This window comes from Muscardinus avellanarius (genome assembly GCF_963383645.1).
Source record: "Muscardinus avellanarius genome assembly, chromosome: 7".
NCBI classification, from domain to species: Eukaryota; Metazoa; Chordata; class Mammalia; order Rodentia; family Gliridae; genus Muscardinus; species Muscardinus avellanarius.
This window is the reverse complement of record NC_137793.1, coordinates 14485128-14773485: the sequence shown is the minus strand read 5'-3', so window position 1 is coordinate 14773485 and position 288358 is coordinate 14485128.

The window sequence follows — 288358 nt, the reverse complement described above, 5'->3', positions numbered from 1 at the left end:
TATTAGCTCTAGTCATTTTGTATTCTAGGTGCTGCCCTAGATTCTTTCTGATAGGTAAAAGGGAATAATAATAAACTCTATACAGGGTAATGAGTGCTATTGATGGTTCTGAGACAGAGAACAAGAGCATCTACAGCCTGGAGGTATCAAGGAGGATGACATTTAGTTGCAAACAGTTGTGTATGCTTCTCAAAAACAAGTAGTATTTATTTATTCTACAAATACGTATTCAATGTGTTCTTTGGGACAAGCTTACAGATATATTACAGGGTAACAAAACAGACATGAGTCTGGTCCTCGTGGAACTTAGCTTGTGGGAGGAAACAGATATAAATCAAATAATCTCCAAATAAAAACATGTGATAAGTGGGAAGAAATGCAATAAGCTCAAAAAGAGTATCGCTGATGGATCTAAACTTTGATAAATTGCTCAGGGAAACCTCTCTTTGAGGAATTGGCATTTGAGCTAACACCTTGAGTAGAAGTTTGCAAAATAAAGACAAAGAGAATTGCATACCAGAGAGCAAGAAGGTTCCTTTTATTTTACTCAAAGGCCTTTGCTGTCAAACAAGAAAAACAAAAGTCTTTAAGTATTATTTTTGAGTAAACATCATGCTAATTTAAAATTATAGAATGTAAACAAGAGAGTTGGTTTGGGAATACCAAGAAAGAAACCCTAAAAATGCTTTTTTAAAAAATATTATGCCCTGTTTGTTTAATTATCAAGGAAGAACATGAAATACTTCAGAGTCATCAGAATGTTATTTTGAATGTAATTTTTCTCTTATTGTTATTCAATCATGTAGTCACTTTTGATTTTATGGCTTTATTGCTCTTAGGGATTTAAAAATTTTCAAATATCAGTTTACACTTGGCCCAGTACAGCTACAGACCACAAAGACCTTACCCAATGTGGAAATACTGCGTTTCTAACTTTTTACTCTTCAATACACTTTTCTATTTATTGCCCTCTAGCCATAATAACTCACTCTTGTCAGATTGTATTCCTCCTTGCCCATTTCAATTTTCAGCCCATCTCTGTTCTCCTTCAGTATTGGTCATCCTGTGCTCCAGCACATCCAGGAGGGTTCTGCTTCCTGTCTCCAGCAATGCAAATGCTTTATCATGTGCAATGGGGCAAAGGCTTTCATTTGGTTTTTAATCTATCAGGGCAACTGGGAAAGCAAAGTTTCTGGACCTTTACTCCAAGTCTTCTTTGAGGAACTGACATTTGAACTGAGCATTAATGGAATTGGTCATGCAATAACAAGAGGAAGTGTACTCCAGGAGAATAAGCGGAGGCGGACATTTCAGGCAAGGCCCTTGAGCAGGAATTCAGAGAACTGACACATTATGATACATGCAAAGTTCTAGTCATAGTCGCATGAGCTACTAAGTGCAGAGTATCAATAGAGGAAGGAGAAATATATCTCAGCATTTGTTTTAGTTAGAAAAAAAAATAAGAGCAAGGAAAAGGAGAAATGGCAGATGCTTATACATGTCATATATGGCTGTAGTATTCCTGGCACAAATTCTTGCTTCTGCTAACAAGAAGACTCCAGTTTCCATATACCCCACTCTTTCTGTTAGCCCAACTTGTTTAGGTAAAAACTCCGTCTATCCCTGGATCTAAGCCTGCCTACCAAACTAATTATTATATCTCTATCATGATGTAGCTAGTTCTACCACAGAGTAAATGATGTATTTCATATTTTATATTAAAGTTTCATTTTTATCTCCAAATCAGATATAGTTAGCAGTTTTTTATCATAAAATTTTTGCTGGGAAAATTTTTTGATCTTAAGCCCTTTTATGTCTCACAACAGACACTTTATTTTTTATCATTATCTTTTTGATTATTTTTCCAAGCTTGTTCTGTCCTTCAAGTAATATTCAGAATGTTAAGCATTTTTTAATCTGTCTAACTCTAAAGCCAGTGGAGTTTCTTCAAATGATTTCTTAAGTAGAGCCTACATAATCTCCCTTAAGTCTCTCAGTCTATTTGATCTGACATTTCATATAATTCTATCAGCATTTTTAATGTATTGATTTGGTAAACTAAGCAAAAACTGAGGCACTAATATATTAAAAATACGATTTGGTGAGGTGAAGTCTATACTTAATAGGTACTAAGAATAAAAAACTGATGAATTTCATTCAAGATTTAAATGAAGCAAAACAGTATTTGGGTATATTTACATCCTCTAATCTAGTCACATAAAATAACCTAACTTCCCTTAATTGTAGTTTGAATACTCTAAAACCTAGTGTTTATGAACATATTTTAGTGGTACGGGAGTTAGTAAATTGAGGCAATGAGAGTTGATTTGAGCACAAGACATGTAGAAATGAGATAGAAAAAAATGAGTACTTTACAACAAGAACAACCCTGTCAGCAAAATCCAATCCTTCTTTCTTTTTTAAAAATTTTTTATTGGTGCATTGTAGTCATACATTTTAATGCAGTACAAGACGGTAGAGGGATACATGCACACATCACCCAATTAGCCCTTACCCAATTCCTGCCCCATTCCCTCCCCCTCCCTTCTTCTCATATTTGGCTTAGTGATTGACTTTGATATTTTTGTTAATGTACATCATGGACATTAGAAATTCTCCTCTTCCTTACTCTCATCCCCACAGTTAGGTCACCTTATTTACTCATTGTTAGTAACTCCTTCTTTTTCTGGAGTTCCTCCTATGTTCCATTTTCTCCCTAGCTTTCACATACTAGAAAGACATTTGCTCTCTTATTTTTTGTGACTGACTAATCTCACTTAGCAAATGTCTTCCAGTTCCATCTATTTCCCTATAAATGATGTAATTGTGTTTTTCTTTATGGCTGAGTAAAATTCCATTGTGTACATATCCCACAGTTTTGTAATCCACTCATCTGTTGATGGACATCTTGGCTGGTTCCATAGTATGGCAGTGGTGAATTGTACAGCTATGAACATAGATACACATGTATTAATTTGGTAGTTTGGTTTCCATTCTTTTGGGTAGATACCCGGAAGTGGTATTGCTGGATCATTTGATAAGTTTGTTCCCATTCTTCTGAGGATACTCCATACAGTTTTCCAGAGTGGGTATACTAATACAAAGTCCTACTTCTCCATATCCTTGCCAGCATTTGTTGTTGTTTGTGTTTTGAATGATTGTTATTCTAGTTAGATTTAGATGAAATCTCAGGGTAGTTTTTATTTTTATCTCTTTAATTCTAATGATGTTGGGTATTTTTTATACATTTATTGGCCTTTTGAATTTCTTCTTTCATGAGGTGTCTATTTATTTTCTTAGTGCTGGGTTTCTTGAGTTCTCTGTATAGTCTAGATATTAGTCCTCTATTGGAGGAGTAGGTGGCAAAAATCTTCCATTCTGTTGGATTTAAGTTGAGGTTTTTTTTTTCTTTTAACAATTTTTTTATTGAACATAAATAGTATACATTTAAACTATATTTGGTGCCCTTTCCCCCCGCCCCCGTTTTCCCTTCCCCCCTCTCACCAATGGTTGTCCAGCTTAACCATGTCTTATTCATAATTTTACACATGTTCAAGTGTAGACCCTCATACCAGTTGAGGTTTTTGATAGTTTCCTTTGCTGTAAAAAAGCTCTTCATTTTAATGCAATCCCACATAATGATCTGCTTTTTAGAAGCCAAAAAGAGAATCTTATAGGCAAGAAACAAATGAAAAACAAAAATACCAAGTGACATTTAGAGGCAAACCAATTAGAATGACTCAAACCTTTCCAAACTAAGTCATGAAAGCCAGAATGGCCTAGAGTAACATTCTAGACTGAAAAAAAAAATGTGCAGCCAAAAATTTCCTACCCAGCAAAACTATCTTTCAAATTAGATGGAGGAATAAAGATCTTTCACAACAAACAGAAGCTGAAGGAATTTATGCCTTCCAAACCAGCACTAGGGAAAATACTCAAAAAGATTAACTGCAAAGAAAAAATAAGTAACACTTGTCAGAATCAGAGAAACAAGAATTTTCATACAGCAAACACTTAAGCAAAGAAGAACAAACACTACCTCAAATAAAACTTGTTTCAATATGTTAGGAATTAAAAACCATCTCTCAATAATCACACTGAACACAAATGGCCTGAACTCCCCAATAAAAAGACTTAAGATGGCAAAATGAATTAAAAACCAGAATACATCTACATGCTGCCTGTAAGAAACACACCTTACAAGTAAAAATAGCAACAAACTAAAGGTAAAGGGCTGGAGCAAGGTAATCCATGCCATTGGAACTCAAACACAAGCAGGAGTAGCAACTATGATATCAGACAAGTTAGACGTTAAGCCCAAGATTATTAGAAGAGAAAAAGCAGGTCATTTTTTTTTGTACTGGTAAAAGGAATAATCCAGCACGAGGAAATAATAATAGTAAACATTTATGCCCCAAACATAGGTACAGATACTTTCATAAAACAAACTCTTTGCGATATTAAGTCACACATAAGTCCAAATACACTAATACTGGAGACTTCTACCCCTTCTCACACCATTAGATTGATCTTATAGAAAGAGGTCAGTAAGATGCCTCAGACCTAAAGAACACCATTAACCAAATGGGTCTATTGGACACATAGACTATTCCACCCAACTACAGCAGAATTCACATTTTCCTCAGCTGCTCACAAAATCTTCTTAAAATTATATCATATTCTTGGCCACAAAGTAAACACTAGCATATTCAAAAAAATGTGACATACTTCCCTATGTCTTTACAGAACATAATGAAATAAAACTAGAAATCAGCTGTAAGAAGACCCAGAGAAACTACATAAATTTGAACACCACAATCCTTCTTTCTTAGATATTTGGCTAAATGACCAAGTAACCAGACTAAAAATCAGGCTTTAAAAATAGCTGGGTGTAAGCTAGGTGTGGTGGCGCATGCTTGTAATCCCAGCATTTGGGAGGCTGAGACCCGGAGGATCGCGGTTCACAAGACAGCCTCTTTTACTTAGACCCTCTGCAACTCAGCGAGACCCGGTTTCAAAATAAAGAATAAAAAATAGGGCAGGAGGTGTAGCTCAGAGGTCAAATGCCCCTGGGTTCCATCCCCAGACCCGCAAAACAAAACAAAACAAAACAAAACAAAAAGCAGGGCGTGGTGGCACACGCTTGTAATCCCCGTGCTTGGGAGGTGGAGAAAGGATCGCACAGGTTTGAAGCCAACTGCGCTGGTTTAAGAGACCCTGTTTCCAAATAAAAAAGTATAAAATAGGTATGGGACTGTAGCCCAGAGGTAGAAGGGTTTCCAGTAACCCCAGAACCACCCCCCCCACACACACAAATTATAAGTAAGGCTTGGTGTTGTGATACATGCTTATAATCCTAGTAATTGGAAGGCTGACAAAGAAGAATCACAGATTGGAGGCTGGTTTTAGCAATTTAGTGAGACACTATTTTAAAATATACTTATTATTTCCTCTCATGCTCCCCTCTCCCCACACCTTCAAACTACAATGAACTTCTAACCAAGTTTCTTCCTACACTCTAAACTTTACATATGTTATTCTCTTTATCTGGCAAAGATTATTCTACCACTATTAAGCCATGAGTATGCTGTACTAATCTTTAGGTCATGCATGTTCAGATTTAGTCACATACTAAGTTAAATTCTTTACTGTGCAGTTTCACAACACACAAAAAAAATAAAAAATATAGCCCAGAGGTTGAAAGCCACCGGGTTCAATCTCTAGTATCCCTCCAAAAAGAAAATCTAGGTATGTCAATTGATGGGAAATATGGTGGCGAACTATAGAATAAGTGTAGGATGTTTATCAAGATACTCAGTTTAGTTGTCAAATGCAAACTGAATCTTAAGCCTACAATAAATGAACTGAGTAGTCTTTGTCAAGGGACCTCACTTTGTTCTTGAGCAAATAACTTAGGGAAACTGCAGTTCTGTCATTCTGGCAAAAGCTTAACAGTGAATTTCTTCATGTTTGTATGAATTAGTTGATGACAGACATTATGGAACTCTTGGGAAATATAACTAGATGATTTATGTGAGGTTCTTAGTAGAGTGCCTGATATTTAATACAAGCTAAGAAAGTGTTTAATATTGTAATGATGATTAAGATGAAAACAATGTTGTGACTTAAAATTTTGGTAGTTACAGAATTTGAAGAATAAGAAACTTGTTGTTAAGCAAAGAACTAGCATTTGTTTATGGACAGAAACATAGTCCTGGAAGGACATTGCGTTACTTGAAGAAGAATTCTTTATGAGCAGGAGATTAATCAAAGTTACTAAGCCACAATGGGTGGGTTGTGGAAGGCACAAATACATTGAAACTATCTGAGTATGTTCTCTACTTCTGTACTATACCTCAACACTCTATAACCCAGAGCTTCTTAAATGTGCAATTTCATTCTAATACCCCAATAGCTGATGGAATTGAAGTTGTTTTTAAATCTGAAGTGACATTTAAAAATGAGTACTGTCCAGTAACTTCATGTCAGACCATCAAAATACACAGCTAGAGGAACTGCAACTGGCAAAGGCAGTAATATAAAATTAAATAATGCAGGCAAAGCTTTCAGCACAACTCCCCGCAAATACTATTTGCAATTGCCACAATTTCTTTCTTGAAACACTTCCCACTCTTGACTTACCTGATAACTAAGGTTGCCAGATCTAACAAATAAATACAGGATGCTCAATTACATTTAAATTTCAGAGCAGCAATGACTAAGTTCAGTGTCTCTCCCCAATAATATATACATTTAACAAATTTGCCAATAACCTCCTCTTCTAAATTACCCCATTTTCTCTACTATCCTTATTGTGTCTTCTGCTGTTTCCCTCTCCCCAACCCCTCAAAGCTACAATGAACTTCTAACCAACTTTCTTCTGACACTGTAAACTTTAGATATGTTATTCTCTTTATTTGGAAAAGATTATTCTACCACTATTAGCCTTGAGTATGCTGTACTAATCCTTACATCTTGCATTCTCAGATTTAATTGCATACTCTTAAATTCTTTATTGTGCAGTTTCACAACACATTTTACAATATATGTTATACCTATATTTGTTGAGTGTTATTTTTTTCCAAACACAGGAACTATTGTTTTAATTAATCTCTACTGAATCTCCTGCACTCAGTGAAAGAAAGTCATTCAATAAACATTTGTAGAATATGGAAGAAATAGTAATTATTATTACTGCTTCTTATTAACAAGCATGAGCTTTTTGATTTTCATGGCACGATTTTATAATGTATTTTGAAGATATAAAAAATCATTCTCTTATTTTATACTTAAGAGATGTGGGTCAAAACAAATTTTTATTGTGCAGTGGTCAGTTTTGTGTTTTAGTAAGATAATGAACATTTACTGAGTGACCTCCAATGCGCCAATGATGTTGGAAGTACTTGAAATATATATTGTTGTCCATAGCCAAAAATAATATGACCAATGCTAACTTGCAGAATCACAACTTATCATTTATAGTATTCGCTGATTAATATAATATTTTACAGGATATTGACCCTTAGACAAACTTATTTATTGACGCTCTTTGTTGGCAAAGCCACTCAAATATCAAGTCTAAAAAGAAAAGGTTTTTTCTTCAGAAAAGAAAGTTATCAGCAACATTAGATACATGACAAGCTACAAGGGATTGATGCTTTATTTTCCAATATGGAGGGTTCATTTCAGTCTAGACGATGAATATCATAATTATTCAAATCAAATAACACATTTTCTTATTAACAGCAAATTGGTATTTAATATCTTATCATCTTCTGTTTTCTCTAGCCATAAAAATGTGTAATAACTCATTCCACCAGAAACATAACAACTTTTTAAATATTGGCATTACTTCAATTAAAAGTATTCTGAAATAATGATCTATGTTTAAGAGCCACAGAGGTCTTTTCAAATTCCTTGTTCATAGATTACAAAGTGTTTTTGAATTTATCAAAATCAAGAGAAAACAATATACAAATAAGTGAAGATATTGCCATAGCTTTTGGCCTGAATTAATTGCTGTACTTTAAAGGTTCCTCTGAAATTCTCATGTTTTCCGATAAAAAAAGAACAAACCCAGTGTACTTTTCATCTCCCTCTGTCTCACACTTCCTGCTGACCCTCTGCCATGTTATGATGGAGGAAGAAGGCCCTTACCAGATTTATCATCGCAATCCTGAAGTTCCCAGTTTTTAGAACTGTAAGCCACGTAATATTCTACTGTTTATAATTTAGACTGTTGAAGGTATTCTGTTGTAACAACACAAAACAGGTTAAAGTGGAAAACTGGTACCCCAAAGTGGGACTGTTGCTATAACAAATACTTGATAATGTGAAAGTAGTTTAAGAGGCACATGCAGAAAGAAGATAGAGCAGGAGGTCACAGGATGCCTGTATTTCCGTGAATGGTGTTAAGTGCTATTCCAAGAAGGGTTCATGAAAAGAGAGGCACTATAGAGAATCCGAATATTCTTAGTTACTTCTGTGGTTGTGACTAGAATGTTAGTAGAAATATGGACATCTAATCTATTCTGACAAGGCCTTGATGACAATGAAAAACAAGGAATTAGAAACTTAAGAAGAAGCTATCCTTTCTTCATTTATCCACTATGTCCAAGCCTTGAAGCTTACTGGAAGATAACACTTATTTTTATACTTCTCTTGGTTCATTGAGTCTCACATCATAATGAGTTCATAGCGATGGTGACATTCATGCACAGAGCACTTGGCAAGCTTTCACCAGCTTCCTCCCCACTCCTCCCTTCCCATACAGAGTACTGAGATTGTCACTGATATTCTCATGTTTGTATGTAATATCAGTGGAAGAACTTCTGAGCAAGGAGCCAGGATATCTGGATGAAGAAATGTCGAGCAGCAAAGTATTCCAGTTTCTGCGCGCCTCCATTTAAATACACACAATTAGATGAGAAATCAAAGAAAAAATGATTTTTTAATGAAAAGAGAAGCAACATAGAATATTTGGGAACTTCACAAACAGCCATATAAAGGAAGGAAGCTGGATTTGGGAGAGGATACTGAGGCTGGCACCAACAAACCTTTCGCTAATGTGATTCACATTGATAGAAGGAAGCCATCTTCTAGTCATTAAGATGATGGGACAGACCAGTCAAGGCATTTCAAAGACCTATGAGCCTGGCCCCTCTCATCAAGGGCCCAGAACTCTAGGAGGGCATAAAGGTTTGAGGGAATGGCTTGGAATGAGCTCTGTGGGCTTGCTGACCAGAGCTGCCCTTATCTCTGCTCCCCACATTCTGGCAAGGTGATCCTCCCTTGCCAGAATGAACAAAGGTAGTTTAACTTACTATGAAAGAAGGCACAATCAGTAAGCCTTGGTGGCATTTCTGTGGTGATGACCTTACATTTGACCTTATACAAAATGTAACAGCTTTGGAGGCATGGCTTGCTCCGCCTAGATTCAGATAGACATGTGGACTCCATGGCGATCCCAGCAGACAATTCTCATGAAACAATCCTGAAGGAGCTCCCTCTCCTTATCCCTACAGAGAGTCTCAGTGGTGCAGTTCCTGGTGGAGTCATGAGAATGAGGCTGCAGCAGACAGTCTCCATAACAGCCATACTCAGTGGCATTATGGGACTGGGGCTGCCTCCAAACCTCCAAAGCAGAGAAGCTGCCAGCATACAATGCTAGCCCAGGATAACTGCAGGCAGGAGACTCCAGCTTGTGAAAGATGCTGCCTGGGCTGAGCCCACAGAGCCATAGGGGCAGAGCTGCCAAAGGCTTCACCTCTACACCCTCACTGTGTCTACGAGGAAGCACATGGAGGAAAATGATTCTGGAGCTTAAAGGTTTAATGCCATTTTCTCTATTGGGCTTGGATTTGCTTGATACCTATTGCTCTTCTTCTTATCGTTTTTAGAAATGTTCCATCATTCAAATGCAGAAGTAGTTAGCTATCTTTATTTATTTTTTTATTTTTTATTTTTTGGTTCTGAGGATTGAACCCAGGGGCATCCCACCTCTGACCTACATGCTCAGCCCTTTTTATTTTTGTTTTTTGTTTCAAACTAGGGTCTCACTAGTTGGTGAGAGTCTTGCTACTTTGCTGAGGTTGTCCTCAAACCTCTTATCCATCTGTCTCAGCCTCTGAGTACTGGGTTCACAAGCATTCACCACCCCACTCAGCTCAGAAGTAGTTATCTTCCTTTATTTTAACAGGTTCACAGATGGGGAGTATTTGCCTCAGGATGAATCAGGAAATAAGTCTCCTTCATGTCAGATTGCAATGAAAGTTTAAACTTTTAAAACTGATGATGTTGAAGTGGAACAGGATCAAAGGTACTACTGGTAGAGAATGAGAAAGACATGAGTTTTATAGGTCCAGAGACAGAATGCTGTGTTTCCAAAACTCACATTGAAATTTACTTGCCATTGTGACAAATATTAAGAGATGAGAATTTTAAGAGGTCATTGGGTCATGAGTTCTCTGACTTCCTGAATACATAAATTTCATCGTCCTTGGAGTGGCTTAGTGATCATGTTGGTGGCTTTCCAATAAGAGTGAGTTGGCCTGATTTCTCTCCTCCTCTCACCCCCACACTTGCTCATCCATGCACCATGTAGCGATAGAGCATGGCAGCCCTCATCAGCTGCTAGTGCTATTCTCTTGTTTTGCCCAGCCTCTAGAAGTGAGAGATGGATTTGTGTTCTTTACCAGTTATCCAGTGGGTGGCATTCTGCTAGGTAGCAACATAAAACAAACCAAAACACTAATATACATTTCCATTTAAAAATAATCAAGGTTGGACACAGCCACAATTTTATTTTTTTATTATTTTAGTAGAAGCTTAATATATTGTCATAAAATTATGCAAATAATAAATGTACAACTTGAATTATAATAACATGAACATGCTTTTCTAACCCACTACTCGTATCAAAAAGCAGAATATCCTCAGCATACCAAAAGCTGTTCTATCGCATCTTTATCAATAGCTCACCCTACTCACCAAAAAATGTTTCTTGCTTTCAACATTTTCATTTAAGTAAGTTGACATTTGTTTAAATGAAATCATACAAAATATATCTTTTTGTCCTGCTTTAAGAACCTCAATAATTTTTCTTTAAGATTTGTGAAAAAGCTGAGAAATGTATTTACCTCTTCAGTCTCCTAACTACTATTTTCTGATTATATTCTCAGCTGATGTACTAGCATTTATAAAATTTACAGTGGAAAATTTTTTCCTGCTTTTATTTTCTCCACAATCTTTGTCCTTAAAATCTCATGGCCTTGTAATAGCTCCGATTCCTTCAATCATAAGTATTTTTATATTTTCCTCCACTTTTCTTGTTGTTCTTAGTGGAAATGTTGATCCTTTATAAGCAAATCATCATCAATATAGGCAGAAATCATCCCAAACAATTCTCACGTTTTCTCAGGATTCCTGGAGAATTTTATAGTTTGGAAGTTTAGATTTCTGGCATTGACTCCTAACCTAGCAGATGCTCCCTCCAGGTCTCCAGTGTACAACCACTTCACTTTCTCTTCCCTTCCCAGGACAAATTGACTTCCTTCCACACAAAGATCCTTTTCTGTCTGCCTTGTAACCATAATGCATTTTCTTAAGTAACATTTCATTACGCCTCTGAATGCTCATCACTATCACTACCCTGTTTGAAAAAAGAAAAGGAAAACAAAGAGATTGGTTTCTTCTCCAAGAATAACAATGAGTATCAGTCATCTCTTCTATTTTAAGCTCCTAATACTTGAACCATTAAGTTGCAAAATTAGTTTTCACTTGAAGCCAGTGTATTCAATTATGGGTAAATATTATTTTCTCTATGACTAAAGCTTTGGTTCTGACTTTTAGACCTAGTGGTTCTTAGTGGTAATACTGAGAGGCAGTGCATTCTTTCCTTCTATGCCTAGGGCTTAGCAATGACACCAAGGGGTCATATATTCTTTCATCCTGAAGTTGTTTTCTGCTTTAGAAGTATAGCTCCAATTACATGATCATAATTGAGTTTTTCTCTGATGTAAATGGATTGTGTTTATGTGTATACACCAATTCCTCTTAGCAAATATTTCAGCTTTAATTTTTATACCTCTTTCTATTATTCTCTATTAGTCAAATATAAAACTTTTTATTTCTTTATTCAGATTCTATAACACCTGCACTCCTGTCCTTTTATATTCTGTTTATCCATTTATTACTTTTATCTTAGACTATGAAAGTTCCTTGCTAAAGGATTCACCCTATTTTCTTCTGTCTTTAGATACAGTCCTTTGTGATCATTATTTGTCTCATTTAAAACAACTTTCTAAAATGCAGCTCTGATACCACTCACTAAATTTCCTTAATCTTTCTTCATTATTAAATGAATAAAATTAAAAATACTTATGCTTTGATATTATTCAGGGTGAAATATGCTATGGAAAGTCACTTTTCACTCATCTTAGTTTAAATTGTTAAATTATATTTGCAGGGATTTGTTATAGATGCATATCTCTCCATGGCCAATGATGTCCAATGTCATTCCTCAGGTCTATTGAGGCAGGCAGGGTAGAGGTCCTGGGACCAAGAAGGGTTAAAAGAAGCCATCTGTATGAATAACAAAAACTGAGAAGATAATAAAATATAAAGGTAACAACGACCAGGCAAGGACTATGGAAACCAAAACAAAACTTCAGCCCCTTCTGTGGGCTGCATTCTAAGAACAACCTGTGTAAATAAGGTTTGGGGAGGTGAGCTGACAAGTGGTATCAGAAGATTAGAGCCCACATGTCCATGAGATAACAATTCAAATTAAGGATTAGAAGTGAGCAAAAGACACTGCGTCCTCCAGACTCAATTCTGACCAATTGTTAAGCGGCAAATGAGGAACCTCAATAAGGTATGAAAGCTCACCTCCCAAGGACTTCAGTGATTATTTCAGGGACCTTCCTTCCTGTAGTGGGGAAGCTATTTTTGTTTTATATATTTCCTTGACTTACAAATAAACTTCCATATTTCTATACCCTTCATTGGTTTTTGAACTTCTACTCAATGAAATCCATTGGACAAGAACTCGATAAGAGGAGAGAGAGAGAGAGAGAGAGAGAGAGAGAGAGAGAGAGAGAGAGAGAGAGAGAGGCAGGCTCCATATCATTTGGGCACCCTAGGTATGACAATGCATGAAGGATTCAGTGAAGGAAGAATCTGGTTACACTATCTTCAGTTCAGTTTGAGAAATTACTTTTCTCTTATTACAGGCACCCCTTTTGCAGACTACATATCAAAGTGCCCTGTTCCTAACAAGTAGGAACACCCTGAACACATTATTGATGTAGTCTAATTAGGCTTCTTCTCAGGATTTTCACTGATGTTAGAGAGATAGAATAGAGGATAAAGTAGAGCTTGTTAACTTTAGTGCAGCACATACTTAGAGTGTTCAGAGCACGTAGAGTGTTCAGAATTTTTGGGGTGGCTCAACATCCAGATTGTCCTGGCTTCTGTCTCCATTACTGTTCTTATTTTCTTCCTAATTATGAGATATCCAGTCCCTGGCTGATGCTTAATTTATCTTCACATTTTGTTTAGGTTACCCATTATTATTATTATTATTATTATTATTATTATTATTATTACTACTACTACTACTACTACTACTACTACTATTTTCAGTCAGTGAAGACTAATAGAAAGAGATAAATTTAAACTAGTGCTTGATGAGACCATAGCAAGTGGACAGGCTCTTGGTGGTCTAAAGCTAAAGTGAGAACATCGGCAGGAGATGGGCAGCTCTGTCTTTTATCTTTCTTTCTGAGATCACACAATCTTTTCTCTGTATTAACCTTATCCTCTTTCTCCAAGAGGTCTTTTACTGATTTAAATACATGGTCTAATGACAGTGCCTAAATTGTCTGCCTTAACCCTTACTCAAAGTGCTGTCCAAGTCTAAAGGCTCATAGAAACTATCTTGAATTCTTGTGGTAAACAATTTCAGATTTTAAGACAAAAATACGTGAGTGCCCTGGATTTGTATCCAACCTGGTCCAATTTTCTGTCTATTTTATTCTGTGGATCTCTATTCAAATGTTTCTGTGCTTTGGTTCCAATATATCCATGAACAATTTGTGTGCCTTTCCACTTCAGTGATTTAGCATCTCAGTAACTACTGCATTAAACATTGCAAACATCCCTAAAAGAACTCTTTAGGTGTCTCCTCTCCCCAGTGTCATCCTTGCTTGCCCTTTCCATGCAATCCCATCTGCTGAAGGCCACTATTTTGTTTTATTTTATTTATTTTATTTTTTATTTTTTTGGTGGTACTGGATTTCCTGGAAGCCCTTCTACCTCCGGGCTACACTCCCAGACCTATTTTTATATTTTTTTTATTTGGAAACAGGGTCTCTTAAATTAGCGCAGCTGGCTTTGAACCTACGCGATCCTCTTGTCTCCGCCTCCCAAGCGCAGGGATTACAAGCGTGAGCCACCATACCCAGCATATTTTATTTTATTTTATTTTACTTTATTTATTTATTTATTTATTTATTTTTTATAGAACAAAAGGTATATCTTTATTCTGATTATAATAATACTTGCTGAGGACATGCTGGGGAAAGAAAAGAAATCATGAGTATCGATAATTGTGTATTTAATTTATGTTTTATTTTTATTTTTTGTACTGTTGAGTTGATTAAACACAGGGGAATCTGCCTCAGAGCTACATCCCTATCCCTTTTTTTATTTTAAAATAGGGTCTCAATCATTGCTGAGTCTCTTTGTAAATTGCTAAATCTGCAATCTTACTGATTCAGCTTCCCAAGTACTGAGATTATAGGACTGGGTCACAGAGCTTAGCTTGATGACCAATTTAAAAAAGCATCATTAAAGATGCCATCTGTCTTATAATGGAAAGTACTTCCTCAGTGTATTAAAATTACTTTTGGCTGGGCGTGGTGGCGCACGCTTGTAATCCCCGCGCTTGGGAGGCGGAGACAGGAGGATCGCGCAGGTTCAAAGCCAGCCGCGCTGGCGTAAGAGACCCTGTTTCAAAAATATAAAATAGGTCTGGGAGTGTAGCCCAGAGGTAGAAGGGCTTCCAGGAACCCCAGTACCACCAAAAAAAAAATTATATATATATATATATATCTTTTGTGCATTTTAAACAATACCACTAGCTTGAAACCTACACAAAAGGGATTTTTATAATATAATTTGTGACTACCACATACTTTTAAATTCATATATATATAAACACATTTGCTGAGTAAAAATATTAATTTTTTTATGAGTACAATCTCAGGTGAAGTCTTTTTATGTTCTGTGAACAAGTGCTTTTGATCAAGTCAACCATAAAGATAATTCCTTTGAGAACTGAATTGTACTGAGAAAGTTCATAGTGGCTTCTAAGCATTTTTTTGAGTACTATAAAGCATCAGAAAACAAATGTTCAGACTTTGTCATTGTGCAATTTAAGAAAAGAAAAGGGTTGGTGCAATTTTATACTACCTAGGCTTGGAGTTCTGCTTAAAGAAGGAGTGTTGGCTCTGCCTCCAATTATAAAATTTATGCTTCTCAGTGACCCAGATCATTGGTTCTCAAATAGGAGGCTAGTGGGATTGCTGTTGACAGCACTCTGATTTGTATGATCGGGAAAATCGGTGAAAACACATAAAATAATTTGAAAATAATTAGATTTTAGTCAATCAGCTAGATATTTTATCTTTCTTTATATTTTCTAGTAAGCTAAAGTACTGAAAAATAAAGGCTATACAGTTTAAATTACCTATTGTAGTAAAAATGACAACTTTTTGTGGGATTGAGGAGACCCACTCTTAAATACATTAGTATTCTTTTATGTGAAATTACTTATAAACCAAGAATATATCTAGCAATTCAAAGGTCATTGGGAAAATTGATTAATTACTCATGCAGAAGCTAAACAACACTGACACCTAATAGATGAGGATGCCAATAATTCCCAGAATGTCCTCTAGCAGGAGGTACAGTGATTTTCCAACTCTGACTGCTTAGAGAATGTGATATGATTCAAGTTCTCCAAATTTTGCATGCAGAATCGTCACTCTTCTTCAGATAAAGCAAAGGTGTGACCTCTCACAGTCATTTAACCTCTGTATGTTTTCGCATCTTGAAAATGATAATGTCATGATCAACATGACTCCTGTGTGAGGTAATGGATATTTTCTTCCTTGCTTCTAAAGTTGTTTATGTAAAGCAGCGTGAGCATGCTGTGGTATAATGAGAATATTTTATTAGAAGTCCTAGTGAGAGGCTAGTTAGCTGTCTTTGAGCACAAGTTATAGTGACTTTGTGATCAGTAGGCTTGTGTTTAACTTTGGTCTTACTTACTTGGCACGTTATTAAAGCTTCAATGTATTAATAATTTATGACTTGAGGGTGTTCATGGACACCTATTGTTTTAGACAGTACAAGGTGCAGTCCTCTTCTAGTTTCATTTGGTAACTGCTTCTCTTAGGTTTAATACATATGTTTCGGATAGTGCTGAGCCTGCTTGTGAACTCAAAATTGAACCACACTGACAGTACACCTTGAAAGGCTGAGGTAGGCAATAGTTACAGGTTTCTACAGGATATTTTGCTAGAAGTTTTAGAAAACAGAGGAGGTGATTTTGAAAGCATTAGAACTCATCACCCACGGAAGATTACTGCAATGCATTAATGAAGAACAGTCCAGGTATAGAGATGTCTATTTCTCTTGCTAGGTACCATCTATGCTACTAGCTAAAGCTAGACTCTTCTTTACAGATACTGTGCCAAGACACTGTGAGACAACAGTACCTGATTCATTGCAGAATAGCTCCACAAGTAAGTTATACATTTAAAAAATCTGGGTAGTGGAGACAGGAAGATAGAGGTTCATGGACACCCTCAGCTACTTAGTGAGGCCCTTTGCAGCTCAGTGAGATGCTGTCTTAAAGAGTAAAAAAGAAGACTGGGAGGTGTAACTCAGAGGGAGAATATCCCTGGGTTCCTTCCCTAGCACCACACACACACACACACATACACACACACACACACACACACACACACACACACACACACAGATAACAGCAGAACTAGAGAGTCTCTGAGTCACATCTGGTTAAAGGTTTCCATTAATGTCTCAAAACCAGAAACTATAAACTACATTTATAATTTTATTAAACTCCAGCCATTCTTAATTTTGTTTAATCACCATCACTTCCAGAAAATGTGTGTTTGTGTATTTATTTACTTTATAAAAAGTACTGAGTGATACAGAGATAGATTAGAGTACATTTAGAGATTACAATTAGAGTAACTTTCACTTGGTTGTATGTAGATCTGGAGCAGAAGGCAGATACCTTCTCGTGCTACTGTAGTTAATCTTATTTACAGGATGGTCAGACCCAGGTAAGAAGCATATTGTGGCAAATACTATTTTGAAATGCCTAGGTACCTGCATCTTTCACGCCACTGCAGATGCCAGGAGGTAGAAAACATATATACTTCTCTCCAAACCAGTGTTCCTGAGCAACACTTCATTAACATGGATGATTTGACTTCACAAAATGGCATTAAAATTGCATCCCTGAGAATCTTATAATAGAACTGTTAGCATATTAGCAATCTGTTAGCAGTCTGGACTGTCATGAGCAGGAACCCACGCACAATATGAACCAGCATTTATTTTTGGTCACACAAAGAAAGTACAACATTTATTTTAATAAACTAAGATATAGGAGGGGAAAAAAAAAAACAGGTTGAAATGTACCAAATGGGGGTACTGAGAGACATCAAGCTCTTGTTTGACTCTTTATAAGGACAGAGGGCAGACTGGAAGCTTGCAACTTGTTTTCAACTTTTACGAAAATAGGCAAGCCATTCTCTTGGTCTCTCTGTGGAAGGAAATCTCACATACTGTGTTAGCTTTTTCTTAAGCAGTGATTGGCTGATGCTGTTGCTTACAATCCACGTGGATTGTTTTTCAGAGCAATACTCTGTTGGAAACATGCCACCGTGTGCTCTTAGCTAGCTGTTAAACACGGAGCTATTTTTATTCCCCCTTGGGGTAGGGAGCTATGAATCTGCACATATACTACATGATTCTAGCAAGACATTTTAAGTGGAAATTGTTTAGGGTAAATGTCCAAGTTGCAGAGTGAACATTGAACAGTTTCAGTAGCAGATAACTCACACTTCCTGACCTCTGCCAGTTGATATTCTGAAGGAGTGACATCTGTGCTCTTATTATACATGATCCATAGTCATCCAGGGGAGCAATTTGTATGCTTTTGAGTTTTGGTATTCCTCTTTCAGTCAGAGAGGAAACTTACTGACTTGGAATTAAGGAGTTAATGAAAAGAAAATATAATGAGGGCTTTGATGGGAAACCATAGGCTTGGGGTCATTGCACAAATTGTTCCTTATGTAAGGATGGCAGGCTTTGAGTAGTATTTTTAAAACTCCCCAAATGATGGACTTTCTGTAGGAGAATAGCCATCATAGGAGGGAAGCAATTTTTTTATTTTTTGCAGGTCTGGGGATGGAACCCAGGGGCATTTGACCTCCGAGCTACACCCCCTGTCCTATTTTTTATTCTTTATTTTGAAACTGGGTCTCACTGAGTTGCAGAGGGCCTCACTAAGAAGCTGAGGCTGTCCTTGAACCCTGATCCTCTGGTCTCAGCCTCCCAAATGCGATTACAAGCGTGCACCTCCACGCCCGGCTTAGGGAAGCCACTTTAAGTCTAGTGGATCTCTGGAGAGCTGGGACTAGAGTAAGAGACATTGTTTGCCTCACGGCAGGCTGTTGGGCAAGGTGAAAAGTGCAGCAGCAGAAAACTGTCATGTGCACCCAGGACAGATAGTTTTCTATTTTCACCTTATAGCAGAAATAATCAAATAAGCCACTCTTTATTTATTTAATTTTTGCGGTACTGAGGATGGAACCCAGGGGCATTCTACTTCCGAGCTATGCTCCCAACCCTATTTTTTATTCTTTGTTTTGAAACAGAGTCTCACTGAGTTGCAGAGGACCTTCATAAGTGGCTGAGGCTGTCCATCCGTGAGCCACGATCCTCCTGTCTGGGCCTCCCGAATGCTGGGATTACAAGTGTGCACCACCATGCCCAGTTAAAATAAACCATTCCTTACTCTTTCTCCTGAAATTCTGAAAAAAGTAAAGAAAAACTTTTTTTTTTCAGAAAACTATCATCTTTTGCCCATAAACATAACTTAACTAGTTTTCTGCTATTGATCCCATTCTTTATGGTGGGTAGGAAATTCTACTGGCCTGCATGGGAAGAGTCCTATAGAGATGGAAGAACTGGGGAGTATTTCTTACCTATAGTGGCAAATTCATGGAGCCTGAGGATAAAAATGGAGCATCATAGATGATGAGGGATAGACTTCAAAAGAGGGCAAGTAGGAGTTTTCAAACAAGTTACTGGTATCTGGAATCGGAATTCTGAGCTCTTCTATTAAAGAAAGAGAGGCTTTAAATGATGTGCTGGTGAGTAACTTCTGGCATCCAGACTTTTTCATAGATCTGTTGCAATAAAAAGTTAAATTCACTTGAAAGGCCAGAGAACATCTCTTTCATGTAACAGTGCTAGAGATACAGCTGTGAATAAGGGAATACTATTCCTTGTTCTCAGGAAGCTTACCTTAGCACACTAGTTTTATTAGCAAGATTTTTATTTCTCTTAGAAATTATGTGCTCTCAAATTTGATCAGTGACATATATATCATACTATATGCATTATTTATTTATTTATTTATTTATTTATTTATTTGGGACTGGTAACTGAACTCTGGAGCATTCTACCTTTGAGCTACACCTCCAGTACTATGTTACCTTTTATTTTGAAACAAGGTCTCATTAAGGTGTGAAGGGTCTCACCAAGTTGCTGAGACTGGCCTTGAACCTGTGATCCTCCTGACTCAGCTTCCCAAGGGCCAGGATTGCAAGCATGCACCATCACCCCCAGCTACATATGTTTGTTTTAAAGTAGCCACATGTATAATAACTTACATTTAAGAACTTTATTTCATCCTTTTCCAGTTCATCACAAAATCATATTGTGCTGATAAAGCCTTTTAGGCAGTGTGTACATTTTTGGATTGTACAAAGTGATTAATTATTTTCTGGAACTATAATTAATCTTCTGGAGATTAACTGAAATAAGTGACGATTTCAGTTGGCAGGAATGGCTGACCATTCATTTCTGTTGTCAACATACAAAAAAGAGAAAAGACGGTTGGAAATTATTCATAGAAATTCATCTTCTTGACTTAATGTGGTCAGTTGTTACAGTTTCATTTACCCATGACAAGTAACGAATTAAGACACAATTTAATGTCCTTGGAGTTATATAGTTTCACTAGGACTAGGTTCTCTTCTCCTTTTTCTAATAATACTGAGGATTAAACTCAGGGCTTTCTACCCTTGAGCTACATACCCATCCTATTTTTTATTTTTATTTTTAAACATGATCTCACTAATTGATGAAAGTCTCACTTCTTGTTGAGGCTGTCCTCAAACCTACCATCCTCCCTTCTCAGCCTTCCAAGTACTGGAATTACAGTTATGCACCACCATGCCAGCTAGGAACACCTCTCCCCTCTTAATACTCCATGTTTCTGTAACATTTTGACAAACTACTTGCTTATTTATTTGTACCTTTTAAAACTACTATGATAATTTTATAAATAACCACTTTTATCAAAATATACAATTAAGAAGAAATACTTGTTTAAAAAAGCACACGCAAGCAAGTACAATTTTGGGAAGAATACATTTGATTTTAGAATATATTCAATGTGGGTTTTAATTTCAGAATTAACAAGACAATAACTATTGCTGTCACATTAAGTTTTACAGTTCATACAAATAATAAGTTGGAAAATGAGATTTGGCATTTTTCACATTGTTGAAGTCATTCTTCAATCTTCTTTTTTTCTTTTATTGGAGAAGCTGATATAAAACATTTGATGAAAGAGCCTGTACCATAATTGCCTCTGTACTGAGGCACCTATGAGGCCCATTGGATCTGAAGGAACTATGAGGAATAATTTAGTGATTCCGTGAAACACTGAAGTTAGACCAATAATTCTTGTGGAAAAAAAAAACTTATTTATATAGTGGGAGCCCCAGAAGATAAAATAATAAAAATGATCAGTCACTGATAGTCTTATCCCAATTTCTATTCTCATGCTAAAGCACAGGTGCCAATGAGATGCTCCTTTGATGTGGGAACCAGTAACTTCCTATTCACAATGACCACGGCCAAGTGTGTATCTTGTCTTTTACCAGCTGCAGAATTTCAGGTAAATCACCTGAGTTCTTCACCCTGAAATTTTTCCATGCAAGATGGGCACAGCAGTAACATTTATCTCATAGAGCCATTATACAGATTATGTGCGCTCATGTGTAATGCTCTTGAACATCCTCATGTCAGATCCACTATGTGGTTTTTGTATTTTATAAAGAGATGGCGAAGGCACCAGACTGAAACAACGTAGTTCCTTGGTGATTTATGAACACCTAGTCTTCACTAAATATTAGATCCTCACTAAAATTTCTTTCCGCTACAAGTGGCATAAAAATCTCTTCCAAATGACTCAGTAAGTGGCCATGAGATGTCACATTTTTTAGGTTCAAACCCTGACTACTAATCAATTGAATAATCTTAGGCGAAGATTGTAAACCACACTGTGCTTCATTTTTCTCACTTGGAAAAGTATAGTATCTAACATAGACAGGCCTTTAAATTGAGAATAGAATAAAATAATAGATGAGGAGGGTTTTGCTATCACAATGCTATTGTAAATAATTTTTTAAACATTACTGGTATCTTTTTATTCAATTCAATATCATTGCAACTAAAATGTATTAGTTAAGGCACCAAATAAGATCTTTGCTTAATTTAGTCTTCTTTTTCTTATTGGTGCATTGTAGTCATATATCTTAATAAGATACAAGGTGGTAGAGGCATACATGCACACATCGCCCAATTAGCCCTTACCCAATTCCTACCCCATATTTCCTCTCTCTCCTTCCTTCTCATGTTTGGCTTAGCAATTGACTTTGATATGTTTGTTAAAGTACATTATGTGCATTAGAGAATTTACCTCTTCTCTCTCCCCCTTCCACAGTTAAGTTGCCTTATTTGCTCATTTATAGAATCTCCTTCTTTGTCTAGAGTTCCTCCTATGACCCATTTTCTCCCTAGCTTCCAAATATTAGTGAGAGCATCCAATTTCTTATTTTTGTGATTGACTAATATCACTTAGCATAATGTCCTCTAGTTCCATACATTTCTCTGTAAATGATATAATTTTGGTTTTTTATGGCTGAGCAGAATTCCATTGTGTACATATCCCATAGTTGTGTAATCCATTCATCTGTTGGTGGACATCTTGGCTGGTTCTATAGTTTGCCAATGGTGAATTGTGCAGCTATGAACATAGATACACATGCATTCGTTTGGTAGTTTGGTTTCCATTCTTTTGGGTAGATACCCAGAAATTTGTTCCCATTCTTCTGAGGATCCTCAATAGTCTTTTCCAAAGTGATTGCTCTAATTTGCAATCCCAGCAATGTTTTAGAGTTCCCACTTCTCCACATCCTCAACAGCATTTGTTGTCATGTTTTGAATGATTGCTTTCTGGTTGGAGTTAGGTGAAATCTCAGGGTAGTTTTGATTTGCATCTCTCTGAATGCCAATGATGTTGAGCACTTTTTATGCATTGATTGGCCATGTGAATTTCTTTTTATGTGAAGTATCTATTTAGTTCACTTGTCCATTTTTTGATTGGGTTATTTGTTTACTTAGTGCTGAGTTTCTTGAGTTCTCTGTATATTCTAGATATTAGTCCTTTATCAGAGGAGTCGTTGGTAAAAATCTTCTCCTATTCTGTTGGCTTTCTGTTGAGGTGCTTGATAGTTTCCTTTGCTGTACAAAAGCTCTTTGGTTTTATGCAATCCCATGTATCAATTTGCCTTTTAGTTGTTTGTGCCTTTGGCGTCTTGTTGAAAAATTTTTTCTTGTGCCTGTGTGTTGCAGTTTTGGACCTATGCCCTCTTCAAGGAGCCTCAAGGTCTCTGGTCTAATTTCCAAGTCTGTGATCCATCTTGAATTAACTCTTGTGCAGGGTGAGAAAGTGTGGTTTATTTTCATTTTTCTGCATATTATTAACCAGTTTTGCCAACACTATTTGTTGAACAGGCTATCTTTATACCCAGTGTATGTTTTTGGCCTTTTTGTAAAAAGTTAATTGGCTGTAAGTGTCTGGATTTTTTTATGAGTCTTCTATTCTGCCCCATTGATCTATGTATTTCTTTTTGTGCCAGTACCATGCTGTTTTTATTACTATGGCTTTGTAGTATAATTTGAAGTCAGGTATTGTGATTCCTCCTGCATGTTTTTGTTGCTGAGAACTACTTTGGCTCTTCTGGTCCTGGGTTTTTATTTTATTTTTTAATGGATATTGCAAATCTTCAATGATGTGGTTTTTACTTTCATTGTTAGAAGATTACATATTGACAGGTGAATGAACTATTAAATCAATATATGATAAATATCAGCAGTTTCTATCCAAATTAATCTGTCTTCTGGTTTAAAGAATAGTTTTCCAACTTTTTATTTATGGGCACATTTATAAAATAATGAATACTGTAATAAAACAAATAAAATGAGAAGTCATAACAACCTAGGAAAATAAACTATTTCCTTGTCACCTAAAGACTAGTATCATTATATATAAACATATAAAATTAAGTAGTTTTTTGCCTTGATGATTTTTCTACTATGTGAAATGACTACGTTTTCTTGTGCAATACCATATAATACAACATAATATGATATGTATACTTTTCTTTATAGATATATATATTATTTTTCTTATACTATATCTTTCTATATATACCCATATGTATATATCTACATATATGTATATAATAGATAGATAGATAGATGGATAATTGATAGATAGATATAGATAGATAGAAACTGTGAGCTCTCAAAATTTTGTCATTAGTTTGCTGGGATGTGACAGGAAACAAATCAGGAAGAAGATGGAATCAGGTTAAGATATTCAGTTCATGCAATATACTCAGAGTCCTAAAAAAGCCTAGACTAGAAAAAAAGAGTTTGCTAATTCAATTTTTCAGAAAAATGCAGAGTTGAAAGATGAAAAGGTTTGCCATCCCCCTCCATTGCTTTTATTTTAACATTGAAATATGACCATTTTTTAAACAGCAAAACTATCATAGGATAGATGACTGTTCAAGGACAATATTTTTCTTCAGCACCACTAATATTTTAGGTTTGCACTTGTGAGACTGACCAAGGCTGGGAGGTTGTATGTTCAATCTACCCATCTGTAAAGGAAGCAAGGCATCAAACGGGGTGAGGCATGGATTTATTCCAGCTGCAGCATGCGGAAGTAGGAAGCCTAGGCCTTCAGTACCCAGTGGTGGCCAACTGAGTCCAATAGTGCTCGACAAGAGACTGAACAGGCTTCCACATATCCCTGTGGATTTGTCAGCATTCTTGTAGCTATAATCTAAAGATTGACTGATGAAGTAACTTAGAGGAAACAAGAGTTATTTTCTTATGGGTTGGGGTTCAGTCCTTGTAAGGCTAGGGATTTCAGGGGATGGTGGTGGGAAGTGAAGAAAAGAAGCTTTTGTGGACTGTGCTCACATCAAAAAAGCAGGAAGAAAGCAAGTTGGAGGAGGAACCATTTATATAATCTCCAAGGCCATATCTCCAGGGACCACTTCCTCCAGCCACACTCTACTGCCCTACCTGGCACCTCCCAGATAAATTCATTACGATGGATCTGTCTACTTCTGGGATTTCAGCCCTCATGACTCAATTACATCAATGCCAAACATTAATAAATGAGCTCTTTTAAAAAAATTTTTTGGTGCACTGTATTCATACATCATAATGGGATAAAAAACTTGTGTAGACATACATGCACAGTCTAACTCTAACATTGTGTGTTTACCTGTCCATGTAGTGGGCATTTCCTGTCAAGTTTATATGCCAAAGCAGAACAAATACAACAGCATTCCAGAGCCCAGAGTGAACAAAGATGGCACTGCGCTGGTTCCCAGGATTAACAAAGGTGTCCACTTGCAGAGTTAACAAAGGGGCATAGTGCTGAGGCCCAGAGTTAGGGCAATATGGAACCTCTAAGTACATGTTTAATTATTTTTTTTGTGTGTAACAATAGTATTTAGTAGAAAGGTAAGCAAGGGAACCTAATACCATGTTCTTACAGTTCCCCAAACACTGAACTAGCAGATGAGATTTCCAGGGTGATTTTAGCTGAAGGGCACTTCTAAATCATGAAAATTGGAGGAGCACTTTGAAGAACAGCACCCCAAGGTCTATTCTACAATTCTGCTTTGATGATTGATGAATTATAATGACAATTCCTGTACTTAATTTACTAAATTAAAGCAATGCCTATTTCTTTACAAGTTTGACTGTAGTATTCAGCATTTTCTCAAAGTTTATCAAACTCATTTGCTGCTCACCTTGGTTTTTGTGCATGTTTTCTGCTTGGCTAGAACTTGTAAGCAGGTCTCTGTGACATGCACCCACCAGAGGCAGGCTGTTGTGCCTGCACCGCCTGATTGTTCTTGCTCTCAAATCAAAAGAATAACATTAGCTCTAGTGTTCTGGACTTATTTCTGAAAACTGGATGCTTTATTTTTAAAAACACAAAGAAAATGTGACTCTCATGTTGTATTTATCCCCAGAGGGAGACTGTTTCATTAATTCTTTCAGCTTTTCTCAAAGCTTAGATTGCTTTGGTGGATGCTTTGAAATGTCTGGTCATAATAATTCAGTCACCCACTGCCCTTCACTTAAAAATTCTAGTTATAAAACAATTTTAATGCCAAGGGAACAAAATTAAGCAAGCTGTCTGTTCTCAGGACATGTAAAAAGATCTTGGGTATACTGAGTAGAATCCAACAGGAAGAAAATGAGCCACCATAGGTCACAATAACTTATAAAGCTGTTGATGATATTTTCTCGGTGTTTGAGGGGCTATTAATTTTTATTAAGTGCCCCAAATTCTGTGATTGTTACTTAATGAATTATCATTGTTTAAGAAGAATGCAATATAAAAATTATACAGGAGGCAGTGATTATTTGAAGACTCATGGCTTTATAAAAATTATCTAAATCTTTACAATGATCATGATCTACAGCTTTTATGAAGGTTCAGCAAGCTAGTGTGGGGAAATTACCTACAAATATGGCTTCTGTCAGCTAGTAATTATGGTATTATTATTTTTTCTTATTTATTGAAATCATTGTGAAAAGAGTACATGGACATAATATAGCCATAAATACCTGCAATAATTGCAGAAATAAAAAATAAACACATTCTAATGAGGATTGCACTTGAAATATCAATTGACTCAGGAGTTGTATTTGATTTGATCCCTTAATTTTTTTGACCTGTCTTAATTTTGCACTGATCTTTATAGTTTGAAACATAAAATCTTTCCAAGTAGAGGATTTTGAATAGCATACAAGAGAACTGGAAAGTGTTTCTAAGCTTGGAGAAAATTTATGTAATAATAAATTTTGATATGTAATGACATGCTAAATGGTAAGGCATACACAATAATAATAAAAATAAAGTTTGAATACTTTCCCTCAGGGAAATAAAACTTTTTCAGATCTTTAAATTTGAAGATAGGTGATTTTATTTAACAGAAAATATTACAGACAAATATACAAATTATAAATAATATGCGTAGGATTCTTATCTTGGTGAACAGTGAGAATTGAATTCTTAAAATTGTTTAGCACTATATCAAAGTTATTTAATCTCTCACCAAAAGTACTCTAAAAATCTATGAGCCATCACAAAAATAATTCCCTAATCTTCATCTTACAGCTTAACATTATTTTTTAACTCCAACCATAAACCCTTCACTGGACCTAAAACAAGGGCCAAGATAGATAAAGCTGGCATCTCACAAGATGGCTCCTCAGCCTCATAGCCCACCCATGGGTGCTGGTTGAAAAGAGATTGTGAATGGATGTGCTGAAATAACAGTGAAATGTGGGGATTCTGATTTTAGGTTGAAATAAATTTGCTAAATTAAATTTTGGTCATTATCATTTTATGTCTCTTTCTTGTTCACTCCATTTCTCTCTCTTGTCATTATATATTTATTAATATTTTATGCATCACTTTCAAAAATTAATTCAGGCTGCCTGCAACAAATATTTAAATGTTCTTGCAACTGTTTAAGTTCTGTAGCATTTTCACATTGTCCTTATGAAACATGAAGTAAGATACTCTGCACTCCTGTTTTTATACTTTTTTGATGTACTTTCTCTTCCCTTTATTTAATTTTGATGAGCATAATGGCCTCCATACAATGTCTTGGAATTTTTCTGTATGTTAGGTTATATGGCAAAATGGAACTAAGGTTGTAGATAGATTAAATTTACTAGTCAGTTGACCTTAAAATAAGATTATTTTGTATTGCATAAGTGAGGCCAATATAATTACAAAGAATCTTAAATGTGTAAGAAAAATATAGAAGTGTAATAGAAAAATGTGGCTACAGATGAAACATAAAATCAGATGTAAAGTTAATGGCTTTGAAGCTGGAGGAGGAGAATTGCAAGTCAAGAAATATGAATAGGATCCAAAATTTGGAAAGATCAGTGAAAGATCAGAAAGAGAGAAATGAATCCCTGCTTGTACTTTGATTTTAGTCCAGTGAAAACTGTCAAACTTGAATCTACAGAAGTGGAATATAATAAACTAATATTGTTTTTATCCATAGAGTAGGTGTTGATTTGATATGAGCAGCAATAGGATATCATCAAAAGTTTAAATACAGGCAGGGTGTGGTAGCTCACATGTGCAATCCCAATACTTGGGAGGCTGAGAAAGGAGGATTGCAGGTTCATAGCTAGCCTCAGCTACTTAGTGAGGCCCTCCACAACTTAGTGAGACCCTGTTTAAAAATAAGGAATAAAAAATAGGGTTGGGGATGTAGCTCAGTTTAATCCCCAGTACTTAAAAAAAAAAAGTCTAACTACAGCCCGACATGCTCATATATGACGTAATTCCAGTACTTGGGTAGCTGAGATGAAGGATTGCAGGTATGAGGCCAGCCTCAGAAACTTAGCAAGAACTTCAGTGACTTATCAAGATTCTCTTTCAAAACAAGAAATAAAAAGAAGGTCTAGAGTTGTATCTCAGAAAAAGAATACCCTTGGTTTGCATTCCCAGTACAAAAATGTAGTCCAACTATATCCATGATGATAAAACTTGTATCATAAAGTTCTGTGGTTTCACAATTGCTGGTACTATGATTTATAGAGAGAATTTAGTGGAAGTTTATTGTGTTGATGAATGGATAGATGTCTTCTTATGAAAAATGAAGATAATCTATGTATAATATCAGGTTAAGGAATTATGACTAGAATATATGAAGAAGGGCTGGTATATACTTTGTGTGGATTGTACTTTAGGTATAACTGTAAAGCATGATTCTATGATACATCTGAAAACCAGCAAATAAAGAAGAAAGGAGATCAAGTACAGATATAGCAAATTAAGTACTGTAGTAGACCAGAGGATTAAAACAGGATCTACCAAAAAAAAAAACATGAAATACATAATTTTTATGAACATATTTTTTGCAATTTGGGCTGTCATGTTTTAAGGTGTATTTTTATTTACAAGGTGAGATGATACATTACAAACAGATGCAGTTACAAACTGGTATCTGATAACTCCATTTTCATGAAAAACTATATAAATATATTACCGGAAATTCTATATAGTAAACTTTAGAATAAAAAAACAAAATTTGTGAGAAACATGAGATCAAGATGAGAGAATTTTTCCTGAGATTGGTGGATTCTTGACTATGGGGTCTATGCATCTGTAATAGTCTTAGCTAAGGTTCAAATGAATTTGAACCTGATAAGTAACTCTAGAATGTATCTATTTATTCACTGGAGCACTTTTGTTTTTATCGTTGTTTTAAGTGATTTCATATTTTGATATGTGAACTTTGGATTGGGCCAGGCCGAGTTCTATCTCTGAGTTGATAATCTTTTGCACACAAGTTTTTATAACTGTAAAATAGTTATGATTGCAACACTTATTTCACAAATTAAGAAACTTGTGTGCAATAGATTATATATAAGTATTATATAGCATAATACATATATAAAATATTAAGTGACTCTCATCCAGTAAGTATATCAGTAAGTGATAACTTATTATTATAATCATAATTATATAATACTTATATATTTTGGAAGACAGAAGCTGTGATACTTGGCACACTGATGGCCAATCAGTTGAGACCCGAAAGTATTCCATTTCTCCTAGAGGTTCTAAAATTGGCAAATACTGTATTCCACTTCATTGCAGTCTTATGGAACATTCTACTTAATGTGACAGAGAGATGTGTTAATTTTAGCTGTCACAGCTGGATATTTATTAAGTGCATGCCATTCATCAGCAAGAGCAGATATTTAAAAACACATGCCGGCATTCTGTTACCTAATTAGAACATTTCTGTTCCACATGGCTTACAAAATCATGAAATTTATAAGTAAGTACTGCACAAACTAGATTCTGTGAGGATTCAGTGAAATATAATACAACCTATAACCACTGGAAAAGGAACATGTTAGATACGTGGATTGTGGAGACAATATTTTGTCATTCACTAATTGAGTGCCCCATAAAGCTAGAAGAGAGCCACCTAATAGCTAAATGCTAATTATGTGAGTGAAAAATCCAATATTGAATAATAGAGTGTTTTAAGAAGAATGATATTGGCATGAATCAACTTCAAAGGCCTTATGGGAAGCTGGGGCTTTATTCGAGATTTGAAGCATGGATGGGTCAGAAGATTGAAGATGGCAATTTCTGAAAGGAGAAATGATATCAGAAAGAGATTTCAGGAAGTGTGAACAGGTTGAAAAAGAGGGAAAGAATGACAGCCACCCCTGTTTGAGGGAGTTGAGGAGATATCTGGGTATTTTCAGTTCCTAGGAATTTTATTCAGGCTCTCTATCTACCTTACAGGGCTGGCATTTAGTAAATGGTCTGCAAAATCTAGTGCTATTATTTCTTTTATACATTTACTCTGGCTCTTTCCATTGCCTAAATCCTCATCTCATAAGTACTATACTTAGACTTGCAGTGGAAAAAAAAAGAATGGTGAAGTAAGAAAATATAATTTAATCCTAAACCAACCATGGCTTTTTAAGTCTTCTCTGAAGACATTTAGGCTCTGTCTGTACTAATTGGCTCTACTATAGATAATTTGATGGTTATGAAGGTGTTTGCAGGAGTAGAAAAATAAATGAAGAGCAAAATGCAGATGTTCAAGTATTGAGGCCCATTAATTACATATGTACTAATTGATTCTAGTAGCCTATTTGCTGTGCCTTGAGGAATTGTTGGAGGCATTACCTAGGCTTTATTTTATGTCATATTTCTTATTTACTTTAGTTTCATGATAGCGTAAAGGCATTATTATTTTGTTGATGTTCCAGCCTAAATTCTTTTCTAAAGCTTTGTCATTTGCTTACCTAATAAAAGTTTTAAAATACATACTTATTCATATATCATCTTCATATTTGCCATATTTACAAACTAAGTCCCTGAATATTAAATTTCGCTTTAGATAACATTTCTGGCTTATTAAATAGATGCATTTTATAAGAAGATGTATTTTTCTTGGAATAGAAAATATATAACATAAACATAATAAAAACAAAATATTATCAAATTATTTCTATAAATAGTGTGGCTTTTTGAAGATTCTGAGCCACACACCCTTACTATCTTAGCTAAAACAGCAAGATTTGTAAGAGGAGGGACCACAGAATTTAAAAAGTACATCTCATAATGTGATTTAATATTATTTAATGCTAGGTTTAGGTAAGACCAACTGGCTGACCACTGTCTCTGAGAGGAAGAGAAGTGAATTGAGGCTGTCATTGCCTAACTGGGCAATGAAGCACTGTCTTCCATTTACCACAAGCCCCATATCAGCTTTAAAACTCCCAATCCTCCACTCTGATATAGGGAATTTACACACAATTAATTTTACAAAATTATTATAATGTCTCCCTGTTATTTTAACACTGTATGTTATTTTAACCTCATTATAATTGGTTCATTAATTTATTTATTAACTTATCAAAATATTCAATGAATATCTACTATATTTCAAATACTTTTCCAGAAATGTTATAGTGAACAAAACAAATCCAAAGGAACCACTGATTTCATGAAAACAATTCTCACATAAATAGGTAGATGAAAATTAATTAATACTATAGATATATACATAATTAGAGAGTTATTAGTGTTATGAAGAAATATAGAAAAAGAGGACATAAATAATTTTCAAAAGGGTGGGAAAAATGGATTCAATAAAATATTTGAAATTTTACTGAATTGGCTCAATAAATACTCAATGATATTTGATGAAAGAGCCTAAGTATGATAGGGAGTAGAGTTGATAAATGAATATAAAATATCTTCAAGAAGAATATCCCAGGCAAGGGGTATAATGTATGAAGAAAGCTCAGAAACCTCAGACACTGCAAAGTTGTTGGTGCTGTTGGAATAGAGTGAAAGAGAAAAGAAAATGAAATGGTCCCAGAAACAGTGAGGACTAGATAATGACCTAATAACCTGTTAGTGTTTGGATGGGCTTTGCCTTTTGCTCTGAGTAGAGAGTCAAGAGAGGTATATGAATCACACACATGTTTTGACTTACATTTTTAAAAGAAATCATCAGGCTGCAATATAAATAGTGGATTGATAGTTTTAAAAGCACTGGGGAGGCTGAGACCAGAGGATCGTGGTTTGCAGACAGCCTCAGCTATTTAGTGCATCCCCAGTACCAAAAAAAAAGAAAGAAAGAAAGAAAGAAAGAAAGAAAGAAAGAAAGAAAGAAAGAAAGAAAGAAAGAAAGAAAGACTGTAGAGTAGCTGAAAATAAGAAAAATGTTTTGTTGGCTATTGCAATGATCTAGGAAAGAGATAGTGCTGGCTTGGACTAGAATGTTGTGGTGATCTGATACATTTCTGAATATAATGGAAGCTACAGTCAAAATAATTTGCTAGTTGATTGAAAATGAGAAATGATTCCAAGATTTTGATCATAGCAACTGGATGGACAGTATTCCCATTAACTGAAATGGAAAAGATTGTAAAACAAGCATGCTTAGAGTGGAAATGGAGGGGCATCAGAGTGTGAAAAATTTCAGGTTGGGAGAAATATTAGTGCATACACAAGGGGAAATGGCAGATAAACAGTTGAGCACTTAAGAATGAACTTAAAAAATATTTGGGTACATTAGCTTACGGATAGTATGGTGTGTGTGTGTGTGTGTGTGTGTGTGTGTGTGTGTGTGTGTGTGTGTTGGGTATTGACCCTAGAGGCATTCTACCTCTGACCTACACTTTTCTGGCCCTTTTTTATTTTTTACATTGAAACATAGCCTTGCTGTGTTTCTGAAAACTTCACTAAGTTGAGGCTGTCCTTGAATCTGGAATTCTTCTGTCTCAGTCTTCCAAGTATTGATATTATAGACACGCACCACCACTCCTGGCTTATAGACAGCATTTCAAAATAACAATATTATATAAAATCAAAATGGTAATGGGAATAATTAGGTTATAAAAGCATAGTTAAGTCTAAGTTTTATCTAGTGTTTGGGAATATGAAGTAGGATGTACAATGACAATGGAAAAGGCTTAGTGAAGTAAGAGGAAAACCATGCACATGTGGTGTCCTGGAAGCCAAGAAAGCAAATTATTTTATGAGAGAAATGGAATGTTTAATAATAAAAATGATAAAATTAATAAATTTTGAGGCTGAAATATTCTATTTGACAATATGAAGGTCATTGGCTTTTTTGACAATAGTCCTTTAATGAAGGTTTGGAGACAACACTGACTGGACTGATCAATGAAAAAGAGATATAAATACTCGTCGTTAAAATGAAGAACCTAAAATTTCAGATAGTTTTTAGATAAATGAGAATGGTATTACTTGGGGAAGAAAATGTGGTGAAGAGAGGGCTTATTTTATATGATGGTAGACACTACAATGTGTTTGCAAGCTAAGGGAAATAATCTAGCAAAGAGAAATGATATCTTGGTGTGAGAATGATGCAAGCAATCTGCCAGTTCCATGTTCCTGAATAGGTAAATTAATAAGGGATCTAGTGCATGATGGATATGGAGAACAAATCTGTAGTAACAGGAGGAAAGAGGAAGAACCTATGCGCCCAAGTGGTCTCTCTTCCACTGTTGTGAATCATTCTTTCATTTTGCACAAATGAGATAGATAGGCTTCAAAAATAAACATTTTTTGAGTTCCTCATATCAAAGAATTTCTTCCAAGGCACAGACCAAATTTTATTCTCATATAAGCTTTGTTCAGCAAGCATAGCTCACACTGTTGACTGTCTTTTTTGAACTCCAATAACATACTATGATACAACATATATACATACATATACTCTTTTTTGTCCTCTATTTCTAGATCAAAAGCCAAAGAGATCTCTCTGTTGTAATGACTCAACCACATCCATTATGAACGTGTAGGCATTTTGAAAACAACACTTAAGTTATTCTTTTTTTTCCTGAGAATCATTCTGTAACTTCTTTTCACAGTATTACATCCTTCCCTCCTTCTACCTCAAGCATATTTACTGCACATCTTTATTATATTAACTCTCAAACATGATTAGAAATATTTCTGCTGATCTCCTTTATTGAATTTTCAGAATCAAGATTGCATCTTATTTATATTTGCATTGACAGCTCCAGGCATATTATCTTCTACATTTTAAGTGCTGAATTTATGAGTTAAAAAACAAAACAAACTTATAGCACTCCATTATATGAATCTATGCTGATTGACTCATGATACAGTATTACTTCCCAAAACTTTAAATTATTATGACCTCATTAGTACTAAAACTAGTGATTCAATTTCCTTAGAAAAATTTTAAGTGGAATTTAGATATATGAAGGAAGGACATATATCACTGACATGAAGCAGTGCATGCAAGTCATTATTTATTATGGAAAATACAAGTTTTGTTCATGGTGGTGTTGGTAGAGGATTTAATCCTCCTTGGGCATTTATGGAATGTTGTATTTTCATTGAAAATTATATTTTATTCTCTCCAGTGCACTTTGTTCTTTATATAATGCTCAAACTGCCCCCCCTTTTTTTACAGTTGGTTTCCTGTTCCAATTTTACTTATTTTGCTGCATCACACTTTGTCAAGTGATTATTATTAATGTCTACATTATAGTACTGTCACTATATTAGTTCTGGGGATAATATAATGTCTACTTCTAAACAAAAGCATAGAAAGAAATTAGAAAATTAAAAAAGAAAAAGTTATAAAAGATAAAAGTAAATTTGTTACATTTTCATATGCTGCGGTAATTCTACTGGTAGGGGATTGTTGATTCATATTTGTGAGAGAGTTTCTAGTTCAATGGGAAAATTTACTGAGATGAGTTATATTTGTTATACCTGCTTTCCCTTTAGATGAGATATTACCCTCCAGTTCACCATGTTTAGTAGACCAGTCTACTTAGCCTGCTTGGTAACTTGGATCTTCAATTCTGAAGTCAATCAAACTATCTTTCTAATAACTCTTGTTTATGTAGAGTTGAAAGAAAATTTCACTTTTCATTTTCATTTCTCTTGGCCACTTTTTATGTCCAAATGGCTACACAATTTAAGAAGGGAGAAGAGTTTCAAAGAATACAGTCTCTTCCTTCTTGGAGTGGCACTATATTAGATCTGATTATCAGGGCTTGAAACACTTTCTGATACAAAAATTACAGTTAACGTAAAAATGAGGTAATAAATTACATTTAATCACTGAAGACAAATTGAAGACAAACCATTGAAGACATCTACTTCCACAATACTGACAAATGTCTGATGAAGCTATAATAGTATGCAGTGGAGAAGAGGAAAGTAAAACCTAAGATGAATCATCATCCAGAACCCCAGATTGAGCTTCAGTTTATACTAATGTTGAGTTTCAATCAAACCGTAATAAATTGTCTTAAGTCTGACTGAAGAGAAAAAATAATAATTCCCAGGTAATCATATGTATTGTTTGCATTTCCACTTATATGAAGCTAGTTTGATAAGAGATTAAAATGTATTTTATAATTATACATATGCATTTAAGTATATGTGTATGTATATCTTACCTTGTCTGTAATTACATAAGACTTGGCTTTCTATATGTAGTTACCAACCTGTTCTTGGAGAATTAAATCAACTTTTCAAACCCTATGCCCACTTGAGATAATATCTTCATGAAGACAGTAAAAATTTATTTAATAGAAAGTTATATCAAATGGTAATTCTTTATGTATGTGGTGCTAGGGATTGAACCCAGGTGAATTCTACCTTTGAGCTACACCCTGCTCTTTTTGTTTTTTTATTTCAAAACAGAGTCTCACTAGGTTGCTGAGAGTCTCACTAAGCTGCTTAGGCTAGTCTTTAATCTGTAATCTTTCTATCTCAGCCTTCAAGTACTGGGATTACAAGCATAAGCCACCATGTCTGGCTGGGTACTTTTTAATATGCTGTGCAAAATCACCTAAAATGAAGAAAAGTTTTAATATACATATATATGATATATATGGAGTCAAAATTGCTGGGCTCCAATCCTAATTCCCATATCAACTGGCTCTGTTAACCTTTGGCAGTCAGCAGTTATTCTCTACCTCAATGTCATATTTATCTATATCTATCTACCTATCATCTATCTATATCTATCTATCTATCTATCTATCTATCTATCTATCTACCTATCATCTATCTGTATATAGATGTATAATTGAAAGAGGAAGCTTCATTTACTAACATAAATTATTATGAAGTTTTAAAAATCCTAGGTTGAATGACAAAATTCTTACAGTAAAGACTCTCCTAAAAAGAGCCTCATTGTATTCAAAAACAGTATTAAAACAATAGGACTAGGTGTTTGTGCATGACCTGAGTGGTGGACAGGAAAGGAAGATGAAAGTAAGTCTATCTTTGTTTGATATGACTACCTTGCCAGATTTTCAATCTTCCTCAGGGGCGATTTTATATAGTTTTATGTTGCACTCTTTCAAAGATACCTCTATTTTACTTTATTTTTAATAATTGTAATAATGTGTTTGGAATTCATCCTTTGAAACAATTTTAAATGGAGAAATAATGTATATAAAATCAGGAGATAAATCTTATGTTCTTTCACTAAGATTTTTGCTAGAGAAGAATGTGCCATTTGGATTTAAAAAGTAAAGTCCTCTTTGCTCTGATAGGAATGTATGCATACTTGGAGAGCCTTGCTTCTGCAGATATTTGGAAGGCAGAATAATGAAGGTGGCTTCAGAGTTTTGGAGATAGAAAGCTCAGCCACTGACACCTTTGTGTGGTATCAGTCAGCTTTCCATTGCTGTGACAAAATAGCAGACATAAAAACTTGTAAGGAGGAAAGGGTTAGTTTGGCTGACAGTTTCAGAGGTTTCTGCCCACAGTCAGTTGGTTCTGCTTGGGGACCTGTGGTGAGGCAATATGTTACAATGAGGAGGGGGTGTTGGAATACTGCTTCTCACCTCCTAGTGGCTGGAAAGCAGAGAGAGGAGAGAGTCAAGGTATTAATATCCCCTTAAAAGACATACTTCCAATGACCTAACTTCCTTCTGCTAGGCTCTGCCTCCTGAAGAGACATTCCCCTCCTATAGCACTAGTGCCTGGACCAAGTCTTCAACATATCAGCCTTTGGGAGACATTAAGATACAAACTGTAACATGTGGGCTTTGTGCCCATTAATGTACTGGATATAATCCCGAGAGCAATCTTTGATAGATGTCTCCTAACACAGGTGTAGAAATTATACATGAGGTTAAAGGAATAATGGCTCCACCAGATGTCAAAACTGCTGAGCTCTAAGCCTCATCCCCATATCAACCAGCTCTGTTAACCTTTGGCAGTCAGCAGTTATTCTCCACCTCAATGTCATCTCTTGTCAGCAATGATTAGCATATGCATATTGTGGCCTGGGATCCCTGTGAGAATTAACTCTAAGGTACAAAACTCTTTAAACTGCTTCTGATCTGACATGTGAAGCCTCCAGCCTCCAGCTCTACATATTCATAAATATTATATTGAATTTTCAAAGGAAAAAGAACCAACAAATGTACAGTTGAGTTCAAGAGGAAAGAAGAGAGTTTTACTTCTGCAATGGCAGTGCAAGGTGTTCCGTGCCCCACTTCCCAGCAAAATATGGTCCACTGGTGAAAACAAACAAAATAAACAGAAACCCAACTACTTAAAATCTGTAGGAACACTAAGGACATAGAAAAATGAAAAAAAAAAACCCTTTTTATATGTCCTTAGTGTACCTACAGATTTTAAGTGTATGTTTTTAGTGTGCCTACACTTATTCAGGAAAATCCATGTCATTTGTAGGGAAATGAATGGAACTAGATAGAGAATATGAAACAAAGATCAGCCAGTCTCAAAAAGTCAAAGGTCCAGTGTTTTCTCTTCAGATATGGAAGCTAGAGAGAAGATAAGAAACCAAAGGGACTTTAGATAATCAAGGAAAGTGGCCAGTAGAATAATGGAAGAGGAGAGAAGGAAAGAGAAAAGGAAGAACTAATGAAACAGTACCAGTTCTGCTGTGTCCATGTGTGAAGGTGTCAGTATCAATCTTGTTGCTCTTAGAGATGGGTAGCGGGATGGAATTTGAAGAAGAACTCAACCAAAGCCTTTGTACATGTTTGTTTGAATGTCTTTGAACCTAAGAGGTATAATTACAATGCTCCTACAAAGAACATAAACAAAAAAATAACTCAACGTAGACAATGAGATCATATAGTTTCTTAAAGTGGCAACTAGGTTAAGATTAGAGGGATCAGTGGGAGTCTGCTCGATACAGAAAATTAACAGAAGATAGAAAGAGGGGATAGAATTGCAAAATCTGTGTGGTGACATGTACATGTGACTGAACTGGACATGGATAAACATATATCTATTTTTGGCTTTATTAGAGAGTGATTATTTGATAATTAAAAACCCATCACCTTTTTTATTTTGAATTATATTAAGCAATTGGTGTTTTATAAAGATAATCTAAAATGTAGTAAGAGTAGTGAGCATCTGTGTGTTGGAGCCATTACCTATTCACTACCTCTCCCTGTGGCTGGGTCTACTGCTCACTGGTGTATAAGAAGTATAAGAAGACCTAGGTCAGGCATGGTGGTGCAGGTTGTAATCCCAGCATTCAGGAGGCTGAGACAGGAGGATCTCAGTTTGTAGACAGCCTCAGCTACTTAGTGAGGCCCTTTGCAACTCAGTGAAACCCTACTTCAAAATAAAGAATAAAAAATAGATCTGAGGGTGTAGCTGTGTAGCTCAGAGGAAGAATGCCCATGGGTTCAATTCCCAGTACTCTCCCTAAAGAAAGGTCTAGGAAAAAGGTCTAGGGATCAAGCTTTATATCCTCTCAAGCTCGCATTGCAATCTAGGGTCACTCTAACTTACTGGGAGGGTCAGGCCTCTAGCACTTCTGTTTTCCAATTCTGAGATGAACAGGCTAAATTCATGAAAAGCAGAGCTGAGAGATTAGGGATCTCTTCTTCCACGCATCCCTACTCATAAAACAGTGGATCTACATGAAATAGAAAAACTCTGGGTCCAACATTCTTGCCCCAGCTCAGTTTCAGGGTCTAGATTTTATGTCAGGCAGAGCAGATTACGGAGTTCAGAGATTTCTGTCCCAGCACACAGAGCAAATGTCTCAGAAAATTTGTATGGGGAGACAGTTCTTAAGAAAGTAGACCACAAAGTTCTTACCAAATTAACTAATTTTATTTGAAATGAAATGTGGGAAACCTAATGCCTGTGGGTATCCTAAAAAAAACTATAACTTATTTTAATTAAGGGCCAAGAGGCTACATAGCTCAGCAGAGAGAATTATTGGTGGGAACAGAAAAGAAGAGCCATCCTGTGGTCTGAATCAACTTCAAAGACTGACCTCACAAACTATCCCCACTCAAATGTAATTGAATTGAACTGCTGAGCAATGTATGCCTTGGGACATTTATCAAAACCAGCCAGGTAATCTGGTAATCAGTGTAGCCTAGGAAGTAGATATAAAACTATAAAGACTATACACATCTGTTCTCAACCATTCCCTAGTTATCCCCACCACTCCACTCTCCATGAATCCCATGAAGACCTATCATATAGCTAGGCAAGATAGTAAACATTAAAAGTCCAGGAAGGAAAATAGAAAAAAAGTTTTAAACAAGTTAAAATAATTTTTCAATCTCTTATATAACTAAGAATACTTCCAGTTTTCAGGAAGATTTTCACTATCCACAATGAATATTTTGTTGCCTTTAATAAGCTGGGAGAAACTGAGGAAAATTTCTGCACTCAACACATAATAGTAATAATAATAATACCTAACAGGCACTATGCTAAGATTTACATACATTACATTATGTGATTCTAATAGTAATTCAATTTTCCATTATGCAAGGGAGACTTAGAAAGGTTCAACCACATGTTTTCAGGTAATAGGAATGGACTGCAGACTTGAACCCAGGTCTGATTTCTTAACCACTCTAAGGAGCTATATTTTGGCCAGTATGTTTAACAATGCAGCCATAACCAGAGTTATGCTATAATAAAATGCAAATGTTTGACTTTATGTTTTCTTGTCTACATTAACTTGCCTCAACAATTAAAACAGCAATGACTCCCAGTTGGGTTTAGTTGCTAACAAGACTTTATTGGGACATGATGTTTCTAGATTTTGTCTCTGTCATCTAACCAGGACCATAGCACTTTACTTTGATGTTGCATTAAGCAATCAGAGATTTGGGCAGCTTCATCTATACTATACAAATATACTTTTATCCAATAATAAGGTGAGAATATTATGATCACAGGATATCTACATTAATAGTCACTTGAAAATTGGACCATCTATCAAGTGTTACCATATCACTAAATAAAAATTTCTATGGATTTATTGAAAGAGCTTTCTGGAAACAGAGGTTTTATCCATCTTCCCTGATATATATTCATATTCTTATCACATGTTCAAAGAAAAATGAAAAAAGTAACTTTTAAGAAGGTGAGAATAAAATTATTTGATGTATTAGTGCCAAATGACAAAGTTTAACTAAATCTCAACTTTTCTCCTTAGCATTTTTGTTCCTCAGCATCACTCAATTGTGTGGCTCTTTTTTTATAGGAAAACTAATCTACTTAATTAAGAAATAGTGTGATTTGATTCATAGAGGTAAAATAATTTAAATTGAGGAAAAAGGCATAATTCTATATCTAAAACAATCAATATTCATTCAATTTGTTAAAACCTTTAATAGTGTCTTCATAGTAGAATTTGGCAGAAAAATAGTTCCTTTTTCTTTATAAGAGACATAAAAGTAAAATATATATAGTGATAAACATAATTACAAGTAACATATAATTACCTATAATATAATGTATACATGCTATCAGATTAAAATGGTTAAGGAGATATTTGAATATAGCAATTCCTTGTAAGGCTTTAGAATGAGATGATGATTGGGTACAGATATGAGTTTTCCCATCTCCCAACCTCATGACCTGGAGTAAGAGACCCTGACTCTAATAACCTTACTATTCTCATTTATGAAAATAGGCATATTAACAGAACTTGCTTTATTGAGTTTTTTTTGAAAATTGAATGATGTATTTTAATATAGTGCTTTATATATAGTGAGAACATGACAGAAGTTAAGAATTTCTATTATTTTTGCTTAACCAGTGAAGAAACAGGTGCTTACTTAAATGTCTTTCCTATGTTCCCACAAGCAGACATGGAGAGAATCAAGAGTTAGAATTTGGTCATGTCTGATGGTAAACTCATTCTTTCCCTTGGAACCTGTACAATTCCCATCCCCCGACTCATCTTGTTCCTTCACGGGTTTTCTCTTTATACCCCACAGCCAGTGCCAACAATTACTGTCTTCTAGTTCAAAATGGTTTAATTCTGGCTCAACATAAACAGCACAGGGGGTTTAAACTTACTTCTAGTTACTTCATTCTTAAAATTAAACTTTGGACCATTAGAAGATTCTCGGTGTGAAAATAAAAGTCTGGAAGAATGAAGTTAACATGATCTGTATCAACAGGTCAACCGGCAGCGTAATCATTAGGCTCTATTGTGAAAATCACCTGTAATCCCAGGACTTGGGAGGCTGATGCAGGAAGATCAAAAGTTTGAGACCAACCTCAGCAACTTAGTGAGCTCTGTTTATAACAAAAGAAAAATAGTGCTGGAAGGCAGACTGTTCCTGAGTTCACACACACACACACACACACACACACACACACACACACACACACACATCATCTACAAACCTTGCTATGAGTGGTTTTCATTCACAAAATAGCATTAGTAGTAATTATATAGTGATATTTCATTTACATTTGTTAGTACTTATATATTGCACATCATTCCACTTTAAACAAATCTCTTTAGCATAAGTTAAGCATGTTATTACAGAGAATAATGAAACCAAGGCTTGGGTCCTTATAGGAGTCGCCCAGTACTACAGAGCCAGCAGGTGGTAGAGCCTGTCTGGAACCCAAGCTGTCTGTCTAGACTGTGCACTATCCCACCATCACTATTACTCAGCATGGTTCTTTCAGCACGAAGACAGAAATGTTCAATCACACCCAATTCCAACACAACTGACATTACTTCAAAAACAAATAGAGAGTTGGTGATATGTGAAATAAAGAACAGCCATTGTTCTTCATGCTGGACATAATCCTTATTGACTACTGACATAATGGGGATAGACTGTTGTAGGGTGGGCAATTTTTATGGCAAAGGATCCAGAGTATATTTGTGTATGTTAAATGAGGCTTCAACTGGATGGGCTCCTGATGGGAACCAGTGAGAAAAAACCATGAAATAAACCGATGAAAAAAGGGAGATGGTCTCCTTTTGTTCTCTCCACTACGATGAGAAGTTTTTCATGCACTCCCCCAGATTTTGCACAACGACTGATATTTGTATTTCTCTAGCCATTCTGCATTCTGTTAAGATCTTGGTAAAATAATAAATGGCAATAAGAAAATGCAACACGAGGTGATATGTTGTCAACCCTCAAGATTCAATACTGTGGAAAGAAAACAATGTGATTTGCACCAAAGACTGCTTTTCAGAATAAAGTCTTTGAAAGCTAGTGGGGGATGACTTATAAACTCTGACCAACCCCCAAAGAGAAGACTTAATAATTTCATCAAAATGACAACCAGATAGGGCGTGTACTCGTTGGCCCTATGATTCCCATGCCACTGGTCCTCAGTTTCTCAATCAATATTTGTCTTGTTATCCTCTGCTTGCTTGCTTGCTCTCTTTCTTTCTTCTTTCTCTTCCTTCCTTCCTTCCTTCCTTCCTTCCTTCCTTCCTTCCTTCCTTTCTTTCTTTCTTTCTTTCTTTCTTTCTTTCCTCCTTTCTTTTTGCGGTACTGGGGATGGAACCCAGGGGCATTCTACCCCAGAGCTACACCCCCAGCCTGATTTTTAAAAATTCTTTATTTATTATTTATTTTGAAACAGGGTCTCACTAAGTTGCAGAGGGCCTCACTAAGTAGCTGAGGCTGTCAGTGCACTGTGATCCTCCTGTCTCAGCCTCCCAAATGCTGGGATTATAAGCGTGTACCACCATGCCTGGCCCTTCTGATTTCAAAACTCTGGTTCCATTTGTAAACATCAGGACTGAAAACAACAACAATTTGAGTGGTGGGAAAGAATAGGAAAGATGACAGAAATGGCAGCTTATTCTAATGTTTTACAGTGCAGATAACTGCATGTGGGATTAACATTTCAGACTATGGGTCTGGATCCTTCCTCTTCCTCTCACTAGCTATGTGTCTTTAGATAACTTATCAATTTCCTCAGTTTTCTAAGCTCCAAAATTGGATAATTAGGGTGCAGAAACATTCAGGGTTTTTGAGAATAAAATAAGGTAACATATTTGAAATGCCCGGAATAGTTATTGGTATTAAAAAGTCATCGCTTAAAGGTTTAAAATTCTGTGAGATCAGGACATTAAGTAGATTAGGCCAGATGTATATGCAAAGAAAATATTAGCCAACAGGTTGAATGAAGACAGGCTTCTGGCAGGTCAGATTTAGGAGGTTGGCAAATCTTCTTCCACAAAAGTACTTAAATAGTCATATAAAACTGCCTAAAACCACCAAAGGAGCCATCAGTACTCTGGGATTCACCCACAGAAATATAAGTAGATTTTTTTTTTCCATGAAGTTTCAGATAAGAAAAGTGGGTGTCTGTGGTATTGTTTTCTGGAATTCATTCCTTTCACTCAGAGTCCTGACTTACTGAAGGACATTTTTTTAAATAAATTTTTTTCTTTTTAACCTTCATATCTGAGCAATACTTTGTTGGTTTTATAAATCTTGCTTGAAGTTTTCTTTCTTTCAGCTAATTTCTGGCTCCATTATATCCAGCTAGAGATCTGCTACTAGTCTCTTACTACTTCGTTTTTATTAAAAGAAGATTTTTTTTTTGCAATTTGCTCCACATTTTAAAAAATTTTATAAAGGTTTTAGATTTAGGCATATATCAATTTTGAGTGAGTTTTTCTATATGGTGTGAGTTATGAACAAAATTTTCTGTGTGTGTGTCTGTGTCTGTGCATGTGGGTGCAGTACTAGATATATATATATATATATATATATATATATATATATATATATATATTTTTTTTTTTTTTTTTTTTTTTTTTTTTGCAGGTCTGAGGATGGAACCCAGGGCATTCGACCTCCGAACTACACCCCCTGCCCTATTTTTTATTCTTTATTTTGAAACTGGGTCTCACTGAGTTGCAGAGGGCCTCACTAAGTAGCTGAGGCTGTCCTTGAACCGCGATCCTCTGGGTCTCAGCCTCCCAAATGCTGGGATTACAAGCGTGCGCCACCATGCCCGGCTCTAGAGGTTGAATTTAAGGGCATTCCTATTTTATTTTTTATTGAAACAGGGTCTAAGTTGTCAAGAACCTTTATAAATTGCAGAGGCTGGCTGCAAACCTTCCATCCTCCTGTCTGAGCCTCTCAAGTACTGGGATTACAGGCATGTGCTACCATGCTCAGCTCAGAACTTTTTGTATTTTTAAACAATTTCTGCCTAAGTGTATTGAATTATTTTACCCCCTTTATTGAAATGGCTAACTTTTATCCATGATACTACTTTTGCACCTGTGCTGAAAATTGGTTGTCCGTATAGATGGGAGGCTATTTCTAAATTTTTTAATGTACTTGAGAATAGTCTGTTCAAAAACCAAATGAAATAAAATATAAATATCTAAAAATGTGAGTTATTAAAATGTGCTTGATAATGTTTCAATCTTCCACATCTATTTCTGTATCTATAGAATATGGACATCATGGCACATACCTGTGACCCCAGTATTTGGCAACTTAGGGAGACTCTCAGCAACTTAGCAAGACCTTGTTTCAAAATAGAAAAGTAAATAAGGCTAAAGATATAGCTCAGAGGTAGAATGTCCTTGGTTGTGTTCAGTCCATAGTGCACAAACACACACACACACACACACACACACACAAGAGAGAAATATCATTCTGTGTTAATATTTTTGAATGTTGTTAGTTCTGGCGGCTTTTAGTTCACATTTCATTAGTTTTTCAGAGAGCACTCTTAAATTCTGCAGAAATAGCCATAGATATGTCTTAGCAATTCTGAAAACATACGGGTGGAGGTAAGAAACAGAGTAGGAATGAGAAATTTGCACTTGGGCAGGTTAAAAATTCAGAAAGACTTTTGCTTTTCCCAAAGGGTACTAATATTAAAAACAGAAGTTTACTCTTTATTTGTCTTTGCTGGCAGTGTGCTTTCCCATATTAATCTCTCACAAAAGGTATAATTATTCAAGGTGTTTTTTTTTTTTGTAGTCTCCCTACTTTGCACTGCCCAAAGCTTTGTGTTTTGAGTGTGATGCAGTTGCTATATTGCAAGCCCCAAGTTTAACATGCTTATGGGAATCTAGTAGGGTGATAGAGAAATATATATTTAAACATAAATATATACTACATATTACAAATATATTTTACAAATATGTATATCATAAGCACTGTAATAGTGAACTCAATCTATTAAAAATTTCCCCCCAAATTTTTCAGACATCTGATTACCAAGTTCTATTATTTATTATAGGCATATTCATTAATTCATGTTTTCTCCATTAATCCAAACCTGAACTTTCAGAGACATTCCAAGTATGAACATGCTTTCAAATTTGTCTTACCTTTTTATATTTATAACAGCTCCTATTATTTTTTAATGTTTCAAAAATTAATAATCTTTATTTTTATTATGGTCAACTTTAGAGAAAATGGGTGTGATTCCTTATTAGCTTGATAAACCACTACATCAAATAATTGTCTTTCTGGAAGGAAATGGGTCATGCAAATTTTCTAGCACAACAATGTTTTTTTTAAAAAAAGAAGAAAACCAAAAAGCGTTCATGTAATTACAATCTAATAAAACTATACAGAATAGTTAATTTTCAGAATACAATTTAATAAAAAATATGTACACACTCTACTGACAACATCATGATAGTATGTAAAAAAAAAAAACAACAACAACATTCTCCTCAATGTGTATTGCTTTATCTCCAGATTGAGATGCTCAGTACCTAGTTTGGAATTCATTTAGTACAAAATTTATGCAGAATTACAAATAGACCTATCTAATTTTAATGATGTTTTAAAACACCAACAACAATATAACATAAAGACTGACCAGATTATAGAAATATTTGCTAAACAATTTTTATAAATAAGTACTTAGGTCAAATGAGTTCTTTACAATTAACTACAATTTATTGGAAAGTAACCAATTCTCAAAGTATTGACTTGGTGCTATTTATTTAGGCTTTCTATTTTTAACCCTTACAACAACCTTAACATGCGAGTGCTCCTGTAATATCCATTTTTACAAATGTGATAATTGAGGCTTCCAGAAGTGCAAGCAATTAATTGTGGTTCCACACTGTGTAAGTGCTGGAACCAGGATCTGCTTGACATATAAGATTGCTGTAAACCACTACCGTGAAGCTACAGTTTAGGCTAAAATTTTCTACCCAGATAACATTGAGAACAATTTTTAGATTTAAGACATCCTAACGTATCTTAACAAATAATCAGTTAAATGGCATCCATATGTCATATCACCTTTAAGCATATCATACTGGATTTAATAACAGTTAACCCAATTCCAGGGGCCTGGGAGAAGGCCTGATTCCTTAGGATCTGCAGGCTCCTTGGCTTCTGTGGTAGTAAACAATTTCAGCAGGAACCAGTCAGACACATAGACGACAGTTTATTTAGGAAAGTAATACATGTTCAAGAGAGGATGAACTTAAGCCATACCACACATGAAAGACAGGCCCACTTTGGGGGCGCAGGGCTCTTCGTTTTAGGAGACTTCCCTGAGTGGTGTGCAGAAGTTGAGCATGTGAGGGCTGAGCTTGCTTTCCTTGACTTACTGGACCTTTTAAGCTTTTGAGCCTACACATCTCTTGCCAGTCTAAAATACATTCTGTAGGCTAACAAAATATATGCCCTAATTAACTGGATGTACAGTGCTCTGAGATTTGCTAGACCTTTAAGGAATTTGGGTCTGGATGAAAACAGATCGTAAGGATTAAAGTGAGGGCCATCATGGGATTTTTAGATTTAAAGCTACAGTCTCCCTTGCCTTCCCTGTTTTCCTTCTACCTATTACTTCCACTAATCCTATCTTACTTCACCTACAATGTGCAAAGATTGAAGTTACATGCAGAAGCATAAGACATTTATGTTGTGATATTACAAATCGTAGGTTTTCCAGTCTCACAGTGTGTACGTTTCAATTCCTGTTGCTTATAAAAATGAAGGAAATTCCTTCAATCAAAGTGGATTCACGGGCACAAACTAAAACAGGTGATTTCAATTGAAATGATAGGGGTGGAGGAAGATGGCGGCTCAGATTCTCCCTCGATCGTCTGAAACAGCAGGCGGAACAGCTACCCATGCACCAAACTACCTTCGCGAGAGCCAAGGGAATCAGGTGAGAAAATAATGCCCACTTGTACTAAACAAAATGAAAAAGAAACCTGCTTAAAAAGGCAGGAAGAGAACAGATGCCTGTGTTATCCCTCCCCCAACTCTAAGCAGCTCAGCCTGGAGAGAACTGCCTCCTGCTCCAGACCCGGGGATTAATCCAAGCTTCAGGCATGAAGCCCAGTTCTGGGCCGAGCTTCATGATCCCTACCCCCAGGTCAATGACCCAGACTGACCCCCGAAAATGCATTAGGCAGCTTAGTGCAACACCACCCCTTCTCCCGCAGTGAAAACTGCAAACCCCACACTCAGGCCAACGCCTGCAGACAAGGCCTGCACTGCCCCGGCATCTGCCAGAGAGCACTGCTCTGGTGGGCTAGACTCAGAGTTTTGGCATGCATCAATTCCAGCCTTGGGGACGGTCTGGGATATACTTCTCCATCCCTAAGACTGTGAAGCCCTTGCAGCTGTGAGACTCAGGTGTGACCCAGTTTAGTTCAGCCTTAGTGGCCAAGTGACTGTCTCTACCACATATCTCTCAGGCAGCACATCACTAGGCTTTACATGTCCCCCAAACCAGGCAGAAACACCTACGGCAGTGGGGTGGACCTGTCTTTTGTCCTACATCACTGATAGTTGTGTGGGCTTTGTTGCACTCCAGAGACCACACAGGTCCTTATGGCTATGGGACTCAAGTTTGGACAGGATAGTGTCTGCCTAAGTGGCTGAGGGACTTTCTTCATGAGCAGTACCCAAACCTCTGGCAGCAGAGCATGGTACACCCTCCCCCACTTAGGGTAGGACAGGATAGTAATCACAAGACTTTGCTCTGGATCCTAGATCTGAGCTAGTAAAATCTAACACTAGGTAAATCTTAATGGCTCCCATCCGCAGACCTTGCTACAGACAATAATTTCAGTTCTGAAAGACACACAGCCCCAGGCTGTTAAGGCTTCTATTATAGTTAGCATCACCTGTGGCTGCTTGTAGTGATATTGACTCATGAGTCACCTGTGGCAATTAGCAGCCCACAGCAGGTGGGGCTTGGTCCTCTCCAGGTGTTACGCTGGTTTGGTCAGGCTATGGGTTCAGGACATAACACAGCTTAATAGCAAGTTCCTCAAACTCAAAGAAAGACATTGAGTAAGAGGAAAACATGGGATGGTCTAAAATTCACTAAGAAGAGTAGTTATACAAACAACTTCATAATGCTCTAATATTTTAAATATATGTGTAAAACATATCTCTACCATGAAGATGAAAAATGCAATTAAAATAGCAATAGCCACATTAATATATTGAGATAGGCAATGATGTACGTTGCATAAACCATTGTTATCTTTAGTCTTGAAATTGAAACAGATACCAGGCGTGGTGACGCAAGCTTGTAATTACTGCGCTTAGGAGGCAGAGACAGGAGGATCGCGCTGGTTCAGAGCCAGCCTCGCTGGCTTAAGAGACCCTGTTTCCAAATAAAAAAAAGTATAAAATAGGTCTGGGAGTGTATCCCGGAGGTAGAAAGGCTTCCAGGAACCCCAGTACCTCCAAAAAATAAATAAATAAATGGAATTGAAACAGAAAATGAAACAACTAAATGAAAATACTAAGAAATTAGCAATAGAGAAATATAGAAAATGAAATATCAAGAATTTAAAATATGGAGAGATCTAGTGTAGAGTTTTCTTAAGAGCATATTTTCTTTTGTTCTTGTTTCTGCTCTTATGGTCATGTTAAATTGTTCTCATTTCCTAATAGTTTATTATTGCCAAGAGTAGTAATATATGTCTGTAATAGCAGTGTTTGGGAAACTGAAACAGGAGGATCTCAAGTTCAAGGTCAGCTTCAGCAACATAGGAAGACCCTGTTTCAAAATTAAAAAAAGAAAATAAGGCTGGGAGTGAGTCTCAGAGGATGAATGATCTTGGGTTCTCCCTCACTTTGAAAATCATAGTTTATTATAAACCAAGGATGTTTTGTAAGTCTCATAGTAATAACAGAGAAAAATAGATAATAAGCCAAAAATAAGTAGAAAATTAAAATGCAAGACTAGGGTAAATCATTTAACCACAAGAAAGACTGTAAGAGCAATAGAAAGGAAGTACAATAAAACTAGAAAGCACATTCTATAATGGCTGTAGTGAGGACTTATCTATTAATTATCTATAGTAGAAAGGATTAAATTCTCCATTTAAAGACAGAATGAATGAACTGATAAAAACAAGACCAGGCTACGGATGCTTATACCTTATTTATTTATTTATTTATTTATTTATTTATTTATACTATGATGGAACCCAGGGCCATTCTATCTTTGAGCTACAACCCCAGCCTTATTTTTTATTTTATTTTTTATTTTTGAAACAGGGTCTCACTGAGTTCCCAAGGGCCTTGCTAAGTAGCTGAGACTGCAAACCGAGATCCTCCTGTCTCAGCCTCCCAAATGCTGGGATTACAAGCATGCACCAACACTCCTGGCCTATAATTTTAATATTTGGGATGTTGAGACAGGAGGATCACAGATCCAAGGGTGTATACATTTTTAAAAAATATTAGGGGAGCCAGGCGTGGTGGTACACGCTTGTAATCCCAGCATTTGGGAGGCTAGGACAGGAGACCAATGGTTCGAGATCTTTAGTTACTTAGTAAAGCCCTTTGTGACTCAGTGAAAACCTGTTTCAAAATAAAGAATTAAGCTGGGCATGGTGGCACATGCTTGTAATCCCCACGCTTGTGAGGCAGGGACAGGAGGATTGCGCAGGTTCGAAGCCAGCCGCCCTGCTTAAGAGACCCTGTTTCCAAATAAAAAAGTGTAAAAATAGGTCTGGGAGTGAAGCCCGGAGGTAGAAGCATTTTCAGAAACCGCAGTACCACGAAAAACAAACAAACAAACAAACAAACAAACAAACAAATAAATAGGGTTGGGGTGTAGCACAGAGGTAGAATGCCCCTGGTTCCATTCACAGTACCACAAAAAAAGAAAAAAAGAAAAGATTAAGAGTATAAATTGGAGGTCAAATGTCTGTGGGTTCCATATCCAGTAACACACACACACACACACACACACACACACACACACACACACACTCTCTCTCTTTCTAAAGAAAAGATACAAATAGCCAACGGGCATATATTCAACATACAAATAATACAAATAACCAAGAAAAATGCAAATCAAAGCCATAATGAGATGCCACCTCACTTCAGTGAGGTTTTATATTTTGCCTTAATTAAGTCTTTTGCAGTAACTGGCAATTTTCAAAATGAGAAAACTTTGAAATATCGCTTAAAATGAAAATGGAAAATATTTATTTTGTATTAGTTATTTTGTATTCTCATTTTGAATTTCCTTCAGAACTCTTTTTAACTTAAATTTAGTTTTAACTAATACACAAAAGATAAAAATTATGCCTATTAATGGGGTACTGTAAATTTTGATGCATGTACATACACATTTTTAAATGTTTAAATCAGAAGATATATATCACATATATTGTATATGTTCTATAATATATAAACATTATATATTGATAGATATATCCTTAGACATTTATTATTCCTTTATGGTAAATCTCTCAATATGCTTTCTTCTAGCTTTTTTGTATGATTTTTTCAATTATAGCTTCTTGCTTTTATCTAATAACTATCCAGTGAGCAGCTTTATTTTAAATAAATATTTTAATCTATTTCTTGCTTTCTATATTTCTTTGAAACTTCTCAAAGTCTAGCATCTGACAAAAGGCTAAGATTAATGCTAATTTTTAGTGCAAATAAGAGAATCTGGTAAAACTAAAATCAGTGGATCATATAAAAACTCTTTTTTAATATAAGAAACTAAAAATTATTCTAATAGAGTTTGACCATTTTATATGTTTCTGGAGAAAAGTTAGGTGAACAACAGGAAAATCTGTATCTTAGAGATTAGAAAATGTCACGTGTAGAAAATCAGTCTAGTGTTGTGAGAGGAATGTTGAAGTCTCCCAGTATTATTGTGTTGAGATCTATGTGTGACTCAATATAAAAAAAAGTTTGTTTTATGAAAGTTGCTGCACCTATGTTTGAGGCATAAATGTTGACTATTGTTATTTTTTTCTTGCTGGTTTTCCTTTTACCAGTAAAAAATGACCTGCTTTGTCTCTTCTGATAAGCCTGGGCTTGAAGTCTAATTTGTCTGATATCATAGTTGCTATTCCTGCTTATCTTTGAATTCCATTGGCATGGATTACCTTGCTTCAGGCCTTTATCTTTAGTTTGTGATTATCTTTGCTAGTAAGGTATGTTTCTTGTTCCTGTGTAACTATAACTCAATACTCATTAATGGATTCTTCTCCATTCCTCCCATTTCCTACACTCCTCAACCTCTGGTAAACACCATTCTCCTCTCAGCTTCCATTAGGTCAATGTTTTTCCATCTTATATTTTAAACAACAAAAATCCCCAAATAGCCAAAATTCTGTACATAAAAAACATATTAAGAACCTCAACAAAGAGATGAAAGGATAGGAAAAAATTATTTTGCAACTATTCTTCCAATAAAGGACTAATATCTAGAATATACAGGGAACTCAAGAAAATCAGCACTAATAAAACAAATAACCCAATCAAAAATAATGGGCAAGTTAACAAAATAGACACTGTACAAAAGAAAAAATTCAAATGGCCAATAAATGTATAAAAAATGTTCAGCATCATTAGCAATCAGAGAGATGCAAATCACAACTACCCTGAGATTTTACCTAACTCCAATAAAAATGGCAATCATTCAAAACATAGCAATATATTCTGGCAAGGATACAAAGAAGTAGAAAACCCAATACCTTTTTGGGATTGAAAATTAGTGCAACACCTTTGGAAAAAAATATGGAGGGTCCTGAGAAGATTGGAAACAAACCTACCATATGATCCAGCAATACCTCTTCTGGGTCTCTATCACAAAAAAAGAAAACCAAACTACCAAACTAATGCATGTATATCTATGTTCATAGCTGCCCAATTCCACAATTGACAAACCATTAGATGAATGGATTACATAATTATGAGTTTTAATCAGCCATAAAGAACAGAATTACATATTTTTTGGGAAAGTAGAAGGAACTGGAGAACATTATACTAAGTGAGATTGGTCAGTCACAAAAAGTAAGAAATGGGATGCTTTCCCTAATATGTGGAAACTAGGAAGAAAAGGGGTCATAAGAGAAACTCTAGATGAAGAAGGAGAAACCATAAATGAGCAAATAAGGTGACCAAACTGAGGAGGGATGGGGGGAAGAAGAGGGAAATTCCATAATATACATGATGTACATTCACAAGCATATCAAAGTCAATCACTAATTGAAGAAGGGCTAAATAGGTGATGTGAGCCTCTATGCTTCTACCATCTTGTACCCCAGTAAGATATGTGACTACAGTGTACCAATAAAATTATTTTTAAAAAAGAATGTGCAAACATTCGAGTCATAGGTTGACTAGGGAGTGAGTGTTTACTAGGTGCCTTTGTGAAATCTCCCAACTAAGCACTATCATTTTGCATACATACTTAAATATCTTAATTACAAAGCAACTTTAATTACATATAAAGTATGCCTCTTCAATCATGTTTTAATCACACATTTTTACCAGTGTTAAAGAAAGATGTCATGTGACAAAACAAAATACTTGGCTAACCTTATAAAAATAAGTAGGAAAAATTATAAACATATCATCAATATGCCTATACACTCAACAATTAGTATTTTATAGAAACATATATGCACACACATAATTAAAGTTAAATGATAGGAAATGGTATAATTAATATGTAAAATTTTTGATACGATGCTCAATCTTTATGCACCAACCACTATGCAGGTTTCTTTTCATAAATGACATCGTATCATTAGTTATGTTTGCATGAGTCTTATAGGCAACCTTTTTCTTTCCTTTATCACTGGTGCTCAGCTCTTTCTCACCTGTCTTTTTTTATTGGTGCATTGTAGTCATACATCTTAATGGAGTACAAGATTGTAGAGGCATGCATGCACACATCACTCATTTAGCCCTTCCCCAATTCCCACCATCTTTTTAACCTTAAGAACATATTATAGGGCCTCCAGTGAACAGAACCTCAGTAACTATGGGTGATAAATTGGTTCCTTGGTGTTTTTTTCTTCTAAAATGTTTTTAAGGCAGAGAAAGGAGGCCACCTGAACTATCAGAGGAGATGATCAAATTTCACATCTGGTCCAAAAATATACTAATTGCCTTTATCATTGTAATCCAATTAATACTCATGGGCATACTTTGCATCCTTCAAATATACTGGGTTGAGACACAGGTTGGGGGAAAAACTGTCCTTGATAAATGACTTGGAACTCAGGGTTCATTGTCTATTTTAGATTGGTTATTGCCACACTACTCGAAGTCTCTTCTGGGACCCAATGCCAGTTCACAAGGTATGTGTTTAGATTTTTTCAATAAATACAGAATGTGAGAGAAGTTGGTCGTAATTTTATATAAATTTGACATTGTCTTGACATCTCACTGCCCAAGGAATAGGTTTGTATGCTCTGTTTTTATTTGTGTTTTATTTTACTGTTAATTTTTTAAAAACATATTTCTCAATTTAATCCACATAAGATGAACTTCAGAAAATAAATTAATAACCAGATATTTTTTGCCTGCAGAGAGTTTGAGAAGAGGGGGCATCATGGCATGTATAGAACTAAGAAATATTCTTGACTTTAGAATTCTTCTTTTCTTATTGTTACTGTGATTATTTAACACACAGCAAGTGACTACTATATTCTTAGATGGTTTCTCCGAACATGAGGATGCTTTATGAAATATATATGACTATTCATTTTTACTTGCTTGTTTGGCCTTTTTTATTTTTTTTTCCTAGAGATTTAACCCAAGGGCATTCTACCTCTGAACTACACCTGAGCTCTCTTCCTTTATTTATTTCTTTATTTTTTCTTTTTAAATTTTGAAACAAGATCTTACTATGTTGCTAAGAATGGCCTAGAACCTACATTCCTCCTGCCTCTGCCTCCCAAGAACTGGGATTACAGGTGTGCGCCACCATGTCTGGCTTATATGTGAATATTGATATACGCTTAAACACGAGCTTTTTAATTTGGCTTATAAAATATCTGGAAGGATATCAGACATGGAAAAGTGTAGAATGAATACTACTGACAAAATTGGCATGAAGTCTACTCTGGTTCCGATCATCATTATCAGTAACACTTAGGACAAATGAACCAGTGCCATAGCCCAGTATTTATATTTTTGACATCCCTGACCACAATTGCCAACTTTTCACATCAAATATGCTTGTAATAGGAATAAAGACAATTATTTTTCTCAAAAAAGTTAGAAGTTGCCGGATGTGGTGGCGCATGCTTGTAATCCCAGCATTCGGGAAGCTGAGACCTGGAGGATCGCAGTTCGCGGACAGACTCAGCTACTTAGTGAGGCCCTCTGCAACTCAGTGAGACCCAGCTTCAAAATAAAGAATAAAGAGTAGGGCAGGGGGTGTAGCTCGGAGGTCGAATGCCCCTGGGTTCCATCCCCATACCCTCAATAAATAAATAAATAAATAAATTAATTAATTAATTAATTAAAAAAGAAAGTTAGGAGTCAAGATGAGAGCAAGAGAGCCTTCTTCCAATGGTTATAAAGTGGCATTATAAATATATAATAAAATATAGTAATACTTGTGTAACTATATATATATATATATATATATATATATTATTCAAGAACTATTTTATGTTTCAAAAATGTAGATAGAGCAGCTGCTTCTGCTTTCTGAAATGAAAGTTAAACAGGTAATTTATGTCTATGATTGCACATTTTTATATAATTTTATTGGTACATTGCAGTTATGCATCACACTGAAGCTTAGAGGGATAGGAATGTACATGAACACAACTCTTGCTTTAACATAAGCTAATAATGAATATCTGGGTAAATATTAGCGAGGGAAAAAAGTTAAATGATTTATGTTTATCTTATACCTATTCTGAACACAAATGGCCAAAACCTAGATGTAGAGAAAGACAATGTGAAAAATAAAATGTTGCTATTAAAAGACAGTCATGCAAAAACAAAAGGCGTCAATAAGAATAAAACTCAATAAAGTCCTGAAAATATATTTTTCTTCTTAAATAGATTGTAGGATGCATTAAAGAGACACTTTCATGGAATGCTTGGCTTACAGAAAGTGCTGCTCTCTTCTATCCCTGGAAACAGAGCCAGCCCATCTTTACAGAGGGCAGTGTATAGCCATAAAACAAATGCTTCCAAGTAGAACATTAAAAAGAGTCTGTGGAAATTTCTGCCAGAGAGATGATTTAGTTTAGGCTTTCCATTTTAATAAGGGTGTGTGAAGTATAACGGTAACAATCTCTGCTCTCATTCAAAGCAAATAGAAGAAAAAATAAAGCCCCACTCTAAAACGCTTTAAAATATCAGAATTATTAATAAACTATGAAATATGCCCCGGTATGTGTTGTGATTGGAAATAAAAGAGAGAGAGATAAATAAGAAAGGAAGGCATAACATCTATCAAGTCACAGTGCAACTACATACAGATTAGGAGTCAAAGGTCTGTTTGCTAAAACCCCATTTCAATCACCCTGCTATTCAGCTGAGGCTTCCTTAAATGGGTCACCTTACAAGAACCCCCAATTGTCACATGTCAGGAAAAGCAGAAACACACCTAGATATGGAGGTTTCTGACTGAGCTTAGTATGACGTTTGAGAGGTCATGGACAAAAATATAAGAAAATAAAGGACAAAAGCCTTATTCTTTGTTGCTCGGTAACAGCGGGTTTAGAGCCCATTCCTTTACTCTGATCAGTAAGCAATTTCCCCAAAGGTGTAATAAAAGAAAAGAAAAGAAAAGAAAATACTATTTGGCTTATCAGTTACAGTACCACAAACACTTCTGTTATGGCTATGTCCAACCCCAAAAATCATACCACCAAGGAAGAGAAAGCTAGACTTTTGTTCAGGAGGTATCTATATGTTCTGATGTAATGAGGGTTTGGGTGTCTGTGTAACAAGTCCATTTTGAATCTATATTCAAAGAACTGTACCTTAAAAATATGTGGGTAAAAGTCATATAGTTTTCTTTTTAGAGCATTCTGCTAGTGCTGGTTGAGGAAGTCTGGTGAATCACTATGTATTGATATGTTAACAAGTAACTCAAAATTTAGCTGACACAAATATTTTATATACTTTTATTTGTGCATTTTAGTCTCACATCATAATGTAAATCATAGTGATGTGACCTGCATGTGCACAGCACTTGGAATCTAGGACCAGCTTAGCTGGGAACCTCTGGCTCCACATCTTTTAAGAGACTTCAGTTGAGGCCTGTGGGGCCATCCCCATGGCTATACATTGCACAGCTTTTCCCAGAGAGTGGAGACCACAAATGGGGGTTACCTGGGAAACCTGTATAGGACGCTAACCCTCAAATTCCTACCACATTATAAAAGACTCTCCAACTGTCTCAGTCTTCCTCCTTGCTATATTCCATTAGGGCATCAGTGAAATACCTAGTATTGTCACCTGGATCACATCTTAAAGTATCCTTACATCTAGTTCCTTACCTGCTGCACCTTGAATAAAGTTCTTCTCAATCTTCTGGGCTACAAAATATAGGGACAAGTTGTCTGTCTCTACACACCTAGCAACCAATATAGACATTGTTGTTCTAAAAAGGAGAAAATACGATTTATTAAGGAGTTACAGAACCATAGTAATTCTGAATTCATCCAAGCATGTACGAAGTTTTTGGATCAGGACTCAAACCAGCTGCTTTCTGAAAATGATTCTTCAAAACTCTCAGCTCCATCCTCAGTTTTTGACTCTTTGCTGGGGACATTTGTTTATGCCCTCTGAGACACCTCCTCTTTTGACAATAAACATAGCTTGGGCTTTTATCTGAATAGATTCCTAAATTTCCTTCTGAGTTGTCAAGGTTTGGGGTTCCAATGATTTTATTATTGTGCTGATTATTTTCCTTTTTAGGCAACTTTATAATGCTTCTCATCTATAGTTCTAATAATTATATTTGCTTCCTATGAAAATTAATGGGGATCTTTTCAATAGACAAAAAGCATGTTCACAGCTGTTTTTAGGGCATGAGCTTCTCTAACTTAGCCCTTTGCTAAAGGACACCTTAAGCTTAGAAGCTCTAGTATTTGATTGAGATAATATTTGCTTATATATTAGAATTTTGTAAGTGTTCAGAAGATCTACACAAAACTCTAATAAGTAAAATTGACCTAAAAGGGGCTGGAGGTTTGCTAAATGATAGGGCACATGCTTAGCTGTTTGCTCTTTTCCAGATAAAAATAGGATACAGTTACAAAAAAAAAAAAAGGATGGTGACTAGATTTGGGAAAGCAATGGATGGAGCCAGACTTGCACATATGAACTCAATTTGGAATTGCACATATCATACAATGCTCTTGTTTTGCAATTTTTTAACATAACAACTTAATTCCAAATCAAAATTGTTGATTTATTTCTTTCTTCTTATAAACAGCATTGCATTTCATTGCTTGGACACATTATATCTATCTGATGGCCACTTAAGTCTTTTTTTCCCCCACAGTACTGGGAATTGAACCCAGAGGCATTCTACCTCCAAGTTACATCCCCGGCCCTGTATTTTAATCTTTATTTTGAATCAGGTTTTCAGTAAGTTGCAGAGGGCCTCACTAAGTAGCTGAGGCTGGCCATGAACCTGCTCTCCTTCTGTCTCAGTCTCCCAAGTACTGAGATTACAAGAGTGCTCCACCACACCCGGCTCACTTAAGTCATTTTATATTTCCTTTTGCTTTGGTTTTGGTGGGGTTTCTTGCGTTTTGTTTGGTTTTGCTATTACAGGCAGTGATGCAAAAATATGTGTAAAATTATTATAACACAGTTCAATTAGAGGTAGACTTCCATTAAAATTAAAATAAGCACTTTTCTTTCTGTTTGCCTTTAATAATTCACTGGGAAAAAACAATTTCAAATATGGAAAAGTCTCCTGACATTATGTAAACATAGCAGATGGTAGGGATACTGTGTAATTTTAACACATTTCAGGTTCCTGCAGCATGTTAGGTATTAAAACATAGTATTCCTCCATCTTCTTAAACACATTAATTTTAAGCTTCTTAAATTCTCAAGTACATACTGTATGGTTTATAATATGAAATAAAAACGCAAAAGGCTCAGCTTTATCTCTAGTGCTAGTCAGATGCACACACACGCATGCACGCAGGCACGCACGTACCGCCTTGCTGTAAATGCACTCAGGCAGTGGATCTGACAGCCGAGTGTTTTGGGTTCAGTGCTCCAGTTTCCAGTTTTTAAATATCTCTGCTAATTTATGAGCTTACCATGGAGCGCTACCTGAATAACCACAGCAGCTGCTTCCAGGTTACTGTTCGTCAAGAGTATCAGGATATCCAAGGGGCCACTTGCACACTATGAAAATTTTACTTTCCTTTCCACAGGAGGGTGGTGATTACATCTTAATACAAAGTGTGTTTTATAACCAGAAGGAGATAAAATGAAACATTACATTTTTTACATTATTTTAATTTTCTGCTGATAGATGGACATTTTTGTCCATTTGTCTGATAATTGAATTCCCCTTCCTTTATTCTTTAACCTATGGGTTGAGTCACTCTCTGGAGATTAATATGTTCAGGATTTTCACTGTAGCTTTGCATTTTGGATTACCTTAGTATGGAAAATACCTTTCCTTAAATACATTACTTGGTTATTTATTTTTGCATACAGATTGCAACTGTTTGAAGACTCAATGTATTTTTTCTTTCCACTTAGGATATGAGCAAAATGAAATAATTTGAATAATTATAATTCTATGGATTTATTTATGTATTTATTTGGTGGTACTGGGGTTCCTGGAAGCCCTTCTACCTCCAGGCTACACTCTCAGACCTATTTTTACATTTTTATTTGGAAACAGGGTCTCCTAAGCCAGCGCACGTGGCTGGCTTCACACCTGCACGGTCCTCCTGTCTCTGCCTCCCAAGCGTAGGGATTAAAAGCGTGCGCCACCGTGTCTGGCTAATTCTATGGATTTAAAATGGAACCACACCCATGGTTTCTCTGACAATCTCTTTCTTACTGAGATCAGCAGTTTTTGCCACCTTCTTTGTGTGGCCTTTGGGCCAGTAGCATCCACTAGACTCAGTGAAGTCATACTTCTGTTTGATCTGCCTGCTACCAGAATAGTATGCACTCCATATTCATTGGGTTAAACCTACATTATTCATTTTTGCATACTAAGTTTTCCTGCATTTCAAAATTTCTCTCTATTCATCATATTTCTTCTTCTGGTGTATGCTTTTACTTTTTTAAGACAAGTTCATTTACTGGGGAATATTCATAGGAAACTGCTTTTAGTACTCTGAAGTTGTCTTTATTTTATCCTTATTCCTGAAATTTCCTAAATTAAATATATACTACGACAGACATTTTTCTCAATATTGAAAGATGCTATTTTACTCTTTTGATTTTGTTGTTGCTATTTTCAAGTCAGCTAAGTTTTTTCTTTCCTTGTTTTTTTTTTTTTTTGAGAACTCTTCTTAGTTTCTTTGAAGAGCTTCTCTAAGTATTTATCCTTTTCAAAGTCCCTTGCACTACGTCTAACTGTGATTACTTTGTTCTGCTTGGGATTCATTGGCAATCCAAAATCTATACTTGAATATGTTTCATCAATTCTCAGTCATTAGTTTTTTTTTTTTCTTTTTCAAGACTTTGAGTACAGTAGTTTTTGGTTCACAGCAAAATTGAGAATAAGATACAGAGAGTTCTACTTACACTCTCTGGCTACACATGCATAACCTCCTTCATAAAAAAAATCCTCCAATAGAATGATAAATATGTTACAATCAATGAACCTGTGTTAATTACATCATAATTAAAGTTCATAATTTACATGAGACTTGTGTATCTATCATTAGATTATCATATTTTACTACCCCCAACACTTCCTGTGGCCACCTGACGCATCATTCACCCTGCCGTAACCACTGACAAATGGCAATATTTTTAGTACCTCTATAGTTTTATCATTTCTAGGCCATCATATGTTTGGAATCACAGGGTGATTCTTGTTGGCGTGTTTCACTTAGTGATATGCAGTCAAGTCTCCTCATGCCTTTTCAGGCCTTGAAGATCACTTATTTTTGGTGTTGAATGATTTTGCATCATCTCGGAAGTACTGGAGTTTATGTACTCACCTACTAAAAACATCTTGATTGTTTTCCAAATTGCTTCCAGGTTTGGGCAATTATGAGTAAAGCTATTACAAACATCAGTGTGCAAGCTTTTCTTTTGTGTGAATGTTAAGTTTTCAACCTCTTTCAGAAGATATCAATTAATTAAACTACTGGATCAGATAGTAAGTGAATTTACTGGAACATATGGCATGTTAGTTTTATTAAAAAAAAAGGGGTTAAACCATCTTCCAGTGTATCTGTACCATTTTGCTTTCATAACAGCAATAGTTGAGAATTCCTATTTCCCTGCATTCTCATCAGAATTTTCTATTGTTGGTGTTTCGCATTTTGCACAAATTAATAGGTGGGCACTTGTGACTTACGTTTTTAATTATTATTTCTTAAAGGATATGTGATGTCAAGTATCCTTCCATATGCTTATTTGTTCTCTGCATGTCTTCTCCAATGCGATATCTGTGAGGTTGTGGTGCTTTTTTATTATTGGATTTTATTCTCCATAATTTTTGAGTAATATAATTAATTTATCAGATGTGCCTTTTACAGATATTTTCTTCCAGTCTGACTTGCTTCTTAATTCTCTTGACATTATCTTTTGTAGAGCAGACATTTTAAGTTTCAAAAAAGTTTAGCTTTTCCATAATTTTTTGGAGGAAGGGTGCATATAGTGTTTTATATAAAGTCATCTGTATATCAGTGTTCATCTAGGTTTTCTACTATATCATTTTCTATGAGTTTTATGACTTCCTATTTTACTTTTTATCTATGAACAATTTTGGTGGTACTTGGGATGGAACCCTTCTACCTCCGGGCTACACTCCCAGACCTATTTTATATTTTTTATTTGGAAACAGGGTCTCTTAAGCCTGCAATTCTGGCTTCGCACCTCCACGATCCTATCTCCGCCCCCTAAACCCGGGGATTACAAGCCTGCGCCACCACGCCAGGCTTTATATCTATGAATAATTTTGAATTTTGTGAAGAATGTAAAATCATTATTTCTATTCTTCCTTGCTTGTATGTTGATATACCAGTGTTTCCCATTTGCTGAAAAGGATATCTTTACTTCTTTGTATTGTCTATGCTCCTTTATTAAAGAGGTTTTTTTTTTTTTTTTTTTTTTTTTTTTTTTTTTTTTTTTTTGGTGGTACTGGGGTTCCTGGAAGCCCTTCTATCTCTGGGCTAACTCCCAGACCTATTTTTTACATTTTTATTTGGAAACAGGGTCTCCTAAGCCAGCGCGCCTGGCTTCGAACTTGCACGATCCTCCTGTCTCTGCCTCCCAAGCTTGGGGATTACAAGCGTGCGCCACCACGCCCGGCAAAGACAGTTTTAACAATATATTTATGTGGGTCTCTTTCTTGTCTCTCTATTCTGTTAAATGTATTTGTTCATTTATTATTTCACAACATCACACCATCTCACACCATCTTATTTATTTACTTATTTTTTTGGTGGTACTGAGGTTCCTGGAACCCTTCTACCTCCGGGCTACACTCCCAGACCTATTTTTATATTTTTTCAATTTGGAAATAGGGTCTCTTAAGCCAGCGCGGCTGGCTTTGAACCTGCGCGATCCTCCTGTCTCCGCCTCCCAAGCGCAGGGATTACAAGCATGCGCCACCACGCCGGGATAACATCACACCCTCTTAATGGTAGCCTAATAGTCTTAAATTCAGGTCGTATCTGTCCTCCAACTTTGTTTTCCTCCATCATTGTGTTGGCTATTTTAGGTCTTTAACTTCTCCATAAAAACTTTAGAATACGGTTTTATTCTCTATATGTGTATACATGCACACGAAATAATTTGCTAGATATTATTGAGATTTCATTGAATCTATAGGTCACATTAGGAAGAATATGTGTCTCATCAATATTGAGTCTTTCTGTTCAAGAACATGATTATCTCTCCTTGTTTTTTGGTGGTACAGGGAATGGAACACAGAGGCTTTCTACTTCCGAGCTATACTCCCAGACCTATGTTTTTATATTTTATTTGGCAACAGGGTCTCACTAAGGTTTGAGAGCCTCACTAAGTAGCTGAGGCTGGCTTCGAACCCGTGCAATCCTCCTGTCTCAGCCTCCCAAGAGCGGGGATTACAAGTGTGCGCCACCACTCCCGGCTTTCCATTTATTTAGTTCTTTAGTTTTTTTTTTTTTTTTTTTTATCAGAGTTTGTCACTTTACTAATAAATATTTTCTACATCTTTTGTTAGATTTATACAAATTTCATTTGGGATGGGGATTACAATAAGTTTATTGTGTTTTTCAATTTCAAATATTACTTAGTCATTGCCGGCATACAGATAAATGAATGCCTTCTATATATTAGCCTTGTAACCTGCAACTATTTTATAATTATATTTGTGTTCTAGGATGATTTTTACAGTTTTCTATCTATAAAACCATTGTTATCTTCAAAGATAATTTTATTTCTTCCCTCCCAGTATGTATAATTTTATATCTCTTCATTTTAAATTATGGGAAATAATTATATTAATATATATTATATATTATATATCACATATTATATATTAATATATTATATTAATAAATCATATTATAAATATATTAATATTATATATTATTGATATATTGTATTAATATGGTATATTAATATGATTAGATTTTTATATCTCTTCATTTTAAATTATGGGAAATTTTGTCAGATCTATCTTCTAGTTCCTAATATTTCTTTGGCTGTGGTAGATATGGTCATCTAATATATTTTATTTGCTTATATTTAAATTTAATAATATTTATTTTATTCTTTGAAAACCTCATTTTAGTCTTTCACTCTCAAGCACTCATTTTGATAATTTTAATAATCTTTATAACTTTAAATACATCAAAATTATTTCTTTTGTTGTATCTCCTGACTCTCAATCATAAAGTCTTTATTACGTACTTTTAAATTTTTTAAAAATTATCAATCCAGGTTTAGTTGCAAGCTTTATGCCTGGAACTTTTTTGTAGTCTTATTTGATGGTTTATTTCTTCAGTTAGGATATTCATTTATTTATAAAAGAAAACTGAGGGAATGGCAAACTTAATATTAATGTATAGTAACATGTTCATCATAAATAATGGCTCTTCTTAGTAACTATATGGTTTTGCATAAGGTACATAACTGCTTTGTATTTGATTTTTCATTCAAAAATTGGTAATAATAGTACTTATTATTAGAAAATGAGTTGTAAATTCATATAGTATCATATAATGGTCATATTACCCAACTTGACATAAATTACTAATGATTCTAAAAATTGTACCAATATGTAGTTATTTTGAAAATAAGAAATATAGATTTTTTTATTCCTGGTACTGAAATGCAACTGAAAATTGAATAAAAATAAAACAAGGAAGCTGAGAAAGTAGCCCAAGTGAACCTAAGATATTTCAGCTTTTTCTCTTCCTAATTGTTTTTCTTATTTCTACATTCTGTGCTGAGAAAGAAGCAATAAAAATACATTTGCTTTCCCAGTTCTGCTGAAATGTAAACATCATATACATATGGTAGGATATTTACTGTCAGTTTAGTTTTTATCTGTTGAGACTACTCTTTTAGAGACTATTTGTTTCTTTTTGGTGATTTTACCTTGTCTGCTTTTGTTTCTTCCCAGAAAATAGAAATGCTTTACACAGTAATCTGATCAATAAAATCAAAGCCCTTTCTCTTTAAATACTGGCTGGAGAATTTCTTACTTTCATAATAACGAAATAAAAATAAAAGTTTGTTTCTCTGATAAACCACGAGAGCTTTGAAGGTTTAAAAGTTAACTTTACTTAGAAAACAAGATAAATAGGCAGGTATGGTGGTGCAGAGCCTATAATTCCAGTACTTGGGAGGCTGAGTCAGATGGATCACAACTTCAAGGTTAGTCTGGGTAACTTAGTCTCTATTGCAAATTAAAAAAAAAAAAAAAAAAAGTAGGTGCTGATGTAGCTCAGTGGTAAAATCCCCTTGGATATAATCCCTAGCATCACAAAAGATAAAGACAGATGCTAAAATAAAGAAAAATATTTTGCCATAAAGCCTGAATATACTGAAAGTAAGAAAATACTTGCTGGGATTACTCTTCCCATGATTTTCATAATGGTGATTTTCAGACAATACATGCCACAATACGTGCAGATAACAGTAACTCCATCCAAAGTCTGATGCCTCACCTTGATCCCATCTTTATCTCACCTGTCCTGCTTATAAATGGACATATCCATTGTATTCATTCTCTTGCCACTTATGCCAGGATCTGAATCTCCATTTTAGATTTAGCCATCATATGTAAGCTCTTTGTTTAGCGATGAATGCTTTGGAGAAGGGAGCCTGGGCTCTTTGTTGGTATTTCTGCTGCCTCTAGCAAACTGCCTTTTCCACAGAATAGAAATTTAGGTCATGCTTTATACATTTATCTTTCTCTTTTCTTAAGAGAAGGATATAATGGTTACTTGTTCCAGTACATATGTGACTACTATTAGCTGTTACCGAACACAATGATACTTATTCAAACTAAAATTTGTTCAGATATAAAAAGGTAATGACCGTTATCAATACCAAGCATTGTGTGCTATCACTTTGAGATGTGATGAAAAAACATAAATAACTAGATATGGGGCTTGTGGTGTTACATGTTATAATAACATTGAGTTCTATGTCTATACAGCATTTTTATGATAATAATAGCTCTCATTTATTAATAGCTTATGTCCGGTTGATTTATATGCAGGAAAGGAATGTAAGTGATGGTTTTACAGAGGCAGAGAAGCCCCATTCCCTTGCTAAAATGAAGATCTTAGAGAATAATGACCTGGTTATAAAGGCAAGTTCCAGAGAAAAGGAGACAGTGGTTTCAATTCAAATTTCAGAATTGTAAGTGCCAAGCCATCTAATAAAATTGATCTAATAAAACTTTGTTGGAAGAGGATGGAAATTAAAAGAGAGGCAGATATTTCTTTATAATGTATAAAAAGAGTTCTGATTCTAAAATACTTGAAGAGAAGCAATTTTTATTGATTTCATACATACGGTAGGAATCAGTAACATTTGGTTTGAATATAGTCTATAGAGATCTAAATAACAAGAAATTAGAATAATCAGAAAGTATGGCTTTAGATATTCTCTAATATCTTAAATAAAGTAAGAAAATAAATGTTAATACGCTAATATCTTACTGTTCTTCACTATTCAAAAGTGATATGTGGGGCCAGGCGTGGTGGCACACACTTGTAATCCCCCCGCCCCCCCACCCGCCCTGCTTGGGAGGCAGAGACTGGAGGATCGCACTGTTTCGAAGCCAGCCTCGCTGGCTTAAGAGACCCTGTTTCCAAATATAAAATAGGTCTGGGGGTTTTCAATATATAAAAATAAATGTCGTATATTTAAAAATGTAATTATATGATTTTATGTTTACCATTAATTTTATATTAAATATTGAAAGGCTATATATATGTGTGTAATGACCAATAATATTTATTTTTCTATCCAAAAGAAAAGGCAAAAGGGAATTGTTTATAGAAAATAAAGAATAAGTGAACAGAAAGTAAAATTTTTTTTTAAATTTTTGATTTCAGCTTTTTAAGAGATAAAGGAAGCAGAGTTAAATAACTGAATTTTTTATCCTGTTGGGAAGTTGAAAGTTGTTAAGTAGTTAAGAGCTCCATGGAGGAATTCTGCCTGGCTCTGCCTGAAAGCCATTTCTTTTGTGCTTAACATATTCATTTAACTTGTAGATTGAAATTAAAGTGCTAGAAAACCTTCTGACACAGTGTCCCCTGCTTATTCAAACAATTAAATCTGTTTACTAATCAAAGTCATGGCATCTCTGGCACATACAAAAAGGGAAAAATAAGCTCTAGTCCTTTATTAATTTTATTAGCTTAAAAGAAAAAACAGTTTTACTATATTTGAAATTGTTTTAGAATGGACCGTGAAAAGATCTTTTAATTACTTATATGACAGCTCGCCATAAACTGTTGGAAATTTAGAGTTTCAAATAAGAAAAAATAAATTTTTAGTTTTCAGGGATGAACAGAGAAGCTGTCCTGAAAGGTTTTAGAGTGAGATTTTTAAAGGAATGTCTGAATTAATGAAAGGCAAATAGGATGGTCTCTGAAATCCATTAAGATAGTTCAAAATATAACAGGAGAGAGTTAAGAGTCCACCCTAATCATAAATGGGGATAAAGGAGCATGCCCCTGTGTGAATTTAACTCATCTTTGATTTTAGGACTTAACTATTCTCTCTTCCCATAAAAATATGACAGATGTTTAAGAACATAGGAGGAGAAATTTATTGCAGGCAAAATTTTCTCTCAGCTTTGTTAGTTATTTTTATTGGTGCATTGTAGTCATGCATCTTAATGGGGTACAAGATGGTAGAGGCATACATGCACACAATACTTGTTTAGCCCTTCCCCAGTTCCCTCCCCATTCCCTCCTCCTTCTCTCCTTCTCAAGTTTGGCTTCGTGATTGACTTTGATATGTTGGTGAATGTACATCCTGCTTTATTATTTTTAAAGTGAAGGTGAAATCATATCATTATAGAATTGTCAAGTGGGATAAACGAGTTACTGAACTGTGTGTGGTTCTGAAAGACCACCCATGTGCTCAGTGATTCACTGGATGAAGTTACGAGTCTCATGAAAGGTGCTATACTAATAACTATGACATATCACAGAGAAAGGATGTAGGGATTAGAATCAGTCAGGGGAAAAGCCGCATGGGGAGAATCCTGGTGAAGCCAGGCACAAGATTCCCCTCCCAGTGGAGTTAGATGGGGATGCACTTTTTTTCCAGCAACTAAAGATGACGACACATGTAAAATACTGCCATCCAGGGAAAATCAGTCAGCTCTGGTTCTAAGGGTTTTACTGGTGGTCTGTCATATTGGCAGCCAGCACCTCTGAGACTAACATCAGCTATTCCAACTCTCCCCTCAAGAGTGAAATCGTGCATTCAACATAAATCACAAAGTTAGTATAAATGTAGTTGATCAAATTGTCATAACATGGCTCAAGGCCTCAGGTTTATAAAAACATCATTATGAGGCAGACTATTTCAGAAGTTCAGAAATGATCTCCTAGGAAATACTAGTAAGGAAACAGAGGTTACTCCTAACTTCTTAAAATAGAATACATTCCAAAGGAAAATAAGAAAGTGTGTTTTTAAGCAAGAATCCCTGATTATATGTATTTCCAAATGCATTTGTCTCAAAATTCCAGTAAGGTACTTGTTGGGAATAGTGAGAAACCATGAACCAGCATCTATGTTCTTATCCATGTACTTCATTAGGTAATGAGGATAGCTTCAAGTTATTGATTTATTAATTACATATTCATTATTATTGAATAGCCTATAATTCACTCATTGATTACTCCACTCACAGTTAATCAATATGCAGGGAATAACCACTCTTTAATTAACACTTTGCTGGATCCCGAAATTAATACACAAAACAAGTTAAAGACTTGCCCTCATAGGCGTATTTTGTACTGACTGAAGCAACAATAAACCAAGAACGCAAATCACTTCAGGTGATGTTAAATGCTCCTTAGAAAGTTAGAAAGATAAGCAAAGCAATAAAACACTAGTTTTTATACAATCATTTGAAATTTTTAATTTTAACCACCTATCTTATATCTTTTTTTTTTTTTTTTGGTGTTGGTGGTGGTGGTACTGGGGTTCCTGGAAACCCTTCTACCTCCGGGCTACACTCCCAGACCTACTTTATACTTTTTATTTGGAAACAGGGTCTCTTAAGCCAGAGTGGCTGGCTTAGAACCTGCGTGATCCTCCTGTCTCCGCCTCCCAAGCGAGGGGATTACAAGCGTGGCCCACCACGCCCGGCTCCTATCTTATATCTTTAAGGGATAGAAATGATCAATTTCTAGAAAAAAATGTATCTGCAAGAAAATTAGTTACCTGTTATAACAAACTGGTGTAGTAAAAGAGCATGTAATCATTATCCTAATTCCGGAGTTCAGAAGTCTAAAATAGGACTAAGATCAAAGAACAGCAGGCTTGTATTCCTTGTGGACTTTCAGGGGATGATTTATTTTCTTACCTTTTCCAGCTTCTGAAGGTTGCCATTTAGTTGTCTTGTATCTGCAAAACCAGAAAATAGAGTCCTTCTCAAGTTGCGTCATTCTTACCACTGAATCTTGCTCCTCCTTTCACCATTTTAGGCCTTTGGATCCTATTGGGTGCGCTCAGCCGATCCAGAATAGTCTCCCTATTTCAAAGTTAGAGATTAGCCACTTTCATGCCATCTGCAACCTTAATTTCTCTTTGCCAGGAAATATTTGCCAGTTTAAGGGATTTGGATCTGGGCTTCTTTAAGGGGAACTTATTTTATTTCTTCTGCCACTAGAAGCTGCATTTACTTGAATATAAAAGAACCAAAACTGTCTATGTATCATCTGAAGGAAACAGTCGAATGTTGTCCTCTTTATTTTAGTATGCTAAATTCCATAATTTAGAAACTGAAAGTACCACATTTTAGTTTTATAGGTGTGTGTGTGCGCACGCGCTTGCAGTACTAAAATTGAACCCAGGGGCAATCTACCTCTGAGCTACATCCCCAGCTGGATTGCATCCCAGTACTTGGAAGGCTGAGACAGGAGAATCTAGGTTTGTGGCCAGCCTCAGCTGGTTGGCGAGGCCATCCACAACTTAGTGAGTCCCTATTTCAAAATAAAGTTTTATAGGTATTTTTAAATGGAAAAATTCCTTTCAAATTCCTACATATGAGTACGTAGATGATTTCATATATCCGTTTTGTAAAATGTTACCTAATTTGGAGGATATGTAAACAATCTGAGTAGAGTTGGCAAACTCATTGCTTACTAAATGCAAAGCACTTATTATGCTAAGCATTATTATATATGCCTCAGATGACAGGTCAAGACAGCTGGGAATTAAAAAGAAAATACCATGTAAAATTGTTAGAGACTAAAATAAGCTAAGGTGAATAGGTGGACAATAAATGTTCCAATTGGAATTGCTCTAGAAAATACCACTAAGAGTGGCAGGATGGTGAAGCAAGTCAAATTTGTTTAATAATTTTTCTTTTATTTAAGGTTGGGCAGAGATGAATATAGCATTCTGCCATTCTCCATTGATTTCTCTCTTAATCATAGTAATAGCTGTCTCTCATTTTTTAGAATGTATTATTTTCTTCTATCTTCTTGTTGAAATGTTCTGTTTTTGTAATACACTACTCCCTTCATCTACTGATGAAGGAGGACCCAAATATCACCCTTCCTGCCAACTAATTGAGACAAACTGAGTTGGATCTGGGAAATTACCAGTGTTTAAGGGGAAAAAAATTCCAGGATTTAGATGTAGCGCATAAAAGATATAATTTGAGTATATCAAGGGAAATGAATTTTGAAGTGGTGATCAGATCCTCATTGGTTTCTCTTTCTAGTAATTATTCAATTATTTAATTAAATATTGTGGTGCTGGGAATTGAACCAAGGGCCTTGTGCATGATAGGCAAACATTCTATCACTGAGCTACATCCCCAGCTTTCCAAATATCTTACTTTATTTTATTGTAATGGGTATTGAACCCAGACATATTATACCTATGAGATAGACTCTTGGCCCTTTTTAAATTTATATTTTATTTCAGTTTTCACTTATTGTTTTGAAACAAGTCTTACTAGGTTACTGAAAGTCTTCCTAAGTTCCTGAGGCTGTCCTCAAACCCACAATCCTTCTGTCTCAACCTCCAAGTACTAGTATTAAAGACATGTGTCACTATGCCCACCCCAGTCATTACTTTAAGTGCCCATGATGTTTATTGTTTATTTATTGTAATAGAGCTGGAAAAGAATGGTTCAGTGGATTCAGGGTGTTAATAGCCCATATATTTTAGCCCCGTCCCCTGGAGATACAGGCAAAGAATTTCTAGACAAACCTGAAACCTTTAGGTATCTGTTCTTTGAGAGAAAATGCTGAGAGAAACAAATTTATTTGGAATGGAGCTGACCTGCTATGTGTCTTATTGCTTCTAATAAAAGAAGAGAGGAGGTACAGCTTCAGCTAAAATGAATGTGAATCGTTGTGAGGATCAAAATGTATCTTTTTTTATTTATAATTTTTATTGGTGCATTATATTCATACATCATATTGGGATAAAACAACTTGTGTGTACAGACATGTACACATCACTGATTTAACCCCTACCCAATTCCCACCCCATTCCCTCCCCGTCCCTCCTTCCCTTGCTAAGCTTAGTGGTTGACTTCGATATGTTTAAGTACATTGTGTATTTTAGAGATTTTCCTCTTCCCCCTCCATTCTCCTCCTTTAGGTTGTCTTGTTTACTCCTCCATAGGATTTCCTTTTTCATCTAGAGTTCCTCCTATGACCCAATTCTCCCTAACTCTCACATATTAGGTAAAGCATCCAATTTCTTAATTTTTGTGACTGACTAATCTCACTTAGCATAATGTTCTCCAGTTTCATCCATTTCCCTGAAAATGATGTAATTGAGTTCTTTTGATGGTTGTGTAAAATTCCATTGTGTACATATTCCACAGTTTTGTAATCCATTCATCTGTTGATGGACATCTTGGCTTGTTCTATAGTTTGGCTATGGTGAATTGTACAGCTATTCACATAGATACACATGCATTAGTTTGGTAGTTTGGTTTCTTTTCTTTTGGGTAGATACCCAGAAGTGCTATTGCTGGATCAAATGGTAGATTTGTTCCCATTCTTCTAAGGATTCTCCATACTGTTTTCCAAAGTGGCTGCACTAATTTGCAATCCCACCAACAATGTCTTAGAGTTCCCACTTCTCCACATTCTCGCCAGCATCTGTTGTTTGTGTTTTGAATGATTGCCATTCTAGTTGGAGTTAGGTGAAATCTCAGGGTAGTTTTGATTTGCATCTCTCTGATTGCCAGTGATGTTGAACATTTTTTCATGCATTTATTGGCCATTTGAATTTCTTCTTTTGTGAAGTGTCTATTTAGTTCACTTGCCCATTTTGTTATTGGATGCTTTGTTTTCTTAGTGTTGAGTTTCTTGAGTTCTCTGTATATTATAGATATTAGTCTTTTATCGGAGGGGTAGGTGGCAAAAATCTTCTCCCATTCTGTTGGCTCTCGTTTGAGGTTATTGACAGTTTCCTTTGCTGAACAGAAGCTCTTCAGTTTCATGCAACCCCATGTATTGATTTGCCTTTTAATTTGTTGTGCCTTTGGGGTCTTGTTGAGAAAGTGTTTATCTGTGCTTATGTGTTGCAATGTTGGACCTATACCCTCTTCAAGGAGCTTCAAGGTCTCTGGTTTGATTTCCAAGTCTTTGATCCATCTTGAGTTGACTTTTGTGCAGGGTGAGAAAGTGGGATTAATTTCCAATTTTCTGCATATGGTTAATCAGTTTTGCCAACACCATTTGTTGAACAGGCTATCTTTTTTCCAGTGTAAGTTTTTGGCCCCTTTGTCAAAAATCAATTAGCTGAGAGTGTGTGGACTTGTTTCTGGGTCTTCTATTCTACTCCATTGGTCTATGTATCTTTTTTTTTGCCAAAAAATCAGAAGCTTTCCTGTACACCAACCATAAATCCACTGAAAAAGAAATTCAGAAAACACTTCCACTCAGGATCACCCACAAAAAAAAAAAATACTTAGGAATAAATTTGACCAAGGAGGTAAAATATCTCTACAAAGAAAATTATAAAACACTGAAAAAAGAAATCGAAGAAGATCTTAGAAGATGGAAGGATCTTCCATGTTCATGGATTGGCAGAATAAATATCATTAAAATAGCTATCCTTCCAAAAGTGATCTACAGATTAACACAATGCCCATTAAACTACCAAGATCATTTCTCACAGACATAGAAAAATCAGTTCTTAAATTTATCTGGAATAACAAAAAGCCCAGAATAGCCAAGGTAGTTCTCAACAACAAAAACCATGCTGGAGGAATCATAATACCTGACTTTAAACTATACTATCTTTTTCAATTAAAGTAAGAATATCTACAGCCTAGGTCGCTGATATGATAGAATCACGTGAGCAACTCAGTTCCAGAAAATATTAAAATTGGTATTTCATCATGTTGTTGGAGGACTCCAGATTCCCTGGAATTGTCAATAATTGTAGTGTCAGAAAATTTTTCTTTTTAAAAATTGTTTTTATCAATGAATTATGATTATATATACTTTATTACATACATACATACATACACACATATACATACATATATATGTATATGTGTGTGTGTGAAACCAGGGGCATTCTACCTCTGACCTACACCCCAGCCCTATTATTTATTTTTATTTTGAAATAGGTTTTCAGTGAGTTGCAAAGGGCCTCACTAAGTAGTAGCTGTGGCTGTCTGTGAAGCACAATCTTCCTGTCTCTGCGTCTCAAATGCTGGGATTATAAGCGTGGGCCACCACACCCGGCTTGTAATTATATATTTCTGTTGACCTTACTGCAAGTATTTCACCTGTAATTCTAAACATTACAATCATAAAAACATAAATTTAAGATAAATGTCATTTGTCAGGATGATTTTGATGACTCATATGATACATTTTATGTCATTGAAGCAGAAAACAAATTCTGGTTTCTATTTAATCCCAAAGGAATTCATTTTCATGATTTTGTGAACTCTTGTGACCTCCTAATCTATTGCATCTCCTCTGAACATAACTCCCTGACAACCCGTATCCTTAGGATCAGAGTGGGGAAAATAATGGTTTACTTGAAAAAAATTAGCAAAGGAAGTCTGCTTGTTACTGCAGTACATGTTCTGTTCTGTATATATTTTCTTTTTTCATTATTGCAAATAGGCCAAGGCTGCTTAAATGTTCCAATCCAAATAGCAAATATTTGTACTTTTATAGTTTATGTAGATAAAAAAGATGGTGCGTCATCTCCATTCTCTTTCTCATTCATAATGGGGTTTATCTGTGTCTTAGGTCTGGAGGTCCCCCCCCCAAAGGTATTATTCTGACTTAACTACCTTAGAATGAAAAGAGCAAAAAAGTCATTATTCAAGGGAAGCTTTGACATTCCTGAAGTCCCTTGCAATGCTATTTTAATAATAGACATAAGAAGGCACTTGGACTAAAACCTCCCAGAGAATCTTATAATAATATCACTAGAAACCAAGGCGAAGGAGCACAATTTCCTGGCTAGGGCAAGAAGGAGAAGCAGAATCGAGCAAAGTACCCACTACTCATTAGGTTTTTCTGCAGGCTATGCCTTCTCTCTAGAACAGAGATTCATTCTGTATAAAAATAGAGGATAGAAGGCTCAAAAATGAGCTGGAAAAGAGCTAGAGCATCATACTGGTCTAGTTTACAAATAAGACACCCCTGGAGAATTCTCCTAAAACAAAGCTTGAAAGCTAGATTTTATTGGATGTGCCTAAAAGTTCTTTGGTTCAGTGAAAGAGGATTTTATCTATGGGTTTCATTTATTCATTTCACTATTTATTAAATATTTATGAGAAACTTTGTCTATAGCAATTAATGTTTGTCAATCAGAGAATGAGTAATGGTTTTATTTCCTGTGGTTCCTTATGTTAGCTTAATTGGATACATCTTTCCTCCTAGTCTTGGGCATTCCTGAAATTGAGAGGTCAGTGACTACTGATAGTAGAGAAAATTTAGATGTAAAAGGAGAGCTTATCTTATGAGTAGGAAGATTAAATGGAAATCTATGGTGCTTGATTTGGGTAGCAAAAAGAATTCTGAAATATTTTATCTACTGCCCTATTTCTAACATGTAAAATATAATTGAAAAGGCACGGACATTTTATTTATTTATTTATTTATTTATTTATTTATTTATTTATTTATTTATTTGGAACTGGGGATGAAACCCAGGGACATTCTATCTCCAAGCTACACCTTCACCCCTATTATTCATTATTTTGAAACAGGGTCTCACTAAGTTGCAAAGGGCATCACTACGTAGCTGAGGCTGGCCTAGAACCTGTGATCCTTCTGTGTCAGCTTCCCAAGTACCGTGATTACAAGCATGTGCCACAATGCCCAGTTCTTTTTTGAAATTTATTTTGTGTATAGTACTAAAGTTTGAACCCAGAGGCATTCTGTCTTCAAACTATAAACCCAGCCCTATTTTATTTTTTATTTTGAAACAGGGTCCTGCTAGGTTTCTGAGTCTCACTACTTACAGAGGCTGTCCTTGAACCCGTGATCCTCCTGTTTCAGCTTCCTGAGAGCTACCATGCCCGGCTTTATTCTCATAATCTATAAAAAGAAACATTCTAAAGAAAGTAATAACATGTGAAGTCACTGATACTCAGTATTAAACTTTTAGTGCCTACTAATTATAAGCCCATTTTGTATTAGGCATAGTTTAATTAATTAATTATTTGGGGGAATACTTGGTATTGAACCCAGGGGTACTCTACTCTTAGCTACATTCTCACCCCTTTTCACTTTATTTTTATTTTGAGAAAAGATCTAGCTAAATTGCCCAGGCTGGCCTCAAATTTACAGTCCTCTTGCCTAATTCTTTGGGATTACAGACAAAGCCATAGTGCCTAGCTATAGTTTATTTTTCAACATGACAAAAGAGAAATGTGAATGAGAGGAATCACAGAAGAAAACTAGAAAAATAAATACATCTATCAATGCATTTACTGCTTTCATATTGAGAGCTTATTCTACATATTATATACCAGTACCATGGAGGAAAGGTTATTTTTTTGGCCAGGTCTTAAGCAAAGTTAAAAATAAGACAAAATTCAAAGTAAATGAAAGATCACTATTTTTATCAACAAAGCCTAAATTGAACAGTATAGCTCCATGTAAAAAAACTAATAGGCTTTTTAATTAATATCCAAATTAGGTAGAGCTGCATATCATTTCATGGTGGTATTGGACTGACCCAGGATCCCATATGCTAATGCTAAGGTTGAGCAGGTGGGATTGAGGGCACATTAAGAGGGACGTGAGCTCCTGGTTTCTGTGGGCAGCCCCTCAAACTGTTATTAAAAATGGGAGAGGTGAATTAAAACATGTTCAGCTTATCCTTTTCAAATGTACTGGCAAGGTGAGTTATTTCATTTCCTCTGAGGTGGTAGAGAGAAAGAGCCAGGGAGAGCCCAGAAATGTCCCACCAATTGTACTGCTCCCTTGGACTTTAAGAAGGAATCAACACCGTTGATCCCAATGTTAAGTACAGAGAATAGAAGAACAAGATGAGCATCTCCCTTCAAAATTCTATGGAGCTTTTTAAGAGAGAGGTAATATAGAATAAAACTCAATGCTCCAATCTCTGGTTCCTTGCTTATAAAAATAAGAATGACACTACCCACCTTATATTTTGTTGTCTGCAATTGTTGAGGTTTTAAGAGTAAAGTATGTGGCATCATCTCTTCCTAAAATAATAATTCAATAAATATATATTTTCTATCTTTTCTTTCCACATTTATGGTGACACTCATCTACCCGTGATGAAACATATCGTTAGCTTTTAAGATAGTATAGATCACCAAGTATTCACTAACAGATAGGGAGATCAAAATTATGTGCATTTTGTTTCAAGACTGCAAGTCAGATGAGAGCTGTTTTATAACACTGAATATTTAAAAACAGAAACCAAATTATGGAGTTTCCTTTTGTCCATGTTTCTTGAGCTCACTGTAGAAAATTCTATGACAAAAACAATGTATAAAGTAAAATAACTTGGATTCTGGGATAGGGCAGCTGTCTTGGTCTCCCACTGAAAATAATGGAAGCAATTAAATACTCAAGAAATGTAATAAAACTCTTGAAAGAAAGAACATGCCAGTTTAGAATTGCATAACCACATAAGCTGTCTTTTAAGAAAAAGGACAAAATAAAGACATTGTTAAAGGGCCAAATAATTGAGAATGTCTAACAACCATAGACTCTCACTAATGAAACTTTTGGGAATAAAGGAAATTACACAGGGATGAAAGCCCAACTTGTGAAGACAATGTTTATAAAAATTGGTAAATATGGGCTAACTATGAGTAAATAGTTCTTGTATAAAATAGTACTTATAAACAATATTTAATTTTTGGATATTAAAATAATATGTGAGTTGGAAGGAAGAGTTAGATATTTAAAACGTTTCATTTGATGACAGGCGAAAATACTGATAGATTTTACAACTTGGGAAATCTACATAAAAGTGTTTTTAAGTGAACCAATAAAAATGATTATATTCATAAGCTTCTTCATAGAGCATAAACACTGATATAACAAATTAAAAACTAATTCTATTCAATAGAGAGAAAAATGAAAGAAAAAATGTAGATAGAGTAAAAAAAAATAACATAAAATCCCAGAAAAGATGTTTGAACTCATCCATAAACACAATAGTTTTAAAGAAAAAATACTAGCTAAAATTATAAAACTTAAAATACTGGAAAAATCAAATGATTGTTTCTAAGAGATTCAGCTAAGATATATAGATAGTGTTGAGTTACAAGTATGAAGAAGAAAGAATAGAAATATGTTCAAAGTGAAATTCAAAACTACCCTGAGATTCCATCTAACTTTTATAAGGGCACGAATCATTTGGGATGGATATGAGGAAGTAGAATACCCTATGCACTTTATATGGGGTTAAAATTTAGTATATCCATTTCAGAGATTAGTTTTATCAGCACATATAATCTTCTGAGGAAATCGATATCTCCAGCTTTACTACTCCTGGGCAACTTTCCAAAAGAATTGAAGCCAGGCTATTATAGCAATATATGCTTATTTATAGCAGTACAATTTACATTAGACAAATTATAGAACCAGCCTAGGTGCCTATAAACACATGACTAGATTACAAGACTTTGGTATGTACACACAATGGAATATTACTGAGCCACGAAGAAGAACACAGTAATGTCATTTGCAAGAAAATGGACAGAACTTGAGATTATTATGCTGAGATTCACCTGTCTCAGAAAATGAAGAGTTGTGTTTTCTCTTGGATATGGAAACTGAAGAGCAATTGGGTGTCTCCGTAAACATTCTCACTGCTCTAATCCATTATTTACTCAGAATTTTCTGGAGAGTTGGGGTTCAGTCCATGTGAGGCCAGAGTCTGAGGCTCAGGGCTGGGTGTGAGAAGCAGAGACCAAGAGAAAGCATTTGGAGCTCTGTCTTACATCACAGAGGCTTGAAGCAGAGAGTGAGCAGGTGGCAGAGGAGGGTTATATAATCCTCAGGTCAACAGCTTCAGGGACCGCTGCTTAGCACCCAAGCTTCACTTCCAAGATTACTGCCTTCTGTGAGCCCAGGGGGACATTCCAAACCCCAAGCTTTACACTGGGTAATAAAAGCGACCATAGATAGAGGACTAGAGCAATGGAGTGGGTTAAGGGGAGAAGAGGGAGGAAGAGGATGTAATTAAGGTAACAGTTTACATAATGCTATGTACGTATATAAAATGATCAATACCAAACTCAGTGTCATATATGGGAAAGCGAGAGCAGTGAGTTGGGATCTGAAGGGAAAGATCATATTGTGTGTGCATGTATGTAATTATACCTCATTTATGAGGTATAATTACAATGTACCAATAGAAGTATACTAAGGAAAGAAAGAGGAAAGAAAGAAAAAGAAATAAGGTCAGGGAAAAAAGAAAAACAGGAAAACCATCATTAGAAATACAATAATAATAACTTGAAAAAGGTACAATTTCCAAAGCATGTATAATAATTTTTGTTTGAACCCAATGAAAAGTCTGCAGGCACATAAAGAAAATAATCAACAAAGCTACAAGAAAAGCTGTATGGTGGAGAATGATGCTGGAAAATTATACCACGTTGCTCTTAGTCATTTGCATGTCGAGCAAAAAAATAAAAAATAAAAAGACAGAAGATCTGGTTATTGAAAAATCTTAAGTGCCCGAGTGTCTATAGAACTCTTAGCACATACTAGCAGTCTATTATTTATAATTGTTAAAAAGTGTGGTGCACGCTTGTAATCCCAGCATTCGGGAGGGTGAGACAGGAAGATCGTGGTTCGTAGACATCCTCAGCTACTTAGTGAGGCCCTTCGCCACTCAGTGAGACCCTGTTTCAAAATAAAGAGTAAAAAATTGGGCAGGGGGTATAGCTCAGAGGTCAAATGCCTCTGGGTTCCACCCCCAGAACGGCAAGAAAAAAGTGTGTTATTATATAAAAACATTTTTGCAATCATTCCTCAATTCCTGTTTGGACCCTTTTGCTATATTGTGTTAAGATATTCATTTCCCTTGTGGTGTAACGCGATTTTGACGTAGCAGATCAAAGCCACAGGGTTCTCTTTCTTCCAGTAACTCATCACCAGCATCCACGCCAAGTCTACATATTCTTGTGGTAGTTTTCAAAGGCAGAGAATTATTTAGGGGCATAGAATCGATACCGATATTTTCTTTCTTTCCTTATCTATTACTCAGATTTTATAGCTTTCTGAAGCAGTGAGTCTGTGGAGGACATGACTGCCAGTTGTTTCTGATTATAGGTAATTCCCACTGAAGCCTCTTCCAGTTGGTATCTTACTATGCTTACAGGATGCTGACAAAGGCATCCATCCAGCACATTTGCTATTAGACACGTGGAGCCTCTCAGTTATCTTTCTCTACAGAGACACACAACACTTTTAGCCTTATGTTTATTAGCTACAGAAAAAGCCACTAAGCACATCATTTGTTTTTCTTCAGAGTCCATTTGGGTGCACACTGAGTTGTTGGTAATGAGAATCATAACACACTCTGGAGTCACGTTAGGTCCTCTTTATACAGCAGCTCACTGCATGCTTCATAATAAGGAACATTTGGAAGATGATCTCTGTAAAAACCAAAAGTCTGACCCTGGCCTGAGAAAAATGTGGGATGGTAAAATTCATTTTACTATCTCATTAATAATTCAGAGGACTTAAATATTCTTTTGTGTCCACTTATATTTTGTTTTCTTTTCTTCTATTCCTCTTTAAAAACTGTTTTTGAAAAGGCAGAGAATTGTAATAGCATCCAAAGAAATGGGATTGGTGCTGGGGAGAATGATAAGCTGTTGGGGATGTCTTGAAGTGAGGCTTAAGAAAAAGAATCTGGAGCCAGGCATCGTGGTGCACACTTGTATCATTGTTTCCAGCCAGTCTCAGCTACTTAGTGAGGCCCTTTGGTACTCATTAAGAACCTGTTTTAAAATAAAAAATAGGAGTGAGGATGTAGCTCGGAGGTAGAATGCCCCTCGATTCTATCCCTAGTACTGCAAAAAAAAAAAAAAAAGAATATATACCCAGTGGGATGGAATGTTTTAATCAAATAGCAATGTCTTCTTTGAGTGACGTAAAGGTAACTGTGGTAAGTGCATCTTATTTTATAATCTATTAGAACTGGTTCTAATTCTCTTGCTTAAATCAAAATCAGAATACTTTTAAAAGTCTACAGAAATATTTTTCCTTTCATTTGAAAAAAAATCTCTTTTGGTTTGAAGAAAATTATATTTTCAACATAACTTTACAACTGTATTTCTAGGTTTTGCAAGTTCCTTGAAATTGGTCATAAAGAAAAATTATAATAATGTCAATTGTACTTGGATTTCAGGTTTTATTTTTATCTAAAGATCATTTACATTATTTATTTTAACTCAACTTCCTAGAGTTTAAACCGACTAGCAACATGTGTCTCAAAATGTACAATTTACAAAGATCTTTCTTAAATTCTTTATTTTTAATTTCAAATGACTTTAAAACCAAGAAAAAAAAAGAAGTCGAGAATAAAGCCATAAGACAGTACTTCTACAAACTATTTTATTGTCTTTATTGAGTGAACAAACCTGTAGTATTTGAGACTTAACAGTACCTTAACAATACATATATACTATAAACTGCTTAGAATTCTGTCTCTGGATATGGGGAAACTAATTGACCCTGGCAGTAATTGTCTCTGTGAAGGTAAAGGAAGCTGAAACTAGAATTTCAGCCATTTTTCACTCAAATCCCTTGTTGATTGGTGTAGAGAAATAATGAGACCTGCTTGCTCTGTTTCCAAAGGGCCATCTTGCTATTGTAAGCACGCCAACGCTTCTCATTTGAGACACAAATGTATTTCAGTCCCTTACATGCTCTGTGCTCTCTGCCTGTATTACCATAAATTATTTCCACTGGAAATGTTGAATGGAAAAACAAAATACACCAAGTGTGTTCATGCAAAAGAGATGAATTCTACCCAAAAGAAATAATGGCCCCATTCCACTCTGATGCACAGCCTGGTGTGTTCAGAATCTTTGTTGACACCTTGAGTAGGGGCCATTATGTTATTATAATACAGTTGCTACAAATGAATAAACATTAAACTGAAGCAAAAGGTTTCAGGGCCTCCCATGTCAAAGCATTTAACCAACATCTTCCGGTACTAAACTTCTGATTTCTTTTTTGTTCCATGGATTTGAATTTAACATCTGTGCTTTGCTCACCTAAGCTTTTGTGTCTACCATTTCATAAGCAAAACACTTTAATTTAATCTCCCAAGAAATGTGCATATTTTTGTATTGAATTTTTTTTTTTTTTTAGTGGTCCTGGGGGTGGAACCCAGGGGCTTTCTATCTCTGGGCTATACTTCTATATTTTTATATTTTTCATTTTATTTTGTTTCTTTTTATTTTTTTATTTGAAAACAGGGTCTCATTAAGTTGCTGACAGCCTCACTAGATAGCTGAGGCTGGCTTCAATCCTGTAGGATTCTCCTGTCTCAGCCTCCTAAGCACAGGGATTACAAGCGTGCGCCACCACGGCCGGCTGTATTGAAGTTTTAATAGTTACTATGTTAAATGTTCTGCTATACAATAATCTTCTATGGTCAGCATTGTCATTCTCAATCAATAATGGTAATTTAATTAAAAGCAATGAGAACAATTCCCATCTTACTGAGAACTTGTAGTATAACAGGCTCTCTGTGAAGCACTTTACATGCATCATCTTTATTGAATCTCACTCTAATCTCCCTTTATGATCCTAGTATATTCTACTAAAAAGTGTAGTGTCCTAGTGGCTATCAATTTTCAAAGGGCCCAGCAGCTTATAATTGGCAGAGCAGAGAGTTAAATACAGTTGTGTTTGATTCATATCTGCATCTCTTTTCTCTTCTACATAATCAGATCCTACCATCCCTTCAAGGCTTGACCGTGAGGTCTTTGAAAACATTCTGAAGTGGCGTTAACTCTGTGAGTTATCAAAACTTATAACTATGAAGCCAGGTGTGAAAGCACATGCTACTTAGTGAGGCCCTTTGCAACTCAGTGAAACCCTATTTCAAAATAAATAATTATGCTTTCCCTAATATGTGAGAGTTAGGGAGAAATGGGTCATAGGAGGAACTCTAGATGAAAAAGGAAATCCTACAGAGGAGCAAACAAGACAACCTAAAGGAGGAGAAAGGAGGGGGGAAGAGGAAAGTCTCTAAAACATACCATGTACTTAAACATATCGAAGTCAACCACTAAGCCAAGCAAGGGAAGGAGGGAAGGGGAGGGAATAGGGTGGGAATTGGATAGGTGTTAAATCAGTGATGTGTACATGTATGTACGCACAATTTCTTCATCTCAATATGATATATGAATATAATGCACCAATAAAAAATAAAAAAATTAAACAAAAAAACCCCAAAATAAATAATTTAAAAAATTATGGCTGCGGGTATTGTTCAGAGGTAGAATGCCCCTGGGTTCTGTCCCCAGCACCACAAATAATAATAATAATAACTTACAGCTATGAGCATTGTCATGTATATTGTATCTCTCTCGTTTTTCGCCAAGGCTCATAAGCATTGTTATTGTTTATCCATTAACTTTGCTACTCACATGTTCCATTCTTACATCACCAGTGTCAAAAAGGTGACATCTCGATGTTCTCTCTTTCCTTATTGTGCCCAGATGCCTGCTGTGCACATCATAGGTTTTTTTTTTTTTATCTATTAGTAAAATCTTTTCAGTCAAGTAAACCAGGCTATGGGGTAGGGAGAAGGGCTTGCTCCAATGGAGTCTAAGAGGAGGCTGGTTCATGCTTTCATTCCCAGTGTGTCTTTTTTGTCACATATCAAAAGAAGGGAATTTTTGGCTGCCTTGTTCCTTTCTTCTGATAATTAAAATATATACCCACTTAACCCAAGTGCCCGGGCATTCTTTACTTCACCGCTGATCTTAAAATACAAGCTGAGATGGAAAATATCTTAAATATATTCTGAGGTGGAAAAGAATAGCAACCTCAAACTATTGTTTCAACTGGAAAAAACACTGCCTTCTAAGAGAATGCCAGCTGTTCCATTTCCCACTTTAAGAATTTTTTTCTTGTTCTAGAATATTTGCATGATGTACATGGTGGGTTGTCTTAGTTATATATATATATATATATATATATATATATATATATATATATATATATATATTGTAGAAAGAGAGGACAATGAGATCTGATTTTGTGGAATAGTTTTTCAATAGATACATAAAATTGGGAACAATAGCTAATAAAGGAAGATGAAGTGATAATTATGATCGTAATGCTGTTATATAACTTTAGTTTATGTTCATAATATATTTATAAAGTAAGGGATATAAACAAAAATTAGATTGCTCAACTTTCCTAAAGTGACCACACACGGCTAGCGCAGGAATGAGGTCTGTATTTGTCTCCATATCGGTCACAGTCCATGATAAATTCACAGTAGACTCAAGCATAGATGAATCTTCATTGTGGTCAGAAAGGCTTTTCCTGCCTGGCATCAGTGCAACCTTCCTTTCCTGCTTTCCTGCCATGGTCTTTTCTTAATAAGAGCAGCAAATTGTGTGACTACCTTTGCAGTTTGTGACAGAGGAAAAAATAGTCAACATCTCTCTTACTTTCTACATTTCAAATCAAGAGATGACCATGCTCCATTACTCTCCTCTATATTTCTACTTTGAATCAGGCCTAGAAAATAGAACTACTCTTTATGAAAATCATGGATTGATTCTTCTCTGTTTTCTCACATGCATATAATCGTTCATGAAGTCTTCTGTGATCTGTCCCTCTAATCCCTCTTTGGTTTCAATTGCTAGTGCCTTATTCTTTTTCTCTTTTCAAGTTAACATGCCTTCACTACTATTCCCCAGGGACTTTATACTATGTCCATTGCACAGAGGGCTTTTCTACAGATATCCACATAACTAACTCCATGACTCCTTTAGCTACGGCTCAGACCATATCATCTTAAGCCCACACTAACTATGAACTTAAAACCACAGGACCACAGCACTCCTGATTATCCTCATCACACTGTAAGGTTTATGCCATGATAGTTATCACTTACGTATAATATTTGCTGACAATAACTTATTTCATAGACTTTAACCTGTAGGAGGTGAAAGAACTTTGACATTTGGTCTCCTTGATGTATCTTGAGCTAAGTGCCTTATACTTAATATTTATGACTAAATGAATATATTAATGAGAAAAAAATTTTATGGATCTTTACCATCTTATTTCAGGTAGTATAGCTTACAACATGGGCCACTTCCCATATATAAGGGCAACTCAAAGGGAGTAAGCAAAGCAATAGACATTTATCTCTGAGAAAACCCTTATACTTTAGCATCATACTGAGCTCCGTTAAATGCACACTATTCTAGGTTTCAGGTGCATCACTCTACATATCTAATTATGGATAATTAAATATTTATTATTAAATAAATAAGGAATATTTATATAAAATTAACTAATCATATATTCTGTGTCAAAGAAGTCAAATATTTAGTAAGTGACATTTCTCATCCTAATGCTAAATATTCACAAAATTATAGTGTTTATTTTACAAGAGGATAGACATGTTTACGAATATGATACTAAAGGATGACATTTTATAATGTTGACAAACAAATATCCTTTAGGATATCAGTATATTCATAGCATAATTTCCATATCCTGGTTTGATTTATGACATCAAGTTGCTGAACAGATATGAAGGAGGAGATAACCAGCTTTGGTTAAGGCTCTTGATAATGTTTAAAGTTTTTAAACCTAGAATAACTCCAAAACTTGTTAGCATCTGCCTTTAGACAAAATATGAATGTAAAATTGACCATACAACATCCTTATTTTCCAAAAAGCAAAATGCCTTTCTATGACATTTAGTTAATTCAGCATTGTCAGGTATTTACAAAACCTATGCAATATACACAGGCACCATTTCTGTTTTGATTATGACTTCAAACCAGGATCTTGAGACTCTTGAGTTTCTTAAAAAGTACAAACAAGGTGAATATGGTTGAAGCTGCAACAACATCAATAAAAGAACAAAACAAATAGCACCCACAATTCAGAAACACGATAAACTAATAATACTAATGAATAAAAGCATGGATCTCTAAATATCACTTTTTCTCTCTTCTCCTGAGAAATCTAAATAGAGACCTTCTAATTAACAGTGTTCTCATTGTAGAAGGAGGACTTCTATAGAGTAATGTACTGCTCCAAGGGAAACCATTTCATCTTCCTATATAGAGCTGTATGGATGATTTATCTTTCAAACAACCAAATTGTGAGGATATAACAAGACATGAGACAAATTTTTAATAGTATATAAAAATGTAGAAGCATAAGAACAATTTGCTTACTGTTTCAAAAATACATTTGTAACATTAATTTTTTTTTTTATAGTAGACTGGGATTATTGGTACCCAGAGGCCCCAAAAGTTCACCTTCTGCCTAGGTTACAAAGAGGTTTCCTGCCTAATGACTAGAAAAAACATATTGTTCACAAATAAAGCAGCACACAGGCAAAAGAACCACAATTAAGAAGTTAAAATAATAGCTGCAGTCATGTCCTATCATTGCTATAACTAATTGCCAAAATAAAAGTAATTTAAGATTATATATATATATATATATATATATATATATATATATATATCATAATTCTTGAGGTAAAGAATTCTAAAAATAAATCAGTATGGCCAATTCCTCCGGGAGAGGGTTTTGGAGAGCCCTTGTTTTTCCCAGCTTTAAGAGGCCATGAGGATTTAGTTTATGGCCCCCTCTCCTGTTACCTTAGTCTCGTCTGCCATCATCAAGCCTCTTCTGATGTTGACACCCCTCCTTCCTATTACACTGACACCCAAGCTCACATTGGACCCACCTGGGGGATCTAGGATATCTTCCCCATCCCAGTCTATTGCATCTGGAATGTCCCTTTGTCATGTATATAAGGTAACCAAGTCCACAGATTACTCATCAAAAGACAATAGACTCTCAAAGACTTCACAGTTATTGGACTCATTACTATTCTGTGTTTTTATTTCTATTGATATACTTCTGTTATTTTTCTGTTGTATATAGCTTATTAAGTTTCTGAAACCCAATACAGTAAATATTTAAAATATTATTCTAGGTACTTCCTCATCTGGCTCCAAGATTTTTATACCTTTTTCTATAATTTCATAGGATATATGGTTCACTTGATAAGACTCTTTGATAGATAATTAGTGCCTCACAGTGTCTTTTGTTCTTTTAATGTTTTCCTTGGCAATTTACAAAGTAACTGCCACCAAGTGGAAACTTACTGAACATATTTCACCACAATATTTGGTAGCAGAAATATTTTAAGGATGTGTCCATGTGTATATAACATTCAGTACAAACAGGAATGTGAACCAGACAAGGAACTTGAGATTGGACATAGAGGGCACCAAGTCTATACAATTGAGGGGGTGAAAGAAATAAAATTCTGACTCCCAGAAAAAGAATTATGAAGGAAGCTAATGCATTATGGGCATCTGCTCTGTTTCGAGCAATATCACTTTGACTTATTTAGTTTTTTTTATAACAACCCTGATATTTAGATATTATTCCCATTTTCAGGATGAGATTGGGCATGTGGAACCATTAGGTGGCTTGTTCAGTGTCACAAAACCAGTATCTTGTGGAGCCAGGATTCAGAGTAAGCCCTGATACAAAGAAAGCTTAGCATTGTTGAATTTTAATTTCTGTCCTGTAATAAAACTACTTTGAGCTAATTATTCTGTAACTGGCAATGATCTTTAACTTCTGTTCTCCCTGTTTGTGGTCATCTTAAAAATGTGATCTCGGTGGCATTTTGGACTGACTGGATCTTCCTGTCTCATCAAATACTGTCACATGCTCATAGACCCAGTCGGGGTGTGACTTATGACACCTGATGGCTGTAAGTCCTACCAGAAATTCTGGCTGATATTTCCTGAAGGAATGGCCCTTCAGATGTCTCCTTGGTAGGGGTCAGGGTCATTGCCAACTAGCTAATAGGCAGACCTTTCTTTGAGAAACAGTGTCAGATAATGATCTCAAAGCAGAACCCATTTAGATATGGTTGCATAGATAAATAACAGAGAGATAGCTGCTCTTTGGATAACACTATTTTAGTGAGTCACTATGGTGAAATTAATTCTGTGATAAAGCACTTGTTATTCACTTGACAAAATATATGTAAACTGGACACAAAAATGTCCTACCTAATTGGAAATTAGTTGTTTGATTTTTTTAGCAAGTAACTGGAATTCAAGATTAGAGACCATGAGTTCAAAATGAATATGATATGGTTCATATTACAGTGTAAGGATTACATGACTGTGCCCTACAAGAACAGACTTCCAGAGTAGGGGTGTGGTTCATAAATGAGCTTTATAAAATTTGTACAGCACAGTATTAACACACATTTGCCTGTTTGAGAAAGAGCCAAGTGGCCCATCTGTCCCACTGGGGTTCTTTCTAAGACATCTCAGGGGAAAGTCCTTTAATACGTGGCATCCTGTATTTCCCATGGCCAAAAAATGAGGCCATCCCACTGTAGGCAATAGAGATTTAACAGCATGGGCCTTGGAATCAGGCATTCCAAGACTGGAATCTTATCTGAGATGAGTTCCTAAGGCCCAGTAGACGTTAGCATCCTTGTTAGTAAAATGGGAATGATAATATTTAGCTTTTAGGGATTGAGTGAAATGATTAAGATAAACAGTAAGTAAGTAAATAACCAGAATCCTTAGTTGAGATGCTATAAAAAGTACTAGTGAAGAAGCATTCAGAGCCAATTCCGGGAGAGAATCCTGATGGTCGGTGATGTTTCTGGGAGCATATAGGGAGAGGAATAAAGGCAAAGTTTGAAATCATATTTCTTATATTCACATTTTACTTGACTATCTTCATTGCTCCAAATGCAAGCTAGAGAAATAAGATCCACAGAAGCATGTGGTCTTGCCAATTAGGATGAGTCTACTCATAGAGGTTGGAAGTTTTAAATGTATAATTTTGATAAAGGTAATTCACATTTGATGTAAGCAAGGGACTTCTGACACTGCCTGTAGGATGAATCTTGACTGAGGGTTAGATTATCGAGGAATTTTAAGAAGAAGCTAAACTGGGCATGGTGGCACATACTTGTAGTCCCAGTACTTGGGGAGCTGAGATAGGATGATCACAGGTCCGTAGCTAGCCTCAGCTATTTAGTGAGGCCCTCTGCAACTTAGTGAGACCCTATTTCAAAATAAAGAATAAAAAATATGGCTGGTAATATAGCTCAGAGCTAGAATGTCCCTGGGTTCAGTCCCCACTACTGCAAAAAAATAAAAATAAAAATAAAAAAAATAAAACATAAATAAAAAAAGAAAGGAAAAGGAAAAGAAAAAAGAAGAAGCTAATAAGTCTCTCCAGAGAGTAGAATAAATTTATGTGATATAAAACAAATTCTAATATAAGCCTAAGTTAAAATTTAGTGTTTCTTTTCTGACATTTTAAGTCATATGTCCATTTCATAGTCATGGACATTTGTTAGACTGTCTTTTTCCTTTGCTAGCACCTATAGTTGCTTTTAATTCAAATAGTCAGCATGTGAAAGGTGTGTCTTTCAACAGAAGATAAGCACAGGAAAAGGTAATGAAAGAAAGAAAGAGAAGAGAGGAAGTAAAGATTCAAAAATAACCAAAAAAGGAGAGAAAGAAATGAAAGGAGGGAAAGTGAGGATGGTGGATGAAGAGAAAGGAAGGTTTAGAAAGACAAACAAGATAGAGAAAGAGAGAAGGTGAGGACAGGAAAAGAAGAAAGAAGGGAAGGAAGGAAAGAAGATAATATCTTATGATCAATAAATTTTTTTAAGTCTGCCTTAAGGGAAAACTTTAAAAATCGTGTACATAATTATTTAATAATAATTACATGTACTAGATATATATTAGATTATAAAGATAACCATCAGTAAAAACTATTTAAAATTTTTTAAATAATTAATTTATATATGTTGGGGCTCATAGCATGATACCCCAAAATATAGCACTTTGTCATGCTGAGTACTTTCAACTAAAGAAGATTGGTAGGCCTCAGAAGCATCCTCAGAAACAAAGTCTCTTTCTCACCTTTTTGTGCCCACCTTTCTCCTGTCTCTCTTTGTCCCTCGAACAAGTCATAAAAATTAGAATTCATCTTTCTTAAGGTGATTATAGAGTTGAGAACCCCTCTATTCCCAAAAAAGCCCTAAAACTTAGAAAGTTTACTCTTTATCATCTCTCCTCTCCCTTGATGAGCCCTATTTCAAAAGGTTGCAGATACATATCCAGGAGAAATGAATGATACATAGAGAAGTCAAAGATGATCTGAACATAACCTGCCTTGTTGGGTTCCCTGCTCAGTTTGTTATTTAGATTGAACTCTTTCATTCATCCACATTTCTACACAGCTGTCTTTTCTTTATTAAACCTAAGTGTAAACACAATGGTTCCCTTAGGTCTTTAAGTCTTCATCTCAGAATGCTCTTATGTCACACCTTGATTAAGTGAACTTGTCATGTTTTTCTCTTATAAAAGTACCAGCCATGCCCCTTTTGATGGGTGAAGAAACATTTTTCAACTTTCACCCTACAGAGCAGATTACCTGGAGTTAGTATTTGAATGCAGATTCTAACTTGGTGAGCTGGGTTATGTTCCAGGTTGTAGGTAGTCTAGCAAGCTTTGAGACAGTATTCATCCTCTAATCCTGAAACCACACTTTGACTGGCAAGACTAGTGGGCCACCACCAAACCCTCAAGAAGATTCATTTTCAGTCATATTAGTTTCTGATGGAAGACCATTGAATATACACAGAGAAACATGGCTGCACATGGGTTTCATAAACATGACTGCACATGGATCTTTCTAGAGCTTGAAAAAAATATTTGTGCCTAAATTTCATCCTATTTCTTTAGAGTACCACATATTTTAATAGTTTTATATAGGGTACGGTCTGGACATGTGGATTTTTAAAATTCCCCACAAGCTTATTCTTTTACTTTTATTTTTACTGGTAGGGCAAATTGCTACAAGTTCACTGGCTTAAAACAAACAAATTTATTATTTTATAGTTTGTAGATCACAAGTCTTATAAGGATGTTGCTAGGCTAGGATGAGATGATAGGAGCATGCATTGCTTTCTGGATTTTTCTGGTGGAAAATTTATTTATGTATTGTCCTTTTCCAGTTTTTAGAGGCCACTTTGTTTCCTTGGTTTATGGCGACTTATTCCATACTCAAAGTCAGCAAATCAAACCAAGTATTCCTTAAGCTGCTGCTTCTAGTTCTCTTTTCATAATCACTTTTCCATGTTTAATGACTCTTATGATTACATTGACCCAGGTATTCTAGGAAAATTTCTCTATTTGAAGGTCAGCCAATAAACAACCTTAACACAGTCAAGCTTGACTCTCTCTTTGCCATAAAACATAAGGTTTTCTCAGGTTTTAGAGACTGGGACATAGACATATGTAAAGGACATTATTCTGTATGACAACATATTCTAATGTGTAACTAGAGGCAAAAAATATAAAACATTGTCTGTGGTCACTTAAAATGGGCTTGGACAAGAAAATTACTGGTGGAATTATGGGGAAGATAGATTTAACCTTTCACACTTGTCACATATTTTTCACATTAATAATAATGTGCTTCTACTTCCTTGAGGAAGTAAAACCTCTGGTTTAAAGGTATGTTCTTTTTAGTATGTTCCCACAAGTTTTTGGTTAGACATAGAGGATATAATATGAACCGAAAGAAAAAGGTTCTTCTTACATCAGGGAAATAGCTCGTGACAGGAGAACCTTCAAACATCAATTTGGTATTTCTGAATTATTCACACACTGTGAATTGAACCTTTCTATTTTATTCTTTGAGTTTATGATTCACTCCTCTTTTTTTTTTTCTCTGCCTCTGGTCACTGCTTCCTTTGAGGCATCTGATAAATCTCTCAAATGCCAATGCCCTGGGCACAGAAAACCTCACCACACCACCTAGGTTTTAAAGTGACAACTCAAAGATAAAGATGATATTGAAAAAGTGATGAATCCCTAATTATGAATACAGGCCCCTACTATAATTATATTACAATGCAAAAACTTGTTCTAAAGAAGTCTTATCCTTCAAAATTTAAAATAGCATAATGTGACAGTTAAACGTGATAGGAGAGAGGAATAACTACATTATAATGAAAGCAATCAACTACTCAAATCTACATATTTGCATGCAAAATGAGTAAGTAAAAATGTAGGGTAGGGGAAAACAGAAAACACTTCAGAATTCCAAGGATGGGTGCTAAAATTATTTAGACTACATAAAGCCACATATGTGATATCTCATAATTAGCTTACAACTTCTTTTCATCTTGTATTTCAATATAACATTTTTGAAGCTCAAACAATATACCCACATAAGGTTTTGTTTGTATCTTTCTACCCCTGTCTGAGTGCTTATCACAATAATATGTCTTCTGATTAATCTGCATCCCTACCAACTGGAGAGTCATGTGAACATTTAAATCTTTGGCCCTTCTTCATTAATCTATTGTACTTGGCATTTACAACTTAGTATGCTAACATTTGTTTTTTTTTATTTTTATGTGGATCATATTGAAAATGGCATACATTCAGACTGTGCTTGGTGCCCTCTCCCCACCCCTGCTGCCCCTTCTCTCCCTCCGAACAGTGAGTGTCCAGGTTAACCATGTTACATTCATACTTTTACACATATTCAGATGTATCTCTTCCATTAATGAACCTCAGGCTTCTTCATCTTCTACCCTTTAATAGCTTTGCTGAGGTTTCCCCTTCACTGTCTGGAGTCCTTCTGGTATTCCTAATGATCCCTAGTTTGGTCATATTAGAGAAAACATATGTCCCTTCTCTTTCTGTGCTTGGATGATCTTACTTAACATAATATTCTCCAGGTCTGTCCATCTTCTTAGGAATGACATGATTTTCTTCTTTGTTGCTGAGTAGAATTCCATTGTATATATTTCTCATAATTTTGCAATCCATTCATCTGCTGATGGAGATCGAGGTTGGTTCCATATTTTGGCTATTGCAAATTGTGCTGCTATGAAAATGTGTATGCATGTTATTGTCTCTGATTTCAACCCCTTTGGAAAGATGCCCAGGAGTGGTATACCTGGATCATATGGTGGATCTATTCCCAGTTTTCAAAGGAAACTTCACACAGATCTCCATAGTGGTTGAACTAGTTTGCACTCCTATTAACAGTGTAAAAGAGTTTCTCTTTCCCCACATCCTCACCAGCATTTGTTGTTATTTGATTTCTTTATGCTTGCCACTCTGATTGGGGTTAGATAAAAATCTAAGTGTAATTTTGATTTTCATCTTGCTGATGGCTAATGATGTTGAACATCTTCTCACGTATCTATTGGCCATTTGTATTTCTTCTTTTGTGAAGTGTCTAGTCAGTTCAGTTGCCCATTTGTTTTGATAGTGTAGAGTCTTTTGAGCTCTTTGTATATTCTGGATATTAGCGCTCTATCAGAGTAGTGGCTGGTAAAGATCTTCTCCCATTCTTTCTTAAAGAGAAAGTAGGCTTTCTTTTTAGGTTCTTGATGGTTTCCTTTGATGAGCAGAAAGTTTTTAGTTTGATGCCTTCACACTTGTTAATTCTTGCTTTAATTTTCTGTGCTTTAGAGGTCTTGTTGAGAAAGTTACTGCCTGTGCCTATATGTTGTAGTGTTGAGCATATGTCCTTGTCTAATAGCTTCACAGTCTCTGGTCTAATTTCCAAGTCTTTGACCCATCTTGAGTTGATTCCTGTGCATGGTGAGAGGGAAGGGTTTAGTTCCATCTTTCTACAAATGGATAGACAGTTTTCCCAGCACCATTTGTTGAAAAGGCTGTCTTTCTCCAACATATGAGTTTGGCCCCTTTGTCAAAGATCAATTGACTACATGCGTGTAGGTTTGTTTCTATATCTTCTGTTCCATTGGTTTGTATGTCTGTTGTTGTGCCAATACCATGCTGTTTTTACTACTATTGCTTTATAGTATAATTGAAGTTGGGGATTGTGATGTCTTTTGAATGATTCTTATTTCTGAGGATTGTTTTAGCTCTTCTGGGTCTTTTCTTTCGCCATATAAAATTGAATAAAATAGCACACTTAAATTCCAAAGCTAATTGGCTGAAGTCACCAAAACATAATCTCCAGTGTTTATTTTGACAAGGTTAAAATATCTATGTATTTAATTAAAAATATTGTTGAAGATTTCTCTTGGTGCAAGAAATATAGAAAGCACTAAGATCAGACTCTGCCTCTCCAGTAGCTCATTTTCTTAGGAAAGAGGCAGACCCATGAACAAGAAGATATAATATAGTCTAATAAGAGTGAGAGAAATGAGTACAGCATGTTTTATTGATAAAAGGAAGGCACCCCACATACTTTATAGGAGTAAGAAATTCCTTTAAGGTAAACTTCCTGGAAAAGATGACTCTGCAGGTAAACTCGGAATTTCACTATGTGATTCATCATAAACAAAGGGAGCAACAATTATCTGAAAGAATGGGAAGAATAGATAAAATAAGGAGTACAAAAAGGAATAGAATGAAGAACAGCCACCTTGGATGTTACCAAGTTTAGTGGAGCTAGTCTGGTAGGATTCTGTGACATGCACCATGATGAATGTATAAAAAAATTAGTCATACTGTACCCATGGTTAATACAGTTATACACACCCAATATTTGTACTTTTCTCCATGATTGAAGCAGGGCAGAAGACCCAGGAACAGAAGAGTTAAAAGAGGCCATCTGTATACAGAGCAGAAACAGAGAAGGTTGGTAGGCACTGGAATAGCAGTACAAGTTGATTCAAAACTTCATCTCCAAGAGTGAGCCAATGATATAGAATAAGAAAGCAGACATGTGGCATCAGGAGATTGGAAGGGCCCCCTGACCTTCGAAATAGAAATTCAAATTAAGGATTGAAACTGGGCAAAAGTCATTGGCTCCTCAAAACCCAATTCTGACCAATCATAAAAGAGGAGATGGGAGACCACAAGAAGGAATAAAAGCTCACCTTCCAAGAACTTCAATGGTTATTTTTTTAGGTACTCCTCTCCCATGTGTAAAGAAACTGTTTTTGTCTTTTATCATTTTTGGTTTCTTTTTTTTTTTTGCTTGAGATACATCTTTTTATTATAGTCCTCTATTATCTGTGGACTTTTAATTTCACAGACAAAAACCCATTAAGAGGAAAACTTTATTATTTTGAGCAGAAAATAAAAAATGTTTTCACTATGATAGCATACTAATTTAAGTTTGAGATATAAGACTATTCAAAACAATTATATTTAAACCACAATAGAGCCCACATTTAATTTCCTAAAATGGAATTATATTAAAATATTTTAAATGTTGCTCTCAAAATATGTATTCCCATGCTAATAAAACAGTATTAGCTGGGAACTTGTTGGAAATAGGCAATGAGTGATGTGTGTGTATGTGTGTGTGTGTTTCATCCGAAACTACTAAACCAGAATTTCTTGGTTAGAATGCAGATCTCTCCTTTAACCAATTCCTCCAGGTGAGTTTGGTACCTGCTCAAGTTTGTAAATCACTGTATGAAATGAACTTAAAAATATCTTTTTGGAAATACTTGTTTAAGCCGGGCGTGGTGGCGCACGCTTATAATCCCAGCATTCAGGAGGCTGAGGCATTGAGGATCACGGTTCGCGGACAGCCTCAGCTACTTAGTGAGACCCTCTGCAACTCAAGTGAGACCCGGTTTCAGAATAAAGAATAAAAAATAGGGCAGGGGGTGTAGCTCAGAGGTCAAATACCCCTAGGTTCCATCCCCAGACCTGCAAAAAAAAAAAAAAAAAAAGAAATACTTGTTTAATTACTGCTATTGATGCCGTTATTGGTGGTAGAAATAAATGGTGGAGATGATAGGTACAATATCTTGGGACATTGGAAGGCTTGAGGAGGCTCTATTTTGGTAAATCTTTAAAATTTGAACATTATCATATTTATGATATTTTTCTCAACATGCCTTAAAGAATCCAAGCTTTCCCTCAATCACATATATTCTAGAATCATGGAACAACTGAGTACTATGACATTTTTATAGGGTTCTGTTACTAGAAGCAATTGATTCACTCCAATGTTATATACCTTTAGTTAAGACATTGGTAGAATATTTCATTAGAATTTATGAAGATTTTCTCATTGTGACTCTGCAGATTGGGTAAGAAGGGAGTATAAAAGATCTTTTTATTTAGCTCATATTTATTGGAGATTTGTTTTGCTTGCAAATAGAAGCTACTGAATTTTACATCTTAATTATCAATTAAGTTGATAAGTACTTTAATTATCCAGTTGTTATTTGGTTCTTCCATTGACTTCTTATTCTACTAATTAAAGTTTAGTTTTGAAACACCTGTCAGTGTCACCAAAATTTTGTAGATGTAGAAGAAAATACCATTTCTTTTCCTTCTACTTTTATTCTGCCTTAAAGAATTTAGCAGAAGTAACTTTGCTTTTTATGACATATCCTTCAAATTGTGCTGACATTTTTGTCAACAGGGTGGTTGGTGACTTTGAAGAGTTGTGGTAGGTAAACTTTAGTATTTCTAATGTATATCATTGGGATCTCATCTAGCACAAGTGTGTGCACTGAAACAGTTTCAGAGGAATTTCTCTTTGTCCCAGCAGAAGAATCCCTGTCATGAAAACGTTTCACTCAGTACATACATTCCCCAGAAATATCCCTGAAAATATACCTTATTCTTCAGCCACTGTGGTTAGTGCAGTTCTACAGTATTTATTTTATTAACCATAAAGCTGGAAAGAATTTTAAGAGTTTGATTATTCCAATCACCTAATTCTTATTAAGATTAGATAAGTACCATTTTATTAGGATACTGTCCAGCATTCATTATAATTGTATGTTTGCAATGTTTCTAAACCATTCCTTTTCAAAGAACATTCCACAGCACACTATTTCTCCATTTGTGTGTTTTTGTAGAGGGGAACACAGCGGTTTGAGAGAGTCCAGAGGCCAAATAAATTTGATGAATGCACCACACTACAGAGCCCTCTTGAAGATACATAAGACACATTAGGACATCAAGACTAATAAATTCTGAAATTTCTTTAGCAGAATTGTCCAACATCTTTTTCATGAGTTCTTTAATTTTAAAATTACTTGTTTTAAACACCTTTTAAAAGTACTCTTCTAGGAGGTTTTTTAGTATAGTTGATTGCTTCTTTATAGTTAGTAGAGAAAAATTATTCAAAATTCGGGCCTAATCAATCCAGATGAGCTTTGTTAAGTAGAATAAATGATTTGCTTTCCTTTTTCATGAAGTACTTCAAATATTTTTATAATAAATATCTCACACCAAAGAACAAGTATTTTCAGTTCTATATAAATTTCTGGTTCCTATAAACAGAACCATGTATCAGTGTGGCCTTTAATATAAAAGACAAGCTCATGCCTTTTACTAAATAGTACAAACATTAACAAGATAATCTCACATTGAAACCATTCTATATATAAATAATTTTTAAGGCATGATACTTATTTTTCAGGTGGCACTGGTAAGTACATGGCAAAAATAAAAATTTAACAAATAAATGTATTAAATACCCACTATGCTTAAAGAATTTTAACACCCACTGGAGATATAATAGCTTTTGCTCCCATGTGGGGTTATGGTAGAGTTTCTATTAAAGCCATTTTGCTTAAAGTTAGCTAGCTCAGAATTTCCATTTTTTAATTTTAACAACATAAATAATGGTAATTGTACTTATTGATTTCATTCTTTTGTGCCAAAACTTGTTTTATAACTACCATAATAATTTTCTGAGATAAGTATCCTTCTCCTGTTTTATACATAAGGCAAACAAAAAAGCAATACAAGCATCTGTAATCTCATATTTAGTAATAATCACTATTAACTTTTTGATATATAATTTTCATTTTTATTTCCGAAGCATCTATTCTTGTGCATGTGCACACATATATTGTTTTTAAATTCTTCTTAATGAGTTAATTGAGTTTATGTTACAGTTGCTTTAAACCATTTAAAAAAAGTTTCCGCTAATCCAATGAAAGACATTTGTATACGTATTTTTTCCAGATATAAATTCCATGGCATCATGTTGATTGAAATTATTCATAGGATAGAACATTACCATTATGGCAATGGGAATATGCTACAAATTGTGAGGCTATTTCTTCAGAGAGCTGATTACTAAATATACAGGCAAGCTGTATTCTCTCATGTCATTGAGTATTCTGAAAATTGTACTTTAATTTCTTTTCTTACCATAGATATAGGAAGTAATAGTAATAGCATGCAGTTAGAAAGGGGATACAGTTAGAAAGTGGATAAAGAAGGATATTTTAACTTTTTTTGTGGTACTGGGGACGAACTCAGGGGCATTCTACTTCCAAGCTACAACCCTGGTCCTATATTTTAGGCTTCACTAAGTAGCTGAAGCTGGCTGTGAACCATGATCTTTCTGTCTCAGCCTTCCAAATTCTGTTTTATACATTACTAAAGAAGCATATATTACTATATGCTTGTAATATACTTAGTCTCTTTTAAATTCTAGGTTTTTAAAAAATTCTATATATTTAAAAACAATATTCCAGGGAGGAAGTTCTAGGCTAAAATAATCTAAGTTTTCCTGCCTGATACAAACAGGCAACAGCAAAAACAACAAAATAAACCTTCAGAAGCTCAATTTCAGAGAATAAAACTATTTTAAAGAAATTTCAGATTTATTATGTCCTACATCCAAAAGAAAAAAGTCTAGGAAAAAAAGACATTTACTATCTTTTAGAAAGTGTTCTATATAGAATGAAAGAAATTTGGACAAATTGAATTTTAGAAAAATTTTCAAAACTATATATTTCTGTAAAAGTATACCTTTAAAAATCAAATTATACTATATATAATTATATAAGTGTATGTTATATGATATTTGTTCCTCTTTTTCTTTATGGTACTGAGGATTGAACCCAGAGGCATTCTATTTCCGAGCTACACACCCAGCCCTATTTTTTTATTCTATATTTTTGAAATAGAGTCTCACTAATTTGTGGAGGGCCTCATCTATCTGAGGCTGGCTTCAAACCTGTGATCCTCTCGTCTCAGCATCCAAAGAACTAGGATTACAAATGTGTGCCATGCCTAGCTTTTGTTAGTTCTTGATAGGCTTGTTTCAATAAATTGTCTGTTGTTTTCTATGATTGACAGTCTCTCAATTTCTAAAGTCAAAATAAACTATTCTCATTTTTATGTTCTCCTAGTAACTATAAGAAATTCAGCTACTAAAGTGAAGTTTCTTAAAAATCACAGATAAATGAACCTGCTATTTTATTATACGTATCTTTGATTATCAATGAGTGCCATTTGACAAATATTTTTGAGGACTTTTCAAGTTCCTACTACAATATTAGGTTTTAAGTTTTACCAGTGAGTGATATCATTCCTAGTTTTCTTTATAAAGGAATTGAAGTCATAATCTTATAGTGAAACATGCATATCCATGTCTATAGCACTACAATTCACATTAGCCAAATCATGGAACCAGCCTAGGAGTCTATGAACAGATGAATGGAGTACAAAATTATGGTATATACACACAATGGAATTCTACTCAGCAATAAAGAACAAAATTATATAATGCACAGGAAAATGGATGGACCTGGAGAACATTAAGAGAGATTAGCCAGCCACTAAAAATAAAGGGTCATGTGTTATCTCTCACTTACAGAAGTTAAGGAATAATCTGGATACAAGAGGGATGTTAGAAATCTCAATGGAGTGATGGATGGGGAAGATGGATGAGGCAAGATTTAATGAAGAAAACATTTCCATTGACATATGTATACATGAAATTATTGCCAATCTCTATGTCTCGTATGAGGAAGGAGAGGTGGGGAGGAATGGAGGAAGGAAAATCTTACCAAGTGCTGTGTGCATGCATGTCAGTCTCACTTTGAACTGAATTATGATATGAGGCCACAATGAACCAATAAAAGTATATTAAAAATAAAAAGGAGACCAAAGGCAATGAAAGGAAAGAGAAATCCACTTGACATAAGTAAAAATTATAGGTGTGAAATGTAGTAAGTCATAGGTAAGATCAAAGGGCAAATATATTTAGAAGTAAAGCCATGATACAGTTAGTAGACCAAATGTTCTCTTTCCTTCTGTTGTTTATGTTCATTTAATTGTGTTAGGAATTTATTTTTTTACTAGAAATAATTATGTAGCCTTTGCCTTCCTTTTATTCCAGCATTTTTCTTTATTTCAACATTTAACTTTATACTTAGAAATCATTTGAATTCTATTAGGAGAGGAGGAAATAAGTGATATTTAACAAACAGAAAAATATTTTCCTCTGTGACATGTAATTTGTGGCCATTTGATTATGTCTCAGGAATGGAATGTGAGTAAAAGTGGTATGAGCCATTTCTAATCCCATATTTTTAAGAAAGTTTTCTAATTCTCTCTGAAGGTACATTGATAATGATACCCTACAGGATATTGAATTCAAAACATCAAAATTTGATTGATCTCTAAATTACTTCATAGAGAATAGCTGTTTTGTAAGAAGGACTTTAGGCTTTATATAGCTCCTTATTGAAGTATGAAAAAACCCTTTTATTCATGCTTATCTATAATAATTTTAATCTATAATGAGTGCTGAGATTTATCAAATTCCTTATTAGCATCTATCAAGATGATGACATATTCTACTTAGCTTGTGAAAATATTAATAATCTCACAATGTTGAGCTATCTCTACATTCCTGAAATGATCCACCTCTATTCTCAAATTAAAAACAAATGATTGGATTTTTTGTTATTTTATTGGATTTTTTATTATTTCAAACAAAGAATAGTCTGCTGGTGTGTGTGTGTGTGTGTACCTGCTACCTGCTATGTTTCATTATACAGCTTAAGGTAGTTTCACTATATTAATTTTCAAACTTTACACTTTATTATTTTCTACCTATTTTCATTATACTATCTGTTATTATTACAAAACATATTGATCCATATCTTAGTGGCTTGAAATGTCTCCAATTATTTATTATATCCCATGGTTTCTGTGAATTAGTAAATATTGAATAGCTGTCTGGCTAGTTATAAGTCTCACTCCTGTGTGCATCATCAGTGATTATGGCTAGAACAGAGAGGACTGTGACAGGAAGGGGCAGACTGGCCATCAAAAATCCATCATGGTGTCTCTCCAGGTGGTCTGTCGTGTAGCTACTATAAATATCTGGGTTTTCTACACAATGGTCTAAACGTCCCAAATTCAGAGAAAGAGGCCAGTGAGAAGCTAGATCATCTCCAATCTTGCTGTGGATTTTATGTCCCATCACTGCCAGAGTGATAATGCTATAAAATTAAGCTAATGCCATAAAGTTATTTTTACTAAGTGAATGCTATAAAGTTAATTTCATTTAATTTGTGCATTTATAAGAAAATATTTTTATTCTCTACTTCATTGATTTCTACTCTGATTTTAATAATATCCTGTTTTCTACTGGCCTCAGGGTAAGATTTTTCCAGTTTTCCAATGACTTTGAGGTGTATCATTAGGCTATTTATTTGATGATTTTGTTTGTCTTATGTGAGCACTCACTGCTATAAATTTTCCTCTTAATATTGCCTTCAAAGTGTTCCAGAGGTTTTGATATGTTATACTTTATTTCTGTTTGTTTCTAGACATTTCTTGTTTCACCCCTTACTTTGTCTATGACCCATTCTTCATTCAGTACTGTGGTGTTCAATGACCCATTCTTCATTCAGTACTGTGGTGTTCAGTCTACACATGTTCATGTGATTTCTCTGGGTCTTCTTGGTTATTTCTAGTTGTATCCCATTATGATCTGAAAATACACTGGGAAGTATGTCACATTTTTTGAATGTGCTCACTTTGTGGCCCAGGATGTGACCTATTTTGGAGAAGGTTCTGTAAGTAGCTGAGAAAAATGTGAACTTTGTTGTAGTTGGGTGGAATATTTTATATGTGTCTAATAGGCCCATTGGTTGATGGTGTTTTTTTAGGTCTGAGAATTCTTTAAAAACCTTTTGTCTAGAAGATCCATCTAATGGTGTGAAAGGGGTGTTGAAGTTTCCCAGTATTTTTGTATTGAGATTTATGTATTACTTAATGTCACAAAGACTTTGTTTTATGAAAGTAGCTGCACCTATGTTTAGGGCATAAATGTTGATTATTGTTTTTTCTCTTGCTGGACTGTTCCTCTTACCAGTAAAAAATTACCTGCTTTGTTTCTTCTAATAAGCTTAGTCTTGAAGTCTAACTTTCCTGATATCATAGTTGCTACTCTTGCTTGTCTTTGAGTTCCATTGTTCTCTAGACCTTTACCTTTATTTATTTATTTTATTTATATTTTGGGGGGTGTGGGGATGGAACCCAGGGGCGTTCGACCTCCGAGCTACACCCCTGCCCTATTTTTTATTTTTTTTATTTTGAAACAGAGTCTCAATGAGTTTCAGAGGGCCTCATTAAGTAGCTGAGGCTGTCTGTGAACCACAATCCTCAGGTCTAAGCCTCCTGAGCGCTGGGATTACAATCATGTGTCATCACGTCCAGCTAGCCCTTTACCTTTAGTTTGTTACTAAGTTTACTTGTAAAGTGTGTTTCTTGCAGGCAACAGATAGATGGATTCTGGTTTTGAATCCATTTTATCACTTTGTCTTTTTATTGGGGAGATGAGTCCATTTATATTCAGTGTGTTTATTGAAAGATGTTTTTTAATTCCTAACATGTTGAGATTTTATTTCTGTTTGAAATAGTGTTTATTCTTCTTTGCTTTGTTGTTTGCTGGAAGGAAATTCTTGTTTCTCTGGTTCTGGCAAGTATTATTTATTTCTTCTTTGCAGTTAATCTCTTTGAGTATTTTCTCTAGTGCTGGTTTTAAAGACATAAACTCCTTAAGCTTCTGTTTGTTGTGAAAGATTTTTATTTCCCTGTATAATTTGAGGAATAGTTTTGCTGGGTAGAAAATCTTCAGAATAATGGGAACAAATTTATCATATAATCCAGTAATACCATTTCAGGGTATCTTCCTAAAAGAAAGGAAATCAAACTACCAAACTAATGCATGAATATCTATGTTCATAGCTGCACAATTCACTATAGCCAAACTATGAAAACCAGCCAAGATATCCATCAACAGATGAATGGATTACAAAACTATGGGATATGTACACAATATAATTTTACTCAGCCATAAAGAAAAACACAATTACATCATTCCTAGAGAAATAGATGTAGCTGGAGGACATTATACTAAGTGAGATTAGGCAGTCACAAAAAATAAAAAATAGGATGTTCTCCCTAATATGAGAAAGCTAGGAGAAAATAGGTCATAGGAGGAACTATAGATGAAGGAGATTCTATACATGAGTAAATAAGGTTATCTGAAGGGATGGGAGGGGAATAGAGGGACATTATCTAAAAAGCATAATGTACTTTAACAAATATATTAAAGTCGATCACTAAGCCAAACATGGAAAGGAGGGCAGGGGAGGGAATGGAGGGGGGATTGGGTAAGGCATAATTGGGTGATGTGTGAAGGTATGTCTCCACCATCTTGTATCCCATTAAAATGTATGACTACAATGTGCCAACAAAAAAAATAAAATCTTTTTAAATTTTTCTTTTTTTAAAATTTTTATTGATGTATCATAGTCATACATCTCAGCAATAAAGAAGAACAAAATTCCATCATTTGCAGGGAAATAGAAGAAACTGGAGAAAATTATGCTAAGTGAGATTAGTCAGTCACTAAAAGTAAGAAATTGGGCTCTCTCTTATATGTGGAAGATATGGAGAAAGAATCATAGGAGGAACTCTAGTTGAAGGAGAGACCATAGATGAGCAAATAAAGTAACCTAAGGGGAAAAAGAAATTCCCTAATGGACATAAAGGACATTCACAAACATATCAAAGTCAATTAGTAAGCCAAAATAAAAGTAAATGTTAACTTTCTATGTCTTTTATCCTCTTCAGGAAATATTAAATGACTCTTCATAAAAGTCTTTAGAGCCAATATTTGTTACTCAGCTTTTCATCCCTGTGACAAAATACCCAGGACAATCACCTTAGTGAAGAAAAGATTTATTTTGGCTAAGAGTTTCGGATGTCTCTATCCATGGTCAGTAGGTACTATTGTTTCTGGGCCTGTGGAAGGGCATGGCAGAACAAAACTGTTCACCTCTTAATAGTCAAGAAGCAGAGAGAGAGGCATGGGATAAGATACCTCCTAACTGGCCATGCCCCCCTAAACCCATCTCCTACAGTTTCTACCACCTAGCAACAGTCCATTCATTTATGAACCCATCAATTGATTAATATTGTCCATATTCTCATGATTTAATCATGTCCTGAAAGCCCCACCTTTATACAGTCCTGCACCCAGAATCAAGCCGTCAACATGTGATCTTTATTCAAACCATGACATGGTTAGTCTTACTTTCTTAATGGTATCTGGATTTGAACAACAACAAATGATTAACTTAGTACTTGGCTACCTCTTCCTTATGCAGAAAATTATCTATGACCTGCACAGATATTTATATCTCAGCAAAGTTATAAACACCTACTATCACTTCTTTCATATTCCCTTCCAAGCAGATTTACAAACTTATTTGGCTTATTATCCCTTCTCAAGAAAAAATAAAATTACTCACTGCCCCACTGGAAAACTACATTCTTTAGGGGAATAAACAGGAAGGTATAATGACAAGTTTGCATATCTATCTATCTATCTATCATCTGTTTATATATTTTGTTCCAAAGAATTATAGATAGCTTCATTTAATACAAGCCATAGCTTATCTAATGAAGGTAATATATTATAGACAAGAGTTTAAATATTGATTTGGCCATTATTTAGTTTAGAGTAGCTGGATGTTTTATTTTATTTTGTCTGGGGATTGAACCCATAGACATTCTACCTCTGAGTCATATTCTCCAATTCTATTTTTTTATTTTTGAAACAGGGTCTCACTGAATTGCTAAAGGTCTTGCTAAAATACTGAGACTAGTATCAAACCTATAATCCTCTTGTCTCAAGCTACCAAGTACTTTTATTGGAGTATACCATCATGCCTGGTAGGATTAGTTATTTTTTAGGATTCATGTGATTGGAAGTAAGAACAAATTAACTTGTGCTTTAAAAAAACTAGACAAGAAATCTATCATCTGTAAAAATAGTATAGGGACATAAATATATATTTATGTAGTAAGAGGTATATAATTTCAAGTGATTTCATAAGTGAGTCACTTCATATCTTGTTTGGCCACTTTCTCTCTGCAAATGAGCTTCCCTTCTGTGATTGAAAGATTACCAGCAGTCTCACGGAACTATCTGTTCCTGGTTAAGATTCAGAATAAAGAGAAAATTTATTTTTCCCATTCTCAGTAAAAGTTCTGGTTCACTATGACTAGACTCTATTTCTTATACTTTTATTAATGCATTATAGTCTCCCATGATAATGTATATCATACTTATAGTGGCACACACCCAGTCCTAATACCCATGGGTTGGGGCCAGATGTATGTCTAGATGTAAATTACAGAAAACCAGACTAAGAATGGGGCTTGGACATATATCTCTAAAGGAAAACTCAGGCTAATACTTTGAAAAGAAATATATGTAAAACAGCAATATCAACTCAAGTCACAGGTATATAGCTTCTCTATGCTTCAGATTTGTTGTCTTTAAATGGGGACATGAAATTCAGAAGAAGTATAAGTTATATAGAAGAGTAAGTGAGCCAAAATACTTCTCAATTAAAATGAGTTTTATCTTCTATTGAAGTACTCTGAGAAACAATTATCAATCCTTATTAATTGATTTAGCAAACAAAATCTTAAGATATTTAATTCAGTAAGATAATAAATAATTTACCATGATTATATAAAGTGTGTGTGTGTGTGTGTGTGTGTGTGTGTGTGTGTGTGTGTGTTTATAAACTGGTTAGGTTAAGTCATGCTATAGTCTATAAGTGTGAAACAGCAGAAATGTATTTATTACAGTAAATATGTTGGTATTGATCAAGTGATTCTCTTCAAAGATTAATTCAGAAACCCAGGATACCTGTATCTTTTGGCTTTCAATTCACTCTGGCGTAACCAGCACAAAGTAGCAAACATGACAGCAAAAGATGCCACAGAAAGGATCTTGAGTCAGTGAAGATTTGTTATGACCATGTCTGGAATATCATGAGTCATTTATGCCAAATTCTGTCTGCCAGAAACCAATGACCAGTTTCACCTTAACTGCAAACCCAGTCATTTTTGGGACCAAGATGAGGAAACAGTATAGTGACTACCTACGTCAGTCCCTTACTCATTATGGTCACCAAATATTTCTTTTTAAATACATGAGCAAAACAACACACTATCTTTTTACAAGGATGACAGTAAAATCCAATCCAGACCCTAGGAAGTGTTGCCCAGTGTTCTCCACGAGGCCAGTGATATGGTCACCTATGAAATTAAAATAAAAGTACTCTTCCTTTTGTCTTCATACCTTTTAATATGTGAGCATAAAACAGAGCCTGGATAGCCAAAATAAACACATCTATTCACAAAAAAAGTTCATGAGAGAAATAAAACAATGATTGTTTCATGGAAATTTTGCATGGCTTACCTCTGGCATTAGAAGAATATAGGCAGAAGAATAGATACTAAAAGTTACATCAAGTCCTGAGTATTCAATATATTTTAAGCTGAAGGCATATAGTTTTTTGTACATTTTCCTCAACTACCCAGTAGCTTTCTGATATACTTAAATCTAATCAGCCAAATATTATTATATCAACCACATGCAGAGATCATTATTAGATACAGTTTTCTTATTCATGTTTTTACTTTCTCACCCTGATCTCCATCTCTCTCTACTTCCATCTTAAATTTATTTGGTGTCAATGAAAAGGTACACTTCTTCACTTCATCTGCTCTTTGAGCTGCTGAGTTTTATTTAGTCACCATCACTCAAGTTCATTCCTAAAATTTGTAGACTAGAAGTCCCATTTCTGAGAGACCTGTACATTCCAGCATTCTTGTGATAATATAAAAATTAGTCATATAACTTAGAGAAAAGATTTATTTTCTTATGTTTTCCAGTTTAGTCCATGTTAGTTCAGGGACTACAGATCTCAGGGTCTAGTGGTGGGAGGCAGAGGGAGGAAGAGCACATGAGCTATGCTCCTATATTACAGAGGCCAGGAAGAAGAGAGCAAGAGCTGGGAGAGGAGCATCCATGTGTCCTCTCCATGGCTGCACCCTAGAGACCGCATCCTCCGGCTACACCCTACCAGCCTACTGGGTACCACCAACGCAAATTCATCACAATGGATTTATCCACTTTGGGAATTACAACCCTTATGATTTAATTCTATCAGCTCCAAACACCAATTTATAACCTCTTTAAGGGGCCATTTTTTTATCTAACCATAAAAAACCCTACATTTTTGTACTCACACTTCTCTTTCATCTATGTTTATAAAGTAATCTATTCCTTCTTACTGTTACCACTCTCTGAAATCTCTCCCCAGATGTGGACAACAGAACACCAAATAGAACAATCTAGGTAAGGCAATATGATACCATTCTTTTGGTTTTAGAAAACAGGACTGAAATGAGGCTTTCTACCCTCAGGCCTCTTTTCTTATAGCTGCTTCATGCTGATCTTGGGAAACTCTTCCCCAAGCTTTGCTCTATTGACTGACATGTGCCTAGCTTCTGATAATGATTTTCTTAGTGACCTCTGCCCCACTGATACACAAAATGCTTTTTTTCTTCCAGGCTTTTCTCAAAATCACAACATATTGTATGCCAAATTTCCCATTAGATACATGGTCCATGATGAAGTTTTAGATAAATTTAAAGGTCCAATAACTTATCAGAAAAGTTCATTGCTCAGTTGCACGTATGTCTAAAGCAGGTTCTACAGCTATTTTCCAAGAGTCATGCTAACACCTGAGCTGCTTCCACTTTGTGTCTCTATCACACTGAGGCTTCAGGATCAGCCCAGTGTCATCTTACTGGAAGTCAATTCAGAGGAGCAGGGGCGGGTGAGAAGGGAGAGATGAGGTCAAGATACTCTGTTGCTGGACCTAGTAGCAGAGCATATCAATTTTTCCACATTCTCTGGGTCTGAACCCAGCCATGCAATACAACTACAAAAGGTGCAGGGGAATGGGGATTTTATCTGTTTCCCTGAAGTTAGAAGGGAATATGTCAGCATTTAGTTAGTCTTTTAAATAACAAAAATGACTTTTCTCAAAAAAATCATTTCATAGACATCATAATAAGCTAAATAGGAATTCAAAGACAAGCAACTTGTGTCCTGAATGAGTATACACACATGCATTCAGGAATTCATGAATGGAAGCAGCTGTTGGATGCACTTTAATACTCAGAAGTTGCTACTCTGGTCTCTGGCCATCTCTGCAATGTGATTACTTTAAGAGAAAAAACTCAATTTTGTAATAAACAGACATACATGTTCAACAGCTAGAGATGAGGACCTTCAGCTACAGCAATGTTCTTGTTCCCCATGCTTAAAACTGTCAAGCACAGCTTCTGAGGGTAAGGTAGTACTTCCACCCTGTGGGAAGATAGAGTTAGAGAAACAAAGAAGGGAGGGAGGGAACTGCAATGGGGTCTTCAGTATTGGAGAGCCTGCTGTTGTTTTCCTAACACTCAGAAAGAATAATTTAGGCTCTAACTTTCCTTTATGAGAGAGCTATGCCTTTTATTTTTAAATACATGTTTCTTTTAAAATTTAAATCATAAAATATCTGGGGATTAAAATTATCAGTTAATAAGTGGTGATTAAGCACCTTTGTCACTCACCTATTAGTCATATATTTTCCCAGGTTTAGCAAAAGTTGGAATTTTCTCCGCTAATTATAAGTGACATTTAACCAAATAATTATCTCCCTTGCTCGATTGTGTGAGCAGTTGAAGGTTCTATTTTAGCCCTTTTCTCTGACACTGACATATTAGCACCTTCATTTCCATGAGCCAGATTGCCTCAACCTTGTCAAAGAGAGCAAACACGTTTACATTTTCATTAATAAATTAAACACACGTGCTGTTAAGAGAAGCAATGTGGGCGGCTCTCTTTACTTTTATGTTCTTCTTCATGATCTGAAGCCTCATGGCTCTGAATCACCACATTGGTGCCCTTTCCTGAGAATTCTTACGATTGGGTGGATCACCTTTTATCATTTCTTGTTTCATCTAATGGTTGAGTTGACAGACCAGCAATTTAATCCTCATTCTGTCTCTATAGCCACCTAAAATAACCTTGGGACTTTTTTACTTTATAAAATGAGAATAATAACAGTATTGCAGCTGTCATGAAATTACTGAGCAATATTAGCTGTTATTGTTCAGTATGCATTTTCTTTCTAATATAATGTTACATAATGACAGATGTTAAAACCATGGTTATTTGAAGAAATCAAACACAGAATTATTTTTAAAGTGCTTGTTTTGTACCAAACCCTGACCCTTGAGACAAAGAAACAGAAAAATCTTTCTCAACTTTGAAAAAACTGAGAGTCTAATGGGGAATATTGGTGTTAACTAGATTATCACAATATAGTAATTCATAATGTAAAGGGGGAACAACAAAATCAATGATAAACTTTACAAAATCAGATTCTAGAAAACTTCAAAGAATAAGAATCATTTGCCTAAGGAACTGAAGATGAACAGAAGCTTGAAGGTGACCAAGGCAAGGATATCCCAAACAGTGGAATGTAAAGGAACTTAGGTCAGTCAGTATAATACTTCACAGAAAGTGTGTGTGTCAGACAATAGCAAGATGAGAAACCCCTTACACAATTTGTGATACCACTGAGGAAATTTGTGGGACTTTGTAAAAGTGGCATCAGATTGGGGCAAGATGGCAACTGAGTGAAACAGCACATTTCAGTTACTTGAAACTCTAAACTCAACCACTCAAAAGGCAGCCTCTTGATGGGAGAAACAAAAAAGTTAAATAAAGGGAGAAAAAATTTAACCACAGTGGAACAAAAGCCAGAAGACAGAGTGAGGGCTAAAAAAGTGCCCTAAGCACACCATATCTGGAGAATGGTCCTGCTGGTGGCCAGCCCTGGTCATTTTGGCGTGACTGCACTTTGCCAGGCATACTGGCACTGTGGCTTCCAGAAACCTCCAGCCAAGAGGCCATTGATTTGTTTGAAGTAACTGGCTGCAGATCTTCAGTATCGTGAGCAGTCAGCACCTTCCTCAGTGTTCAACAGAGAACTGAATGCCAAGAGGCGTCTGGAATCGGCAGCAATGGGGGCTCAGCCCTTTACCTACAGAGATTCTGAATGGCTCTTGACAGTATGTTAACTACCTGACCTAGCAGGAGACCACCCAGCCTGGCCACAGGGCTTCAGAGAGGGCCTCTGGAGATCACCCCTTGATTATACTGGAATGCACCATTTGTGTAGGCAGAGAGAGAGAGAGAGAGAGAGAGAGAGAGAGAGAGAGAGAGAGAGAGAGAGAGAGAGCGCGAGAGCGAGCAAGTGGGCACACGCATGATGAACAGAGAGAGAGACATTGAGTCTCTGCCAAAGACCTGGAGCCCACATTTACACATGGTCCAGCCCCAGTGACATCTGCTGCCTTCAGAGACAGAGAAAGGCACAGGGAAAGGCCCTGTGGAGAGCTCAGAAACCCAGGTAAACAGCAAGAGAAGCACCAATGGCCCAATGGCACTTAGCACGTGACATGGCAGAGAGAGAGACAGCAGGCCAGTTTCCCATCCATTGCAGCAGACCCAAAAGTAGAATTGCAAACTGACATCACTGCTATAGGTTGTTGAGCAAATGAGAACACTTGGAATATGCTGGAGGACCTACTATAGTGAGTAGACATTAAAGGGCTAAAAATATCCACACAGAGCCAAGAGGATTGCTCTGTAGTTGTATATATGTAGGATTGTTTGTTTGGTTCTTTTGTTACATTTTTGTGTTTGCTTTCTCTCTTCCCTATTCCTTTTACAAATTTTTTTCTCATTCTTATCGACTCTTTTCCCTCCAACTTTCTTTCCTTTGTCTTATATTAAATCCATTTCATAGCACTATAAATACTTTATACTGGCTATAACAATCCTCTTATATATTCACTATATTTAATCTCTACTATATATTAACCTAGTACAGTCAAATTCACATTCTACTCGATTATATTTTTTGCCATATTCCTGCAACCATCACTCTGGCTCCTCCCCCTCACAAAACCTTCACCATTGAATTAGGCATTCATTGTTCCTGTATTGGAACACTTCTTGTCTGCCGTAATCATTTAAATTTTACCATCTACTCTCTTGTAACATGATGTCATTGTGTAAAATACTTAAAATATGATATAATGTGTATATATATATATTAGTTATATATAATATATATAGAGAGATAATATATGTATCCATATATAAATAAATATAAATGCAAATATATGTAAATGTAAATTTCTATGTATGTATGTATATCTTTATTTAGTTATAAAGTTTCCTGATAGAAAGGATTAATAGCATTCTTTCTATATGTCACATTAAATATTTCACAAAAGTTATTAGGTATAGAAATATATGGTTTACAAGTTATTGTATATTTTATAGAAAATGCTCTTCTAATTCTACCATGAGTTTTCCTTGCCTCTTGTCAAGTATTTTTTGTTTTATATTTTATATTTGATCATTCCATTGCTGCCAAATCTCATAATATTTGTTTAGGGAAAGAGGAACTACTCAATATAGATGACAATAATAAGGCTACTATTGATTGTGTGCCAACAATATGATATATTTTGTTCTTAACTGCTATTTTGTACAATATTATAAGAAATGATTACCTTTTATAGATTAAATGTCTTAAATCCATAGAAGCATGAAGTTTACTTAAAACCACACAGGTGATACATTGAAGCAACCAGGATTTGAACATATATTTATGAAAAAAGTTAGTACTAGAATTTGCAAAACACTTATAGGCATTATACCATTAAGCCTGATAGCTTCCTGGTTTGTTAGATATTCACCAGATTTTGCACATAGAAAACATAAAATAACAACAAAATAAACAGTATCGTATCAACAACAACAACAATCCCTGTGACTCAGAGGGGAAAAGTGACTTCTCCAAGAATTATAGTTAAAATATTATGGAATCTGCATTTTATTTATTTATTTATTTGTTTGTTTGTTTGTTTGTTTGTTTGTTTTTGCAGGTAGGGGATGAAACCCAGGGGCATTTGACCTCCAAGCTATACCCCCTGCCCTATTTTATTCTTTATTTTTGAAACAGGGTCTCACTAAGTTGCGGAGGGCCTAAGTAGCTGAGGCTGTCCGCGATCGGCGATCCTCTGGTCTCAGCCTCCCGAATACTGGGATTACAAGTGTGTGCCACCATGCCAGGCTCAGAATCTGCATTTTATTCTAGGTTTTCCTTTTAACAACCTTATGGTTGTTTCAAAAAGTACACTTGAATATACATTACAGAATATGCATCTAATAAACACGTCATTAACTTTTGTAGATTAAAAAAGCAGATTCATTTTAGTAGGTTAATTTTCTTAGGTTTAATTTTTATTTGGAAGTAAAACTTACAATCGAAAAATTAATTGCACTTGAATGGGCTATTTCATTGTTTAAATTTTGTAGGCAGCTTTCAGTATTCCTTTGAGAAAATCAACCAGAGCATACAGGTATAGGAAAAATAAAATATAAGTTATTTCCATCGAAATACAAATGTATTTTAAGTTTAAATATATTTAAAATATTTTAAGCCGGTGTGGTGGTGCACGCTTGTAATCCCCACGCTTGGGAGGTGGAGACAGGAGGATCACTCAGGTTCGAAGACAGCCTCACTGGGTTAAGAGACCCTGTTTTCAAATAAAAATATAAAATAGGTCTGGGAATGTAGACTGGAGGTAGAAGTGTTTCCAGGGACCCCAGTACCACCCATATATATATATATATTATTTTTTTCAGTCATCAATATATATTATGGCTCTTTCTTTCTTTCTTTCTTTCTTTCTTTCTTTCTTTCTTTCTTTCTTTTGATGAGTGATCCTCCTGTCTCCGCCTCCCAAGCTCGGGGATTACAAGCATGCGCCACCACGCCCAGCTATTATGGCTATTTCTACAACCTTAATGAGAAATTGTTTGTAAACACATTCAGTAAGTCATTACTTTTTATGGACCTGTAGAAGATGAAAGAGAAAGAGACTGTTGTAGGTTGTTGGATAAGTAGAGCTAAGGGCATCCAATTTTGTGAAATGGACATTAATGATTCTACAGTATCTAACTTGGTTTGCTATTGATAGATTATTTTCCTTTCTGAATTAATGTCTGTCTTCTCTTGATTAATTTAGAATGATTGTAATGCAAGTCACTTAATTACATTTGTTTCTAAAGTAAAAAAAAAATACTCATTGTAATGATGACAATCATTTTGATTTCTTACAAAAGTTGCCCCCAAGAATCTCAAGTATAAATCTTGAACAGTTAGTAGGAAAATCTCTTTATTCAGGAAGGCTGTGCTCCAGTTGGAGAAGCTTTGTCATAAATTAAATTTAGGGTCTTATCTTAAACTTCCCAGGCAGAGCTATTTGAAGTAACTGTTCTGATGTCCCACATCAGAAATTTGCCTTAATAAAGTATAAAATATAAAAAATCCTATGAGATTTTTTTGTTCCATGGCATGAAAATGAAAAGAAAACAAATTCAAAGAGAGAGAAAATAGGATTGTAAACAGAACACTTGATAAATAGTTATAATGTATCTATGGTGCAACCTTTTACACAAGCATAATAGAAATAATGTCTTCTCCAAAATTTATACTGTTGTAACACTCATATAATCTTTGAAAGAGTATTCCATACAGATGTGCAGTGTGATTGTATTTTTTGGGCAATAGTTCTTAAGTGATGAGCTCTGAAATTTTCATGTTCTTTCTCAAAAATGTTTATTTGGAGAAATTTCAAATTCAAGATTATCTCTCATTGTCATCTCATTGATTGTGTACATTATTAGACAACAAAGATGTCTTTTCAGATTGCTAGTTCATTGTCTATCAGGTAGGCATTATATTTTGATTTTCAAAATATTAACTGTTCTTTTGAAAGTATACTAAGATTTAAAAAATGAATGCAGATGTTGCAAATGCCTGGCAAAGCTGTGCTACCCAATGTATTATGGAGAAATGAATAAGAGTTTTGACTTACCATTTCTCTTCTATTGAAGAGAAATGGTAAGTCAAAATTTCTATTCAATAGAAGAGAAATGGTAAGTCAAAACATTAAGAATTCTTTCTAATTTTTTTCTATTATTGCATGTAGATTCTTAGGCAAAATCATTGGAACCTGCTAAATTTCAATTTTCCAGTCTATAAAAGATGGCTAGTAAAACGATCTAACGCATATTGTTTTTGAGATGCTTTAACACCATGAAAGGACATATTTTGGCCCCTGTCTAATCTCTTTTATAATGAATGACAGTTCTATATTTATATAATACCATTTTTATTTTTGTAGAAAATGATTTTTCACATAATATCAGTAAACTTAATCATTAGACTTGTCTAAAAGCCAATTCAACATCAGCACCACAATGGTCAAAAGGAGGCTGAATGAATTGGCCCTGTAGCTATCATTGTAGAACACCTGTAGCTTACATTTCCCTCTTCCTTTTGGAGTGCACCAATCTCACATCAGATAACCACCAGTCATATGCCATTGAAAAAAAAGAATTGCATTTTTTTCCTTAGACATCTACATGCTTTTGGCATCCTACCTGATACTTGAATAAATTATCTCATTTTATCTTCATAACCACACTGAAAACCAAAAATTTTCAGTTTTCAAGTGGAAAAAGTGGAGCTTAATGATGTTAATCAATTTTTCAAGTTCAAGTTGGTATGTGGCATAGTTGGTATTCAAACTCAGCACTCTTGACTCCAGCCATGCATAATATAACTTCAGACTGTACATCTAAAACAACCATTTCCTTAAAGATATATGCTACTGAGAGATACCTGTCTTTGAAAAAAAATGTCTGGGCAAATATTGACTATAATTATATTTGGGAAATAGGATTGCTGATAAAAATTGTTTTTTGGTACATTTTTGGCATTTAAAAAAATTCTTGTCCAATAGGTATGCATCCATATGTAAAGCAATAGCACTTTTTATTTGACTAACTCATAGTGAAATTATACCTCATATAAGCTGGCTCACAGGAATTCAATAAAAGCTATTCACTCAATTGGGGCTGGTTTTCAGCCTTGCTGACAATCAAGTGGGATCCACAGCTATTGTCCATGTATGCAAATAAAGTTCTGTTTTTAGCAGTGGTGACTCACTATAAAAAACTATGTGACTTCCCTGTCCTCATGGTCTGAAAATAAATGTGAAGGGACAATAGAAAGCCATGGAACAAGCACTTACTTTGTCTTCAAACTTCGAAAGCTCTCTTGGCAGACATTAATACTACTTTCTTTTTCTTCTTTGAGTTGACAGAGGTTGCTTTGCAATTAACTTACATACCCAAAGATCTCTTGGCTTGAAAAATATTGGACTCTTTGAAAGCATATGGCAAAACTCCCTCTCTCTCTTTTTCTAATAGTAAGAGCTTTTTCTAGATATCTCTAATACCCTCCTTCTAAGGAACTCTCCATGTTTCAAATTTACCCTATTGAAGAGAAATGATAAGAGACATGAATTTAGAGAAAGAAAAACAGTATAATCCTGGCCTTTTCCCTGATTAGTTGAACCTTTGTTTACATGTGATAAGCTTTCTTAACATCGTTTACTTCAATAATAAGTATGTTATTCATTTTACAAATATTTACCAAATTTACATTGTGTGCCTACTATTTCTCTAAGAGCTATGAATGTAGTGATGATCAGATATTAATAATTTGTTGCAGTTTTTTTTTAGCAAGATAGGCAAACCTCAGTCACATAGTTACTCTGAGGAATCCAAATGTCTCCAAAGAAAAACAAGCCCTCTATTACCCCTTCCCCAACTGAGTGATATGTACATGTGTGCCTCAATCATCTTGTGCTCCATTAGGATATATGACTACAATGCACCAATAAAATTTTTTAAAAAATAAATTAAAAAATCAAGACCTCTGAAAGGAATATCCTTATCATAATATTTTGAGAAGTGAAGGGGCTTGAAGAGGAGTTCTCTGAGAAGGAATTCTTTTTTATGAGATTGCACGCAAATGAAACTCAGTCCAGTGTGTGATAGAAGAACATTTTCTCATGACAGAAGAAAACATGGTTCACTGAAAAGAAAAAAACTGCTTATACCTGAGAAATATCAATGGGCAGGTAAAAATAAAAAGACATTGACACTCAAACGTTGACTTTATCATATCCATATTCCATACCGTTTTCAAATGGATGAGTTCTGTGTATAACGTCACATAGACTGAGGAGATGTAGCTCATACACAATTACCTAGTTCCTCTTTTCACTTCCTGTATTGAAGCCGAGATTGTATGGATATTACAAATATTCCAAAGCTAATTGGTCTGGATTTAAATAGATATTTGAAGAATAGTTTCCCCGGAAAACCTAAATGAACCTATGATAGACTTTGTGTAAAAATATATATCTGATATATTAATGCCATTATATATATATATATATATATATATATATATATATATATATATATATATATATAGTGGGTCTGGGGATGGAACCCAGGGGCATTTGATCCCCAAGCTATATCCCCTTCCCTATTTTTTTATTCTTTATTTGTAACAGGGTCTCACTAAGTTGTGGAGGGCCTCACTAAGTAGCTGAGGCTGTCCGCGAACCGTGGTCCTCTGGTCTCAGCCTCCCAAATGCGCCAATAATATTTTAGGTTGATTTATTATTATAGCCTAGCATAGCCTAACTTGAACATTACAGATATTATCAGACTACACAGGTCATTTGAGATCAATCCAAAAATTTGGATCATTTTTCATTTACCAATGAGAAAGCATTAAGCCATTTTTAAAAAAAGTTTTTTTCAGATATTTTCTTTGGGAAAATTTTACCCATTGCTTAATACTTAAGTAAATAATAAAGAAATGATGAGGTGAGAAAATTTTCTGACCAATAATTAACAGTCACAGGTGTGTTTACCATCCTTATAGAATAATAGAGACAAAATATTAAAAAATATAGCACTTTCCATAATGCGAATCATCACACAAATATCTTGATTTTTGACATGGTTCTATTGTTCCAGGTGCTATTTTCCCTTTGTCCTAGAAAATAGAGTGTTTGATAAATTTTCTGTTCTCTGTGTGGTTGTATTCCATAGACCAAAGAGTAATTCTGTGAAAAAGGCTAGGCCATTCTGTCTTGCAGTCAATAGCGATTTGGTAAATATGGATTTGAGAGTGGAAAATTGCTTAATGGGAAAGTCCTCAGATGATTCAGCATCAAGTTTTCAATCTGCGCCTTTGTTGAGATGCCAATACATGTTACCTTAACTCAACCAGAAAGATGATGTTCTCATTTCTTTTTTTGTTTGCTAATCCTGAAAGTTTGGATTGAAAAACAAAATTGGGACGGGGCTGAGAAATATAAAATTTTAGAAAAGAGTTTTTTAAATTATAATGTTTGGAAGAAGAGTCTATAAAGTAAATATCTTGGTTCTGTGCTTAGAAAAGTTAATAAAATCAGGCTGGCAATGTGGCTCAGTAGCAGAGCATTTGTCTAGCATATATGAGTTCCTGAGTTCTATCCCCAGCACTACAAAAAAAAAGTTAATCAAATCAGTGGCACATTTATACAACAATATAAAAAACAACAATGTGTTAGGTGCTTCAACCAATACAATAAATAGGGCAAAATAAAAATAGGGCAGCCTCTATGCGCTTCCTTAGGTTCAAAGTCTCATCAGAGAATTGGATAATTCTAATTATCCTTTGGGTCAAATTTATTTCTACTAAAGATAAAAAATTAACTTATCTTGTTACTGCTTAGGAGCACCTATTAGTAGGGCCTTCAGTGCTAACTGACTTTCACACATCAAGTAATATCATATTTTTGGTGGTACTGGGATTCCTGGAAACCCTTCTACTCCAGGCTACACTCCCAGACCTATTTTTTAAAATTTTTATTTGGAAACAGGGTCTCTTAAGCCAGCAAGTCTGGCTTAGAACCTGCGTGATTCTCCTGTCTCCGGCTCCCAAGCACGGGGATTAAGGTAATATCATTTTTAACTTTCAATTTAATTTTTATCAAAACAAATTGCTCCTTACATTATCATGTACTATATTATGAGTTTTATATACATTATTACAGTATACTGTTGATACCTTGGGGAAAAATAAGTCATTAATAATATTCTCCAGAAGAAATAAGAAATAAGACTCAGATTAGTTCCTTGATGTCTGAAAGATTATATTCTGTTGGATGCATAATAGACATACCTTTCACCAGGCTGTTTATTTTATTGGTATAACAGATTGAACCCAGGACATTCTATGCCAAGCCCTATTTTATTTATTTATTTATTTTCATTTTGAAACATAGTCTCTTTAAGTAGCTAAGGGCCTCACTAAGTTGTGATGTTGATCTCAAATTTTCAAACACTGTCTCAGCCTCCCAAATACACAACCATGCTCAGTTCCATGCTATTTCTACGGCTTCTCTGTGTAGTACTTTTCTAAGTTTATATCTTTACAAATAATATGAATAGATCAAAAGATGTTTAAATATGCATCTAAAAGTTTCCATAGCACCTTAATCATAGAATGTTATTGGTGATTTGGAAAATAATTGCCATGACTGAGGGTCAGGGTATAGAGTTACACCTGTTTACCATTGAGCCTGAGATATATTTACCTACTTTTCAGGTTTCCAAGAATAGATGTAGCAATAGGTAGCATCTCATAAAGTTATTTGATCACAGGGACATGTGTTCATGGGGCTTCTGGAAGAAATTGTTTTTTTCAGAACACACACTAGGAATTGCGGTCCAGCACATCCTTTGTGTCCTGACTTGATTCTCAATGCCTGAAGCTTTACTGTGAAAGGGTTCAGGGTCACAATGGAAATGTTGATTGCAGCTGGGGAGAGAAGAGCTCTTTTGTTATTTTTCTCTTCTTTTCATGGCAGTAATGGTGCAACATCTTCTATAGATTCAAGAGTATGTTAAAGCATCTACAACTGAATGACTTGACTCCTTTTATATCAGTTTGGAGTTGGAATTGCAGTGAAGAAAACCATCTGTAGCTGATCTACGAAGACAACAAATGCAGTGCAAGAATTTGGAGAGCTTATTGTGTTACCAGTGAGGTTGAAGAATAAGGTCAGAGGCTCTATCTCCTGAGTAAGAACAGATTTGGTCAGGGAAAACATGGTGCCACTGTTACTATCAAGTGCTCCTTGCTCTGGTCCTGGGGCTCACACGCTGTGCACTGACAATGGCATTGCTGTCCCTGAGCTCCTGCATTAATCAGTAAATAGATAAAACTCTTTGTATCTGGTAAATTATTTATGCCCATTTTTATAGGTCATATATTAAGTGAATGCATTGATTAGATTAAAATTTAGAACATGATATACAATCAATTTTTATTTGTTAAATATGTGAGTACCTATAGTCTTTAAATATATAGTGAGGGCCACATTTTAAGTATCAAAGTTAGGCTGTAAACACAAACCTTATTATTTCTCATGTTTAGATTTATTTTTTTTTCTCTTTGCAGTTGTCAGCTTTTTATTACTGTAACAAATGTCTGAGAAAATCAAATTATAATTAAAGAAGGTTTATTTTGTCATATGGTTTCAGGGGCTTTGTATCATGGTCTCTTTGAGCCTATGGGAAAGCCCTATAACATGAAAGGAAAATGTGGAGGAGGCTGTTCACCTCATGGCAGATGGGAAGTAGAAGCAAGAGGCCTGAGGATCAGGATCCAAATATCCCCTTTAAGGCCATGCTTACAGTGACTTCACTGCCTTCTACTATCCCAAATCATAAAGATCCCATCATCTTGCAATAACGCCACATGCTGACAACCAGGCATTCTAAATATGGTTCATTCAAGATCCAAACTATAGCAGTCTCCTCATATGAACCCAATTTCACTGGGTTTTTCTATTTAGTATTCATTTCCTATTACTTATAAAAGAATTAAGAATGCTAATGAATTCTAAATAGGAAAATTCAAGTGTTCTTATTTAAATGTGAGCTTTTATGAATAGCAAGATTTCCTATAATATTTGTTGTTACACTGAAACTAACAAAGAATGGAACACTTGTTGAATCACTGGGTTATCATGGTTTGATTAATTGGATAAAATAGAAAGCAGGTAAGCCCTTGTATTCTCTGGTAATAAACACAAAACATAATTTATTGAACACTGCATGCAAAACATTGGCTTTTAATATTTAATATTCAGCCTCACTTCAGGAAAGGTAGACATTTTTCTAGAAGGTTCAGATAGACATTCTTATCTTACACTTCATGAATAAAATAAGCATATATTGGTTTCTCATAGTTTTCTCCATTTAATATATAGAATACACAGAGAAATCAAACTCAGCACTAAGAAGACAAATAGTCCAATAAAAAATGGGCAAGTGAGCTAAGTAGACACCCCACAAAAGAAATTCAAATGCTCAATACATATATGAAAAAATGCTCAACAATATTAGCAATCAGAGAGATATAAAACAAAATTACTTTGAGATTCCACCTAACTACAATTAGAATTACAATCATTCAAAATACAAACAACAACAAATGCTGGGGAAGATGCGGGGAGAATGTGGGGAAGTCGAACTCTAATACATTGTTGGTGTGATTGCAAATTAGTGCAACCACTTTGGAAAATAATGTGGAGGATTTTCAAAAGAATGGGAATGAAATTTACCATATGATCCCAGCAATACCACTTCTGGGTATGTACCCAAAAGAATTGAAACCAAACTAACAAACTAATGCATGCATATCTATGTTCATAGCTTCACAATTAACAATCGCCAGAGTAAGGAACTAGCCAAGATGTCCATCAACAGATGAGTGGATTACAAAACTATGGGATATGTACATGATGGAACTTTACTCAGCCATAAAAAAGAACAAAGTTACTTCATTTGTGGGTAAATGAATGGAAATGGAGACCGTTATGCTAAGTGAAATTAGTCAGTCACAAAAAGTAAAAGACTAGATGCTCTCCCTAATATTCAGAAGCTAGGGAGATTCAGAAGAAGGAAAAACCATAGATGAGCAAATAAGGGGGATGTGACGGTGAAGAGGTAAAATCCCTAGTGTATACAATGTTCATTCACAAACATATCAAGTCAATTATTAAGCTAAACATGAGAAGAATGCAAGGAGAGGGAATGGGGTAGTAATTGGAGAAGGGTGAGTGATGTGTGCATATGTGCCTCGACCATCTTGTATTCCATTAGGATGTATGACTACAATACACCAATAAAAAATTTTTAAAAATTTAAAATGCCAAGGTTTCCACGAACATTAGGTGGTGGAAATAATAATCTTTTAACTAAATATTGTTGAAAAATAATAATTACATGGAAAAGAATAAAATTGGACCCTTACCTAATCCCTCATACAAGTATTAACTCAAAATAGATAAAAGACCTAAACATAAATCTTAAGACTATAAACTTTTAGAAGAAAATCTGGGTCATAAAACCTCACAACATTGAAATTGGCAGTGATTTCTTGGATATGATTTCAATGGCACAGGCAACAGAAGAATATACAAACTCCCTAAAAAATAAAAGAAAATATTGTATATCCAAAGACAATGTAAACAGAGTTAACAGTTACTAATAGAATGGGATAAAATATTTCCAAATGCTATATCTGAAGGTATATTAATATTCCAACTAGAAATCCTAAAAATTAACAACAATAAAGGCAAACAATACAATTTAGAGATAGGTAAAAGACTAACATAAATAATGAATCTCCACAGATAACCAATCTTAGTTGTCTGTTGGATGGAAACTCTTGTTTCTCTGGTTCTGGTGAGTGTTACCTATTTCTTCTTTGTAGTTAATCTCTTTGAGTATTTTCTCTAGCGCTGGTTTTGAAGACATAAATTCCTTCAGTTTCTGTTTGTCATGGAAGCTTCTTATTTCTCCATCTAATTTGATAGAAAGTTTTGCTGGATAGGAAATTTTTGGCTGGAAGTTGTTTTCTTTCAGAGTTTGGAATATGTTACTCCAAGCCCTTCTGGCTCTCATGACTTGGTTTGGGAAGTCTGGAGTGATTCGAATTGGTTTGCCTCTGAATGTCACTTGGCCCTTTGTTTTTGTTGCCTTTAAGATTCTCTGCTTGGCTTCCACATTGGTCATTTTGACAATTATGTGACGTGGGGATCCTCTTCTCCGATCCTGTCTAAAGGGAGTTCTATAAGTTTCCTGGATCTGTGTATCAACCTCTTGCTCTATATTTGGAAAATTTTCTGCTATTACTTCCTTGAAGAGATTGTTGATCCCTTTGGTTTCACCTTCTTTTCCCTCCTCTATTCCAATTATTCTTAGGTTAGCTCTCTTAAGATGGGCCCATATTTCTTCAATGTCAGATTCCTGCTGTTGGATATTTTTTTCTAGATTAGAAACTATGCGTTCATTTTTGGATTGCTCATCTTCTAAGAGCGAGATTCTGTTCTCCATGTGGTCTAATCGGTTGTTTGTGCTTTGAATTGAGGCCTTTACTTCATAACTTGACAATATAGGGAAGAATTTAGCTCTAGGCTTGTATTTAACTCCAATGGTCTATATATCTGCCTTTAGAACAGTACTACATTGTTTCAATTATTGTAGCTTTATATGGTTTGAAATCAGAAAAGATATATCTTCTAGCTTTGTTCTTTTTCAAGATCGTTTTGGGTATCTAGAATTCATATTCCATATTAGGATAGATTTTTTTCTGAAAAATAAATATATAAATATATGATAGTTTCACCTAAAAAAACAGAAAAAAATATGCTCTGGTAAGAAAGAAAGCAAAAAGAAATATTGAAATGTTATCTTTAAATCATCAAAAGCTTGGTATCAGACAAATGAAACTGTTATGTGAAATTATCATTTTTAATTTTGGATAAATTGCTATAAAACTAGATGTCAACCACTAAGCCAAGCATGGGAGGGAGGGATGGGGAGAGAATGGGGTGGGGATCGGGTGGGGGCTGACTGGGCGATGAGTGCATGTATGTCTACAAAAGTTTGTATCCCACTATGATGTATGAATACAGTGCACCAATAAAATAAAATTAAAAAAAAAATTTTAAATGCCCCAAAGTTATTTCTAGTACCCCCGATGAGAGATAATTTATAAATAATAAATTTAAAATTAAAAATATAGTATTTTGAGTCATTCATCCAAAGGATAGACTTGGGGCTCTGATTTTAAATGCCACAACAGCAAGAATGATCATGGGAGAAAGATGTTGTGGGAGATAGATGATAATATCAGTGCTCTGCAGACAAATCTAGCTTCTCAGCCCACAGTTTGTAAATACAAATCCCAGCAGGAAAACTGTTGGCTCTGTCTGTGAACCCCAGGCTTGCCCAAGCTTGGGGACATTTCCTCTCAGTCTTATTAGCAATTTACCAACTCCCCTCCTGAAACTCTCACCCTGGTCCCTGTTTTGTATTCTCTGAATCATATCTCAGCATTCAATGATTTTCTTGGAAGAAAGAAATAACTATTAGCAAATTGGGCCTGGAAAATGGTGTGGATGAATTCATATCACTTCACTTACTTTTCATTTTCTTTCTTATTTTGTCTAACTGCATATAGAGGTTTATTTTCCCTTGTAATAAGCACTGAATTTCATGTTCTCTTTATGTAGCGAAGGTTGAGTTTTATGTGCTTGATTTCATTTAGTGTGTATGACAACAATGTGGGTTAGTATTACTATCTTTGCTATAGTTAAGGAAATACGCCTAGTGAATTTAAATGATGAGAAGCATAGATCACATGATGGTAAACTCAGGAAGTAGCGCCTGAATCAGTTAGCTCTGGCAGGCTCTAATCATCAGTTAACCGATACTGTTCAGTAACAGTATAGCAGTGACAATAGTTGTCATTTATTAAGAGCCATCTAGCTAGCTGGATAGCATAAAATTAAAGGCTGAGAAATTTAGAATGAAGGTGAATGCTAAGAAAGACTGGTCCCTGATATGGGCAGTCTGCAGTTCTCTTGCCTGAGATGCCCTTCCCACCTTCTCTGCTTAATAAATCCTATTCAAACTTGATGACTCAAGACAGGTATCACACCTTTTGTTTTCAGTAGATGGTCCTGGTCTCTGTAATTCCATCTCTTATCACACTTACTGTTTGAGTGTTTAATTTACCATATACTATCATATTATAAACTCCTTAAGCTATTAGCCCAATGGAAACCAAAGAGCATCTTATTTCCTCAGCAAGTAGCAGACTTCACGGTCTCATGACTACAGAAAAACTGATGACTGATGGGGGGACTTGGTTGTCATATGCACACAAATTCTAATATTTATTTTCCTCATATTGGGGATACATACTCTAGTTATTTACAAGATTGAAACTGGCAACTTTGGGGTCTGAAAGTAGTCCTTAATACCTATTCCCTACAACAATATATTGAGCTTTGAAGGTTAGAATAGGTCCTAATACTCTTTACCGTTCTACCACGAATCAGACATATGCAATCATTATACCTTTTAGAGCCTTAAGTATCAGAGTCTGCTACTTCTGCTCAAGGTATTCCTCCACTAGCCTAACTACAATTTGGTATATTGCACATCTAGTGGGTTGGGTAATTCAGTTTTAGAGTTTTCAGTTTTGAGAATTTAGAGTTAATCCCTAAACTAGTAAGTAATTTTTATATATGTCCAAGCTTTTTCATTATGTTCCTAAACCATTAGCATTACAAATAAATGGACTTTCTTATTACAATTCTACCTTAATAGTGAAGAATACTAGTGACAAAACAATAAACAAAATTGAACTGAAAGAACTTAACATATTGATAGTCATCACCCACTTTTTGAAAGGTTGTTATCTCTAGTATTTGTTTGGCCAGGCGTGGTGGCACACACTTGTAATTCCCGTGCTTGGGAAGCTGAGGAAGGAGGATCGCACAGGTTCAAAGCCAGCCTCTGATACTTAGTGAGGCTCTCAGCAACTTAGTGAGACCCTTTTTCCAATTAAATGCAAAATAGGTCTGGGGAGAATAGCCCAGAGGTAGAAAGCCTAGAAAGTCTCTGGGTTCCACCCCCAGTACCACCAAAAAAACCAACAAAAAACAAAACACAAAAACAATATTTGCTACGTCCTGAGGAGCCACACTCAAGATTAGATTACCAATTATATTATTCTTAATTATTAACATTCCTTATAATTTGACACATTGCTATGTCTTCCCCTTCCTTGGTCCATTCCCCTTCCTTGGACCATTGCAATTGTCTTCCCCTTCCTTGGGAGATATAGTTTGCCAAACCATTTTGTACTATAGATATGTTTTATATGCCTTTGGAAAGACTCTTTGCTTTTCCAAAAATGAACTGCTTATTTCTGAACATAGAGATGGTGAGATTGCTCTTTGCTGTCTTGGTAAAACTGAATAGCAACAATGCTGTAGTGATGTTGTGTGATTATCACCATTATCACCATGATTTGGGAGCCCTCCTTATTTCATGAAATACAGGATCTCATCAATAGTTAGGCTCATTTTGAATAGATTTGAAATGTTTTGTGTAGTTATTATTCAAGCAGCTTTTTATAGAGCCAAGTTTTAACACAAAAATCCATGTCCCCAAACAATAGGCAGTCATATGTGAAGTACCAGCTACATTGTAGTTAGCTTGAGAAAGATATTAGAGTTTAACTAAAAGTGTGCTTTCCTTTGACACTGAATTTTTTTTATTTTAAGAACAGAAAATTGTTGGATATGGTTTCATATATGGATTAGTTTTGAACATTTATATATTAATATATTTACATATAAATTCAAAATAATGTATGTCTAAATATGTTTATATATAGATATAGATATAATTGTGTTAAACCACATGTTGATGTTCTTTAGCCTAATATTTTTGTTTCATTGGGTTTTATTTTATTTTATTTTTTTGTGGTACTGGGGGTAGAACCCAGGGCTTTCTACCTCTGGGCTATACCCTCAGCCCCATTTTATATTTTATTTGGAAACAGGGTCTCACTAAGTTGCTGAGAGCTTCACTAAGTAGCTGAGGTTGGCTTCGAACCTGTGTGATCCTCCTGTCTCAGCCTCCCAAACTCTGGGATTATAAGCATCCACCACCATGCCCAGCTGGGTTTTATTTTGATTATTGTTAACTTTGTCCAAAGTATGCCTCCTATATTTAATGTTTTGAATTTTGAGGCAATGATCAAAATAATCATTATGATTCATGCCATATAACTACTAAGGAATGATTTTTTTTCCCTGCATCTCCTAGAAAGAGAGCAGGTAGATAAAAATGTACCACTTCTTTGAAAGACTCATGTATAATGTAATGGAATAATGCTGAGTTTGATTCTTCACTTATAGCTAGGCTTGGAGTAATAAAAGATCCTGAAAAACTGAATATAGAAAAAAAATCTCCTCAGGCTACATCTATTGGAACGAGAAAGATGAGAGAATTACCTAGTATTTCTTACTTGTGCTTAGTCAGTCTAATGAATTGGGTTGCAACTGGACTGAAAACAGGTCCTGATATAATATTAAATAATTATTAATGTAATGAGACTTAAATATTTCTTTTTTTTAAGATTTTATTGGTGCACTGTATTCAAAATTATTTTAATTAAGAGTTAGCATGCAAGTATAATTTAGGCATTGCAAGAACACTATACTAATAAAAAGATTTTTTTTTTTTTGGTGGTACTGGGGGTAGTACCCAGAGGCTTTCTACCACTGGGCTATACTCCCAGATCTATTTTATATTTTTATTTGGAAGCAGGATCTCACTAAGTTGCTGAGAGCCTCACTAAGTAGCTGAGGCTGGCTTCGAACCTGTGCGATCCTCCCGTCTCAGCCTCCCAAGTGTGGGAATTACAGGGATGTGCATCACCATCCCTGGCTTAATATAAAGATATTTAAAATGAACTTTGGAGAGTTCTGGAATGATTTCATTATTGTGATAACTAACAATAGCATACATTTATTATGTAGCTACAAAATGCAAGCTTCACTGCCGCTTTTATGAACAACTGGAAGATAACTGGCAGTACTATAAAAAATGCCCTTTCTGAGATCAAGGAGATAGTAGTTTATACGATTAAATGTTTCATATTTTGTATATATTTCATTAAAACATTACTTTTAATTTTGAGTTAAAAAGTAACACAGCCTTGTAACATACATTGTGAGTACTGATAGTGAAGTACCCACTTTTTATAAGCCTATATCATATTTTATGTGATCTGTTGTTTGACATTATCTCATCATTCACCTTTCATTATTTTGGATTAAATGAATGATTGGCATCCATTAATACTGAAAGCGTTGTATTGAAAGGCAAGCATATTATTACAGAGGTTGTATACATTGTCTGAAGTATACTTTAACATGGATTCTACCAAATATAAGTTTAGTATATCTGGAATTCATATGTAATTGTTGGTAATTGTTAATAATTCATGGCGATTCTAATACAAGGTCCTTTCTATTTTGTTTTTGTAATGAGACAATTAATCCAGAACCATTAAGAAGTTTATCTTTTCCTTGGTGACCTGAAATGTCACATTTATACTAATTGAAATCCTGTACTTATTTGAATCTAAATTTTTTTTTTGTTCCATTAATGAATCTGTCTATTCTCGTTCTAGTACCACATTGTTTTAATTACTGCAGTCTCAACCCTAGTTAATATTGAATAAATTGCTTCATACATTAAAATAACATTTTTTAATTTCTTTCTTGGTCCAGATCCGTATTCAGCTGATGTAAGAGGTCAGAGAGGGATATGGTGAAGGGCATAGTTAGCTTTCACGTGCTCTAACACCTACCAAATATAGCAATCTCACTTTTCAGAAGCATTTCACCTGCTGAATTCTAATGCATGCAGACTTCTTTTCATAATGCACAAACATTTTAAGCCTTAGCAAAATCCTTTTTTTTTAGTCTATTACTTGTAGAGAACAAAAGTGGAAAGAGTAGGAGAATAATATGCAAGTTTTCATCTGATGCCTGTTAATTTTGCTTGAAACACAAAGCTGATACATGAGTGGATGAGTGGGGTCCCCTGCACTTCCTGGTATAAATGACCTTGATTAAACTCCTTACCCTCAATGAGCTGCATTTCTTTGTAAAGTTCTGACAAGAAATATTCTTATATCCTAGTTTTCCAAGAAGTTACACAAAACAGGTAATTATAATTGTTATCATTATTGCAATTATATGCTTTTGAATCCATAAGTTGTCACAGATAAGGAAAGAATATATTATAGACCAGCACCTATTTTTCTAAACAAGAAAGATGCTTTTGGTGATGATGAGTTCATTGGTGAGGAAGAAAGAAAGAAAATCATCAACAGAAAGAAAATATTGGGGTATCTTGCTTTTAAGGCATTTTCATGTTGTTTTCTTATTGTAAAATTCACAGGAATGCAATTTTAGGGTATTTCAGTATGCATCTCTATGTATATGCTACAAAAGAAAGAAATGTAGTGATTTGATATGGGTTGGAGAGAGAATATACTGTGAAGATATGAGAAGTCACTGTATCCGAAGTCTAAAGAACAAGAAGCAGATATTTCTAATACTTTTAAGATGCATCACATACTACATATAAATCTTTATATTCTGAATTTTTGTGAAACTTTTCTAAGAATATAGGCTTTAGCCGGACGTGGTGGTGCACACTTGTAATCCCAGCATTCGGGAAGCTGAGACTGGAGGATCATGGTTCACAGACAGTCTCAGCTACTCAGTGAGGCCCTTGGCAACTTAGTGAGACCTGGTTTCAAAATAAAGAATAAAAAATAGGGCAGGGGGTGTAGCTCGTAGGTCAAATGCCTCTGGGTTCCATTCCCAGACCCGCAAAAAAAGAAAAAAAAAAGAATATAGGCTTTATATTTAAGAGTAAAAAAGAAGATTAAGAAAAAAAGAAGGGAAAGGGTAGAAAGCCTACATATTTATTTGCCTGCGTGAGTCAGGCTGGTGAGCCTGCCAGGACTAAGATGCCCTCTTAATAGAGTTTGGGACTTGGCCTCTCCACCCCACGTTGTCAAGGAGCCTTCAAATCACAGTCCCCTGAGCTTTGGGACAGTAGCAAAAGCAGCTGAGCTGCGTGCACTGCTTGTGGCGTGAAAAATAAACCCTTGGCCAAAGGCACAGGCTGCAGATTCACAGCCAGCTCCACCCTAGCTCTGCAGAGCAGCTGCCAACTCAGATCAGCTTTTCTAACTGGGAGATTCATCCATCCACTCTGTGAACCATCCATCCTCTCAGCCCTCCTTGCTGCTGCAATAGTTGACTCTCTCTACTGTCTAAAGTGCTGTCTGGCTGATCAGATGCTGCCCAATTGGCTCCCCTTCTACACAGACCCCTGACTGACCTTGCTCTGTCTTTGCCTTTCCCTTCGTTCCTCTGATCTTCCTCCAGCTGAATCTGCTGCCCCTGTGGTCTGATCCCACTGCTGTCTAATCAGCCTGGTAGACAGTTTGAAAAGCGGCTCCTTTCTCTCACCCTGCCAGCCCTTCCTGCTGCTCCCAGCTGTACTCAGGCTGGCTATTAACTCACCATCAATTCCTCTGACCCTCCATTAGTGCTGCTGGCTGATCGACTTAATACATTTCTTCAGCGACTCCCTGCGCTATTGCTGTCTCCCTCTAACTGTGTCCTCTGATCAGCTGCATGGCATCTTCTCTATCTCTCACTTGATTCTCCTGCTGTTAGTGGAACCATGCTGGTGTCTTGTGGCTGGCACTTTTTCATGGTCTTTGAAACTGGGGTTACCTGAATGGGGAGTGATATCACTTTAGTGCAGCCAACATCCAAATGTTCATATCATATTTTCCTCTAGTTGCCAAGAGCTGCTGTTGATATCTGACATTTTTTTTTTCTAGTGAGCTATATCTGTGATTCTTGTGCCTCATGGAGCAGCCTGACATCTTGACCTCTTTACTGAGGCCCTTCCTAACATAGTGAGACACTGTTTCAAAATAAAAAAAAAAATAAAAATAGGGCTAGGTGTATAGCTTGGAGGTATAATAGCTTAGGGTCCCATCTCCAGTAACAAACACATACACACACACACACACACACACACACACACACACACACACACACAAAATAAATAAATAAAACATCTACCTTGGTTCCCTCATCTATAAAGAAGGTGCACAAACAATAATAATTCAATCCTATGGTCACTTACATTAATTAGAAGTGATACAATGCATAGCAGGATGCTTGGACCATAGCATGCACTCCCTGGATATTAACCACTACAGTTCCTGTATGGAGGCCAGGCAATAGCGATCAGGGTTGGGAATCCCTGCAGGTAGCCCCTTAAGAAGGTAATGTATGAAGCTGTGAAAGAACAACTGAAGGTACAGTGAAAATCCCAGGAGGTCAGAGATTTTAGAAATACAGAATGACCTCTGAGGGAAGCTAAAGGCAGCATCAGAGCCAGTCCAAGAGAGAAGCCCTGTGTGTTGCAGCTGGCCAGGTTCTAGTGGTTGGCTTGCCCTAACTTTTTGAAGATTACAGGACTCCATGGTGTGACACAAATGTCAAACTTGCAACTACAGAACTACAATTTTTTTTTTCTTTTGGTGGTACTGGGGTTCCTGGAAACCCTTCTACCTCTGGGCTACACTCCCAAACCTATTTTATTTTTAGAAACAGGGTCTCTTAAGCCAGCACAGCTGGCTTCAAACCTGCACGAGATCCTCCTGTCTCCGCCTCCCAAGCGCGGGGATTACAAGTGTGTGCCACCACGCCCGGCTGAAACTACAAAATTTAATGTTTTTTCCTGTTGTGTTTCTGGTCTTGCTTTGGTCAGATTTAATTTCTTTTTTTTTTTTTCTTTCTATTCCTCCCCTTGGTATGGGAAAGTTTACCCTGAACCATTGTATCTTGGAAGTGTCTAACTTTCTCCTTAATTCGATAGGGGCTCACAGCTAAGAGTTTGATTTGATTATCAGAGGAGACTTCACATGTGGACTTTTGAGCAAAAAGTTAAAACTTTTATTAAGACTTGGGTCTTAATTAAAAATTTGTCTACCCTTGGAGATGAACTAAACTTACTCTGAGTTGTGAGATGGACATGAGCCTTTTGAACCATGAGCTGAATATTATAATTCAGATCTGAAGGATATCCCAAAGGCCAAAGTATTGAAGACATGATCACTATTTGGTGCTGCTTTTGGGAGAAAAGTAGTGAAAATTTAGAGGATAGGGCCTTTGGAGGAAATATGTCACTGGGGCATGTCCTTGAAGGGGATGTTGGGGATTGACCCATTCCTTTTACTAATTTTACTTCTTGGATGCCATGTGTTGAGCAGCTTTGCTTCCCTTCATGCTCCTCACCATGATGTCCCTACTCACCGTAGTCCCCGAGCGATGGTACTAAGTATCCATAGACTAAAACTTCTGAAACCATTAGCTAAAGTAAATTTTCCTTCTTACAAGTTGAATATGCCACATATTACATCACAGTGATGGAATGCTAACACAGGGTGGATAGACCATCTACCAGAAAATAAAATAAGCATTTACAATAATAACTAGCAATGATTGGTTTTAGAAATAAAACTGTAACATTTTAAGTGGTTATGTCTTGGGGTTATTTTGAAGAGTAGTCAGATAAAGCTGTCCTTACAGAATGGTCTTTGAATAGGGACTGAAGGAAGTAAGATGCTATTGTGCAACTATCTGGGAGAGTTCATTTAAGGGGAAGGAGTTCTGAAGGAGGATGAGCTTCATGTATTTGAGTGAAAGGAGGAAGGTCCAGGTTTGAGAATGTTCAGTAAAAATAGTAAGAGATTGAGTTTGAAAAATAAGTGTTATTGTAAGCCACAGTTAAAGCTTTAGGTTCTTATCATATTGGAAAGCTTTGAGTAGGAGGAATGGCATGATATTATTATACTTCTGAAAACATCAGGGTCTTTGGCTGGGTGGAGAACAGTTCTAAGGAAGCAAGTCTCAAGTACTTAGAAGATTATAGTATTAAGTCTGTGTACTAAAAAGACAGCTCGATTTAGAGGAAAGCTGTAAAGTTAATAAGAAACAATAAAATTTGTTTAAAATGTGGAACCATAGAAATTACATGGTTGTGAAAGAAGAATCTAGGAAATATTCACTAAATGAACACAAATAGAACAACTTGAGAGATCTCGTCATGTATTAGCAGAAGGTCTCTGAATGACACAAAGAGTCTGGTATTTATTAGATTTCCAGTGAGTGTTAGGAGTTATTTTTATTATCATTACTCCACAAACTTGTATTACACAATGAATAGGTGTGTGCCAGGTAGAAATCTTAGTTCAATACAAAAATAAATGTTAAAAATCAATATCCTAGCCGGGCGTGGTGGCGCACGCTTGTAATCCCAGCTTTGGGGAGGCCGAGACTGGAGGATCGTGGTTCACGGACAGCCTCAGCTACTTAGTGAGGCCCTCTGCAACTCAGTGAGACCCTGTCTCAAAATAAAGAATAAAAAATAGGGCAGGGGGGGTATAGCTTGGAGGTCGAATACCCCTGGGTTCCATCCCCAGACCTGCAAAAAAATTCCCCCCCAAATCAATATCCTTCTTAATATTTATGTGTTCGTTAGTAGCTCTACTTTGATTCTATCTGTATCTCCTTTATAAAATAATATATTTATTTGTATTATGTATTTAGGCTATACATAATAAATAGCAGTATTCATTGTTACATATTTGTACATACACATATACAATGTGGTCAATTTTATCCCCAGTACTTTTTTTCCCTTCCACCATATCGCCGATTTCCTCTACCACTCTATTGATTTTTCCTCCATTTTCATGAGATCTCCAGCCATTCATTTCTTTCCTTTTCCCTCACAAGCTTCTACTTATAAAAAAAATGACTCTTGGTTTTCTGAGTCTGGTTTATTTAAAAATCTTCTTTTTATACCAAAATTTTCTTACCTATTCCTCTTTTAATCATTTTTCCACTGTCTTCTTTCCTTATTTGCAGTTCTTATTATTTTGTAAAATTTAGATATTTTATACTTTTTCAGAAGATTGATTTCATCCTCCTTTGCTGCATTTCATATTATTTCAACTAATGTGACATATGCTATATGACTCTAAGTATATAAAATTGCATGCACCAGTGAAAAAGTATAAAGTAGATTAACATGTAAGTAAATTTTCCCAGTTTCAAAACAAAGTCTTAGAGACAACAAAACATAGCACAAATAAGAATAATATAAAATGAAAAATAATATAAATTCTATATACGCCAAAATAGACTAGCTTGTTCTTTGAAAATCAACAACATCAAAATATCAATAAATTTTGAAACAATGTAGTTGTCTCTCATGCCTCCTCCCCATCAGAGAATGGAAATGAGAGCTCTATCAAGTGTTTTCACTGTAGGGCTCAGAGAATTTGGGCAAAAGATTCAAATAATCATTCACTTTTCAACTAGATAATTCTTTATAATTTGACAAAGAGCAAGGAATATGCACATTGTTCAGAAATTACTTTGAAATTTTAAAATTTTAAGAGATTTTTAATCATTTAGCAGAGATTAAATTTTAAAAATACATGAAAGAAGTTTTAGATGTTGGATATTTTTCCTTCTTTTTCTTTATTTTTCTCTCTTCAGTCTAACAACTGCTTTGGCAGAGAGGGGGAGGAAGCTCACCAAGTGCTATGTGCCTGTCTACCCCTATCACTCTGAACTTCATTAAAACATGAGACTACAATGCACCAATAATAGTATTTTAAAAATAAAAAGAGAATGAAAGATATTATTTAGGGGTAATTCAGTGATTTAACATCATAGTGAATGTTTCGGGAACACTGAATGCCTATTTGTTCCTGTAAGAGCTTTCTCAAATCTTCTTAAGCCATTCCCAATACTGGTACATTCCCCCCTCTGTCTAGTAACTTCCTGACACCTGTCAGGCCAAAGGTAGATACAGAAAATACATTTTGACTTTTAAAATTATAGAAACATTTAACATGAGCTAATTCCCCATTAATTTTTCCCTCATTTCTATCACATGAATGTACCCCTTAGCAAAGGAATAAGGACATAGAGTCGGTCATAAACTGCCTTGAGCTGAACAGGGACGAAGTTGGGGGCCCCAGCTTTAGGGTAACATTCATGCGTGTAGTTGGCATGGGGGAATCAGATGGGTCTGTGCCATGTGCATCTATGACCATCCAAAGGGCTTTAATAGATGTTCCTCTTGTGTGTTCATACCACCATCTGACGTCTGAAAGCTTCAAGCCTATGAGATAACACTCACAATACAGGTTAACCATGAAAACATAAAAGATAGCACTTAAATGAGAAATTAAAACCTGTTTTGCTGACTTAGGCTGAAACACACAAAAGTGGGATGTATTTAGTTTATTAGAATTTTTACTTTCCCCTTGGAGAAAGTTGGTCACCTTAACATTCAAGCAAGTATCTCTCAGAAAGAAGTGAGGACTCATGGTTGGGCAAATGATATTCTTTTTTAACCTGGTTAGTTAAAGTTGCAATTTGAAAATCACTTATTTTAAATTTGGTTAAAATTGTAATCATGCCAACTGAACGCCTGTACCGGCCTACACTCTCTTAAAAGGTCTTTCATATGCAAATAATAAAGAGTAGACCAAGGGCTTTACTGCAGCTATGCTTCTTATTTGTCATTGAGCTTCTGTTCATGTTGTAGAAAATGATATTGTAGCACACATGCTTCAGTTCTGTTATCTTTTTGATACTTATGAAAATGTTTTAGGTTTTACTGTAGTGTGTTTTTCAAAGCCATTACTCTGAAGACATGGGTTTTGCATATGATTTGCTAATATTTTACTTTAATAAACCTTACAATCTGTAAAAAAAAAGTGAGATCTTAAAAAAATGGTCTGTGATAGAATCCGACAAAAGGCTCCACTTCTACCTCAGAAGCAAAGGGGTCCTAACATGACTTAAGATAATATCGACAAATAGAAAGATGCCCTCCTAGTTCCTCTTGTTGGTGGTGCTGACACATCTAGAAATTATCAATGATAAAAATCTTGGTAGAAATTACTGGAGATTCAGTAGCCTAGGAAAAATTCAGGAACCTTGAGAAAGATAGAGTTTGTGTTCTGGGGAATTCTGAAAGTTGTATTGAAATAAACCTAAAAAAATAATGGCAGAAGCCAAGTGTCCCTGAGATTTGGAATATTTATTCATTTTATCTCCCAAGTCATCCCAGAATGGCTGGCAAAGCTGTGAAACTTTTTCTTGTTCATTATTTTTTCTCCCCATAACTTCCTTTATCTTTGTTGCATGGGCACATAATGTTGACTTTTCTTTTATCCTTTAAGTTTTTAAGCAAGGAAAGGTAATAACTATACTCTGATTTCTGAACCTTCTTCTCATATTCAGAAAATGTTCCCTATAGGTTATTGTATCTAGTGAGTTTTTAAAATTGACAATATATATTTTCAAAGAAAAAGAAATTTCATTCCAGATGAAGTAGAAATTGTTTTGATACTTTATTATAATCTTCTTAATATAATTCAGACATTGAATATTATTACTCTTTTCCCATAACTGTATTCATCTTTAACTAGTTATTTCAAAAAAAGTTTATTAAACCCTGACCATGTGCTGCACATTGCTGTGTTGTGCAGGATCAATAATACGCAGTTTCTGCAATTGGATTGATAAAATTTTTTTAGTTCCATATGGATGGATAAACTCAATGTAAAAATGCATTAAAAATAAAGTAGGGTGTAACAGAAGCATAGAAAAGAGGTGATCTTGAAAGGTGAGGCAAGTTTTTCTATATACAAGAATTTGGAACTGAGGTAAGGGGACAAAAACGTTTTAGAGAGAAAATATTATGCAGAACTCTTAGAGCCTAACCCTAAATATTGACATATTATTTTCCCCAACACCTAATCAAAATAGAAAAGACCTATAATATTTAATGCTTTTTGACATTTTTATGATATATGGTATATATTACGACTCCCTTTCAATCTTTATTGTATTAATATAACTTTTCCTTTTGAATCAGGTGTTAGGAATTCCTCTTTTCCCTAGTACATCCAGTATACAATTTTTCATTCAGGTTTCTGTTGGTGTTTCAAAAATGCCTTTTGGAAGTATGGAATATGGTTAGAAAAAAACAGGAGAAGCAGCTGCTTCACACTTGATTTATCATCCTCACAAGTTCATTATTAACTCCAGCACACTGCACTCTATCAGAGAAAGTAGGTCACACACTCACTGTCTACGAGTAGAGTAGAGAGGTAAAACAGTCCTTACCTGTAAAACACAAACCGAAAGTTCTCCATCTTTTCTTCACTTCAGTCATGTATGAGACAACAATTATTCAGAGTTGCAAACAGGCTATGGGGTTGTGCTTTAAGGAACTTAAAAAAGTAAGATGAGCTAAGAAATGTGAGAATTGTTTTCATACATTATGGTTTTCATTTATCTGTAAACCGATTTCTTCCATACATATTTGTTGTTTAGGTGGTGGTGATAATGTTGCACCAGAGAAAGATCTCTGTAGCAGATTCCAATTCACATATTTTATGCTCTCTGCTTAGGATGTCTACTCCTTTATTTCAAGAGCTCATGGGACCCTGCATAGTTTAGGTGGCAGACAAGAGTAGACATTCCCCATTGTTATAGCTCTAATTCTTAGCTAGGAAGTGCCAACCCCCCCCCCCCAAAGAGATAGTGATATTTCATTCCATAAGGAGGTGAAATTTCAATGCTTATGAAGAACCAGAGTCATGGGCATTTGAAATGGCCCAAAGAACCCCACGACAAGGAGATTCACACCGTCAGCCATTGCCTTCTCAAAACCCCCTGATATCAACAGTTTAGTATTTTTAAACCCCCCCTTTTTTTTTTTTTACTCTTTTACCTTTTCATCTTGAAAGGCATAAAGGTGACCCTTTATTTCTAGGTACCCAGAAATTTGTAAAATTACCCAATGGAATTTGAGTCTGCAATGTCTCTATATCAACACACACACACACACACACACACACACACACACACACACACACACACACCCCCCAACCAAACTGCTCAAAACTTCCCTGGTTTCGCTTCTGATCATCTGTCCTTTAGATCATGAGTATTTTTCTCTGAGAAAGCCCACAGTGCATGTATTCATCCCCTCTCCCATGCCTCAGGAACCATATGGCTATTTGATTTTTGAGCTTTTTGAATTTCAGAATTAAAAATCATGTAAGTATCCAGCAACCAGGGAATTTTATGCCATGCTTCTATTTCATCATCTCTTCCTCTTTGCCTCGATTCATGGAGTTAGTTCATTCCTATGTACAGGGATTAATTATATTCCTCTTAGTACCATTCTTTTTCTACAAAGGATCCAGTTGCATGTCTAACCCCTAAATTTGCAGGTTGATATTTTTTGCATGGGTTAGGTAGTCGAGTGTCATCTTTCCTGCTATGCCAGGAATCCATGGTTCGTGGAAGCTACCTATTACCTTCTGTGCCAGCTCTGTGAAACGGCTCCACTGAGCACTAGTTACTGGCTTGTCTTGGTCCAGTGAGACAGATCACATCCACACACAGCTTACATGAAGTGTATTGGATTTGTTATTTGCAGAGGTGCAGCAAAGGACTAGAGAGGCCTAAGGGTCAGGGCAATCCAGTTTCCTAGGGCTCAGGAAAGCTGCCTATATATATGAATAGTGTTTGCCTCACATACACCGCAGTTGAAGGACCTTGGAAAGCAGCTCTCCTTAGGTTTTTCTGCCAGTGGCAAAACGACATTCTGGGCTAACACAAAGAGGGATACCCTGTTTTTATGGAGTTCAAGAACAAAGCCTGGACTATCATGGCCATTTATTCTCCATCTTAGGATTAAGATGTTACAGTTATTCTTAAACACTGCTAATGAGAAAAGGGGGAAAATCAAGTTGCAGGTCACCCAAGAATTATACTTCTACATCTTTCTGCTCAGCTGCTAGAGTCCCAGTGCAGGTATAGTATCTTAACTGATAGAGTAGATCAGATACCTTTTGCCTTTTAATATATATATCAGGGCATGATATATTGCTGACTAATGATTGAAATTATATAATAGTTTTCTTCCTTTTTATGCTTGTAATTATTAACACGTATTAATTGCACAAATTGCTGGTGTTCATTGAGGTACTTCTATGCATGTATACATCATACCTCAAGCATGTCCAGTTAACCTTATTCCTCTCTGCACTCCTCCTCTTTTACCCCAGCACTGATAGCCTTCCCTAGTAATCTATCCATCCTTTTCCCCTCCCTCCATTTCTCTCTTTCCCCTTCTCTCCCTTCCCCTTCCTTCCTTCCTTCCTTCCTTCCTCCCTCCCTCCCTCCCTCCCTCCCTCCCTCCCTCCCTTCCTCCCTCCCTCTGCAAGGGCATTCTGCCTCCAAGCTACAACTCCACCTTCTGCTTTTGATATTTTTATCCACAGTCTTGCTCAGCTGCTGAGGGTCTTGCTAAGTTGCCAAGGCTTGTCTCAATCCTGTGATTCTCCTGTCTGAACCTCCCAAGTCTGGGATTATACACATGTGCCATGGTACCTAGATGCTCTTCATTTCTTCAAATGCCCTCTCTCTTTTCCTGACTTATCCACAGTGAACACTATTCCATTTCATACTACTATAAGATTAGCTTATTGATTTTCTTAAAATGACTGAGGGCACATGATATCTATTTTTCAGTGTCTGGCTTGTTTCACTCCACACAATGTTCTCCAGTTGCACCTATGTTTCTGCACAGAGAATTTCATTCTTGTTTTATGGCTGAGTTCTTGCCTCCTATTAGCCTTTGCGGTATTTCATATATTCTCTCCTTCTTGGAAGCCCAGGTATTTAATCCAAAGCATAGACTTTTACATCTCTAAGATTATATTCACTCAGAAAGATAATTTAAATAACAAGGAGGTTTTGAACATGGAGACTTAGAGTTATGTTTCCTTTACCCCTGGAGAAGATGATACAGTAATGCCTTTGCTCTTCTTCCTTTATCTGTAGTTAAGAATATAGACATTTTGTGGATTTGTCTGAGCAGTGACTATGTTTTTCCTATATCGTCAGTATTTTAAGAACCTGTTTAAAGGGTATATGCGTACATGCATGAACAAACAAAAATACATTTAGGCAATTTGTTGGTGCTTTAAAAATTGGACTTAATATTACACTTGATGTTATAGAGTGTAAGTGTTTATTACTGCACTATATACTATATATTAAAATAGCACTAAAAGTATATCCTCTTTGTTATATTTATGTTTTCTGTAATACTATTATAATACAAGCTGATTAAGAATCATAGCTATTAATTATTTGTGTTATATAGAAAATAAATCTGTGAACCTTCTTTCATCATATGTAATTATGGAGTATCTTTCTATAGTCCTTGCTGTCAATATATGCCCTAGAATGTATAGAAAGATAAAATAGACCAAAGCCAGGTGTGATGGTACCAGATTGTAGTTCTCAGTATTTGGGAGCCAGAGACAGGAGAATCACAGGTTCAAGGCCAACCTCAGCAACTTAATGAGATTCCCAGAAACCTATCCAAAACCAGTTTCAAAATACAAATCTTTAATAAAAAGGCCAGGGTATAGCTCAGAGATAGACTGCCCCTCGGTTCATAACTTAATGGTTTTTAATAATTTCAAAGTCAACTTATTATATAATGTTTCATTAAAAAAAGAGATCACTGTGTGCATTTGTAAATAGTACGCTGAGATTTGTAATTATAATTCTGAAATAGTTATTTTTACATTAGGAAATGTTTTAGCCTTTTATAATACAAATGGGATACCATGAGTTTATAATTTAGTTCAAAATACATACTGTACAGGTCATTTTCTTACTAATACTTGAAAAGACACAACCTCTTCACTGCTCATGAGGGGTGCGAGGCCTTTGCGAGGGGAAACAAAGAGACAAAAGCACATTCTCTTTTGGCAAGTTAGTGAAAACGTTCATCCAGGGAGTTTTATCTTAAGTATCGTATTTACTCTGCGAAACCTTATTTTCCCATGTTTCAGAGCATACTGAATTTTATTTAAAAGTGATTAAAAATTGGTTAAAATAAGTGCTCTTAGCCGGGCGTGGTGGCGCATGCTTGTAATCCCCGCGCTTAGGAGGCTGAGACAGGAGGATCGCACGGGTTTGAAGCCAGCCTCAGCTACTTAGTGAGGCTCTTAGTAATTTAGTGAGACCCTGTTTCTAAATAAAATATAAAAATGGTCTGGGAGGATAGCCCAGAGGTAGAAAGCCTCTGGGTTCCACCCCAGTATCACCACAAAAAAAAAAAAAAAAAAAAAAAAAAAAATTCTTTCCAGGTATAAACAACTTTTTTTTTTTTTTTTTCTGGTTTGGTTTGCAGGCAAGAAGGAGAAGAGAAAGTTTTCTCTTTTAATTTAATAATTGCACTCAGTTGATGATGAAGTTTTTGATTACTTGACAGCAATATTACTAATAAGTTTTAAGTTGTTAGAAATTAATTGTAAACATCAGTGCAGTACTCTTTAGTTATGGTAAAGAACATATTATGATATAATCTGGCATAGTGTTTGATGTTCAAAATAAAATGTTACAGCAATAAATAAATACAGAAAGAAAAAAGACGGGGATATTCTGAAAAATAAAGGTATATTATAGAACTCAGTAAAAAATCAATACAGCAATTGTTCTTTAAGCCGTATGTTTACCTTTTGTTCCCCCAGGTTTCTGTTCAATTCCTTTTTACATTAAGGGGAGAAAATTATAACTTTAAGTTTGATAATTTATCTGCAGAAAAAAGAAATCCTCGTGGTCATTGATATATAATAAAGAAAAATTATCTCAGAGATGTAGATCGGCTATGCTGCAGTGGTTATTATTAAGGACATAAAACAACAGAAGATTTTGGGATTGAGACATGACTGATGTACTCTATTAAGTTTATTTTGATTGAAGCCTAGAGTCCTGAATAATTGTTGATCTTTGACTTGTTTATAATTTAGAAACAATAATGACAAATGAAGAATGCTTATGAGTGACTGATTAAGCAGTTGTAGCAGTTGCCAAATCCAATGCCTGTCAAATAGGATTCTGCTCTGCTCCATCAAGGACCTCTCATGGATAAAACAAAGTGTTTACTCTGGGAAGAGACAATTTGAGTTACCAGTTGACTGATATAAATTTTTTTCTGTTGAATTTGGCAAATAAGAAAGTTGAATATTACAATTTTCTTACTAACATTCTCTTTGCAGAAGATTTATGATCCTCATTATGTTTTCCTTCAATCAGTCTTATTTCAGTGGTGTGTGCATTTAGGCACTAAACACGTGTTCACTAGATGAACTAATGAATGCATACTGAGATGAGTTCCTATTTCCTGAAAACATATCAAGAGAATCTGAGGTAAAAAGAGGAAAGTTTCTGTGCTTTAATACCTTGTTCTTTCTATTTAAGTCTTTGACTTTATATTATTATTTTTATAGAAGTTATGAGGTAGATAACTAGTGGTTCAGAGATGAGTCCTTCAGTTTTTCAGGTGGACCACAGATCAAGCCTCCTGTTATCAAAAGTATTCACACAACATTGTCCAAAGAAACACCCTCCTGTTGACAGGGAATTTTCTGGTCTCTCTCTCTTTTTTTTTTTTCTACTAAGAATTAAGCCTGGAGGCAGTCTACCACTGAGCGATATTCCAGCCCTATTTTATTCATTTATTTACTTATTTTGCAGTACTGGGGATGGAACCCAGGGTCATTCTACCTCTGAGCTACACCCCCAGTCCTAATTTTATTCTTTTTTTATTTTTTTTGGTGGTACTGGGGTTCCTGCAAGCCCTTCCTTCTACCTCCAGGTTACACTCCCAGACCTATTTTATTTTTTGAAAACAGGGTCTCCTAAGCCAGCGTGTCTGGCTTCGAACCTGCGCAATCCTCCTATCTCTGTCTCCCAAGCACGGGGATTACAAGTGTGCGCCATCACACCCGGCTAATTTTTATTCTTTATTTTGAAACATGTTCTCACTGAGTTGCAGAGGGCCTCACTAAGTACTTGTTGAGGCTGCCTGAGAAGCGCGATCCTCCTGTCTCAGCCTCCTGAATGCTGGGATTACAAGCATGTGCCACTGCGCCTGGCCCTGTTTGATTTTTTAATTTTGTAACAGGATCTCATTTTGATACCACATTGCTTCAACTATAATTGCTTCCTGTTATATTTTCTAGTCAGCAGTCAGTATTGCTAGTTTTTATCTTTATCTTTATTTTTCAGCATCTTCATCATTTGCCTCTGTGTGTCTGTGTATGAGTGTGTATGTGTTTTATGAGTATTTATAAATGAGATTTTTATGTTCACCATATGGATTATAAAAACTAAATATCAAAGAAATATTATACCAATGAACATAGCTACTATGTAGCAGAATAATGATTTGAACTCAGTTGTGTCAAGCCAAAATATTTTCCACATTTTGAATGGTTGGCATTGAAACTTACACACCATAAATCACAATAGAAACATATTTCTGTTCCTATATGCGGAGGAAATTTTCCAGAAAAACTATCTGAGATGATTAAGAGGAAAGGAGTGTCAGGGAAGTTAAAGTTTGCAGGAGACATGGCTGTGAGAATGTTTTTGGTATATAAGACGATTGTCGGGGCTGGAGGAAAAGAAGCAATTAACTGGAATAAAATACCATCATATGTGTGGGAAAGATTCAGTGTCCTAGAGCAAGACTGATATATTAACATGAGAGAGGAAAGAAGAACAATTGAAGGTTTGATTTCAATAGATGGTAATTTTAATAATGAAACTGTCAGTACCACAACTCCTTATATGCAGGGATTACATGGGGAGAGTATATGTGTGTTTATTCATGTATATAACACATATAGGTGTGTGGGTCTGAGTATATATAAGTATAATATTATAATAGTACAGTAGCTTATAAATACTATCCAGAATTTTAGTAGTGCTGAAATAAATACTATCTGTATTTTAAAAGAAAGATTAAAAAAACAAAAATCACCTTGTTGTTAATATTGATATGAATAATCAATTGAACCATACTACCCTAAAAGATACTAGATCCAAATTAAATAAATGAAATTATGGATACACAAACATTTTAAATAATAAATAAATTTATTACTGATGGTACTATAATGTTATTGCCTAATATTACTGGACCAATTAACAATAGGACTCTAATATAGAAAGACATGAAACAACCATATTCAATATTTACCTTAGTGTTTATGGGATTAAAATATATAAAAGCAACATGACTGACTTATTAGAGAATTTACATAAAGTATATAATATCTAAAATAGTTATTTTAATAACATCTTATTAATGAAAATTAATCCTATAGAAACCTAAGCAACTTTACCTTTTGGCAGTCCTTCCAGTGAAATTCATAAATAGTAATATATCAAAACACTGACAATTTATGGAACCTCTACTTATATAATAAGGCAAAAATTAATCTTTGTAATTTTTCAGGGTACTTCTGAGAAGTGTTAGAAATAGTTTTAGGCAAAAAAATCCTAAAAATTTTACGATATTTTATATTGCATTAAAGATCATAAAATGTCACAAAATTTTAAAATTTTACTTAGAAATGTAACTAATAAAATACTTTATTCATTTATCTATATCCTCAAATGTAATAAATAAATATTTAATAAACTTAACCGTTTCAATTTTTTCTATGCTACATAATACTAATTATAACCAAGATCACAGGATTGCTTTGAAATACTCAATAAGATGAAAGAATATAAAGATATTTAGAGAACTATGAAAACATTTCCACTCTATATGATTATTTTATTCAGGGGAAGGAAGGCTATGGATAATTAAGAGCGGTCTTGTCACACACTCCCATTTTAGATTTGCAGAGCTCATAAATACATGTAGCACAACTTTATACAGCCACAGACATACCTTTTACAATTTCCAATAATCAAAAATGGGGAAAGCAACACTAAAATACAGTATATTATATTACAGACCCAAAGATGTCTCTGTAGCAAATTAAAATAGGAAGAAAAGGCATAAACTAAAATAATACTTGATGATCAATCTCTCAGCATTCTGTCTTTAGAAATTATCTAAGGAGACTAAAATCAAAGTATTATAGTCATGTATATGTATATTCATGTTTATAGCAGCACAATTCACAATAGCCAAATTGTGGAACCGACCTAGGTGTCCATCAAGAGATGAATGAACCACACAATGATGGTACATACACATGATGGAATTTTACTAAGCAATAAAGAAGAAAAATTTGTGTCATTTCAGGAAAATGGGTGGACCTTGGGAACATTAAATGAGATTCGACAGTCACAGAGAGTGAAGGGTTGTGTTTATCCTGTATGAGTGTGGGTTGAGAGAGTGCTGGGGAAAGACCACCAAGTGCTATGTGCATATATGTCACTATCTCTATGAACTACATTACGAGGTGAGACTAGACTGTACCAATAAAAGTATAATAAATGAAAATATAAAACCATTAAAAAGTTAGCTAGGCACTTAATAAACAGAAATTGATTTAATATTAGTTCAAGATTTCAGGTTCCCCAGTACCATAAAGCATAATTATTGAAGCAAAATGTCATAATAATAATTCAATTTAGCTAAACACAAATTCACACATTTATGATCTTAAACATTAACTAGGAGTTATTTAACACATTTCATCAGAATGACTGTGATATTTCAGTCCTCCTCCTGTATATTCTTTTGGTGAAAAGGGAAAGGAAACTTGAACAGAATGGTACCTGCTCTGTAATTCATGGATAATATTATGACAGTTGACATTTTCATTTTAAAATCAAACTATTATGAACTAAAAAGGCTTAAAAACCTTTTTAAATAATTTGTTTTTTTGGTGGCACTGGGGTTCCTGGAAGCCCTTTGGGCTACACTCCCAGACCTATTTTATATTTTTTTATTTGGAAACAGGGTCTCTTAAGCCAGCGAGGCTGGCTCCGAACCAGCGTGATCCTCCTGTCTCCGCCTCCCAAGCTCAGGGATTACAAGTGTGTGCCACCATGCCCGGCATATAACTATAATTTTTTATAACTAGAAAGTAATTAAAGCATAGATGAACTTTAGTTTATGTAGAAAGTACCCTTAAGGTAGTCAGAAAAGATACTTTTGTTAAAAACCAACAAAATATGCTGTATTATCAGTATATCAGGTTACTATTAATAAGAATAATTACCCAACCAAAACAGATGAGTTACAAGGGTGACTATTTAAGAATTATAGCAAACAACTTTCTGGGCTCATTCCTAAGTTATAACACAGTTTCTTTACTTTCAAATTGTCATCAATGAATTATATCTAATGTAGTAATTCAAATCATCAGCAGTTAAATTGGTCATAACTTTTAATGCAAATGTTAGTTGAATTTTCCCTCTGTAGGAAAACCAAATAAGAGAGCACTTGACATTTATACTGATGTTAGCAGTTTAACTGTTTAATAGCATTGATGTTAGCAGTTTAACTGTTTTTTTTTAAGTGTCAAAATAATCTATTTTTTTCAAAAGCAGGTTCAGGCTTAGATTCTTCAAATTCAATTCCTCATCAAGTTTCTCATGTCTCCTTATCATTTATTTTATTTTTATTATATATATATTTTATTGGTGCATTGTAGTCAAACATCACAATGGAATACAAGACTTGTGAGGTTATACCAATAACTCACAAGACTATGTAATTATTATAACAAGAATAGAACATTAGAAATAAAGGTTTAGAATGCTTGCATTACGAATGAAAATTTAGGTTCCTTACAATACAAGTGACTAATATGTGCTCATTCCTATATCTGTCACTCTCAAATTGATAGTTCAGGATATTATTAATTTTACTGAGTGCTTCAAAATGGGGAGATTACAGTCATAAGGGTTTAGTGTTAGCTTTATTGGATTATAATTCAGAATAATAAATGGTCAAGGATTCAAAGCAAGTAAGTAAAGCCCACATTGTAAAAATGAAAAAGACAAAGAATTCTATCACTGAATATGGAGCTCTACTTCAGCCAAAACTGAAGCCTAAGATTATGAAGATGAGCAGGAGTTAGAAGACTATTTACAGCCCATTCCAACAGGGAGACAGACCACAGACATAGACACATGCATACAACATAGTCGGGCAGTGACCAGATAAGAGATGAGTGAAAGATGGTCCACAGGCACCCTCAGCAAGGGTCCTCAGAGGGAAGAACACTAGGGCACAGCTTGAACCATCATTTTCAGCAAGTCAGGTAAAATTACTTATGAAACTGAAATTACTGCTCAAAGAGCCAGCAAGCATTGATTTGTGTTCATCCTCTGTGTCTTCTAATTTCTCATAGCATGGGCCGGGGACAATCCTAATTGTTTCTTCATCTGTAAAATGGAGATATTGTTCATGTGATCTTTAGATTACATCCTCAGATCCATTTCAAACATTACCCCATTTTTTTCACATATAAGGTTAACACAGGGAGAAGCAAGGCAGCAGTGTTCAGGATGAAATAGAACACAAGGTATTGCAGGCAAGAAAATGAATTTATGTTGGTATGAGTCTAGTGAGAATAGACAAGAAGCAGCAGATAGATGTGATGTGGCAAAAGGCAGGATGTATCTTATTTTCAAGGACTTTATCATGGAAAATCTACCATTTTTCATTAGGATTTGGAACACAGAATAAAAATGTCCCTTCATAGTAGAGTGGGTAATACAATGGTGGTACTAATATACAAAGAAATATTAAGAAAATGACAAGAATTTAAAATAAATGATTGCAACTTAAAAATGAGCATATAACAGAGACCTAGTATTTTATTTTAAAAAAGCCATAGGAAAAAAAAAATAAGCACGCAATCTATATGTTTGTCCATTTCAAGAAGAAATATGGTGAAACCTTCAAGGATAAAACCACTTATGGTGTGTTCTGTAGAACATTCACCAAGTCCTAAATGGGCAATTTTGCACATTCTGCATAGATGATATATGTGAGGAATACTTTTTCTTTTAAAAATTATGATTTATAGAATTTTCTTTATATCAAAGGCATTGTCTTTATTGCCTCAAGTTCATGGTTTTAATTTTTTCCATCAACTCTAAGTTCTTTTGTTATACCCCTACTTATTGAAGCAATTGGCAATTTATTTTAATCACACTAAATGAGATCACTTCAATGTGTAAGCGAACTGTGATCCCAGCACTATTTTGTGGGACTCTAATCGTGGGTGCTTACCCATGATGCTGTATTGTTGCTCTGTACTTGCCTTTGAAGAGTGTTGCAAACATTTGGATTCACCATTGCCACCTTTGGAAGTTGTCCAATGTTTGGTATAATGGAAGCGTATGAATCACTAAATATTCCTATAGCGGGGGCCCCGCCTGAAGAACTTTAGTAGGATATAGATGGAATAGCCTATCCTTGTCTCTGTCAATCCTAGGAAACCTGCACTTGGGTCAACAGGATGCTGGGATATTGGCTTGGAAGATGAAAGGCTAATCAGTTTTATTTAGGCATGTAAAAAGATAATTATTTGTAATATGTTTTATTTCTAAATTCTTATTTTAATAAATATTCCATGATATAGATGAATGTCCTTTGTACAAAGCTCTATGAAAGCACACTCTGGGATTGACTTCTAAGAATATATAGGAACTTCACGTGCACTGACAAAATGTCTTTTATATGGATATACTATTATTTCGCAAGGTTTTTTTTTAGCAATTTTATATGAAAATGGAAACTTTATTTTCTTGTCTGATGGTGTTCTCATTAATCATTCTTTATCCTTCTAACCTATTCTTTCTTTCATGTGATTAAAATGACTGCTTGAATGATTAATTCTCTTCCTGAATTTACATACGTAAAGAGAAAATGAGCTTTGTGTATAACCCTTTTGCTAATCTGTCCTTTAGTGTTGTGGCTAACACCCCGTGAATGCCTTAGGAGATATAACTCAGGAAAAACAATGACAAGTAGAGACTTCTAGTCAGAAGAGAGGTTCTTACTATATTGCCTGCTATAAAATGATAAACTAGAGTAGAATCCTCTCACTTCCCAAGACGTGTCTAAATGGCTGTCAGGAATTAAGAGACACTTCACTTTGGGTAAAAGAAATTCTGCAGGCTGAGAAGTTTGGCTGTGCATTTGTAAACTCTCTTGAGTCATATAATTCTCTTACAGTAGCTGCTACATTTGTAATTTTCTACACTTTTTAAAACAATATTTTCTACTTTACTTCTTCACCAACATGTTTTTGTATCTTTTTTTGTATGACAAATAGGTGGTTTTACAAATTTGTACATGTAAATTTAATGATATGCTTTTAATTTGTTGTTTTTTTTCTAAAAAAATAGCTATTGGAAATTATCAAACCAATGTAGTGTTGATGGTTTATCATTTAATTTTGAATGACAACTATGGAATGCTTAAATTCTCTTTTGGCCCATGTTACTCCTTCAAACAAATGCCTAAAAGGGCATTTGTGAAGTCCCCAAAAGTGTATAGAAATCATGCTGGCTTTCGTTTTTATGTAAAGATTTGCTAAATTTAAGATAAGATAGATTGCTGGACTTGGTGGTGCGTGCATGTAATCCCAGTACTTAGGAGGCTGAGACAGTACAATCACAGGTTCAAGGCCAGTCTCAGCAATTTAGAAACACCTTCAGAAACTTACCATGGCCATGTTTCAAAGGAAAAAAGGCTGAGTGTATAGCTCAGAAGTAGAATACCTCTGGGTTCAATCCCCAGTACCCAAGAACAGAAAAACAAAATGATAGATTGTGCATGGATGATTTTTTTTAAATTGGTGCATTGTAGTCATATATCCTCATGGAGTATAAGATGGTAGAGGCATACATACACACATCACTCATTTAGCCCTTACTCAGTTCCCACCCCATTTCTTCTCCCCTCCCTCCTTCTCATGTTTGGCTTAGTGATAGACTATGATATGTTTGTGAATGTGCATTAAGGAATTTCTCTCTTCCCTCCTCTCATCCCACTCAGTTGGGTCATCTTATTTGCTCATCTATAGTTCCGCCTTCATCTAGGGTTCCTCCTATGACCCATTTTCTCCTTAGCTTCCCCATATTAGAGAGAACATCCAATTTTTTATTTTGTGTGACTTACTAATTTCACTTCGCATAACATTCTCTAGTTATATCAATTTCCCTGTAAATGGCCTAGATTTTTATGGCTGAGTAAAATTCCACTGTGTACATATCTTATAGTTTTTTAATCTATTCATCCCTTGATGGACATTTTGGCTGGTTTCATAGTTTGGCAATTGTAAATTGTGCAGCTATAAACATAGATATGCATGCATTAGTTTGGTAGTTTGGTTTCCATTATTTGGGGTAGATACGAAGAAGTGTATTGCTGGATCATATGGTAGTTTTGTTCCCATTTTTTTGAGGATCCTCCATACTGTTTTTCAAAGTGGTTGCACTAATTTGCAATCCCACCAACAATGAATTAGAGTTCTCACTTCTCCAAATCCATTTGTTGTTGTTTGTATTTTTAATGCTGGGCATTCCTAGTTGAAATTACGTGAAATCTCAGTGTAGTTTTGATTTGAATCTTTCTTATTGTAGTGATTTTCCATGTTTTTGAAAATGGCTATATTTCCAAAAATAATCTACAGATTCACTGCAATACCCATTAAAATACCAAGATAATTCCTCACATAGAAAAATAAGTCTTTAAATTCATCTAAAACAACAACAAAAACCAAAATAGCCAAAGTAGTTCTCAGCAACAAAACCATGTAGAAGAAATCACAATGTGTGACTTTATACTACAAAGCCATAGTAATAAAAACAGCCTAGTACTGGCACAAAAACAAATACATAGACCAATGGACCAGAATAGAGGACTCAGAAACAAATCTACACACTTACAGCCAATTGATTTTTGACAAAGGAGCCAAAAAGATACACTGGAAAAAAGATAGCCTCTCCAGCAAATGGTGTTGGCAAAACTGGTTAACCATATGCAGAAAATGAAAATAAACCCCACTTTCTTACCTTGCACAAGAGTCAATGTAAGATGGATCTGAAACTTGGAAATTAGACTAGAGACTTATTAGACTCATACCCTTAAGGAGGGTATAAATTCAAGACAAATAGACACAGGTAAAAACTTTCTCAACAAGACCCCAAAGGCACAAGAAACTAAAAGGTGAATCGATACATGGTATTGCATTAAACTGAAGAGCTTCTGTAAAGCAAAGGAAACTATCAAGATTATTAACAGAGAGCTGAAAGAATGGAGAAAATTTCTGCCATCTATTCCTCAGATGGCTGACTAATATCTAGAATATACAAAGAACTCAATAAACTCAGAACTAACAAAACAAATCACCCAATAAAAAATGGGCAAGTGAGTTGGGCGTGGTGGCGCACACTTGTAATCCCAGCATTCGGGAAGCTGAGACCGGAGAATTGCAGTTTGTGGACAGCCTCAGCTACTTAGCGAGGCCCACTGCAACTCAGTGAGACCCTGTTTCAAAATAAAGAATTAAAAAAAAAATAGTTAGGGCATGGTGGCACACGCTTGTAATCCCGCGCTTGGGAGGCTGAGACAGGAGGATCACACGGGTTCGAAGTCAGCCTCAGCTACTTAGTGAGGCTTTCAGCAACTTAGTGAGACCCTGTTTCCAAATAAAATGTAAAAAAGGTCTGGGAGTATAGCCCAGAGGTAGAAAGCCTCTGGGTTCCACCCCAGTACCACCAAAAAAAAAAAAAAAAAAAAAAAAAATAGGGCAGGGGATGTAGCTCGGAGGTGAAATGCCCCTGGGTTTCATCCCCAACCCCCCCCCCAAACAAAAGTGTGCAAGTGAAATAAATAGACACTTCACAAAAGAAGAAATTCAAATGGCCAATAAATGTGAATGTTTACCTAAAATGTCTTACCTCCCTTTACCCAAATTCATTGAGATGCAATTTTTTTAAATATATGTTTACTAGAACCAGAAGAAAATAATGAAAAATAAGATATGTTAAAAAGATAAAATATTTGCTCCTGATGGATATCTAATGAGTGATGTGCATATCACATGTATTTTCATCCTCTTAGCAACACAACAATACAGGTGTATTCTCAAAGTTCCTCATCTCAAGCCTAGATCTACATCTGGTCTCTATGTCTCTAGTATATTATTTTTTCTATTTCTTCCCACTACACATTACTTCTCATTTAGAGAAAGTAGCCCTAGAGAAGCTGATATCACTAGAAGAGAGAATAAGAAAGAGCACTTGAAGAAGGAAGTAGAGATGGCTTTAGGTTCTAAGCCCAAGGTTTCCTATTCTGGAGGAAATTGCAAAATGTAGCTACTATCGACAGGCTTGCTGGGTCTTCCATTAAATTGAAAATTTTTACATCATGAGGCCTGATTCACTATGGTATCTAGAAATAAGACCAAGCAGATTATCTCTTTCTCTCATAAAGCATTTATTAGCTATTCAACAAAAAGTCGTTGAACAAGTATATTGTGCCTAGCACTTTTAAAAGTACTGGTTTCAGTGGTAAACATGATAGATAGGCTGTCTATACAATATTTGTATTTTCTTGGTGAGGGAGAGAAACAATTTCTTTAAATAGGTCAGTAAAGGCATTAGGTAATTTGGGATTGTAAAAGTAGAAATAAAGAAGATAATAAGATAGTAATAGAAGGGAAGAAAGGATAAAGGAGGTAGAAGCTATAGGCAGGCGAGGCATGGCTATGAGGCAGGAGCCTGGAATGTCCCTGAAGATGACCCTTGTTTAGAAGCCTAGGAATAAAGCCCCCTATGAGGTGAAAAAGCAGGGCCTCTCCCAGTCCTGGAAGATAAGGCATAGAACTCTAGAGAAAAGACAACCTTTATTTGGTTGACTTTTTAGGTACTATGGGCAGAGACATTTCTCATAAGAGATGATATTTAAAGCAAGAACAGAATGAATACAGGGAGCAGAACGTTCAAGAGAAAGGTAATTGAGGCTCAAGTGGTGATGTTTCCTGGGAGGGGAAGAAGACCCATATGAATGGATCCAGTGATGGAATGAGAATGAATAGTATAAATTGAATTCAGCAAGATACAGTCTGATCTTTAGTCTTTTTAGGGACTTTCAGTTGCAATCTAAATTATGCTGAGTAAGATTAGTCAGTCACAAAATGTAAGAAATTGATGCTCTCCATAATATGCAGAAACTAGAGAGAAAAAGGGTCACAGAAGAAATTCTAAAGGAGGAAGGAGAAACCACAGATGAGCAAATAAGGTGACTTCACCTAAGAAGATGGGAGAAAGAAAGAGGGAAATTCTCTAATGCACAGGATGCACATTCACAAACATATCAAAGTCAATCACTAAGCCAAACATGAGAATAAGGGAGGGGGTAAGGAATGGGGCGGGAATTGACGGAGGGCTAATTGAGTGATATGAACATGTATGCCTCTACCCTACCATCTTGTACCCCATTAAGATGTATGAGTATAATCAACCATTGAAAATAATTAAAAATTCTGCGATTTTGTGACTTATTAATGTTGGGATTTGAATGATGTGCTTGAAAAGGCAGAAAGAATGCTCTGAGGACAATGAGTGAGTGGGTCAGTGAGTGGAGTAGTAATGAAGGTGAGAAAATACAAAGAGAATAGAAATCACTTTATAAGATACAATTGAAATAGATTACCATAATCTGAAAAATATTTTAAAGCAATTGAAATTGGTTAATAGGAGAACTCACATATATTTTACACAGTTTTCTTTTACTAAAAATAGTAGTAAGGTTATACTTATTCTTATGATCAGCTGTTTATCATTTGGAAGTTACTTTAAAATCTTATTGCATAGCTAAATTTCTTCTACAAACCAGCAAAAAAAAATCAGTGTGTTTTAAGAAAATGTAAATTTTTGAATGAAAGTAAAATTATTATGTTTAAGAAGATTAAAAAGGCTTTACTATTTACACAGTGAATGCTTTGACTATTTATGGTTTCTCATTACCAGATATGCAAATTGCAGTACTTTTTTTTCTCTTTACAACCATTCTGCAAGTTAGAGTAAATAGAAAAGTCAAATTAAGAAAATTCTCATATTATCTAGTCAATGAAAAATGGTTATAAAATAAGTATGGATATTTATGTCTACTGAGTTATAACATGTAATAATATATAATATTTATAATAATATTAGTAATATTATTAATGTAATAATGACTAATATTAATAATAGTAACTACAAAAATGACTATGAAATTTTAGGAACAATCCTGTAAAATGTATTACTTCTTTAAATTGTTAAGGATCAATATAAAATTTACTGTTAGCATTTCATCACTATGACAAAATACCTGAGTCAAACAACTGAGAGGATGATTTATTTTAGCTCATAGCAACAGCTTCAATCCATAGCCAGCCAGGTCCACCACAGTATGTCTGTGGTGGGGCAGAACATCATGGCAGAGAAGGAGTGGTAGAGCAGAACCACTTACTTATGGTGTTTAGTAATTCAAGAGAAAAAGTGGCCAGAGACAAAAATACAGACTTCAAAGGAATGCTTCCACTAACCTACTTTCCAGCTATACACAAGCTCCTAACATTTTCACCACTTTTCAATAAAGCCAACAACTGGACAACATTCCTTCAACACAAGAATCTCTGGGGTGGGGGAAGTATTCCAGATGCAAAGTATAGTATAGTCAAAATAACTTTTCCAAGTTTACATAGTTTGGAACTTGTAGACATAGTTTTTATCTCAAGTGGAAAACAAACTTTATTTGAATGAAAAGTTTAAGGAAAAACAATATTAATAAGAATTAATAATTCATTGTCTTCCCTGAATTTGTGTCCTACAATCAAAACTTTATAATTATAATAACTACCTTGAAGAAAAATAAAGCAAAGACCAGTTTGGTGTATGATACTGTACTTTTTTAAAAAAGGAAAGAATAAAGAGCTATTAGGAAAAACAAATTAAGATAAATACAAAGGTTTGAGTCTTCCAGGTATTTTTTGTCAAGGAAAGTAATGCAAATATGCTAGACTTTCACTGTTCAATTTGGTAACCACCAGCCACATGCAGATATTGTACAACTGAAGCATGACTAGTCCAAATTAGTATGTGTCAGAAGTATAAAACTTATTCTGAATTTTAAAGACTTTGTATAAAAATGTATTTTGATCATAGCTTATATTAATTACCTATTAAAATGATAGTCTGACATATTGGGATATATAAAATATTATATTTACTTTTACCTGTCTTTTCCTTTTTTATTTAGTATGCTTATTGAAAATTTTAAATGCTATATTTGCAAATTTATAGGTGGCAGCTTATTACTATGTGATAGAACTGTCCATTCAGAACCTGAGTATTGGGTACCATCAATAGAAAATTATTTACTGTTATCTTTCTAAAAAATATTAAACATTCTATAGAAGTTCTAAGCTTAAGATCTTAGAAAACACACTTTGCTGTGAAAGATAGAATTGAGACCTTGAAATGCTAAAGGGGGAAAATGTGATAGATTGTCTTTTCAGAACATTGACAAATTAGAAATTTATCTTGTTTTTCTTGGGATTAGTATATGGAAACTTGGCCAAATAAAGTTTATTCTGCTCTTTGGTATCAACATGATCAGACACATTACTAATCAAATCAATGTATTGTTGCCATTATCTCATTAAATGAATCAAAACTTAGAAAAAAGAAATGAGGACATTTTTTACTTCATATGTGTGTTCATCATTTAATGTTTAATTAGCAGAAATAAGGACTACTGAATTTCAGCCATATTGTAACTGAATAGTACTTTTTCAACATGCCTCATTTCTTCTCCAGATCGGTTCAGGGTAGGTTTGCCTTAGAGAACAACATGCGGAGTTTTGGGAAGTGACAAATAGGCAGTAGAGGGACATTAATCAGATGAATTTTAAAAGACATTTGCTTCTGGCCTTAAAGTCTTTGGTGTGGAACAAATGGTAGGTAAAATCACTCAGTCTGGGGTGTTGAAAAATGATCAGTAGTCTGTGTGAGTGCCCAGTCATCCAGCAGAATAGCACCATTCTCATTTCTTTCAAACTCACATTTTGACACAGTTCTTTAGCCCAAAGTTGGACTCTTTATCAGTAAGAATGAAGCAACTTTACAACATGCAGACAATTCCCAGACCTTGAGGTTTAGATAGCCCACATCCTCCATATTGCGACTACTCAATCATAAAACCCTAGTATCACCCAATATTGTCCTAGGAACCAGGAAAAGAACCTCTTCGTGTCTTGTAGCTCTGGTATTGTAGCTTAATTTTATTTTTAAAATATTTTTAAATTTTTAATTTTTTATTGGTAGGTTATAGTTTCACAACATCATGTGGATCATATTGACAATGACATATATTCACACAGTATTTGGTGCTCTCTCTCCTGCTTCCCCTTCCTCCCTCCCAACAATGAGTGTCCAGGTTGACAATTATACACATATTTGAATGTAGCTCCTCCATTAATCAACCTCAGCCTTCTTTCTCTCCTACCCATCCTTTTGAGTTTTGCTGAGTTTAATCTCCATTATCTAGATTCCCTCTGGTATCCATAATGCTCCATAGTTTGGGTATATTAGAAAAAAACAGATGTCCTTTCTCTTTTTGTGCTGGGCTGATCTCACTTAACATAATGTTCTCCAGATCTTTCCATCTTCTGTGAATGAAGAAATTTTCTTCTTCTTTATTGCTGAGTAGAATTCTATTGTGTGTATTTTCCATAATTTTGAAATCCATTTATCTGTTGATGGAGACCAAGGTTGGTTCCATATTTTGGCTATTACAAATTGTGCTACTATGAACATGGGTATACATATGTTAATGTAGTTCTCTGATTTCAACTCCTTTGGAAAGATACCCAGGAGAGGTGTAGCCAGATTGTATAGTGGATCCATTCCTAGTTTTCTAAGGAATATCCACACTGATCTCCATAGCAGCTGAACTAGTTTGCACTCCCACCAACAGTGTAAAAGAGTTCCTCTTTCCACACATTGTCACCAGCATTTGTTGTTATTTGACTTCTTTATGTTTGCAACTCTGATTGGGGTTAGATGGAATCTCAGTGTAGTTTTGATTTGCATCTCCCTGATGACCAATGATGTTGAACATCTTTTGATGTATCTATTGGCCATTTATATATCTTCTTTTGTGAAATGTCTATTAAATCAGTTACCCATTTCTTGATTGGGTTATTTGTTTTGCTAGTGTAGAGTCTTTCGAGCTTTTTGTATATTCTGGATATTAGCCCTCTATCAGAGTAGTGGCTAGTAAAGATCTTTTCCCATTCTGTAGTCTTTCTCTTTAGGTTCTTGATGGTTTTCTTTGATGAGAAGAAACTTTTTAGTTTGATGCCATCCCACTTGTTAATTCTCATTTCCATTTCCCGCACTTTGAAAATCTTGTTACAACCTGTGCCTATATGTTGGAGTGTTGAGCCTATGCCCTCGTCTAATATCTTCACAGTCTTTGGTCTAATTTCCAAGTCTTTGACCCATCTTGAGTTGATATCTATGTGTGGTGAGAGATAAGGATTTAGTTCTATCTTTATACAAATGGATAGCCAGTTCTCCTAGCACCATTAGCTAAAAAAGCTGTCTTTTCTCCAGCATATGAGTTTGGCCACTTTTTCAAAGATCAATTGACTATAAGTGTATGGGTTTGTTTCTATATCTTCTATTCTGCTCCATTGGTCTGTGTGCCTGTTGTTGTGCCAATACCATGCTGTTTTAACTACTATTGCTCTGTACTATAATTTTAAGTCAGGGATTGTGATGTCTCTTGCATGGTTCTTATTGCTGAGAATTGCTTTAGCTATTCTCAGTCTTTTCTTTCTCCATATAAAATTTATGATTGATTTTTCTAGGTCTATGAATAATGTTGTTGGCATTTGGATAGCAATTGCCTTGAATCTGTAGATCACTTTTGGCAGAATAGCCATTTTGATGATATTCATTCTGCCTATCTAGGAGCAAGGGAGATCTTTCCATCTTCCAAGTTCTTCTTCAATTTCTTTATTCATTGTCTTACAGTTTTCATCGTAGAGGTTTTTTATGTCTTTGTTTAGGTTTTTCTCGGTATTTTATTGGTTTTGAGGTTGTTGTAATAGAAATTTTTTTTTTGTTTCTTTCATTGTGGATTCATTGTTGGCATATATAAAAGCAACCAATTTATTTAGGTTGCTTTTGCATCCTGCAAATTTGCTGAAATGATTAATCAGCTCCAGTAATATTTTGATTGTCTTCTTTGGGTCTTCTAGATAAAGGATCATGTCATCTAAAACAAGAATAATTTTATTTCCTCTTTTCCTATTTGAATTCCTTTGATATCTTTCTCTTGTCTTACTGCTGTGGTAAAACTCTCGAGGGCTATATTGAGAAGGAGGGGTGATAGTGGCCATCTTTGTCTTGTTTCTGATTTTAGAGAAAATTCTTATAGTTTTTACCCATTCAATATGATGTTGAGTTTGGGTTTATTGTATATTGCTTTAATGAGGTTGAAATATGTTCCTTCTATTCCAATTTTCTGCAGTGATTTTAAAATAAATGGGAGTTGGATTTTGTAAAAATTTTTTTTCAGCATCTATTGATATGATCATGTGGTTTATGTTCTCAGTTCTATTTATGTGGTAAATAACATGTATTGATTTGTGTATGTTGAACCAGCTTTGCTTTCCTGAAATGAAACCAACTAGGTAGAGGTGTGCAACCTCCTTGATACGGTTTTGGATTCATATAGCTAGTATTTTGCTTAGAATTTTTGCATCTATGTTTATCAAGGATATTGGTTCGTAATTTTTCTTTTTTGAGGTAGCTTTTTTTGGTTTTAATATTAATGTAATACTGGCCTTGTAGAAGGAGTTTGGGAGAATTCCATCTCTTTCAATTTCCCAGAACAAGTTGTGAGGCACTGGGAATTTTTCTTCACTGAATGATTTGTAGAATTCAGCTGGAAACCTGTCTGGGCCTGGGATTTTCTTTGATGGTAGAATTTTTATTGCTGTTTCTATATTTTTGCTTGCTATTGGTTGCTTTAGGCTTGCTGTGTCCTCTTGGTTCAATTTAGGTAGGTTATATGTGTTGGAAATATATCAATTTCTTTCATGATTTCCAGTTTATTGGAGTATAAATTTTCAAAATAGTGTCTTATAATCCTTTGAATTTCTCCACTGTCTGTGGTGATGTCTCCTTTTTTATTTCTGATTTTATTATTTGAGTTGATTCTCTCTTTTGATTAGGTTGGCCAGAAGTTTGTCAATCTTATTAATCTTTTCAAAGAGCCAGCTTTTTATTTTGTTGACTCTGAGTTTTTTTCTCTATTTTATTTATTTCTGCTCTGACTTTATTTCCTGCCTGCTGCTGGCTTTAAGATTACACAGTTGCAGTCTGTCTGTGTTCTTTGGACGTGTCATTAGGTTGTTTACTTGGCGACTCTCTGTTCTTCTTATGTGGGCAAACAATGCTATAAACTCTACTCTTAACACTGCCTTCAAAGTGTCCCATAAATTTTAGTAAGTTGTATCTCTATTTTTATTTAATTCCAGAAATTTCTCTATTTCTCCACTTATTTCTGATCTTACCCACTCATCATTCAACAGTGTATCATTCAATCTCCGAGTATTTAAGTAGTTTCATTTGGTCTTCCTGTTGTTGACTTCTACTTTTATTCCATTGTGGTCTAAAAAAGATGCAGGTAATTTTATTACATCTTTTGAATTTTCCGGTGCTTGCTTTGTGGCACAGGATGTTATCTGTTTTGGAGAATGTCCTATGGGCTGCTGAGAAGAATGTCTATTTTGCTGTTCCTGGTAAAAATAATCTGTAGATGTCTATTAGTTCCGTTTGGTTTATATTTTTCTTTAGTTCTAAGGAGTCTTTACTCATCTTTTGCCTTGAATATCAATCTAGCAGCATGAGTGGTGTGTTGAAGTCTTCCAGTATTATTGTATTTGGATCTATTTGAGATCTAACGTCCTGAAGAATTTGTTTTACAAATGTGGGTGTACCCACATTTGGGGAATAGACATATATTATTATTATATCTTTTTGGTGAATTGTTCCTTTTAATAACAAAGAGTCCTGCTTTGGCTCTTCTGATATGTTTTAGCTTAAATTCTGTTTTGTTGAATATCAGTGTTGCTACCCCTGCTCATGTTTGGTCTTCATTACCATGATATATCTTTTTCCATTCTTTCTTTTACAGCCTAAGAATGTCTTTGGCCATAAGGTGAGTTTCTTGCAAGCAGCATAGATTTGGATTTTCTTTTTTAATCCAGATTTCCAGTTTATGTATTTTAAGTGGTGAGTTAAGTCGCTTGACATTCAGGGTTGTTATTGAAATATAATTTTTGTTTCCTACTATTTTCTGTTCTTTCCTCTTTTTGATGTAATGCTATTTTTTCTTTGCTTAGTTGCCCCACTCATCACCTTCATCTCTTCTCCGGTCTGAAATTTGCTTCTTTATTCTTCTTCTATTTTTTCTTTTATTTTTTTGCGGTAGTGGAAATGTAACCCAAGGGCGTTCTACCTCCAAGCTACACACCCTGCCCTATTTTTTATTCTTTGTTTTGAAACAGAGTCTTCCGGGGTCCAGCCCTAGCATGAGTCGAGGTTTGTGTGTTGGTGAGAGGAGAGTCGAGGTCGTGAGAGAGAAGACACTGATACACGAGACCAGATGGCAGCTTCTCGAACTTTATTCTGATGGAAGCTTCTCCAGCTTCTCTCTTACTTCTTTCTTACTTCTTTCCTTTTAGGATTTGTTACAGTCTTTATAGTTCTGCAGATGGGAATTTCAAGGACACAAAAAGTCTTTAGCAGACTTCAGGGCAGGGTGACAGACATTTAAATAATCGTAGAAAGTATGCTTTGTCTTATCACAAGGCCAGCTTGAACTTAATCTTATAAATTGGCCCAACTAAGGTCAGTTTGAACTTAATCATTGGCCCAAATTTTATCCTTGAGGAAAAAAAGTCTGCTGCCTGAGTCTCTCACAAGCCACTGCCCATCAGTTTTAGTTATAATGCTTATATATAAAATTCCAATTATATATATTGATCCAAATAAACCTAAAATAATTTTTTGAAGAAGGAAATGCTAGACATACTTCATGGGGGATTTATGCCCTTGCAAGTCTCCCGACCGAGCTTTTTCAAGGTCTGCATGAGATGCTGCAGCTGGGTCTCACTGAGTTGTAAAGGGCCTCATTAAGTAGCTGAGGCTGGTCTTGAACTGTGATCCTCCTGTATCAACCTCCCAAATGCTGGGATTACAAGCATGTGCCACAACACCCAGCTTCTTTTTTCTTATTTATGGCTTATTTCTTTAAGTATTTTCTCTAGTGTTGGTTTTGTATTCATGAATTTTTTGAGATTCTGCTTATCCTGAAACACATTTTTTTCATCAATTTTGAATAATAACCTTGATGGATATAGCAGTTTTGGTTGGAAGTTGTTTCTTTCAGGGTCTAGATTACATCATACCAGTCTCTCCTCATATTTATGACTTGGGTTTTAAAGTCTGTGGTGATTTTTACTGTTTTGACCGTATATGTCACCTGTTATTTTGTTCTCACTGCTTTTAAGATTCTTTCCTTACCCTCTATGTTGTCCATTTTGATTATTATATGGCATGGGGAGGTCCTTCTTTTATCTTGTTTTAATGGTGTTTTCTATGTCTCCTGTATATGTAAGTTCAAATCTCTTTCCATGTTTGAAAAATTCTCTGAAATTATTTCTCTAAAGAGATTATGAATACCACTGGTCTGTACCTCTATCAATGCCTTTTATTCATAAGTTAGGATATTTCATGTTGTCTTTTAGTTGTTGGATGTTTAAGTCTTTTTCTTATAATTACTTCTGTATGCTGTTGAGTGTGCTTTCAGTTTTAAATGAACTGTCTTCTGTGATATTCTGTTTCCCATTTCCTCTAATCTTACACAATTTCTTTCTGTTGCTGTTTTCATTTCATTTATTGCCTCTTTCATTTCATTCCAGGCCTCTTTCTGATTTTCTTAATGTCTCCATTTTCTCCTTTATTTTCTGTGCACTTACTATGAGACCTTTCATCATATTGAAGATCAGGATTCAGAATTTTCCTTGCATTTCTTGTAGGTCAGTATTCATGATTTCCCTTATTCTTTCACTGTTCCTAGTTCTCATCTTTTCAGAGTTCTCAGCCTTGGTTTTTCTGATATCATGGCATCTTCTCTTCTGTGTGTGACTCTGTGGGTAATCTATCTGATCTAATCTTAGCAGCAGGGATTTAGAGGTTTAAGCAGGTTCATGCATGGTTAAGCAGTGCTTTTCAGTGGTGAGGGTTGGGTAAGGGGAGAAGGGCTGGGGTGATGAATATAGAAGTCAGGTAAAGTAGAGAATATGATTAAATTGAGTAAGAATTTAAGTATAATAAGGTATTGTATCTGGTTGAGAATGAAAGATGTATCTGGTTGAGAATAGTGGGATTCTTGTAATTAGTACAGAGTATTTAGGTATGGAGATATAAAATACCTTGGATATAAAGAAAGGAGATACAGTAAGGGAAAAAGTTTTGAGAGAAGAAAATAGATAGGCTAGAGGAAAAAAGTTTGTAAAAAGAATGGGTGAGGGAGCAAACAAGCACGCATAAAGTAACAAAACAAGTTATAAAAACTAACAATTATAACTCAAAGACAAAAAAACAACCAAAATAAAGAAAAAGAACAAAATAATAAAGGGAGGGGAAATAAAACAAACAAATTACAACAGTGTGGAAAAAAAACAAACAAACAGCTGTCTTGCTTACTTACATATATGGTTCCTGGGCCTTTGTAATATCTGTATGTCTGTTCATGTGGTAGATTCTGGAGTATATTCCAATGTTCCTTACTTGCTCCTTAACCTATTGTCAGCTTTTGCACCCCCCTTTTCTCACCTCTGACAGCTTTGTGCTTAGGTGTCAGGGCATCAGGTGTCACTGTTAATGAATTCCATGTAAGCTCAGGGTTCTGCATTTCCCCAACCTGGGCTCTGCACTTTCTAGCCATGTGTTCCATGCCTGCTGGCCCTGGGCTCTGTGTTCTTCAGCTCTGGCTCTGTGCTCTCCACCCTGGGCTCTGTGATCTGAGGCCCTAAGCTCTGTGCCTTGTTTCCCTGTGCCTGTGCCTCCCTACCTGTACTGGCAGAGGGTGTCCATTAGTCTTGGTGTGACCCCCTGTGGCCCTGCAGACACCATGCCTTGAGTACTATATGCCTTTTCTGTGTCTCTGGAGGTTCTATCTGGACTACCTCTAGGATGGGCTGCCAGGTGATAGCCCACCGGGGTCCCACTGCTTTTCTTGGTGGTTGTCCACCAAGGAGAGTAAAGAGTAACACAATGCAACATGGTTACCTTGTTGTCTTGGTTGCTATAGAGCTCAGTGGGTAGCTCCGGGTGCTGCCTGTGATGAGCACACAGTCTTTTGTATCTTTCTCTGTGTTTCTGAATGGTTGCTTAAGATGTTGGAACTTTTCCACCACTTTCTGTGCTTCAAGTTCTTGGATTTCTTGTCAGAATTTCTTGGGGTTGTGGAGCTGGGGCCGGATCCAGAGCTGGCAATAGTGGTTTGTGAAGGAGGCTGGAGATGGCACTGGTCACCACACCAGGTCAGTTGCATGCTCGGGGTCTTTGCAGTGGATCTAGCATTCAGAGTATTGGATTTCCTTCTGCCATGGTTCCCGTTTGTGAATATCTTCCAATGCTTTTTGTTTGTTGTTTGTTTGTTTTGTCAAAATGCTGTCTTCTCAGTAGTGGAATTTTATTTGTTTCAGCTACTGAGATGTGCTGCATCTCGCAGTCACCATTTCTGATCTCCCCAATCCGTATGGTAGCCTCTAATGCCCCAAGCCTCATTCTCAACAGAGCATGTGCTATATGACCTAAGGACTTTCCCATTCATGTCCTGTACCTCCCGGTTAATAGAAACAAGTTTAACTATCACACGTTTTTAGATACAGGGCATAGATAAATTATCTTCCACTTGCTATATTTCCAGAAGCATAGATACCAGTGATACAGTGATTCCAAACATTACCTTTCAACAGACTTGAAATCAGCATCATTACAATACTCAAAGTGCATGATAGTCAAATTTTGACTAAATCCTAGAAAAGGATTCCTAAATTTTTGAATAAATTGTATCATAGATATAATTATTATATAAACATAATTATATATAATCTTAAAAGACTTAACTATGTGTGTTACATTTAAGAAATCATTTATAATATGAGTGGGAGTTGATCTGGTGCATTACAAAAGAGATAGGACAGAAGAAATAATGCATATGAAATCAAAATGATGATGAATAAAGTGGTACAGGTAGCTGAATAATAGGATGTCATTATTTAATGCAAGACCTGAGGCTAACCTAACTTTAGGTCATATTATGACAAGCTTTATACAAAGTCCTAATCTGATTGGGAAGCCTTCTGAACTCATAAAGAGGATAGAGAATAGAACTATGTCTCCACATACCATAAATACTGAACATGAATTTATTATGATGGGACTTTAGGACAGTAGTTAAGATGTTGTGTTCATTCAGGTAGAAAGAGTAAGGAACCAAATTAGGTTTGCAACATAGATAATAGAAAAAATAAAATAATTATTAGTTTGTTCATTTATTTAGAAAATAATCATCAAGAGTTGTTGATATATATAAAAGTATGAAATGGAAACATAGTGAACAATTCATACCAAGAATTAGCAAACATTTTCTGTAATTGGCTGAGAAAAAAATGATTTAGTCTTCATGGTCTATACCCTTTTTGTAGCACATATTCACCTCAGTAATTATAGTATAAAATAAGTTGTAGACATAATTACAGAAATGAGATTCTTAAAATTGGTGCCAAAATCATACACTGGAGTAAAGACAGCCTTTACAACAAATGGTGGAGAAAGCTGGTTATCCATTTGTAGAAGAATGGAATTAAATCCCAAACTGTCATCGTGCACAAGAGACAACTCAAGATGGATCAAAGACCTAAAACTTAAACCAGAAATTTTGAAACTATTGGAAGATAGCAAAGGATCAGCACTCCAATATATAGGTGTGGAGAAGCTTTTTCAATAAGATCCTGAAATCTGAGGAAATGAAAATAGAATTAATAAATGGAATTAAATTAAATTTAAAAGATTCTGAGCAGTAAAGGAAGATATAAAGAGGATAAAGAGTCTAAAGAATGGAAGGGAGGAATATCTTTGCCAGTTACTCCTCTGATTAAAAAAAACACTAATATCTAGAATACACAAAGAGCTTAAAAAAACTTTAATAAAACAAATAACCTACCAGGCACATTGGTACATGCTTGTAATCCCAGAATTTGGGAGTCTAAGGAGGATTGCAGTTGGTAGACAGCCTCTGCTACTTAGTGAGGCCCTTTCCAACTCAGTGAAACTCTGTTTCAAAATAAAAAATAAAAAAAAAATAGTGCTAAAGTGTAGCTCAAAGATAGAATGCCCCTGGGTTCTATCCCCAGAACTGCAAAAAAATTAAAAAAAAAATAAGTGACTAAACTGAATAGACACTTCTCAAAAGAAGAATGACCAATAAATATATGAAAAATGCTCAACATCATTAGCAATTAGAGAAATGCAAATCAAATCTACAGTGAGATTCTGTCTACCTCTAGTTAGAATGGAAATTTTCAAGAACACAAACAATAATAAATTCTCATAAAGATGTGGAGAAATAGGAACTCTTACACAATGTTGGTGTAACTGCAAAACTAGTATAGTCACTATGAAAATCAGCGTAAAGATTTTTCAGATCGGAAATGGAACCACAATATGACCACACTATGGCACTTGTGTGTATCTTTCCAAAGGAATTACAGTCAGAATATTATACTGATATATGCATATCCATGTTTATAGCAGCAGGATTCACAATAGTCAAATTATGGAGCCACTCTAGGTATCCATCAACAGATTAATATGTCATAAAACTATAATATATATATATATATATATATATATATATATATATATGCAAATTTTACTCAGCCATAAATAAGAACAAATTATGTCATTTGCAGGAAAATGATGGAATTGGAGAATATTATGCTAAGTAAGATTATCCAGTCTCAAGAAAGGAATAGTTGTAAGTTTTCTCTTATATGCAGCAGGCTAGATAGAGAATGAAACAAGGATATCATTAGAAGAGCAGAGACTCCAATGGAGAGATGGGGTATTAGAGGAGGGAGGAGAAAGGACATAGATATAAATAATGCTATGTATATATATGAAATTACCAATGCAAATATCAAAGATATGTGCAGAAAGGAGGAGGAAGAGGTGGGACTCAGAAGTACTCCTATAGTTACATGCATGTATGTTCCTAGCACTCTCTACTTCAATATAATGTATAATCCCAATGCGCCAAATAAAAACATATAAAAATAAAACTGGCTGAACATGTTGGAGCGTGCATGTAATCCTAGTATGTTGGAGCTGGGACAGGTAGATAGCAAGTCTGAGACCATCCTCAGCAGCCTAGCAAAACCCTACTTCAAAGCAAAAATAAAAAGGGCTGGGGATGTAGCTTGGAGATAGATTGCTTCTTGTTTCAATCTCCACTAGTCCTACTACTACTATTACTTCTTCTACTACTACTGTTACTAATAATAACAGTATAAAATTAGGACTGGAACCACAGGGTTCCCTTATAAACAAACAATATGATCTCAGAAATGATGTGATATAGCTCATTCTAAAAGGAAATGTCAAGTGAATAAAAGCCAGAGACTTAAGAGAACAAACCTGGAGTCAATAAGTAAATCTCTTGTTGTTGTTGTTGTTGTTGTTCTTGTTGTTGTTGTTGTTGTTGTAGCACTGTGGATTAAACCCAGGGGCATTCTACCTCTGTGCTACACTCCCAATCCTATTTTATTTTTATTTTGAAATTGGGTCTCACTAGCCATGCATGGTGGCACACGCTTCTAGCATTCGGAAGGCTGAGGCTGGAGGATCGTGGTTTGCAGCCAGCCTCAGCTACTTAGTGAGGCCCTCCGCAACTTAGTGAGAGCCTGTTTCAAAATAAAGAATAAAAAATAGGGCAGCGGTTGTAGCTTGGAGGTTGAATTCCCCTGGGTTCCACCCCCAGAACCGCAAACAAACAAACAAACAAACAAACAAAACAAAAACAACAGGCATCTCGCTAAGTTGCCGAGGCCTAGCTATGAACCTAAGATCGTCCTATCTCAGCCTCCCAAGTACTGGGATTAGAGATATATGTCACCATACATGACTATAAATAATTTATTAATGTTAAATTCTTAATGTTCAGCTGGGCATGGTGGTGCACATTTGAAATCCCAGTACTTGGGAACTCGGGAGGCTGAGACAGGAGGATCATGGTTCACAGTCAGCCTCAGCTATTTAGTGAGGCCCTCTGAAATTTGGTGAAACCCTGTTTAAAATAAATAATAAAAAATAGGGCTGGGGGTATAGCTCAGAGGTAGAATGTTCCTGTGTTCTACTCCCAGTACTGCAAAACAACAACAACAACAAATTCCTAATACAACAACAAATTCCTAATAATAGTCACTGCTATGAGCTATACACTATGCACCTGTAATAGGTATAGTACTCTGAATTGTTTAATATAGCCATTATATTATGTGATAAGCAATATTATCCTTCAGTGTACCTAGAAGTATGGAAAAACATATTTGAGGAGTGAAAAATCTTAAATCTTTAGAGAAGAAGTAATGCATGGACCAGATAATGTGAGATGTTGGATTTCTTGTTCTGTGCAAAGGAGGAAGGGTATTCCAGACAGAAAGAATAACACACATGTAGAAGAAAAAGTGCAAAAGTGTGTGGCATGACCAGGGAAAAGTAAACTTCTGGCTTCCAGTCCTATAAGGAGAGAGCTTGGAAGACATCAGTCTCATTTTAACAATAACAATAGCAACAACAACACATGTACACACACACACACACACACACACACACACACACACACACACATAAAAAGAAAAGCAAACTAGATTTACCTTATGTGAGCACTTTGCTGGCTCGTGGTCTAAACCTTATGTCAGGGCCTGTTCTTTGCCAGTAAACTGGACAATAATAGATGGTTTGAAAATACCACTAGATGAATACACTTTGGATATTTGGGTACTGCAATTCAAAATTTAAGATTCAGAGGAAAGATTTATGAATAACATCCTCTTCTGGATCACTAATGTGTAAGAGCATACCTTTTGGTAGGCATATGTTTTGACAGGTATTCTTTTGAAAATCAATTTATTTCTGCTTATATTATCTATAAATAGTACTTTAAAAGAAGTAGATAACTGACGCTAATGTATTTTTACTCAAATTAAAAAATATGCAAGGAAAGAGAGGCACCATGAAGCACCCCACATTTAAGAAGTTATTCATGATCCTGAGAGTAGACTCCAAGGATATTACATTTACACAGGTCATCTAGCAGTATATTAAAAAAATGTATACAGCAATGATTATCATAAAGATCCAGGGGTCCCAAGTGCATGGCTCTTCCATAGTCAATTAATCTCCAAATAGCCCATCTCATAGCACACATTATTAACAGAAATATCTTGTGAAGGACTAAGATTTTACAAGATCCTTATTTCATATAAATTTTAAATATCTTTGTCGCTTCCAAATTATTATAGAGAGAATAATCAAGAAAGATGTCCCTTCTGATTCTTCTGAAATAGATAGATTGTAAATTCTATTGGCCATCAGGGTTTTTTGTTTGTTTGTTTGTTTTAACCTTAAGTGAATATAAGTAAAATTATGACTTTTATAGTCATCAGCTACATTTACTATTTCTTCTAGTAAAGTAAGAAGGTCATATTCAAATATCTAAATTCAAGTGATATGTGCATATGTTAATGTATCACTTTGAATCTCATTATGATACATAATTAAAATGCACTAATAAAAGTATAAAAATAAGTCAATGTGGAAAGCAAAACCTTGTATCTAAAAATTAACATAGATGAATGCTTTCATGTTGCATTGGTGCATTTATTTTTATTTATTTATTTATTTATTTATTTATTTATTTATTTATTTATTTTTGTGGTACTGGTGTTCCTGGAAGTCCTTCTACCTCCGGGCTACACTCCCAGACCTATTTTTACATTTTTATTTGGAAACAGGGTCTCCTAAGCCAGTGCGCGTGGCTGGCTTCGAACCTGCGCGATCCTCCTGTCTCTGCCTCCCAAGCGCGGGGATTACAAGCGTGCGCCACCACGCCCGGCTATAGGTGCATTTTTTTTAAGAGTACGTTTGTTTTGTCCACATCCAACAAGAAGAAAAGTTTGAGGTTTGGTTGTAAGCCAGAGCTCTGTATGCATTGAATCAATTGCATAAAACCTAGTGCCATGATTCAGTCCCCAGGGCTTTACTCAGCTTTGAGTCATTTTCTTTTTTAAAAAATTTTTATTGGTTCATTATCATATGTCTTAATGGGGTATAAGATGGTGGAGACATACAGGCACACATCACTCAATTAGCCCTTACCCAAATCCTGCCCCATTCCCTCCTTCTCGTGTTTGCCTTAGTGATTGATATTGATATGTTTGTTAATGTATATCATATGCAGTAGATAATTTCCCTCTTCTTCCCTACCATCCTCTCAGTCAGGTCTCCTTATTTGCTGATTTATAGTATCTTCTCCTCTTATCAATTCATGTTGCTCACAAATTAATTTTGTTCTCAATCTGAGATCCCTCAGCAAGGCCTTGTGTTACTTTTTACCAAAAGTCAACTTTGAACCTCTATTTGAACAGATTAGTAGTAAAATCTGTATATATAGAATGTTTCTTGTTCTGAACTTCCACACTGATTTTGTAATACCTTCCAAGTCTGTGAGCTATTAGGTACTCAAAACAAGGTCTGACACTAAGTAAATGCTGTATAATTAGCTTTGGAATAAATAAATAACATGAAAGAACATATTTTTCATCTGTGATTAATTTTCTAGACTTTGTACATACTTCAGATTGTAGATATAGATGATATACATGACACATATCTTTATTTATATGAGGATTTAGAGTACTTATCTATGGCTTAAAAGCCTATATTCTCACACAAACTGTTTATTGATCCTTTTTCACACTTAGAGTCTTATTAATATTAGTTTTTTATTTATTTAAAAAGAAGGCTAAATCATATTATTTAAACATGTAGGGAAGAAAGCTTTTACAGATTTTTGTAATAAATATCTTGAGAGAACATTTAAGAGTTCAGCTTTTGGAATCCTACTCTTTTGATTGGGTACTTTTGTCATCAAAACCACTAGAAGATAATGCCCAGCAACTTATGTATGAATTCTTATTTTCCATGTAGATCATCATTGCATGGCTTTTCTCATAAATGGAGGTCTCAATACTAACATGTATTTCTTGATAAGTTCACCATTTTTGAGATACTCAGAAAGAAAATGATTGAATACTTGAGAGGGATTCTGTGATAAGAATTTGACATTACACTGAAAATGGCTTTTGAAGCTCTTTGCACTGGTGATAGAGCTTAGTTATAATGTACAGATATATTATTAACACCTGCTAGACATTATATTCAATCCCTAGAACCACCACTACCATCACTAGCACCACCACAAAAAACAACAACAAAATAAACAACAAAAATCCTGTTCCGACTCTATATTGTATTTTAATAAATGTTATACAATTCAAATTTAGGACTCTTGAGATTCCAATGTATCTTAATTAAAAAAAATAGATATACTAGCTGAGTACAGAATGTATGCTTATAATCACAGTACATGGGATTACAGTACTTGGGAGGCTGAGACACACACACACACACACACACACACACACACACACCACAGCAGTGATAAATACTTTAAATGAAGCTCAGTAAAGAAAGATATGGGATAATATCTGTGATATTTTGATAGGGTGGTCAAGGAAGCAATCTATGCAAAATAAGAGCTGTGGGATAATCTTGTGGTAGATTATTGGTCCCAGTTTTTTCACCCTTTCTTATATTTACATCCTTTTTCCTGTAAATTTGCAGTTCCAATCATTAATTAAGAATACATTTTCAATATTCTTGACTTGAACTCAGCTATGTGACTTGCCTTGGGCAATGGAAGATTAGCAGATGTAGAGAGAACAAAGGTTTGCAATGTATTTGTGTAAGAACACATACACTTTTGATCCTTTACCATCTCCATGAGAAGTCCTAAAGCATAACTTGTGGTCTGTTCACTGGGGCCATGGAAAACCTACACAAGTAACACATGATCAAACTCAGTGACACAGTGAGAAGCACTGTCTTGCTAGGCCTCGGGCTTGGAACAGAGGCCCCCTTCCCCATCTCAGTCTAGATCTCCTGACCCTCAGTTAATATATACATTCATGTATGTATATTAAATACCACTGTGCAAGCCTCTGCACTTGGAGGTCAGTTGTTAACCAGAAATAATTTTATTCCCAATGTAAAGAAAGTTACAGAAGATCCTGAAGATAATTTAGTGGATAATATTCCAGGCAAAATTAGTAATGAGAATAACTGTCCTGAGGAAGGATTACATGTGATATTCATCTTATGAGAGGATTGTGCCTATTATAAAATGAGCAGTGGGTTATTATTACTGTTATTGTTACTATTATTATCATTGTTAATGTTTTTTAGCCAAAGGCAGCCAAGAACAAAAATGAATAAGTTGGATTTGCTATTAGCTACATCAGCAGTTAATACTAACCATGCAGAGCCTGGGGTATCTCATCAGGAGGGTGTTAGGATGAACCTAATGTAGGATTTGAACTTCGTCAGAAGAAAAGAGGATTCTCTGTAGGTACTTGAATGTTTTAACTAGCCACATATCAAAGACAAAGCTCAGATAACAACAGAAGTTAAACTTTCTCATATCCCCTAAGCGTTCACTGGATCCAGGGAGAACTTGTTTCGAAATATATAAATGTAAAAATAATAAAGGGCTCTGGATAAAACTCAGAGGTGGAATGCTCCACGTCCAAGTCCAAGTCCCCAGTTACACACACGTCTCCTGGACTGAGCCTGTGGTATTTTGCCCAGACATGTCCTATTGTTCTTATTTTCTCTTCCTTCCTTATTGCTTTCTTAATTTCAAATTTTTGACATGAAGCTCAGTGAAATGAAATGTGTCTGATGGCAGGCCTGTTTCTTCAGGCTGCTGTCAGCTGAGGCTAAGAGGCTGCTGCTTTCATTAGGCTGGACATCTTTACTCATTTATGTTCTATCGCTTTCTGGCTTCAGCTTGTGATATCTGATCCAGTCTATCATTCTTCCTCTAATAAATAAATTATGAGAGAAAAACATGGTGGCTTCACATTCTCTATCAACCTCCTTTTTTCTTGGAGTGTTGAATATCCATATCCTACATAAAATAAATATGCCTAAGTTTTTTAGAAATGACTTATATATGAATTATGTACTTTTTTTCTTCTATTTACTCTAAGAATTAAATGAAATAGACCATATGTATATCATAATACTTAGCACATAGAATATATATAAAATAAGTGTTACTACTTATATAATTTTATTTAACTGGCTAATATGCTATCATCAGTAAAAAAAAAAAGTCCTGTCTTTTTTGATTTTGCACATACTATTTTTATTATAAAAATAAATGTTCTCCTTTAAAGAATTGTAAATTGATTTATATCTCCCTGTTACTGCTAATGGTTCCAGATCATTTTAATCAGGAATAACCTTCTAGCAAACTATTTTTGACTCTTGGAAAGGATGATTATTGTTTTCTGTGGTCAAATTTACTTAAATGTTTGGTTTTGGTTATTATAGTATAAACTTGTATCATTCAGAGTAGATACTAAGTGCAGAGTTAATAGAAAAATGTATAATAAGCCTAACACATCAGTTTGTCAACTGAAAATTATCATCTTACTTCTGTATTAAGGTACAAAGATCAACACTAAGACCAGAACATAGCAACAAAAGAAAAATTGCTTGGAACCTTTATCATGCAAATTATAAAGAGCTGATAGTGGTACCCATGGTGTGTCTAACTCTTGCTGTTTTGTGATTTTTTTTGGTGATTTTTTTGACATAAAGGTCCAATTCATGCAAATCCCCGACTATCTTAATATGAGAACTTAAAACATTGAGAAATTTCTTTAGTACAAACTCTTGGACAAACACTAAGATCTGTCCTATATTTTGAACTGTATATTTTAAATAGAACTACAAATCTAAAAGTGAACCTAGAAAGCAAACCTCCATTTGGCAGGGCCTAGTGAGAGAAATGGAAGGGAAGCAGATAAAGTGCTAGAAGTAGTTTATATTTTCCACTTATGTAAATTTGGGGGAAAAATATTTTATGTCCCTATGTCTCTCTGCCTAATGTGTCTTTATCTATAAATGGAAAAAAAGAAAAGTAGATAATCACATAAAACTATTACAAAGATTAAAAGACGATGTAATAGAGTTCAAATAATATCAATCCCTGCTCATTGTTCAGTTAATTTTATATTTTTTCATCATATATGCATTGTCTAGACAAAGTTTATTAGGGTAAAGAAAATGCATATGTGATTTCTTTAGTTTCTTTGTTAGGATACTGAAATTTAAAAAATGTCGTGAGTAGTCTTTCTTCTATATTGACTCTCTCCATCAGATTTTCCCTCCTTCCCTCTACCCATCCATCAATCAATTACTTATCTAGGGTCTACTAAGCATGTGATTTTTGCTGTTCATTTCTTTCATATCAGAAAGTAATAATAATATTAACCATATTTATCCTACTACTTTTTCTGTATTGTCATATCCTGTGCTAAGTGTGTATGTGTGTGTGTGTGTGTGTGTGTTGTTCTCATTTTACAACTGTAAGACTTATCCTTACCATCAAGATGATACCAGTCTGAAGTACAATACATTTATACACCAATACCAACAGTGAACACTAAAATAGTATACAGTGAAAAGATAATTTAATAAAATATTATGATCATTTGAGTAGAGAAAAGTAACTGATCTTAGGAGAGTTAGAATACTTTAAAAAGCTAATATTGAAATAATGATAACAATAGTTTATTTGGGGCAACAAATTAGAAATTAATTCAAGGTTGTACAATTGTCAAGATCATCATTATAAATGGTCAGCCCTACAAAAAATTGCAATTTAAAGAGCAGAATAACTATATATTTTAATTAATTTGACATATTTTAGATGATAAAATTGATTCAATTTCTAAAATATAATAAATAGCGATGATAATATATAAAGTACCATTTGCAAAAGAATAGTCATGACTATAGCAGAGCATACAAATGTATTTGGAAGTAATCTTACCCAGATTTAATAAAGTATTACCAACTTTAGCGTCAAAGAGAAAATTGAGGATGTAGAAAATTTTAAAAAATGAACTTTCCTTCAAAGGCCTTAGGGTCTTATTTTATGAAAATAATATTTTTCATAACTTTTTCATATTCTTATAAATGAAAGATAATTGACATTCAAATTTTTTACTCTAATGCCGATAGGAGAGAAGGCTCTTCATGAAGATGCTCTCTCTGCAGGTAGTAGAATTACAAAGGACTTGGACGAAATTCAAAGAAAAATTTAGATTAGGAAGGTAGAAGGGAGCTATGTGCATGGAAAGTGTAAACCTAATCAAATCCACAGAGGAACCAGGTATTTGTTGTTTATCCATTTAAGAGTGATCACTCTAGCCCAGGTGTGGTGGCACAAACTCGTCATCCAAGTACTTGGGAAGCTGAGACAGGAGGATTGCAGGTTTGTGGCCAGCCTCAGCTAATTTGTCAGGCCCTCTGCAAATTAGGGTGACCCTACTTCAAAATAAAGAATACCATGCCAGGCATGGTGGCGCTCGCTTGTAATCCCCGCACTTGGGAGGTGGGAAACAGGAGGATCGTTGCAGGTTCGAAGCCAGCCTCGCTGGCTTAAGAGACCCTATTTCCAAATAAAAATATAAAATAGGTCTGGGAGCATAGCCCGGAGTTAGAAGGGCTTCCAGGAACCCCAGTATCACACACACACACACACACACACACACACACACACACACACGAATACCAAATATGGCTAGGGGTGCTTGGAAGTAGAATGCCCCTTGGTTCCATCCCTAGTACCACAATAATTAAAAATAAATATATAAACAGACAAACAAATATGAGTAAGAGTGATCATTCTAAAAATGTACATTAAGACCATCCTATCTGACGCTAAAGATAATAATGTACAAATAAATAAGACCTATCTCTAGTCCAAGATTCTTGGCATTAAATATATATATAAATATATACACCAATAAAATATATATACGATGGCACTAAGTTTCACAAATAAAGATGAAAGAGGGCAAGGGACCAGAAGATGATAAGTGGGGGCAGGAGGCGGGTCAAGGTGGAGCACCACACTGTAAATGGTGTAGACAGAGACTTATCAGAAGACTTATCTCCCCAAGGGACCATCCAGGAGACACTGGAGTTGAGGCTAGAAGGAATGAAGGGAGGGAAAAAAGACAAGAGTAGATAAATATTCAAGAAAGAACAACTCAGACAAAGGAAGGCAAGGAAATCCAGAGATCCTGAGGTGGAAGTATATAGGAAACATGTGGATTGAAACTTTAAAAGGAACAGAGTGTCTGGAGAAGAGTGAGGGGGAGTAGGAAGTGAAGCAGGGCCTTGTAGGCCATGGTAAAGGTGTTTGTTGGACTCACTTTTTCCTGTTAAGTAACCAGGTAAGTTGTTAAAGGATTTTCTGTGGACCTCTTATTGGTTATGATTTCAATAAAAAGTTACTTAGCTGTGCCTAGAACAGGTGATCAGGCGGTGAGAGGGATAACTAAGCAGTGCTGTCACCATGAGGAGTAAAGGGCCACTTTGCCTTAAAGTACGGGACCTGGCGTCACAGGCACAATCGGAAAGGGTAACAGAAGTCACTTTAAAGGGCTTTAGGTATCATCAGAAGATATTTTTCTACTTTTTTCAGTAAGGAACTCTTTAAAAATTGATGCTAAAACATAAAACCACGTTCCAAAGGAGCTGCAGAGACAATGTGGGGGGGTTAGATGATTGGGAGCACCCACTGTTGGGGTGCAAGAAGAGGGTCCCACAGATGGCTTGTCACAGGGGTCTCTGTGGATTGCATCTGGCTCCTCCAGCAGCCTCATTACTATCACCCCCGACACTCCCTGGTCCTTGAAGAGGAAGAAATATGAGTCCTGCCTCAAGTCTGGCTCACAGCCAGCCTACTGATATGGGAGCCGCTCTGCCATTAATCTTTTAGACTGGGCTTGTGCAGAGAATGGATGGTCTCGAGTCTGTGGAAAGCTGTTCTGAAGACAGCCAGAACAGAACAGCTGCAAACAAGAAAAGCAGGCGACTTTGTCATTCACTGACATTCAGTGGGACTGATGGAGACCCAGCTGGGAAGTCTGGGAAATGGCAGCTCCAGAACAAGTCCTAGGTTAAGGGCAGAAAAGGGGCTGTGTCTACCAAAGCACCAAACAGAATCCAATCTGCAGAGCACCATTGTGACTAACCTGTCACGGATGCCGGAGTCTGCCTCTGTCTGACATCCCTGTCTCTTTAGGTGTCCTGCACAGGGACATACACAGGATGGAGGCAAGAATATAAAGTCCTCTTTGAGAATCTTGTAATATTTTATGACCTACACAGTGTCCTTCATGGTATCAGGGTAGGTACTGTTCTAGATGACCCCAGGAAGATTTTACAAAGAAAATATGACAGTTTTGTTAGAATACTTTGCCCACAATTTTATTCTAATATATTAATTGAAACCCATTTTAATGGTTACTTCTTAGTATTAATATCAGAACTCATGTTCATCAGGCCCCAACTACCTTAATTCCCCAGCAGTCCTTATTTGACAATATTTCAATGAGTTACTATGCCCATTTTTAAATGGATCAGAGAGAAAAATCAAAGAAAGCAATTGTATTCTCCCAAGCCATACTGATAGCTTTTTAAATCATTAGAATTCAAACAATGGCTTCATTGTCTTTAAAGCTCATTCTCTCCCTATCTCTCTCTCTCTCTCTCTCTCTCTCTCTCTCTCTCCAAGGTAGACCAATAAATAATAATGAACAAATATCTATCATTATTCTGCTCTACAATAGCAATGACATTACTTAAGCACTGGTGATACAAAGATGAACTGCTCATAATGTCAATAGCACAAAACATAAAAGATCATAAAGAAAGTAAGTGAAGGATAGAGCATACTGTTCTAAAGGCCACACTAAGAAAAGATCAGCATTCTGTGGAGAAGAGTCTATCAAGAGAAACCTCTAAAAGGAAGACTGTTCTTCAAAGATTCAAAAGAGGAGTAAAGGAATTAGGAAAAATAGAGAATAAGAAAGTTACATGGAAAGAAGACAGTATGTGTGAGGCTCTGTACACAGAGAGATCACTGTATACCATGACGTGCACATCCTTTTTGGAAATGAAGAATTTATTTCCCTGGCTGCTGGAGGTGCTGACATCAGGCAAACCTTAGCTGATAAAGTTTTGACTCAAGAGAACTTATCTTGCTCAAGGTCACATTCCTTTCTTCTAGCAAACTGCATCCATCTAATAAGTAATTAACTTGGGGATAAAAGAGCTAACCACCTAGCAGGGCTCAGGGCAGAGGCCTGTATCCCAGGACTTTAGAGACTGAGATGGGGGACTTGAAGGTTTAAGGAAGTCTCATCAAATGAATGAGACCCTCAGAAACTTAGGAGAACTCTGAAAATAAAAAAATACTGAGGGGTGGACTCTAGAGCAGAGAAAGAACACCCCTGGTTTTAATCTCCAATACCAAAATTATTAAAATTTAAAAAATTAAATAAAAGTCAGGTAGCCACATTTTATTGTTCTCACACTCCAGCCAGTGCTAAGAGACCCTCTCAGCTTCAGAGCTCTCCCTACAGTTGACTGCTGCTATAGTTGAGATGCATCAAAGTTCAGTACTTCCATCTGTCGAGTCCTGCTGTCTTTCTTCACTTTTCGAAATCACTAATCCTGAGAGTTCTAATCAATATTCCTGACCCTGTGCCTCTGTGTCAGTCAGCTCTGTAAAGAGCAGGACTGGCACAGTGGCACAGTGGCTTTGTAAACAATTAGGTATGTTGATTGTGCTGGAAGTGGCAAGGTGGGATAAATATAGATGAAGAAATGCAGGTTGAGAGGGGATCGTGGTTATGGTCTTGTAGAACCACGTTATCCTTGTATCCTTTCAAAGTATAATGACTACCATAAAGTGGCTTATGAAAAGGAAGCTTTCACTAACGGGGCCAAGATGCCACACCGCCATCTTCTCTCATGCCCAGCATGTTTAGAAGTTACTGTTTTATAGTTGGTTAATGTCGTCTTGCCCAATTCAACGAATACAGGTTGCGTTTGCCTCGTACATCAGTCCAGCCCTGAGGGAAGCAGGAACATTCGGAAAGTGCTCAGTATAAATGTGTTGAGTCCCTAAATAAATGTTAGCTGTCAGCCAACCAAGGGCAGCATATAATTTTGGACATAACTTTCTTTTGCCAAGGACATTGGCTTTTACTCGTGAGATATAATGCATGTGATCCATCAAGGCCACTCATTGAAAACTAATGCTATCTTTGGTCTGTACTAAAGTAATCAAATTCTACTTTGCCAGCAAGCATATAGCTATGTATTTTTATCTGTATCCTAAGAGGCACTGAGTATGGCCTGGCATGATGGCTCATGCCTGTAATCCCAGTACCTGGGAGGCTACGACATGATGACCACAACTCCTCAGCAATTTAGCCAGACTTTTGGCAACATAGTGAGACCAACCCTGTTTCAAAAAACAAAATAAAAAGGGCTGAGGCTGTATCTTAGAGGTAGCTCAGAGGTAGAATGGTTTTGATAGGGTCCCAAAAAGAAATAATAACAACAATGGGGCACTGAGTAGTTATATTATTAAGAATGCAGAAATGCTGCCAGATGCGATGGCTTGTCCCTGTAATCTCAATACTTGGGATGCTGAGAGAGGAGGATTACAGGTTAAAGGCCAGTCTCAGAAACTTAGTAAGACCCTATTTCAAAATAAACAAGGGGTGGGGATGTATCTCAAAAGTAAAACGTCTCTGGGTTCACTCCCTACCACCAAAACAAAACAAAACATAAATAATAAAATTTTCCAGGAAATAAATGGAGCTAGAGAATACTGAGCTAAGTAAGATTAGTCGGTCACAAAAAGTGAAAGGCCACATGTTTAGAAGCTAGAGAGAAATTGGGACACAGAAGAGACTCCAGAGAAAGGAAGAGAAACCTTAGTGGAGTGAGGAAGGAGACCTATATTGAAAAGCGGTGGTGGGAGGAGAAGGAGACTTGAGGCAGACAGCACCTCAATGGACATGATATACATACACAAATTCACCAGTGCCAATCACAGTGTCCTGCATTGAGGGGAGGGGGGGAAGAGAATGATTTGAGAGCTGGGGAAGGGCTCACCAGCTGGAGCATTGTGTGCTTGTACGTCTCTATTACTCTGAACTTCATCCTGATGTATGATTACAAGTCACCAATATAAAAAACTGCAGAAATGCTGGAGATTAGTCTGCTGAAGTTCCTGGAGTGGCAAAATGAGTCAAGATCCTGAAGGCCTTGACAAGCTTTAGAGTTTTATTTAAATGACTAAAGTGTGTGATGTTTATGCCTTTTTACTCTGTAGAAATCATGGGTGTTTCTAATAGAAAGAGTGAGTTGTAAAGCCTCTGGTGTATTGGAAGTTGGGAACCTCCTGCAGTCTCCACTGCAGCTTTTATTGGTGGATAAGCTGAACCTGAGAGTTCTGAACATTATTTGTTCTCAGGCTCTGTAGAGCACATCATTGAAAATGTGCATCACTTAGAATGGTGGCTATTTAGCTTCCAGCAATCCCTGTAACATGAGCACAGGGGTCATGTGGAATGGGCAGGTAGGTGGTCATACCTGCGATGTGAGTTTATAAGAGTGAGTCTCCTGAAAGGGCGGAGAATCTGTACAAATTCTAGCTCAAAATGAGTGTCTTGCTCTACAAGATGATTTATGTATTTTTCTTTGTATTAGAACCAATTTATAAAAGTTCTTTGAATGTCCTATCTACCCAACTGACTTACTGTTTTATCATTAACTGGATCTTTGAAAGTCCCAAATTGTACATAATTCGTAAGGCCACTGACTATATGTTTTATGATTTTTAAAATCATAAAAGTCTGAATTTACAGTGGGAGAACTGAGAATATAAGGGAGCAAAAATGATAGGTGAAAGTGTCAGTAGCTGCAAGTGACATGAGTTTAAACCCTCCTTGCCAGCTAACAAGAAGTTCTGCCATATTTTTATAGAGGCTGGCAGAAGACACAATATTCTTGGGTCAGAGACAAAACACTATTACTGGCAACATATTCGGCCTTGTGAGCTGCATATTTGTATTGATTTTCTTTGACCCTAACTCTCTAGTCCCACAGATGCAGTGTATAAAAGAACTACTGAGGGCCCCCAAATTTTGGAGACCCCAATTTCTTTAAGGGAGCTATTGGCAAGCCACCCAAACATTTTTTTCCTGAAGCAAGGCATCATTTTTATTATCCTGGCATTGAAATAAATCTGCCTTCTGCTCTATGAGATACTTTATCTTCCAAGGCTGTTTCCTATCCAAAAGTCTTTGAATACATAGTCTGCACCAGAAGCGGACAATTTGTCTTCACGAAATCTGCAGAAATTCAAAGGACATGAGTAGTTTCTCCTGACAAAAATACTAGAGGATTCATTTTCCTTTCATTTAAAGATGAGTAGATTGTCTTTTTCTGTAGCTTAGGTTATTACAGATAGGGATTTTTACTTTGTGTTGTAAGGAAAACTTGGTGAAACTAAACAAGAAGGAATAATCGGAAACAATCAGATGAAGAGGAAAATACATCTAGAATTCCAGAGGTTTGATTTCTATCATTTTCATCACTATCCCTCGTAACTGAAAGATGATGCTAGTAGTGAAAATAATTACAAGGTAGTGAACACCTACTATGCACTAGGTGTTTTTAAGCATTAGCTAAGTTAGCACAATAATCATAAGAAAGCCAATAGTATATTTTACCTGTTGCTAAAATAAACAATATGTTAACTGAGCCCATAAATATTTTATAATCATTTGTCAAGGTCTCAACCTTTTTAACTTGCCACAAGAGATAAGATAGATGACATCCATCCTACTGTAATATACAGATAACAAGCTGCTGATCAGGGAATAAAAGCACAGTGACAACCTGCATTGCTCAGGCTTTCACCTCTCCAGCTCAAGAAAGGGCATCAGAAGAAAAGTAATTAAAAGTGACTGTCTTAGAAAGATAATTTTACATCCACTCCAATTAAATCACTCATAAACCTGTTGCTTTATGAGAAGTAGCAAATGATCTCTGCCACCCACTGGTACCAAATATGATGGATACGGTGAGTCAAAACCTGCAATTAAGGCTTTCCCCCAGTGAGCATAGACATATAAAATATGATAACACAGAACCATTATTAAGTAGGTACATTCTTAGTTGTATTTAGTTGATGTGCATGCTAAATATGGTGGGAGAGAGCAGAAAGAAGATAGAAGATTGGGCAAGAAAATTCTGAAAAAGATTCTCACTGATGGCAAGCAAGCATGCCAGGGTGCCCTAGTTCAGGCCTTGCTCTCTTTTTTGTTCATCCTCATCTCTTCAATGCTCCTTTGTCTCTTGCAATTTTTGGAATTATTATAATAGGATGTAATTAGCCCATAAGGCTGTCAGTTGGGGCAGGGTGAGGTGCTGACATTGAGCAGGATAAGGAAATTGTCCATGTAGTAGTATGGAAGACGGGAGTTTAGCACTCCAGTAGGGTCAAAAGGCCTTTCAGACACTTCAGGGCAATGATAATGACTAGACGTTGTTTATATATGGGGAGGATAATTCAACAAATACCCGTATTTAAGGATAATGCGAACCAGGTGGCTTCTCACTTTCAGTCAACAAAATTGCAAACAATGATAAAGGAAAGAAGTACAGCAAATTCTGTTCTGTTGAATTGGAAGTGAAGATATGGCTTTGAGTTAATAGTTGAGGCATATGATACAAAAAGAAGGAAAGAAATGTGAAATATTTAAAAATTTGTCGAAAGTAACTTCATATAAAATATATAAAATTCACAAATGTTCCTATAATGATTTTTTAAAGTATTTTTACTGGTGGATTATAAACTTACATCATAATGAGGTTCAAAGTGATACAAACATACATGAAACATATATGCACACAGCACTTGGTGTATTTCCCTATGGGTCCCACCTCTTTCACCCCCCTCTTAGTGAAGTGGTTAGTGATACCTAACATATGGACATAGCATTATTTGAACTCTTCCCCTCCTCAAGCCTCCTTCTTCCCAGAATGCTTTGAGTTAAGGCCTAGGAGTACATTTGCCTTTTGTCTTTACAGCACCCCTGTCTCATTCCCCACTCGAGAGATTTTTATTCCATTAATCTTAAGGGGTACAGCTTTTTGTGGGGATCCCTCCCTGCCTCCTCCTACCTACGTCACATATAATCAAAGTGTGCATCAGCAGTTAGCAGGCACTCTGACTTCGTTAGTAGTGAAAATAATTGCAATGTAGTGAACACCTACTATGCACTAAGCATTTATAGGCATTAGCTAAGTTAGCACAATAATCATAAGAAAGCCAATAGTATATTTTATCTGTTGCTAAAATAAACAATATGTTAAGTGAGCCCAGTGCAGAGAACACAGCATCCTTTTGTGCTACTCTGGACAAGGAGGACCTGATTCTAATAAAGAAGAAGCTTTATACAGCCTCAAGCATAGAGAAGCTCTATAAAATAACTGCCTCATAATATCTGAAAATGGCAAGCTCATGAGTGTCAACAAAAACAACAACAACAACAAAAAAAAAAAAAAACTGAAGGACACTAGGGAGACTTAACAAAAGTTAGCACCAGACCATAAACTGTGTGTACTACCAAAACAAGATTGAGATACTAGAAAATCCGAACGGGAGCTAAAGATTAGAAGGTAGTAATGAGATAGTGCTACTTTCCTGAACTTGATGACTGAACTGCAATTATCTAGGAGGACGTCCTTCTGTATAGTCCATACATACTAATGAATAAAATAGTAGTGAGATATGTTGAAAATTTGTTCTTAAATTGTTTAGGCAAAAAAATAAACTTTGTTCTACTCGTAAACTTACTGTGTATCTGAGGTAGTTTCTAAGTAAAAGTAAGTGAATAAATAAATCAGTGTCATTTTTTGTGGTATTGGGGATGTAACCTAGGGGCCTTCTACCTCTGAGCTATACCCACAGACCTATTTTATTTTTTATTTGGAAAGACAATCTCACCAAATTGCTGAAAGGCTCACTAAGTTGTTGAGGTTGGCTTCAAACCTGCAATATCCTGTCTCAGTATTTTAAGTACTGGAATTATAGGCATAACTTATAACTATGCCTGGCATAAAGCAATGTCAGAGAAAATGTTTCTACCAATTAAGAACTAAAAGCAGAAACTATGAAAATATAACTGAGACATGGGGTCACTTTAGCCATGAGGCACAAAAGCAAGAATACCTTGTGCCTAAGTATTTTTCAAAGGCATAGGAAAACTTCTGAGACCTGAAATTCAAACACACAAAATCAACTGACTTGAAATTGGAGATATAAAATAAAAATTAACAATTGTTTAAATCAACATATTCTTATGTCAAACTCATTAACTGCCATAGTTAATATTTATAAAATGTTCAATGCCTTTGAAAGCAATTTGCAGGTTCAATTTTTCAGAGTCAGACTGCCCAGGCATGTGAAATAATCATTAAAAATATCAGTCAACCATAAACAAAATAAATTTCTCTGCCCTAAATAATTTCAAGAGTAAAATTACAAAAGTATTTTTAAATGTTCAGAGAAAAAAAATGTGTGTGTGTGTGTGTGTGTGTGTGTGTGTGTGTGTGTGTGTGTGAGATGCAGGATGGAGATCTAATTTAATAGCCTTCATATGGTATTAAATAAGGTCTCCAAAAGGAAGAGAAACTGGGAGGTGGCTTGATCTGTATCAACCATGCATTGCAGCTCTTGGCCAAGAAGGAAAATTCTAACATTTCCCCTTGAAATATTTGACAAATTATAATATTGGGAATTTTTAGAGTTGATGGTCTCTTTAAAAAGGTCAGATGCTCTAAAAGTATCCCGGTGATTTCCAGATAAAAATAGCCTACTTATTTAGCCTTCTGCTTCCCTACTGGCTATCATAATCAAGAATGACCTTGGCCAGAGATTGCTAGGAATGCATCTGTGAGATTATTACTGCATTGAGAAGAAACCACTACCATCTGGAACCATAACACAAAGGAATAAAGTGGATTAGATATAATCTCTTAAAAGAGATTTAACTGGGTAATTTTGGGGAGTATCTAAGAAGTAAGGGTTTGCTCTAGATTTTGTCTGTCATAAAATGGAGATAATTCTATGACTAAATATTTTAATAAATCCCCTATCTACAGGGAGAGAAGATGATCACAGTGACAAAACTTACCTGGTAAAGAAGTAACAACCCTTCATTTTAGCTCAGGGTGAGACAAACTTGGTGTTAGGTGAGCTGTAAAGTAATTGTATTATTTTATAATAGTCTCAGAATGGCCTTGCTTGGTGGTGATGTTCTGTAAGGCTTTTGATGATTGGTAGAAGAGAAGCGTGTTCTAGCCATGAGCATCAGGTCTACTCTTGATAACTTTGAGATCCATCCATGAGCATGAGACTAGTTCCCAGATATTAGTAGCTACTCTGTGGTTTTTTTTTTTATAATTATGGAACACATTTCTGATTCAACAATAAAGGCTTTACTGTATAAGCTTGCAACCTCTGAACTTTTGTTATTCATCTTAATCATTGCTTTTGTGTATGTTGGCAATTTTGGAAGCGTCAGAATGCAGAGAAGGAAGCCTTAGGCTCCGTAGGGTTTGGCCGTCTTAGTTGTAGATAAGGACTTGCTTCCTCTTGATTCTGTAATTTTGCCTAAGCCTCAGGCCCTTCATCTGTAAGACCACACTATATATTTAATAATTGTCCTACAAAGATACCTCCACTTTTCCTCATTCATTTTGCCTAGTGAGTTCTTCCTTGTCTTTCATGTAGCAATTTTAAAGTTTCTTTTTTCCTCAGAGAATGATTTTTTTATAACTAATCTTTATCTTCCCCAAAGTCTGTCTTTTCTCAAAGGACTTAGGGAAATTATAATTAAATATCTCCTTGAACTTCTTTGCCCTCTGAATAGCTCCTTAGGTTCTTCAAGGATATCCACTATGTCTCCATCAGCTTAGCACAGTGCCTGCTACCGAGCAGGCACAGAAGTCCATATTTGTTGCAAGAATAAATGAATGAATGAATGAGTGAAAGAATCAGGAATAGACCACGCCTTATAGGCATCTGAGAATCCTGAGAAAATTACTTTTGGGCTTAATAGAAGCTGCAAGCCGTATGTTATCAATAATTTCGTTATGATAATGTGTGTGGATTTATATTTTAATGCTTTCATTTGATTGAATTTTGGACTAACATCTGGAGCTTTTTGGACCCTGGAGATAAGAACTGTGTCTAGATACATTTGTCCTATAAATGAGGACGTTCTTCAGTCATTCCCCAGGGCAGGGTGACATAACAGAGGTAGGCTCTCTGGCTGTGGCCAAGCGGCTGCATCCACAGAGATTCCCTTATTAAAATGCTCTCTCTTCACTAATCAGAAAAAGATGACTCAGAACACTCAGGGATCTGAAATCATCTGAGATGAATACTAAATTCCTTTCTCTCTGTTAGAATGCAGCAGAACTCTTGAGATGGAGAACAGTCTCTTCTTCTAAGGATATATCCTAGATCCTTCTGTGGGCCAAAAGATAGAGATAAGAAATTTGAGAATGTTCAAATTAAAAATGTTTACTCACATAAACATGTATATACATCTTTCTTGCTATAAGAGGCACAGAATCTTAGAAAACATGGACTGATCTGTGATGTGAGCAGTATTGCCTGGACATAGCTGACTTAATTTCCTAGTAAAATCTGGCATCTGAATCTGTTCATGGAAGAGCCGACAATATCAATCCTCTCTGAGATTAGTTGGAAGCCACTCAACATTGCCGGTTTGCATTTGGCAAATGAAATGAACACAATGTGAACGGTCCCTGGATACCTCTAATGATAAAAGAGTCTAAGACATTCTTGTTAAAAGGTGAAAATCAAATGCCAGTGGGCGGTTTGGCATATCTTCTTGCTTTGAAAGGGCAAAATCTGCTTCTTTTCTCAAACTTGGCCTCATCAGCGTTAACAAAATGCCAACAATTCAGGGCTGTCCATTGTTTGAGACATTTTCTCTTCTAGGTTTTAATTGAAAAAAAAAATCTGAGTCTAAAACCCTATTTTCTACTTTAGCATACTGTACTTCCTTTCAGTTTTTAGTTTAATCTCATAGTGAAAATAACTTGCCCAAAAATGCTCTTGTTTTTTATTTTTTTAATTGATGCATTGTAATCATACATCTTAATGGGGTACAAGATGGAGGAGGAACACCTGCACACATCACTCATTTAGTCCTCTTCCTCCTTCTCATGTTTGGCTTCCTGATTGATTTTGATACATTTGTGAATGTATATCATGTACATTAGGGAGTGTCCCTCTTTTTTCCTCCCATCCCCCACAGTTAGGTCTCCTTATTTGCTCATCTATAGTCTCATCTTCTTCACCTAGAATCTTTTTCTGTGACCCTTTCTCTCCCTAGCTTCCAAATATTAGAGAAAGAATCTAATTTTTTTACTTCTGTGACTGACTAATCTTACTTAGCATAATGTTCTCTAGTTCCATCCATTTCCTCATCAGTGACATGATTTTGTTCTTCTTTTGGCTGAGTAAAATTTTAATGTGTACATATCCCATAATTTTGTAATCCATTCATCTGTTGATGGACATCTTGGTTGGTTCCATTGTTTGGCACCTGTGAATTGTATGTCTATGAACATAGATATGCGTGCATTAATTTGATTAGTTTGGTTTCCACTCTTTTGGGTAGATACCTAGAAGTGGTATTGCTGGATCATATGGCAGGTTAATTCACATTCTTCTAAGGATCCTCCATATTGCTTTTAAAAGTCGTTGCAATAATTTGCAGTCCCACCAAAATTAGAGTTCCCACTTTCCATATCGTCACAAGCATTTGTTGTTTTGGGGGTTTCTAATAGTCCTATCTCAACTATCTTCTTTTGCCATTACTTTCTATTTGCATATCTCAAATTCTACTTTTATTTACTTTAGCTCATGTATCCCAATTTTTTAATTATTGATTATTATTACTTTAATCTTTACCAATAACCCTTCGTACCACATCATAAGGTAGGACCAAGTTCAGTCTTTTTTTTCTCAGAACTGGGGATTGAACCCAGGAGAAATCTATCTATAATCTACACCCCCAGCACTATTTTTTAAAATTATTTTTTATTTTTTTAAACAGGGTCTCACTAAGTTGCAGAGGGCTTCACTATGTAGCTGAGGCTGGCTGTGCACCTGTGATCCTCCTTCCTCAGCCTCCCAAATGCTGGGATTACAAGCATGCACCACCACACCTGGCTTCAATTTCAGTCTTTTTATCTTTATATAATTTCTAGGAGAGTACCAGGTATAGGATGAGAGCTCAGAATATTAAGTGAAATCATTATTTGATTGAATGACTATTTATTCAAGAACAGTGATCATAGAGTATATGATGGACTGAATAAACCTATATAATTTTTATTAAACAAATGAAAACTTAAGTGCATCACTTGCGCACATTCTTTCAGTTAGTAAGAAACATGGGTAAGATTTCAACCTGAGGCTTTTTTTTATTTTACATCACTACTTTCAAAGCATTTTACTTATTGTCTCCAGTATCCTGGGAAAAATGTAAAGTACAGAAAACCAGCATTTCCTGAATATTCTAATACTTGCCCATATTATTTTAGTTGTGCTTCTACAGTGCTGTTGCTATTTTATATGCCTATGCCTTTCAATTTTGGCTAAGCACCATGTTAGCATTTAAGTTCTAAAACATTCACTCACCCTATGTCCAATTTTCCATTTCATAAGCTCTCATTTCTAGATCATTATCTCTATTTTCTTAAGTTAAACAAGTGATCCTAATGAGTAGATGGGTGTAAAATATTTTTCTTAATGTTAACAAAAGACACTGTTTAAAGTTAAATCATTAAAGTTAAGATGATATTGATAAATAGTAAATGTATCACTTGAACCTTTTTTGTCAAAGACCCATCTATTTTTTTACCCCTACCACATCATGCTGTGTTTTTACTACCCATTAAACTTGATCTTGAAGTAACTTACCAATTTCACCAAGCATCCAACTTTCATACTCCTCTTCTAGAATCAATACTATATATCCAAACAATATTTTGCAACGATTCGTAACCACATAGAGTTTCTGTATATTTATGGATCTATAGACAAACTCTGCTACAGCATCTCATGCAGGCTGTGAGCCAAAGCTCAGACAGGGGACTTGCAAAGGGTTCCCCCGTGAGAAATAAATAGCATTTCCTTCTTCAAAAAATTATTTTAAGCTGAGCGTGGTGGCACACGCTTGTAATCCCCGAGCTTGGGAGGTGGAGACAAGGAGGATCACGCAGGTTCGAAGCCAGCTGTGCTGGCATAAGAGACCCTGTTTCAAAAATATAAAATAAATAGGTCTGGGAATGTAGCCTGGAGGTAGAAGGGCTTCCAGGAACCCCAGTACCACCAAAAAAATTATTTTAAGATTATTTGGATCAATATGTGTAATTGGAATTTTATGTATAAGCATTATTAACTAAAACAGTTGTGCAATGGCTTGTGAGAGACTCAGTCAGCAAAGATCTTTTATTCCAAGGATAAAGTCTGGGCCAAAAGATTAAGTTCAACCCTACCTTAGTTTGAGCCAACATATACGATTAGGTTCAAGTTGACCTTGTGATATGAGACAAAGCTTACTTTTTATTATTCATTAAATGTCTGGCACCCTGCCCTGACATCTGTTAAAGAATATTTCTGTCTTTGAAGGTTTCCTGCTTACATGAATGTGGTTTTGTCTGCCCTGCCATGAAAAAAAAGTATAAAGATTGTTGTAAGTTCTAAATAAAGTTAGAGAAGATTGCAGCTTGTCTCGTGTGTCGCATCTCTCTCAGGACCTCAACTCTTCTCTCACAAGCACACAGACCCTGACTCTTGCTAGGGCTGGACCCCGGCGAAACTCAGGTTAATGTATTTTCCTTAGATTTTGTTCTGTTTTGTTTTGTTTTGCAATACTGGGGATGGAACCCAGTGGCATTCTACCTTTGAGCTACACCCCCAGCCCTATTTTTTATTCTTTATTTTTAAACAGGGTCTCACTGAATTGCAAAGGGCCTCACTGTGTAGCTAAAGTAGCTGATGCTGGCCTCGAACTGCAATCCTCCTGTCTCAGCCAAGTGTGCACCAGCCATGCCCAGATTCCTTAGAGTTTTAAATACTCATAAATTTACTTTTCTTTGAGAAGATATACAAATCTCTGCCTGATTAAATCATTAAATGAACATATATATCCTTTTATTCATTTGACTTTTATTTGACTATTTAGAAATTTCAAGACAATGTACTAAGTGCATATAATGATGAATAAAATCAACACTCATCTACCCCTTACAACAATGGAATTAATACTATGTCAAAAAGGGGATATATGGATTTAAGTACAAATATTATGAACACTTTAAAGAAATATAATATGAAAAATGTTTAGGGCAATAATACTGCCCAATTCTGGGGAATCAAGACAAATTTTATGTGTAACTTATTGCATATATCTGAGAGAGGAGATGGGTATGGGAGGAAAAGAAGGGAGTTGATATGGTTCTGGCTTGAACAAACTCATAGAATTGGTATGGAGTAACAGAGGAAGAATGCCAGATTTTTTTTTTATAAAATGGAGATGACATGTTGAATTGGGTATATATGTATGAATGTCCATTCATCCATAAGACCAAAATGGTAAATATCTAATGATATGCTATGCTGTTATGGAAGCCTTTTTTCTGGATACAAATAATCAGTAAATAATATAGGATATTCAGCACTCTGTTATAAAATAGGATTTGTGTTACCCTTTGCCCAATTTCAGACTAATGTAAATGTTCTGAACACATTTAAGTTAAACAAGGCCAAGCAATGATGTTCAGTAGGTTGAGTTTATTTAAAGAATGACTTATGATGGACTTAATCCTATCTTATATCAAGAAGCATCTGTACTGAATAATTCAAGTAGTATTCTTATCCATGGGAAACTCTACTACCTAAATTCTAGGTGGAGCAGAAGTGGCCCCCAAAAAACGACTAAATAGAACTAAGACAGAAAGGTGGGAGGATAAACAAGAGAATATCATATTATGAAGTCAGAAGAAATAATTTACATAAAGATGGAAATTTCCTACTGTGTTAACTTCAGAAAGGTCAAGAAAGTAAAAACTGAAAAATGATACATAGGCTTCTCAGAAATCATAGCTACTATGACTTACTGACAGGAAATGAAAGCCGAATTTAATAAATAGGAAGCGAGAGAAGTGAGAAGATGCAGACTCCAAAGTACATCAGAAGTAATTGGCTTTATTTTTTTTTTTATTGGTGCATTGTAGACATACATCTTAATGGGGTGCCAGATGGTAGAGGCATACATGCTCACATCACTTATTTAGAAATTGGCTTTAGATATTAGGAAAAAACTTCTCATTCACCTTCCTCCTCCCCCTACTCCCCCTTCCCTCCCCCTCCCCCTCTTTCTCCTCCTCCTCCTTCCCTCCTCCTCCTCCTCCTCCTCCTCCTCTTTGTCCTTTCCTCCTCCTCCTCTTCCTCCTCCTCCTCTTCCTCCTCCTCCTCTTCCTCCTCCTCCTCCTCTTCCTTATCCTTCTTTCTTCTCTTTCTTTCTCCTCCTCGTCCTCTTCCTCCCCATCCTCCCCCATCCTCCTCCTTCTTCTCCTCCCCGTCCTCTTACTCCTCCTCCTCATCCTCTTCCTCTCCTCCTTGTCCTCTTTCTCCTCACCCTATTCCTCCTCCTCTTCCTCCTCTTCCTTCTCCTCCTTTTTTCTTCTTCTCTTTCCTCCTCCTCCTTCTCCTCCCCCTCCTCCTCTATCTCCTCCTCTTCCTCCTCATCCTCCTTCTCCTCATCCTCATCCTCCTTCTCTTTCTCCTCCTCCTCTTCTTCCTCTTCCTCCTCCTTCTGCTCCTCTTCCTCATCCTCTTCCTCCTCCTCCTCTTCCTTCTCCTCCTTCTTTATTCTTCTCTTTCCAACCTCCTCCTCCTCCTCCTCCTCCTCCTCCTCCTCCTCCTCCTCCTCCTCCTCCTCCTTCTTGCAGGAACAATTGAGAAGAGAACCCAGATACATTTGCAATATTTTAAGATACTTTTATTGGTACATTGTGATTGGTTCATTGTGATGCATATATATATGCTATATATATATATGCTATATATGCTATATATATATATGCTATATATATATATATATATATATATATATATATATATATACACACACACACACACACACACACACACACACACACACACAGTACTTGGTATGATTATCTCTCTACCCTATACCCTTCACTTTGTTCCCTGAGTATAGTAGTGATATCCCATTTTATACAGGCATAGCATTATTTGAACTGTTCCTTCATTATGCCTCCTTTTCCTTTTCCCTACCTCCCGTCTCCAATTTGGTTCCACTATGCTACTAGTCTGTTCATTATCTGAAGTCCATTTGACTTTCTGAGACTGACCAGTCTCACTTCACATAATATTCTATAGTTCTATACATTTTCCTGCAACTTTGTTTTACTTTATGGCTGAGTAAAATTTTACTTCTAGTACTTTTTAAGCATGGAAGCAGAAAAAAGTTTGTCTGGCAGCCTTTATTTTCTCTGTGTAAATGGATATGTACCATTTTAACAAGAGCAGTGTAGTATCAGCTACTTCTGAGTAAAAAAAAATCTCAATTTTTAGAAGCTCAAAAAATGTCAACCATTTACTATTCTTCAAGTGTTCATAGCTGCAAGTTAAACTCAGTTGACATGAAATGCTTTATGCTTTTCATTGGTTCTTCTTGGGCTTGCACATGTGTCTGCAGTCAATCACGGGGTTAGTTAAGGGCTGGTTGATCTAGCAGGGCATTGACTGCGATAACTAATTCTCCCTTATTGTCTTTCACTCTGCAGCAGGTCAACTCAGGTTTGTTCTAATAGTTGTGGCATTATTTCAGAAGAGAAAGCCCTTATGGTTTGGCCATCTCTAAATTTATATATTGTAGCGCTGACAAATAATGTGGCAGTATTCAAAGATAGGTATTTTATGAAATTAAAGTTAAATGAAGTCATGAGGATAGGTCTTCACCTAATAGGATAGGTGTCCTTATAAGAAAAGACAGAGCTCTTTCTCTGTGAGGTGAGGAAATCGTTAAATAAAAAAAAAATGTCATCTGCAAAACTGGAGAAGAGCCCTCACTAGGAGCCTGGCTGTGTTGTCACCCTGGTCATGGATTTCTGACACTCTGGACAAAAACATTAGAATACGAATTTCTGTTGCTTAAAACGCACTGTTATTTTTTTTTTAATATGGGCAGCTAGAGCAAACTAATATAGAAACAACACAACCCTATAACATGTTCAAAGCTCTGCTTGCACCAAGTGTGCTGCTGTTCCATACTCACACAGCCACATTCAGATTCTACGTGACAAAAAACTGGAACTCCAGTTACAGAAGGCACTTACCAGAGCCAGATATGGAACAAATCCAGCAGAGAGGGAATGCTGGGTTTGAGAAATCTTTAAGGTGGTGTTTACTTAGTATATGTCTTAACATCACTTTGACTTTAATTATTCTCTAAACATCCATTCTTTATATACATATACATTGGAATTTAGGTTTCATTGTATCAATTTATAATGCAGTCTATATCACCAGGCTAAGGAAAGGGAAGTACTTTGTCTCTTTTTTGATGTCCATGTTTTTTGCCAGTTTATGATGAATTAATGTTATTGTTTAGAGGAAATTAAAAATCCCAACTAAAAATAGAGGCTGGTTGGAGAGTAAAAGACAGAGTGTAAGAAAATAGATATGCTACTAGATTGCAGGTGCAATTTCTTAAACAGCAGTGGTGGAATGATCAACCTAAAAAATCTAAGTTAGGCTATTGGAATTAATTATGTGGAATGCAGACTGGTTTTAGTGGGTATGAGATTCACAATAGATCATGAACATGGGTCATGGAGGAAGTTGTGTATATATCACTGGAGAGGAAGAGATGCAACAGGAGAAACAGACGTAGCACGTGGTACAGTTTGCTTTTGTGTGTTGACATCACCCGACCCAATGGCAGGGATTTAGTGGGAAAAAGACCACATGAGGCTTTAATTTCTGTAATAAATAAAAGGACCAATGTAGAAAAATGTAGATGGCTTTAACTAATATGTTTTCCTTCCCTTAATATTAGCATGATGTACATACTGGGCCTTAAGAAAATATTTTTGCATAAAGAATTACTTACAGTTTGCAAGGGACAGCTACCCTGGTAAGATCGGGGCAGTGCAGCAAAGATACAACACCCAGGAAGATCAGCTAGATATGATTGATGCTACTTGTTCTCTGAGTAAGTATGCTTAAAATCACTCAGAGGAATAAAATCAATTCTCACCTCTAAATTCAAAAGCACTATTTAGATAATTAGCTGAAACCACAACAAAACAAAAATTCCCAGTGGGACTCAGGGTGCATAACTCCCAGTTATAATCTTTTTTAGCTGGCAGATGGTCCTTCAGTTTCTTCTAGCCTGCATCCTTCTGCTTTACTGAGTCAGTCCTTCCCCTTAGACATCCTTGTGCTATAGAAGAGTTCAGCTGAGTTATTTTTTTCTGTGTGTTGATACAACACCCATTACTGTAGTCTTGTTGAAGAAGACTAAAAATCTTCAAGAAAGTTCCCCTCAATTTTCTTCCCAGCTGGACAGTATTGTTACAGGAACATAAAAAAAAAAAAACAGGAAAATTCCCTGGGCTGATCACACCTTATGCACCTTCTACCTGTACATGTTTTTTTTTTTTAGTTTGAAATAATCAAATTTAGGTGCCATGGTTTCTGATGAAATACTCAAGATATTCTGCTTTTTATTTCACCCTCCACAGCTGCACACAGAAGAAATAGAGGCAAAGGCTGTAATTATAAGGTTGTAATTATAAGGTTAGGTTTCTCCTCTATTTGGAAGAAAATATATTTCAAACAGAAGTTGGAATACCTTTCCCCTATTAATATAACATTTACTAGTGCCTGTATAATACCAATTAACTCACCATTATATACCTGTACCCTCTACTAGATTATAAGGTTATTATGGACAGCTTGATTATATTCTTAATCAAAATGACCCATGCTTAGCCATAGCTAATCTGTCACAGTTTATTGTAGACCAATAAATAAATAAATACTAAATACTATATTGTTATTTATTTATTTAACTTAAAAAAAAGACAAGCCAGGAGCATGTAATCCCAGCACTGGGGAGGCTTAGACAGGAGGATTGCAGATTCAAGATTAGCTTCAGACATTTAATAAGATCCTCAGTAACTCAGCAATACCCTATGTAAAAGTAAGAAAACATAAATAAAAAGGACTGGGGGTATAGCTCACAAGTAGGATGCCCCTGAGTTTATTCCCCAGTACCAGACACATGCACGTATACACAGAACCAATAATAAATAATAATAACAATTCAATAATGAAATAGCTGCCATCTCACTGGCAGCTGCTCCAGGGACCGCTCACTCATGTAGGAAAATATGGGTTAAGGGAGACAATTCTAAGCAGAGGAGTTATGTTTAAAGTCCTGTGTGAAGAGATAATTTGGTGCACTTCAAAATAGTAAGAATGTGGCATGCCTTAGACTAAAAATAGAGATTAAATGATGGGAAAGAGCCTCAAATGGCAACAGTCACATGATAAAATATCGTATGCCTTTTAATATTTGGAGTTTTCTGTTAAGCATAATAAAAAGTCATTTAGACCCCTTGGAAATAACTAGTAAATATGTTGAATGAATATTCAAAACTAATGTTACATATATATTTATAATATTCTTGGGGCACAGCACAAGAGATTTTAATATCTGTGTAGATTGCTAATATTGGTTTTTAAGCATATATGCCTACCCTTGCCTCTTTAAAAACATATATTATTTATGTATATATATCATATAATATGATAAAACCTGAAGAAATTCATACAGAAAAAAGGCTGTCTACTTTGAAGTCCAGTCTCTTTCCTACTTTTCTCTGACTTTCTACTGAGATTCATTAGAAAAACACAAACCTAGTGGAAGGGCCTCCAAACTGGTTCATCCAGGTCCACCTCCTGGAGCAGAGAGCAGGATGAAAAGAGAGAATTCAAGTCCTCACTTTTTTTTTTTCCATTCTGCAAGTATCTTATTTTATTTGTGGATTTTATAGATTGGCTTTGTTTTAGTTCCAGAATGGAGAATGAACCTGATATTTTTCCCACTTGTAGATAGAAATATTGTCAACAGTGAAACATATTTAACACACTTGGGTTTGAAGGCTTTATAATCCTGTGTCTTTGAGTAAGTTGTTCCTTCTCTCTCTGCTTCACTGTCTTCCTGATCTATAAAAGATGTTGACCTTGAAGGTTCTCATGGAACCACCTAGGTGAAATGACTAGCACACCATGACCATAATGTCCAGAAAAGAGTGGAGTTCAGGTATTATGCAGATGAGGATGGAAATCAGATTTTCAACTCACATTTGTTTATATCTTTGTCTTCCTTGAAACTTGATGTCTTTCCAAGTACTCGGTCATAGTGAAGATTTTAAGTCACCAATGTAAAAAGTAAAAAAAAAAAAAAAATTGGGGGGCTGGAGGGTTGTAAATATTCTTAAATGTTGCTTTACAATATAACAATGGCAGGAATATGAAGTTCCAGTAAATATAGATTGAGGATGTATTCTAGTCATGTATTCTAGTCACTCTGAATGATTCAAAGAATAAAAACATACGCTGTGCCCGTTAGAAACTTAGAGACAACTTGTAAATATTAAAATTAATTTCTTAATATATTAATAGAAAATACAAAGTTTTGCTGGGTAGGAAATTTTTGGCTGGAAGTTGTTTTCTTTCAGAGTTTGGAATATGTTACTCCAAGCCCTTCTTGGTTAGGGTTAGGGTTAGGGTTGGTTTGGGAAGTCTGGAGTGATTCTAATTGGTTTGCCTCTGAATGTCACTTGGCCCAGTTTCATTCTCAGAATCTATTAAAAAATTCTCCTTTAAAGTTTTTCTCCACAGTGCTTAAACAACAACTCTATGTATAAAATGGCTTGTGTCAGCCTCTACGAAAATCAGAATCAAGTTTTGTAGCATTTTCCAAATAAATAGGAATACTTCAGAAAAAAGTAATGCAGAACAAGGTTTAGCCAAACAATTGTGTGTGTGTGTGTGTGTGTGTGTGTGTGTGTGTGTGTGTGTGTAGAAGTTAAGGCTTATACACTAAAATACATAAAAATTTAGCTAAGAGTGAATCGTTTATGGAGATTGGACCCTGTTACCATGACAACCTGATTTGAGATTCACAAGGTGTGTTTTCATTTAGGCTCCTATTTTGGGAATATATACGAGCAAATAATTAGACACCTAAATTGCTGAGACAGCATGTGAGAAGTGCAAATATATTCAAGGCAAAATCTCCCCCAAATCAAAGTCATTAACTATTGGTTATGAATCAGTGCACTGGTCCATGATTTCCAATTCAAATCATTTTCTGTGAAGGCTTAGATTCTTTCGTTTTATCTAGATGCATAATGTTCATTTTTGAGACTGTTATCAAATTGCATAGAATCTGACCATACAGAGAACTTCCTTGGCTATGAAATGAAGAGGTTAGAGCAGCTGACGTATCAACTTTAGTAAAGCTAATTAGTAAAGCTGATGAAACGGATGCTCTTGATTAGGATTCTAACAGTGGCTTGAAGAGGACTTTTTAAAATTCTTTCTCAATAAATTTAAAACATTCCTATCTCAGTTATTTTGAATGTATTTAGACACAGAATAATTGGGAGTCTATCTGTTCAATTTCCTTCTGCTAAGTAAAGGTGGGATATTTGGGGCTAAAATGTATCTCAGTTGGTCAGAGTGTTTAATTAGCATGTATGAGGCTCTGGGTTGAAGCCCCAGCTTCACTAAATAAAAAAGAAGATACTTATTGGAAGAAAACAAGTGTTGGAACATGCCAAGACATTGTACCATGTTTTAGTAATGATGACAATTTTGCTCTGTGTGTGTGTGTGAGTGCAGATGTGCATGCAGGTGTGTGAGTGTGTGTGTATCTTTCTCACTCATTGCCATCATTATTATCAGCATCATCACTACTTTCCTTTCCTCTCTGTATTTGGTTCACTCTCTTTTTTCTCCAGCACCAGCTCTCTTTGTTCTACATACCAATGAACACAACATGACTACCTACATTACTTCCCACAACAAATATTCTCCAGGAAATTAATTTTCAAAATATCCTAAATTCCTTAATTTACATCCTTCACACCCTTAATGCACATTTAAATATTATTTTAGTATATTTAATGTGACTTCCCAACATCCCACTCCAACCCCAACAGAAGTCATAGCCATTATAAGTAATATGTATTAAACTCGTTGTGTCTGTAGCACCCTTAATTAAGCATCAATACACATCATGCAAACATGGTATAACTCCATTAGTGACCTATTGCTGATCCATGTAATTGTATTTAATGGAAAAAGAAGAAAATAAACAATCAGCTCCTAAGATCATCTAGATCATGTTCAGTGTTCGTGATTATTTCTCATAAATATGTTTCTACAGGGTACCCAAAGAAAAGAAACTTCCACAGATGAGCTGAATTGTCTATAGCACCAAAGAGAATGCTTCACTGGAAAATAACTTGATATCTATGTACCCTGTCCTCTATGGTGGAAGAATATAGCACTACCTTCTCTGCTCTTACCTAGGCCATATCTGAGTACCTCTCATTTGCAGATACTAAACCAAAACCTTGATAGAAACTAGATCTGATCCACAGTATTATGTGACTTACCAGTGGCATAAAGATATAATCAAGCCTCACTTTGAACATTCTATTTCCACTGGATGATCAAGTGCTGCTGTGAATTTTTACTTTATGGCTTACCAATTCTGATAGTGAGCTCAAATTAAATAATCACTTGACATTGCAGAGGAGTCCATAATACCCAAATCTAACAGCAGTTCAGAAGCTGTTTTTCAATAGTAGTAGAAATCGCAGCTTTTCTTCAGTGATGATGGGTTTGTGCTGTTTTCATATGGGAAATTTTCAAAAAGCCAAGAGCATCCAAACCCGCCCTTAACATTCCTAGAATCATTACACTGGCTGAGTTGTACAGGGAAAGGGGAAGCTCAGTTTCCTTTGCAGACAAGAATAGCTGTAGGACTTCTATTTTTAAAAATAGGTAATTTAAGAATCACAAGTAAATATAATAAAAAATAGATGTTAACCCAACATACTTGAATGTTTTAACAAAATATGAAGTTTTTTGGAAATCTCATAATTTACCAAAACTTTTTCCTAAAGAAGCAAACACATCCCAAATAGACTAGTCATGATTAAAGCAATGGGACTATTTTTGTGTGTGTTTAAAATGTTTCTTTGAATTAGTTTAAAAATCAAACTATTCCTCAAGGTTTTATAGGTAAGTTTTACCAAACCTAAAAACTGATTAAGTTCTTCTTTTAAAAAAATTGCCTTTTCATTAACACACAAGGAATGTTGCTTATTCATCATAATACAATGGTCTTTCTATGAAAGCTAGACAAGATTTATATAAAAAAGAAAATTATAGTAAAATATTACATAACATACTATGAAACTCACAAATAGTACACCAATAAACAGACTTTGTCCATGTGTTAAGTATACATCGGCTAGAGAATGATTATTGCATAAAATTATCAGTAAAGAAAACTTTGTGTGGCAAAACAACAAGGTATCCTTGAAATCTGCCGTTTCTTTATTGACTCGCATGGGTAGCTGGAAATATGCAATGTAGGTGCATTTTCTAATCCTCTTAAAACCACTCATGCCTTTTGAACCATGGATCACCTGTGTGTCAGTATCCTCTGGATGCGACTTGCTCACTTTAAGAATGACTTCTACACTCAGTGTTTTAAATAATATCGTCTTTGGAACACACGAAATCATTATTTAAAAACATATTGTGGACCTAGTTGCAAATCTGATTCATAACTCTGGAGGTTGGGCAACAGATTCAGGTTTAATTCTCTCCAGGTATTCTGGTATATATGGCCTGTAGGTCATTCTTTTAGAAACACTGCTGTGGGCTTACGAACAAAACAAAGGACAGCAAAATATCAAGTTCAATATATTTTTGTCCTACTCTGGACATTCACAAAAGAAGATCAAGTTTAAAACCCCAAACATATTTCTCAAGTCTCCTATGTTTCCCTAACTGTATCCTACTCCATATTTCCTGTTTCTTTCATTCACTATCGCTGTCACTCAACACCCAACACCAAACCAACCAAAGAAACAGACATCTTCCTCCACACCTGCCCAGCTTGACTCTTTTGAGAACCTCATTGAGTTCTTCTCTTTTCACTTTCTTCTGTTGCCTTTATTTTTCCTGAGGTGCTTTGGACAGAACTCAGGGCATTCTACCTCCGAGTTACCCGTCCAGCCCTATATTTTATTCTTTATTTTGAAACAGGCTCTGACTGAGTTGCAGAGGCCCCACTAAGTAGCTGAGGCTGTCAGCACACCATGATCTTCCTGTCTCAGCCTCCTGAATGCTGGGATTACAAGCCTGTGCCACCACACGCAGCTTTTCTTACTGTTTTTAGCTCCCAATCCTATAAAGGTTTATTTAGCACAAGTATGGAAGAATCATGAGTGCCAAGGCAGATTTGGCTCCGAGGATGGATATCAAGGCTGACACTTTGATGTGAAGAGTGATGGCTTTGATGCCTTTCTCCCAGTTTCAGAATCTTCACTGAAAGATTGGGAGGAGAGAAGCCTCTGGGAAGAGGTAGGGATTCTAAGAGTGACGCATACCAAAATAATATATGTCATTCATAGGCTCAGTCTACATTGTTCACTGCCCCCACACTCATATTGCTCCTTGAACTTGGGAGAGAGGGTTTTATTTTTTATTACTTAAACTACAAGGTTTAGATTTCCTTCATTTTAATGAGAGCAATGTGCAGACAGTTATGTCCTCAATATGTGTGCCCCTACCCAATTTCTGTGTTGAAATGTTAGACGCTCCATGCAATGGTGTTAGGAGATAGAGTTTTTAGGATTAGTTAAGGTTCTGAGGGTAGAGACTTCATCAATGGGATTCATTTCTGCAGAAACTATCTGAAAAGTATACTTTCTCCATTTGTATGTGTGTGTGTGGTGGTGGGGGTGTGGGGATGTTACTAAAGACTGAACCCAGGAGCATTTGACGTCTGAGATACACCATTAGCCTTATTTTATTTTATTGTTTTTGTTTGGAACATGGTTTCTCTAAATTGCTGAGGCTGGCCTTGAACTTGTGATCTTCTTGTCTCAGCCTCTCAAGTACTGGAATTGTGGCCTGTACCATTGCATCAGATATTTGAATGATCACTTAACACTTAACTCTGGTTAGTTGTTAGCTGTGCCTGCCTTCTTTTGTTCATAAAGGGAATTTGCAGAGAACATGGGCAATTTACCTTTTCAGGCAACACAATGGAAAGATTAAGGACGTGAGCTATACCAGAGATAAACTTGAGTTTAATGCTCATTTCTTTGGGTGCAAAAAACTTTTTAATCTCTTTTGTAATTTGTAGATGGAGATAGTACTTTAAAAGGTCACTATGAAAGATAATTAAGCAAAGCCTTTGAAAAAGATAATTTTAGGATAGACAGAAAAAAACATTTAAAACATTCCCATTCTAATTAAGAACTTGTTGTAAACCAAAGTAGTTTAATTTATGTATAATCAGTCAGATAATGAAATTTAAAGAAAACTTATGAAATGAATCATCACTATGGTTCTATTAGATTAGCTTCAAGGTTATAGTAACTATACATTGCACTGCTAACACTTTTATGCCAAAGGCAAAAGAATTCAAGATTGTCATATTAAGCTGCCGGTAACTCACACCTGATTAGATATTAACGTGTGGAACTTTGGATTCTTGCCAGTTTCTGATTGTTTATTAAAAATATTTTACTATATTTTTCCATGAGTTCTGTATTGTCTCCTCAGCTGTAATCTAGTCCAAGGCTAATTCTTCCCCATGGGGTCCCACAGCACACACTGCTAATCAGCAAGGTTCTCTTTCCAGCCGAGCTTTGAGATCTCCTCCAAATCCTTCCCAAACAGCCAAACAGCTGATTAGATTTGCCCTGAGAATGATTCATCATTCCAGAGATGAGAAATTATAAAAGTTATGTTAGTAAGTGCTAGAAGAAAGTGTTAGCAAAGCTTTGGGAGGAAGGTCAGACATTATTTTATCCCTGAATTGCAAAAGTAATGCACATGGAGAAAATAATTCATCTCAGTATTCTGATCCTGGTTTGTACTTCCATAACACTAATTTTAAAATATTTCAGCCAGCTCTAGATGGTGAGGCATGCTGTAAGTAGTTCCATGCCTCTCTCCTGAGACTGAGGGAGAAAATTCAGTTGAGTCCAGGAGCTCAGGACTAATCTGTGCAACATAGTGAGATATCTCAGAAGCAAGCAATTATATAAGTAAAACATGTCTTCCTATTTTCTGGTTTGCATTACTATCACAAATGAGAGAGTAAGATAGGCTTCATAATAAATTATCATTTATGTAGCCATGTCAATTTTATTTTTTATCTCCACCATATGCGAGGAGGATCCTTACAAAATATAGGGGGAAGGGGAAAGTATATGATTTGCTCCCAATAATTTCTAATTTTCTTTCAAGAAGCTAGCTTACATTTCTAACAGTGTCCAAAATGGGAAGTAATAGATAGAAAGAATAAGGAAATAGAGAAAATAAGAGATATTAGAAAGATAATGGAGATTTTAACCCTATACTTCTTAAAATCTTTTTTATTAGAATTTTATTGGTATAATATGATGATAGGTTATAATGAGATTCAAAGTGATACAGCTATATATTAGTGTGCCTCTTGGTTTGTTTTCTTCCTAATCCCACCCTGGGACTCTCTTCCTTCCTCCCATATGCTGGTAAGGTTGTTAGTGACACCTTCACATATGGGCATAATATTATTTGGTCTGTTTCCTTCCTCAAGTGTCCTTTTCCCCCTCTTCTCCTGACTTGGCTGATCTCCTTCCACTATTCTACTGATCTCTTATCATAAAGTTATTCTTTTTTCTCCTTTTTCCTGTAGCTTCAAAAGATAAGGAATTAAATCACCATATGATCCATTTCTATCATTCTTCGTATTCTAAGAGTCTAATGACTCTTTGGAAAGTGGGTGAAAGTTACTGAAGCCAACTAAAAGGAAGACATGGCCCTCAACATCTGTAAGTTTTGGTTATAACCACCCCATGAATAAGATCATCATCTATGAATCAGAACATAATAACTACTGCCTTAGCTAGACTTTTGGCTTCCCAAGAGTGGAAACCATATTACTCACCAACATTTGAACAGGGGTATGATGTTTCTCATAAATATAGCATCTTTCCTGCATAGTAGATTCTAGGAGAGCCAGAGCTCCCTCCAACTTCTGCACATCATTTCATAGCAGTGTTTCTCAAATGTTGGCTACTCCCATTTCACTTCCATGATTTCCACTGAGTAGACTGTCTTGTATGCAGTTGTACTTTCTGTGGTTTCAATGACCTGAGGTCAACCAAGTTCCATAAATATTAGAAAAAATTCCAAAAATAAACAAATTTATTTAAATTATGTGCTTTTCTATGTGATAAGATCTTATACTATCTTATTTTGTTTAGAATTGAAACTGAATCATCCCTTTTGTTTAAAAAATGTCTGTGCTGTAAACATTAGATATTTTCATAGCCTTTTGATCTGGAAGGCCATCCCAAGGTCAGCTGAAGCTAAATACTCCATCACAATAGCTACTCCAATCACCTCCTTTATCTCCTTACCTAGAATATGTGTCATTTCACATCACCATGAGAAAAACAAGTGCAGTATAATAAGAAATTTAGAAAGCACATTCATAGTTTTTGTTATAAAAGTTATTGTTCTACATCACTATTGGTTATTATCAATCTCTTACCAATTTATTAATAATTATTTTTAATCTCTTACTCCTTCATTAATTTCTAAGTTACACTTTATCACAATTAAAGAAATATATATGTAGAAATTAATCATAATATATAGCTTTTGGTACTCTTATGTGATTTCAGATATCCACTGGGGCAAGGGTCTTGGAATGTATCCCCTCCAGATAAGGAGAGATAATTCTATCTGTATAAAATTAAAACATTTTATATTGTGTTCAAGATTTTTGAACATCCATTTGCTATGAAGTAACTTTGTAAGGTTGTCAGTGATACCTTCATGGATGAACATATTATTACTTAATATAATCATTTATCCTTTCTAGTAAATAATTTCATATACTTTAACTCTTTCATTCTTTCACTCTTAGACTTTTGGATTCATGGTAGGTCTACTAATAGAATCAAATTTATTATTCTTATATTATAGATTTTGAAATGGAAGTCAGAGCATTAAATAATTTGGATAACTTCCCATCACTACAAGTGGAAAAAATGATTCAGATAATAGGCTTTACATCTAATTTTCAGTTGCTGAATTTATTGATTGTTTTGGGTTTTTTGTTTACTAAAACTATAAGATAATAAATAAAGAATGGTAAAGAATATGAGCAGATTTTTTTTTTTTTTTGGTGGTACTGGGGTTAGAACCCAAAAGCTTTCTAACTCTGGGCTCTACTACCAGACCTATTTTATATTTTATTTGGAAACAGGTTCTCACTAAGTTGCTGAGAGCCTCACTAAGTAGCTGAGGCTAGCTTCAAACCTGCTCAATCCTCCTGTCTCAGCCTCCCAAGCATGGGGATTAAAAGTGTGTGCCACCATGCTCAGCATGAGCAGATTTTTAAATGATTAAAATATATATTATACTTTTCCTATAAAAAACTTAAGAGAAAACCTCTGATAGGTATTGAAAAAAGTCTCATTATGAGAAAAATTCTTATATTACAAGAAATTTAGAAAACACATCACAAACCACTCTCTGAAAATAACCAGGATTAACATATTTGTTGTAGTTACTTTTCTCATCCATAGAGATAGGTGCTATATCTACTTCACAAACTTGAAGTTCAAACTAAATCATAATGATTTTTATTCAAGTTATTATTATGCTCATTCTACTTTTTATTTGTTGACTTCAACCCAAATAGAAATCCCAGTGCTAAAATTTAAATACAAAACAAACTGTTGAAATTACATCTCTGTGTGGAATATTTTTTCTCCTTTTAACAATTTTTTATTGAACATAAATAGTATACATTTAAACTATATTTGGTGCCCTCTCCCCCCTGCCCCCGTTTTCCCTTCCCCCCTCCCACCAATGGTTGTCCAGGTTAACATTGTCATATTCATAATTTTACACATGTTCAGATGTAGACCCTCATTAATCAAGATCAACCTTCCTCCTCTCCTATCTTTCTATTCAAACTTTGCTGATATTTCCCCTCCATTATCTGGAGTCCCACTGGTATCCTCTGCGTTTCCTAGTTTGGGCATATTAGAGGAAACATATGTACCTTCTCCTTCTGTGCTTGGCTGATCTCACTTAACATAATGTTCTCCAGGGCTTTCCATCTTCTTGCAAATGATATAATTTTGTTCTTCTTTATGGCTGGACAGAATTCCATTGTGTGTATTTCCCAAAGTTTTGTTATCCATTCATTTGTTGATGGAGATCAGGGTTGGTTCCATATTTTGGCTATTACAAATTGTGCTGCTATGAACATAGGAATGCATATGTTGCTGTATTTCTCTGAATTCAACCCCTTTGAAAAGATACCCAGGAGTGGTATAGCTGGATCATATGGTGGATCTATTCCCACCTTTCTTAGGAATCTCCACACAGATCTCCATAGTGGTTGAACTAGTTTGCATTCCCACCAACAGTGTAAAAGAGTTCCTCTTTCCCCACATCCTCGCCAGCATTTGTTGTTGTTTGATTTCTTTATGCTTGCCACTCTGACTGGGGTTAGATGGAATCTCAGTGTAGTTTTGATTTCCATCTCCCTGATAGCCAGTGATGAAGAACATCTTTTCATGTATCTATTGGCCTTTTGTATCTCTTCTTCTGTGAAGTGTCTATTTAGTTCATTTGCCCATTTCTTGATTGGGTTGTTTGTTTTGCTAGTGTAGAGTCTTTTGAGCTCTTTGTATATTCTAGATATTAGCCCCCTATCAGAATGGTGGCTGGTAAAGATACTTTCCCATTCTGTAGGCTTCCTCTTTAGGTTGTTGATAATTTCCTTTGATGAAAAGAGACTTTTTAGTTTGATGCTATCCCACTTGTTTATTCTTGCTTTAATTTCCTGAGCTTTGGAGGTTTTGTTGAGAAAGTTACTGCCTGTGCCAATATGTTGTAGTGTTGAACCTATGCTCTCCTCTAATAACTTCACAGTCTCAGGTCTAATTTCTAAGTCTTTGATCCATCTTGAGTTGATTCCTGTGTTTGGTGAGATATAGGGGTTTAGATTCATCTTTTTACAAATGGTTAGCCAGTTCTCCCAGCATCACTTGTTGAAAAGGCTGTCTTTTCTCCAGCATATGTGTTTGGCCCCTTTGTCAAAGATTAATTGACTAAAGATGTGTGGGTTTGTTTCTGTATCTTCTATTCTAATCCACTGGTCAGTATATCTGTTATTGTGCCAGTACCATGCTGTTTTTACTACTATTTCTCTATAGTATAGTTTGAAGTTTGGGATTGTAATGCCTCCTGCATGTTTCTTATTGTTGAGAATTGCTTTGGCTATTCTAGGCCTTTTCTTCATATAAAGTTCATGATTGATTTTTCTAGGTCTCTGAAGAACGTCACTGGTATTTTAATGGGAATTGCATTGAACCTATAGATAGTTTTGGCAGAATGGCCATTTTGATGATATTTATTCTGCCTATCCATGAGCACGGGATATCTTACAATCTTCCAAGGTCTTCTTCAATTTCTTTCTTTAATGTTTTGTAGTTTTTGTTGTAGAGGTCTTTTACATCTTGGCTTAGGTTTATTCCTAGGTATTTTATTGGTTTTGCGGTTATAGTGAATGGAATTGTTTTTTTTTTTTGTTTGTTTGTTTGTTTGTTTCTTTCATTGTGGTTTCATTGTTGGCATAAAGAAAAGCCACTGATTTCTTTAGGTTGATTTTGTAACCTGCGACTTTGCTGAATTTGTCAATCAGCTCCAGAAGTCTTTTGGTTGAGTTCTTTGGGTCTTCTAGATAAAGGATCATGTCATCTGCGAATAAGGATAATTTTAATTCCTCTCTTCCTATGTGAATTCTTTTGATTTCCTTCTCTTGTCTTATTGCTGCAGCAGGAGTCTCAAGGACTATATTGAAAAGGAGTGGTGATAGTGGGCATCCTTGTCTTGTTCCTGACTGTAGCAGAAATTCTTGCAGTTTTTCCCCATTCAATATAATGTTGGCTTTGTGTTTACAGTATATTGCCTTAATGATGTTGAAGTACTTTCCTTCTATCCCAATTTTTTGCAGTGTTTTTAACATAAATGGGTGTTGGATTTTGTTGAATGCTTTTTAAGCATTTATTGCTATGATGATGTGGTTTTTGTTCTTGATTCTATTTATATGGTGAATAACATGTATTGATTTGCATATGTTAAACCAGCCTTGTTTTTCTTTGATGAAACCGACTTGGTTGTGATGTATTATTCTCTTGATATAGTTTTGAATGCATAAAGCTAGTATTTTGTTTAGAATTTTTGCATCTATATTCATTAAGGATTTGGTCTGTAGTTTTCCTTCTTGAGATATCTTTTTTTGGTTTGGGGATTAATGTGATACTGGCCTCATAGAAGGAATTTGGGAGAGTCCCATCTCTTTCAATTTCCCGGAACAATTTATGAAGTATTGGTATTAGTTGTTCGCTGAAGTTTTTGTAGAATTCAGCTGAAAACTCATCTGGGCCGTGTGGAATATTTTTATAAGTATGTTTTCATTTAAACAATAATTTCAATGAAGGAATCGATTCCATCAGTATTATATACATATGTAAGAATACCAATGTCAATTTCAGTATCATTTATGGGAAAGGGAGGAATTTGAGAGGCAGCTGGGCAGAAGATCAACAAGTGCTGTGCGCATGTATGTCATCATCACTATCAACTGCATGTGATGTGAGACTATAATGATCTAATAATACTATTAAAAATAAGGACATTAATCCCATTCCATGAGGGCTCTGCCTTGATAACTTCATTATCTCTTAACAGGAATTGGTACACACTGGGGATTAGGTTTTAACTTACAAATTTTGGGGAGGTACAAACATTAAGACCACAGAAATCTCCTATCTTCAATAGATAGCAGTAAAATATGTAGAAAATAAGGAGTCCTTCATACATTTTACTTTCCTGCTTGTCCCACTTGTATTTCAATAACCAAATATAATGCTGAAATAAATGTTGTTCCTGATGAACAACAACAACAAAAACAAAGAGCATATTATACTTTCATCTACCTGGTCTAATTTTATTTCTAACTTCATAATTATACAGGTATTTTTAAATAGCATTAGCTATTAGATAGGAATCTGGAAAAATTATTTGATCATTTATCCAGATTTATTACCCAGAGGAAGATATCTTGATCAAAAGAAATGTTTCAGTTTAATCCTTCGAATAACAGTAATGGGTGTGTTTGTCATTTGTTGAATTATTGATTGGTTTGATGGGAAATGATTTTCCCCCTTTAAAATACATTCTGATTCTTGCTAAGCAGTGCTCTGCTTAGCTTTGGAAAAATAATAGATAAGTTTGTTTGAAATGTGAAAATGAACATGTTAGTTATAAAATGCTGAAAATGCCTGGACCTGGTTTATTTCACTGCAGACTCTCTATGAGATGTCCCTTAGTGCCTGCTTCCTGTGGCTTCACTCAGTGTTTACATGTCTCTAGCTAAACACAGTTTGTTAAATATCTTGCCTGTTTGAAGAGCTCAGAGGTATCTTGCTAATAAATCCTTATCTGCTTCACGTGAACAGCTTCAGTTTTTAACGAGGATGCTAAATGGAACCATTCTTGTTTTCTAATTTTTTTCTAACATAGCAAACTAATTTCCATTTCTATCACTAGTCTCTGAAAGTGTTAAGGTAGGTTTCTGAAAAAAAAGAAAAAAAATACCCAAATAGCTAGAGGAACTTTCAATGTTCCCATACAAATTTGCTTGATCTGAAACATGGTCTCTGATTTCAGAGAAATCAAATGATTCTGGGTTTGAAGTTAATATCATAGTAAACAGATAAAATCTTGACATCAAAGTTAGAGAATTTAATGGAACTATGATGGAGTCATAGTCCCCTCAACAAATACTTATGTCTTTATAATTCTTTGCAGAAAAAAAATTTTTTTTAGCAGTATGATAAACTTCCTTTGGGGTCACTTTGAAACTTGTCCCCATCTTGCCTCGAAGTGATCATCAATTAGATGTTTCTGTGAATAAATATTCAATTTATGGCAATGATTTACAGATACAATTATGGTTTTCTTTATATATCTGCCTTTATTCAACTGCATAGAGCAGCAATGAATGTAGTGTAATAATAGCCATGTATATATTATTTTAAATGGTAATTAGGAAGCAAATTACCTGTAAAACTGATGGAACAATTGTCAAGGTCCATTGGGCTTGAATAATCTTATTTACATTTGGAGTTGAATTTAAATTAAAAGAACAAAGTCTGATCCAAAGAAAATGCAGGTAGTGAGCTATGAAAATAATATGGCTGCTGATGCCGAAGCTTGAGACAAATGCTAAGAATTATTAAGGCATTTTTTATCTTAGTAATGGAGACAGAAGGATATACGTATGCTTTAGCCTTTAATTGAAGCATTTGTATTGGGTATAGGAGAGCATCCAGCAGCAAGGAACATTAAATAGACAAGTTGATTTAACTCAAAACAGAGCAGATGTTCAGTAAAGGGAATGTATGCTTGATTATGTGAAGGAGCAGGTATGCTGTTATGATCTTTGGTAGAAATAAGTATATAACTTTGAAATGTTGGTGATAACCAGGCAGAAGAGTGAACTCCACTTAAGTTGACAAACTTGAGCCTCAGAATCAATCTTCCATTGTAACCATTCAATTACAAATAATAGAGAGGAGATAGCCAGAATGGGGCTGAGAACTTAGGATCATCAAAAGCAAATTTCTCATGGGAGAGGATATTAAAAAATATTCATTCTCCTTTTATGTCATTCTGCATACATAAGCCAACTCCAGCAAAAAATGCAAGGTATTGGTTTATGTTTTTTTTTTTTTATTTTTTGTTGTACTGGGGATGGAACCCAGGGGCATTCTACCTCTGAGATACACCCCCAGCCCTATTTTTTATTCATTATTTGGAAACACGGTCTCACTGAATTACAAAGGGCCTCACTAAGTAGTAGCTGAGGCTGTCTTCGAAACGTGATCCTCCTGTCTCAGCCTCCCAAATGCTGGGATTACAAGCATGTGCCACCACACCTGGCTTGGTTTATATTTACAAAGAAGCATGAACAAGAGTGTATTGCCTTTACTCTTTAGAAGACAGAGGGACATTGAAAGTAATACCTGTGAGAGAGAAAAAGAAAAATATTTCAGGATGTAATTTAACCACAAAGACTATTAGAATATGATAAAAGGTAGATGAAGCCTATTTTGAGTATCATGATCAGGAGTAAGCTCTGCAATGAAAATATTTGTATAAACTCTGAGTTTAGAAGGTGAGGAAAGATCTCCTTGCCACAGGACCAATAAATAAAAATGTTCAGGAGGGGTAATGAGCTTGACAGTTTTGAAAATGTTTCTAAAGTAAAGTAAGAAAAGAGAAGTAGGTGATGATGAAGAAAAATTTTGTAGAAGCTTAGCTCATATGGGTATCATAGATTATGATTATGAATTTTAAGAGTGTTTTAGCAAAGTGATAATATGTTGGGTCTTTTGGCCACAGAGTCATGGCCAATCATTTCCTTGTTTCACACCTTTTTACAGTAGACAGGAGACTCTGCAAGAACTAGTTAGTGTCTATCTTGCTCACTGCTTATATCCCCAGTATTAAACATGGTGTGTACAGAGCATTCCTTAGACCCCTGCAGAGTTAAATTATATAAAGTATGATTCCAAAATCTTAGCAAAATTTTATGTTTTATCTACAGTTGGCAAAAATGATGAAAAATCATGAAGTTAATGAGAATTTAGAATCAAAGACATGTATTTATGGCTAAATAGATGATTATGTTACTATCCTACTTTCCACTTTGACAAATGTCTTCCTAATTTTCATAAGGAAAATCGAGCAAAATGTAGATGCTATTATTTTGGGCAGGGCTTTGGTAAACTATAATTTGTCTTTCGAATACAGTGTTGATATTACTTGGAGGAACAGCAGGCAATATTGGAAGTCTGAGCTATTCGATAGGTTTATATTCCCAAGATGCATCACACTGAATATTTGGCATAAGTTTCCTTATAGTAAGTTAATTGTCTCAACCTTTATTTATCATATTCAATAAGCTAAAAAAGATTTTGGTTTTACCTATAATCCATAGGTAAATATGAATCTAGATTTTTCTAGTCAATATAATCAACCTTCTTTAATTAAAACAAAACTATTGTTGAATAGTAAACACTATATAACTCTGTGCTAAATGTTAAAAAATGGTTTTATGACCCTTTGATATTAATCTTGCCTAGATCCTGACCCTTCATGCATGTGCATTCTAGATATAAATCCTAAATGCTCCTATTTATACTCTAGAACCCATACCCAAGTTAAATACCTATTGGTATGATCACATTGGACAAAATTAATTTATATCGTGTGTGTTCTCATAACACCTTACTTGAATTTATTATATCTTCCTGTATTTGACAATTTCTATGTTTTCTGGTTAAGAAACTTGAGATAAGGATGTGAACAAGATTGTATTGCTTTTACTCCCCAGAAAGGAGAGGAACGTTTAAAGTAGCATCTGTATGAGAGACAGAGAGAGAGAAATATTTTAAGAACTAACCACAAAGACTATTAGAGCATACCTATTTCTCAAATACGTATTTCTCCTTGAGAAGGTATTCCCTAGTTGACTGAAAGGAGCTAGGATATGGGTTCAAGTGCATCCTCTACATATGATCAAATCTTAGCCAAGTCTAACAAGTGATATACTTTATAAATGTCAGTTCAACAAAGGGCAGAGGCAGTGGCGTAATAAACACATATCCTCTGTTTTCAAAGGGATTCTATCATATTTGAAAATAAAAGTTAAAAAATAATGATAAAAAAACAATGAGATCTCAAATTTTCTTCCTATAGGAATTAAAAACTGAGATTAAGCTCATTGAAGAAAGCTTTATGAAGGAAGACAAATTCAAGTGACCTTTATTACATTATTATATAAGGTAGAGGAGAATTAGCAAGTATCTATGACAAGTATTTAGTTTAATAATTGATATCTAGATGCAATGTGACTCAATGAACAAGAAGTGGCTTTGTTGTTTGAGAGAAGGAATTTGCAGGGAAGATATCCAAATAAATTACTATTCCAGTATCTAAATGAAGACCCAGAGATTCTTAGTGAGAAATAGATTCCACAAAACATTGGGTAGATATTACAACACGTACATTAACTTGGGCTAAATTAATTAACAGTCACTAGCAATTATTCTGCAAATTAGTTTTATAGAACAAAAGTGATAAAGCCCAGGGCGAGAAAGGTAGTTTCAGAAGATAATAAAGAAATTACTTCCATTCATTTCCAACTATCTAACTCATTGTCTTCTTTTCATGATAAGATGCAATTCTCAGGCAGCTTGTATATGGCCAAGGTATCAAAAATTAGACAGAAGGCTAAAGAAATCAATAGGTACTCATTTACATTATAACCTATTTTTATCTAGATTTTTATTCAGAAGAAGTATACTAGCAGTGTGACTCCACAGAGATTTCAAAGTTCCTTTCTGGAGATGAGATTAATATCTGTGAGACAGGTAAAAAACAAGCCAATGGATCTGTTCTTGTGCAGTGATCACATTGATTGATCAAGTTCTAGAAGCTAGAGATAAAACCTTCTCAGAAAAGATGATAGGAACTAGTTTTAAGACTGAGAGGATGAGATGCCTGTGCATTGTAACTACACTTAAGGGTAAAATCTTGTTGTGGTCATAACTTACAATATTCTTATGATTAAAATAATGTACAATGGGGAGTTTTAATTTTCCTGAAAAACAGCAAAGCAACAACTTAACATGGAGTTTCTACCTTTATATTTATTTAAAGCACTTGTTTTGTGGTACAGGCCTCATCTAATTAGAAGGCAAAATATAATACAAATTTTGAGCTAATATTTTATGTAAGAGATAAGGAGAATTATTTTCAAGTTTTTTTCTTACATTTTTTTCTTTTGTGTTGTTTATTTGTTTATTTATTTTGCAGTTCTGGGGATGGAACCCAGGGGCATTTGACCTCTGAGCTACACCCCCTGCCCTATCTTTTATTCTTTATTCTGAAGTTGGGTCTCACTAGTTGCAGAGGGCCTAAGTAACTGAGGCTTTCAGCGAACAGCGATCCTCACAAATGCTGGGATTATAAGTGCGCGCCACCATGCCTGGCTTCTTTTTTTCTTTTTTTCTTTTTTTCTTTTTTTTAATTTTCTCTTTCTTACTTTTTTTGTCCTCTCTCAGTCTCTACATTGCTTTTTCTTTTCTCTACATTGCTTTTTCTTTTCTCTAAAAAAGTAATAATAAAAAAACATAAAATCTGGATATTCATCTTAACTGGTTACATGATAAATTCATATTGAAAAGGCCTAAATGAGTATGATATATGGATGTATGCTTCTAACATCTTGTATTCCATTAAAATGTAAGACTACAGTGAACCAATAAAAATTAAAGTTAACATAGAGGTAAATCTGATTTTGAGCACTCTGCATCACAAACAAGTAACTGGAAAAAATAATTGGAGGGACAGTTCTTTCTCCAGGAAATCACTTTTTTTTAAACTTTTTAGAAAATCTAGAGTTGTGGTTGCAGATCACTCTAAAGTAGCATCATGAATTCCCTTCACTCTTTCCACTGGACTCTCCTGCATTAGAAGTCTTCTCTGGAAATTGGAAAGCAATAAGGAGAAGATTCTGATTTCTACAGAAATGGTGTTTAGTAAAAAAAAAAAAAAAAGAAAGAAAGAAAGTCTAGCACTGTCTTTGTCCATTGTCAAGGAGGTCTCCTGGGTTGCCCTTTCCATGGCCAGATGAATGTGTGCCTGCTGAGGACCAGCCCTGAGGAAGGAATGACATCACTCAACACCTGCCCTTCTGTAGCACGCTGGGCTGGCTTCTTTTGTTTTTGGAAATAGCTCCACAGAGTGGCCCTGGCTGCCTGAGATTGCGCAGAAGCTGTGTTCTTTTCCTTTCTTAACAACACAAGTGACTGCATTTATCAGAGGGGTCTGAGCGAGGCGTGGTTGCACACTCTTGTAATCCCAGCATTTGGGAGGCTGAGACAGGAGGATCACAGTTCAGACAGCCTCAGCTACTTAGTGAAACTCTCTGCAACTCAGTGAGAGGTTCTTTCAAAATAAAGACTAAAAAACAAAGATGGAGATGTAGCTCAGAGGTAAAATGCCTCTGGATTCCATCTCCAAATCTCCAATTCCTAACAAAAAGCGGGGGGGGGGGGGCTGATTGGCAAAGCAGATTTTTCACTTTATTTCTTCATATTATATTGGTCTCGTTTCCAAAATCTACACAAAGAAGTAAGCAAAATTAGTCTCGGATCTGGAACACTCTCAAAGGACTTGCTAAATTTAAAGAATTAACTTAGCCGGGCATGGTGGCTTACATTGGGAAGTTGTGACAGGAGAATTGAAGCCTGGAGGCCAGCCTCAGCAACTTAGCAAGACTTTCTTTCTCTTAGAGAGACATTGTTTCAAAATTTAAAAAAGTTATAATAAAAATAAAGTAAAAAGGGCAGTAGGTGTAGCTCAGAGGTAGAAATCTTCTGGGTTCAATTTCTAGTACCACTAAAGCAACTCAATAAGTAAAAAGGGATGTGGATGTAGCTCAGAGGTAGAGAATACCTCTGGGTTTTATCCCTAGTACCAATAAATGAATAAGTAAGCAAACAAGTAAATGAATAAATACATACATATATGCATCATACATACGTACATACATACATACATACATATGTACATAAAATAAAAAAAATGCTTAAAATCTTAGTACATGAAACTGGAGTATGGTGAAAGGAACTTGGAATTTGTTCTTATTTGTAATTTCTCATATATCAAGCATGTCATCCTTGATATATATGACTATTAATTTCTAGTTTGAAGAGTCCTAGTTTGAGAAGAGCCAGTTGCAAGATTTTTGAGTGCAAAATTTATGTATGTCTCATGGCAATTTACACAATGCCTTATTTTCATTATTAGAGGTTTATTTAAAAATAACTAGTAGAAGCCAGGCTTGGTGGAGCATGCTTGTAATCCCAGCATTTGGGAGGCTGAGACAGGAGGATCATGGTTTGCAGACAGTCTTAGCTACTAATTAGTGAGGCCCTTTGCAATTAGTGAGACTCTGTTTCAAAGTAAAGAATACAAAATAGGTTGGAGTATGTAGCTCGGAGGTAGAATACACCTAGGTTCCAACCCCAGTACTAAAAAAAAAAAAAAAAAACTAGTTAAATGAATGGATATGTGACAAAATTCATTAATAATTTTGTTGAATAAATATAGGTGACAAATAAGAAAAACATACGTCAATGGAGAAAACAAATTAGAAAAATTATTTTTTCAAACAGACTATAGGAAACCTCAAGCTGGACTTGGTGTCTCATGCTTGTAATCCCAGCATTTGGGAGGCTGAGACAGGAGGATCTTGGTTCAGAGACAGCCTCAGCTCTTACTTAGTGAGGCCCTTTGCAACTCAATAGGACTGTTTCCAAATAATGAATAAAAAATAGGGCTCTGGGGATCTGGGGGTATAGCTCAGAGGTAGAATGGCCCTGGGTTCCATGCCAAGTAATGTAAAAAAGAAAAAGAAAAAGAAAGAAAGAAAGAGAAAAAAAGAAAGGAAGAAAGAAGCCTCAGAAGAGCTATGAGATATTTTTATTGTTTTATTTTGTTTATATGTGGAACATATTGAAAATGCTATACATTTAGACTGTGCTTGGTGCCCTCTTCCCCCTCACCCCATTCCTCTTCCCCTCTCAACAACGAGTGTCCAGGTTAACCATGCTATATTCATACATTTACACATATTCAGATATAGCTCCTCCATTAATCAACCTCAGCCTCCTTCCTCTCTTACCCTTCCATTCTAGCTTTGCTGAGGTTTCCCCTCCATTGTCTGGGGTCCCTCTGGTATTCCCAATGCTCCCTAATTTGGGCATATTAGAGAAAACATATGTCCCTTCTCTTTCTGTGCTTGGCTGATCTCACTTAACATAATGTTCTCCAGATCTTTCCATCTTCTTGAGAATGACATGATTTTGTTCTTTATAGCTGAATAGAATTCCATTATGTGTATCTCCCATAATTTTGCAATTCATTTATCTGTTGATGGAGACCTAGTTTGGTTCCATATTTTGGCTATTACGAATTGTGCTGCTATGAACATGGTATGCATATGTTGCTGTATTTCTCTGATTTCAACTCCTTTGGAAAAATACCCAGGAGTGGTATAGCCGAATCATATGGTGGATCCATTCTCAGTTTTCTAAGGAAGCTCCACACTGATCTCAATAGTGGCTGAATTAGTTTTCACTCCCACTAATAGTGTAAAAGAGTTCCTCTTTCCCCACATCCTTGCCAGCATTTGTTGTTATTTGATTTGTTTATGCTTGCCACTCAGATTGGGGTTAGATGGAAGAAATGGGCAACTGAACTGAATAGACACTTCACAGAAGAAGAAATATAAATGGCCAATAGATACATGAAAAGATTTTCAACATCATTAGCCATCAGGGAGATGCAAACCAAAACTGTGCTGAGATTCCATCTAACCCCAATCAGAGCTATGAGATTTTAATATATGTGGGTGGTTGAGAGAAATCAGTACTGATAAATTGTTGTGATTTCTTGACGAAAATAAAACTGACTTTGGTAGGAAGGTTATCAGGAAGAAGTTATTGAATGCAAAGCCTCAGAGTTCTATGCTCATCCTTTCCACACTTAGTTTGCAAATTGTTTGGAGGAGTTTAAACTCTTTTTAAAATTCAAAATTGAGGGAATTAGCATAATGCAACATCTGCTGATGAGTTTTTATTAGATTTTCCAGTGTTTTAGCCTTGAACACAATATTGCGGTAATTGCCACCTGTTTTTGTATTTTCCATCAGCAAACTACTGTTGTAACCTTTAGTGTCATGTTTTGGAAATTATACTGTCATGTTAGACAAACCAAATGAAGTAATTAAAAAGTAATTAATTGGCATCATTTTGACAAGACAAACACTGTACTCTATATGTTAATTGAAATCAATTATTTTGAGGCTAACACTTAAAATATTTTAAAGTATTAATTAAATATATTTTAACTGATATATAAAATAAAATTATTTTATGTGTGTACCCCAGTAGCTTAATATATGTACACATTATGTAATGTTCAAATCTGGCTAAACTTATCTACTCAAAATTTTGTATCTCTCTTTGGCAAAACATTCAAAATTCTCTTTTCTAGCTTTTTGAAATAGGAAGCTTATTATTGTTATCTATAGTTACACTCCTGTGCAGTAACACACTGAGATTTCTCAAACTTATACATCATTAAATTGTGTAATTTTTTTTAGGAACAATAAAGGGCAAATTAAGATTTGGGAGAAATAACAAAACTCTTTTCTGTCACTTATGCTATCCTATTTTAAGGCTGAATTTTTACATAATTTTAAAACAAAAATATGTAAGCAGCAAGAAGTGGAAAATAGAAATAAACCCCAAAATAAGAAAATAGGTCAACAGGTTTTGGGTTCTGAAGGTGTTTTTTCCTTCACAGCAAAAAAAAAAAAAAAAACAAAAAACGATAATTGGCTACCCGAATTGTTCATATTGCTGCTAATTTTGTAGACAATAAGCATTCATAGCCCTTTGAAATTTAGAAATCAGCTTACTGAAGGCTTACCTACTACAGTGTATTGTCAGACATCAGTAGCTCTCCACCAAATATTCTTAGTTTACACAAAGTATTCAGCAATAGCTTGGAAGTGGTCAGGTAGCTAGAAGGCACATTTCCATTCTTCCTTGCCTCTCTAGGTAGGTTATTTCCAAAGGAATATGATCTATTGTGGTGTGCTTCATCTTGAGAATTAGGAACTGATTTTTTATTTGTTTTTTTTTTCTAAAATGGGATATGCCTTATTCATACTTATGATCACGACTCCTCTGATTTCCAGATAAAAATCTTACCAAATATCTTTTTTTGTCATCTTTTTTTCATTGTTGTGACCAAAATACCTGATAAACACAACTTATAGAAAAAAAGGTTTATTTAGGTTTCACAGATGAAGGGGTTTGGGAGGTTTTGGTGGTCAGTCCATAGTCAGCTAGCTTCTAACAGCAGAAGGACTTGGAGTCTGGGCTTGGCATGGAAGAGGAAGAAAGGCTACACTTAGGTCAAGAGCAATTGGAAGAGAGAGAGAGAGAGAGAGAGAGAGAGAGAGAGAGAGAGAGAGAGAGAGAGAGAAGGGGAGGGGAGGGGAGGGGAGGGGAGGGGAGGGGAGGGGAGGGGAGGGGAGGGGAGAGGAGAGGAGAGGAGAGGAGAGGAGAGGAGAGGAGAGGAGAGAGAAGCCAGATGCATATATGATCCCCAAGGCCACAATTTCATTGGCCTGCCTTCTCTACTCATACCCCACCTCTGAAATTTGCTGCTTGGAATATGTTTTTAACATAGAAACCTTTTGGGCAACATTCCAAACCCAAGCTATACTAGTATACACACACACACAGACACACAGACACACACACACACACACACACAGGACTGAAATAGACACACAGACACACAGACACACACACACACACACACACAGGACTGAAATAGGGTGGTACATTTATTATGGTCACCATAATTATCTTGTGTTCATTAACATTAGTATTGAGATGAGGATGGTGTCTAGTAGACTCTTAAATTCACTTGTTGCCAAGTCTAATTGCAGAGTATAAAGAAGTTTTTTGCTAATCACATTTTTATAGTTAACATTATTTCATTTTTGTATTTCTTTAATTGTGGTGCTGGGGTTTGGACCAGAGGAGTTCTATCGCTGAGACACACCCGCAGTCCATCTACCTTTTATAAAAAAAAAAAATTCAAACAGGGTCTTTCTAAGTTTTTGAGGGCGGCCTTGAACCTGCAGTCTCCCTGACTTATCTTTTCAGGTACTGAATTACAAGGCGTGGGCCACCATGCCCAGCTTAGTTAGCATTATTTTAAATCATATTTTAATCATCTGTATAATGTAAAATACTATATAACATTTGATCTACCATATGTTTATTGCCAACATGCAGAGGGAAGTAAAGGAGTGAGTTGGGGGTGAGGAGAATCAAATAAGGTGATAACACTCCTGGACCCAGTTGTACCTAATGACGACCCTCTAATTCTTACATCCACTTTCTCCACTTCTCTTCTTATTTTTCTTTCTCCTTTCTCTTAATCTGGCTTAAGTTGCATCTGATGAACACATTCTGACTAAAATAAGGCCAGTGTACAAGGAGCTCTATAAATCAGGTAGAGGTGCTTAGATTATTTGCAATTAGTCATGGAAATTAATAAAGTTGATTGCCACTCAAAAAGGAATTAAATTTAAGTACGAAATTAGGCCATTCAAAGGCTATTCATAATATGCAAAGTCTCTTAGTGAACATATTCCCGAAAAAGTTTTAGAAATGTTCTGGACTTCATAAAAGTTGTTAAAGCCTAGCAGTGCTTTATACAAATACTTTGACTTATTAATAGTTACATAAAACTGTATGCATGATTTAATTAAAAGCCGAGTAAAATATAAGTGCTGAGGCATTTGTTTTATAAAATATAAATGTTACAGTCAAAAGCTTCTTTCCTTCTTTCCAATTTTTTAATGACCTACATATTTTAAGCCAAAAATATATTTCTCTTGGAACCTAAGCCTAATGGATTAAAGTCAGATGAATTTATGTGGCATTTTATAGCTAACTTTTTAATTATGACCCAAGCAGCAGTTGTGAATGATTGAAGGCTAATGTAAAGTGCCCTTGGCCATACGTTGATAAGTTCCTACAGAGAAAGCCAAAATTTTTTCAAAGAAAGAATCATAATGAATTATATTTTACACAAATTTAGTCCAAAGAAAGCAAAATTGAAACACTAATAGCTTGAATGTAAGCAATGCCAAGAATTCTCTCATAGAACAATTAGAGGCACCAATCTGAGTACTAGGAGAACAAATTTTGCCAGTTAAGTGAATTTACTCCTTCTGCTTCCCAAGAGGTACTGATTTGTTGAGTTTTTCAAATAGTTTATGCTAAGGCTTTTTGTATGTAATTATTGTCAAAACTCTCCATTCAGTTGTTTATCTATCTATATATATCTATATCTATATCTATATCTATCTATCTATCTCTCTCTCTCTCTATATATATATATATGAACAACTGAATATATATGCATATATATATGCACACATATATATAAATTGTTTAACCTAATATATATGTATGTGTATATTCACAAATATCCTTATGAGAGATTATACACTGCTGCCTATAATTTCTTTATCCCATCGGACAATTGTATGAAAACTACTGAGGTATAACCTCAAGATTGATCATGATGGCATGGGTCTATGACATTTTCTGTGGACTTATTTCTAAACTGTGGCTTCAGATACTCTGCTTATCTGTTCTCACTGAGGAAATACCTTTGCTTTCTGAGTCTAGATAGGACTTAGAAGTCTCTGTACGTTCTCCATAATGTAGGGCTTTATGCTCCTGGGTGTCCTTCCTCATGTTGGCTCATGGAACCTTAACCCAGGTTTAGAATTTTCCATTGGGAAAATGAACAATATTGGATAAATGTGAGAAAACAATCTGTAACTGGCCTAGGTAAAATGTTGGTGACTTACACGGTTTGAATGTCAAAGAAGCAATAGTGATTTTTCAACAAAGCCAGACTAAGGATCTAAGGATCTCCTTTTTTTTCTGTATTATGACTTTCCATTTGAACTTATTTGGTCAGTCTCTTCCCACATGGTCAACTCAACATTGTGAAACTTATATATGATACTCTCAGTAGGCAATTGGTGTAAGAAGGAGTTTATCTTTCCTAGTAGTTCCAGAATAAACCAAGTATTGAGCTATATGAGCCTGGCTGACTGGACTCATATTCTCATTCTACATAGCCAGAAAGAAGTACTTGCTGATTGACCAGGGCTGAGGCATGTGCTCATAACTGGAGCCATGGGACCAATAACGAGTGGTTCAAAAACCTAAGGTCCCTGTGTTATTATCAAAAGTAGGGAGGGTGGATGAGAAGCTACTGAAAAAAATCAGTAAAACACAACAAATGTCCTATATACACATACAATGATACTATCAGACATACCTATCCACTCTGTTCACCCAATTATTATTTCTTCTCAATATTTTCTACCTTTAGTCCCAAGTAGAAGAAATTGCAGCAGTTGCAAAGATGACAAACTACAGTGATTTTAGAGCTCTATGTCACATGCAAACATTTTATGAATACAGTCTCTATGGACCTGTGATAAATACTCAACATCAGAACAGTATCCCTAAAGAGGGGGGGATGATGATTATATAGGTAATCACAAGAGAAACGGATCTGGTTTAAACAGCTCAAATAATCACAGCATAATTTTCCCAAATTCAAAGAGCCTATCTATCAATAGTGAGTTGAAGCCAGACTCTTCCTGGGAGACTAGCCGCAGGAAAGGAATTGATTTTTTTGGCTTCACATTAACATTAAATACTACTCTTTGACGTGCCTCAAAAGCTTCTTGACAAGGATATGATCTACTTGTGGAAAAAGACCACTCATGTGCATTGGTAATTAAGCTTGTTTTTGCCCTGACTATAAAGAGATTGGTAAAATACATTCAATCACAATTATTTTAAAATGTCTCTCCTAGCCCAAAGAACAGATGCCAATATGCAGTGATTTTTATTCAGAAGACATTTGGTTAATTTCAGAGATATCTGGGAGATCTGGTTGACTTTTAATCGAGTGAGATGGAGACACAATCAAAAGAGTGACTTGGACTACTCCAATAGTTCATGGTTGATAATATATATGCTTCAGAAGATCAAGGGCCTTAGATCTCTTCTCCATTGTTGTATTTATGTACTTATAGATACTATGTTGGGCAAAGGATAAGAATTCAGAAATATTGGGAAAGGGCTAAATGTGATGTGTGCCTGTATGCCTCTACTATCTTGTACTCCATTAAGATGTATGATTACAATGCACCATTAAAAAATACTGGTGCACACATACATTATACAAGAAAATCCAATAAAAGCAAAATTATGAAATGGTGAAAGTTCTAAAATGAATTGAAAGTCAATTCAGTTAAAGTGAGAAAAATTGGGTAAATTAGACTGGTCACATGGCTGGAAGGTCAATGAAATGAACACAGATATGCTTGATTGTAGAATACACTTTTTTCCATACACTTTATTAACAGAGAGGAGGTTTTATGCCTGAGGAATATGGTTTTTGGGGATGATATGCAGAGTTAGAATCCAGAATTTCTCCGCTTGCTAGTAGTGTAATTTGGGGGTATTTGCTTAAACTTCCATTTTCAATTTCAACATCTATAAATAGTGTATTATGATAATTAAGTAAACTATGTCTCAATTGATTATGAGTATTGACCTTTGGAAGCTTATATATATATATTTGTATAAATATAAAAATATTTGTCACTTTTAAGTATACTCAAAAAACACTATTTTCAGCATAAAACAAACAAAAACCCTTAAAAATGACTTGGTTTTTTTAAACAAAGATCAGTTTTATCAAGCATACTCTATAGAAAAATCTCCTAGCTCTTGTTCTAAATCAGTATCAAAGTCAGGAATATAGAAGATATTCTATGACTCTTTATCCTTACTAATTGCATAGCAGAAGTTTCAGAGGGAATTGAAACATAAGGCTGTGTCAGGACATGAATCACTGCTTCTGGGGTCCACTTCCTCTGAAGAGCTCTCAGTGATGGCCCTCCATCCTCAGGGCACACCCATCATTCGGGCATTTATCTCACTCCTATTTCTGTGACATTGAGGATTGATTACATACAGAGCAAAGTTTCCTTCAAGTTTAGTATACATAGATTATAAAATAAAATAATTTCACCAATATTTTTAAGTTTTGAATTTAAAATTGAAACCAGAATTCTTATATTTAGGATTATTACCACACCTTTTTTTTATGTGACAAATTCCCATACTCTGAGTTTAAGCCATTTATTTTCAAATCTCCATTCCCACTTTCCATCTTTTCTGTCTTAACTACTTGTCCAGTCTCCTCTTTATCGTGCCAGACATTTTAGATCTATATTCCTCAATTGGCATTGGACTTTCCTCTATGTTATTGACTACTGATTAATATGCTCACTTGAAAAAGCACAATGTGATTTGAATCCCCCACTTTATTCCTGTAGAATTTTTGATATTTGAGTTTTCATTTACACTTTCCCCATTAATATCTACAAATAAAGGAGACTGAATTTAACACTGACCTGAATTACATCTTCTGTTTTCAACCTACCACAAAACATGCACTTGCATTGTCCATGTAAGATTTCTATTTGAATATGTGTTTCAGCCGGGCATGGTAGCACACGCTTGTAATCCCCGCACTTGGGAGGCTGAGACAGGAGGATCGCACAAGTTCGAAGCCAGCCTCAGCTACTTAGTGAGGCTTTCAGCAACTTAGTGAGACCCTGTTTTCAAATAAAATATAAAATGGGCCTGGGAGTATAGCCTGGAAGTAGAAAGCCTCTGGGTTCTATCCCCAGTACCACCAATAAATAAATAAATAAATAGATATGTGTTTCATAGTTTTGTAAATTCATATTTTCGGAGGAAAGAATGAAGGAGGTATCTCTTCCATAATTTTGTGCTAATAGATTGGGACATAATGATCTTCCCAGTCGTTGAAATGCTAGTACCCCCAGCAGGAAGAAAAAACTCAGCACCTTGCTCTCTACTGTAGTAGGCCCTCTCTACATCTGGCCATTTCAATTGATTACAATTAAGTAAAACTACAAATTCAAGTCTTCACACTTGACACTTACATTTTACTTGTTCATTAACCACATGCAGCTAGTGACTACCATATGGAGAGTATGTATTTAAAAGATTCTTGCATAGCATTCCCTTTACTACACAAAGTTGTCTTAGACAATCCTCCAAAGCAGTTGACTACAGGATTTGCAAATAGATGTTTTGCTAAGTGTCACTCTCTACCTTCTATTATATCTTGCACATTGGGTATTGCCCTGTCAATATGTGGCCTTCCTCCTAGCTTCACACCTATAACATTTCTCTTTTAATATTTTAAAATGAACAGAACAGTTATACACATAATGGGAAAAATGGACAATTTGCATTTGAATATTCTGATACTGAAAAATAATAATTTTTCTCATATAATGATATGTATAGTTTGCCATTTTTGTGATTTCCATCCTATAGTATCTTTTGAACTGCAATTTATGGCCTATTAGTGTGTCATAAAGTTAGTTCATTTGGTAACAAATGATATTTTTAAGAATATAAATTAGAATAACATAAAGACACATCATACAAGATAGAGTAAACATTGTTTCCTGAATCTTCTGCTTTAGTTTTATGACATTGAGTCGTGATATAAAATGATGGCTTACAGTGGGTTATATTTCTAAATGTTACAAAGCAATTATAGAAACATTCAACAGGGTTGGCATCTATTCAAGTGTTAATGTAACATTTTGATTTCTCAGCTTTCAGAGAATATGCAAAGATTGTTTATTTCTAAGGAATAAGAATGTTAGAGCTATTTTTATATTACTAATCTAGATATACTCCAGTTATTTATACAAACTTATGAGAGAAAGCCACAAATCATGCCATTTTCAGAAATTTTACTACAAATAGTAAATTATTAAGTTTATCAGCAAGCTCTTACATTACTGGATTTCTCTGTAAAATTGAACCTGTGTTTTCCAGTCACACATTAAACTTATGTTACTTCTGTTATTACACCTTTTAGAAGTCATTTTCTCTCTGTATATCTTTTTCTTTTTCTCTGTCACTCTTTTTCTAATACTTTGTTCACCTAGGCAATTAATTTAATCATGTTTTGAACCTAACATCATCACTATATTTTTTCTGATCCTTTTCTCCCCCAAAAATCATTTTTGAATCCATAATACACAGTGCCTTAGAAAATAGCTACCTTTGGATATATGGTTAAAATATAGCATCATGCTCTGAACAAATACAACTGGTATCTTTACAGAAAGAGGAAATTAGGGTATGGACACACACAGAAGGAAGATCAAATGAAGACAGGAAGAAGACAGCCATGCAGAGTCAGCAAAACAAAGAAGCCTCAGAAGAAACTAAACCTGACAATCCTTTGTTTTGGGCACCTAAGCTCTAGAGTGCTAAGAAAACGAAGCATTGTAATTCAAGCCACCGTGTCTTTGGAATTTCATTATGGCAGCCAGAGCAATCTCCTTGTCACTTGCATCTTCTTTTTTTTTCCCCCCTAAATTTTAAGTGAATGTATAAATTTGTGTTTTATTTAAAGTTTTTTAGTTTCAAGCAACATAACTGTTTTTGATCAATCAAATGAGCAGAATTCACTGGAAGATATGAAATAACTACCTGAAAAAAAAAAAGGGATAGAACCAGGCATCTAACAGGACAAGAATCAGAAAAGCTATGCTCTTAGAACTTGGGAAGTCAGAAATAACAGAGTCACAACAATTTTCCAGGCTTTCAGTCTACAGAAAGAAGAGTATTTGTCCTAATTTCCATGAAGAATTTCTCCACAGAGAAGTATAAGGGTTTTGATTGACAGTGTAATCAAGACTCTATTTAATGAGGAATGTGTGGTTTCCCAGATTAAAATCAGAGTTCATTTTTATTCTTTGTTTTGCTTATTTGTTTTTGTCTTACAAAAAGAAAAACAAATAAAAGCTGATACAAGGTTGCAGTACGTAGCAAGGCATGGTGGCACACACTTGTTATCCTAGTACTTGGGAGGCTGAGATAGGAGGATCACAAGTTTGAAGCCAGCCTCAGCAGCTTAGTGAGGTTCTTAGCAACTTAGTGAGACCCTGTTTCCAAATAAAATGTAAAATAGGTCTGGGAGTATAGAGTGGAGGTAGAAGGCTCCTGGGTTTCAGCCCCAGTACCCTCACCCCCCCCCCCCACACACAATTGCAATAAGGTGCTACACGTGGGACGTATTTATTTAATAGGTACCATTTAAAGTTTTAGGACTATCATGTTCGCCATGTCAAAATATACTTTTTATGATTAAAAATACATAGGATCAACCTATTCAAAATAACTCCTTTTATGACTTTAAGTTTTCTATAAGCTTGGTTAAGATTTTTTTTATGAAATCAGCACACAAAAAATATTGCACAAAAAATGTTTCAACACAGCTAATTTACCTTCGGTATCTATAAGATAATCAAAAATTTTAAAAACCAGCCATTTTTATTACTTGTCTTATTCCTGAGGTTCAACTAACAAGGGAACAGATAGAATAGGTGCGGATTATCATCTGTGAAAAGGTAGGATAACAGGCCCAACAGTTTTTCCTAGTTTTCTAGTGGGAATTGTTAGGATGACAGTACCATCTATTTTAATGATTTCAACTACTTTCCATGGCCCAGAAAAAAATACATATTTTTCCCAAAGGCATCACAAATTGGAGAAGGCTTCACTTCAACATCTGTTATTCAGTTTATTTTTGGCCTTGACCTAACAGGCAGTTATGAGATTGTTAAATGATTTGGAATGCATAGTTACTGTCTACCATTTCAAAATGATTGGAGTACCGGTGCTTGGATGCCATTTCATTGGGATTTGATTTTTACACTCATCCAACTAACTGTAAAGTGTTACATGCTAAATTAAGAGATATAATAATAAAATATCTCTTTTCCCCAGGACATTAATGGAATAAGCAATATAACATCAGAAATATTCTAATGGGTTAAAGAGGTTTTGTTTTGTTTATTAAAATAGGAACATAAAGAAAAGAGAACAAAGTCCTATGAGGCAGAGTTGAGAACAAATTTTAAAAGAGGTGGGACTGGGGCTTGGTCAGCATGCTATTAATTCAAAAATATGTGTATGTATAATTAAGCTTCAAAGAGATTATTTATGCTGAATAGTTAAAATGTCTCAGTGCTGAAAACTTTGAATAATTGATTATGTCTTCACCTTATGTAGGGCATCCTGAGAACAACAGTACTAAGACAGTTGGGCTGATAAGAACTAGGTGGAATGGTAGGCTTAGAGTTTTAACAAAGAAGAACACAGGAAATCCAATTAGACTTGAGTTTCAGATAAATGCATGATTGACTTGGTATAACTGTGTCTCAGGTAATACTTGAGATGTTCTTATACTAAAAACATTTGATTTTTTTTATTTAAAATATAACCTTAACTTGATATTTTCTAGTATATCTGGCAATCCTGCTCAGAATGAAGGAAAAATAAATAAATAAATAGCCCTGGGAAGTGAAAAGAAAATTAAACCTGAGAGAAAAATAAAAATATGTGTACAGGGGTAAGGGTGGAGGATAACAGAGAGGTTTTTATGAGATAAGTATTATTTATATCAAAAGACTTTAAGGGTAGTTTGTTAATACTTATAAGTAAAATTATATGTTTTTCTGTGCTTTATATAAATATATACTTTAAATACTCAGAAACTTCAGGAAAGTCCTCTTTTTGTTTACAGATTTAAAAGCCATTGCAGGAGTGTGTGGCTTGTCATTAACCAAAATCCAAATAAATTCCATGTTCTTCTGTGATTCTATAATTACTTATTATTAGAAAAATTATAGCATTTAGGCAAACTAAGAATCCTGCTTAAATCAATTGCGGAGCAGTTATAAGCCTGATAAATACCTGTATAATTCCAAAAAGATTTTAAGATTAATGATCAAAATCCTAAAAGGTTTCATGGTATATTTTTAAAAGTTTCTGGGTTTCCTGCACTGGTCATCACAATATATACCTGTGCATGATATCTTAATTTATACGAATTTGCACTAAGGGTTTCAGAAAAAAATGTACCTAAAAACTATAAGTAGTTCTTTCTAATTTAATCAAGCAGTATTGTTGCCGTACATATACATGCTAAATTATAATGAAATAATAAAATTATCCTCAGATCAACTCACAACTATGATATGGAGAGATTATGTGAGTATAGAGAACTGCAGACATATTTTCAAAATGTCCTTAATTGCAAGCTTTATTTATTTATTTATTTATTTATTTATTGCAGTACTAGGAATTGAACCCATAGACATTCTACTTTTGAACTTCACCCCCAGCTCAACTTTCTTTTTTTCTTTTTTGTTTCTCTCTCTCTTTCTTCCTTCCTTTTCTTTCTTTCCTTCCTTCCTTCCTTCTTTCTTTCCTTCCTTCCTTCCTTCCTTCCTTCCTTCCTTCTTTCTCTCTTTCTTTTTCTGGTACTGAGAATGGAACCCAGGGGCATTCTACCTCTGAGCTATACTCCCACCCAGGTCTAATTTTTAGTCTTTTTTTTTTTTAAACAGAATCTCACTGAGTTGCAAAGGACCTCGTTAAGTAGCTGGGGTTGTCCCTGAACTGCGATCCTTCAGTCTCTGCCTCCCAAATGCTGGGATTATAAGTGTGCGCCCCTATACCTGGCCAATTTTATTTCTTGTTTGGCAATAGGGCCTTACAAGGTTGATGAGAGTCTCACTACTTGTTGAGGCTGTCCTTAAACCTATGGTCCTCCTGTGTCAGCCTCCCAAGTACTGGGATTACAGGATGTGCCACCACACTCAGCTAAGAGAGATTCTTAAAAATGGAAAGACTGTAACCCATTCATCTATTGATGGAAACATCTTGGCTGGTTCTATAGTTTGGCATTTGTGAATTGTACAGCTATGAACATAGATACACATGAATTAGTTTGGTATTTTGGTTTCCTATGGGATATGTACACAATGGAATTTTCCTCAGCCATAAAGAACAAAATTATGTCATTTACAGGGAAATGAATGGAACTGGAGGACATTATGCTAAGTGAGATTAGTCAGTCACAAAACGTAAGAAATCGGATGCTCTCCCTAATATGTAGAAGCTAGAGAGAAAATGAGTCAGAGGAGGAACTGTAGACGAAGGAGGAGAAACCATAGATGAGTAAAAAAGGAAGCTTTACTGGGGGCAATGGAAGGGGAAAAGAGGAAAATCCCATAATGTACATGATGTACATTCACAAACATAACCAAGTCAATAACTAAGCAAAACATGACAAAGGGGTAGGGGAGAGGAAATGGGGTGATAATTGGAGAAGAGCTAAATGAGTGGTGTGTGTATGTATGCCTCCACCATCTTGTACTCCATTAATATATGACTACAATGCTCCAATAAAAAATTAAATAGGGAAGACTGGCCGGTCATGGTGGTGCATACCTATATTTCAATACCTGTAAGGCTGAGACAGGAAGATCCCAGATTCAAGGCCAGCCTCAGCAACTTAGTGAGACTGCTTCAAATAAATTAAAAAAAGACTAGGGATATAGCTCAAATTTAATATGCCCCAGTGCTCAATCCTCAATGCCCCAGAAAAAAATAAGAATGACTGAAAATATTATCTTATATGCCAATATTTCTGCTAAGAGAGGCCCACAATTGTACATTCTGTCTAGGAAAAGTAGTTCAGGTCTGCTCTCATAAGCTTGCTCTTCAATGACAGTATGGATGAATTTGCAAGTAATTCTTAATTTAAATGTTTTGAATAGTGCAGTATAAATTGGTAATGTGTGGATGACAGAAGAACAAGATCTGTGGTATCATTTGCATGCAATTCTAAATACTAATTTTCTTAGATACTATTTTAAATTAATGTAACAGATACTATAAATGATACAACTTCAAATTGCTTTCCAAAGTACATTTGGGAAAGAATAAAACAATTATACGACAACTGTAATTCATAGCAGCAGCTATTTTCTTCCATGATTTCTTTGGAAGAAAAACCAGAAAAATGCAGAAGAAAAAATCTTCACAGATAGTGTTATTGTTTAGTTGTTCAATTAGAAAGAAACAACTAATAATTCACTACACACACACACACACACACACACACACACACACACACACACATATATATATATATATATATATATATATATATATATATATATATATATATATTCACCTATAATTCCAGTACTTACAAGGCTGAGACAAGAAGATCTCAGGTTCAAGGCTACTGCAGCTAGACTCTGCTTGAAAATAAAAATTGGCCAGGAGTGTGTGTGGATGTGTGTGTGTGTGTGTGTGTGTGTGTGTGTGTGTGTGTGTGTGTGTAAGAGAGAGAAAGAGATATAGTGAGCAAGCACACACACTGTTTTAGGTATCTTCTATTACTATAACAAATTATTGTAGACATACACAGCAGACACTTCTCCCAGTGCTGGAGGCTGGGTAGTTCAGGATCACGGTTCTGGCAGATTTGTAGCTGCATGAGGGGCCTTTCCTTGGCTCAGGAGTAGCCTGCCATCTTGCTAGATAAGCACCTCACTTCTTTTTGGTTGCTCACAGAGCAGGGGCACTGGTCACTTCTCCTATAAGGTCACTGGTCCAGTCATGAGGATGTCACCCTTATGGCCTCATTCTTGTGATTCTCTCTCGGTGTGCTGATTTAAAAAAAATGTAGCTTCTGCCCTTATAGAAAAAAATTCTGATGCCTGAAAATTCAAAGCAATCTTCCCATGTTCTCATAGAAAGCTAGTTACAGATTGAGGATCAGTACTCTATGTTTTTGGTCCTGGAGTTTTTTTGTTCATGATATAGTTTTGGTTGCTATAACAAAGTTCTTGAGGATGGGTAGCTCACAAAATATAGAGGTTTATGTGGCTCCCAATTCTGATGAATAAAGGGTTCAAAGATCTTGGTACAAGATGCCTGGGGAGGAGCCCTTTTCTGCCTTACAAGAGGACAGATTAAAAGCAAAGGAAGCCGGGCGTGGTGGCACACGCTTGTAATCCCCACGCTTGGGAGGCTGAGACAGGAAGATCACACGGGTTCGAATCCAGCCTCAGCTACTTAGTGAGGTTTTCAGCAACTTAGTGAGACCCTGTTTCCAAATAAAATATAAAAAAGGTCTGGGAGTATAGCCAGGAGGTAGAAAGCCTCTGGGTTTCATCCCCAGTACCATAAAAAAAAAAAAGCAAAGGAAATGACCATGTTCAGAAAAGGCCAAGGGCATGGACACCCTTGCTTTATAACAGCCCAATTTCATAAGAACTGAGTCCTACAAGACCTAATCTACTCCTTTAGAAAAGAATTAGTTTATTCATGATTGGAGGATCCCCATGACCTAATCATCTACTTGACAGCACTTCTTATCAGTTATATCATCTCAGTGCTACCAAACTGAGGACTAGCCTTCCAGCACATAAAGTTTTGGGGGAAGAAAGCAAAGTCATACCATAGCATGAGTCGAAACACTTTCTTCTGGAGCAACTTGCTCTTTGCTGTTGGTGATGTAAAACTACATCTGAGATGTTTGATTTCTACAAAACTCGATTCTCTATAAATGTATAGGTTTACACACATTTTACTTGAATGTATGTATTCTAAATATTAATTATTGAGACTATTTTTTATCTAAAGCAGCACATATATCTATGGCCCCAATTTGTCGTTTTAATGTGTGGACTTACTGGTTTAATTTTTATTTTCTAGACTGTTCGCATTATAGTGAGAGTGATGTATTCTTTAAGATCATCTTTTCCATATGTTAGATTTTGCAAATGTTATATAATATCAACTTGAATATTTAAAAAAAAGTCAGAAGTGAATAAAATTTGGCTGATTCAAATGTCAAATGAAAATTATGTAAAGGTAACATGGTTCAGATAAGCTAGATGGATAGATAGATGACATAGTGTTTCTGTGGTTGAAATTGATGATTTTTCACATGGCAACTTTGAGCCCTACGTTATCCGCAGCAAGCCCTGAATTAATGTGTATTGTCTGAATAAATTGATTTTCTATAACATGTCCTTGTCCTGAAGATTATTATGTAATAATAAATCAATCTATTTTGTCAACTCCAGAGTTCTTTTAGCAAGATTGGTCCTCAAAGGAAGAAATGAGATGGAGGTGTCGATGTAATATGTCTAAGAATATTCCATTCTGAAATTAGTAAAGGAGAAAACATTACCAAACTTTAATTCATAAGTCAAATGGAATAAAGAAATGTGATAAAGGGACCCTTGAGGAATTCAGTTTTTTCATTTAGATAAGGACAAAACAGAAAAGCACCTGTATCTCCTTTCTTGATTTTGGAAATGTGAAATAGTGAACTTAAGCCAGCCTGGTGGCGCACACTTGTAATCCCAGCTCTAGGGAGGCTGAGACAGGAGGATCGCACAGGTTCAAAGCCAGCCTCAGTTACTTAGTGAAGTTCTCAGCAACTTATTGAGACCTTGTTTCCAAATAAAAAATGTAAAATAGATCTGGGAGTATAGCCTGGAGGTAGAAACCCCTGGGTTCCACCCCTAGTACCACCAACAAAACAAAACAAAACAAAACAAAATAACAACAACAAAAATATTGTGAACTTAATATTTTGTTGTGGTCCCTTCTACAATCCTGTATTTTTTATTCTGAACACCTTTTTCAATTGATTTAAGTACTAAGTATAATAGTCTACAAGAAGATTCACAGAATAATTTATAACTCTGTAAAGGATAGCTATAAAGTTGAATTTTATGTGCTGTGCATAAGTATGTTTTGTTATTCATGTCATACTCACTTTTTCTCTTGTATTTGACCATTTTATCTACAAGTACACTGTCAAAAATTCACTTTTCTGTCAAATTTGCAATGTGTTTGTGTTCTGTAGCTCAAATTTTGCTGAATATTAATAGCAGATAGAAACCCAATAATGTATTTTTAGAAGTCTATTTCTTTTTCAAGGTGCTCTCACACCTTACTGCTGTAACTGAGGAAAGAGAAAAGTAAATATCCATTACAGAGAGTCACAAGGCATAATTAATGCCACATTGACGATATCAGTGTAGAGAAGATTGGACATGTCTTGAAGACAAATTACACATACAATATTTGATGGAGAAAATTTGGCTTGACAGAAATCCATAGTCACAAAACAGGAGCATTTAGATGATGACAAACTTGGTAAATATTGACAGTCTGAAATGTCCAAAGACTCCCAATAAAACCTTAGGATGAATAGACAGACCGTGGCAGAGGATTATCTCATTGTGCTTGGTATTGATCAGACTGCTTCTGGAACTCAGTGCCTAACTCTCAAGGGCTCTTTACAAAGGACGAAGCTCAGCCTAGCTGTTGAGAAACCTGGAGCTGCTCCAGTGAAGAATAAAGGCTTTTGGAAGAAAGAGGTGTTTCAATGATTAAAACTCTCCACAAATCAGTGCTGTGTGGAGAGGTCTTAGACTTTTATTTATACTAAAATGATGGGATATAGTAGGAAGTTTGGTTCAAACCAAAGATTTTCAAGTTATTTATTTATTTATTTATTTATTTATTTATTTATTTATTTATTTTGCAGTACTGGGGATGGAACCCAGAGGAATTGTACCTCTGAGCTACACCCTTAGACATATTTTTTTAGTATTTTTATTTTTTGAAATAGGGTCTCACTGAGTTGCATAGGGCCTCGCTAAGCAGCTGAGGCTGTCCACAAACCACTCTCTGCCTCCTGAATGATGGGCTTACAATTGTGCGCCATTACGCTCAGCTTTAAGTTAGTTAATTTTAAAATGGTTTAGTGTGCCATATGAATGCATGAGTCTTTCTCCTGCCTGCCTGCCTGCCTTCCTTCCGTCCTTCCTTCCTTCCCTCCCTCCCTCCCTCCCTCCTTCCTTCCTTCCTTTTCTTTTTCTTTATTTCTTATATACTGTACTGGGGATGGAACCTGGAACCCAGTGGTAGTCTTCCTCCGAGCTACATACCCCAAGCTCTAATTTTTATTCTTTATTTTAGAACAGGGTCTCACTGAGTTGCAAAGGGCTGAGCTGCAAAGTAGCTGAGGCTGGCTCTGAACCACTATCCTCCTGCCTTAGCCTCCCAAATGCTGAGATTACAAGCATGCACTACCACATCCAGCTTTAGTGAGTCTTTCTTTAAGCAGGCTCATTGATAAACTACTGCAGAGATTACTTTTATACTGAATGACTTTATATCAATTAGAGAGCTCAGTACCCTTGCTAGGGTCCTAATGATTGCTTTTTTATCATCTATACTTTGGTATCTGGTAAATAAATATATTTCAGAGTTACCTTATTCCTTTCTAGTAGTAAAACATCCAATGTTTTAAAGGCTTAGTTTTGTTTTGTTTTGGTAGACAAGATAACTGGTTGAAATCAGGGCCGAATTATTGAAAAGATTCAATGTTTAGTTACCAGGGCTATACCATTAAATTGATGCTGTGCTGTTACTCAATAGAGAAAGTAGAGTTCCGTTGTTGATCTAGAAGGAGAGGCCATACACAGTGCATCTATGTCCTGATGAGTATCAAAACCTGCTTTTAAAGGAAAAAACAATTTACACATTCCTCTTAAAAAAATACTGCTGGTAGCTGGGCATGGTGGTACATCACTACAATCCAGTATTGGGGAGGATGAGACAGAAGGATCTCCTGTTTGATGCCAGCCTCAGCAACTTAGTGAGACACTCTTTCAAAATTAAATATTCTGGGAGGTAGAATGACTCTGAGTTCCATTCCCGGCACAGGAAAAAAAAAAAAAAAAATGGAGGAGGAGAAGGAGGAGGAAGATGGCTTCTATGATGCTGGGGTTGTAGAAGCATATTGGAGAATCCAATTACCCTAATTGTCAGCTACTATTAATGGCAGACAAGCCACTGATACTACTTCAGATCTTCTACCCCAGACAGCCATTCCAGTATATGTAGCCTTATGTGTCTCCATGCTAACAGAAAAAATAATGTGTAATAGTAAAGTATTGTTTTAAGCCATATTTCCTTCCTACCTACCTTCCCTTTTTTTCAGTACTGGGGATTAAACCTAGGGGCATTCTACATTTGAGATATACCCCTGACCATTTTTAGATTTTTAATTTTGAAATAGAGGCTCACTCAGTTGCTAAGGCTGTCCTCTAAACTCCCATCCTCCTCTATCAGCCTCCCAAGTACTGAAATTACAGGCGTCTACCTCTATGCCTACTTATTTCTAAAATTTGTAATGGAAGTGAACAGTCCTTCGAAAGCTGCTCTTATATTAGAGAAGAAGAAACACTAACATAAAACTATATGTTATTCATAAAACATATAGTTGGCTATGGAAATATTAAAAATCTCTTTATCTATATTTTTATATTTTTATATGTCAGTTCACAGCATCACTTTGTATTCATGTACCTTCTATATCTTGATAAATTGCCCACAATAATAGTAATAAAATAAAATAATTAAACCAAAAGCAAGGCAATAAAAGTGAAAGTGATTGAAAATATATTTTTTAGAAAAAATGTGGGGAGGAACAGTTCTAAAACTGGAAATCTGGAAATGACTTCCTTTGGGAAAACTGCTTACCACCTTTTGAAAAGTACGAGTGATTCTTCAACTTTTTAATCATCAGAATCCTATCGTTTTAGTTGACAAATAAATGTGATGAATACTATTTCCAGTTCCTAATCAAGTCAGGGTGAATTTAATGAGTCTCATTTCAAAGCTAGTGTTGATTTCCTCCCGTCTGAGCTAAACTAAAACTCTAGGTGTTAGTGGATCATCAAATCTGCCTGGCAGGGAAGTAGGTACTGGTCTGAGCTGCACAGTAAATGAAAAAATGATATATTTGATTGATTCTTAAGGAATTAAAATGAGATAGTAGGTAGTGGCATCACAAATACAGACATGAGAAATGAGATTAACCACACATTAACCACACAAGGGCAAAGAAAGATCTCCTTAGTGGGTTGGGGAAAAGTTTGATATTTCTGTCTTTGCATGTTATCTGGAAAAATACCTTCTGTCAATTAAGCCATTCGTTTATGTTAATATAAAAAAGATATGGTAAACAGAAAAAACATAGTCTGAATATTTATAGTTTTTTACAATGAAAATACTTCATCCATTTTCTCAGCCACGGATACTAGTTTGGTCCTGGGATTACTCTGACCAACTTCGTGTGGCCAGCTGGCATAGAGCTGGTTCCAGAGTCAGGCTTGAGAACATCTCCAAGTATTCACTTTCTCCCTCAGAAATACTGGTCCTTTAGACCATCATTATGTGACCACAGCATATAGTCTTATATTTATGACATTAGGTCATTAAAGAGACTTTGGCAACTTTTTTAGGTCTATTTTGGTTAGGGGACAGCATTTTTTTTTTTGGAAAAGGATGCATATGAAGTATTTTATAATTCATGGGCCACATAGAGTATATGTAATATACTTTTATTTTTGCAAAAATTTTTGCAAATCTAAAGTTATCATCTAGCTTTTTTTTTTTGCTGCAGATGAACAATCCACTGGTTGAGTTTCACCCATGAATCATAGTTTACTGACACCTACGCCCCATTCCCACACATGAATAATTCTCACATTACCAAAGTCCCTCCCAAGACTACTAAATGTCTTCCTCTGGATGAACAGGCATTGATGCCTGAAGTTCATAGTTTTCTTTGTTGAGACGACTCTTAAGGCCATTATTAAATTGGTCTGTTTTCATTCTTATAATTGAATTTTAATAGTTCTTTGTATGCTATAGATAATCATACTTTATTATATATGTCATTTGTAAATATATTCCCCATCGGTAACTGATCTATTAATTTTCTAAAAGTGTCCTTCAAACAGTAAAATTTAATTTTCTTGTTGGTGTATTGTAGTCATATATCTTAATGTGGTACAAGATAATATTTTCAAATTTTAATAAAGTCTAGTCTGATAATTTTTTCTTTCATGAATTATAGTTTTGACATTGTATCTAAAACGTCACTGCCATACCTAAAGTCATTTAAGTTTTATCCTGTTTTCTTCTATATTTTTTGCATTTTATATTTCTGTTTATGATTTGTTTTGAATTAATTTTGTGACAGATTTATATCTTTGTCTACATTCATTTTTTTTAAATGCAGGTGCCCAGGTATTCCAGCACCATTTTCTCCATGGTATTCTATTTGCTTCTTTTTCAAAGGTCATCAGAGTGTATTTAAGTGACTCTGTTTCTGGAATCCTTAATTTGTTACATTGACCTATTTTTTTTAATGAATATCACATTGCCTGGATCAGTATTGTGTTAAATCTTAATGTAAGCATTTTCAGTCCTTCAATTTTGGTTTTCTCCTTCAAGATTATGTCAACTTATGGGTATGGTGGTGCATGCCTGTACTTGGAAGGATGAGAAAAGAAGTTCACAGGTTCAAGGTCAGCCTCTGCAACTTAACAAGACCCTGTTTCAAAAAAAATAAATAAATAATAAATTAAAGTAGGGTTAGGCCATAGCCTAGAGTTAGAGCACCTTAAATTTAATTACACACACACACACACACACACACACACACACACACACACACACAGATGTGTCACCTATTCTGTCAACTCCCCATATAAAGTTTAAAATCAATTTGTCAATATCCAAAAATAATTTTAAAGGGATTTTTTTTACAGGGATTGCATTGAATCTTTGAATAACATTGAGAAAAACTGACATTTTGACAGTCATAAGTCTTTTTTATCCAGGTACATGAAACATCTCTCCATTATTTTAGTGCTTATTTCTTTAATCAGAGTTTTGGGGTGCTAAATTTTACTCTTCTATTAATAGAGTCACTTCAATTTTATTTTATTTATATAAATGTGGCTTAAATTTTTATTTTTGTCTTTAATTTCTATATATATAATTATATTTGAAATTTCTTATAGGCAATATATAGATATATTTTTTAAAGTGGGTTGTCAGTTAATAGGTGTTTACAAGCCGGGCGTGGTGGCGCACGCTTGTAATCCCCGTGCTTGGAAGGCAGAGACAGGAGGATCGCGCAGGTTCGAAGCCAGCCGTGTGCGCTGGCTTAGGAGACCCTGTTTCCAAATAAAAACGTAAAAATAGGTCTGGGAGTGTAGCCTGGAGGTAGAAGGGCTTCCAGGAACCCCAGTACCACCAAAAAAAAAAAAAATAGGTGTTTACATATTTTATTCAATTCTATTAGGTTATAATTTAGAATGTTTTCATTTAAATCCCCCCCCCAAACACACATCATTTTTATTTTGGCCCTCTAGTCCTCTTTGTCTGTATTTAGGTACTGGGCCTATCAATAGGCAATTAAGATTGTTAGGTCATAGGGTTAGACTTTAATTCAGTAGTACTAGCGTCCTTGTAAGAAGAAGAGGACATATCATAGTGATCTTTCTCTTTTCCTTCCTCTAATTTCTTCTCTCCTCTTTTTGTCTTTTTATAAATACAGAGGAAAGGACACATAAGTACAGGGAAAAAGTGGCTATCTAGAAGGCAAGAATAGAGCCTTCGTATTAAACTAAATTGTTTGGTATCTTGATCACAGACTTCTAGCTTCTAGAATTGTGTGAAAGTAAATGTTTATTTTTAAATTTAAATATTTTAGTTTTCGAAAAATCTGCCATTTGTCCAGGCAGCTTAAGAAAATAACACAAAGTTTTACCATTTGATTATTTGTTTTCTGTTTGTTTGCTTTTTTAATATTCGACTTCTTTCCCATCTTATTCTTTAGTTATTTAAACATTTTTAGAATTCTTTTTTAATGTCTTCATGTTTTGTTTTGTTTTTTACTATAGCTCTTTTTATGCCTTAATGGGTATCTGCTTCTAGGGATTACAACTTACATACATATTTAACCTCACATTTTAAGTAGAGGATATTTTATAGCTTCTAGTAGAATTTGGGAAGAACCAACTCATTCTTTTCTTATTTTTTATTTTTTATTTTTATTTTTATTTTTTGCCATTCTAGGGATTGAACCCTTGGGCTCTCTATCTCTGAGCTTTACCCCCAGTTTTATTTTTTATTTTGAAAAAAAGTCTAAGATTCTGAGGGTCTCACTAGACTTCTGACCTCCAAAGTATTCAGATTGCAGGTATGCACAACCACAGCTGGCAGAAACTCAATATAGGTAACTTTACACTCTTTCATTACATGGTAACTTTCTTGTGTATGTGTGTGTGTATATATATATATATATATATATATATATATATATATATATACACACACACACACACACACACGCACACACATAAAGAGAAACAAACTATTTTTCTGATATCAATTGGTGAACTACAATTAAATTCTTACTTGACTGAAGTTGGTATTATTTTCCCTAGGTGTGAAAGTGTAGTCCCCAATAAGACCACCTTCATTTCTGATACTATCCCCAGTCCACCCACACTTTTTTTGTGTGTGTGTGGTACTGGGGTTCCTGGAAGCCCTTCTACCTCCAGGGCTATATTCTCAGACCTATTTTATACATTTTATTTTCTGTGTAAGAATATTTATATATATTTTTTTATTGGTGCATTGTAGTCAAACATCACAATGGAATACAAGACTTGTGAGGATATACAAGCACACATCGTCCAATTAGCCTTTATCCTATCCCCATCCCATTTCTTCCCCCTCCCCCGATCCCATGCTTGATTTGGTGCTTAACTTTGATATATTTGTTTACATACATCGTGTGTTTTACAGAGATTCTATCTTTCCCCATCCCATCCCCTCTGATTGTTTTATAATTTTCATTGTAGATGTCTTTTACTTTCTTGATTAGGTTTATTCCTAGATATTTTGTTGGTTTTGAGGTTGTTGTGGATAGAATTGTTTTCTGTATTTCTTTCTCTGTGGATTCATGGTTTGAATATACAATTTTTCTAGACTGATTATTTTTTACAGTTCTGGGGATAAAACTCAGGGGCATTCTATCTCCAAGCTACACCCCCAGCCCTATTATTCATTCTCTTTTTGAACCAGGGTCTCACTGAGTTGCAGAAAGCCTCACTAAGTAGCTGAAGCTGACCACAAACCACAATCCTCCTGTCTCAGCCTCCCAAATCTAGATTGATTTTGTATTCTTCTACTTTACTGAATTTATTAATCACCTGTAGTAGTCTTTTGGTTGAGGTATTTGGGTCTTCTAAATATAGGATCATGCCATCTGCAAATAGAGATAATTTTAATTTTTTATTATTTGAATCCCATTGATATCCTCCTTTTGTCTTTTTGCTCTGGCATAAGTCTCAAAGTCTATAGTGAAAAGAAATGGTGATGGTGAGCATCCTTGATATGTTCTTAATTTGAAAAGAAATTCCTGCAGGTTTTTTTTTTCCATTCTGTTTGGGTTTATTGTATATTGCTTTAATGATGCATTCATTTTTTTTGTAATTTTTATTTTTTTATTTTTATGATTAATTTTTTGTTCAGCTATTCTCTTTTTAATTTGTTTCTAGAATATTACAATTGTTTAACTAAAGTATTTTTATAAAAATTTATATCAAGCAATTATAGCATCTCAGGCTTATTACTAAATGTCATATTATAATAAGATATTATATTATGACAGATTATGACCTTGTTGATTGTATTTTTCTTTGTGTGTTGAGATTTGTTTAGTTATATTTATGCCAAATAAATTAGGTTTTGAGTATTAGTCATGCGACTGAGTCTTGTTAACTTCTAAACATGATATATTTATTTTACCAGAGTATAAATCCATGTTCAGTCACAATTTCTATCCTGCAGTTTACAAAGCCATTGTTGCACTATGCAGATTTATCTTGCTCATTAGATTATCCACTTACCAATTGAGACCTAAATCTTAGTATACCTGTTGAATTCAGTTCTCACTATCATCAATATTTTTGGATAGAATCTGACCTATATATGTACAGCTTTTAGTGAATCTAAAACTTACCCAAACCTTTCTTGGGCTGCTTTCACAAACTCATATCTCTCTTCAGCTTCCTCAGTAATTTCTGTTTCCCTTAGACTACTGATTTTGGTTCTCCAGTCAGAAAGTAAAGACTCTATTTGCCTTGTTCTTCTAAGTACTTTTCTAGTTGAGGCTGTATTTTGGCCAAGCAGCAGAACACACACACACACACACACACACTCACACACACACACACACACACACACACACACACACACACAGAGGGGGGGGTGAATGAGAATATAAAATAACTTTGCATATAATCTTTACCCTTGGAATTATAGTTTTCACTTAACAGGAAGATCCCACAACCATAGTTTTCAGTTGGTGTTGTCGACAATTACCTATAACAGCGTGAAATTAAGGCTGAGATGTGGGAATACAGAGAAAAGGCAGAAACAAGGACAGGATGTTCTGCATTCTTTCTAGGCCTTATAAATATTTTTTTCCCATTGAACCCAAACTGTAGGATTTTACCCACTTCTTCTCTTTCTGCACTCGTGCCCACTTTAGGTGCACTGAGTTCAGGCCAGAGGATACCAAAAGGGAAAAAACATAAATTGCTTTCTGTGTTTAGCATATTTCATATTTTGCTCCTCTTCTCCAATCTGCCTTTTCCTAATTACTAGGTTCTCAAACAGCTGTCCCATGCTTTCTGTCCAAGTTTTGGAACTCTGATGGAGAAAGCAGAGTAGAGTATAATTAATCCATTTTACTCAGAGCCAGATCATGGACTCTTGATAACAAATATTTATAACATAGATTTCGTAAGGGAGGCCCTGGGCTAAGTGATTTATATGCAGGATCTCTTTTTCTTTGACAATAAGCTACTGAGATAGGTTCAGTTGTATGGCTGAAGGAATTGGATATTTGAGAGGCTAAAGAACTTGCTCAGAGTCACAGTGCTCTTAAGGGTCTCTGTGCTGAGTTACTTCTTCAGCTTCCTGAAATACCCTCAGTGAGAACAAGAATCGGATCTGAGAATGGGATTCTGGGTATATAGAAATTTGTGTGAAAGATCCGAGTAGCAAAACTTAAAGGAAATTGCATAAGTAATGCTGAAGACCAATTCGCTTCTTTCACTATTTTATTTGGCTCCAGTCCTGCTGCCGAGTGTTTCAAGGTCAGAGCTAACATTTCCTTTCAGTGAGAATATCATGCTTGAAAGCTTCTTAAAGCTCTAGGAATCTGAGGGGGGAAAGCCTTCAACAAATATTTTTAAAACAGAACAGTAAGATGGAAAATAGAAACAGTAAAATGCCAATAAACAGACCTCCCAATAACCCTCTGGCTTTGTATAATGGTAACTTAGGTGTTTGTAATAGCTATATATTTAAAACTTAATGAAATAAGGTTGGCATTTTAGTAGCTCATGATTTTATGTCTTCAAACACAGTGCTGTAAAGTTGACAAGGTTTTTACTGAGTTAATAAAATTTACCATCTGGAATTTTATGATATTGTGTAAGATTTTCCCAAACAAATTTTGTATCATGCAGAAGCCTGAGGGAGGCCCCCAGTTATGATTGACATAAATTGTGAGCCATTTGTAAAATGTATAAATTTTAAAATAATTGGATATTGACTGGGGACCTAATTAGGTACTGTCATCATTGGACTTCAAGAAACAGGCAGTGTTGTGTAGACTAATACAAACAGTAATAATACTACAAATATTAATAATAAATATGAATACCAATAGTAGTAATAATAATAGCACCAATAGTAGTACCAATAATAATAATAAAAATAGTAATAACAATAATAAAATCAAACTGAACAATTGACCACACCCATTTCCAACCAAAGTGTCACCAGAATTAATTTGCAACAATTAGTTTGTAAACTAACTTGGTGAGAATTTGTTAAACAACAAGTTTACAAACCTTCGACTGCAAGATAAGAGTGAATATGACTATGTAGTTGGCATTTTAACTTAGCATGTTAGTTAAACTATGATGTTAGAAGTAAGGTATAATCTGTGACAGACGCCGTGGGCACATATCAAAAATGAATTATCCAGATTTATAATCTACTAAATCAAAGTTTTCCCCCAAGAGGTTATCTGCATTGGAGCTGGTGAGGCGGTAGTATGATGGAAAGATGACTGTAATTGTGATTATCTAATTCTAATTCAGGCTTTCTAATTCAGAGATAATTTGTGTTTAACATGCACTCAGCTTTGTTATAACTACTAACATGTTGGATCACAATTGTATCAGTTTGCTAAGTCTTACAGAGTAAGTGGTTTGAACATCAGAAATATATTTGCTCATAATTCTGGAGACAAATCCAAGTTAAAGATGTTGGAAGGGGGAGTTTTCTCAGACACCCTCTTCCTGGAATAAAGATTTTTTTTGTGTGGTTTTCCCTCATTCTGTGACTATGTCCTGATTTTATGAGAACACTAATAATACGAAATTAGAGCCCACCCTAGTAATCTCCTTGTCTGTTACTATCTTCTCTACAAACCTTATCTCCAAATGCAGTCATATTCAAAGGTACTAGGGATAAGGAATTTATCCTATGAATATCAGAGTGGAAATACAATTCAGCCAATCACAGTGACATATTTCATACATTCATATGTAACTTTGATATAGATATGTGTGTATGTACTTATTTTTAACCTCATAATATAAAACATTATGCCAATTTTTAAAAATTAGAATATCTGATTACAACTGACCAGCATTTACAAAATGAAAAATATTGATAAGATGATTTTTACTTAGTGTTTTGCTTTACTCCTAACTCCAGAAAATCTGTCTCAGTAAGCGGTATCATTTAGAAAAGCAGCCAGAGAAGCCTATGGCTCTGTCCTGCCCAGGGCCATGTGATCTTGTGTTCACATAATCCTCACCCAACTAGCTTCAGTTATCTAGGTTTCCTGTTTGGCCTTTAGGCATCTGAATTTATAACAGATGTTTTGACCACTTACAGGCCATGTGAATCAGGCCAACTGGCCTGATTTCAGGTCTACTCTTCCTGGAGGGAATAGATGGTGTTTTTGATTTATTGTCTAATAGAATTTCCGAAGGGCTTGGCTTAGTTAACATTCATAGCTCAACACCGAGTGTGAAGCATTCAACATCTGTGAGGTTGGTTTGTTTAGTTCTGCTGTAACTATATATCAAGGATTAGATTTATGGATTTGATTCAGCTGTTTCAATTCAATTGTCAGCTAAAAGTATGTCTATAAAAATTAAAAAGAAATTGCAGCCTCTCTTACATAAATGTTTTACATAATGAATTTACATTCTGCCATATAAGTTATTTCATTCATATTTAAATAAATTGAGTAAAGTTTATAAATAAATTGTTATACATTTAGACAGAAAATATGAGCAGGAACAAGTTTTGTGTGTCTATCACATAATTCTGAAAAAGGCATTTAGATGACTGACACTTTTCACTTTTCACTTGGTTAACAGTTTGGGATAAACTTGGCCATAGGCACTTATGCAATGTATATTTTTTAAAAGCTGGAACTTTGAGAGTACATGAACAATTATGAACAGAAACAGGTTATCATTGAAAAAGGAGGCTTTCAAAGTTCCAATTCATACTTACCATGAACTAAATAGCTATAATCTCATTCTAATCTCAATGCATTTATGATGTGCCTAATTTCTTTTGATTCTAGAGTAGGCCTGCCTCAAATAAATTCCATAAAGACAAAATTTATTCTTTAGGCAATTCACATACCAGGACACATCATCCTAAGGTTCTTTGTGTACTACCTGTTTGCTGCTTTTAAGCAGCCAAATGATGGATAAGTGGTCAAGGCGTTCTCAGTCGGTGAGAAATGCTAACTCAGATATTTATCTTCCTACTCTCTTTCCTTTCTCAATGCTTCCTCTAATCCCTCTGGATTCAGGGCACATATACTTTCATGTTGCTTATTGTACATAATTTTCATTTTGACAGAATTACCTGAGAGAAATCCAGTGGAAATTCTATTTATTTTGCATGAACTCTGATCTGTATTTTATTTTTTTTGGCCAGTTTGTACCATTAGTTTTGATTTTATAAATTATTCTCTCTCAACTTTTTCAGATTTATCTTAACTAACCATAAAACACAGTGAGACAGGCAGTGGATATAGCTTTTGATCAATAATTTTTATAGTCCTATTATGCCTTAGATCCTTTGACTTCCAGAGGACTCCAAAGATGCTAACTTTATTCTGCCTTATCTTTTGTGAGGGTTCACCTGATCTCAATCTTCATGTGACTTTGAAACATGAGGAAAGTGCCAGACTAGTACACCCTCACCTTTAGCCTGTATAGCTTATACATAAGCAGAAGTCAACTCAACCTTTTCTTTCTATACCTGGTACTGAGCGGGATGCCATCAGCCCAATCTAGCCATAGTGATTGGCTAAAGCTGAGGGCAAACAGTTCTTGTGGGAGACGATAGTAGGAAATGGAGCTAATAGTAAATACGAGCTCTTGGTTAAAAGAGCATGCTTCCTAAAGATGCTGACATGTCCTGAGAAGCTATGGCAAAAACAGAAGTATGACCTTTTGGTTATTTCCTAGGCCATCTGAAACTGGTCTTGATGTACATAAAAGAGATGCCCTAGAAAAGAATGAGACTTAAATTCATCTTGCAGAGGTAGCTGGAAATGAGAGGATCCACCACTATCTTTCTTCTACAACACTTTGTTTTTGTGGATTCATTAACATCTGACTTAATTGCTAACCTTTCTCATAGTGTTTGATTTCTTCTCCAGTTCTCCAGCATTTGAACCTCCCACTAGTTCCTCCTGGAGCTGACAGTTGTTTTTTCTCCTTAATCCTTGTAATTTTCTGTGAAGCTGGTGGTTTGAAATGAAAGGTGATCTTGCAGAAAAAAGACAAACTTCTTTATAGTCTCAGCAGCACCTCCAGTCAGCGCTTCAGTCTGGATTCAAGGTGACTGATTTTTGTGTTGCATTTCTTATCTTAACATTCTGTTTCAGAAGCTGCCAGAACATTCATTTCATTTTTAATATGAATGCAAAATCCCCAAAGCTTCTACAGGACCATGGATGCTTACTAATTAGTTTCATTAAACAGCACTCAAAAGCAAAAGAGATTGTCTCTTATTGTATTATTTTTTCCCCAAGACTCCCCTTCCACACTACATTATTAAATAATATGCTGTGTTTAATAGCCTTTCTTGCTAAAACATTGGATCACAAAGAGTTGGTTCATTAAACTTTGTGTCAGTTCAACTTAGTTAGTGTCAGTCTCCACCTCTACATGACTACATCAAGTTTTCTGGTATTCAGGGTATTATAAAGTAGTCAAAATTATGATTGACATAATATCTAATTTTGAAGCTCTGAATGTATGAAAATAGCATTGAAAACCTTCTTGAAGCTTTTTAGAATTACTTTAAATAATGGAAATTAATTTTCATTTCTGTATTAACATTTAAAATTTATATAAGGTAGAACTCACCTTTTGAGATTGTAGGTTTGGGGATTTTAAGACATCCATAAGCTTATTTAACAATCAATACATACAGGGCATAGACAAATTCTACTATTCCCAAAGAAGTTTTTTTCACTGTCTCTTAGAGATCAAAGACTTCTAGCAACCTACCCTGATAATCTATGGTATTTTCTCTATCTGCATTAGTTAACCCTTTTTAGGACATATAAACATCTGTAATTCATCCATATTATAATACATATTATTTATTCATCTTTTCTTTTGCTAAGTAGTATCCCATTATGTGTTTATACCAGAATTCATCCATTCTCTTTCTGAAGGTCACTTGTTTCTAGTTATAGGTTATTATGAATAGAGCTTCAAATATTTATGTACATATTTTGATGGGTCACAAACTAAGGCCAAATCTAACTTTATAGGAACTGACTGGACCTCTATTTCCTAGTCCAGCATAGAAGGAACTTAGAACTTACTGCTCTACAATAAGTAAAAGGCTAAACAAACTGAAAAATGAACAACTTTCAGATCTACCAGAGCAGTGAGGTCACAGGTCATACTGCTTCTAAATTGGAAACACAGACAGACACACAGAAAGAATCACAGTAAAGGGAAAATGAATCTCTCAGTAGAAACCTCTAACAAAACCTGTCCCAGTGTAGCACATACCCACACTATGATTAAATTGCTGAAAGTTCAGTGTAGACAAGTCTGAGAGTTCAAGACTCAAGGACCAAGCTACAGAGGCATCTTCATGCTTTTGTGAGAGTTTTACTTACAGGATTTATCATACTCTGGCTGGGGAAAGGAAAAGGGAAAAGGAACCATTTGAAATATGCCAGAGCAGTCTGTCCTCAAAAATGTCTATCATCCAGGAGAAACCACTTAGCCAGGGCCTAGACTGCTGGATCTAATCAGAGATCAGCTGACCAAGGAGAGTGTAAATACGAAACTCCAGTTCCCACTAACCACCTTGTTCATCAAAAAAAGGGAATAAAATAACTAAGAAGCACTGGTGAAATTCACAGTCCAAAGATCCTAAAAGACGAAGAACTGATCACAGGACTGTGGAATGATCCTCCCATAACTTACCACTACATTACAGAAGTAACATTACATCATCAAAGTATTTACCTTTGTTTCCTTGCCAAGTACACCATCTTCCCCTCAACAACAAAAAATATTACAAGACACACTAAAAGGAAAATACATAAATAAAAACAAAGAACAACAACAAAACAAAAGACAATATGAAAAGATTTAACAAGCATGAGTCAGATATGCCAATAATGTTGGAATTATCAGTCCAGAAATATAAAACAAGCTATGATTCAAATGTTGTTTCAATTGAAAAATAGACAATATGAAAGAACAGATGTATGATGTAAGCAAAAGGGAATTTCTAAGTAATAGTAAAGAAATGGTTTATATAAAAATATTCTAAAAGAAAAAAAGATACTTTGTTAGATGGCACACTGAGTAAAGAATCTCTGAACTTGGCAATTCAAAATACAGAATTAAAAAGCAAGAAAAAAAGACTTAAAAAAACACAACAAAATATCAAAGAAATGTAAGACACATAGAAAGATAAAAATATACATTATATGAATATGACGGAGAAGAGAGGAAAAAGTATTTGAAGCAAAACTCATAGTATTGTCTCAAATTAATGTCAGAGATTAAACCAAAAATCCAGAAAGATTTGAGAAGAAGCACAAAAAATACAAAAAAGTTATATTTAGGCATATTATATTCAAACTTCAAAAAACTCAGTGACAAAAAACAACCTTGAAAGAAGACAGAAGAAAAAAGCCTAAATGTATAAAGGAACAAATATAGCAATTACAGCCATTCTTTCTCCAGATTCTATGCAAGCGAGAAGAGAGAAGATTGAAATATTTAAGTTGTTGAAAGAAACAAACTATTTTCCTGGGTGGCTGAAGTATTTTGCATTCATATCAACAATAGGTTTTAAGTTGCTTCAGTTACAGTCAGCATTTTCTATTGTCCAGTGTTTTCATTATAGTTATTCTAATAGGTATCTAATATCAGGGCATTATGGCTCTAATTTGCATTCCAACAGTGAATATTAATGCTGCACATCTTTTCAAATGTTTATTTGTCTCCAGACAACTTCTTTTAAAATATTTGTAAGACTTAGTTATATAATCCGAAACCAAGTACATGGCCAGATATAAGAGTTAAAAATTATTGAAGACATCGTTGCCTAACCCAAGGACAAATGCATCTTTTCCTATGATTTCTTCTAAGCGTTTCATTGATTAACATTTTGCTCTACCTATTTTGAGTTAATTTTGTTAATTTTGAGTTAATAAGGCATAGATTATAATTTTATTTGGTTTTTTTTTTGTGGTACTGGGGGTAGAACCTAGGGGCCTTCTACCTCTAAGCTATACCTCCAGATCTATTTTATATTTTATTTGGAAACAGAGTTTCAATAAGTTGCTGAGAGCCTCACTAAGTAGCTGAGGCTGGCTTCGAACCTGTGTGACCCTCCTGTCTCACCCTCCCGGATACTGGGATAACAAACCTGTAGCACCATGCCTGGCATATTTATTTATTTATTTATTTATTTATTTATTTATTTATTTAAATAAATGTCCAAATCTTTAAGCACAGTTTGTTAAAAGGACTCTCCTTCCTCTATTTAGTTGTTTTTGCCATGTTCTTAAAAGTCAATTCATTATAATTATATATTTTTAAATTTTTATTGGTTCATTGTAGTTGTACATAAAGCAAGATTCATAGATTTTTTTAACTTTTTTTTTATTCTGTTTCATTGATTGTATTTATCTCTTAGTAATAATATACTGACTTGCTATAGCTTCATAGTAATTTTTGGCTGCTTCTTTTTTATGTAATTAATTTTTTGCACAAAAATATTTTTATACAAAATGAATTTGATGGAATTTGATAAAAATTGGCATCTTAATTATTTGAATCCTTTTAATAAGGGAACACAATATTTTTTCATTTACTGAATCTTATTTTATATCTTTCATAAATATTTCTTTCATCTGATTATGTTTTATATTAACTTCATTCTTGCTGTGTATATTTACTGAATACAGAATTCTTGCTTGAAAATTATTTACTCACAGCAGAGAAAAAAAACATGTTCAGCTCTCTTCTTGCCCACTGGTTTATGATGAGAAGTCCACAGTAATGAGATTTATCATTTCTATACATGTCATATATTTGGCCATTTTAAAGCTTTGTTTTATTTTTCTCTATCTTTTGCTTTAAGCATTTTAATTACAATGTACATGGATATCTTTTTTGATGATCTTATAATAGTATGGTTCAAAAATCTTCCTAAATGTGCAGACTTTATTTTTTTAACCAAATTTGGGTGGTTTCAGATATTATTTCTTCATTTTTAGCGAAAAGGGCACTAAAACATGGGACTATACTGACATAGACAATAGATGTTTGAGTGTTATTCTACACATCTCTGGGACTTTATGCATCTCTTTTCAAATTCTTCCTGTTCTTCTGATTGTACTGTTTCTACTAATTTACATTTAAGTTCAAAGACTCTTCCGTATAATTTTCATTTTGCTATTTAGCTCTTCCAGTAAGTTTTTGTTCTGGATGTTGAATGTGTTCATTTAAAAATTTTCACCCTTTAAATAACTTTTTTTTCTTCCTGTAAAGATAAGTCTTTCTATTTGTTTCAAGAGTCCTCACTCACTTAATGAGGCCTGATTATAATAACTGCAAGAAAATGGCATCTGATCATTCTCGTCTATTGGCCATTGTGTGTTTGACATCTTGCAGTTCTCTTTTTCCTTGAAAGTTGTTCAAGTTTTCCTATTTCTTTTTCATGTTGAGTAATTTTTAATTGTGTCCAAGACATTTGAAATATTATGCTCTATGTCTCAAGGGCTTGTTGCAAACCTTTGGAGAATGTCTGTTTTAACAAATAATCACCCTTGTTTGGTGTAGCCTTCAAACTCTGTTCTGATTTATGTAGACTGTAGTTCTAATGTCAGTTTAGTTTTTTTAAACCATTTCTGAGCCTGGTGTGGTGGCACATGCTTGTAATCCCATCATTTGGGAGGCTGAAACCAGGGGATAATGGTTCTCAGACAGCCTCAGCTACTTAGTGAGGCCCTCCATAATTTAGTGAGACCCTGTTTCAAAATAAAGAATAAAAAATAGGGCAGGGGTGTAGCTCAGAGGTCAAATGCCCCTGGGCTCCATCTCCAGGCCCACCAAAAAAATTAATAATAATAGGACTGGTAGTGTAGCTCGGAGGTCACATGCCCCTGGGTTCCATCCCCAGACTCACAAAAAAAAGAAAGAAAGAAAGAAAGAAAGAAAGAAAGAAAGAAAGAAAGAAAGGAAGAAAGAAAGAAAAGAAGGAAGGAAGGACTGGGAGAGTAGCTCAGAGGTAGAATACCCCTGGGTTCCATCCCCAGTACAAAAAAAAAAAAAAAAAAATCTGTACTTTTTGGGTCCACCCTGCTTCTGTATAACCCAGAGGGACTTGAAAGGTGACCTACACTATACTATGGGTCAGACATCAAAACCTTAAGTTTTTAGGTTGTTTCCACAGATATGCAGCCAAGAATTCATATTAATTTTCTCTTTTATCCTTCTTTATAACATCCCAACTTCACTATCTCTCAGAGCCTATTCTTGTTCTCTGGCAAGAAAGCCCGAACGTAAAAGCCTTACACTGTTCACACTACTGCCCATGTCCTGAGAATACACTCCTCCTCAGGCACTCAGCAAACCTAATTGTGTCACCAGTTATACTCAAAAGGACTGAAATTTGGGGACTAGCTTTTGACTCCAAGAAGGTAGAGATGAAAGTGAAAGAATAAAACAGAGGAAGCCCAGTACCCCTTCTATTCCTGAAGTCAATCCCCTTTGCCATTTCTCTCACAGGAGAGTGTTTTCCCTGGAAACACACTCAGTTATTTACATGTTCAGACTACCCTGAGTGTAAGAAGAAGAGGATTGAAGACAGAGAGGCAAGAAAACAGCCGACCACTGTGCTACCCTGTTTTCAAGTTTTGATTTCTCTCCCGAACCTATACACTAATGTGTATTTTTCAAAGCCCTTGAATTTTTGTCTAGTACCATATCCAGAGTGTTTACTTGTAAAAGATAGAAGAAGTAGGGTGTGGATTTCATCTTAACCAGAATCCTGGTGTATTAGCACTTGAAAAAATCTTCTTTTTATTTTTTTTATTTTTTTGGTACATTTCATTGTAGTCATACATCTCAATGAGGTACAAAATGGTACAGGCATACATGCACTCATCACTTATTTAGCCCTTCTTCTATTCCCACCCCGTTTCCTCCCCACTCCTCCTTATGTTTGGTGTAGTGATTGACTTTGATATGTTTGTGAATGCACATCATGTACATTAGAACATTTCCTTTTTCCCCCTTCACATCCCTCTCAGATAGGTCACCATATTTACTCATCTAAGGTTTCCCCTTCACTATAATTCCTCCTATGAGCTCTTTTTGCCCTAACTTCTGCATATTAGGGAGAACATCTGATATTTTGCTTTTTGTTACTGACTAATCTCACTTAGCATAATAATAATCTCCAGTTCCATCCTTTCCCTGAAAATGGCATAATTTTGTTCTTTCTGGTTGAGTAAAATTTCATTGTGTATATATTCCATAACTTTGTAATCTATTTTTTGGTTGATGGACATCTTGGCTGATTCTCTAGTTTGGCAATTGTGAATTGTGTGGCTATAAATATAGATATCATGCATTAGTTTGGAAGTTTGGTTTTCATTCTTTTAGGTAGATATCTAGAAGTAGTATTGCTGAACTGTATCATAGGTTCATTCCCATTTTTCTGAGAATTCTCCATACTGTTTTCCAAAGTGGTTGAATTAATTTGCAATCCTACCAACAATGGACAAAGTTCCCACTTCTCACACTCTCACCAACATTTGTTGTTGCTTGTGTTTTGAATGATTGCCATTCTAATTGGAGTTCAGTGAAATCTCAGGGTAGTTTTGAGTTGCATCTCTCTGATTGGTGATGATGTTGAGCATTTTTTCATGCATTTATTGGCCATTTGAATATCTTCTTTTGTAAAGTGTTATTTCACTTGCCCATTTTTTATTAGGTTATTTGTTTTCTTAGTGCTGAGTTTCTTGAATCCTCTGTATAATCTAGATATTAGTCCTCTATCAGAAGTGTAGTCTCAAAAATTTTCTCCCATCCTGGTGGCTCTCCGTGGAGGTTCTTGATAATTTCCTTTGTTGTGCAGAAGCTCTTCAGTTTAATGTAATTGCATTGTATTGATCCTTCTTTTAATTTCTTGTGCCTTTGGGGTCTTGTTGAGAAAGATTTTACCTGTGCCTATGTGTTGCAGTGTTGAACATATACCCTATTCAAGGAGCTGCAGTCTCCAGTCTTATTTCCAAATCTTTGGTTCATCTTGAACTGAGTCTTGTGCAGAGTGAAAAAGTGGAGTTTATTTATATTTTTCTGCATATGATTAACCAGTTTTGCCAACACCATTTGTTAAAAAGACTATATTTTGCTAGTGTATGTTTTTGGCCCTTTGTCAAAAATCAATTGGCTGTAAGTGTGTAAATTTGTTGCTGAGTCTTCTATTCTGTTCCATTTGTCTATGTGTATGTAAAAACACAAATACTACACAAAAGTCGAGTATTGTGCTATTTTATTGTACTATGTCTTTGTTTGTACTTTTGCTTGAGGTCAGGTGCTCTGATGCTTCCTGCATGATTCTTGTTGCTGATAGCTACTTTGACTATTCTGGTTTTTTTTTTTTTTTTTTTTGCTTTTTCAAATGAATTAAAGGACTGTTTTTTTTTATATTTGTGAGGAATGATCTTGGTAACTTAATGAGTATTGTGTATTGAATCTGTAGATCACTTTGGGAAGAATGTATTTTTTCTGCCTATCTAAGGGCATGAAAGGTCTTTTGATCTTGTAAGGTCTTATTCAATTTCTTTTTTTAATATTTTATCAGTTTTTTTTTTTTGCAGAGGTCTTTTACTTTTTTGGTTAGGTTTATTCCTAAGTATTTTATTTTGTTTATTTTTGTGAGATATCCTGAGTGGAATTATTTTCCAGGATTTCTTTTTCAATGGATTTATGGTTGGAATACAGAAAAGCTCCTGATTTTTTAAGATTGATTTTGTATCCAGACTGGGCTGAATTTTTGTTGATAAGTTCTATGAACTTTTTGGTTGAGTCTGTTGGGTCTTCTAAGTATAGTATCATGTCATCTACAAAGAGGGGTAGTTTTACTTCTCTTTCTATTTGTACTCCTTTGATTTTCTTCTCCTCTCTTATTCCTCTGGCTAGAGTCTCAAGTACTATACTAAAATAAATAGTGATAATGGACATCCTTGTCTTGTTCCTCTTTTTAAGCAGAATTCTCACAGGGTTTCCCCATTCAATGTGATGTTGGCTATGGGCCTCTTGTATAGTGCCTATGATGTTGAAGTATGTTCCTTCTATTTTAATTCTCTGCAGTGCTTTTAGCATAAAAGGGTGTTGAATTTTGTGGAATGCTTTTATAGTGTCTATTGAAATGATCATGTGATTTGTTTTTGGTTCTATTTAAGTGATGAATTACATGAATTGTGTTTTGTGTGTTGAACCAGCCATGCATCCTTGGGATGAACTCTATATGGCCATGGTGTATGATTTTCTTGATATTGTTTGGAATGCCTGTTGCTAATAATTTGTTTATCAGTTTTGCAACTGAGTTCTTCATGATATAGGCCTATGGTTTTTCTTTTTCTTAAACTGTCTTTATTTGGTTTTGGCATTACTGTGATGTTGACTTTGGAGAATGTATTAGGGAGAATCTTATTTTTTTTCTATTTAATGGAATAGATTGAGGAGTATTGGGATTAGCTCTTATATAACAGTTTTATAAAATTAACTTGAAAAATCATCTGATTCTGGGCCTTTTTATGGTAGGCTCTTTATTATTGATTTAATCTGGTTGGTATTTGTCATTTTAAATTTTCTATAACTTCCTGACTCAATTTGAAATGTTGTATGTATATAAAAGTTTGTTCATTTCTTCTAGATTTCCCATTTTGTTGGTGTAGAGTTTTTCAAGGTAGTTTTTGATAATCCTATGGATTTCCATGCTGTCTCTAGTAAAATCTCCTCTTTGATCTTTTATTTCTGTAATTTTGATTGATTCTTTCTTTTGGTTAGATTGGTGAGTAGTTCATCTAGTTGTTTTTTTTTTGAGAAACCATTTTTTGGTTTTATTAAATTTTCTGTATTTTTCTCTACTTCATTGATTTCTTCTCTGATTTTAATACTTTTATGTCTTCTATTAGCTTTGGCTTTAGATTGTTTTTCAAGGGCTTTGAAATGTGTCATTAGGTTATTTATTTTGGTTATTTTCTCTTCTTATAATGTGAGCACTCAGTGTTAAGAATTTTCCCTTAATACTGCTTTCAAGGTATCCTAATGGTTTTGATATGTTGTGTCTCTATTTTTGTTTATCCCTAGGCATTTCTTTTAAGTGTGGATACAGTTTAGTGGGGTTAAGTATATTTTCAAGGTTGTGTAACTGTTACCATCCTTTAGTTCCATTTTCATTATCCCCCAGAAAGAATCTCCATACCCATTAGCCTTCCTCATTCCTCCTTATTCCTTGTGTTTTGCCCGGGGCAACGGGGAATCCACTTCTGCCTTAATTTAAGCTCTCACTTCTTCTGTGACCCACTCCTCATTCAGCAGTATGGTATTCTGTTATGGTTTTAATGGCATTGTGAGCTGTTTTTCCTCTATTCAACTATAATTTTTTGAATAGGGAAATTAAAACCATTAGGCAGCTTGGTGCAGCTTTAACAAGTCTTTATTACAAAATTAGTAAAATAAAAAATACAAAGAGAAGAGAAGACAAAGCATCTAGCAGGCACACCGGAGAGCCCCAAATTGGAACTCTGCCCCCTGCAAGATGGAGAGCCTGAAAATGAACCCCCTTTCCATCCCTGGCCTTTAAATAGATTTTTTATTGGTATGTTCTTAACAGCATAACCAAGAAAATGGGCTGATAACTTATTTCTTAACAAGATGGTGCCTCTCTGCCTCAGGACGGAGTACTTACTAAGTGCAGAGTTCAATAATCTAGCTGGCTTTTGCCTCTACTAAGTTGGGGTGTATTGGTTGCTCATCAGCTATGAGTGCTTTGAAAAAACACATAGAGTGTATCTTTCCTATACCCAGGCTGGGATACAAAGGAGAGGAGGTAAACAGGGGCACTGAGTGTCTCTACATATTTCTAGGACTAAATGCTTCTGTTTTCTCTAGAGCTTTTAAGACTGAAAGTCTTAATTTCATTTATTTATTATTTATTTATTTACTTACTTATTTATTTATTTATTTATTTATTTATTTATTTATTTACTTATTTTGTGTATGATACTGGGGATGGAAGCCAGAGGCTTTTTACTTCTGAGCTACACTTTCATACCTCTTTTACATATTTTATTTGGAAACAGGGTCTCACCAAGTTGCTGACAGCCTCACTAAGTAGCCAAGGCTGGCTTTGATCCTCTCTGATGTTCCTGTCTCAGCCTCCAAAGTACTGGGATTACAAGCGTGTGCCAGCATGCCCGACTTCTTAATTTCCTTTACCTACTTACTATAGGCTAATCATTGGAATATAGGGCAGAGCAAGAGGGGAGCTCTGCAGTGTAACAGCTCACTGCCCCTTCCTGCCTGAGTGGCTACACAGCACCCGGACACTGATTGCCTTTTACAATTTGAAAATTAATACCAGAGCAATTTTTCAATACCAGCACAATTCAATTTCTATATGTTTATGTGGTTCCTTTGGGTCTTCTTATACTTGATTGTTTTAGACCATTATGGTCTAAAACAATGCAGAGGATTGTTACATCTTTCGAATTTGCTAGTGCTCACTTTGTGGCCAATATGTGATCTATTTTGGAAAAGGTTTCATTAGCAGCTGAGAAAAATGTGAACGGTGCTCTAGTTGGGTGTAATATTTTGTATGCGTCTAATAAGCCAAGTTGTTTCATATTGCTCTTTTTTTATATTGTCCTTTAGGTCTGGGGCATCTTTACTGACCTTTTATCTAGAAGATCTGTCTAGAGGTATGAGAGGAGTGTTGAAGTCTCCCAGTGTTATTGTATTGAGATCTATGTATGACTTAATATCACAAAGTTTGTTTTTGAAAGTGACTACACCTATAGTGTTTGGGGAATAAATATTGACTATAATTATTTCCTCTTGATCTATTGTTTCTTTTACCAGTTAAAAATGACCTGCTTTTTCTCTTCAGATAAGCTTAGGCTTGAGGTATAATTTGTCTGATATCATAGTTGCTACTCCTGCTTGTATTCCAGTGCATTTGGCATGGATTACTTTGCTCCCACAAACTTGCAAAAGTTTGTGAGTAAAGATACTCATAAGCCTTTAGTTTGTGAATATCTTTATTTGTATGGTATGTTTATTGTAGGCAGCGTATAAATGGATTCTAGCTTATAATCCATTTTGCAACCCTATGTCTTTTTATTGGGCAGTTTAGGCCATTTTGATTCAGTGTGATTATGTAGAGATGATTTTTAATTCTTTTTAACTTCTTTTGAAATAGTGTTTCTTCTTTTCTGCTTAGTTTTGCTTAGTTGTTTGTTTTATGATAATTATTATTTTTCTGGTTTTTCTGGTTTTGGAGTTTATTAGTTATTCCTTCTTTGTAATTAATATCTGAGTATTTTCTCTAGTGCTGGTTTGGAAGACACAAATTATTTCAGCTTCTGTTTGTCATGAAAGATTTTTATTTCCTCACCACATTTAGAGATATTTTTTCTGGGTAGAAAATTTGGGGCTGCAAGTTGTTTTCTTTCAGAGTTTGAAATATGTTGCAGCAGGGCCTCCTGACATTCCTGACTTGGTTTGAGAAGTTTGGAGTGATTATAATTGGTTAAATCATAATGTCACTTGGCCTTTTTTCTTTTGTATCCTTTAGATTCTCTCTTTGACCTTTATGTTAATCAGTTTGACTATTATGTGACATGGTAATACTTTTTTAAAAATTTTATTGGTGCATTGTAGTCATATATCTTGATGGGATAAAAGATGGTGGAGACATACCTTCACACATCACCCAATTAGCCCTTACCCAATTCCCATCCCATTCCCTCCCTTCCCCTTCTTCCTATGCTTGGCTTAGTGATTGACTTTGATATGCTTGTTTAATTATATCATGTGCTTTAGAGAGTTTCCTTCTCTTCCCCTCCCATACCTTCAGGTCGCCTTATTTGCTCATTTATAGAATCTTCATCTAGAGTTCGTCCTGTTACCCATTTCTCCCTAGCTTTCACATATTAGGGAAAACATCCACTTTCTTATTTTTTTGTGACTGACTAATCTCAGCATAATGTCCTCCAGTTCTATCAATTTCCCTGTAATGATGTGATTGTGTTTTTCTTTATGGCTGAGTAAAATTCCATTGAGTATATATCCCACAGTTTTGTAATCCATTCATCTATTGATGGACATCTTGACTGGTTCCATATTTTGTCGATGGTGAATTGAACATCTATAAACATAGATACACATGGATTAATTTGGTAGTTTTGATTTGCCTCTCTCTGCTTGCTGGTGAAACTTTTCATTGATCTTGTCTAACAGAGGTTCTATATGTTTTCCTGTACCTGTATGTCAAACTCTTTTTCTGTGTTTGGAAAATTTTCTGATACTACTTCTTTGAAAAGATTGTTGATTTATTTGGTATCAGCTTTTATTCCCTCTTCTACACCTATTATTTTTAGGTTAGTTTGTTTACATTTGGCTCATATCTCTTCAATGTCTAATTCATGCTATTGAATGTTTTTTATTTTTTTTTAAATTTTATACTATGCATTAATTTCTGGAGTGTTTATCTTCTAAGAGTGAGATTCTATTTTCCATGTGCTATAGAATACTATTTGTAGTTTGTATTGGTACCTTTACTTCAATAATTACATCCTTCACTTTCTTTAAGTCTTTTAGATTTCTGTTAATGGTGTCAGGTTCATTGATTTGTTGCTTCATTTCTTTCAGTCTGTCTCTGAATTCTTTTTAGAAGTCCTGTAGAATTTCTACTATTAAAGTTTGATATTGTCATTCTAGAAACCTCTGTTTTGGTGGGTTCTGTTATTGTGGGGTTATTAGAACTCCTTTTTTTCTTAATATTCTTTCTTCTTATGATTTCCAGTTTCTAAAGTTTATATACTTGTTATTTATAATAGCTTTCTTTCAATCTGTAGGTTTCTTATGTCTATTTTCTCTCTTTCTCATTTTTTTTTTATTGGTATTGGGGTTCCGGGAAACCCTTCTACCTCCGGGCTACATTCCCAGACCTATTTTTTTATATTTTTATTTGGAAACAGGGTCTCTTAAGCCAGCGAGGCTGTCTTCAAACCTGCACGATACTCCTGTCTCTGCCTCCCAAGTGCAGAGATTACAAGCATGTGCCACCATGCCCAGCCTATTTTCTCTTTTTTAACATTATTATAGAGGTAGATATTTACTACCAGGTGTGCGTTATTATTGAATGGTCTCTACTGTATGGGTACTCTTTTTTCTCTCATGCATTTATCACCCTTTGATACTAACCTTGAAGACGGTGTCTACTATCACCCCATTGTTGTTCTACCTGTAGATCATCAATACCAGATTGTGATTACTCTGGGGTTCCTACCACCCACTGCAATAGTGACTTTGATGAGTTTCAGGTGTTAATGTCCAAAGTTCTGTCTGTTATCTCCTTTATAGAGAATCAGCTCAAAGGTGTAAGCAGAACAGTTTATGACCTATGTATTTTTAATCCTCAATGTGCAAGCTATTGGTTATTTCCTTCTGTTATCTGTGGTTTTTATTTGTGTCTGGCAGTCATTTCTAGTGGTTCACTTTTTTGGTCCAATCTCAGCAGTAGAGATTTATAGGTGTCAACTTATATGTACAAGGGCAAATTGTGTTGTATTCTATGGTGAAATATGGGTGAGCAGGGATGAGCCAGAGTGATGGTTGCAGGGATAATGTATATGATCAAGTAGAATTAGGATTTGAAGTAGTAAGGTAATATATGGTAGAGAAAAGAAATAATGAATATATATAAGGATTCTGGTAGTCGATGTAGAGGATTTAGGTATAATGATATAAAATGGACTTAATATAAGACAAATTTTAAAAAAAGGTTGGAGGCAAGAGAATAGATAGGAAAGAGGGAGAAAGCTTGTGAAAGCTATGGGGAAGAGAGCAAAGAAACACAGAAAATAACAAAACAACCAGTTAAACAAACAAACAACAACAAAAACAAATTCTGTAAATGTACTCATACAAAGCACATTTGACCTCTGTAGTCCTTCCGTGTCTGACTGGATACTTTCAGCCATTTAATGTCTACTTGATATGGTAGGTTCTTAAGCATATTTCAAGTGTTCTCATTTGCTCAGAAACCTATAGTAATTACATCCTTTTGCTACCCTATATTTGGGTTCCCTGCAATTATTAGGACCCTGAGCTGGTATCTCTCTCTCTGTCATGGCAGGCACCACTGATGTCTTTCCCAATGTACATTTGGGCTTTTGAGCTCTCCACAGGGCCAATGACTCTCTCTGTCTATGCAGGCAGCAAATGTGAATGAGAATGAATTCCCTATAAGCATAGGATTCTGCACTGCCACAGGTCTTGGGTCTGAGTCTCTTTCTTTCTGCATACACTGGTGGTGGGTATCCAGTATAATCACATAGCTATCTATGGAGACCTTGTTGGGTGCTGTACCCTGGGCACTATGGACCTCTCCCATACCACTGCTATGTTTGACAGCAGCCTCAAGCCCATCCTTCTCAGAGGTGGACCAAAAAGTCTCAAACTATGTGAGTCTATCTCTTGCCAAGTGAGTTCCTGTGGCCATGCTAGAAGTTTATTACTAAGCTAAACAGTTAACTTACAGTGATGCTCTTCTCTGGGTCTCTGAAGGGAGAATTAGAGGTGGGCTGCATGCTGCCTCAACCACTGCTGCCAGAAGTTCTTGATGAGGTTGGCTATTGTATCTTTGTCAAATCTGGAGTGAAGTGCTTGCTGCTTAAGATGCTGAAGATCTGCAGCTGGTTACTTCATATTGAGTCATTGGCTTCTTTCCCAGGAAGGGGGGGTTATCAAGGGGACATAGTGCTAGGAATCTGAATTCAGAGTAGATATGCTAAGATGGTGTGGCCAGCCCCCATGGGACACTTTACTATCCCCTGTTCTGTCTCCTGGATTTTCTTGCATCATGGTTCAATTTTTCATAGCTTAGTTTAACTTTTCACTGATTTTTTTTTCTCCTGATGCCTTTACAATGGTTGAATTTGGGGTTTTACTATGACTGATATATGCTATGTACCACAGTCACCATCTTGACAACCTGCTAATTATATTTTTATTAGAAATTTTGAGAATTAAATTTAAGCTAAGAAGATAAATCTGTTATCAAGTCTGTATGAAAACAAGTGAAGTTGATATTCCAGTTATGTTTCTGTTCTTATATTTATTTCATATTATTCCTAAATATGATAAAGAACGACAAGTGTTGTTGACAAATAAAATTAAACTTCCTAGATTTCAAGGTTTTTTTTTTTATCTCACCTTCTATATAAACTTGGCTTCCCAAACAGATTAAGTATTCAATATAACTTTAAAAAATCTGATAAAACCAATTCTGAGCATGCTTCCACTATTTTTCAAAGATGAATGGCATCTTTCTACTGGGGAAAACACTAGATTCGGTGTTATCCATTTATTGAATCTTCTAGAAGATATTTTGAGAGGCATAACCAGCTTCTAGCATGAAGAACATCCCCTAATGATTTTGCATTTGAGGGAGCTGCAGGAGGCTGGCATCAATCTAGGGTTTTATTAAGGAGACAGTGTACATTAATTGCTATGTAGCAGATGTGTGTATATGTGAGACAATTCAGGAGAACATTCCTTGAATTTTCTTCAATTAGTGAAAAAAATGAATTAAAAAGCAAAAAGTCTAATAATTGTTTAAGCATGTCTCTAAAATTAGCATTTCAGTTTGGTTTCCCAAAACATCCAAATGAATTTAATTGGAAAATTTTAATGAAAAAAAATGTTTTCCAGACAAATTTTCCACAGAGGGTCATGTGATTATGTTCCATCCCCAGTCCTGTGGAAAAAGGATGACCCATAATTTTTCTATTATGAATTACACTGTATAAACATAGATATGCATGCATTACTATAGTAGTCAGGTTTCAATTCTTTGGGTAAATACCCAGAATAGTATAGATAGGTCATAGGGCAGGCTCATTTCATTCTTTGTATGACCCTCCACACTGATTTCCAAAGAGGCTTCACAAATTTTCAATCATACGAAAAGTGTATCAGAGATCCTACTTTCCCATATGCTCACCAGCCTTTATTTTTGTGTTTTTAATAACTGTTCTTCTTAGGTAACAAGCCTAGATGTCCACCAATAAATGAATGGATTACAAAATTATGGACTTTCCACTCAATGGAAATCTATTCAGCCATAAAGAACAAAATAATATCATTTGCAGGGAAATGTATAGAATTAAAGAATATGATGCTAAGTAAGATTAGTCAGTCACAAAAAGTGAAAGGTCAGATGTTTTCCCTCATATGTGGAAGCTAGGGAGAAATTAGGACACAGAAGGAATAAGAGGTTAAAAAGGAGAAAACATACTGGAGGGAGGAAGAGACCCAACAGAGAAAATCCGGAGGGAACTGGGAGACTTAAAGCAGACAGCACTTCAATGGACATGATGTACATACACAAATCCATCAATGCCAATCTCAGTATTGTTCATGGGGATGGTGAGGCTGCGGGTGGAGTGGGGGAGCTCACCAACTGCTATGTGCATGTATGTTTATTATTGTGAACTTCATCATGACGCATGATTACAAAGTACAATAATTAAAAAAAGGATGATCCAAAGACACTTTTATAAGGAGCTAGGAGCAACATTGACACTTTTGTTTTCAATTTATGTTATTATATGCTTCCTTATCATGAAGCTCAGAGAATAATGTGGTTTGGCATTGCCACTGACAACTTGTTTGTATTAGGAACCTCGTTAATTGCAACATTCATGGAACACTATATGCTAGAAACTGAGTATATGCTGTGCATACGTCATTTCATTTAATCCTTTAATAACTGTATGCATTTTATATAATTATTCTCACTTTTGAGAGAAGAAAAGCTTAGAGAAGCTCAGTATATTATCCAGAGACCCATAGATAGCAGCACCATGGACATGAATATATATGTACAGCAGACATCAGTGTCTATGAATTTTATTTTTGGGTCCTCGGGATTGAACCCAGGGGTGTTTTACCTCTGAGAAATATCCTCAGAGCATTTTATTTTTTGTTTAAAAACAGGGTCTTGCTAGGTTGTCAAGAGTCTCACTATGTTGTTGAGGCTTGACCTATGATTTTCTTGTCTCAGCCTCTTAAGTAGTGGAGTTACAGGCAGTGTTAATACTTTTAACCACTATAACTAACATACTGCTTTTAAATTAATACAAAGGAATTTAGTGGTTAATAATAAATTTAAGCTGGGCATGGTAGTGCACGTTTTGTAATTCTAGTACTTGGGAGTATGAAACAAGAGAATAGCAGGTTTGTGGCCAGCCTTAAATATTTAGTGAGGCCCTCCACAACTTAGTGAGACTCCTGTTTCAAAAGTGAAAAATAAAAATATGACTGGAGGTATAAGTCAGAGGTAGAATGCTTGTGAGTTCAATCCCCATTAACACAAAACAAAATGCTAATAAATTTAGTTATTATCCTATCTTTGAAATTTCTTTAAACATAAACCGGACTCCCAGTGCTGAAGGCTTAGAAGACCTGGTCAATTATAGGAAATTCAAGTAGTTTGATAAATGACATCATTTGAATTATAGACATCTTTCACATATATATAGTGAAGCAGTTGCTAATTGCATCTAAAAATTGGTCATTTCTTGGTATTAGTACCATGTCAGTACTCCAAAACACTGTGTGACATTTTAAAGGAAAGCTGTCCCAAATTGTCCATAGTTATTTCTATAAATATAAATCGGGCATAATTTTATGGTCCAAATAATACACATTTAGAATAGGGTTTATGACATACTAATGTGTTCAATCGATTCAAATTAGTAGATAGTTCCAGAATTTAAAATTATAAGGAGAGAGAGAGCACATGATAAGAAAATATAAAATATATCTGTTGTTATAGTTGATAGAGTTACTATTTCATAAAATATTTGTTTCTGTTTTCTGTGCTGGTGTTATGTCAATAAACAGTAGTGCAGGCGAGATCAACTGTTAGGATAATGAAGTGTTTGTGTAACAGATAGTAAAAGGTCAGGGATTCCATGACTCCTGCAGAACTTTCAAGAGTCTATCAGCTAAATTAGATCACATAATTTAATATCTCATATTTACCAATGCAGGAGAGGCCTCTAGCACTGTCAACACTGTTGATCAGTTGCCATGCCAAAATGACTGCCATGTATTTCATTATATATCTCTCTATAAATACACATATATATGTGTGTATATATACACATAAATTGTTTAAAAATGGAATTTTTAAAAATTGTGCCAGGTGTGGTGGTGCACGCTTGTAATCCCCATGCTTGGGAGGTGGAGACAGGAGGATCGCGCAGGTTTGAAGCCAGCCACGCTGGTTTAAGAGACCCTGTTTCTAAATAAAAAAAGTATAAAAATAGGTCTGGGAGTGTAGCCCGGAGGTAGAAGTGTTTCCAGGAACCCCAGTACCACCAAAAAAACACAAAAGGAATTGTGATGATTTTAAATGAACATATTACTAAAGATCATGAAACAAAGTTAAAAAAAATTAAATATCACCAAATCAGTCAATATAATATATCTATGATTTTCAATCAGGAATAATGTCCCCCCTGAGGAATATTTGGCTGTTTCTAGACACAGTTTTGCTTATCACAACTGAAAATGGGAGAATAAAGAAAAGGGTATTTGTTACTGGCACCCACTAGCTAAAGGGCCAGGGCTGCTGCTAAGTACACAATGATGCAGGTAAGAACCTCCTTATAACAAATATTCACCTGACACAGAACAGGCCAAGATCAGGAGGGCCTGACCTATATAGAAATGCAACCATCATGTTCTTGCATATAGCATCCTAGAATTATTATTCTTAACCCGTTATCATAAATAGATTTTAATTTTCTAGACGTTCTAAATGATCACCTCTGACCAATTTGTTTACTTTGAAATTAAAATCATTCTGCTCTGCAGTTGCATGAAGTCTGTAATTTTATTTTCTGTTGTTTCTAGATTATGAAATGCCTTTCCTTTTGTTTGATTTTTGAACCACAGGATAGTTCCAACAAAATTATAGTTATTACAGTATGATTAGTTTCGAAGGGATGTTTATCACCTGATGAGGAGGGAGAGTTTGTTTTGCTGAAGAAAGCTCCGAATAACCATACCAAGGCCAGTCCTCTGAACAATGCTCTGTTTACAGGATATGAGTGATGGGAAAAGTTAGCAAATTGGCAGTAAATTGCTTTTTTATGGAATACAAATTATAGTGTTAGATGTAGAATAACTAACACAGAGCCTACCATATTGACTTGTACAATTTCCATTTAAATGTGTTTCACAATATAAAGTTTTCTGAAAAGACTCGGGGTGATCAGCAGATTTCAAAAGGAAAATTAATTTCTTATATCTGAAATCTCTTTTGTTTTTGATGTTGCTCTTGTTACCAGCATCTTTCTTTTGTCTTAAAATAATAAATATCTCTTTATTGGCCCAAAATGAAGTATGTCAGAACCTAAGCCTTTACCAATATTCTACAAGTTGAAAAATAATATTTCTTTGTAAAAATAGGTTTAAATATAAAAATGTGTTTGAATTTTACCTTTGAGTCAATAAATACTGGAGATTTTTTTGATATCTGTATGTATATATCTGTCTTGTTTTTCATATCATACTCTTATTATCCAGCAAGGGTTTAGTGACCCATGAGCAAAGAAGACAGTAGTACGATACCATTTTTTGCAAGAAGGAAAAACATTCTTGCTCAGCTGACCAAGAGCTACAAGCTCAAATCCGCCTCCTGGATGTGTTGGTAGCAAGTGAGAAGTTGCTTGTTGAATGGCTGACATGCTGTGTCAGAGGTCACTTGTTTCTTTTAAGGAGGGGCAAGCTACGGTCTGTGCAGGGAATGTTGAGTTTCTCTTGTCATTGATCACGAGTTGGCCTCTACTCATGCCCATTATTGAAAAGTTTGATCCGAACCTTAGTAATCATTAGTGGAAAGTTTAAAAGCTTTACCTGAAGGAAAAAATGAATATTGTGTTTTAAGAAATTAATATCTGGGTATATATAGGTTATAGTCAATTTCACTTATGCCATAATTTAACCATAGGTTAACCACAGTAAGAATATATTGAAATATTTCATATCTCTTACTGATGGCTATTTGTTGTATTCTCTCTTCTTTCTTACCTAATTTCAAGCAGTATTTCATTAAATATCAGTTTGCACTTATGTTTTTATATTTGTTAACATGTCTATTAAATAAATTTTAGTAATGAAATCAGCAGGTTAAATTACATTTCCTGATTCATAATTTTGAGTGAAATTTACGAATGGATAAAACCTGATTTTTTACACATGCTTGTATTAAAACAATAATATTGAAAACAAAATATATAGGTGGGGTTGAATTTTAAAATATAATTGAAAGTATAAATGAAAGCTTTCCATTTACTCCCAGGAGAAAACTCAAAGAATAAATGGGGTACTCTTAAGAAACAAAAAATTTGAATATTCTTTGTATTCATACAATTAAATTGTAACCTGGGTACCACTGGTCTCTTACTGGTAGACTGAGCAAATTACCCAAATAATTTACAGAAGGAATTGAACAATATTATATGTATCAGAGGATCAAGTGACAACAAAGAGAATAATTAGTGGTTAAATATTTTCTTCTCAAATGCTAGTGATGTATCTCCAGATTTTTAAATTGTGGCTTATTATAAGGTTTGATTTCATAAACACAGTTTTCTGTTTGTGTTTGTAAGAGGCAAGTGTACTGTGAACTATAACAGAGAAACAAGATTGCCAATTTTTCCTCTTTTTCTTAATTCAGATAGTTGACATTGTTTTGGTGACTGTTTAATTTAATATCAATTTGTTAAAACAAAAGACTATAAATCTCTTGACCTACTCAATAATTCAAATTAAATATGGCAAGGCACTTCAGGATAATGAAAGTTACAAATATACTGAGAAGCAAGGAGAAATAAATTTTCTTTTAAAAATCAAAGGTGACAATAGAACAATTTTCTGAGTGATGTTTACTGGGGTGTATCTTTATTTTCTTGATTCAATGTCACAGAATCAGTCCATTGTTTGAGCAAGATCTTTGACTGTGGATTGCATTGTCCTTGATTGTTGACTGTGGTCTGGATTGCCCTTCATTGTCCTGAGTTTTTTTTTTTTAACTTATTTTCTTCTCTTCTTGCATTCTAGTCTAACATATGTTTTCAGGAAGCTCTTTAAAATAATCTGTGTGTATTGCTTGCCACAGTTCAGAATTATTCTTAACCATCTTTCTGTACTCCTTTATGAGGCATTCTGTGTTGATATCTTTCAGAGGGCAGCGGCTTTTGAAATTTTCTGCTTTGTGTTCAGTTGTGTGTACTCTGCCAACTGGCATTTCATCAGCTGTATTTCCAATGAGCTTCGTTACCTAGTCACATATTTTTTGGAAGAGAAGGACAAATTATGAGGCATGATTACTAAAATTAATGTTGTAAACTGATACCTTGGTGATTCTGAAAAGGGAGATCAAATATAAAACCACAAGGAATGTACTATGATTTTTCTTTTTTGTGTGATCTTTAAGGTGAAAATTGATTTATTAGCTGATATCAAAATGCTTTGGGCCATGTGATTTGGGGTAGAAAGGGAAGCTTTTCTAGAACATGTTCTAGAAACTTTTCTAGAACATATCTAGAAATCTGATATATCAGAAATACAAATTCAAATGAAGCCGGTTTAGTAATTATAGAAGTAATTCCTTTAGTTCCATTTTCATATTACTAAAATATTCATAATACATAACATATTGTACACTTTAATAGGTACAATATAGTACCATTCAATATGAACTAAGATATTAATAAAAGTTTAGCAAGGGTAAAGTCTTTATTTTTCATTAAATATAGATTGATAATTGATGATGATAAGTTATTTTGTGAGACTTTACAAATAGAGTAGTCCTGAAAATTGTCAGAGGCAAGTGAGTAAATAAAAGAAAACAAACATGTTATATTACCTCTGTATTGTTTACAGATGATTGGAGGGTCTTGTTTTATGATACTATGGTTTGAACCCAGGAACTTTCTACCATTGTTTTGCAGCTCCAGTCCATTTGTATATTTTCTTTTGAAATAGGGTCTTGAGGCTGGACGTGGTGGGATTACACATTCTTGTAATCCCAGAGTTTGGGAGGCTGAGACAGGAAGATCGCGCAGGTTCAAAGCCAGCCACACTGGCTTAAGAAACCCTGTTTCCAAATTCAAAAAAAAGTATAAAATAGGTCTGGGAGTGTAGCCTGGAGGTAGAAGGGCTTCCAAGAACCCCAATACCACCCAAAAAAAAATAGCATCTTGAAAATTACCATGTGCTGCTCTGAAATCAGCAATTCTCCAGACTCGGCCTCCCAAGTACTGAGACCAAGGCATCCACCATAGTGCCTATCTAGAAAATATTATTATTTTGCTTTGCTGTCCAAATGTTTCTTTAAAGAGATATGGAAATGATTTATAAAATAAATCTATATGATGAATTTAAAACAGAAAATCAAAGAGAAAAACCATTAAAAGTGAAAATAAGTTTTATGGCCAGTTGTATATAACCAAAGATGGTCAAAAGTTTGAATTTGGAAAAAATGAACAAGCAAGAAAAGAAGAATACCAAGGACTATGATATGAATATGGTTTGTCCCTTCTGAATTTTGTCCCCATTGTGAGATATAAAGAGGGCAGAAAATTAATCTATGATGCTTAGAAGGGGAGCCTTTAGGAAGTGATTAAGGTAGAAACTTATGGTTTAATATTGGTCAATTTACAAAAGACAGAGAATGAGAGTGAGAGAAAAAGAGAAAGATAGAGAGAGAGGAAAAAAGATACCAGAAGACATGCATGCAAGCAACCCATAAGTGTGAATGGTTCAATCAGTAATCTTAAAAGTGAAGCATATTTGTAATCGCGCATTTAATCAACCTAGCCGTCTATCATTCTGCATCCAAACACAGTCATACAGACCTTTGTGCATCATAGATCTTCTATGTACCTCTGACTTAAACCCTTTAACCTTTAGGGTGCTCATCTACAAATTTGGAATCCTCAGAGTAACCTCATAATGTTTAAGAAAAATTACATAAGATTGTATTTGCACAGAATTTAGCATTTTATTTGACAGATGGGGTGCACATAATAACTCTCATATTTGCAGTCCTGCTATACACTTAATACTCTAATGAGGGAAAAGAAAGATATGTAATGTGCATTTATTAGCTTATTAGTCAATTATTATTGGTTTTGAGCAAATTTCTACTCTTTTCTAGCTATTGGAAAACATAAAACTAAACAAAATAATTCAGGGAAGAAATTGGAGACAGAATGGTTATAAATATAATTGGTATAATCTCTAAGCTCTGTGTGAATTATGACATAGTCAGTATTCAATATATTTTATTAAATGAATAAACAACATCACATGTAATAAAGAACACCAAACATACATTCATACACATATAAACACACAGCCAAAAAAAAGACAAAAATGAAGTATGTAGACTTGGGTTATAAAATAATAAGAATTTATCATTCCAGATCTGTGATTTGATCTAACTGTGAAAGTATATGAAAATCACAAGAGATTATTGAAGTCATGCTATGTGACCAGAATCCTGTTATCTATTAGAGATATAATGGTGAGTTTGGCAGAAATCTCTGCCCTTAAGGTTCATTGAGAGACGACTGTAAAAACAAAATTTAGAAAGGTAGTGGATTAGTGTGATAACCCACAGGTCCATTGCTTTTGTCTCAAGCACTTCTTACTGTGCTTAGTGAGCACACAATACATCTGTAACAAGATTTAATGCATAAAACCATGAATAAAAATTTTATTTAAAAAACAGAACACCTAATGAAAAACATCTAATTTAGCCTGCAGGAAGAAATTCATAAAGGAGTTAAAATTTCACCAGGACTTGATTGGTCAACAGTGATTCAGTGGGGATCCCATCGAGCCAGAAGTTTGACCCAAGTCTGATCAGTGCTGTGCCAGTTTTTGCCTTGTCTTGAAGTGGCTTGTTGAATATGCCTGGCCTCTAAGAATAAGACATTATCCCAGCATCTAAATATTTTCATGGAGATAGGTTTTCACTTTTATTCATTCCCTTTGCACTCCTTCCTTCTGCAGTCTTAACATTTGAGTTTTTATCTAATCACCTTCACTGCTTGATTGTCATGGGTAGCACAGATCCTTGGTTTTGCTTTCTGCTGCTCCAGCCTTTCTCTCTGTTTAACTATAATTGAAATTGTAAATTGTTATTTTGGCACCAGGAATGGTAGTTTGATCTCAGACATTATTGGGAATCAGCTCCTTGGTTCCCCAGGATGCAATTAACAGTCAACCAGGGAAACAATTACTCAGCCTTCAAAGAGCTGTGTGATAACTCATCACTTGACCCCAGGTTTTATGGTTGGGTAGATCTGTGGTAGGAGAGGCTCCTGTCTCTTAAATCCTGCCCTTTTCCTCAAGCAGACTGCTTCAGAGGCTCCCTCTTCTTAAAGAACATACTCTTGCTTTAGATGCTTAATATATCATTTGTGGTTGTCAATTTCTTTACTCTGTCAGATCATTGACAAATTCACACTATATTTCCTTTATATTTGTACTGATAAGCATGTTCCCTCTTCCTTACTTCCTTCTTTTTTTCTTTTTTAAATTCTAGACATGTATTGCATTTCATAAACTGTATTGTAAAATGATATATAATTCAATCTTAAAAATTTTCTCTATTTCAGGGTAAAACAACCCTAATCATCATAGAAAAATTCTCAGTAAAATTGCTTGACACAATTTATTAATTATGAGATATATACCAGTGATATGGCCCTTTAGAAATGTTGGCTACATTTGTCACTTACTCTTATGAATAAAATTTCTTCTGCTTCTACTTATACATTGTAAAAAATTTGTTTTACTTAATATGTATGTCTAAACTTCTGACTTGTATGCTTAGTATTCACTGGCAAACCTATCTATTTATCTAGTTTCTAAATATAATTAAAATTTTCCTTATTATTGTTTGTTCACATAAAATAAGAAACAAAAAGCCTTCCCAATTTTTTCTAAAGCTTCTTTTTCAGGTAGATAAACTAAATTATTTGGCTTACCATTTTTCTGAGTTATCTCTGCGTGGGAAATTTTTCCAAAATTTGAAACTAAAACATCCTGTCTTTAATTTTGTGACATCAGCATTATTCTAGAAAACTCTGATATTAAGCCCATCTAAAAGGTATCTGATGCTCTTAGAAAATGTAACTGTCTCTGCTAAATGTATGTCAGCTTCTCAAATTCTTTCCACGCCATCTTTTATCTTCTACAGATTCTCTCAATAATGACTCAAATAAAATGTTGGCACATGCTCAGTTTCTATTTGTATGAAAATTATATGCTTAATAATTTTAAATTATCTTCTTCTATCTTATATCTTTCAGTGTTCTGCTTGAGTACACAGACTTTTACTCAAATATATTAACCAGCTCACATCAAAGAGAAAAATCTGCAATTTTATACTTTCAGTTCTGTTAGAGAAGAAGATAGAGGGGCTAAGCTATGACTTTTTAAAAATATTATTGGAAATGAACTTGTTATATTAGGAGTTTATTTAGATCCTTTGAATCAAATCAAAACCTTCCTACTTCTAGGTCACTTTATGCAGATAGAGGTATATTCATTTACATGCTCACACACACACTCACACACACACACACACACACACACACACACACACCTATCACATGGCACCTAGTACTTAGTGCACAGTAGATATTTTGTGAATGTTAAATTTAAAAATTTTATGAGTCTATGATAAATGTAACCTAGCCTTTAAACCTTGTCCCCTCTCAGAATGAACACTGGAGAAAGGCACAGTTGTTTCCTCTGATGATAAAATCCCCCCTGTATTGTTAATCACTCAGTGCCTCACTAATTTGAAGGGCATGTCAGTCCACGTCCTGAGGGGTTGGCTGAGTTGAAAGTGCCATATATACACACAAATAACCCCAGTGTTTTTCTCTCTAAAACTACATAAGCCACCCTATTGTCATTTTTAAATTATGAGAGAAATGAGCTCATTAATCATAACACTTTCTGTGGAAAGGGTGTATGGGTGAGGCACTTCCCTTCCTGCGCTGCCTCAGTCACGGCATAGACACGAGGTCCCTGCTCGCATTACCTGTATCATGCGACAGGTGGGTCCACTAGAGAAACATGAGGAGCAAAGTCAGGGCAGAACAGCCATGGACAGGAGAAGTGTGAAACTAAAGAGACAGTTGTTGTTGTTGTTGTTGTTGTTGTTGTTGTTATTATTATTATTATTATTATTATTATTATTATGCTTCTAGTGTGTTTCACAGTTATTGCAAAGCCGAAATCTTTAATTTCTGTCCTTCAGCTTTTTTACATTTTTAATGTTCCTTCACTGTATTACACAGGAATCATTTGATTTCAATCTGTAGCAACCTAAATCAAAATACTTTAAGCTAAAAATGACTTTTTTGTGCCCATTTTGCAGACAGTTCAAAGGGAAGTTCATTAGACACTCAGAATCCATCCATTCATCCTTCCTTCCTTCCTTCCTTCCTTCCTTCCTTCCTTCCTCCCTTCCTTCCTTCCTTCCTTCTACCCTTCCTTCCTCTCTTACTCCTTTCTCATCTTTATTTCTCTTTTGTGGTACTACAGACTGAACCCAGAGGCTATCACTGAACTACATGTCAGACCTACATATGCATGTACATATGTATGTAAGTATTTATTTTGAGACAGGGTTCACTAAATTGCCGATAGTAGATTTGAACTGGTCAACTGTCTATCTCAGCTTACCTGGTACTAGAATTTCAGGTGTGTGCCACTGCACTTGGCTTCTCCATCTCTAACTCTCTTTCTTTTTCTCTCTCTTCTCAGGCTCATTCTTTTCATATGTCAATAATATGACCACAAACCTCCATTGTCTTTATAGCTCTTGACTTGAAAATCTTACCATCTTTCCTTAGAAATCAGACAAAAATTTCAGAATGTGTACATCCTAGAGTCTATCCTTGTGACTACAAGACTGGAGCTCTCTCCTCTAAGCTGGGACTATGTAACTTATCTACATTATACCTCTGAAGAATAAAAGCTTAAATAACACAGACAAAAAGTAGTCTATGAAGACAGTAGTCAGTGCCATCAAATAGACTTCAACAAGAATTTAAATGTAAGAGGAATTAGCATTAATTCTGACTAAGGCAACTTTCAAAGGCATTTCATAAGAAATGCCTGTTTAAAGCAAACCTGTAAATATAAATGTATATTTATCAAAAACAAACCAAATTTATATTATGAGATGTAGTGAAAGAAGCTAGAAAATGTTCTACTTGTAGATAGTTACTCTGAAAAATAAACAAGACTCTCACTTCATTGTTCAAAGAGGAAAGTCATACTTTTGACTTTATAGAATAAAGTCCAAGCCATAAACACGGGTTTAAGTGAAGTTTGAGGGCAGAGTGGAAAAAGAGGAGGCCAGAAAAATAAAAAGGAAACTAGCAAATTGATGCCATGTGAACTAGAACACTATCTGTACTGTTTCTGCATGGCTGCCTCTAGCATATACATCTGTGGGGAAACTAGAAAAAGTCATTTAACTCACTCCTATAAATTAGCAAAACACATTTTCTTTTAGTGTATACATATCCATAATACATAGTTGAGCCAAGAGTGTGAGGCCTGACTTTCATCTCTCATGCAAAGCAAATTTTTTTGCCAGACAAGTACAGAATCTGCCCCAATGTGTGCGAACATATTTGACTGGCTAACAATACATTGCCATCTAACCAGGTACAGAAGCGCATATCTATAATCCTGGTGTTTGTAGACTGAGACAGGATTACAGGTTAAAGGCCAGTGTGTATTAATTTAATGAGACCTGTTTCAAAAATTAAAATAAGGCTGAGGGATGTAACTAGGAAGTAGAATGTCCCTAAATTCAATCCCCAGTACCAAAACAAACAAACAAAAAAACAAACAAACAAACCTTTTCTGTATCTATACTTATACTAGTTTTTCCTCCTAGAAGCTACAGGGGTATCTGGAGGGTTTTATGTAAACAATGTTTTCCAAAGAAAGATCTAGCTTTTGCCAGAGGTTCCTAATAGTAACCTTTCAGCCTTCAGAATGCCATGTATAATAGACAAGTTTTGTTTGCTTGGGGACTTGAGCTACTTCTCATAGGCTGAGTAATTTGGGGTTTGGACTTTGGATAATGTGCTATTGGCTTGATCTTTGGAGAGTCAATCCACTGGAGCAGTCAGCCATCCCTACACTACAGAGACTTAATAAAAATCTTGGATGCTAAGGCACAGGCTATGTGTGTATTCAGGATTCCTGGCTGGCAGTATGATGTGTGTCGTCATGCAGCAACACCAGGAAGGTAATACTGTCCATGACTTTATGGGAAAAAAACAACTGGAAGTTTACATTTGGGACACTTTACACTTTTGTCTATAGATTCTTTCCTCAATTGATTTTTTTGGTATTGGTTATTAAACCCAGAAACATTCTATGAGTTATATACCCAGCCCATTTTATTTTTATTTATATTTTACTCTTAAACACAGCCTTACTAACTTGCTGAGAGTCTTGCTAAGTTGCTAAGACTAGCCATGAGCCAGCTATCATCCTTCAGCCTCTCAAGTACTGGTGCTATTAGGATCTCACCATCATGCCAGGCTTATATACCTTTCAACTGTGATAAATCTTTTGCTGAGATTAAAAAAAGCCTTCATTGAGTCTTAAGAATTTCTCTAGATATAAACTTCTTTAGGAAGTATAAGCTCTAAGTTTATTCAGCTTCTAAACTTCCTCATCCTTAGGGCAGACACGAAAGAGATTGACTGACATTCCCTGACTCACCCCAACTTAGCTAAATCTGTATGTTTATCACCAGGGTTTTGTTTCCATAAATTTTAACTTCTTCTGTGGGACCAGCAGAGAAACAGTCTAGCTGCCTATCCCCAGTTTGCTCAAAGTGCATATATATTTTTTTCTTTTCATATTGTGTTAATTCTTATGCAAGTGAGTGGCCAAATTCTACCAGCTGGGACCAGGCAGAATTGCTGGTTTGACTGCTAGTAACATCCTTTTTCATTATCAAATGTAATATTATTCTTGGGGTCCCCCCCAAACTTGTAAATGGTATTAAAATAGCAGTCTTAGACATTGATCTCCACTACTTTGCAGGTTTTTACTTAAACATGGCATCACCCTGCATTTTGATAGTTAATTTGTTCCAACCCCCTTTCTTGCTCATTTGTCTGAAGCCTCATGCTCTAAACTTTATATCTACTTAAACATTTTATATATACATATATATGGCTATAATTTGCTTAATGCTAATTTCTATAATATATAGTTTCCCAAATATATGGTGGCTCAAACATAATAGGAGTTCACTTCTTATTTTTTTTAAGTTTAAGGTAGCATCAGCAACATGACATGAGTTCTTTCAATATCCATCATGAAGCTTGTAAGAACTCTGTGGTCACTGTCAAGACATGACAAGAGGGTAGAGGCTTATTACTTCCATTTGGGAAGTAGAACTTGAGACAGAAAGACAGGCAGAAAAGAGACATGGAGCTGGGTGTGGTGGGGCGCACTTGTAATCCCAGCATTCGAGAGGCTTAGACAGAAGGATCACAGTTCAAGGACAGCCTCAACTACTTAGTGAGGCCCTTTGCAACTCGGTGAGACCCTGTTTCAAAATAAAGAATAAAAAATAGGGCTGAGGATATAGCTCAGAGGTAGAATACCCCTGGGTTCCATCCCCAATACTGCAAAAAAAAAAAAAGAATGAAAAAAGAAATAAAAAGAAAGAGAAAGAAAGAAAGAGAAAATAAAAGAAAAGGAAAGAAAAGAAAAGAAAGGACAAGAATAAAAGAGACCTATGGGACAAAGCAAGTATAGCCAAGCTTCAAACTCCAGGTTTAAATTTCACGTCTACATACGTTGGTTACAAACAATACTATTGAAGCAATCCTCACACCTTAGCCGCAGGTCCATGCAAAACTTCTCTTTTAAACTGGACTAAAGAAAAGTAGACCCACGAGTTTTTTCGCTCAACAAATAGACTTTTTTCTTTCCTACATACCCCACATTCTTTCAATACCCCTGTCTAAAGTGCCACCTGCTCTCCTGCAAATGAAATATAGCATTTACCATTTATATTGCTATGCTCGGCAGTGTCCTGGAAAACAGATATAAAACGACAGATCCACTCCATGCTCTATCTCTGGGTTTCACACTTCAGTCTCTCTCTGAGGATCTGGGGGAAATTCAGAATTCTTGTCAGAAAAGTTGTTGATAGGAAATGTTGTTTCCCTTTTCTGCCCTTTAGAAGAACCTAATTTAAGGACTTACCTCTCCAACAACAGCAAGAGAATTCTACATATAAAATAAAGCAACTATACAATCCTCTGGACAGAAATGGGAATATTATTATGCCTGGCCTATTATCATTATCATCACCAAATAGTGTTTGTTAAGCCTTCAGGATCATGAGGCAGCAGGGTGGTTCATCTGGCATCTTTTCCTCCTCCCAAGAGGTTCCAGTTTAAATAGAAACGAAGCCTCAAAGACAAACATATACAAGGTCAGGCTGAGACCAACACTAACACATTAACATACTCATTAAAATAGAAGAGAGCTCATTAGAATTCAATAAGAATAAGAAGCAGATGTAATATAAAAATGTGCTAAACTAGGAGCCCAGAGACTTCACAGCATGCTGAATGCATGGCTTTGGGAAAATCACCTCCCCACCCCAGAGGTAAAATCCTAGGGAGGATTTGGAGGGACCAGTTAAAAAAGGTGAAATGAATTCAGTCTGGAGTCACAAAGCCACACAAACAGTTCCTATAAACATGAGAAAGTGATCGAAGCTTTCTGGATCAGTTCATCCTACTTTATGAATTAAAAGCTTTGAATGTTCCTTAATTGAAAATTTATTCTGCAAAAATGTATTTAAATGTGTGGCATATATAATTTAAAGCATCTACACATGTACATTCTCAATTGTTTTTTAAATTTTAGCCCTTCTTGACAGGATCTGCTGGTGATAATGCATTGTCCTCTTGTTTCTTAACATAAAGGAAATAGGGTTTAAGAAAAAGCAAGGGCTTGCTTGTGCATCACTTAGTTGAAAGGTGGAAAGATCAAATATAAATTTAAACATGGGGGAATCTTGAGGAGTGGAATGATAAGATGACCTTGTAGGCTGTGGGGTATTAGAAAAAGAATAGACTGGGTTTTTGTATGTGTCTTTCTTGGGTTGATGAACTCTTAGCCCAGACTTTTAAAACATAGATCCAACACACATTTATTGAGGGCCAACCCTGAGTAAGGCACAGTAATTTATGCTAGGGATCCCTTAGTGTACAAGGCAAGAAGATACGTTTTTAATGAATACTCTATTCTAGATAGTGTGGAGAAACTGATAGTAAACAAGCAAACAACAACAAAACTCAGATAAACATTGACATCAAGCAGACAAATCAGTTTTATGTTAAAATGAGTTAGTAGACTGTTTATTATATTTAGGATGCAGGGGTCACCTTTTTCAGGATTAAATACTTAAGATAATAATTCAATATAGTAGGGAGAAGTTGAGGTCGTAGGAGGAATAGACATGAGTTGGAAAAAAAATTTCTGAGATGACAACGGTTTTTCCTTTCCACAAATTAATAACCTCTGCATGGCTCTTAGTTTCTGTTCCAGGGCTCTAGGCCACCTGATGTACCAATCTTTTTCTGTCCAAATTTAGAAACAGAAGAAGAAGAAGAAGAAAAGGAAGGAAGGAAGAAAGGAAGAGAGTGAGTGAGTGAGGAAAGGAGAGAGGAAGAAAAGGAGAAAAGAAGATTGGGTTAGTTCAGGTTGGCCCAAGCATAATTCTTGGCACTTCAATATAAGCTTACAAAGAACATGTGGCTTATTACTAACCACCTGAACTCTACTTCAATTCAAGAATCCATTTTTTTGAGGGGCAGAAAACAAACTAAAACCAGCCATGTTCATATTGCCAGTTTACTCTGATTCAATAATTTATTTACAAGATTTCAAACTAGACAGTGTTCAGTCTTGGCAGTAGTCCCAGTTCAGGTTAAACAGTGGCCAATATAATCACCAGTGTTTTCACCAAAATTTTATAATAGTTCCCCTTTTCCTACTCCTGGAACAAATAATATAACAAATAATATAAATATGAACACATGTAATAAATATGTGGGTGATTCTTTCAGCCCTTGATTATGTTGGAATATTGTTGGACTATGAATTTTGATTTAACTTGGCCACCACTTCCAGAATGTGTTTTGTGTCCTATTAAAAAATCTTCCTTTCATAATGTTCACCCAATGATGCCTGTTACATCCAAATTGCATGCAGAGACCAATTTGCTTTTAGGATAATGGTGATAGGAGAAACACTGTCTCTATGCCGGACATGGTGGCGCACGCTTGTAATCCCCGCGCTTGGGAGGCGGAGACAGGAGGATCACGCAGGTTCGTAGCCAGTGGCGCTGGCGTAAGAGACCCTATTTCAAAAAAAATATATGAAAAATAGGTCTGGGAGTGTAGCCCAGAGGTAGGAACCCCAGTACCACCAAAAAAAAAAAAAAAAAAAAAAAAAAGGAAAGAAACACTGTCTCTAAAAACAGTGGACTTGGGACTACATTGGTTCTTCTTCATTCCATGGGACTACATTGGTTCTTCTTCATTCCAGAACTATTTAGTTCCCAAAATGTTAAGAATGTCTCATGCCTATAATCTCAGTGCTTGGGAGGCTGAAACAGGACAATTTCAAGTTGAAACCAGCCTCAGCAATTTAGTGAGACCTTATTTAAAAATAAAAATAATAATAATAAAAAGGGCAACAGATGTAATTTAGAGCTACAATGTCCCTGGGTTGAATCACCAGTACCAAAAAAGAAAACAAAATTCTAGTCCTCTTACAGTTAGTTTTTATAAGAAAATTTAGTTTTTACTTCCTCCTTTACTATTACCAACCCATGGACCACTGCTTATATCACTCTCTTCCTCACTGATTCTAGTAATGGCCTAGTATAATGGTTCTAATTGGGGTTCAATTTTGCCCTCTATGTGACATTTAGCAATGTTTAAAATACTTTTGACTATCTCAACTGGAGGCAAAGTGGGCTATATTAATAGTTTCTAATGGGTAGAGACCAGGGGTGCTGCAAATAGTGCTCAACACATAGGGCATTCCACACAACCCAAGCTGTCACTAGTGCCCAAGGTTGAAAACCTCTAGTTTGGTGAGTATAAGTATCTTAGTCCATCTGTGCTGCTATAACAATATATCTGAGACTAAGTAATTTATAAGCAACAGATAAATATCTGTTAAGATTTTGGAGTCTGAGAAGTCTAAGATTAAGCTTCTGGCATTTGAGTTCTAATATGGGCCTTCTTCCTCCAAACTCACACAGCAGAATATAGAAGGAGAGAAAAAAAAGGAAACTAGAGAATTCTCTCCAGCCCTTGATAAGATCACCAATCCCATTCATGTAGATAGATTTCTTATATCATATTTGTCTCCCTAAAGGACCCACCCTGTAATTTTGTTGTATTTGGAAAAGAGTTTCAGCATGAATTGTGGAGGAGATACATTCAGAGCATGAATAATAAGAAACCTCAACAACTTAGTGAGATGTTGTTTAAAAACAAAATAAGGACAATGTGTAGCTTCAAGGTAGAATGACCATGGATTCAATCTTTAGAACCACAAAAAATCAAATAAGTTCATCCTCCCCAAATGAAGCCTGTTGGGTGCCCATTTATAGTAGTCACTGTTGGATGTTTAATATTCCATGCCCTCCTCCCCATTATCACAATAATTATAACTTCATGGAGAGCAGATTTTGCCAGGGGGAAGGAGAAAGAAAAACAGAGCTCCTACATTTCCCAATAACCATAAAACAAGCTCTTGGTTTTAAAAATAACCCTTTGATGCCCTTTATGTTGTATGTGATCTAATAAGATTGTCAGATTCTTTCAATGTGCCACACAGATCCCCAAAGTTAATTAAAAAAAAAGGTTTCTTAGGCTTAAGTATCTCCAAACACTTATCTAACACAAGTCTCTTCTTCATGCACAAAACTCCTGATGCCTGGAAACTAGAGACCATGAGTCTCCTTTCACTCTTCCTTGGAAAAACTTACTCTCCCTCTTTTGCTACTCAAAGAAGGAATGGACTTTAAGATTTTCCTTGTCTTCATCATATTCTTTTACTTCAAAATAGCAAACTACTTTTTAATAATTGGGACAAAAGAGTATCTTAGTTATCTTGAGAAATAAACTCTGACTGGGGTTGTAATCATTCCTTGATGTGTTTACATAAGTTAGCAAATCCTCTTGTCACAATAAAACTCTCATCTTGAATTATGATTTTGCTGAGAATCCTGTTTTAATGTCAGAGGCAAAATATTCATTACTTTTCCTTTCATTATTGCGAATGTTGCTAAGGTAATTTAATTTGCCACCCACAATTCAAACCAGAGTTTCTTGTGTTAGAAGCACACTTGTAATTCCGGTATTTGAGAGGCTGAGACAGGAGGATCACACAGGTTCAAAGTTAGCCTCAGCTACTTAGTGAGGCTCTCAGCAACTTAGTGGGATCCTACTTCCAAATAAAATATAAAAAAGAGGTAGTAAAGTGTAGCCCAGATGTAGAAGGCCCCTGGGTTCCATTTCCAGTACCCCCACCAAAAAAAAAAAGAGAGAGAGAGAGGGAAAGAGAGAAAGAGAAAACTAAGCTATGTCTGTATCACACTCTGGGATTCTGAGCAGTAACCTTTCTGCTGGTGTGAGAAAGTTATCCCCAGCAAGATTTTTCTTCCAGTGAAATTGGAGCCAAGGGACCATCTGATAAGCAATGGAGAGAATAGAAGTCCCTTGGGTTGGTAGAGCTGGACCAATTAGCATCCAATTTTCCAGGAGAGCTAATTAAGCCATAGTTTGCTACATTCTGCCTCATGCACTCTTGTCTCAGTATCTCCATGGGTCCTGTTGGACTTGAGACTTTATGGCCACACACTACACTTTGCTTCTCTTCAGCTAGGATCCTGGTTTCCTCTTGAAATGAATGAAGTGTGACAGATTTCACCAGTCCTGAGAACTTTTATGTGAGACATTCCTTTCCTAAGGGTAATGGCTCTGTCAAATGCAGCAATTCAACTGCATATGTGACAAGACAGTATATCAAAGGCAAATCTGTGAGATTTCAGGAGAGGCCACATTGTCCCCTAATGATAATAATGACTACTGTATTTTAAATGTTTACTTAGGTTAATACACACTAAAAGCTGCATGAGGAATTCAGGATCATGCTTTTATTAAATACTTTCCATCATCCCTTGAGAGAAAAAATTATTTTTAAAATTTTTTTATTAGTGCACTGTATTCATACATCATAATGGGATAAAAACTTGTGTAGACATACATGCACACATCGCCCAGTTAGCCCCTACCCAATCCCTACACCATTCCCTCCCCAACCCTTCTTCCCATGCTTGACTTAGTGGTTGACATTTAATATTATAGCAATTTATCCAAAATTAACAATGATAATCTCACATAACAGATTCATTTGTTTGATATCAAACTTTTGATCACTTAGAGATAATATTTCAGTATTTCTTTTTGCTTTCTTTCTTACTAGAGGATATTTTTTCTTTTTTTTTAAGGTAAAACTATCATATTTTTTTTCAGAAAAAATTCTATCCTACCATGATATATGAACTCTAACTACCCAAAACAATCTTGAAAAAGAACAAAGCTAGAAGATATACATTTTCTGATTTCAAACCTTATAGAGCTACAATAATTAAAACAGTGTAGTACTGCTATAAAGGCAGATATATAAACCAGTGGAGTAAAATAAAAAGCCTAGAAATAAATTCTTTCATATATGGTGAAGTTATTTTTGACAAAGTTCCCAAAAACATTTGGTGAAGGAAATAATAATCTTTTTGCTAAATATTGTTGAAAAATAATAATTACATGAAAAAGAATAAAATTGGACCCTTACCTAACACCATATACAAATCTTAACTCAAAATAGATAAAAGACCTAAATGTAAATCTTAAGACTATAAACTTTTAGAAGAAAACCTGGGTCATAACACTTCAGAACATTGAAATTGGCAGTGATTTCTTGTTATATGATTTCAAAGGCACAGGCAACAAAAGAATAAACTTCCTAAAAAATAAAAAAATATTATACATAATCTCAGCTGCCACTACTCCTTTACTCGGTTGTATTGCAAAGTCTCATACCCAGGAAGTTAATGGAAGCTTCACGGGACTGTGGGGGTGCCGGGCTGGGCATTTTCCCACGGGGAGCTGTGAATAGGGTGTGGTATCTCTGCCACTGCTACTCCTTCACTGGGTTGGACTGCAAAATATCCGACCCAAGGAGATATCAAAGCTGTGCAAGTCCCTGGGAGTGCAGTACAGAGATTTCTCCTTTGGGGGCCGCAATTTCACTCACGGTTATTGTGCGCGCAGATCTGGAGCTGTGGTGGGGCGTGGTGAACTAACTCACTGTCGCTGCTGGCAATATGGTGCCGCTATCACCCCCTTGGCCATTAAACAGAGCAGGAAAAAGTTCTCAGAGCTGAGAAGTTGTAGTCTGAATTCAAACCCAAGTCAAAGTGCAAGTAGAGCCAGTGATATAGTCATTAGTATACAGGCTTTAATATAATTACATATTAAGCTCAGAAGCAATAACTATACTTCTGTTTCTCCCTTCTGGTTTCCATTCAATGATAAATAGACAATGTATAGGACTGATTAAATCCAGTCTCTCAAACACATTGAGTATATGCATGTAATGAATAATATATATGATATGATACATAAAATAAATATTCTATAAGACTCATTGAGATTTTGTATATACATGTATATACATATAAACATTATATATATATGTATATACACATATATATTTTTTTTCTGTCACTATATTTTTAGAGTAATACCACAGCCAAGACAATGGACACAATTTTTTTAAGAATAGGAAAAGTCTGCTTATTCAAAATCATACACATTACTTCTTCAGGATGATTCAATTTACACTCATGCCCATAATGGTGACATGTAGATATTTAGTCACCAAAGATGTTATATTCCTTGTAAAGACTTTATTATGATCAGAAAATATAGAGTATGAATATTTTTCACCCTAATTATTGAAATATATTTATGGTTTTCTTTTGAACACTCATGTAACTTTTATACTCCATTTCTAAAACCCACTAGAAAATTAAAGTCTCATTGTATATAATTTGAAAGATATGATTAAGAGCCCTTCATCTTCCTTCAACTAAAATAGTTATGTGGTATATGGTACATGTAAACAGAAGAGATGTAAAATATAAATAAAATTATCATTTTCTATTTTAGAGCCCTTCATGTCATAGTATAATTTCAAACTCTTTTGCTTATAGACTTGGTCAAATTACCAACCTTTACTTTCTTAAAACTCTTGGAATTGCTGAAAAAATCAATAAAATAGCTATATCAAAAGATCTAAATATGCTGTCTGGTTCATGACTAATAAACTCTGAATAGTCACTGTTGTCAATTAAATTTTCCCCTGGTATCACCATCTGTTCAACTTGTACATCTTATTAAAAACTAGAAAAAAGTGCAACCACTTCTGAACTTCTTGTTTAACTCTTAATAGAGTTATTCCTCATTTTCTTCATTATTTATCATTCGAATCATTGTCAGTCACAATTTTCGGTAAAAGGATAAAAAATATTAAGTGTGAGTATATTTATTTTGTTTTAGTTTTCTAAAGTATTTTTACATGAGTATGTTATTTTTATTAATTAATTTATTTTTATTTATTACTGTTATTTTTATTATAATTAGAACACCTGGGTATCTTAGCTCGAGCTGCTATAACAAAATGCCATAGACTGGATAGCTTAAATAGTAGACATGGATTTCTCACAGTTCTGAAGGCTGTGAAGTCCAAGATCAAAGTGGCAGCAGATTCTGGTCCTGGCAAGATCCCTCTTGTCAGCTCACCTGGGATTTTGTTGACTCTTGAAGTACTGCCCTTCTCAGGGTTATTCCATCCTTAGAGGCAGTAACTCACCAAAGAATGAACTTTTCAAATACAAAACAATTAATCCAGACATCACACTTCCACCTACCCGGATCATAGGAATATCACACTCTGGGACGTCACTAACCTGTCCTAATCACCCAGGGTCAGGTTCCAGACATTTAAGCATGGCTTCTGTGGCACTGAAACTTCTAAAACTATCCTATATTTACTTTGCATTGCTATGCTTTGAGTGCAAACGACTATAAAGACTCTTGTCCATACACCCCAGCCCCTCACCTCCAGGCTACCTCTTGATCAACCTCAATGTTTTTCTGCGTGACCACTTGTGATGTTGTTCACCCTCTTCTTGTGGTATCTGTGATATAAAAAACTAGCTTTCAGGTGGCAGTTGCCTCTTTTTCTTTTTCTTTTTCTTTTTCTTTTTCAGTACTGGGGGTGGAACCCTGGGACATTCTATCTCCAAGCTATACCCCCAGCTCTATTTTTTATTCTTTATTTTGAAATAAGGTCTCACTGAGTTGCAAAGGGCCTCACTAAGTAGGTGAGGCTGTCTGCGAACTGCGATCCTCCTGTCTCTGCCTCCCAAATGCTGGGATGAAGAGTGTGCCCCACTATGCCCAGCTTGGCAGTCGCCTCTTGATCTGTTGAACTCAACACACTTGAATAATAACAGAACCTACATTTCAAAAAGTGTAATTCCAGACTCAGTATTTTCAGCATTAGATTCTAGCTATTTTTTCAGACGGTGAGGCTTTGAATTCATTCTATCATATATATACACATATATATGTATATATACATATATATGTGTAAATATATATACATATGTGTATATATGTGTATATATGTATATATACGTATATATATGTATATTATATAGAATGATAGAATTCATTCTATCATATATTTATGGCTTCATATTTGTGAATATATATAAATGGTTTTATATATATGCATATATTTCATCACCTTATTGTATTTCTTTTTTTAATTTTATTCATGCACTATAGTCTCTTATCAAAATGTAGATCATGTTGACAATGGCATATATTCACACAGAATTTGGTGCCCTTCCCTGCTTTATTATATTTCTAAAATTTACTGGCATATGTTTATTTGGGGGAAACTTCATCATTCTTGAAAGTTGAATGAGTATCTATTTCTGTGTTGTACCATACCTAGCTTACAATACCTAGCTTACTCGCTAACAGGAATCTGCCCAGTTGTTTAAATACACATGACAGCCAGGCGTGGTGGCGCACACTTGTAATCCCTGCGCTTGGGAGGCAGAGACAGGAGGATTGCGCAGGTTCGAAGCCAGCCGCGCTCGCTGGCTTAGGAGACCCTGTTTCCAAATAAAAAAATGTAAAAAAATAGGTCTGGGAGTGTAGCCCGGAGGTATAAGGGCTTCCAGAAACCCCAGTACCACCCCCAAAAAAATAAAATAAAAATAAATAAATAAATAAATACACATGACATCCAATATTTTGTTTATAATTATTTTATTATTTTAGCTTTAATTTTATTAGCTCACTGCCTTCCAGTATCCCAAGTTTCTAATAAGAATTTAGCTTAGAGTCCTAAAGTCTCCCTTGTATATAATAAGTCACTTCTCTCTTACTGGTTTCAAACATTTTCTTGTGTCTTTTGAAATATTGATTAAAAGGTATCTAGGTATATCTCGTTGACTTGTCTTTGGGTTTGTTATAATTTAGATATCTCAGGGACAACTGGAAGATTCATGTATCACAAGCTTGATCCTCAGGGTAGTGCTTTGGCTGCCGTGTATGTCTAGGATTTGTGGCCTATTTAAAATTCTTAGGTTATTTGGAGACATACCCTTGAATGGGATTGTAAGACCCTGGTCTTTTCTTAAACCTCTTCACTTATGTTTGTGTGACACACAGACACACACACACACACACACACACACACACACACACACAATATATATGAAACACACGCAGTGTGTGTGTGTGTGTGTGTGTGTGTGTGTGCGCGCGTGCGCGCGTGTGTGTTCCACCACATGCCTCAGCCATATGTGATGCCTGCATTCAATGCTCAAAGCAATCTGGCTTTTTAGACTTGGATTGGAACTTCCAAAACTGTAAACCAGCCGGGCATGGTGGCGCACGCTTGTAATCCCCTCGCTTGCGAGGCAGAGACAGGAGGATCGCTCAGGTTTAAAGCCAGTCTCACTGATTTAAGAGACCTGTTTCCAAATAAAAATATAAACAATAGGTCTGGGAGTGTAGCTCGGAGGCAGACGGTTTCCAGGAACCCCAGTACCACCAAAACAAACAAACAAACAAACAAACAGAAAAACCTGTAAGCCAAAAATAAACCTAATTTGTTATGCTGTAACAACAACAACAACAACAAGAAAAATTTCTCCTTTCCCTTAGTGTTTTCTCTTGGGCCTAAGAATTAAACTGACATAAGATACCTGGACAGAAGGAAGTATCCAGTTGTATTAGAACTTTATATGATGAAGTAGTCTACATAAGAAAATGAAGACCCCAAAAATATTCAGAAAGCTTAAATGCCCGTTAAAATGAGAAATGATGTTTTTGAAGAAATGACAAAACAATGATGTTTGAGCTCGAGACAGAAAATTATGGGAGAGTCACTAAGAGAGAAACCTAGGAGTTGGGCATCATGGCAGATGCCTCCAATACCAGTATTTATGGGGTGAGACAGGAGGATTTCAGGTTTGAGGACAGCCTCAAACTAAGACTAAGCAACTTAGTAAGACTCTGTTTAAATTTTTTTTTTTTTTTGTATGGCTAGGAGTGTAACTCAGAGGTAGAACAATTCTGGATTTAATCCCCAGTGGTTTCTCACAAAAGAGAAAGATAAAGAGATAGATAAGTTAGAAAGACAGACAGACAGATAGGAAAACTAGTAGAAGATAGGGCTATTTTAGTAAGTTTGTATAAATTCATTTCAGCATTCTTTCATTTCAGCATTCATTCCAATCTCTGATGATAAGAATGTTCTCTTCCTAGAACAGGAAGGGCACCTTTCTCCTAGAAGTTTCATGGGTTGTTTTTAGGTAGAGAACGGAAGGAAAAAAGGTCTTTATTGCACCTGTTGTCTCTGAAATGCTTTCATCTCAAAATAATCAATATACAGAAACAGTATATTTGAGAATGGAACGTCCTAAATCCCTTCAATACTGATGGAGAAAATGTGTCATGGAGTAAAGAGACAATACTGGAACTCTAGAATATTGCCAAAGTAGGTTGAAGAAAGAATTCAATATTAGGTATCCTAGTGAAAATATCTTGGGTTTGTGTATATGAAAGTATTGTAATTTCCTTATTAAATTAGAACATGATCTATCCAATAAATAGCAATTTTCAATCTTAAAAAAATGATTATTTGTCCTAACTGTTTGAAGGAAGAGATAATACAATATAGTCTATCAGCCATTTAATTCTTCATGAGACTTTTTTCTTCCTAGGGTGTGAAATTTGAATTTTTTTTCCCAATAGTGTGCATGTGATTAGAGAACTTCTTTGGCAAAAGAAAAAATGTTTCAGAGGAGCCTTTGGTAAAGGCTTTGGGGAAAGGTTGGACTTTGCCTTTTTGAAGTAACAAACAATATGATTACTACAACAGGGGACCTTTTGAAATATTAAAGGCTAAATCCAGTATGTCTTTCTGCCTTATATAACATCTGCTGTGACCAGCTGATCCGTTAACCTCTTTTTCTAAGAAAATATAGTGTTTCTGAAGAAGACAAATGCATTCTTTAAAAAAAAAATAATAACATTCATGTGGGTAAAATTATAAAGTTTCACTTAAAACAAGATTCAGGTACCAGCGGACAACAATTGTGAAACAGTTTAAAATTGATTTAAAAGGTTATTGAGTGTCCTGTATTATACTGTTTTGGGGTTATCTTTGTTTTTCATTGTTTGGGGCCTATTTTACAACACTGTGCATTGTAGAAAATTTATAATTAGGCAAGATTCTTATTCAAAACAATACAGATTTTTTTTTTCTGATGGGGATTCAGTTGGTTATTTCCATGTGGAGATGGATTAGTCTTGTCAGTTATTCATTCATTAAGCAATTTTATTTCAATACTCCTAGTGGGCCTCTACTGTTACCTACTTCTTAGACATTTTTTCCTTTGAGCATCTAAATAATATCGTGCGAATTCCATCCTTAATTTCTGAGTTCAATATAATATTTGACATGTGTTCATTTCATATCTCCGCAATCATTCCTTTTTTTGGTAACACATATGTTTTAATGCTAATAGAATAAATAAAACAAAATCCCTAGCAAGGCATCTTGATAAATTAAAAAGGCAAACCCTGCAGCATGCACGTCTGTCTAATTGGATAATTTGTGAGAGGCACAGGCTCTCTGAGGGTTCAATACAGTCATATTTTCTAGTACTGGATAATGGAGTTTTTTTTTTTTTCCTCCTCCTTCCAAGACAAGTTAATTGTTTCCTCAATAGTTTCTTTCTAAATGACCCCTGGATCGGAGCCTGTTTTGCCTGCTGCAGTTTCTCTAGTGTTTCTTGAATCACTTCTTTCAGTCCATTTGAAAAATTTCTACAATTACCGTGCATTCAAAGAATCCAACCAAAAAAAGAAAAAAAGAATACACTATATTGCATTCTTTTTGTGAACAACGCCTTTATACTTTAGCAGGTAAGGCAGAAATTACCAAATCAATTCCTTTAGTAGCATGTGAGCTGTTAGAGATGAAAGGCAGTGGCTTTTCTTTCTGCTTTTGAAAAATCCTTTAAACTGGCGTATTCCACCCAATCGTGCTTGTGAATGCCTATGACAATCATTAATGCTTTATGAAGTGCTGCATTATTTGTTCAATGAACTTCCAAATCTATTCTAAACAGCTTCAAATCAGAGGTGTTTGCCTTCCTGCCTGGAGTACTGGCAATTTTCCCTGTCCTTAACTAGTTAAGTGGGCAATGAATGAGACAGATACCTTTGGGTAGAATGAACTAGATTTCTCTAAAATGTTTTAAATAGTGTAGGAAATAGACTAAAATAGTTGAAATGTATTTAAAACTGACTGGGCTAAAAGGGATAAGTTACAATGACGACTAAACATACACCATAAACTTTATGACATAGTATGTTCTAGCTTAGCAGTAGTAGTTATTAGATAATCTTTGATTCAGTTCATTCACCCTGCACTTACCAACTATAAGATTTAGATAAGTTTCTTAAGTACTTTAAACACCAGATTCTGAATGCAAATTTAAGGTAATAATATTATATTCATGCCACTACATGGGAAATAATTTATAAAGCATAAAATTGCTTAAGATGGTGCTGACGTGTACTAGGTGTACAGTACACACTTGCTATTTTCTTTAGACATATCAATTTAAAATGCAGAGTTAGAAGTCTCTGATTGGGTTCTCCTTCATTCCATTGATTTCCAATGCTCAGTTCAATTCCTTGCTCATAGCGGACAATCAATTGTATTCCTTGGCTGAGTAAATGATGTATTACATTTGTGAAATTCAGTAGGGAGGCTCAGCAATGACTGTGAGTGTCATCAAGAGAAAGGAGAGAGAGAGAGAGAGAGAGAGAGAGAGAGAGAGAGAGAGAGAGAGAGACAGACAGACAGACAGACAGACAGACAAAGGACAAGTGTCAGAAACAAACAAATGGGTGAGAGTAGAGGCTGATGAGTCCTTGTAACAGGGTGATTGCATGTTGGCAAGGAATTCTTTCAGAGAGGAGATACCAACACAAATAAGAAAGAAGAAAACAAGAAAGCAACAAATTAAATAGAAAGCATTTCTATTTTTTGCATACAATACTGAAATAGGCAGAAAATGACTGATCGCAACTGGAGCAACATTTGTTACTCAGAATTAAATTCATTGGGTTAATGAGTCCTACGCACCAGAGCTGACAGAGTTGACAACTGCCTGGATATTATCTATGGTTTTTATGGGTTTGTCCAGAGATGGTCTCATATTTTTAATATGATCAGCACATACAGTGAGAGTTTAAATAGTTTATAAAATAGATTAGAATATAAATTAGAATTTTCAGAGCTGAAAGTCTAGTTCTGCATGCATCTGAAAGCTCGGGATCCACATATGAGCTCAGAGATTTTCCCCCTTTCTTCATGAAATTACAGAGTGGCGAAGTCTACCTGCTTCTCTCTTTATAGTTAACATTTTTGGGATTGGGAGGGTCTTTTTCACTGCCTGGGTGTTCACTTGAGAAGACTTCACCAAGAAAGCTCTCACCTGCCAGCATCCATTGTGACTAGGGGAAATTCTACTTTAATACAAAAATCTAACTTCGCTTTCATCAGTCAACCCAGACTGCAAGAGTTTTGTTCCTTTAATTATTACTAGTTCTCCCAGAGATAATCACATAGCAAACTATTTTTCTACCCTTACTAGTTTCCCATGTATATCATTCAGATTTTGTGTTTGGGCACATTTCAGGCTATAGCATAAAAGTATCTGAGCTTCAGTAACAATGGAAAATTACCAAAATTAACTTCTAAACTGAAATAAATTAACGAATAGCATGAAATAAATTTGAAGGTCTTGATAATATTTGGAATGATAGGTGAAAGACCATACCCTGACCTTAGCTATATGAAAAGCTTAGTGTTAGACACATTAATTTTCTAAACCTTAGCTGCTTTCATTGTACTGTGCTATTGTCTCTGCTTTTCTATTTGTGATAGGTAATTTTGGTGCTTACATGAGATAAAACATTTGAAAGTTTTCCACAAAATATAAATAATTGCTAAAACATGAATAAGTGGAAGTTGATGATATTTTAGAATAGCAAATATATCCATAAATGAAATTTATAGTCTA